The sequence below is a fragment of the Eleginops maclovinus genome, chromosome 2, assembly GCF_036324505.1.
Source record: "Eleginops maclovinus isolate JMC-PN-2008 ecotype Puerto Natales chromosome 2, JC_Emac_rtc_rv5, whole genome shotgun sequence".
NCBI lineage: Eukaryota > Metazoa > Chordata > Actinopteri > Perciformes > Eleginopidae > Eleginops > Eleginops maclovinus.
The window spans coordinates 6,713,896-6,970,818 of record NC_086350.1 but is presented as its reverse complement, the minus strand read 5'-3'; the positions used below and the strand labels follow the sequence as shown (position 1 = coordinate 6,970,818).

The window sequence follows — 256,923 nt, the reverse complement described above, 5'->3', positions numbered from 1 at the left end:
ATATCTAACATATACTGTAGCCTTATTCTGATATTTCTTCTGCAAAAAGAATGCTGATGTGTCTTTAATGTGTTGATAATCTGTACTATGACACATAAAGGAAAGTGTACCACTGAACGCTTAGTAAGGAATCCACATTTTTCATTTTATTGTTTAGCACATGTCGGTACAAGAATGTTGCTGCTCAGTGTTCACTTGCCCATATTGACTGTTTTAACAACCATCCAAAGCTATTATTTTCATAAATGATCCTCTTATAAAGAAAACAAGAACATATTAAATCTGTTCATTGTGTGTCTCAAGGTTTGAAGTCAATTTTTATGCAGAAGTCTGTTATTTAAACATTCCAACCAGGCTTAATTTAGTCACTGGCAAATGCATTAGGGAATCATAGATCGTTAAAAATCAAAAAATAAATAAATCAAGCCGTTTTCTGACTTGCTGACGTTGTTTTGTACACAGCACATTTTCATAATGCGCTGTGGTCTTCCGTCTTGATTGTGGCACGCACGGAACAGAAGTCAATTATCTCTCCCATGGAAAGGAGCGTCTTCTCAGTGTCTGTGTCAAGCAGAAACGTGATCAGAAACACAAAAAGAGAAGGAAAAAAGGAGGATTATGGAAAACAGTTATTTTCCAAAGTGAAAGTGAAAAACCAATATCCCCCACAAAATAGATCCAGAGTAATCCTGCAGAATTTGATTATTTATGATGGTGTTTTCTCAGTGGTCTGTCTTGGGTGGTCTCACCCACCTGTGACACCGGGAGTAACACTTTTTCTGATTATTTTCTGTTCTTGGAATAGCAGATGATATAAGCTGTGTATTCTTAAAGCATGACGCTATGTTCATAATACTCAGGAAAACTGAATGAGGCTGCTGCATGATCAGGATAATAGAGGCTCAACACTCGAGTCTCTCCTCATGCTTTCTGTGTTGGCAGAGCGGTCGGAGTCACTAAATGGGACGAGGGCCTTCATGCAAATGACCTGATGTGAAAAGGAAGTGGCTCAGTGTGCCTCTTGTTTTTCGACACACAAACTAGAGTGTAGTTCTTTTGTGAGGGTGTTTTTGAGATGGATGGGATGGCTTGATGAAACAAGGAGGTGCATGTGTAGCCGGAAACTGCAAGTGAAAAGAGTGGTTATTTAGGAGAGGAGCTAATTGAGAGTGGTTTCGAGAAAGAGTGGGTACACTATATAAGTAGGAGCAGCTGTCGAACCAACTATGGGACTACGTGCAGAGCATGGCAATATATATTTTGAAACCGATTCAGCCTATAAAAACCCTCATAAAAGTTTATTTATCATTTTCACAATCCCGATAAGTGGAGTACTTTTTCATACAGGGAGGGACAACATAAATAAATAAATCAAAAATTACTATTCTGGACCTGATCACTGTCAGTGGTTCCATCAGGCTCTTTCTATGTATATGTCTGTGAAAGAGAGCCATGCTTTTTCATTCATTTGCTGGACGCTCCCACTCGTCCTCCTGTATGTGAAAAGCATTGTAGGCGGGCAGCAGAGCAGAAGTAAGATGTGTTTTGTTAGTAGTCTGAAGCCCTGGGGACCGGAACCACATAAGCTCCCCATACTATGCCCTGGATTGAGAAAAATAAATCCATTTGTTTCTGACAAACATTTTGTCATTAAAAATATGAGATAGAAAAACAGAATCAGCTGTGTGCGCCTTCTCTTCTAAAGCAGCTATTGTTTGGGTGTCAGGATCATTAGTTCATTGGGATTTATTTTGCGAGCTAAGGCCTCTGGTCGAATTCACACTGGGAAAACGCACCATCTTTTCCATTTCGGATGACAGTTTGGATGACATTTGCAAGATTACTGACATCACTGAAACGGATGTGGCTGCCATTTATTAACTTTATGCAAATGTTTCGTATGATTCTGCTATTCAGAGTTCACTTGCAAGACAAATCAGGGTCTGTATAGCTTGTGGAAACCATGGTAGCTTCAATTGAATCCAAAAAGGATGTAAAAAAGTCTGTATTAATGACACTAATGGGAAAGAACAGGAAAGACAGAAAACTGAACTAAACTAAAATGATTTGAGCCAATAAAGTAGCGCAAAACAGGTCTATCCCACAGAGTGATTTCCTTGTTTGGCTGACAAAACCTTTTACTATCTGATATAAAGAGAATTTATATTGACTGTCTGGGTAATTAAATGGATCTCAGCCAAAGTCATATTAAACAACTTTTAGTTTAGAGCTTTTATTGTTCAGAGTTTCATTGCTTTATGCCAAGTCATTTTTTAAATTTTCTTCCCTGTTTTGTGAAGTGACAGAAGCCCTCCCAAATTCCTTTGAATTAGCTCCAACATTCTGCCTCCTCTTGTAATTTGTAACTTTGGCAAAGTGAGACAGGACGTTCGGATCAGAAGCTTGGCCTCTCGGAGATAAGACACATCTGCGAGAGTGGGGGAAGAGAAGTCAGGGTGGCAAAAAAATAAATTGCCCAAATGAAGGGATTAAATAAAAAATGGAGGAGTCAGAGGTCTTCTGAGCTGGGGCTTGAGATTAGCCAGATACCAAGTGAGAAGAAAAGGATTGTTGTTTTCCAGACGCCGCACTTCAATTATAGACTTCTCCTCAGTTGAGAAACGGGATGTTTAACAGTCCCAGGGATGATGGATTATTCTAGGGCAATCCTTTAAGTCTTGTTTGTTATTCCAGGATGTGAAGGCTTTGGTTAAGGTGATACAATATGGAAAAACATGGAAGTACTACTGTGCTGAAAACATCTCTTAGCAGTCAGCAGTTTTTGCAACATAATAATGCTAATGTAAAAAGTTAAATTGCATTGTGCTCTTCTCCTTTGTTGAGAATTTAAACGCTGCCCACAACCGAGCCTGCAGACAATTAAGAACGTATAGTCTTTTTTTTTTCATGTGATCTGTTGGTGTTTTTCTGTGTTCCTTTAACTTTGTTTTGACTGCTTGTCTTAGTGAAAGACCATCATTTGGAGGTTTCTCATCATCTGTTTGATATTAGTGGTGAGGAACACATGGCCATTCAAAGGCAGAGCCGTGTGTGACATCATAAACCACAAGGCAAAGTGGGGATCGTCAAGACCCCAGACTGTGAGGACTCTGAACGCTACCTGACTGCCTCCATCCATTTGCAACTATATTGTCCACATAATGTGCCAGCGTGGGTCTCTGTTTCTGGTGCGTGCTTTGGGCTTCTGCAGAACAGTGAGTTAACTCTTTTACACAGACAGTAGAGATCTAGGAGGCCTTTTTCAGAATGATTTGAGCTTCCTTTTTTAGAATTAGTTGCAGAGTAAAATAAACTCAACTGAAATCAACTGTGAAACTTAATAGCAAAGACTGTGCATGGTGATTACATTTAAATAATAAAAGAAGAGAGGGAAGATGCAGAACAGAGTTTTGCTTAACCAAACAACTGTATAAAGACAAGAGCAGGTTTCTCTCTTATATATTACTCTGTCAGACAAAAATGTCTGTCACATCAGTGTAAATAACCACATTTTTTCAAGTGTAAGTTATATATAGGCAGACAAGACATTAGCCTGGGGAGTAATGACGCCCAATTTGGCATGCACACCTGTTTATGTTGGACTGGGGCAGTAAGCGGTGCTTGTAAAATATGAGCGAGGTTAATACTTATGCGGTGACGCCCTCAGGCCTCACAGCTACAGTAAGGACAGCATCAGCAGTCTGAGGCGATGGGATGGGTCTAACCCCAGGCACTGCTGTATTTGTGTCTGTGTTCACGTGTGTGTAAAGCTCACACTGTGGATTTTAAGAGCACTAAGCATTTATTTATCTGCTTGCCTCACCTCGTGTTTCCGTCCATATGCCTCTACTATGTGTCTGCGTCTGCCTGTGTGAGACATCCCTATGGGAAGTGGTTTTTTTACGTGGAGACATTTGGCAATGGGAGTTCGAGGACAGCCCACACGCGCTTTTGTGCTGCTCAGTGTCCAGTGGTTGGCTAGGCCACGGCTTCTCCTTGAGGTTATTTTTCTCCACATGTTTTGTTTTCATGAAGTGAGGTCGGGGTTCTAAAAGCAGACTCCACCTAGGGATAACTACAAGACCCTTAAGGCCCTTTTTCTTAGCACTTCACCCCCCTCACCCACTCTGAGACAAAGCAGAAGACCAGCACTCAAGAAGAAGCAGATTAGAAATTTTATGAAGACGATTGCAAATGATGTCTTGGAAATACATTTTCCATGGCTTTCAAAATAATGAGGAACAGTATTTCCAGGGATGCAGCATTTAATTACTTAGCAATTCATTTCACTTAACCATTATTCATCCTTTTAGCAAATTGAATTTTCCTTTCATTTCAATGGTGCAAATAATAAAATGAATCTACCAAATTGCAAAGAATTAACTCAGTCCAAACCATAGAAACCCTGAGAGGCTCCAAGTACTTTACTCTAAATGATCTGCTCTGATAAAACAACATCAATATGCTGAACAGCTGAGACCACAGAACTTGAAACTCCACAGCTGCCATTTGGAAAATATTGGCATTTTTAATGTTTTGGTTAACTTACACAGCACGCAAATGTTGTCAACAAGATCCAAAAATCAGTCTTGAAGTAATTTGCTCACCTCAAGCAACTTCACCTCATCTCGTAGCTCACTAAGAGGCACAGTTAATTAGTTTGCTACTGTAAATCAACCAAATGTAGCTCCAGCAACAAGAAGATTTCTCTTTTGCTCCACTAAAAGGGCGACACTTAAAGAGTTGGGTCCAGAGAATAGTCCAGGAATAGCTAACCCCAAAATACAGCTAGTGCCAGTGAGATTCAGTGCCAGTGTATCATCCTTCCCTGTCTAGCCTGTGGAAAGAGCAGTGGTGGAGGTGAAGAGATTCCATGATGTGGGTCATATACATGGAAAGTTCTGCTGAATCCTTTGCTTTTCCATGGGGATGGAAGGTCACCGGAACAACACACAAGCAGCTCCAACTCAACATGTAGCTAAGTGCGCGGCAAGAAACACTGAGCCCTGTTGTTCAAACTAATTATCTGACTACTTTTAATGGCTTTTTCAGCTGTGTCAAACCCAAGAAGCAATCCTGATATTAAGCGTCTGTGGCAGGTAATGATGAGTAGCATGGTGGCAACGTTTGCTTAACGTAAGTGAACTTGTCCATCTCCCGCTTCGGAAGGTTGATGGCTAACTCGGTCTGTCAGCGGAGCGCACCGCATGGAAAGCAACATCAGAGGAACTGGTTGCCCAGCGCTTGTATATTTCTGTCTCCATCTGTGTCACCGGCTGGAAGTGGGCTAGTGTACATGCCTTTGAATATGTAGGGCATTGGACACCAGCTCCATGTGGTTTGGGAAAAGTTAAAGGCTGGTTGGGGCTTTAATCCGCCAAACCCTCCTCCCAGTTTTTCCCCTCTTTTTCTTGTCTCTGTGGGATCCCGTTTCCCCCCACCAGCTCCCCATCTACCACACAGGCCCGTCAGCACCAGAGACCCTCACCAACCCCCCCTCCTCCCCCCTCCACTGCCTCCACACCAACTGGGCCTTGCCTTGCCGCAGTCCTGACGTCCTAATGGCTGATGGATGCACCGAGGTCACACTGATGATCTAGAGAAGTCCTTTGGTCCATCATTGAGCCTTTGATCAACATACTTAACCCTTTCTTCCTAAGAACCCCCCTCAGTGGATGAGAATGTGGGGATATTGAGTTACACAGTGCTGGGGAGCGGGCAGGCTGACATCCCTTTGGTAACACATGTCTTTGTTTAAGGCAAAGCTTTGGCACTGACAGTCCTCCTCCAGGCTCCTCTCCTTTTCTTAATACCCCGCTAGAATTACCAAGCAGAAGATGTGGGGATGAGATCCAGCCTGCAGTCTATGAGAAAACCTGCAGTTTTCCAAATGACCTGTCAATTTGTTCAGTCAACCATACTGTTAAACCAATAGACAGAAACATACATTCTGGAAATATACTTATACGCTTTCTTGTTGAGAGAAAGATGAAAATATTGATACCACAGTCAAGTCTGTCCATCAAATACACTCTTACAGCCAGCAGTTAGCTTAGCATAGCATAGCATACAGACTGGCAAAGCTAATCTAGCTTTGACTCGATTAGCCTAGCAGCACCTAACACTTAAAATCTACAAGTAAACTTTAAACTCTATGCTGTTTAACCCTCTAACGAAGAAGACACCAGTCATGTTTGTCCTGCAAAGGGCTTAAACCATGCATTTCTTACAATATTTGAAAACTCCTCTAATTTTTATGTTCGATGTTACAGCGATTTCACATACCTAGGGTACCAACAAGGCTTGAGTAATGCAGTCGGTTCCAATCAGCAATGTGAGCAATCATTTAATTTGCAGTCCAGGTGTCAACTTGTTTAGCTGGAACCTAACCTGGCACCAAAACAACATAATCTTTTTTGGATGCAGGAAGCTGAGTCTTACCACAACATGATTTATTTCGATATTTCTTCTCAGAAACAGTGTGCAGGTTTTACTAAAAGCCAAAGCTTGATGCTTCATTTATAGTTCATAGGAAGAATTATTTAAAGCCATTCTGTGAATAACTTGTTTTTTTAACCAATTAACTTCTGTGGGTGGGAGATTATAAAAGTCATAAAGTGCCATATGTGCTGTTAATCTCATCAGAGAGTGAAATCATCATAAGATGTTAATCAGATCCTTTACTCTGAGTTCTGTAAACACAACAAATCAAATTTATGTTCTCACATTAGAAAATAAAAATGTTTTATAGATCATTCAAACCAATCCCTTACTTTGAATTTGACCAGTGATGATTTTAATTAGCTGTTCACATATAAAATTAAATGTGGTTGAAAAGAGTAGTTGCTTCATATGTTCATTTTAGGATCACCTTACCAGTGTTCGGATATGTTGTATCAATTAGCGGGCTTGGGCAGAAAGCAAAGGAAAAATTAATGTGTTTCTAATTCTGAGTATCATGGTTTCTGCATATGGACGTGTATATCATCCATCCAAAGAAAACTTCTACCCTTACATTTCTCTCTTTTATTGAGCCGAATTGCAATAAAATATAATCCACAAATACATAAACACATTAGACCTCACTGGCAAGTGTTATTAGGTCTGTCTTGGAGCAGCAGTAAAATATATTTTTAACTCCTGCATATTTCCTGGCCTGCAACCTGCAGTTACACCTCTCATCACTTGGGCTATTTAATACTGCTTGCTCCACGGTGAGTCAAAGTGATAGGGCTCTCCTGTCCTGCCGTGTCCCTATATGGCTTTCTGTGGATTTTCCCATGCGTGCAGGTTAGTGAGGCAACAGCAGCTGTCAGACGGTGGTTGTTGGCAGGGCGTGGTGCCTGACCAGTGGGTCTTACCAGACACTTGTGCCACTGCGCTGAGCCACGGGCAGAGAGTTGACCCCAAAGCCGGCCTCAGACTGCTGGTCAACGTGTTGTGGTTGCCGGGATCCATGACAGCATGGATGAAACGCGACAGTGCGGATGACCTGGACTTCCTGGGTGTGCATCAGACTTGGATCACTTTCACAGGAGATGTTCGGGCTCCTTTTATTCATCTTTCTTTGATTTAGCTTAAATAAGTTGGCTAAGTAACTACACAGCTAAACAAACTGTGATTTGCGACCCACAGTAATCCTGTTCTTTGGTCATATCCCCTTTTTTCACTTTCCTAAAATATGCCACTTGAAGTTCACTCAGAGAGGATCTTTAGATCTGGCTGAAGAGAAAACATTGAGCGCAGCTTGAAGCAGAGTTGGTTTGAGAGGGATATGAGTGATGACTGTCACTATGGCAACCACCTCGTGTTTTCAGTTTGAAGCTAACATCTCAATAGTTCTTGTTGTGTCCTGATGTGTGGGGATTGTAAATGTTATAAATGTACGAGGTGAGTTATTAGTAAGTCTTTTAATTACAGGGGTCGGAAGAGATATAAATCTTGCAGATTACAGGCTCGATGTACAGTACAAGAAAAACAATCTGCAAACTCAACACTTACTTTAGAGGCCCCGTGATGGCAGTGCTGGATAGCCGCACTATAAAGAAATGGCGTGGAAGTCTTCGTTATCAAAGTCAAGCTGAGTTCGCCTGAAACTAAAGCTAATGAATGTAGATTCATAAAGTAGATAGAGGTGGCATTAGGAAGTGAGAGAACCAGTGCAGAGGTTTTCCAAGTTTTCCATGTGAAATTAAATGATTGCCATACCTTTAAGCATAGACTTTAAGCCCACTACGTTTGTACTTTAATTTAACAGGTTCATATTAAAGAAAAGGTCTATAAGTTTGGTATTCTTTTCCACTTAAAATGTTGTATCGTCAAGTCGGTATTAGCCAGTTCAATAATATACGCCTGTATTCTAGCCTAACCCTAACCCTGTGTAACTCACAGCACTACATTAAAATAAGTATATCACATTCAAACTTAATATTAGTTGTTATTGACTTGTTGTGGCCTTCGTTTCTGTCAGCTATTATAGCATTGTACTCTTTAATGTTCCAGCTGGACTGTAACAGCTGAGATCTGGGAGCACAGTGACATTATATGGCAAGAAACACGGTCAGATGACCAGATAGGTTTTAAAAGAGCCAACACAGTTCAAGTTAAACTCTGATAGATGTTTAAAAGAGGAAGAGGAACTAAACAGAAACAGAAAATGTACTACCATTCACCTTTTTGCCTTCCAAAGAAGTTTGGTTAACCTGGAGGTTTGAAATCAAATGAAGTCAATGAAATAGATTTGTTTGATATGAGAAGGAATGAAAAGGTTGATTTAGAAAGCAGGTATGTATACTGTGGTAGACAAATGTGATATAATTTAGTTTCAGTTGCAAAATACAGTATAACTGATATGAATGATGGCTGATTTACACTTAAGTTTTGTGTGGTTTGCAGATCTTAAGTGTTAAATGGATCACGACCAAGTTAATGGAACGTGAAAGAGGTGCCCAGACACAAACAAACATTCCTGGGTGAGAGCCTGCGAGCCTGGGTAATGAGAATCGGTCAGGAGGGAGGCTGAAGGCTGGAGCAGGAGAGACAGGTCTAGAGGTTTGAGCATTCATGCACAATGGGCCATGAGAGGCTCTTTTCTCCCCTGTGGCAGGCCCTTTCACAGGTTCCTCCTCCCCGGCCCTGAAAAGGACCCCACATGCGTCCCCACTGCCCTGTCAGTCCACTTTCCTTTCCCATCATTCTCCAACAGCTGTTTCTGGGTGGCGTTGTGTCATTATTTGCACTCATTTACGGCCCCCTGCCAGTGAAGAGATTTGTTTTGTAAGTGTTGTTGTGGCAGCGTTCTCACATTTGGTTTCAAATATTTTGCTTTTAAGTTATTTGATGGGTTAGCTGTTGACAAGCACTGGTGTGAGTAATATGGGTGCTCTTAGAAAAAAACACAAACCCCCAATCTGAGCGAACACTTGAAGACATATTTCAAAAGTGACGTATTTTTTCAAGCACTGCTGTTCTGACATTGCAGGAATGGTTTCCTTTAACCATAATATAATGTTGCTGGCGCGAAATGTTTGAAAGAGATATTTCCTAATTATGACTTGGGAACATAATCTGTGATCAGATATCAAATCAAACCAACAGGGCATGTTTTTTTGTGGAGAGCTAAACTGCACTCTGCAATTTTGGCGAAGCAATGAGATGTCTCGGACACTCATTGACACCCGCTCTGACTCGAAAAGACAAGCATCGACTACCACAGGAGCTCTGTCATTTTCTGGGTTTTGGGTAAACAGGTGCACCACCACGACCCTCATGGAAAGAGTCTTATGCTAGAATCAACCCACTATCACTCCCAATCCACATAAAGACCTTGTGGATTGTGCAAGAGGACACCGGTGGATATATCACGTGAAAAAATGATATGGCATACTTGTTATGGTTGTGCTAGAAGAGCTATAGGGGAGCAATGTGTGGTCAAAGTGGTGAACAGAGGCCTCACAATGTTGGCAGCAATGTGCGCTATACTCCACCAGATGCTGCTTCAACTGTCATTTGTTTGAGGCAATTGGGGATTTAAGGATCTACCTGCTAACTTTTTCTAACCAGGCTGCAATATACTTCGAGTTCAGTAAAATCTGGCTAGTTTTTACATCCACCTCTGATTTAAAATGTATAATATTTAAAGTCCCCGTATCATGTGTGAGACTTTTGCATGAACTAAACTTATTAGCCAACACAGGACTTTGAAACTGGCCAAATGAGTATTACAGATTTCGCGGCTTAAAAATTGACTTTTTTTTTTAGTTTGCCCAATTTGCCGTGCATTTTATGATTCAACTCTACTTGTGGCTCACGGAATGCTTTTAGTGGTCGATATAATTAGTTGCTACGTAAACACATGGAAATTGTTACAAGGATTTCAGTTATCAAAGCTTTACAGTAGTTTTTTTTTTTCTTCGCATATTTCATATTTTTACTGTTTGGTGAATGAGGGTTCTGGTATTGCCTCCAGTGAGATCTGCAATCTTAATATTTTGTGACTTACAAGTGTTTTTCATCACAGAGGGAAATGAGCTGTAACATTATAGAGGAAAAAAAAAAGCTGCAAGTTGTGTGTTTAACCATATTTTGGGTGAAATATGACTGCTTGGAACACACTTTGCATACAGATGGGTTTGAGACGTTTGTATGGACATTTTTTCCACACTGAAATGTGGTCAGTATTGAAATCCATTGTAGTTGACATGAACTCAAACTGGCCATGGATTGGAAATAAAGCGCAAAAGGACCAGGGATGTTGCCCATTGATTTATTGAAAAAACAACCCATTCCAATGGGTTGGAGTTGATGCTCAGAAATATAGATGTCAGTATTTCTGCTATCAATTACCTAAATTAAGTCAAAGTCAAAGGCCTTTCCAGTGAGTTTATTGCAATAGCATATTTGAAATATGTGAAAATAAAATCATTTTACCAGATAATTATTTGAAATTGACAGATGCCCTAAGCTGAGTTATCTGAAGTAGTTGTGGAAAAGAAATAATACGTTTGCTGTAAACAGCTGTGTTTGTATGAGACAAATTATAGAGCTGGTTCTTCAGTACCAAACACCATCCAGACACCAGAACCCAACACGTCATTACCATGGGGATAAGTCATTCATTCAAGTAGCTGCTGACAACTCTAACAAAATACCTCCCAAGCTTCCTTTCCGCCATTGTAATAGGAAGGTCATGGCTAATGGTGGAATCAGGGCACTAGGATTTCCCTGCCTATGTATGTAAGTAGCCATGCCAGTCATGAGGCCTGGGTCACAACAGCCATTCTAGTCAGCGGTCACCATGGTCCAGTTGGTAATGATTGAGCGTGTTCCTTATGCTGACACTAAGTGGAGAGTCAGGTCAAACGACCATTCAGAGGAATTCCAACTCGTACATTCCAGTGCTGCCGTTCCCTCAGGTTCACATCACGGAGGGTGCAAGTGAAAAAAATGTCGAACAATGTGATCTGGAATCTGGGAGGGAATCTGCCACCGCTTGTTCACGGCTCCTGAGATATGAGATAAACATGCGGAATGTTAATCTGTCAATGTGTGGTCATGGTGCGTTTTTGTAAGAGGTTGTGATTTGAATCACGAGGCCCTGCGGTTGTTGCCGTGGCCCTCTCCGCCTATCAGGCACGATTAGAGGTAACCCGTTCTGACACCCTGATGGCCATGAGAGACATCCCTCGCCCGCCAACAAAGCCACATGTCACACACGGCCATCTTGTTTTTTCGCAGCAGGCCTCTGGAATGTAGTTCATCCCCTCAGCCTCCTCAATAAGGCTATACTACAAATGCAGGGTTGAAGGCTATTGAAATCTTAACTCTTCAGGGGGATGCAAAATAGCTCTCAGCATGTGAAACTATGTAGAACGAATGCATTTTGCCACCCTTTATCTGCACCTCAATAGACTGTCTTCACGGACACAGGCCTTCTGGAGCCTGTCTTGGTAAACTTGTCTGCAAAATGATCCGGTGAAACAGCAGTGAAGACATTTGTGATCATCAACTGAAGCTCTTGCAATGCTAGCTATACTCCTGCACTTGGAAATATATAAATATCTGGATTTTAAAGTTTACAAAAACAGCCAACCTTTTTTTCGATTTTTGTTTGCCCGATGTGCATCTGAGACCCCGAACACTGCCAGTCCCAACCCTCTTTGGTTTCTCGTTTGAAGGAAGTGAAAAATGCATTTTTTAATCTCAGTATGCAGGGATAGATCCATGCCATGTTGGAAAAACATTTGCACCACAGCTCTGGTTTGTGGCTGGCTATTGTACAGGGAGTGGTATTTCACTTATGAAGTGATTCCGTTACAGCTGTCCCCTCAACCATCCCCCCTCTGCACGCACTCACTTACTCCCATTCAACCACACACACACACACACACACACACACACACACACACACACACACACACACACACACACACACACACACACACACACACACACACACACACACACACACACAACCGTTTAAACACAGTTCTCCATAAACACGTACAAATCAGTTCCAACGGGTGCTCCAGCAAAACTCAGACATGGACCCAGACCCACAGCACTCAAAAACAGGTTATTTTAGAAATGACATGATATGCCAAGTTGCACATCTGCAGGCGAATGCTGCCAAGCTGCAACGTGAAATATGATCCAGCACTGGTCTGCTTGATCCCAATGAATGACATCCTTACGGTCCTATCTGTTGAATAATGCATTTTACTTAAGTCCTCATATACGGGGGCTCGCTGGCTGTTTGGGGGGAAACAAATCTTGAATGGATTATTGTATTTACTTTCTTTGGCGAGGTTCTGAATTGGTATGGGAGGTAGTTGTGGCTCTTGTGGTCACATGTTTATTGTTTATGCTTTGTATTTATCCTCAATTAATGCCGCGCTGATGAGTGCTGTCACTGACACTAGCGAACAACGGTCGGGTCTCACGCAATGTGCGGATGATTTCCTCGCCACACTCAAGGCCTTGGAGAGGAGCGAAACATTTCCTCCGTCTTGTCGTTTTAGCCGGAGCAGGAAGACAGATGCTCTAGAAAGACACACAGGAACCAAAGGCCGTCAATCCGTGTTCCCACTACACAAGTGCACATCTTTTTGGGAAAATCTCTTCTTGTTTTTGCCTCAGAGCGAAAGGAAATTCAAAGACGTGATTTTCTCCATCACAATAGTTACACATTTCCACCAGATGAACGCTTGTGATCCAGATGCAGATTAGTCACGGGGGTCACTGCAAGGTCTCTCAGAACCCCCCGCCATGTGGCCACTCCATCCAACCAATCCCTGTCATAGGATTATTGTTTTCCAATGATCGGCTCACTGACAAATGATGTGTGACCAATTCTGTAATAATGCAACTTGTCTTCTCTGAGAAATTGAATTGAATGCAGTTGGATGTTGAATGAACGTGCTGTGTTTTGGATTAAAAGTAAATGACATTGATATTGATTCATTCTTAGATGTATTTAATAATACTTGCATTGTTAATAGTCTCCCTTATCTATAATAGAACGGCATGGCACAATATCAAACATGGATATTTCAATTATTGGTTAAATCTTCTAACATATTTACTGCCTTCTTCACCAAACTTTCACAGGTTTTAATGAAGTACATTTCCCCACAGATACTAACCCTGTATAACCCTAACTCCGTATATGCTCAACAATTTTAATTTGTTCAAGGAAAATTAGCTTTTAACTCAAGGAGATTATTTTTTGCCACTTGGGAAACACCTCATAAACACAAACATTAATATCTTACAACCCTGTCTCCTAAAAATAACATTTCCACCACTTGATTTTCTAAATTACATTTCAAGCTCAATTTATTTTCTTTTTTCATTAAGATCACAGTTTAACATGTGGTGGACATTATACATTAAAACCAAACAAAAGAGCAACAGCAGATTTAGATTTAGTAAAAGCTGATGGTTTGGCTTGAAATAAGTCCATTTCCTACTTTACTTAAGTTACATTTAAAAAAGTAATCAACTTTTTAAGGACACAAAGTCAGGACAAGAATAGCAATCTTAAACTAGAAACACATTTATAATATATTTATTTTAAAACGTAATACGGGTGTACACGTTTTTGTTGTTTGGGAGCATAATTAAGTGTTAAACTGTTTCATATTTACTTATCCATCAGACCTTGGGCAACATTAACTTTTAGTTGAAGTTGGTTTTTTTGACCACCTCACCAAGTCAAATATTGCCTTACTTTTTAGGAATGCCACCAACTCCTGAGGAAAAATTCTGCATCTGTATTTGCTTTATGCTCCACTATTTTGTTTACCAGTTGCTGCTGAATTTGTCTATAAACCATTTTGTTTGCCTGCTGCTTTTGTAAATGACGCTGAGGAAGGAAGTGAAAGTAAACCAAAACGGTAGTAGATTATTAGAGAGTATACAGTTATTTGTTTAATGTAGTTTTTAAGACAAAAACAGCAAAAGGTATCCACCCAAGATCAATACAACATAAAATAATGCAACAATATTGAATACAGTCTGCCAACAGTCCTTAGGAAGAGACACATTAAAACACACTCACATGAAACACTCAAACATTATCTTTATGGATCCTGGCACTGTGCATAGTCCTGTGTAATGCACATTTGATTCCCGGTCTTTGTTTCCTCGGTTTCTCTGGAATAAGAGCTCTTCTATATAGTTTACAATAAAGACCTTAAAGACCCGTGTGGCTTGCTAACTCAACCATGGGGGAATGTTTTTTGGAGATGTTGACTCACCCTAAATATACTCTTCTCTATTTTGGTTGAAGCGCTTAACATGTCATGGCTGCTCTCCCCTATAGAGGAAAACATGGCTATGCTTCATTCTTGCCTAGGGTCAGAATTTCCCTCAGGGAGAGAGCAGACGGCTTTCTCAACCCGCCGTATCAGCAGGGCCATCCCGACACGTATAATCTGTAATGCGCAGCTGGCTTTTACAACATACTACTGTTCTTCCACTGAAGCCTGACAGTGCCAAAGCCTGTGGTGGCTCTGGCGGTGCAGGCCTCAGAAGTTTGTTTTTGTCTCGAAGGCTACGACATCACATCTCAGCACCTGAACACCTGGCTTCATGATTTAAGAGTGTGTGGTAGAGTTGAAAAAGAGGGATCACTTCTCTCTGGATTACATGGATCTTTGTTTCACATGTACTGTGTTAAGGAAGTTATGAGAGTCTGGACCCCAAACAATTAAATACTCTCTAATTGATTCTAATGTAATAGGATTGAATGCCCTACTACAGTTTACGGTACAATCGAGCTAATACCGGATAACCACACCGAAAACAGATTTTGTGAGCAACAATGACACAGGTAGATGTTAAAGGGGCCCTATTATGCTTTTGGGGGTTTTCCCTTTCCTGTAGTTTGTTGTATAGGGTTTTGTTCAATGGTCTGCAAGCATGGTTTGCATGTCCCAATAGAAGCACAAAATATAAATAGGAATCTGAAAAAGTGCATTATATGTCCTCTTTAAATCTGTCAACGTCACATGACAGATAATTGCTAAATAAAGTATCCTTCAAACTCAGCTAGGACTCAAAACTGGCAACAAATGAACAATATCCAGTCGCAGCAGTATTCTCTTTCTAATACATTGTGACATCCGAGCATCTAACGCTGTCTATTTGTAGATTTATTTGCTCAATTGAAGTCTACTTTGGAATAAACCTTTGCCCGGCTGTGTTGACAGACCGCTCCTTTATTGACAAGTAATGAAAGACAGAGCCTGGAAACCAATCAGGTCTACTCAGGTCCAAGCCGGGGCAAAGCAGGCCAAAGTACACCAGGCTTAATCCAATCTCAGATGAAAATGATTGTTCAAACTGCCCAAATGCTAATTATCTCTGAGTATACAGTAATCAAAATGTCCTCTTCATGTAACTGCAGTGAGCTTTGCCTAAAAAACTATCGTAGTAATGGTATCCAATGAAGGCTTACAGCTGCAGCATGTTGACGAGACAATAAAGCAGTTTTTATTTGCATGAGGAGGAAAGTGTATCTTTCATCACTTCTTCCACAGTGCCCAAGGCTGCTTCCTTCTCCATAGTGCGGCCAGCACCCATCCAGCCACACAGGAAGCATCTTCCACTGCTCCCCCTCTCGTTCCTCTCCTCCTCCTTTCCCTCCTCTCTCTTTCTCTCTCTCAGTCTCCTCCTCACTCACCCGTGGTGGAAACTATTAACAGGGCAGGGTTCCATGGAGCAGTGTGGCGAGGTTATCGTTCACACAGCTTTCCCTCTCCCTTTCCTTCTGTCTGTCTCTCTCTGTACAGCAATTCTTCTACACACAGCCCAATATAGCAGGGGAGACTCACTGCCCTCTGTTTTCAAACCTCCACAGCCGCAGGGTAACGATTTTTCCTGATATGCGCGTGGTGAAAATACGTAAGACTTGACCTTTTTTCGTGGGCCTCTGTGTGTCACAGGCAGGGGTGACATGGGAAGGAAAATGTGATGGCCTGCAGACTGTAAAACAGATTTGTTAAATGTCAACAAAAGAGTAATGTATAGATGTGAATGAGGGGCTCAGAGTTTAAAGGAACAGTTCAACATTGTGGGATATATGCTTGTTTTATCTTCTTTCTGAGTATATAATATAGATATAATTCAAGCCACTTGTTTATATGTGTATGCATGTCAGCACATAAATGTAGAAGTAGATTTAAAGAAAAACAACATTTCCATAATAAGCTGTCAGAGTTTTAAAGCCATGGGTTACGCATGGATCAGTATTATTGAAGACTGTAAATGCTAAAATCTGGTGTATTTTCTTAATTGAACTCCTTTTTAAACTTCTGTAACACAATGACATCCCTATGTTGCACCTGCGCTTCTGAAGGCTAGTGCTCCAACACTTTGAACGTGATAGGCTCAGGGGCGGGGCATCTATAAGTGGTTGCCAATCACCAGAGAGCGGCCAGCTAACCAATCAGAGCAGATTGGGCTCTGGTTTCAGACAGAGGGTGAAAAGAGGTGCTGCAGCACAGGCAGTATGAGAAATATAAAACCCTTTTTTTTTTTTTTTACATTAAAGCATTTAGACATGTCACAGTAGAGGGAGAACCTATAAATATGAACCTGAAAATCATATGTCCTCTTTATGGCCACAAGAAAATATGTGTGTCATGAAGCTGTATTCATATACTGTATTTCAATCCCTCCAACTTAAAATTCAGTCTCCATGATTGTAATGCATCTTCATACTGTGTACTGTAGTGCAGTCTGTCTTCTCACTTCTAATCTCTCAGCCAGCCTCATCATCCTCCTTCTCCCAGGCTGCTGAAAAGCTGTCATTGATGAGACTCTGTGAGGGGGTGAGAGGTGCTCGGGCCCCATGGGCTCGTGTGGCAGCTCCACTGAAAGACTCCCATTTAAACACACACACCTGTTAACAAACAGCAACAATGGGCTGCATGGCTGCCAGCTCAGTGAGTTCCATACCCTGACCCCACTCCCACCCCTCGGCCCCCTGGCGGATATTAAAGAGCCTCTATTTACCCATACTGGCATAGAGCTCACAGGCCCCAAAGAGGCTGGCCTGCCCAGGGTGTCCTCAATCCACCATTGTCCCATGATGGATAACTAGGCGGATGGATGGCAAGGAATGCGGAGGTAAAATGGAGTGCTGGATGGAGGTTCTGTTTTAGATCTGTCAAAAAAGGTTGCAGAGGGGAAAAAAAGAAACATCAATGTGTTCCCAAAGAAACATGTTGTGGTCCACAGTATGGAATGATGTCACTCTTGCTGCTTTGTTGTCTCTTACTGGTGTCATATCTGTTTTGAATATGGTGGAGTTTTGTAATATGTACTTTGGATTTTAAATAGGGGTTGACAGAAAAAGAAACCACAAGCATAGCTATCAAGTTGCTGCCAAGAATGCATGGTAATGTCACCTTATGACCTTTTTTTGATGTAGGCTCTTTCTAGATGTTTTTTAGCAGAATTCCTTGTTCACCCATTAATAAGGAACTGGAGCCAGACGATGAGGCTATGGACATTCAGGAGTACTGTACTAGCAGGTGCAATACCCTTAAGTTTAACAGCTCAGATAATTCAGGTAGAATCAGACAGACTTAAGACAGTGGTAAAATACTTGCAAAATTGGCAAAGGAACAATGGATCTGGGCAGATATACATATAGAGAGTGGCTGATGTGGGAATAAGATGCAGGTGGGGTGATTGATGAGGTTTACTGGGTGAGGGAAAGTGGCCAAATCTGAATTGCATGAGTGATATGGTAGGTAAACACGGAGTAAACATGGAGGAAGGTCTTTATCAGGCGGGATTTGTGACACGTTCAGAGCATAAAGAGTGCTAAATGCATAAGACCTTTGCCAAATTGCTTTCTAATCTCCCACAACCAAAACAACTACTTGATTGTGGTAAGGGGATATTAACGGTCATGGTTTGAAAAACAACACATTTTGGTTGGAGACAGGAAACAAACAGCAGTCTCCCATGTCTAAGTCATTGACCCAACCATCCACCCTGACCACATCCACAAGATGTTTTGCAGTTTTAGCCCAAATGTCACATCACACTACATCTGCCTCTGCAGACAAGAGTCATTATTCACACAGCCACAAAATATACAGTAAACAGTTCATTTTAGGCTTTTAGAAATATGACCTGTGTTGATTTTTTTGCTGTGGACAGTCTCACTATTTTAATCTCAACTTGTTGAATGTCTTACATCTGCTTATGACCCCTTTTCACAGAGCCTTTGTGTGTTGGCATGATAATACGTTTATTTATTTATATTCTGTTTGATTTGGAGGTTTTTCAGGGGTGTGTCGAGATAATAGAGCTTGGACCCATTGGGGGTTCTTGAGCCTCAAGTTGGGTAACACTGGTTTAGTCGATAACATCAATAATATGCCTATTAAGTCCAATTTTCCAGGAAATAAAGATAAAAGCTAATTGAGTTGAACAATACACGTGTTATCTGCAGAAATTTGACTAAATGAATAATAAAATCTGTTGATCCCATCCATTAAAACTCAACTGACCTTTCTAATAAGTCTTTTAACAGGTTCCTCAGGATAAAGGAATATGTTACTATTGAGTCCAAAAGTTTTTGCATGGTGAACATTCTTAGACGTAAAGCCAGCAGGGACCAGCCTCCGCTGATAGCCACCATTCTTCAGATGGGGCCGCTCTCCAGTTCGGTTGTGACCACTCCTTTTGTGTTCGCTGAGGGGGGCCAACCATTCAACCCCACGGGATGGATAATAGCCTCGCTGGCCGGCTCCCCCTCCACTACCCACTACTTGCTCAATCCTCCCATAAAATTCCCCACTTAATTGCGTTCACTGGAAACCAGTAGGAGAAGAGAAGTAAGAAATTAAAGGGAGGAGGGCAAAGAAAGAACTCTATAGTGGGGAGCCTGTATTCATCCCTGGGCTATGCAATGCAAACAACAAACTGTGAACCTCAGTGTAGGAAGAAAGAGGCACAACGGTCAAAAGCGGTGGAGGACTGGCCCACCAATCTCCAATTCAGCGGGCCTTGGCTTCTTTAATAACTGATCGAGTTCACAATTAAACCCTGCTCGCTGGTAATACAAGTCTCCTTAGAGGCTCAATTGCTATTGGTGGGAGACAGGGCCACTGTTGTGTCCCGGGGATTAAAGCAGGCAGGGGGAATCAAAAGCCATTTTACAATACAGTAATCAGCATGTTTTCCCTCTGAAAGGCCCTCTGCTTCCCCATTTAGAAAACACAGAGCATTACCTCCTTTCTGCTCTCTACAAAACCCATTCAGCAACCTGCTTTATTTTATGGATTAATCCTATGTGTTGTTGGGAGCCCTGGGGTTCTACGAAGCAGGAGGGCGGAGGTGAAGAAGTGTCCACTCCAGACAGGTTGGTGAGGGCAGGGAAATTTATGACCTGGCAAATGAACCAATCATGGAAAGTTACTCTCCCTCAATTGGATACAAGAAGTAAGACAATTGTGCAGATTTCCCTGAGAGAGATTGTATAAGATAATTGACGGATGTTTTGTTGTTTGGGTTCCTCCAGAATGAACATCGTTAGACAACATTTTTCTGTGAAAATATGACTAAAATATAGACGATGAGAATCTATTCTTATAAGCAATTCAACAGGAAATAGAGTGTTTTCACTAAAGGTTGATTATAAATACTTAATAATCACATTTTCCATTAAAGAAATGAAACTGAATTAGAAATGGGGATTAGTAAGTGAAAAATAAACATTATTCTTTTATTGGTCATAAATTTAAATAATAATATGATTTTACGGATTAAGAATGAATGAATCTAAGCTTGTAATTCATTCTTATTATTATTCTGACTTTACTCTGTGTTCTCTCTTAAGTTACCGCTTTATTTATTCCTTTAAAGACAGATGTATTCTAAAATGTCCCTGAGTTTATGCTTAATCATACACCCACTCGACATAAATCCAGACATAACACACAAATGGGTTTTAAAATTAACGCTGGTGTTAAATAAAAAATGATTATGTTCAAACAAAAATGATTCACAAGCCTCAGTCAGGACAATTGGTGAAATATGTAATTCATTATCAGGCATTGCACGATGTGAGACCAAAATCAAATAGTACATTTTATGGTCAAATATTTTTACTGTTGTAAAATCTCCATTCCGCCTTGAACAAGAAACATCTGCAGGAGGAGGGAAGTAGACAGATGTGTTGCAGCAGTGAAACAACAATGCCATTTTTTTCTTAATAATGCTTTAAAAGGATTTATGATATGGCCTGTTTCCCATTGTGTCTGGGCATAATGTACTGTGAAATGCGATATCCATGTATTGATGAGGAGAGGAAGTATTCGATGTCCCCTCAGCTTCCCGATCTAAACCACATACATCTGATTGAGTTTATCCTGCGTCATCCCAAGCTATTCACTTCATTGATCTACATAGAAAAAAAAAAAACTGGTGCATGTCTAGGACATAACATTCTTGACTGCAATGCAATTCAAGAAACACAAGCATTGATTGTTAGAGATGGGGTGTTTGCAAGCGCACACCGAGGATGGAACAATCTACAAGTGGCAAACAAGCTTACATCTGTCAGCTGAAACACTGCAGATCTCAGTCACTAATGTAATGCAACAGCACTGAACGTTCGTTAGCTTAATAGTCCACATCTGCAAAGCATCCTGGACAGCTTCCATGTACAGAATGAATGTTGAGTAGGAGATTTTTAATAATAATTTGATCCGCAGAACTAATTTCCCAACAATACATGCAAACTTCCCTCCAGTATTTGGATTTGAGCTGCTCAGTTTGGTAATCTGTTTTTCTTCTGTCACTGAGTGTCTGTACGTATGATTGACCTTCAATTTGATCAACAACCATTCATCTGATCGACTTCACACTTGGAGGGTGTGTTGCTGAGGACCTAATGACAAGCAGAGCCTAGAGAAAACGAGCCCTTAAGACCTTTGGACATATTTACACAGCATATTTACAAAGTACATGTTCATATGAGCTTTTGACGAGCACGCTTTAGCTTAACTAGAGGATGAAACTTCATCATGAATCATGTATTGCTCAGTATCCAGTTTTAAGGTTTTTCGATGAGAGGTTCTTGAGCAAGCTGCAAGAGGCAATACCAGTGGCCAAGCAATAAGCCCAGACCAAATAGATTTGGTTCGAAGGGACAATGCAATTTAAATCTGGCATCATTTGAACCTTATTGCCACATAAGAACTTTTGCCAGATGGAAAGTTCATATTGAACATTGGATTGGAGCCATTGGATTTGGCCATTTTCATTCCTGGTTTTAATGATAATGTAGGGTTATGGTTAGGGTGATGCTAACCCTAGCATCAAGGTCAAATCCATTGCAATTGATTCTGGTCTGCATCTTCTTCTTCATAGCATTGGCAAAAAAACTGTAGGTGTATACACTCAATGTAATTTGCATCCATTTGTTTATGTTTAATGCACTAATCTGCACCATTGGAGGCCATTATCGGTGTGTGTTTAACCAGTCCATTAAATGCATTGCGATGACATCAGTCCCACCATCCCATCCCACCGCATCGCTGTTTGTTATCTTAAAACATCACTTTGCAGAAAAGAAAATCTATCACAGTAAAAGTAAAACTCCATCAGAAGTGTGGGCAGAATGGCCTCAGTTTTATCAATTTGAACACGCTCCCCCATATTCCTGACCAGGCCCCCCCACTGCTTTTTGGGCAAGCCTGTTGCAAGAACCTTAGTCATGGCATCTGTGTTTAAATCTGAAATGATAAAAATCCAAAGAATCAAACGGAGGTCTTCTTGAAGTGCTTTTAGGCGGTGGGGAAGATGACATAAGATGGTGCTGTGTCTCCAGGCCTGTTCTGTGTGTGGCACATTGTGCGTCATGACAGATTGTTGCTTTACAGACATCTCCTGTGTCTCTTTTTCTATATTAGGCTGTTTCATAAGCAAGATTTTATTTTTGGGGGGAAGAGGGGGTTGAGAGCATGCTATTCGAAAGAGAAAAAGAGGAATCTTCAGTGAGTTTGGCAGTTTTCCACAGAAACCATTAAACATGATGTTTATGGTCGTGTTCGTGTGTGTGTGTGTGTGTGTGTGTGTGTGTGTGTGTGTGTGTGTGTGTGTGTGTGTGTGTGTGCGCAGGTGTATTTTTTTGTGTGCATGTGTGCTCTTCTCTCCTCTATCCAAGGTTACCTCTCTGCCTGGCTAGAGGTACGACACATTAGAAAGTGGGGGCTGAGTCTCATAAGTCCACCTCCCTCAGGGCGAGTTTGCTCAGTACTTCATACCTGAAGACGTTAGCACTGAAATATCGGGTTTAAATGACACACCCGATTTGTGCGCCATATTGTTTTTATGTTACAGTCCTAATGAAAGAGTGGTATACCCAAACTGACCTCCACTAATGGTACAATAAGAATATGTATGAAAGGTAGCTAGCAGTAAATAGCTCCAGTAAAGATCCATCAGCAAAAATGTAGGACTTTTTACTGTTGAAAGACAATTGTTTTCCATTGTCTAATTGTTTAATTTCAATCATTCATTTAGCCTGAAACTATAAACCAAATATTGTGTTCTGTATTTAACAGATACAAATAAATGTTAGAGGATTTAGTTTTTCTCGTTACCTTGACCTCAATTCATTTCACGTCTCCTTTGGAAGGTTTTGACCACCAGGTTGAGAATCACTGATGCAGGCAATTTCGTTCTGAGTATAGTCCACATCTGCAAAGCATCCTGGACAGCTTCCATGTACAGAATGAATGTTGAGTAGGAGATTTTTAATAATAATTTGATCCACAGAACTCATTTCCCAACAATACATGCAAACTTTCCTCCAGTATTTGGATTTGAGCTGCTCAGTTTGGTAATCAGTTTTTCTTCTGTCACTGAGTGTCTGTACGTATGATTGACCTTCAATTTGATCAACAACCATTCATCCGATCGACTTCACACTTGGAGGGTGTGTTGCTGAGGACCTAATGACAAGCAGAGCCCAGAGGAAACGAGCCCTTAAGACCTTTGGACATATTTACACAGCATATTTACAAAGTACATGTTCATATGAGCTTTTGACGAGCACGCTTTAGCTTAACCAGAGGATGAAACTTCATCATGAATCATGTATTGCTCAGTATCCAGTTTTAAGGTTTTTTGATGAGAGGTTCTTGAGCAAGCTGCAAGAGGCAATACCAGTGGCCAAGCAATAAGCCCAGACCAAATAGATTTGGTTCGAAGGGACAATGCAATTTAAATCTGGCATCATTTGAACCTTATTGCCACATACGAACTTTTGCCAGATGGAAAGTTCATATTGAACATTGGATTGGAGCCATTGGATTTGGCCATTTTCATTCCTGGTTTTAATGATAATGTAGGGTTATGGTTAGGGTGATGCTAACCCTAGCATCAAGGTCAAATCCATTGCAATTGATTCTGGTCTGCATCTTCTTCTTCATAGCATTGGCAAAAAAACTGTAGGTGTATACACTCAAAGTAATTTGCATCCATTTGTTTATGTTTAATGCACTAATCTGCACCATTGGAGGCCATTATCGGTGTGAGTTTAACCAGCCCATTAAATGCATTGCGATGACATCAGTCCCACCATCCCATCCCACCGCATCGCTGTTTGTTATCTTAAAACATCACTTTGCAGAAAAGAAAATCTATCACAGTAAAAGTAAAACTCCATCAGAAGCGTGGGCAGAATGGCCTCAGTTTTATCAATTTGAACACGCTCCCCCACATTCCTGACCAGGCCCCCCCACTGCTTTTTGGGCAAGCCTGTTGCAAGAACCTTAGTCATGGCATCTGTGTTTAAATCTGAAATGATAAAAATCCAAAGAATCAAACGGAGGTCTTCTTGAAGTGCTTTTAGGCGGTGGGGAAGATGACATAAGATGGTGCTGTGTCTCCAGGCCTGTTCTGTGTGTGGCACATTGTGTGTCATGACAGATTGTTGCTTTACAGACATCTCCTGTGTCTCTTTTTCTATATTAGGCTGTTTCATAAGCAATATTTTATTTTTTGGGGGAAGAGGGGGTTGAGAGCATGCTATTCGAAAGAGAGAAAGAGGAATCTTCAGTGAGTTTGGCAGTTTTCCACAGAAACCATTAAACATGATGTTTATGGTCGTGTTCGTGTGTGTGTGTGTGTGTGTGTGTGTGTGTGTGTGTGTGTGTGCGCAGGTGTATTTTTTTGTGTGCATGTGTGCTCTTCTCTCCTCTATCCAAGGTTACCTCTCTGCCTGGCTAGAGGTACGACACATTAGAAAGTGGGGGCTGAGTCTCATAAGTCCACCTCCCTCAGGGCGAGTTTGCTCAGTACTTCATACCTGAAGACGTTAGCACTGAAATATCGGGTTTAAATGACACACCCGATTTGTGCGCCATATTGTTTTTATGTTACAGTCCTAATGAAAGAGTGGTATACCCAAACTGACCTCCACTAATGGTACAATAAGAATATGTATGAAAGGTAGCTAGCAGTAAATAGCTCCAGTAAAGATCCATCAGCAAAAATGTAGGACTTTTTACTGTTGAAAGACAATTGTTTTCCATTGTCTAATTGTTTAATTTCAATCATTCATTTAGCCTGAAACTATAAACCAAATATTGTGTTCTGTATTTAACAGATACAAATAAATGTTAGAGGATTTAGTTTTTCTCGTTACCTTGACCTCAATTCATTTCACGTCTCCTTTGGAAGGTTTTGACCACCAGGTTGAGAATCACTGATGCAGGCAATTTGTTTGCATTGACTGCAAATTCTCCAAATGCCCACAAGCTACAGTAAGGGAAATAAGCTGACCCACACTTATCCTAACAAACCAGATTGCATGTATGAATTCAGCAAATAAATCAATTAGGGGGTGATTCCTCCTCAAGCTTATCGCCTCAGTCCATATAATTCTCGACAGTGTCCACTGTTCCCAAATCCCTACAGAGATGGAGAGGTGGTGACGGTGGACAAACATTCCTCAAAAGGACAAATACTGGAATTCCCCTTTAAGAAAAGAAATCCCCCAAAACACATGTGTTTTGGCCAAGTTTTTTTTTCAGTTCCAAAACATACCAACATAATCATTTCTTTTAACAAAAAAGCCGGTTGTGTGTTGCTGTTCAAGTGCCGACATGTCATGAATGCTGATGCTCTCCTCAGCCAAAGCACCGGTGAGACTAAGGACTTGTGATTAATATTCTGTTGCTTCACTTGTTAGCATGCATCATCTGGTCCTTACTCACTCTCATACAAATACACTCATGCCCAGACCCACACAAACTATCCTCCCACTCTGCTGCATGGCCTCAAGTGCTGAGGGGAGATTAGATGCTGGGAGAGGCAGTGCTCCCCATTACTCTCTTGTTCAGTGGCCCAAAGGTGAAATGAAAAATAGCCCTGTGGTCCTAATCCTGCAGACACTCAACACACTCATATTGTCCTCCCAGGGTGCACTTCTTTTGGCTTCCAGCGCTGCCATGGCGACAGTGGGGTTATAAAACCATTAGCGGAGTTGTTGTGAAAGCAGCATGGAGGCGCGCATCAGAAATACAGAACGCACAATTTATAACCACAGCTAGGCAAACATGTGGTCCCCTCTTGAACTCTTATGTTTTACCCTGATTACAAAGATCACTTTTCTTTTAACGTGTGCTGTCAAGATGAAAACATGTGAGTTTAGCGCAAGGAAAACAGTGTGAGGTGAAGTGAAAATCCCCTCGATTTGGGATCCCAACGATGAGTGGTGCTAGAAACCAGGCTCATTGCCAAGAAACCATTACTAATCCCTCGGGGTTGTTAGACTAAGGAGTGTGTGTGCATGTTGTATGAGTGCAAGTATCATCCAGAATGCTTGTGGCGATGTCAATGCGTGTGTGAGCGTGTGCGTGTTTCAAAGCTAATGAATTTGCATCCTGTTCACTTAGAACATCTAGTAAAAGATCGCAGAAAGACCTCCACACACCTGGCAGCAGTGGATAAAATGTGATGTGTTCTTTAGCAACATTTTCATAACGATCTCCACTAATGTGTGTGTGTTTGTATGTGAACTTAATTGGATGTTTCAAAACGATCTTGATTCGAAGAAACAATCATAAAATAGGCCTACAAATCTAAATGAAAAGCAAATTTAAAGCATGAGTGACTAATCAAAATGTTTATGCATAGTTAATATCATTTATGAGTCACTTAACAACTTCTGGCACGTTTATAGCGGAGGCAAACATGCAAATAAATATATTTCTTTCCATCTCGTTTCCCATGTGGCCCCGGTGACAGCCATAAAATGTGTTTTCAAAAACATGATTGTGTTTACCAATAATTTGCTGGCTGCAGGTCCATGAACTCTGTCCAGCCGCTTAACAAACCCAAATAAAAGAAGGCTAATCCTGCGTTTCCAAATGCTAAAGGCCACGACAAACCTTTGTTCATGCATGTCTACACGACAGCCTCCAATATCCTCCCTGAAACCACAGGAAGATGAATGAACAGCCCCTAGAGTGCACACACACACACACACACACACACACACACACACACACACACACACACACACACACACACACACACACACACACACACACACACACACACACACACACACACACGCACACAATGCAGAAAAGAGGAAAAGGGAGTGCCAACATCAAGCCGGTGGGTAGAGTAAAGTTCAAAGGTCAATACTGGACTGGCTTGTGGTTCAACATGGCATTTGGGCACTAATTCACAACATGTTTAGTTGTTACAGTTGAAAGGCTTCTCTGGTCTCTTCAGACGTGCATAAGTCCATTTTAAGGTCTTGTTTTTAACCAAATACAGATTGCACATTAACATCGTCTGTCCCTGATTAGCTAACCATGTTTTGATCATATTCCAGTCAAATTAAGAGCAGGTGGGTTGGTTGTCTTTTGTCTTTCGATTTCCTGAAATGTAATTTCACCATAACTTTTTCTCCTGGAATAAATCTTCCTTCTCTGAAAGCTAAATATTGTTTTTTTGAGAGCCAAGAGCATAACATTTGCTTATTTGCTAATCATATGTTCAAAACAAACTGCAGAGTGCATGCTGAGCTCACAGGCTCGACCGCCAGCATGACAAAGACATGAATTCACCCAACATCATAAAATGCGCCGCCCAAGAAGCCAGGGCAAACACACATAAAATGGCGTGCAAGTTTTTCTTCCTCTGTTTGGAGGGAAGAGCAACCCAATGCTCTGTGAATGAACCCACTGTAAAAACGTCCTCACAGAGTGTGCCAATCAAAGTATTTAAGAGCTAAATTACAAAGACAACTCTAGCATCTGTCTGGAACACCTCAAACTCAACACATTGAGCTCTAATTGAACGAGCTGGCCTGGAATTCTCTGTTGCCATCAGTTTACTTTGCAGCCTAATGTGTCCTAATTGATTACTATGGAGACAAAATGATTTCACACACACACATACACACTCAACCACCTGCAAACCAACAGGGCATATCTCATTAACCATGCCACTAAGTGTACACTTAACTGTCCAAAACCTTTTAGATCTGCCTATTTGTCACAGTGTCCTAATGTTTCAGTCACAGCACAGAGTTATTAATCAAAGCAGGTAGACACAGGTCAGAGAGGAGCGTGTGGAGCGATGCTTTAAAGCTGAGCTATTTTTCCTAGGGAATTTATGCAGGACAATATAATAAATTCTTGATTTAGGTAAATTCAGGTAAATGAGGAATGAGAACCACCTCAATTTATATATTTAATATTAAATAATGCAGGCAAATTATTGACTGCACAGTTCAATTCAGATAGCAGTCACCATACACTTAAAGATATAACATTTGAAATTAATAATAGAAATTATAAGACATCATAAAGCAAATCCAGGGTCATAGAAATATTGAAAAGTCTGCTCATAATGATGACTCAATCTGAGTCATTTCATTGTCTGTTCAATGTTCAGCAAGTCGATACACGGCACATATTTGAACCGATGTCCTTTCTTTTCACTAAGATTGACCACATATTACTAAATCTATCTAGAGATCCTAATCTAATGGCTCAAGTTCAGCAGTTTTCAACAGTTTATTAGTCAAGTCTGAATGGATGGAGTGTCGCTACCTCACCTTTTTACAAAACATTTCCTGTTCTATATTTGGTTACATTCTCCTGAAAGCTGCCTGGGGATGTCTCACTATGATCAAGCTAAAATAAACTTGATAGATCATTTACTTTTTAAAAGCAACATGGGGTCACACAAAACACCCTTGTATTGAATAGCTTATTATATGCTAAAATATTTTCAAAGATAATAAAATAGGAACCAATTTATCTAAAAATAACAAAAATGAGTGTCTTTTGTGTGTCCGGTAAAACAAGTGCCAAAAAAAGAACCAAATCCTAACTAAACCTGTGGCTACATGTGCACAGATAACACACACAGACACATCTAGCATCCAAGTGTGTAAGAAGAGTGTGTTTGTCCTTGTGGATGACACTCAGTGGAAGTGATGAGAGAGAAATATGGCGCGACTGCAGGTGTGCCTCCCTCTCATCCAGGGAGAGTGGATGCGCCTGACTGCAGACCTTTCCAACAACAGTCCTGCCTGGGACACACACAGGAGCTCTCATCAGTCATTTCCACAATCTGTTGATGGATCTATATTGTTACAGTATAGCTGCCTCTTATTAACTTACAACCAAATTAGATAGTGCTGTAGGTGGGCTTCCAACTGGTGGGATTTACTCTAAAAGTACCATGTTGCTTTGAAAGGTAGGTTTATAGTGAAAAATACATGAAATTTAACCATTTTTTGCTTTAATGTACATTTTTATACCTTTTTTACTTCCTAACTTAGTCGTTCAAAGTGCCTGAATGCTCATTACAGTGGGTTTGGAATCCTTCAGTGGTAACGGGTGGTCTACTATTTGCATAAGCCAACTCGCCTCAGAGGGAATTACAAACTGAAGCCGGCAGCCCTTTATTGCCCGATTCATGTCAATACCTCCATCTTGTCAGCTTAGCTTCAGACATGCAGACCATTTAAGTGGAAGAGTGAGCCAGCATTAAGGAAGGATTATAAGAACTCAGAGGTTAAACATTGCCTGACCCGGTCCTTTTTCCTGCCAGGAGGTGGACTGCTGGGATGTTTTCTTTTTGTAGTGAACCGTGTTAATACCAGAGATCTTTGGAAATGATATTTGAAGAAAAGAATATAGTAAAGTTAACAAGATTTTATTGATTACAAAGCTAAAAAGATGTTTACCCAGGGAAATGTATCAATTACACAATGCTGACCTTTGTGTAAGTGTGGATTATAACTAGTTTGTCTGTGTTTAAGAATAACATGAATAAAGTTGGATAATATAACATATCATGTCGCTTTGGGGTCTCAAAACCTTTAAAAACTGCTTTGCTTTGTGTCATTCTTCTTGAATGCACACCTTGTTTCGAAAACTGTGAGGCAGACTATGCTCTATGAATCATATAATTCATAGAAAATGAATAACAAACTAGGCCAAGGCATGCTTAAAGATGATGTTCATAGCATTGTGATGCATAACAATCATGAGAAACATCCAGGATTTAACTGCATTAAAAAAAACGACCTTACTGTTCCCTGGTCCATATCTAAAGCCAATTCATTCCACTTCAAATCTAAATGTCATCTGTACTTTATCTCACCCTAAATTCCACCTTTTCCCCTAAACCACACACACCCCCTTCATTGGTCTCTATGTCAATCAGTCAGTCAGGCAGACAGGCAGGCAGGCCTGTGCATCTTCTCCCAGCATGCATGGAGCCAAGAACTGGGCCAAGCAGGGGTGAGTCATGCTGCAGGAGCATGCTACTGGATGTAAAACAGAACGGTTGTTTCCTGCTGAGTCAAACCCGCAGCTCTCATTAAGTCATTATCCGGTAATTAGCCTGCGTGTTAGCGGATAGGTAGCGTAGCAAGAGAGCAGTAGCATAGACTTATAGGCAGATATAAACTTTGGTCATTTAACAATGGTCCATTGGCTAGTGATGTTATTGGATCAGCTTATTGATCCAATTTGTGCTGATTTCAACATGCAACACCCTCACTGGCTGATGCGTGTGTTTTCTTAGTCCGGCAGGTTGAGTTACAGTTACTGCAGGTCATGTTGTGCTCGCATTAGGGTTTGGCACAGAGTCCAGACAAGGTTTGGCAGTGCATCTCGTCCTCTCCGAGTGATAAAAAACCACTTTGAGCGTCCGTATCGTGGCAACAGACAAGCCCATAAATAAGCGCCAATAGCAAGGGAAGCATTGGACAGGCTAAGGACGACACAGAAGGTCATTTCTCACACAAAACACTTGCTTCTCTTGTACTCCCCCTGCGTATTTCCCTCCAAAAAAGCTGCCGTCATTCTTTTTTCATGTAAAACAGCAAGTAATTAAACAGGGGCCATTAAATAGATCGCATAAAACTGGAACACTTATGAGTAAAACAGTATCAGGAAGAGCTAAATACTTGGTTTACACAGCAGATGGGACAACAAGTGTATAATAAAAGCAAACAACAAAACAAATATAACTATTTTGACAACATAAAGGCAAAATTCAGGCACGCCAGTCTAACGGTGGCTTTGTGTTGTTTATTGAAGTCGCCCACATTATCTACAAATCAGAAACCCAAACGGGGTGAGCCCTCGAGTCGTTAAAGTGCATCAAAATCCAAATGACTATAAAAATATAGGAAAATAAATAAATGTTGAGCCTGCAAACATCTGTTTCATATCGAAATGTATTGTAGTCCAGCTGGGTTAAACAAGACAATTTATCTTCTAAATAACGCGACAAAAGAGAGAAAACTAGCGTCAACGATCTGACATGTTACGTGAGCGTTTTGGATTAGACACCTGCATGCCTCGCAGTAAAATTACATTCAGTGTCAGTCAGGCTCAGGTGTACCGAACATCAATTCTACAATTTACTTCAAGCTATGTGGAGTCTCGGGTGAGTAGATCCAGCACATGGTTATTTGAAATGAAACAGCACGTGATGTTCAAGTGCTGAGGTTTAACTGGGTGTTTAATAGTTTTTCCATCAGTTTGTTACAAATGTGTTATTATTTGTTTACCCCTGAATTAGTTGTCTGATATTTCAGTTGTCATATAGCCTTAGGGTTGGGGAAACATCAACGTTAGGCGATGTTTTTCGTATACCATTATTTCATTATATTTACACAAGGGTTATTATATATGTAATTACGTCTGTAGAATCTTCTCAAATACAATATTTGGCCCAAGGTGTGACTCAGAGACAGGTGTCAGGAATTGTAAATCCATTCATCGTCTCCCTGTAATTTCAGCATTGTTTTGACCTCGTGACCTCACCTCTCTCTGACTGGGAAATCCCTAATTGCACAATCAGCGGATGCATCCAACACTCAGCCTCCATTTGTGGTTAATAAGGCTGGCACACATCAAAGCTCTGACTGGAACGAGATGTTCTGAGCTGCCCTGAGCTGTCATGAGCTGCTGCGAGGTGCTATGATGTGGTGTTATGATGAGCCATGACCTCAGGGGTCATTTGTCACCAACCTTAATGCGGTAGCTGTGAGTGAGTGTTGATGGTAAAGGGCTCCGGGGCCTGGAACTGAACCAGCAGTGGGTCGGCCAAAGAAGCAGCTGCACCCAGCACATGAGGAGCTGATGGCAGGTAGAGCAGGTGCTCTTTTATCAAGGCTTAATGACACTAAAATTATGATTGGCTGGTAAATATAACTTTAGATTTGTTAATCATTTCAGAGACTTTTTATTGCTGATGTATAAATGGGAGCCAAGGGGAAAGGCGATGAAAGCAAGACAAAGAAAGAGCCAAGAAAAAACTGGTAAGTAATTAAATGTGTGCCACTGATCTTGTGAGATCAAAGGTGAGACCTTCTAAAAGGGGGTTTTATCATCCTTGGGCTACTTATGAAAAGCTTAATTTCATTTTGTATGAGTATACACATCACCTGTGTGTGTGGTTTTAAAGTTGATGCCCAATTTCTCTTCCATTGATGTCGGGTTTTTTTATATTTTCAACATAAACAAGGTCCTTCAAAGTCCTTTAAAATCAGTTGTCCTTTGTCAGCACATCTTTCTATTTAATATCAACATGGTAGGAGTAGCTGAGTTTTTTCAAATGATATATCAAACCTACAATTATCTTAAAGGTGAGGTGTGAGCTGCATATCATACGCATGGGACTGGCCACAAACCTTTATGGGAGAGTACAAAAATATGCGCAACAATGCCATCCCGGCCTCCGCACAATCACAGTAATACTCACACACATCACAGAACAACCACAGATTATAGGCCACTTCTTCAGTAATTACTACTGGCCAGCCCTAAGGCATAATCTTGCAATTTCCTCTATGACGCGCAAAGCATGCAACTCCATATAGGCACCGACTCCACATGGATCCCCGCTTTTTTTTTAAACTTGGAAAACATTCTTGTGTGATTCCTCAGATAAGAGATTAGCCATTACCCTAAGTGTGTGTGTGCTTCAAATACAAACACTGTTTATGTGGGTCAATTTCCTCGTGGCCATGACTACCGCGCATTTGGCTTCCTCCTCAGCCGATGTCATGCACCTTGCTGCATCACCATGGAGTACCGACTGAACCACATGACCTCCTGGTGAGGGATGTACGTACTTCCAGGTCCCTTTATCTCTCAAGTAAAGATATTAAAGCTAACATAGATAGTTCGGGAGATGAGGAATTTACAAATAGTGGTTCAGAGATAGAGCTCACCTTACATTATGTTCTTGCTGGCAACAGATTTCATTTCTACAAATTCTTCCACAGCCATTATTCAACTTTTTTCACATGCTGAGTAGTGATAATTGGGATGTCAATTCAGAAACATTCCCATAGTTGTGTTTGTTTCATAGAAATAGAGTTATAGAACTGATTTCCTATGGAGTAAAGTAACTAGGGGAAAGTCAAACACAGGTGGGATGTAGATCTGTGTTTATAATGCTTTTTTAGTTTAAAGAGAAAAAATTACCCCTTGATTGAAATGAGGAATTGTGCAACCTGATGCAGTCAAGCATTATCCTTTTACTGCAATGATTGGTTGTTTCATCAATGAGTGCAGACATTTGAGGATGCAGGTCCTAGGGCCTGGCATCCTATTGTGTTATGAACTGTTTGCTGTTGGCTTACAATTCAATATTGGTGTCATTTACTTTAGTAGATACAAAAGCGGACAGAAACTAAACCAAAATACATCCTGGTTAAGGGTTATTATTAACTGTCTATCACCATCCCAACAAAGGATTTCCTTGCATTTTTGCATGTTCTTAATGTTCCACCTTTACTGTTTGAAAGGCCTGTGAGACCCGCCTTCGGAAACGGTCAACAGGACCAATTATAAACTTGTTATGCTGCTGGAGTTTCAAACAATCAATAAATAGGACAAATGACTGACGATCTTTAACCATGGCTTTCTCTCTTTGATTCTTGAAAGTGTATAACTTTGGTGGAGAAGGAAGGAATAGACTTGTCATCCAATGTCCAGTACAGGACCAGTGGAACAGGGAAAAGGGGTTTATTTAAGATCCCAACGTACAGCAGGAGAGGAAGAGTGGGGTGGATGTGGTAGAAAAGCAGAAGGGGTGAACAACGCATTGGCTAAAGTTTGCACATTACATTTGTACGGTGCTTCTTTGAGTGGTTGAGACTATGGATATATAGACAAGAACTCCCCCCAGCAACAGCAGAACAGCCGCTCAGTGCCTCATTCACATACATAAGAAAGTGCTGCATTTAGTTGCTGTGAGTTGGCTGAAACGCCTTGAGGCTGTCTTGGTTTCTAAAACCGGGAAACACCAATCCTCTTCCTTGTTCCAGTAACAACACCTTGTCATTCAGAATGAACTAATCTGCATAATCATCATAAGCTGAGCTACTGTGAATCCCTGAGCCAAAAACAACTGTGCGGTAATTCCAAACTAAAGATGAAAAAAGCAAGCACGAGGAGAGAGACGAGAGGAAAAACGGCTGTGATGAAATGGGGTGAAGGAAGACGTGATCAAAGAAGAAAGGAAGTGAAGGCGGTCAGATGTGGAAGGAAAGCTACATTCTCCCTTGGTGGTGTTGCTCCGCAGATTAGCAATATGTTGCTGACATTCTTCAGATCTTCCTCTGCTCCATGGAAATGTAAAGGGGTGTTTTCTTCGGTCCTTATCAGCACAGCGAGGTCTTTATTAAGAGGCCCTAGGAAAGGTTGAGGTGCCAACGTTGCTTGTTCTGCATTTAAAAATAGCACATTCAACAGGTCATGCACTCGCCTGCTTAATGATTTACTCCTTTCAGCAGTACAATACCAAATAGCCCATGATATGTGGTTCTATTTAATGGACTCTGAAAGGAATGCGAACCAGTTGTATTTATCTATAAATGACTTTTAAAAGAGGAATTCTGCTTTAAAGATGTGTTTGGCCTTTTTATAGAGTGTTTCATAAAACTTGAGACAGAGAAGAGTACAGGCTTAATTGATGAATTAATCAGCAAGAAATAAACTTCAAACACTTTATTGCCAAACTCACATATAACCCTCTGCTGGCTGTCTTTGTTGTATGAGGGACTTTCAATATGGTGGAATGAATAGTCATTATACTGTCATGTCATTGGCCTATTTTTTCCCGAATAAGATCTGCAAAAGGGACATTCGAACGGAGCATCTACAACTATTACCCTGTCATCTATTTGTTCAGAGAGACGTTTTAAAGTCAGTAATAAAGTGAGGATGGAAAGTGTGTTGAGAGCTAGACCCGACACTGACACCTAGTGTTAGAGCCAGCTACCTCTCAGCTCACAGGCTGCTTGTACTGAGTTTATTAATGGTGTTTTGTTACAGCAACACAAGACAGTGCTTGTCAGTGATACTTCATAATACAAGGAGATTCATGTAGGTATGAAAAAAACACAAACAGGGAGTTAGCAGTTCACTGTATGTTTGTGTTTCCCACGCTGAATTGTCAAAACAAACAGAAGCGAGGCTCGAACCAAAATATGAATTAGGGGAGAGGTGAGTGATGCTGATACAATTGAACGTGACACTGTTCCCAAAACCACACATGCCATCAAATGGCTTACACACACACAAATATGCACACACACACACACACACACACACACACACACACACACACACACACACACACACACACACACACACACACACACACACACACACACACACACACACACACACACACACACACACACACGTACAGTGAGCCTCTCAAAGCCATGGAGCAGAGAGTGATAATTACGCGTGTAAATTCCAGGACCCCTCTCAGCAGCTCTGCTGGTTGGTGTTGAGAGCTGCGCCCCACTGGCCCTGCTGGTAATGGTAACCCACATAAAGCCAGCTGTCACTGCTTCCAGCCCCCTATATACACTTTCACTGCAGCGCTGAAGTGTTGGCATAATCCCCGTCACAGAAACGTGAAGATAAATGTGAGCATTTAGGTTGGTGTGTGGGCTTGAGCTGAAAAAATACAGTGAAGATGAGCACAAGGAAACACACACTGGTGAGGAAGCATGCTGGAAAGAGATGGATGTAGTTGGAAGATTTTCAGTTGACTTTTTAAATAGAAGTTTAAATCAAAGTAGATTCAAATGAATGGGATGTAATATGCAATATGCATGTAGAGGGGGAAGTAACAGCCTTTATTCATCACCTCTTCACATAAGACAACTCAAGGTCAACACTTTTTCTGGACCTCTCAAAGAGATAGCTTTAATAAAAACAACAAACATACATATTTCACATCGTTTTCATCAGAGGATAGAGTTTGCTCAGAAGTCACATGCTAATGAGGAAAAAACCATGTTTTGTTTGTAGGAATATATTACATTAAAGATGAGAAGACATCAATAAGATGAAAATCTTTTTGAAAATGAAATCTGAAAAAAAGAAGACTTTTATAAATACATTTCTCTGAGCAGCCATCTTTGGTTATGATATGTCGACAGTTTACATGGAGAGAAACAGATAGCATGTCTTTTGTTCTAGAAATCAATAATAAAATGGTTGCATCAGTACAAAAGCACTGCAACACACCAATAGGTGTTTGATGCAGGGTCCTCATTTAAAGTTATTATGAGTTGGCTCATGACAGATTTGATGTAGTGGACATCAGAAACATTTTCCTCTTTCTATGTACAATGAATTATCTCTACAGGTTCGCTCTTATAATTATTTTATTCAGAAACCATGTTAACACTTGTAAAACTTGCAGCCAGTGTAATGCCTGACCAGTTCAAAGGTTATGAAGTGAAACCCCCTTGTGAAAAATGAAAATGGATGAGTTACACTTTATAACCGGTGGTAAGCAGGCAATGAACATTCATCCACACATTCATTTATATCAATATACAGCCACAATAATGAGGTGCCATAGCTGACCTCCAACTTCCTTTGATGATTATCCCATGATGCCCTCCATGAGGTCAGCATGACCACCACAACCACAGAAAAAGGTTTCCCCTCCTTCATTTTTCCCATGGGAATACAGCAGCATGTTTCCCTTTCCTTCTGATTGTTATTCTTGTAGGCATGGTGGTGGTGTGATATCTGAGGTGCAAATGAGCCAAGACTGCTGTGAACACATTCCTCCCGTTACCTGACTGATGAATGCTAAGTATGTAGGTAATGTGAGTGCTGCTGGGCATCTCACTTAGCTGCTTCCCTAAACATACAGGGAAAATGGTGCGTGACAACTATCAGGCTGAATTCCCATCTCAGAGCAGGGTGTCTGCTGAAAAGACGAGTTTATTGAACACAGCTCATGTCTGGCTGGGCAGATGGCAATCACATAATGCTACTATTTTAGCATCAAGCAAGAATCAGCTGGTTTAGTCTCTGAGTGACTAAGAGGCGCGTAGAAGAGGGATTTGGAGAACTCTGTGGCGACTGGCCTGGTCTAACCTGGTCCGAGCTGTCAGCAAAGTAGCAGATGACAAACACAGCATAGTGGAAGAGAGGAGGGTGGTGGTGGTGGTGTGGGGAGCGGGGCTCTGATTCCTGTTACATCATCTGTGGCTGACACACAGTGCGGCAGACTTATCTGTCTGTGGTCTCGGGTGGCATTCGTCTGGACTCGCTGTGAGTCACACTTTCTGTTTACCCCAACATGAACCCATCCCTGAAGCTGGGCATTCGACATCCACCAGCCTCCATCCTCCAGCCGCATGAGGGCCGGTAGCAGGGTGGCTTCCACCCGCGAGTTTGCATGCCATGCCGGGAATGTGCTGTGCCCACACCTTGCTAAACCATGACACCTTTCCTGTGGTGTAAGAGCTGGTTTCTTTGAAAAAGCTCCCAGGGGAGTAAATATAGCCCTTCTACTGTAGCCGCTCTTCCTCTGGAGCAGACGTAGGTCAAACAGTGTTGAAAATACTGTTCTGCTGTTTGTTTTTACCTGCCGAGGTGCAAGATTTTAAGGATTTGCCACATAGGACAATAAGTGAATCCGAGGATGTTTATACAAGCACAGGAAAGTGCTTGGAAGAGGGTTTATTACACTTTTCAAAGACAACTTAACAGAGTTGGCTCTAATGTGGCAAACCCCAGCCACCTGCTCCTCTGTAACTGTTCAAATAAACACAAGTCTAATATCAGGTCTGCTTTGTGGAAGAGATTTACACAAAGTGTTCTCCAGTTGGCACGGGGAGCTGTAATGGAAAGGGGACGCTTCCGCACACTGTATTTATTATTACTAGGGCAGGTTGTTGATGACTTATCACCTGAGATTTGTGTAGCTAAGATCCGCCTGTGGTTTTTGAGTTGGATGATGTTCTCAAGTAGAGACAAAGCACTTGCCACCATGAAAGGAAATTCTACATTTTATCTGGGAAGAATAAGACTGTTCATGCCATTTTTCTGTGCTGTTTCTCTTCTGAAGGTGCTGTCCATGACCTTTCAAACTATTGGCAAAATAGCGAATAATTGTATTTTCCAAATTTGCAGAAAGATTCATTATAACAAAGCTAATAAGAGTAAATCATATAATTGAAATATCAATTCAAAGATCAAAATAATAATGAGAAACATAAATGAGGCCTTTTGGAAAGGAAAATAGCAGTGCCCGGGCCACACACCTCTGTCCATCCCATCACTGGCACCAGTCTCCTGGCCCTCCTCCCTTGCACTGCCTGCGGTGGCTGCTTGGCAGCGGCTCCTGTGACCCCCCATGAGCAAGTTCAACATTAACCAATGATGACAACATCCTCCACTGGTCAGGAAGCCCCATCAGTGGGACACAAACTCAGATTAGTGGCTCATCCCCGGTGAAAAGAGTTCTGGCATGTTGCCCTGGCTCCCAAATCTAAACCAGCAGCACTCTCGTGAGAATGACTGGGCTTGGACCACCGCTGCTTTCACTCCCCCCGTTTAAAACCGTGCAACTGCTTCACCTACAATCATCTAGCTATATTTACTTTGGTTCAGTGGCATTTCATTTTTAATTAAAGGAAAACAGTGTTGAATATCATATATCAGAGCTGTTGCTAAACGTAGTCTTTGTTCACTGAAAGCTCATGCTTCGTAACTTAAATCTGTGCCACTGAAGATTTCTCTCTCTCCTATCTAGAGCTATCTGCTTCACCATCCATCTATCTATTCCAGTTTGCCAAGGACGAGTAGCAGCCTCTACAGCTTTGTTTTCAAGTCTAAACTGAGGAAACCACAGAGCACCTAACGAGACAATGATAGAGCCAATCAAAAAGCCAGGCTTTGCATTTATTATAAGAAGCCCAACAAAGGCGTTGGACTCCTGCCGTGGGTATGAGGCCACACTTCCAGTAGAGCAAGACTAATCATGAATGCAAATAAGCACAATGAAAGCAATGAGAGCGAGAGAGGTGCTGCAACGTCCTTTGGTAAACTTCTGGGAAACAGCACTTGGCACGTCTCATGGCTTCTACTTATCACTCAAAGCGAGACAGAAACACATAGCTGCAGAGACAATGATGTATTCCCACCAAGTAGACAGAGAGGGAGAGGGTAAATGAAACCGAGGGAACAAGAGATTAGCAGATAAAGTGAGCGAAAAGGCAGTGTAATCATCTCCGCTAATTTGTTCGCTGCAGCTCGAGGCAACCAGATACACTCATTAGCGAAGGAATAGCTGTACTGTAAAGTTGTATACATCACAGGGAGAGATGTCAATGATTTTTGACAAAATGTTTTGGAGAGATGAGCAGGCAATGCGGAAGAAATCCTAACGCGCTATGTGACAGCTTTATTGGGATTGATCATGTTTGAGTTGTGTGGTGAAACCTCAGGAGGGGTATCACTAACTCGAGTCTGGCAGTGGAACTGATATTGCTTCATCTCATGCAAAACTCCGAGCTTTGGGCCTGGCATTCCTCATTATCACTGGAGATTGGTGTATATGCAATCATATGCCATAGGATATATTGGTAATAAAAGACTGTAAAATGAAGAAGTCCCACACAGACACACCAAACGCCATAAAGACACGATAGCTATTGAAGACATTAAGCAAAAAACTCAACAAAAGTGAGTAATACGGACACAAAAAAAGGGGCTTAAAACATGTAAATGTACTTAAATACACACAATAATCCCTGTATCAAGTATAGTAAGTGATTTGACTTGATTATGGGCTTCAGAAATTGTGTTTGTGCTTGATGAGACCTGATATTGATACAGCTTTAAGGGGTTTTGCCATCCGTAATTGACATTGTAAATCAATAGTTTGAGATTTAGAGAAGTACACTATGGCTCCTGGCACCGGGCTGAACCATTCAGAGCTTAGGCTATCTGGAACGCGGAAAAGTGTGCCAGTTCACACTGAAACATAAGCAAATACTCAATGAATGAGCCAGCTTCCAGGAAAAGCCAAAGCCCAGTGGAGATAGCTGCTAATCTGAGCATGAAGCAGAAACCCAAACAGAGGGCGACCGCAGGGCAGGCCACCCGAGCACGACGGCCAAATGCATCAGACACCTTTGGGTGATACCAAACCGCAGGAGGCGCAAGAAGCCTCGGAGCCACAGCTAAAACAGAGCAGCTGTAACCCACCGTTGAAATGACTGACCACACGGAGAAAGCCAGAGAAGAACAACCATCCTATCACTGGGTGTAAGATGAGGGAACTGTATACATTGCTCTAAAACTGCTACTGCTCATTTTACAACTGGTTCATGCATTTCAGTGTAGAAACACATTTTCAATGGTCTTAAAATAGTCAACTTCAGGGAAATGCGTCAATAAAGATTTTTTTGCCAAATAACACAGAACCTTCACAAAGGAAACCGCATAGTCTTGTGTAAGAATCTGTGGTACTAACATTAAGATGTTGTCACTGGGTAAAGCATGTACTGTTAGGATTGTTAAATGTGGATCTGAGCCTTGAAGTGTCACTGAAAATACTCATTTTTGTTTGCTGCCCCACGTTGTGCCAAGCAGCACTTCATATGTGTCTGTGTCTGTAATCTTGGAGAAGAACAAAAGAGGAATTCCTGAAACAACCTTCTTTTCCGACATGGTTTTACAACAACTGAAGATAAAACCCCCTGGCTTATAACTGCAGCTCTTTTCTCTCTTTGTTAGAAAATCGATATAGATCTTCCAGGTGATTTTGCATAAAGTTCATTGTTGTACAAAAATGTGGCATGTTGCTGGTTGATCCTGCACCACCTGCTATCCCAAAATTCATCCCAAATTACCTGTGATAAACTTCTCTCCTACTGAGACCCTCTCTACTTTCCCATTGTTTCCACAAACACTATAAACACTAAATGTTGCAGCTCATTTCCCCTTTCTTGAATACGATAACACAAATATACACAATACAAGTTTCCACTGATCCTTCAATTTCTTGATGTATGTAAAGACCTAGTGTTTACTATTCATTGGTGTATCAGCAGAGATTCCAACTAAGGGAAAGTAATATAAAAATGGAAATATCATAAACTAGAAAGCACCATAAAAATATAATCCTCTCTGGGGTAAAATGGATATACTGTAGCAATATTATAAGAGGACCACAGAAAAAAGCTGATTTGACTAAATACATTTGTTTGCACAATATAAGCCTCTTTTACAGATCTCACGGTGACCTCTGCATAGGGTACAATTAACTGTCATGTGTGTACAATGTGGTGCAATGAACAATATCCCTAACATAATATGCATCCCATAAGAAATATCCCTGTGTCATTACTTGTAATTCAGACAAATTACAAGTCATCTGTGGTGTATTTAATCAAAAAGCTATTGTATCTTATGTGAAATCTATACTTTATATAGCGATTTGCGCTTCCCTAAGTGCGTTTTATAATGTTGCAATGTTGGATGCATAAATGTCATTACAAAGAAAATAGCTTGAACTGCAAAAAAACTCCTCTTTGGAAACTAAAATGATTATGGATATTCATAAGTCACTGAAAGAACTACTCCCTCAGCAAAGTCGAGCAATGTCCGGGGATTCCTTTCACAGAGAAATGGACAATTATAGAGAAAGGCAAGAAGTATTCTCACAGTGCTGTAATTCAGAATGACAGGAAAACAATAACAGTGTGGTTCTTTCACAAATAAGTGGAAAACACGAATGTGGGCTTTCCCCATATTTTTGTTTGTGGAAAAGGCTGTTTGTCCTCAATATGTCACATTCTTCACCATCAGTGGCACAACACGCCACATGGCCTTGACCTAATGTTGTGGGTTTCCGCATAGGAGTAGCCAAAGATATTTCCCAAACACACAGTTCACACATGTGCTGCACTGATAAGCTTCTGTGAGCAATTGTGGATGGCATGCACAGAACTAGTTTTGAGGATCAGGATTATTATCCTAGAGATGATGTTTTGATATCTGGATGTATTTTTGAAGCACACAGAAACACATCCGGAGATACCGCCCGGTGCCCACCCATAAGGAAGTAGGCACCACATAAGAAAACAATATCGTAAACAGGAAGAATGGGCGTAAGAATGCTAAATGCATTCTGCAGTTTCAGCTCTCCAGCAGCATCTATTTCTGGGAAAGACCTCAAAAACAGCCAGCAGGCTATCACTGCTGGAAAGAATAAGCTTGTTTTGGAGTGAAATAATATTTTATCATATGGTCAAATAAATGACAAGTCCAATCAGTGATAGTTGATATGTAAATATGATGTTTATGAGCTCAGTTAAATTCATAAAGGAGGCCAGTTTCCACTTTATTGTCTGCAGCTGCCTGGTTGAGTCACTGGCACTGTGACTTGGCAAGTGGGCAGCATTTTTGAAGCAGACTTGGCACCCTGCCATCTTTTGGTTCATGTCATTATCTGTTCTTTGTGTCTCAGTGATGGCCACATGCACGTAATGAATAGGCGAGTCTTTTCCATTAAAACAATACCCTCATCAAGTGGGCTCCTGTCGGCAGAGTTGCATTTATGCCCGACCGAGGCTTCAAGACAGCTCACGGAGCGAGGGCCAAAGGCTGGAATTTTAATTGTTTCACGGGAATCAACTAGTTTGCCATTCAAAAAGGCTGGCGCAGGACAGCTTTCCATGAAAGATGATGAGCAGATTGAAAAGGGGGATTCAGGAAATGTTGCCGTAAATAAATCCTGGACATACCGTGGCTTTGGAAACTATTGCCTTGTTGAAATGGACTACAAAGGGTGGACTACAAAGAGGAGTGGACTTGAAAGAAGGGGTTAGAAGGAGAACGGGGAGGGGGTGGGTGGCTACTTGTGAAGTTTGCCAAAGGAAAGATGCATCCTTTTGAGTCTCAGGGAGATTAGACTTTTTTTCAAGTGACAAAACACCTTATTAACCTTCGGCTGACCCTAAAGGATTGACCTTTGACTTGTGACCCCGACACCGCTGCGCCTTACTCCTGTTAGGTAGGAGTCATCAGCATGAGCCTTTTCATTAAAACTAACGGTTGTGCCGAAATGCCAAAAGAAAGAGAATGTGAGGATTGTCTGTCTGCTTTTGGGACAGAAGATGGACATATAGAAGTAAGGGGGGGATGCAACGGAGAGAATAGTTTAATTAGAGACACAGCATCACTGGTAATCCACTCTCCCTCTATTCACAAAAAGAACAAGGGGTGGGAGGGATGGGAAGGGAGAGATAAGAAGTTTTTAACAAGAGGTCAAAGAAACTTTGGCTTAGAACATGGGCCTTTATCGAATCCACTAGCAAATCTGCAGATTAGTCCATTCTATTGTTTTCAGTAAGTCCACTCCCACCGACCCTGAATGCAGGAGGCTCCAAACCACTGAGCTGGATGGCAGAGTGCAAATGTGTGTGTGTACACGTGTGCATGTGTCTGTGTCAGTGTGTGCATGGGGAGGGGGGGGGATGGACGACACAGTGGGGAAGGGGTTGTCAAGAAAGCTTCGGCTCAAACGAAGCTCTGACCAAAACATTCCAATGGTGGCTCATGGCTCTCTGGCCACCAAAAGCAATGCAGACGGATGGCGGGCTGCTTTCCTACTGCGACCTCTCCATTGATAATATGTACTTTGGAAACTGTCATCCCTCTTGGTTTCATTAAACCTTTTCTGATATTTACATGGCCTGCTGAGCGTTTCTCTATGCAGAGTCAATCCGGTCAAAATGTGAAATTCTCCCCCTTGAATAAACACTATCATTTCTTCCCTGCAGGGTCACTTCACCACAAACAAAGTCACTGGCATTTGATATGAAGCTTTGGTCAAAACACTTATGGATAGCAACAAAAGTCAACGGAAGACTGTGAATCAAATATTCAATTACTACATATAGAAAAAGCCTATAGGTTTTACCTCCTCTTCCTGTTTTTCCCTCCTTTACCTGCTACTCGTCACAATATGTCTACAGCACTATGCTTCCTGTGCTATTCAGCCTGGGGAAATGGGGCATTGGAGTGATGACAAGGAGAAAGAATCACTTGCGAGCACTGAATCCGTCTTAGCACACCCCTGCACCTATTTAAAGTAGGCCTCTTTCAACTCTGAATCCAGGATGGAGGAGAGAAAACACATTAGCAAAATCGGCAGAAAGCGAGACACAAAAGGCAAATGATTTATTATAGCTTTCAGCAGAAATACCTGCAGAGGAGTGCAGACCCTCAGGTGCTTTTCTGGTGGAGTGTAGAGTAGGGATAAGAGCGGCAGTGCTGAGAGATGTGCTGGAATGAGGAGCCGGGGACTCTTAGGCAGCCCAAGAGAGAGTAGATGTTGGTACCTTTCCTCACAGCTGGGGGGTTCAGGAAGAGCTGAAGGGTAGCTGGGAATCATTTTCCCCAAAGGAATCTCAGTTGTTTTGATTAACATCATAACCCGCAGGTTGGGGGGTGGGGGGGGGTTTGCTACTGTCTGCTTCCACTGATAAGTATCTTAACAATACAAAAAACAACAGAAGGAAAGCTTTACACCTGAGCTGGTGCATAATAAAAATACGGGAAATTCTATTTGGAAATCATCAACAGAAATGTCTCAAAATATTTTCAATTGTTTTTGTGGAAAATTAGATTTTTTGGCCAGAATGTAAAATGTTTACTAAATAACATAGAATAAATCAAGAACTAACTGTTAGGGTTGAGAAGGTTGGATACAACTCCAGACAGACAGAAGTGTAAACCGAAAATGACCTTTATTCAAGCTGATATGATATAAGCAATACAAACAAGGCCTCTTTTTCCCTATGAAATGCAAAAGCAACCCAGAAACATCATCGGAAAAACTTAAAATACATACAAGACAAATCAAGACGACAAGACACAGCTGGGGGAGGGGGGGACACAAAGGCACCAGGTGAACAGAATCAGATAATCAGACAGGAGGGAAAACACACAGACAGGAAGCAAATACATACATGAGACAGGGGGGAAAACCTTTCAAAGTAAAACTGGAAACCGAGAGACTGTAACAATTCAAAATAAAAGAGAAAATAAACAGATGGTGACACTAACTAACACTGAAACTCAGTTTTCATGAGCAGGTAGAGTTTTTTTACAACCCTTTCTCAAATTGTCTGCATCACTTGGGCCTTTCTTGTATGATCCAAAACAGATTAAGTCTCTTTCTCTTTTTGATTTTTTTTTTTAACAGCAGTCCCAACCAGTAAACGAGTCTGAACCAGTGTTACTGGCTTAAAGGCGCACATTCCTCGCAATGTGTCAGCGCCCAGGCTGTTGAGTTGCTGGAAATGGAGAATAACTGTGGAAACAAGCTGTGTTGATCAACAAGTCATTTTAGAGCTAGAAACAAACATTTCAACCTCTTTTGCAAAACCAATCCCAAACCATGTTCTTTTTATAGGTCCGGAATAATGTAAACAGCTCAAAGGCCATTTTCAAAAAGTACCTTTCTAGTATTTCTTATGAATGTCGTTGTGTTTTGAGCTCAGAATTTCCAGTAACCACGAGCGCCTCTCAGAACTAATTAAACTAAGTCTCGACTCTTCTTGCCAACTGGTTGGTTGTTGTATGAAATGGTTATAGGCTCCAATAATCACATCCTTCATGTTTTGCTGTGGTTTTCACATTAAAAGCAGATCATGTTAAGGATGCTTGTCCTTTTATGAAATCATTCTTTGCATTTCTGAAAAAACCCTTTCTTTTTGCTATTACAACATGTAGATTGTGACATTGAGGCATCACCATGACTTATATTGTACAAGGCTAGCCTTCCCAAGACTGCTATACTGCATCCACCTCCCGTTAAGCCTAGCTGTACAGAGTTGCCAACAATACAAAATATTGGTCAAGATGACTAAACAAACCTGGGTTTTTGTTTGGGTTTTGCCATGGTGTCACGGATGCCAAGTTACTCATTTGTGATGTCTGCAGTTGTATCTGTGTATTTTCTCAATGTAACTCCTAGACAGGGAAAGGTACAAACACTTCTGTGATGAAAATAAACATGACTTTAACTGCTTGTGATGTGTTGTTCTCTCATGTAGTAAACAGGCCGCAGATCTGCCCTCCCATTGAGTAATAATGCCTTTGCTCATTCATAGGATCCCACATCAACATCCACTCTCAGTATTCCTTTTCACACGCGTCCCACCAGCGTCAAGTCCTGCATTAGTTCTAAAAATGTCACTGGAAAGTTGAAGGAAAAGCAAATATTGAAATAAACCTTAGAAATAATTTTCCACTTCAGTAAGAGGACCACACACACATACACAGACACACACTCAAGCAAACACATATTCATGTTGAGTGCAAGACTCTCCTCTCTACCTCTCTCTCTCTCTCTCACACAACACACACACACACACACACACACACACACACACACACACACACACACACACACACACACACACACACACACACACACACACACACACACACACACACACACACACACACACACACACACACACACAGTTCAGCTTTTCTTCAAAGCCACATCCTGAATCTCCTTCCTCAGGGGAGGAGATTTACATTGTGGTTAACTTTCAGGTACACCATAAGAGTTCTGCATTGGAGCCTCTACGCCTACAAACAGCTGACTTTTTTATTCAGAAAAGTGGATACAGAATAAAAATGCAAAGGTGGTAAATCTGCCTGTTGGTATGAAATCATATCTTGTAGAAATGTCATAGAAATGTTAAACTTTCAACTACTGTGCATTGACTCTTTTCATTCAGACATAACACAGAGATGGATACACACTGTGTATTCTTTGGCCGGGGGCTTGCTGGCTCTTAGGTGGAGGTTAATGGGGGCTTGAAGAGGGCAGCCAAGGCCATGGCACTGGAGGAAGCAGCGGAGGGGGTTAATCCAAGCCCAGCACATGATCCAGGTTAAGTATACTCCATTGGCCTCTATCACTGTGGCCTGACTCAGCTGTGTAAGCACAATTTATGAAGTGAAAAATTATGGTCTATAGCCTTGCTTGGTACTGATAAAAAAAAGAGGTTGGGTATAGTTTACAGGCAATATCTAAAACAACATCAACTTTGTGGCTGTATCATTTTAAAATCTGTAGACATTTTCAAGAATCTGGAAAGTATTTGCCTGCATTGGACTAGAGGAGTTGTTTGAAGCAGTGAAATGTCAGAGATTTTTACCTGAATATCACGGTTTATTTTGCAATGGAGACAAAAGGAAAAAATAATAATAAAAGGATACAGTTCTACTACCAAACTCAAAGCAGCTGAGCGTGAAAGGATAGTAAATAACTGTCAATGTTTTAACCTGCATTTTTTCCGTGAACCAAATATACTACAAAAGCTTTGAATTTTGAAATTGTGCCATTTGATTTTCATGTTGGATGCAACATTCTGCATTACTGTGTAGTCATGTAATCTGAAAACTGGCCTGTGTTTATAACATTGTGTTATAATGTGTCTTAAATCGGAGGTTCATGTTATGTAACAACACAAATAGAAAATGATTGGGGAATGCCTAACTGTAATGGAAAAATAACACCGGATTCAAGGGGCAGCTATTTGGCCGCAGGACTGGACATATTTGGGATTTCAAACGGGTCATTATATTCAATTCATGCTGACACTGATACCGTTTTACCAATCATTTTGTGACAGACTATGCAGACGATCAGCCGCCAATAAAGCACCCCCCACCTATCAAAAGGGCCACTAATTTACAATAAACGATGCTCTAGCTCCTGCAGCCAGAATAGTGTCAGCTAACACATCATCAGCATTCCTGATTTCTTGCCCAGTGCAAAGGTCTATTTACACTGCCATAATAACACAATTGTTCAAATGTGCTGTACCAAATATGAAATGAAACGGGAGAAGAATGGAATCCAGCTTGATATGCTTGGTTTCAGAGAGGAAGGAATTGCCTGTCTCGCCTTGTTTACCAGAGTCAGGCAACATAAATCATAATGCTGACAAATGTACATTTCTTTCCAATCTACGAGCATACAATGTCTCTGCATGTGGTTTCTTGTCCCAGGGCATCTCAGACGTAATTATGTACAGAAAACCTTTTTCTTAGAAATAAACAATTCAAAACAAAGGTAGCAACCCACTCTGGGTTAAATTGTTGCTCTCTGGGATGCATTTTAACTTTGAAATGTATGGTCAAAATGGAAGAATAATGTGTCTGAGATTTGGCAATTTTACTGACCTTGGATACAACACATGGCCTGACCAGCCAAATGCCAACATGGCTTTGTTGCATGCTCAAAATCGAAGGCCTTACATACTGTAGATTGTTTAGAGTACAACGAAAACTCCTATGTAGTGTAATAAAGTTTTTATCTCAATAATCCCCATTGTTGATATCTTGCAGGTGTGACTTTGACTCTTCGCTGTAGATTGTTTAATACAGGTCTTATTAAAACATGACAAGATAAGACCCGCCATTGGCCTCAAAACATTAACTATAAAAACAGATGTCGTCTCAAATTGAAGCAGGTATTCAAGGAACTTGATCCAACAGCACAAGGCTGGACAAGGCAGAGAAAAAAAAATGTGTTTTAGTCCATGGCATTTCTGTCAAGCAAGAGATAAAATCAGTTCATTGTCTGATGAAGAGGTATGCATGGTTTTCCGAGAACAGAACAGTGAAAAGTGCAATAAAACAGTTGCTGAAATAAAAAGCCGCCGCAGATATACAACTGTCGATCAAGAACAAAGCAAGAAAGTATATTGAGTCACTATGAAAACAGGTATTTGCTACCATGCAATTATGAGTACATTTCTTACTGTGACATGATGTTCTCTTTAAGTTGACTGAGGGGAGGGGAAACTTTGAAACATACTGGGGTTTGATTTCTGTTTTGACTTATAAGATTATACCCTCACATTCTTATACAATTTGTATAGAAACCTGTTCGACCCCTCCAGGTGTTGGCAGCATTTACACTGCTACAATGTGGTGCATTGTGGGAGACGTAGAACAAGCAGTGGCTTTTATTTAAGTTCCAGGTTTGTTTGTTTTTTTGCTGTATTCTTCTATTATATAATCTCAAATACTTGCTGTAAATGTCACTCTAAATCCCTATACTGTATGTCATTACTCAACAAGTTAACCATGAATGATTGTGGATAGTGTCTCAATAGGTTATACAAAGCCAAGCAATATGTCAAGGTATTTACAAAACGCCAATATGCGCCAAGCAAAAACCCTGTTATTGTCCATATGTGGTCAGAGCCTAGGCTTTCCACGATACAATGCTCCAGGGCCAAATACTGCTGGATTTGTGGCCAGGGCCACACTGCAGTTTGGCCATCATGTGTCATAGATATGCCCGGTCCCCTGATGGTGGAACAGTGTGTCCGGGCTTGACTGAAAGGCAAAGCTTCCTGAGGTCAGGGGAGTATAAAGCGCTAGCTGGCTCTCAAATAAAACTGGTTTGTTTTTCTTAAAAGGAGGTTGAGGTTTTGGGGTTTTAGTCCATCACCCCCACACCACCTCCACTCCTCTCCATTTGTTACAATAGAAGCCTTATGGTGTGTGCATTTTGACCTTTTTTATTTTAACACAAGGTCGTGATTGGCAGAAAACTTGTTTCATCATGACTGGCGCTCTGGTTTGGCGCAGCTAAATGTCAGCTGTGTAGAAATCTGCAAAAGAGTGGATGGGTACATAGCGCCATTGTTGGCTAAGCGTTTGACATTAAGAATATAAGACAGAATAAAAACATAATGTACATAATGTTAAAACAGCAGGGCATATTTCACAAAAATGCTCTGAAGACAAAAACAAGTCTCTCAAGAAAAGTTAAGACACTAATTCTGAATCTCCACAAACACTGTGGACACAAAAAGAAAGAAAATTGAGTCATTTTATTTCACAAGGTCATCCATTAGGAGATGTCAGCTTTAATTTTCTCATCTATAATAAAGTTAGTGGCTGGCAACGGAAGACGTAGTTGAAATAAAGTTGTAAGATGCTCTCCATTCAAATTGAGAGATTACACTTAAGTGTGAATGTACTCTGGATGTACTCTACCTGGAGATAGCACACATCCAATATCATTCAATCTCATTGGGTGTAATGGTCAGTAATGGCCTGTGATTTGGCTCAGATTGGCTCCTTGTTACACAGCTCTTCCTGTCCGCACACACACACACACACACACACACACACACACACACACACACACACACACACACACACACACACACACACACACACACACACACACACACACACACACACACACACACACACACACACACACACACAGATACACACACACACACACACACACACACACACACATACACTGCATAATAAAAACTTCCTCAACAGATTGGAAACCACTCCAGTCTCACCAGCCCTCTTAAGCCCCTCTATCTCTCTCTACCACCGCTGTCATTCTTACTTTCTTCCAGTCTTTCCTGTTCTTTCTCTCTATTTCCTTCTTTCCTGCTAAATACTGACCTTCCCATGCTGGCCTGGGTCTTTATATTTCAGGCTTTGAGGCTACATTTGAAACAAAAGCAAAATTATGGGTCTGGTTTGGCTTGAGGAGAGCGCAGTGACCCCGGCATGTGGTTTTCTTAGGCCAGACCAGAGAGAGGTGAGGTGGGGAGAAGAATTTGTGTGAATCTAGCTATGTATTTGGAGAAAACCCTAACCACAGCTAATTTGAATGTGTCATTATCAGGAGGGGGGTGATCTAAACTTGGGCTGGCCGTTGATGGAGTGAAATCCACATACTCCCGAAGATACCACTCCTTTTTCTTCTTTGTTGGGAGATTTGTAGGGGGGCCATAGGGACCATTGCTTTGACAGTAAGCACTCTATTTATCACCCCATAAATCTTCTCACCCTTTCATCACTTTTGCAAGTCATGAATGTGCTTGTTGGTGAGTAAGAATGCATGAGTGTTATCCAAATCTTGATTGAAATCTTGTTTTGTAACTCTTAATTTTACAATATTGCATCCTGATTATGCATACTGCAGGTGTTTCGAACATAAAAAACACCTCGGTTGCACGGCATGACTTCCCATTGTTGGTAAACATAAAACGGAGGTGTAGCAATGATATAGATGGAGAACAGTGTATTTTAATATGCAAATGGTTCAACCATGAGTTCAACAATCAGTAAAAAAGCTCCCAGCTTCTTCCTGTGTCTCTTAGAGTCTCCTACATTGGGTCTGCATCGTACTGTGTGGTCTTGAACCCTATTTAGACCTCGCGGGTGACCACTGTACAATTAGGTATGCCATGTTTCACAGCAGCAGCAGAAAGTGGAATTCCTGTCAATGGAGCAGACCTTCTGGTGTTTACTGCTCACATATTCTTCTTACCATTCATGGCACTGCACCCAGCCTAGCTTATGGTTGATTGTATCATGCAGTATGAATAACACAATTATAAAACCCCATAAGACACTCCGTGTTTATGTAACTGTAGATCCTCCAACGGGAAAGAGTTACTACACGCAAGGAGGAAAGTTGATGCCCCATATGGCAATTTCAGAACCAACAGTGGGACATGTTTCCTGGCTTAAAGGTGTTTGACACTAGTTTAAGAATGACATGTCAAAGGGAGCAATAGATCAGCACCTTGTAGATTTTTCTAATCCAGTACTTGTGTCCATTTGTTGATATTTTGTAAAATAAAACACAGCACACAAACTTTAACACAATGTTTTCATTAACATCTATGAAAAACGTAACTTCCATTGTCATTATCGTTTCTTTTTAGGTGCTGTGAAACAACCACATTTGACCGTTCATACGATATTTTACGCTTTCCTTTGAATATCCAGAGACTCTAGAGATCTGTTTGCCTGGGCAGCCTCCTTCCTAAAGAGGCATTGCTTCTGTTAATACTACGTCACTTATTCTGGCTTCAGGATTATTTGGGATTCACATAAATTGATTACCTGGTTTACAAACATATAATGGAATACCCTTTGTATGTATAAGTACATGAGTGTGTTCAAATGTACACAAAAGCATTAATTCTATATTTTTCCTGAAGATAAAACTGTGGTTTATTCGATCATCTAAAAAGATTTCATCAGGCTTTTGAGAAGACAGTGCTAGCAGACTTGACGTACTTCGGTTTGCACTTTTAAGGAGGTGTCAATTGCAAAGTATTTGGTTTGTTTATACACTTCAGTCACTGACTGCTGATAGACACCAATCAAGATAATCACCAGAGACAGACTAGATGTTTTTCTTTCTTTCTTACTTTCGAGGGTTGGGTGTGCTAAATTGTTGGAAAAATTAAGAACAAATCACATTATGGTTTTAATCCTCTGAGCCAAATGGTGCCATGCTTCATTCATGATTGAAGAGAGGAGACTTGAAGCATTGAAGTCTTGAGGGAGGTCTTATACCAGTGACTGTCTTGAGAAGAATCCAGGAAAAAGCCACAGCTCTGGAATTACATGTTAAAATCATTACAGTGTAAGACCCCTTACCACTGCAACCAAGCACAAACGAGAAATCTATTCATGCTGCTGCTCGCTGAGTTGTGTTAGTGGGAGGTTTGGTGACAGACCCTTGTGTGAACTACTATTGCTCCTCACCATGTAACCCAATTGTACATCCTTGAGATTAAGCTACAGAGGCCTCCATGGCAGCTTAGCAATGGCCAACCAAACGCCATCTCTTCTCGAAATCCACAATGCGTTCAAAATGGACCTTCTCGTTCCTCTCTTCAATTACCATATACCACACACACACAGTCCATTTCAAAACACAGCAGGCATCCATAAATTGTAGAAACCATAGACTGATGGCAACAGGCTCTTTTTCAAATAAAAAGCTCCCTCAAATCAATCTTAACTTGTTCAAGTGGTCATTCGATATGGGCACTCAGACAGTCTGATGAGATTACAATACATCTTACAGCTGATCGCTCTCTTCAAACAAGCTCTCTTTAGGCGTTGAACTAATATCAGCAATACATTTAAATGGTAATTCTGCTCATAAGTTTCTCAGCCTTTCCTCCTACCAAATAGATGGCTTCCTGGCAGGTCCATCTGTTGGACAGAAGTGATCTGGAGGGTGACCGGTGGTCACAGTCGGTACCACCCTCTTCCCACACTTGGTGTCTAGGCAAGTGGGCACTAGCCAGAACGTGCTCTGGGCAAAGGGCTGTGTGTGGTCCGTGGAGCTCCCACGACAGTCCAGTGTTGTCCAAAAACAAGCCATTGCCAAATCCACAATGTGCGTAAAAACATTATAACATTTCCTCGAATGTGGGAAATTATTTTTTGAAGGACATACAAAAGCACATCTATGTTTTAAGTGTACTGTCGAGTATTTTTATCATTGGCTTTCACATGTCTCAGTGTCCCTGTCAAAGTATTGTTTCTCCTGCTCTTTAAGGACAATTTTTTTGCCTAAAAATCTGTGTTTTTAGTCCTATTAGATTCTCATGCTGATGTACAGTCACTCACACAGACATTATTTGTACTTTATGATGATTATTAACTCAGTAACGGTGATGAATAGATAGAACAATGGAGCAGAATATCATGATGACATTTTCTGGGCTGAAATACTTCTCGTCATGTCTCAGAGGAGATGGCAAAGCCTGCTTCTTCATCTTGTGCGTTCCCCAGCACACAGCGGGTCTGCTCTTAATTGTGGCAGGGGGAACATCGACAAGATTCATTCTATTCTTCATTTCATCCCACAGACACACCAGAAAACAGCTAGTAGTTTCTGCAAGCAACATTTTCCACGGGAGACAGCCACAAGCCCAAAAGAGCAAAGCGCAATGTCATCACCCAGGAATCCGAGAAATACCAAAAAGTCTGAGTTTTATTACAAAAATCATATGAGAGCACAAACAAATGTGGAGCACAAACATGCCTTTTAATTGAGAAGGCAGATGGTCCCATCTCGGGCGGGACAGCAGTGAAAAGCGACTGTGGAAAACAAAAGCATCCGCGGCGACCACGACCCTCCATTTCTGCAGCTCCAACTGGGAGACAGGGTCTGGGGTTGAAACCACAAGACTCAAACAGAAATCACCATTGTTGCCTCAGCGAGACACACAGACAGACCATTTCACAGGAACAAGTTGTATTAGGTTCCCGGGGGGGGAATGTTGTTTATCCGCTCCATCATCATTGTTGTGTTTGTGTTCTGCTGTTTCTTTCAAAACTTTGGGAATGAAGCCACTCCCATCCTGACATGACATGCAAAGACATAAAGTGCAACATTTACACTGAAATAAACACAACCGTTGAAGAGTGGTCTTCATGTAAAAGCTGTTTCATGGTACTCCTGTAATTTGAGGAGTTCCTGGGATGAAATGTGGTTTCAACCAATCGAACTCCTGATTGGAATAATATGTATGAAAATGTTTTCTGTTGGCTGAGATTACAGCGAAGCATTTTGAACTAAATCTCCCCTAAAGATGCCTTTCCTCCCAGACTGATCATAGTAACTGGATCCTCTGTTTAATAGTTTGCTGTAGCAGCGGACTGACTGAGTGGTTTCCATTCCTCTGGGCTGTAACCGATTGTCCCAGTGACCACAACAAAGGGTAAAAAGGAAGGAGGGTGAGGGGATAGAGAATAACTCGGGGCTCAGCGTGGATTGGAGAACCCTGAGATCAATGACTCAATGGCTTCCAGAGTCTCCTCCAGCTTAACTGCATTTTAACCCTAACTTTATCTGTAGCATCTGCTTTGTCCTCACCACACAACAAGTCAAGGCTGTGTTATATCTAGTTTGTACAACATCGTCATACACACACAGGATATGGTGTCTAACAACCAGTCTGGTCTCTCTGAACCTTAGAGTAATAGGTCGGAATCAAGAAGGCTTGATCTATTTAATTCACCCAGACATGAGAGGAAACAGAGAAAGACATCATCACAGCGGTCTACCAACAATGTAGGCCATATGTGCATTAAGTAGGCATTTTGTTCTGTTTTATGAAGAAGTGTGTGTGTGTGTGTGTGTGTGTGTGTGTGTGTGTGTGTGTGTGTGTATGTGTGTGTGTGTGTGTGTGTGTGTGTGTGTGTGTGTGTGTGTGTGTGTGTGTGTGTGTGTGTGTGTGTGTGTGTGTGTGTGTGTGTGTGTGTATGTGTGTGTGTTCACAAGGGTGACTGCTATGTCAACAGACGTATGGTGTGCAGACTGTGTTGTTGTGAGCAGTGCATTCACAGGCCTGCTTTACATGTTCCATACTGTAGTGGGTAACCATTAACCAAGCTTACTTTGTGAGTATCACCAATGCAAGAAACAGTTTGATGGATTTCCCCAGCGCTCTGAAGTTACAAAGGAAGAAAACACCCAGTTGAAAAACAAAAAGTGACATATTAATTATCATTGGCAATTGTAAGCTACATTTAGTCACACAGAAAAAGCTCCATGCCAGCATGCGAGATTCAAAGCCCTTCCACTCATTAATATCGCAGATGACCTTTGTCTCATTGCGGTTTCTGGAAACCTAAATCACCCAATAGTCATGCACGGAGTCACATGGAGCATTGAGCGGGCAGAGATACAATGATGTTAAGGGGAAACAGGCAAACCCATTGTGACTGTCACTAAATTGAAAGTGTGCCTTTTGACGCCTGAAGTCTTTTTCCCCATGATGATGCCTGCGAACAATTGGATAATTAATACTTTTCTTAAAGTTTGAGTGTACATAGAGACAGTGGTTTGAGAACAACTACATACAGATGTGCTCGGAAAGATGAAACTTCGGAGTTACAGACAATAAATAGCATTTTCTATCAACGAAAAACATTTATTTCTCATAGCAGCTGATCTATCCTTTTTTTTGTCAGTCAAGGAATGGTGTTTTTTGCAGTCTCATTTTTCTCTTAGAGAAATCTGCTCCACACATTTTTGTTTGTAAGGTCTCACCCTAGATATCTCTCGGGTAAAAGGGACTTTGTAGTGAGAGCTCGGTTCATTACCCTCTCTCTCTGTTGAGTGATTTGCTGATGGATTACTGGGTGTGATTCTGACCACTGTAAGTGATGATTCTAAGTGTCAAACTCAAAGGGCAAGTGCAAATTAAGTTCCCCACAATTACATGCTTGACAGTTGACACGTCAGATCAAAACATACAGTACGTAATGATTTCCCCTTGTAGAAAATGCCAAAATCCACTGACAACTCCCTGTATTTACAGAAAAAAACAACTTTCTCCTGAAGTGTTCCCTGACCGATCATTGCTCAGAGACCCAAAGACGTCTGAGAAGGTGCAAGGTGTCCACAGAGGGGAGAAAGTTGGGCGTGTTTACTCAACCAAAGACAAAACAACAACTCTGCAGACACAGCAAACTCCCAGATTATGTTCCCGTACAATGCATGCTTAAAAATGTAAGTGCTAGAGACCACTTCTGTCAATGAAGCCTCTTAGAAAGTTCATTGTGAAATCAAAGTCATTTGCCGAGCATAAAACTGAATTATTCATGGGCCAGGTCTTACCTCTGGACCGGTTTTTTAAACAACACTTTTTGTAGGTTTTATATAATATCAATAATAATAAACGTTACTTATACGGCACCTTTCATGCGAGTGCTTTACACAATAAGACAAGATACAAAATAAAGAGTGAGGAACATAATTAAACACAAGTGATAAACAAACAGAAAGAGTTATATCACAGAAGCATAAAATCAAATAAAAACAGTGATACCAATAAAATAACCCCAAATTAAAACGATAGGGCTTTGATTTACAGCTCTCAGATCCTAAAGGAGGCTGAAATGTCCTTAGAATCCTTCAATCTGAATGAAAATGACTTGGCATTAAGGCATATAAGTCTTATCATGGAAATAAAATGCTATTACTTCTCTTTGGTTTAAGCTTTCATAATAAGTATTCACGACAAGAACATTTTCTTTTTCAAGAAACCACTTGTTTTTTTTTAATAAAATAGCTATTTCCTGTTATTGGATATTAAAATCTCACAGCTGGTGCTTCGTGGAATAGGGATATTTTCCTCCATAAACAATGTGCTTTTTAAGCTTATTGCACACTTGTTTTAAATGTTGCAACAGGCAATAAAAATTGACCAAATATGAAAAAAAAAAAAATGCCACATCAAAATCACCCATTTAATTTCAGAGAAGATGACTGTACAGTATAAGGTCAGGGACTATTTTTAGGTTGCCATCACACCAACATGTGGTTGGATTTGTTTCCCTTCTTTCACTATGATATGCATCCACTTTAGCACTATGGGCGTCACAGTGTGTTCTGAGCTGCTTGTAACAACAGAGAGACTGCATGCTGAATTTTCATGAGTACAACCTCGGACTATATTCCCAAATGTGATTGATCCAATGTGTACTCTGGCAACAGGTCCAGTTCAGTAGTGGTTGTAAATGGTGATGTTTAAAATCTCTAAGTTATGGAGGGGCACACTTGTGTTCTTTGTGTTTTTCTTTGGGTCAAGGTGGAGCCCTGTCTATCAACCTAACCCTCAAACGGTTTAATTGATTCACGGGAGGCCATAGTGGGAGTTCTATATCACAAATACTACATAAAGCTTGTCATGAATTATAGCTTTGTGGAGCAAATCATTAACAATCCTATTTTCGGTGTTGGTCCAAGTACACTTTTCCGTAAGGTTCACATTGTTTTTTGTGCAATCGAATCCTTTGTCAGGCTTAAGTCAGAATCTTACAGGATGTTAATGTTGTACTACTTAGGTCCCAGTGGAATATATTTAAAAATGATGGCCATAAATTCTAGTGAGTTCAGACTTTATTGGAAAGTCTGTCCTACTGGATAGATGGTTAAATTCTTGAAGGGATTTTTTACTGAAAAGTTAAAAAACACTGGTCTTTGGTTGACTGTTTCTGCAATTGTAATGTAAGGTGGTGACAGTTGTCCAGGGAAATACATTGTTAAAACTCTCTGACTGTGCACCATTGCGTTGTATGTGTCTGCCATCTATTGGACTTCGATGAAACACCACTCTGCATTTTATTTTGTAGGCACCGTAAGGGAACTCTTTGACACAGGTGGAACATGTTAAAAAGTCCTTATCAGTGGAGATATTAGCAGTAATTTGTTTGAGGTTTATTCAGAGTAAATGCATGACACATGAGCAAGAATTGCAGTAAATGTGCATCTGGACAAACCGTAATACCCTCTTTCATTTAAAAGATGCAAATCAACCCATTATCTTCATGAACATGACATTTACCGCAATGATGACTAACCAAAGCAAGTTAGTTGTACCCATTTACAAGAAACATTTTTGCGTTTATGGTAATAAGGAACAGTGGTTTCTAAAATAGAGGAAAAACATAAATACCCCCAAACTTATTAAAAGAACTCACTTATATCCTATAACATGTGTTGCGGTGGGAGAAGGGGTAGGACGCCAGGAAAAAGAGGGAGAGGGTGAGGGCAGGAGTCGGCCGAGCACGTGCCTCCTGAGGTCCTCTGGTCTCTGTCTGGGATCAGTCCGCCTCACCAGCCCCTGGGCCAGACTCCCATCAGCCCCATACCCCATCTACTCCGAGCCAGACACCACCATGACCGCTTGTATTGAGAGGCCTGACCACCATTGTGCCACAGCAGAGTACACAAACAAACAGTGCAGACACACACAGGTCTGCTCCACTGCCATTACGTCGACTCATCAAGCCCACTCGACTTAGTCATACCATCGGCTTCCAGTGCAAGCAGCTCCTTCTTGGCTTGTGACGGAGAATCTGGCAGATGATATTTGCTCATTTGTCCCCACACATGTATGTGGTTTGGTAACGCTGCCCCAGCCTTCCTTACTGTCCAGATTCAGAGCAGCAAGACCTTTTCCTGGATAATGTCCTCCCACGCAGTCTGGCTCTGTGGCTTTTTGTTTCTCATGTTCAGCTGTTTACGTCCTTACATTGTTTTGTTCAAATTGTGGTGGAAATGCTGATACAGATAAAATAGACATGTTTTTTATTGTAAAGACAATGTACTGGGGGTTTTTCAGCTTTTCCCTTGGAAATAGGGAAGTGGCCCTTTTCTTCTTTTGTGCAAAACTCTTTCTTGAAATAATTTTAAAGAATTCTCTTTGAAAATTAATACAAATTGACACATTTTATTTTTTTTTAGGATGTGCAGAACTATTTTCCACAATGCTCCTACTAGGAGTTTGTACAATCAAATAAGTAAGGTAACTCAGTCTTACATTGACATAGATCAAGACAATCATATCAGAAGTATTAGAAAATATGTTAAATGTTGAACATTGGTTGAGAGTTTGCTTTCAGGACAAACACACACCACACACACACACACACACACACACACACACACACACACACACACACACACACACACACACACACACACACACACACACACACACACACACACACACACACACACACAAACATGCACAGCATTTCTTTCCTCTTTTCATGTCAACCACAAGGCTGACCTGCTGGCCTCTATTTCCTCTGAAGAGGATATCCCCCTTCAGTAGAGCCTTAAAATCCATCACGCAGACGACTTCAGATCCTGATGTATACGCCTCCTCCACCATTGTCTTTGAAGCGTCGGGAGGCTTTGGCTGAGCCCGGCCACAGTGATGATTGCAGTCTCGTAGTTAGGCCGTCACTGACATGTGTTCAGCTCGCTCTCTGTCTGATGTCCCCGCATGTTTGATGGAGGGGGCAGTTCTGGTTCACCGATAAATGTAATTACGAATGTGGTTGCTAGTATCCATACCCATGGTCTTTAACTGCTGCTGCCACCTTTCCCCCCCTCAGTTACTCTACCAAAGGGGATTTTCTATAAAGACCTTACATCCCCAAGCTACAAGAAGGACAAAAAGACCATAAGTAAAACCCACAGTCAACATGTTCACACACATGCACTGAGTATATTCAGCAGATGAAAACCCTAAGGCTGTCAATAAACAGATGTGATTGGCTGTGATATTAACAGAATGTTCTAAATGTCACCATGGAAACAAACATTCCACTCAATACCATAACTGAAAGGTAACTGGCCAAGATGGTTATATTTGTACATCTCTGTTTGCATGCTAATATTGACACATCTGAATTGTTATAATGACGTTTTTAAGTCATTGGGTTGCGACTTCATTCAGGGTCTGGCACGAGTTAGGATGTTTTCAGGACAAGGGTTAACCAAGTAAAGGTGGGATATATTACCGGTGGTGCAAAAGTAAAAATAGCACAACAAAATTGAAAAAATAATCTGTTACAAGTAAAAGTTCAGCATTTAAATCTTACTAAGTTAAGGTTTTGACATTAAAATGTAAGTACCAAAAGTAAAAGTACCCGTTATGGCTCGTTACAGAATAACATGTATTAATGTTTATTGATGGAAGCTTCTGGTTATTTTAACCTACACTTATATGCCAAAGGTTATTTATTAGTTCATTTGTATTTTTTATAGGCTAATATACTACATCTGCAAAAACCTGTTGGTAAATGTAGTAAAGCAAAAAGTAAATGTTGACTTCCAAAATGTAGAGGAAGATCTGTAAAAAGTAGCTTAAAAATTCAAGATCACATCAAAATGATACTTAAGTGTAGAGCTTGAGTAAATGTACTTCTTTATATTTCACCACTAATGTCATACAAACGCATACAACCTGATTAATATTCTCACATTTTAAATGGTATTTTTTAAGGTTTGCATATTGGAAACATTAGGGGTGGATTATCATCATTGAGAATTTGGGAATATATTTCTATGCTTACACAGCTATTAGGGTTCAAGACAGAAACAGTGGAACAGTGCGTCACATAGGAGAGAGGCACCAAACCCAGATGTACAACATTATAATGACAGATCTCATTCAGCCAGATGAGGTTTAAAATATTAAGTAAGTACTTATTCATATTTAACAAACTGCAGGCTTCTTATTTTGACCGTGCCAAAGGACCATCAGCAGGCCAGAGGGAAATAATGGGGCATAACGAGAACTGGGATTGTGGTGTGAGGAGAAACTGTGAAAAACTGGACCACGGTCTCTGTAAGGGAGTAGCGTGAGGAAGCGCACGTGAACTAAATTGGCCAAACATTTTCATATGCTCCTGATTTGGAAATTCTACCCTTTCACTTTCTTTGGAGAAATATAGTCCTCTATAAAAACTAACACTTCCCATAACGGCTTTTTTTATTTTTATCACTAGCTCCTCACCTTCCCTATTTTCTCTCCATATGTCTGTTCTTATGGATGTGAAACATATACATTCGGATGTAGTTTACTTTTTTAATTAACTTCCTGAAACTATGAGCATTAATTCAGTAAGACATTCAACCACTCGTCTTTCAATATTAACAGTAGAGAATACAAAGGACAAATACTGTAACTAAAATAGTGTTTATTCCATAGAAAAAATACATCATTCAATGAGTAAGAAAGGAAATGTGAATGCTACAAGAACAAAGGCGTATAATGTCAGGAAAAGAATAGCGTTGAATGCAATCATGGTATCCTTTAATGACCTTTCTAAATGCATGCACTTTCCATTTGAACAAACAGTTCTTGATTTCTGTTCTCTTCAGAGATATAAAATAATATAAAGTTCAATTTTTAGCTCTGTTAAGCTAGTTGCAACGCAGGAGTGCACGTCAGAGTGAGCCTGTCCTCCAAACACGGTATAGTGCTCTCATCAGAAGCAGCAAGTATAGCCGTTCATCTCAGAAACTGTCAAACATAATCAACTTTAAAACATAACTTTAAAACCATGACACTGATCTAGGCATTGATATAATAAAACCAATGCATACAGTGTTGACAATAGATGTCTTAATACATATGGTAACACTTGGCATCCACTTCTCAGAACCAGAACTCGGAGACGAAGACATGAACGTTGATGATGTTCTGGCCGGAGTCGCCTTGAGTTGTCAGGTTGCGCATGGAGAGTTTCAGAACCGTGGTCAATGGACCAATCAGAGCCTTCACCTGGCGGACAACACCTGAGTGAGACAAAGAGGAACAATGATATCAGAACCCAGTTTGGTACAATAGAGGCAAGACTTTGTTGCTGAGCCATGACATTTTAAACTGGCCCAATAGGCCTCAAATGGTCTATAAGGTAAGCGGTTCCATCCCCAACATGTCATATGGTCCTTGTGTTTTACGTTTTTTAAAGTATCAGCAAAAAATGTCTCGTTTGTTTGGTGGTTATGGACTTTTGGTTTCTTGGTTTGACGGACAACAGCTAAATTTGCGTTTTTTGTAATTCTTTATTGGTTGATTTAGAGCAGCAGTGAACAAAAAAATTAGCCTGTTTTTCCACATTTTCCATTCGATTTTTTAGTTGAGAATGTTTTATATTTTAGAACATTTTATATTTTTTCGTTGCCATGAGGTTTAAAGGGTTACCCAAAACATGTTTTCTCGCTTACCCTTAGTATCTAGCTAAGCAGATAGTTTGGGTTTTAAGTGCTGAGTTTTTTATTTCTGCTGCCACCTCAAGACAATTGAGGGTAATAACATTTTGTTTTCGGTGCTCAGCACAGTTATAATTTACATACAGTATATCTCGCAACAGCAAAATATCTAAAAACAATGTCCCGGTCACAGGCTGTCTCAACAGACGCAATTCAGGATCTTCTGTCTCACGCATGTCTGACAGCTCCCTTAAATTTATTAACTTCCATTTTATTCAATGCAGCTGTCCACATTGGTTGTGTAACAGCTTGCGCTTTATAAACCATGTTTATTTTAACATTTCAAGACATCTTTGGTTGTTTGTCGGAATTCGAGCGCTGCCGCAAAAAAAGCGGCTCCGATGTTGATGTCCTTCTTGCGCTATAGCTGGGGTACAAAATATATGTTGCAAATAATCCACATCAAGAGTATTTCTTTGGGGGAAAATAGTTGTATTTAATGCTGACCCTAACACCAACCGTTCTCAATGACAATGATTGGCTTTGAAGCCCAGTGATCTGAATTGTATCCTCCCCTCCCACCTTCCACTCTGTCAATGGACACCCTCTATCGTGTTAAAACAGATGGGGGAATAAACATACTACAACGGAGCATTACTGAACGCCCATGGAATTCATTGGGTGCTCTTTTTAAGTGAACATGCGATTACGTGGGGGAAAAAAAGCCAGTGTTTATACAGGCTGTCAGCGGGCCTTTTCTCTGAAGAGGGCTGGTGACATTTCAGCTGTGGCCTGTTTGAACAACCATCGCCAGAGTGCAGTCAGGCAGCACAATCAGCACAGTGTCCTCCTATCACACCTACGACCATCCTCTTTGTTTTTCCCATTTCCTCTCTCATTCACAAGTGAGTCAGTAGACTGTTCAAGCTTTTTATGACTCATGGATTTAACTCAACATGGATCAAAATAAAGACAGATCATTGCCTCGATCGCTCTGAATTATGAGGCTCCTTTTTGTGGTACTTGTAATAAAGCAGTAAAACCCATTTGGTCGTCGTTCACCACAGGGCAGATGATGATCCATTATGCGCCATCCGCTGCGTCCTTTGGGACACTGGCATTGTATGATGGCAGACACCCCCCCCACCCACTCATTCTCCTTCTTCTCTTCCTCCCCTCTTTTCCCTTCCTGAGGGGGCTTGGTGTTTGTGGCACCATCCCTGTGGCCCACAAGGGTAAATGAGTCCCATGTGTTTGATGGAGGGGAGCAGTCACAGTCACGCGATACAGCCATGGAGGCATTCCTCCAGGAATCCATCTTTAACTCTGAAAGGGGCAAGAAAAGTGCTGTCTCTCACTCTTTCTTGGTCACTTTTTTCCCTCTTGTATCCTCTCCCAGTCGGATTTGTGGGCACACAACAGATTCCAGCAGATCCGGTCGATAAGCACTTGGAGGAGTGTGGAATGGGGCCCACTTCGACCATGGGTGCCACTTTGTTTTGGTGTTTTGGGACTCTGTTGCATAGTGACACTAGACGGAGGGGAGTGGGACTGAGATTTTATTGTTTCCAAAGCGTCAGAGTCATCAGGAAGAGCTAACCTTTGCTTAAACCTAACAGCAGCAGCAACATTAGGAGAATAACTAACGTGAAAAAGATGGCACGCAACTGTTGAGTTGACCAACGCAAACTCAAAGTGAGTTTAGAAGGTCCATGATTTGTTGACTTAAATCATACAGAATAAGTTCAAACGCTTCACTGATGAGTTGAGCAAGCACACAATGAAGATGAGTAAAATATTATGAGCGCAATATGGACCACCACAAAGACAACTTGGATTCAATCATTATTAGGACTGTTTTGTTTTTAAATGTCTGTGGCCTGTATCTAATGAGGGCTTAACACTCTACAATCAGGGTAGGTTTTTATACTGAAAATCCTTAAAAAAATTCTATGAAAAGAAGCAAAACAATCTCATGGCATGAATAAATAACAAAAACACATATCGCCGCTGAACTGAACATTTATTAAAGACATTTAAATAGAGCAATATGTGGAATGTGTTTGTTTGTTTTGTACATTTTCTTGCGGTCTAATTAGCACATTCAGAATGTCTAAACTGTTCTCTCTGAAACAGAAATTGTGTTATAGTGCCTATAGTTCCTCAGTGACCCATATCCCCTTCATGGTTAGAAACGAGTGAAATTAAAACAAAACACAGTTCAAAACAAAACCTTTGGGATGGTATTGGGCATGATAACAAACCAAAGAATGTATGATGTGTTACGGTTACTGTACTGATTTGTGGAATTGTAGGATACACCTAACTTGTCGAAACATGTTTTATTCAACTACTAGCCTTTGTTTGACTTAAGTCTTTTTGCCCAGCCTTGACGGCGAGAAAAGTGTAATTATGTTGTTACAATGTGGGCCCAATTATGCACAAAGGAGCTTGATACTAAGGTCAGTGCATGTGTTTCTGTAAGTTTTCCATCAAAAGCAATGTGGTATCCTGAATGAGGGAAAAGCATCAGCTAACAGCTGGGCCCCAACATACTAACAGTGAACCTTAGGTGAAACCACAACCGCATACTCATCTTTTACATTTCTTCCGGGCTGTAAGGCCAAAAGCCAACAGCCACAAAACAGGTTGACTTTGATTGGCTACAACCTGAGATTCATATAAATAAACACAGGGAGGTTAACAAAACAATTTGCTCTGTGAATTGGTTGCAAGGTCATGTAATCTGAGGGTTGACGTTCATGAGATTTAGTTGTTGTGCTGGAAAGGTTTGTGGTGACTTTCCATCTCACTGAGGTATCTGCCACAGGGTGCAAAGGTGACTGCGCTGGCTTCAAAAGCCACCATCAAACAAACAGCTGTACAATCTGCCGGCTCTCCAAAAAATTCCCTTACACCATAAAGTAGCCCCTTAAGTAGAAAACAGCCTTATATAAATGCATGCTAGTAGCACAGACACTGCCACAAAACAAAGTGAAGCCAGTGCCAGGAGGCATTTGTCATCCTTCATGGCCACGAGCGGTGCAATATTGAAGGGTAACATGTAAACAGTACAATTTCTGGGTTTTCTGGTTCCTTCAAATCAGCGAGGAAGTGTATGACAAAATCCAAAATGAGCGGGTTTAACACCAAAGACAAATGAAAACTATGCGTTGGCCTCACCACAGTATTGTATAATGACACACTGGTTGTGGTGCTATGCATGTTCACTCCAGTGAAACCATTGGAGAGTATCCAGGTGGTGTACACATTTCCAGAATGCAAAGAGGGTACTGGAGGTTATCTTCATCATCATTATGGCTGTGATATGTTTTGTATCAAACAGTATTGCTGAGCTGTGTTGGCATAAACATAACAAACAGTTGTTTCATATTCAAGGATTCTTGGTTTTTACTGCATGAAACACTTTCTCCAACATCTCCATAAAAGCTAGAGAGACATGCCAAAAAAATGGCCAACTAACTCCCTTGTTACCCAATAAGCAAAGAAACCAATTCCAGTTTTGATTACCTGTCAGCATAGCCAAAATATAATCCATTCAAATGACCAACATAAATGCGCAAAGACTGAGTGCAAAGACCCCTTGAGTACTCCATGTTATGTATAGGGCATGGTCACTGGTACAAGTTTGGACCGTCGGGTCAAACAAAACTGACCACTCCAAAGAGGGAGTGGAAGTCTCGCTTTGAAAGGCCAGCACATGTGGCTTGATATTTTAAGGTCAATTAACAGCGAGTCATACTTACAGATCTCTCCAATGGCCCGTGGGTCAGTGTTGGACACGGTGTGACATCACTGAAAAGTAGCCGAAGGGAATTGGTTGGTACTTTTCTTGGACTTTCTGTTTTAGCAGTTGTGGGTTAGAGTAGCTGAGATGACATAACACGCACCATTATCTTTACCACAACCTTTGCACTGTATAGCAAGTAACCTTACAAAGCCAAAGCCCATAACTAAGGAGTAAAATATAGATCTGACATTGAGACTGAATGGAAAGGTTGTGAAAATCTGCTTTGTTTGTATTTCAAATCAGAATGTTTTATAATAATCTTCATCTACATTATAAACTGAAAGAAGTATACAGCATTGTGATAAGGTGTTTAAGTACTTTCTTATCTATTTTGGCTCGCTACTATATGGAAATGGATTCGAACTGAGCTATCATCTTTTACATTTTCCGAAAATCACAGTGCCAGACAGCAAAGAGTAATGATGAGTACAATGAAATACATCACCCACCCAGGGGAGATAAGTGTATTTGATATATTATTAAGACAGCTTTATTGCAAGTCATGTGTGCTATAACTATGCGTACCTTTTTCCTTTTTTTCAGTCTGACAGATCGGCATCACTATCTCTTCATCAGCACATTGGTGGTGGAGGACCACCTTGGGGGAGTGTTGTGTTTTTGAATGTGTGGTTGTTGGGTGGAGAAGACCATGTTTTGATTAGCCGTACTAATCTCTTGTGGGGCAGACAAGGATTCCTTATGGGCTTGGCGCGCTCTAGTGGGCTCGCTGCTGCCATGTCATGATTCATCCAGATGACAGCCTCTAAAACGGAGTAAGTTTTCTGCTTATCTCCACTGCTGTCCTCAACTCCTCACCAGCACAGCCACAAGCCAGAGCCACAAGCTCCACTGGCTCTGAAGCAGTTATGTCTCACACAGTCGACTCACATTCCTCCGCTCACTGTGGACGGCCACACTGACGACCATGACTACCTGCATAGAGACAAACTGTCCACTTCCTCCTCCATTCATCTTACTGTCTGCCTCACTGGCTGCCAGCCCCGTGTCAATGGCAATGCATACGGTATTTATTCTCTACACAGGATACAAACCGCAAAGGCATATTTCCACCTGCATTTCAAATATGAATGGAATTTAGCTGTGGCGTCTCAGACTTTCTCCAGAGAAGGGCTATAATTCATTAAGAGATGGTACTTTATTATCCGTTGCTGTCCAGGAAGATAAACACAAATACTACATAAATCAGTTTTTGGTTTTTTTTGCTAAAAAAGTATCTGACAGCAGTGATTAATGGTACATTGAAATCCTTCCATGAAAAATGATTACTCATGAAGAGGAGTCATTTGGAGACATTCAAGGGATGACTATTCATGTGCTGACTGTTTGATTCCACAGTGCACTTCTGATTGTATTGTACATTTGATTTAAACACGTGGATGTAGGTAAACCAGCCGGTAAAAGTCACTTTGTCTAAACATTTAGTTGTTTTTCATTATACTTGGTTAATACTCTAGACATGGTGAACAGGATGACATTTTATTGTGGTATCGTGTCCCCACAAAGTATAAAAAGCACACAGAATTGAAACCACTTCTACGTCATGGCTAAAGCAGAGTTACAAGAATGTATACATGCTTAGCAGGCCCACCTTGACCTCTAACCCTACCCTTAATGGGAGGGGTAAAAGACAATATTGGTCCCCACCATGATGTACTGTATGTCACTAAGAGATAAATAAACAAAGGAACTACCAGCATTGTATCGGAGGTGAGAGCCTCATGCTTCCAGCAGAGACCACAGAGCCTGTGTTTTCTAAGGAAGGAATATCCACCTGCTGACTGTCCAAATCAATCATCCCATTATCAACCCTTTTCAAACAACCTGTCCCTAATCAGAAGTGTATGACAGCGTTAGCATGAGTAATGCATTCCTCCGATGTTTGAGTTTCCAAATATGTGTATGAGAAATGTTGTCTTTAGAGAGGATGATGTATCGCTTCTGCCGTGTGCCCACATACCTGCAGGGATTTTGTGCGGTTGCCGCTGTGCTACTGTGGACGTCACTGGAATATGATTTTTTCTGATCATGTTTTCCCAGTGCTGAGGGTCTGTTGTGTTTGCACAGATGTGTACGGCTGTCAGGGTTGTCTTCCAGATGTGACAGTACTGGGAAAGCCAGTGATGGATGACCAGGAACTGGGAAAGAGTGGTGCAATTTCTACACTTGTGGTAGTGTGCGTGCGTGCGTGCGTGAGTGCGCAAACACTGCATGCTTGTGTGTGCATTTGACTGGTTTTAAGAGTAAGTGAGCATAACGGAAAAGAACGTCAGCCAATCAAACATTTTAAGAATCTCTTTTTTTAAAGACATCAGATTCTGAAGATTCCTAATTTCCTCTTTTGTCCCTTTCAAAAACACAAGTATTGGCCAAAAATAATGGCTCACGCACTTGTTCATTAGTGGAGCCTCAATGTCTGCTTCTCTTCACATCCCACCAAGCTGTAATACCACTGTTGGAGACACTGGAGATACTGGAAACTAAGCTTCCTTTAGTGACACGTCAGCAAGCCTCATACAATGGTTACGCAACAGCAGCATCTGCGGGCCAAAGCACCAGCAGCGCAACCCACTAAATAAAAACCAAGAGGGTCTTCATCGCATCGTGGACGCCACACTTCACGGTGAGCAGTCAGTGGCCAAAGGCTCCAGTGCACAGGGCCTCAATTTGGAAAAGTGATGGGCAACTGGTGCAAACATGCAAGAGCTGCATCCAATAAGCATCCAATGGGTTTGGGAGAGAAGTGGCTCCTCACAAACAGTCCTTTCATGTGGTGGTGAGTTTAAGTGCTCTAATGCTCGGCGAGACACTGAGGCCTAGAGTGGGGAAATGGAACAATACATTTAACCACATGAAGAAAAGCGCGCAGGATTACTTCTGCACATATTTTCTCTCTCAGTCTTTCCTCTTTCATTGAATCACAGTGTCTCACTTTGTCTTTCTCTCTCTGCAATTTTATTCCCCCACCCCCTCCCTTGCGCACACACACATACATACTTTGCCCTTGCGAATGGGCACCACTATAAACAGGGAATTTCTCTTGAATCCTCTTTACACACATGCACACAGACACACACAGTTGCCGATGTATTACAGAATAAGGCTAATCACTCATGCAGAATTACACAACTGCACATTCCAACAAAAACATACCATTATACAGCACAATATAATTAAAACAGCTTAAACAGTGAGTTATTGCTGGTTATAAACAGTTCTCTGTCTTTGTGTGTGAATTTGGGGTACGTTTGATGAGCTCACATCTGTTTCTGCACGAGTGTACAAGAGAGGAACACTTGCGTGCGCCTTCAATCCAGCTTGAATCAGTGACACACTCTCCTCCTCCCTCTCTGCCTTTCGTTCTGTGAAGACAGATGTTCAAACTGACGGGCCATCCCTTCATCCATCAGCGAGAGCAGTAGAAGAAGACGCTGTCCTTCCACTACCCCCCTGCATGCATCTCTGCACAAAACCAAAACACCTAGAAGGGCCCAACAATGTGTCATCCTTGGGCTCACAACACCCTCATCCTCCCAGGGCCAAGGCTCAGTACAGTTCTCCCACAGGCGTGCAGCAGCCCTGGGTCACCACCAGACTAAAGGATGGGAATGGCTTCTCCCAAGACATGTGTTGTTGTTACAAACCAGTGGAAATGGTATCTGCTGCTCCTACTTGTGCAGGGCTCTTTTTGCATGCTAGCAACCACTAAACAGGTAGTTGTAATGAAATGCTTGTCAACTGCAATCACTGGTGCATATGTGCATTCGAATACACAAGTAATGTATGCACTCTGTACATTGAGACCGCAGTTACCTATTGTGGAAAGTAACAATCTGCTTGGGATAAGCATAGGCGTAGATAAGTGAATTAAATGGTACTTTGTTTAACCACAGGACTGTGGAAACCATTGCCAAATATTTGGTGAGACAGAAACAGGCCTTGGTCCGTCTCAAAGAGCCACTCAGAGGACAGCTTTTCCAAGACACAGACATCAAGAGCCCCCATGCAGATGATGACAGCTGCATGATGCCACAACACTGCAAAGACCATAACGGGCTGTGTCAGATGTACTTATGTCAGGCGGCCCAGACAGGCCACCAGACATTCCTTATGGGAGATTTTCTGCTACTTTGTGTCCCTTCTCTAGCGCACATGTGACTTTGATTTGTGAGAGAAAAAAAATACACATATATTTCATCCATTTTTTAGATGAGACATAAAACCCTTATCCCCTTTAAGAGAAAAGGCCATTTCCAGTCACAGACACTGCAAAGGCTGCATGGATAAGCTGCTATTGTCTGATGATTGCCCTACTTGGTTCATCCAGACTTTACACACAAAGTGAAATAATGGTACTCACCCACATACATTCCATTCTCTACCCGCTTGATGATGTCGAAGGCGTCTTCCACGTTGCCCTCGAGGATGTCAAACTTGACGTCGTAACTGCTTAAGTGATAGCCACCGTAAGCTGGCACCGAGGTTCTCAGGAAAACAATCTCTGTTGGAAGATAACAATTAGACAAAAAAAAGCTTTCGGAGCATAAACGTTCATAATCACTCTGGGATTGCATCTCCAAGCCAGTGCCAACTCTTGCATTTCTTTTTTCTATCCAAGAGAAAGACAATTAAATGGGAGATGGAAAGGTCTGTGTTTATTGTACACTCAGAGGGTCACTGGAAGGTTGAGGCTTTGCAATTCTGTTGTGCAGCTGAAGAGCCTCGAGTCCCTTACACCCCAACTCAGAGTTTATGAGAAACGACAAGAGCTTAACTCTCCGTGACGTTGAGCATGAGTGTGTCTGAAACATGCACTGTATGCCAGCCAATAGATGCTTGTCAGCTGTCATTGTCTGCGAGTGATTACCGTCTTTACTCATATCCAACAAGCATGGCTCTTACTCTCTGGTGTAGGCCAGCCAAGCCAGGATTGCATGGAGAACATCATGAAATAACTTATTTGGAGGTTTGATGGAAACTCAGAGATTAATGGAGATAAAGTAGAGCTGGAGAGATTAGAATGACTTGAACACATTGACACAAAAGAAACCCACAACAAGTTAGCATGCTGTTAACAAATCTGTTGTTACCCATGATTTTTACAAGACATTCTGTCCTAATAAAGCTTCAACAATTAACCTTATTGGATTGAGGGTTACACAAAATGAATTTTAGAGGAGCTTAGATGATCAGCAATACATACACTAGTAAGCATTGTGTTAAAAATGTTAGCACTTTTATATCTGTAGGGCCAACAGGGAATATGAACCTACAACAAGCAGATGGTTAGCCTAGCATACAGACTAGAAAGGTTGCGCTAGCCTGTCCTAATGGGAAAATGTGTCAGCATCTTAATGGCTCAAGAATTTACACATGGATATAATTTATTTTACACTACTTACTGGTCTTTGTCTTTGTTCATTACCTTACTGGAGAGCCAAGCTAACTGTTTCCCTATCGTTATGCTAAAGTAAGCTAACCTTCTGCTAGCTTAAGTTAATTGACATTTTAACCATCTCATCTAACTCTATCAAAAAAACACATAAAAGGAATAACTTTATTTCTCAAAATGTCAAAACTATTCTTTCAAAACTTGTCACTAAGGAACTTTTCTTTTAATCAAACTTGAATATATTTCATCCCTTTTTATACTTTTGCTGCATGCTTGCATGTTAATCTAAAAGTCCATTATTAATATGCATTTCAACCATGCTTTGTACCTACCCTCTGGCTTTGAGAACTCTCTGAAAGTGGGCATGGAGATGAAGGTGTGGGAAATGGAATGTATGGGGTCCAGGACACAGGCGACGTCATTGGGCTGACAGGACTTTACACAGCGAATGGTGTCAGAGCGTTGAAGCCTTGGGAGCAGCCCTCTGTGTGATCAAGAACTCAGTGATGACAACAGCAATGGCCACAAACAATATCTGAACAACACAGAAGGGAACCATCAGCCAACATCAAAACACAATCAAATTTTGGGTGCTGCCAATAATTGCCTTACAGTAGATCATGCTAAAGCCAACCTTAGTAGCTTGTGGAGACTAGCGATGCATTGGTGCCTTTATGATACATGTTTTCAAGCTGTGTGGGAAATGAATTACTACACTCACAAAGAATGATCCACAACCTGCTCAGGAAAATATTTGGATTTGCTGAGCATCCCCTGCTTCACATCAGATAATCTCTTGAGGAGGATTTATGGGTAAGGGAGTGTTCTAAAAGACTCCTAAATTGTGAGCAACATGACTAGACAACTCCCCAGTCTATCCCCAGGGCAGCTCTCATCCTATTATTTAGAGCTTTGTTTATTCCACAGACTAATCAGTGACAGGTCGACGGGAATTGAGGGCCTTGGCTGGCTCCTAAGGCTAACGCCACCTGAAGTATGACTATTCACTACCTGTCTGCAACATAAGACTTTGAGAGAGGTTTCTAAGTCACTAACAACCTCATAAATCACAGGTTTGTCTTCGAAACGATGGGAGACGTGCTCATGAGAGAGCTATTGAAACAAAATAAAAGCCTTGACTTCGACATCCAAGATGTTAAATTTAAGCTTGGTTTTCACAAAGGAGACAATTCAGTACATGGTTATATTGGGTTATGAAAACAGCCAAGTTGCCATGTATAAGACCAGTTAATGTGCATGGCAGCCATATAGCCACATTGTGACTCATGGGCCGTGGATCACTGGCTCTCCTCAGGGGACCTATAGGCTGCAGCTCAAAGCCCAGGCACGGCTTGGGTTGCAGGGCTTCTTCCATGGGGAGAGAGGAGAGAAGCCCCTGACAAAAAGTCAAGCCACCACTGGGTAGGGGCTTGTAATTAGCAATTAGCGGGTGGGTCCAAGTTTTGCTTTGGCCCATGCCAAACCCACAAAATGTTCTCTTAGTTTATAATACCATGGCCTGAGCTGCAGAAAGACCCGAGCGGGGCTCTAGAGGACAAGGTGAAAGCTCTGTCTGGGTAGCGAGAAAATTTACGAGAAAATAATGATCCACGATTAACTGCCCCCTTACACATGGATGAACACCTCGAAGCAGGGGAAGCAAGTAGAGCTAATTACAGCTCAATATGTGCGTTTTTGTGTGTATTTCTGCAATTGTTTCTTCACATATGCAAACATGGTTGTGCGTGTGTGCGTGCGTGTGTGTGTGTGTGTGTGTGTGTGCGTGTGTGTGTGTGTGTGTGTGTGTGTGTGTGTGTGTGTGTGTGTGTGTGTGTGTGTGTGTGTGTGTGTGTGTGTGTGTGTGTGTGTGTGTGTGTGTGTGTGTGTGCGCAGATCTACTGTATGTCTTCTTCATCTCCCCAATGACTCACGTGGCCCAGCCCAAGAGAAAAACCCCAATACTTGCAGACCAGAAAGAAAAACAGACTTTTTGGATGAAAGTCCTCTGGTCAAGCACAGGGCCTTTTATTTTTTTGGTAATTATTATTTATAGTCAGCACATTGATAACGCCCCAACACAAACACTGCAGAGCATCATTCATTCTGAGCGCGGTGATGTTGCTGTACCACAAATTGTTCAGACCACCGGCCAGAGCCCAGAGCCCCATAACTCAATGTCAAAGGGGAGGAAAAAACCTTATATGCACCACTATGTTCTTATTTTAAGGATATCCCCACTAGGGACCGAGTGCATCCTTACTGGCCTGACAGCTCAGGACAGGAGGAACCTACGACATCTGAATTTACAGTTATTATAAGCCACAGTCCTCGGGCTGCAGCCTCACAGCATGTCAAACTATTTATACTCTCTCCTTCTCTTTGCCACTGCATCCCATCGTGTGTCACTTACTCAGCCTTCATTTGGATTATCTGTCTGCTTTGGGGTTTATGGCCGCAGTATGGAGTGGAAATATGTGCATTTCACATTAAGCCTAAAATGTAATGGTAGCTAAAGAGATGTGTATGAAAATAACTGCCAAAGAAAGACACTTTGCGGTGCAAGGTAATTGTTTCGGAAGTGGGAGTAACAATGAATTAAAAAGCTCAGTCTGGCTGATTTCTAACTGGAATTTGTAGGTGTGGGATTACTTTATAGACTTAATAAATAGTGCAATTTGATGTAAATGACCATAAACTATATATAGCTGAAGGGTTTGACTTATAGATGGGAAATTTGACTTCATGGTTAATGTAAATTACTGGCCTGGTTTCGTTTCTTTGCTAAGAAAAATTACAGATTGCAGAAAAACGTTCAAATCATCAGAAGACATACATACATTTTAAAACTAATAAATATCAATTTCTAATGTTAGTGTGTATCAAAATACTATAGAGTAAAGCTGTTTTGGCATGTAACTTTATGTATCAATGAATTTCCTTCTCACTGAGGCTGCTGGAATAATAGTAATATGAAACTATGTGTAGAAGTCTTCATGCCTCCATCTGTGATTTGGCCTCACATTCCAGCTGCTCCCTTTGCTGTATTTGATTAAACCCCACAATGCACCATCATCAAGAACTGGATTTGACTTGAACATGTGTTATTTCTATTTCAATTTTAATAGAAAACTGTTCATCCAACACATAAACCATAAAATGCTGCAAAACGTCGGGCTTTATCATGCAACCATCATCAAATTACACTCAGTTGTAGGCAGACATGGGTCGTTACCATTTTATGATTTACCCTGACCTAGAACGCCACCTAGCGGCTAGCACAGCTCCTTACCTCCAAGGAGATAAATTCAATTTGACCTTATTTATACTGCTGAATAAAGATCCTTATTCTAGTATTAAAAAGTTGATTATGATAAATGCTACAGTACTAAAACATGTGCTTATGTCTTCTGATTTTGTTTGTTGTGTTGTTATCTCAAATTCACTCTTTAAAAAGGATGTGTCATCTTTAAGAAGCACTTGGTGACAAACAGAGTCCTATTTGGGGTCTATTTTTACTATAAGGAAAGACAAATAGACAAGGTTGGATAGTTTCCCACTGAAAGCAATACTGTATGATTGTTGTTAATGTGTATAAAGGAATAGTTTGACATTTTAGGAAACTCAAACTCACGTTCTTTGTGTTAGAGCGAGGCTATGGGTTTCCCTGTATTTTTAAATGTCAGTCCACATGGGAAATATATGCAGATGTTAATGGAAAAAAGGGAAATGAACAGACACTACAGCAAACATTAGGGGCCAACAGCTAAGGTTTACCCCAAGGCCCTGAACCCAAAGGCCAATACAGGTTTAGGCAGACCTAAACCTCAATGGATAAAAGACACTTTGATAATCTTTATAGTTATAAACATGAATACTGGACCAATAATGATCAATCATTGGGAATTATTCATTTATAATAACCTGGTTATTGCCAAACCGTTCCTTTGCTATAAATACACTGTATGCCCCTTCGCATCCCTTCTGTGTTAAAGATAATTTCTCCTGTTTTTCTCCACAATACCTTGCTTGAAGATGATATATCATTTTTAAGAGTGTAGTAGCTTGTGTAACTGTTGGTATTTCTTGCTTTTATTCTAGTAGGGGATTGTAAGGTACTCTGGGCTCCTCCTGGGTAACAAACACCTGCACTTTAGCCAGGTATATGCTAAGCGTGCCGTAGCGACGCAGCCTCAGCTCCAGAGACAGATCGAAGTCCTGCGGCTTGCTGATGAGCTTTCCCACTGACATCACGCCGCCGGCGGGCACCCTCTCTGTCTTGAAGAACCCGCCCTCGTTGCCAGCGGTGATAACAATCTGGATGTCATCGCCAGCCACGGTTTGGGAGGGGCCCATGCGGAAGATGTTGGTGAAGACGGGGATATTGGTGGGGAAGGTGAGGTAGTAGTGGGTTATTCTCAGGGGCATGGTCAGGCACTCGTCAGACTCATTGCAAAGCAAGCGTTCACATCGACTGCAAATAGAGAAAGGGTGGTGTGTGGGGGGGGGGGACAAGACAGAACAAAACAGGCACAGAGAGAAGGAGAGAGAGAGAGGTGTAAATTTAATTGGCCCGTGCATGGCATGCAGTGGAAGGAACATCAGTCTCTGCAGCAAAATACTTCACAGGCCAGTCATGGTGCCCTCTGTTGGGTCATGCAAGAAGTCCTATCACTGGTGCCTTCATAGTTCATACACAGCTTCTATTTTGAATAAGCCATTGTAAAAAATATCCATACGCAATTCATCACTCTGAAACAACAGAACATGCTACTGAGCATACTGGACATGCACAGCCTTGAATAACAGGAATGGGGGTCGGTTTGAAAAGGCCTGACATGGTTAACTGTTGCACTCTGCTTTCAGTTGGGTGACCTATCTGAGGAACATGGACCTTGCTCTGTGTATGTGTGAGTTTTTTTTCTGTTGATATTGTCCCAAAGGAGTCTTTTTATGTAGGTTACACAATGGTATGTTGTGCCTCTACTGTGACATATTTACATGCTTTGATGTTCAAAAAGGTCTTTATACTGGTCTTATATATACTAAGGTCTTCTCATGCTGCCTGTGCTGCAGCACCTCTTTTCACCCTCTGTCTGAAACCAGAGCCCAGTCTGCTCTGATTGTTTAGCTGACCGGTTCTGTTGTGATTGGTCAACCGCTTAGAGATGTTCCGGCCCTAAGCCTATCACGTACTGTGAGTTGTAGTCAATAGAGGCACGAGTGTTACATTGTGATATCCTTATATAATCCCAGAAGTAAACAAAGGAGTCCAATCATATTGGCATGAGAACATAAGACACATATAAAGTAGTTTTAACCTTTGTGTCATGTTCATAAACAATGTGCACACAATCTAGAAAACTCACGTCTCTCCCACACGCCGGTAGTTGTTCGGACAGTCAAAGGCAAGACATTTGAATCCTCCCTGGACATTAAAGCAGCTCTGATCCACCAGGCATGTGTGCGTTGCTGTTACACATTCATCAACATCTGGGAGTGAAAAAAGACAATGGTTGAAAAATATGAATCGATACATTCACAAAGATAACTTCTGTTAAAATGTATATTTGAAGAATAGCTTACCCTGGCAGCTGCGCCCATTGGGTGCTAAGGTGTAGCCGGCGACAGGACAGGAACAGTGGAAGCTGCCAGGGGTGTTGTGACAGCGATAGGAGCAAATGTGACCTCCAGTAGGGAGTGCACACTCATCTATATCTAAATATTCAACAGACAGATAAAACAAGTCAAAACCAAATGGAAATCTAAGAAATAAATATTTGAACTGCTGATAAATGATCAGTTTAATATATAATGCAGTTTGCTATAGTGTATGCTAACACACAAGCTAACTCTTCATATTACCACAAAACGTACAGAAGAAAAAGTTGTGGTTTATATTCCTGTATCTGTTAAACACTTTACCTTCACAAGTCATGCCGTCTATGTCACTGAGCTGGTAGCCACGGCGACAGTAACACTGGTAGGAGCCGTACACGTTGGCGCACTCTTGACTGCACGGGTTGCTCTCGCACTCGTTCAAATCTACAGAGAAGAACCATCACTAAAATATAATAAATCTTGATTATGTCTTGAACCCAATTACAAGGGGGGTTCATGGGATTTCTAAATACACCCCAAATTATTACAAATGGTCCCCAGGGGATACAAGGCCAATGTGAATATTAATTTCTGAACAGTTGTTTTATAAAAATACATTATCACTATGTTATCAATTAACCAATTAAACCAAAGTTGCTCTAATCAAAGGCAACAGGTCAACCAAACAGGAGCCGATTACTGCGTGCTGCATAAGAAATTGTAATTATAAATTCTTCGTTTCTTACCATCACAATTCCTGCCATCAGCAGACAGCTTGAAGCCGGTGGTGCAGCTACACTTGTAGGAACCCAGAGTGTTCTCACACTTATGAGCACACAGGCGGCCAGGGTAGTGCCTGCATTCGTTAATATCTAAAACACAGTCCACAGTAAGAAACTACGATTATGACAAAGTTCTCTACACATTTTGACCGATAAACGTACAGTCTGCATCTTTATTTATTCATTGGATGCAGTTAGATGTTTGTAAGAACACCAAACATGGGCGACTTGCTGCTTACCATCGCAAATCCGACTGATGCTGTTGAAGATGTAGCCAGCCTCACACTCACAGCGGTAGGAGCCTATGAGGTTGACACACCCGTGACCTGAACAGACCTTATCAGGGTCCTTACACTCATCAATATCTGCAGAGGGGGATGCAAACAATAAAGGAAACCATTAAATGCTTCTTAGGTAGACAGAGGTATACTTTGATGTGTAGGAATGGGGAGCTTTTCAGGCGTACCAACACAGCGGTTGCCCTCTTCATTGAGGTGGTACCCTCGACCGCAGTTAACGGAGTTCCTCTGGCAGGTGTAGGAGCCAACTGAGTTGATACAGATCTGCCCACGAAGGCATGGGCCTGTCTGGCTAACACATTCATTTATATCTGAAAACAAAGAAACAGATGGCATTGGTGGTTGTACTTTCCATACGTACTTAATTTTACCTCTGGATTTTAATAGATATGAAGCTTCTCCCTCTTAGCCTGCAGTTACCCCTTTCAGTCACCCAGCAGTATATACTGGTCCATCTGCACTCTGTCTTTCATAGATAGTGTTCATTTACCTATTTTCCAGTATTATTCTGCCTGTAGTGCCTAAAATCACCCAAAAATATGTATACATCCTAGTTATTATATGGCTTCTCACATTAGGGCTACAGTGAGTAACCATTAGGAATATGTTTTTTTTGGCATATTAGCTGAAAAAGTCATTATTTCCTGACAGTCATGCATGCAACATATATGCAAGATTCCTGTGGCAAAGGAAAAACAACCAATCAGAAGCCAGGTGTCTGTAGTATAGTGTCTATCACTAATATGTTCTGGGTTTTTTTAAGATTTAAGTAAATGCATTGCAGAATTATAAATGATAAAGGTCACACAGTTGCTCGATTTGATAGGATTTCAGTAGCAGTGATTGAACTCCATTAACTTCTCCACTCTGATGGTTGTTTTTGTTCGAGCATGGTGGAATTAGTAGCACTTGGGGGGAGGGAGAGGAGCATAGATTTTTTCACAAATGTCTCATGGTGCTTACCAATGCAGCTGCCGAGGGCATCTTGGATAAAGCCGGCACCACACTTGACCTTAGGGGAACAACGAAATGACCCCTGGGTGTTTTGGCACTCAAACTCTGGGCCACAGTTATGGATGCCGGTCTCACACTCATCAATATCTGAAAAAAGAAAGTTGCTGTTGAACACTCTGCCAATACCAAATGTGACTTAGATACACAGTAACAGAGGCAAACAGTTTGACTGACCTTTGCAATTGTTGTCGTCAGTGAGTTCATAGCCGGTCCCGCAGCTGACCTCTCTCTGGCAACGGAAAGAGCCCTCAGTGTTGATACAGCGCTCGCCCCCCCGACAGTTGCTGGCTCCGAGCAAACACTCGTTGATATCTGTGTTTGAAAGCAGCAGTTCTCTTATTTTGTTGATTTCCCCGGGTCTTTTGTGCTCTTATTGTTGTCAGAATAATGGATGTGTCTCTCAGTTGAAGATACCTACCCTCACAGCTCTTTCCATCTGGTTTGAGTTTGTAGCCTTTAAAGCAGGTACAAGTGTTGCTCACACAGGTATGAGCACATTTCCCTAAAAAAACAGACAAACAAGTTCATAATCGAATGCTGCATTTCTTTAGATGAAAAATCAGGAATGTGTAGAAAAGATTGTGTTTTGCCATAATATAACTTACCCTCGCACTGATCCCTTAATACTGAATTATCTCCATTGTCATGGGTTTCATCCTTGTTAGGTACTGCATCAGAGAAAAAAACATGTTTATATGTCCCTCCTTCCTAAGAAGCACCTAAAAAATTGTTAAGTCTATGACATTTTAGAAAATAGAGAAACATTTCCATTATTTTTTCAGCATGGCAGTTCAAATCTCATGTTAAGCCCCCTTAATCCAAAGCCAAAATTCCACATTACAATTCAACACAACATTAAAAAACACAAGTCGTTAGGAATACAATCTTGAATCTAAAAAAGTAAAATGTATTTTTGCTGGACTGCCCATGAGCAACACACTTCATAATCCTTGTTTAACTGCCTTAAAAGCAATGACCAAATACATCCAGCAGGGGGCAGTGTGAGCTCATTCTTATACCCTCCAATATTTCGAGATATTTTGTCAATTCTACCAGAATGAAAATTGCTGCTTTTGTGAAAGAAACGTATTAAATATTTTGCCTAGTGTAGTACTACAAAACGTTGTTCACGAACATTCAGTTTTTGCAGTAGGTGTGGTCTGGTTGTCTGCATCTCCGTGTACACAGCATGCTCGGGACACCAAGCCACACTGGTAGCCCAACGACAGGGTGTGGTCACAGGGTAGGCCCTTCTCCAGGGTCGCTTTCCCCAGGAGACAACAGTCGCAGCACATCTACAGAACACAGAGAGGAATTGGTTAACATAATTAAGGACTTTTTACAGAGGGAAAGGAAAGGAAAACACTACGCCTTCACCAGGGGAAGTGAAACTGAAGGCAAAGAAAAAGGAGATTCTGGGATAATGTTGGTTGGTCAAATACTGTAGTTAGATGAAACAGGTTTTCAGACGGACAAAAATAGGAGGATTTGATTCAGACAGCCAAGCTCTCAATCAACCAGACAGACAAACATAAGGCTGATTGAGATGACGTCCCAAATGACAGGCTTCAGACAGACAGATGATAAGCAGTTAGTGAGTTAGTCAGTCAGTCAGTCAGTCAGTCAGTCAGTCAGACAGACAGACAGACAGACAGACAGACAGACAGACAGACATTGATGAGATGACATCATCCCCTCTGGCTGAAGCTTGATCAATCAATCATTTTGGCAGCCTGGTAATGTCAGCGGGGGAGGGGATGAAAGGTATAGAGTGGGGGCTGGGTTTGTTTGTGTTGTATTTTGGTCAATAAGGGTAACATTAAATGTAACCATATGTTGTGCATTTGTGTAGTGATGGTAAGAGTGAGGCTGAACACATGCAACAAGTCTAAAAATATTGCAGTACAACTCTATTTGTGATATAACAATAGTTGTTGACTATTTGTCGACCTCATGGAAGTTTGGCATTATGTCTGTCGCTATTTTGGTTTTAAATTAACCAACATAAAAAGATAAGGCCAAGTACAACCAAACACTGAATGAAGGTTTCTTTTAAGTCACTAAAATGTTCCAATTAGGTTTCATGAACTGAAAACATGCTGTGTTAGAGTTGTATGACTGAAACACGGAGCACACCCAGACAGACAAACACTGTAAAACAATACATTTACACAACAGAAGGCTAATGTGTTAGTCTGCTTTAGAGATGCTGTTACCTCTGAAAAGAGCTAAGGCTAACCACTACCCTCAGCTTCCAGTATTTGTGCTAAGCAAAACTAACAATCTTGAGGCTTTTGCTCCATAGTAATGGCATCAGTCTGTTTATCTACGTCTTGGCAAGCATTCCTCTAGTAGTTAGGAATATTCTTCCTCAGCTTTTGTCTTAATGTTACAGAAAACTGGAGCTGGATCTTTATTTAATATAATAAAAACTTGTGGTATCCTACATGTAACATATAATCGGTCAAGCCGTCTTCTACTCATAGTAGACTCAAGTATAAACCCAAACCCAAAGTGGATCAAGTAAAGACAAGCCGGCTCACTGACAATTATCTCATCTTATTAAGAAATTGCACCAACTTGCTTCCCCTCCTAGCTATATTCTGCCAAGCGTTTATCTCAGTGATGTGATGATGTGCAGTGTGTTGTGAAAATATTGGGCCACATTGAAGGGAATAACATATAAATGTGGAAAAGTGCTTGGATGTGAGCCCGACGAAGATTCTAAAGACAAATTGAAATTTATAATCCATCTGTCAGCAACAAGTTCCATTCCTTGGTGGAGTGACATGCCTCATCCTGCTCACAGTGTGCACACACCATATGAAAAAACACACACACAAATGATCAATCCCATCAATCATTTGCATCCAAACTGGCTGCCTGGCTGAGTAATATAAAGTCTATTGATTGAGTAGAGGCAGATGTGATCCATTTGAAGTATTTTTAGCTAAACACAAACAAACATATGCATCTGCACATACAGCTACCAACACACCTTTGTGGTCTTTTTCTCGCAGGTGTTGGTGAACAAAGAGTCACAGGCTCCTTGGTCTTTGGCCATGTTGATACCAGTGGTGCACATGTTATCCTCAAGCACCGTCACACAGCACTGCTCCTGCACTATCCTGTCAGCAAGAAAGAAAACACACAAAACACAGGTGGTGCATTTATTTCCAGCTCTATCAATAAAGAACTTGGCGCAATACAACTCTGCCTTCAAGTGTAGCCCATTAAAATCAGCCTGGGGCAAGCCTGGTGGGGATCTCAGAGTTGAAAGTGTGTGGATAAATAAATGCAGTAAGAACTCTGTGGATAAGCATTGGATGTCTTTGTGTTTTCCACAATGGATACATATAATAGGGTAGTGGACCTGCAGTGGGTCTTGTATCTGTCCACAGTTCATCTGGCATAAAACTGAATCTATCATCTTGATGTGTTTTTGTGCATCGTGACCTCTCTTGATTGCGAGATTCATACTTTTTTCACTATGTATTTGAATGTTTTATACCGCCATTCACTACTCACTCTTTTTATCAAGCCGTTAGGGATTGTAACTTAAGTAAACAACAGGGTTTGTTTGTTTTTTTTTAGCAAAAAGCATCTTTCTAGGCTAGTATTAAGTCTAAACTTAGTGTATTGCAATCCATATGTTGTTTGTCATGGCTTAAAAACTGAAATCCATCAAAAAGTTTGGTCTCATTATCTGCAGATGAATTCTATACTCAATAAATGATATTCCAAGTTAGACACGATACATGATAAATAGCCTCTATATCTTTATTTTGTTTATCTTTGTTGCCATCTTGTAAGAGAGCAGGAACCATTTACTGAGATTCAACTCTTCTTTGTTTGGAAACGGAGCTGGAGACACACTTGGAGGGGATCTTGACTCTGGTGTACTTTTATAGTTGTGTTTGCACCACTGACGTCATTGCACTTAAACTGTTTCGAGCAGCACTCTTAGTTAAATCAACATTTCAGTCACAAGATAGTGTCCACCTCTGCATGTCCCTACTCTGTGGAGTGGGATTGTAGTTTGTAAAGGAATTGATCTTATTATGATATCATAAAAACAAACCACTCCCTTGAGAAATGTTGACCAACAGTTTCCAGTAGAGACTGTTTTGCTTTGGGCAAATGACATCACCAGGGCAGAACCATTATTTCCTCAGAAATTAGTGAGAGACCCATTGTTTCTTCAGGAACCTGGACATCTGATCTCAGTGCTGATGAGGATCATAAAGTTCATATCTCTGCAGAGCTTTAATAAAACACTGTATGACTATGATATCTGCTTAAATGTCAAAAGCAATATCTGGTATAAGCACAGCTGCTCACATGAGACCATTATTATCAAAATGTCAGTTACCTAATGTGTCGGTTTGAGCTAGATATCTGTCTCACTGCGATGTTACAACACAGAAAGAAACAACACACTCCTCTTCTCTCATTTCCAAATAGCCTCTATATCTACTCTTACCAGAAATCCCTTTTCCAAATAAACTACTACTGATCTCAAATTCACATCAAGGCGCACACCTCCTCTGTCGAACCTTTTAAGGGCACATTCATGCTCCTGTTTTTCTTTTCTCTTCTCTTCATTTTTTTTATTCTTCTGTGGTGTCTGAAGCAATCAGACTTCCTGTTATTGCCTCTCTCCATCCTCACTCCATGTCGCGTTTCACCTCTAAGGTATTTCCTTGGTATTGAAACAGCCCCTCTTCTGACCCCCCTCACCCCCTTTTCCACCCTGCACCCCCACAAACCTCTGCCCTTTCCTCTCTTTCCCCACACACTATAATTTAGACTAATTTGGGATCACTTGGGGTGGCTACGGTAAATGTGTTTGCCATCAGTGCTCACAGCGGCAGATCTCCCCGGCTTATGGTCCCTTGAACCTGTGGCAGCGCACCCTCTAGGGTTACCAGCAGACCTGCTATTATCCCATCACTATTAGTGTTTCCTGCTCTCACGTGAAGTGAATAATGTGCTTGGAGATTTACAGGAGTAAGGTAAAGCAATCTCATATTAAAGGCCTTCAGACATCCCATTTATGGTACAGGCCAGATCCCTCTGGGCCAATACAGCATAAGCTTCTGTGGTGCCGATAGAAAATGTAAGATTGTGACAAATGGAGCAGCATTTAATGACTTGTAAATCTGAATATGCCCCAGGCTGGTCTCCTGAGCGCTCTAGAAACCTTATGGTGTATAGATTTGCGGTCAGTGTGAGGAAAGTAGCAGATCGCTCCTGCTCACCTGCATGTGGTGGATTCGGAGATGAGAGGGAGGGACGCACAGTCTTCGTTATCATTGCCCCGGCTCTGGCCATCTTTGCAGCAGTCCTCTATGGACATCTGCTCAGCTCCTACAAACATTGAAAAAACAACACAAGGTGTGTGAACAGGTAGGAGGTTTGTGCACTTCCCATTCACTATACACTGTGAAGGGGACATTTTTTGTTAACTGCATTGAGGGGACCCCCACTAACATACTCACTGCAGGAGATGGACCCCATATTGCACATTACTACCTCTGCTATTATCAAATCAGCCTGTATGGTGTTGCAGACTCACCTATAGACTCATTTTGTTAATGACAATTATAACAAATGGCAACAATATATCTTGCTGCATGGCCAGATTTGAGATGATCAAAAACGGAAATGTAACCAATAAAAAAATAGATATTGCCATTGTCCTTCACGGTAAGTTACCTTTTCTCATCAAAAAGATGGAAAAACTAAATTCAAAATCTGTCTGGCATCTTTAATTGCCCATAGGCCTCTTACTGCCAGGGCAAGGACTGATGGATATGTTGTTCCAGACGCAAGACAGGCTTTTTTTCACTGGAGCACTACCAATTCTGTGGTTATCTGGCTGTTTATTCATGTGAATTAAAGATTGTGGAATGCCTCGACTCTGTAAACAATCAGCCGTCCCAATCACATCAAATACATTTGTTCGCCTGTGGTTTGTGTGCTCTGCCAAACGTGAAATAGTTTTTGGCAGATCGGCTCCTTTGACTTTTTTTTGCCTTCAGCTCAAACCGGAAAAAGTGTGCCAAATTGATATTAAAAACGAATCCTTGGAGATTGGAAAAAAGAAAACAAACTCACCATGAAATAAATTGTTTCGACCCATTGTAATAGAATATGAGGTGTTGCTGGTAAGAGAATGAATGCCCTGAATTATTGGAAATAGTGATTGTGAAATGCACTGAACAAATCCATCTGTGTGAGGCACAGCGTCTGCCGTGAGCAGTCTGGCAAGAGTCAACAACTTCAGATAATAAGTTAAATTACGTTAGGAGAGGAGGACAAGTGTCTGGAATAGCAGTCTATGGTTTTAATGGATTTGCCTTCTCCCAGAGGGGCAGGAGGAATTTTATGATAACCAGTAAATCAAAGAAGAAGCACAAACAGGAATAATCATCACCAACAGCTTTCGGCGTGGATCATGTTTTTAACAACACAATGTAAGCATTGCAATAAAACTCAATTTCTCAGAAAAGCTGGCTGGCTTCAGCCCATAACTAAGTAAGAGTGAGACACAACATAGGAGTTGTTTTGGGTTTTTTTAATCAACATATTTTTCTGAAGAAATTGAGTCACTTCCCAAGTGCAAGCTACAGGAATACAAAGCACAGCTTTATAACCATTGTGACCTCTGCTACTACAAAAAGGATGATTAAGCTGGCAGAAAGGAGTGAATTTGGAAAGAGGATTTATTACTAGACTGCAACATTAGCTGACTCACTACTGACTTCTGGAAGTCTGGCATATCCCAGAATCCTGTAGCCAATAAACCTTGCAGCAGCTGGATGAAATGAGATGGCATTTTAGAAGCTTTTCACATCAGCTTACCAAGTGGGCTCTCTCTCTCTCTCGCTCTCTCTCGCTCTCTCTCGCTCTCTCTCTCGCTCTCTCTCTCTCTCAGAAACCTCAATGTGCTTGCAGAGTAACACTAGGATGTTGCATTTAGACTAAAACAAAACATTTGCCTTATAGGATCATACGGATTGCCTCATATTAAAGTCTTAAAGAATAAGATCTTCATTGGTCACACTGCCCTCCACTAGAGGGTCCTCACCACAGCAGCACTCTGCTGATATCTAACTCTAACCCACAAGGCATCAGAGGCTTTCCAACGCCACCACGGTCTGCTGATCTAGCAAACCTAAATTGAAGGACCAGAAGTGTCTGTTTTATCAAAAGAGGCCGAGATGTCCCTGTGCTCTGTCTCTGTGATGCATTGTCTGTCTGCAGAGGGCTGATTTCCATCTTGGATGGTGGTGGTGATTGTGAGGGCCATTCTGACTTGGCAGAGCAGCACATGGCTTGCCTGCGTCTAGACGCCTCATGTAAACAAGGCTTAATGATCCCACTGGTGACATCAAAACACCAGACATCAAAACAGAAGCGTGCATTTCCTTCACAGGCTGCACTACAGGCGTGTATTTTGGAGCTTTCTTCCAATGTTACTGATATAAAAACAGTTACAATGAAGATAGTTTCAACCTACCTAACTATCTACCTACTTTCCCATCCATCTATGTATCATGTATCTGTCTATCTTACACAAGGTTACCTTTTGGAGTTTTGGTCAAGCTGATAGCTGACTGAATTTGCCTCCAAACTGACCATGACACAACCCCCTTCTGAGACGGCAACTTAGGGAAAAGTGGTCCTGCTGACTGTGAAAGTTGCCCCATGTGTGACCAAGCAACCATGAGCATTAGGATCTGTATAAATCACCCTCCTCTGTCCAGACCACCCTTTCCTGGTGAGTCAGTGGGTCACTCTGACAGCATGTCAGCATACCAAGGCACCTGGCCTTTGACTTCCAGGGCAGGGAGAACTTACAGCTTCTGTTAAAAAAGTTAATTTTAACACACCTTATAATGTGACATATTCCTTTATTACTTTAATTCCAGGCTATAAACAAAATGACACAAATGGAAAAAGAGATAATGGCACAGCTTACTTTTCAACATGATACTTTCAAGTGTATAGCCTCTGTAATGTTCAAAGGGTTTATATCTGCTAGTGTAACTACCTACATTTTAAGTAGGCATGCAAAACAATGGAAAGACAAACAAATATTGTATATAATATTTAAGTATGAGTGGCTAAATGTTATTTCATGGCATAATGGGACACTATCTAATACAACAAGAGCAGTGCCACACTTTGAAGCACCCAGGTTTTATGAACTGTGCTTTCATCACATGCCCTGACTAGTCCTGTGGCAAATTCATCACCTCCCCGGATCTCCCTATTGCCTCATTAACACTTTCCTTCTTATTGTAAATACCTTCACAAATGCATGTGGAAAGTTATCTTGCAATATAAAACTCACCCACACGAGCATAGGATACCAACAACATTCTGTGGCACGGTTTGGATTATGTACATTCACATTATTCACTTAGAACGGGTCTTAGCTGATCCTTACAGTAACTTACCTTGGCCAAGAAGAACTCCGAACAGAGAGCACAGCAGCACGACACGCGGACCCATTGAATGAAAGGAGACTTGCCTCGGGGGGGAAAAAGAAGTCCGACAGCAGGTTATTCTGCGGGATGTGCAAAAGACAGCAGTGCTCCTTCAAAAAGAGGAAGAGTGACTCCGCAGGACGGAATTGGATGTGATGGAAATGAGAGAGTCGCAGTTGCAGCCTGAGTGCACGAGCGGGTGTCCAATTATGACACCGCGAGGGGCGGGCTGGGGCCACAGACTTACTTACTTCTATTTCTATTTCTATTTATACAGAAGAACATTGTGAGCCACATGTGAGCCTTTATTTTAATTAAATCTGACCAATAGTGATATTTCTTTCTGCGATCAAAGTCTGAATACTGAGAAAGAAATTAGCGTTTTGACCTTAAACAAAAACATTCCGAGATTCTGACTTTTTTCTCCGTTTTGTGATTTCTTTTTGGAGTCTCAACATTTTTTATACATTTCTGGCCGTAATCCTCTTCATTCAAAACATTTAAAATAACCTAGTACAACAAATATGTTGTCTAGCACATATGTTACTTACACATTGGTTTTAACACGTGAATTCATACTGTAATTTAATACAAGTTCCGGACAGGAATGTTAATACAAAAAACCTATCCTTCTAAAAATGTTGAAAATGATTGACACATTTATGTGTGATGGAAAGTAGAAGACCTGAAATACTACCCAGGGAGATGTGGGCTGAAATATTTTTTATTGCCTTCAGGAGGAATTGCAAGTGACTTCAGGCTACTGTGCTGTGAGGTATGCATGCACACATGGAAATTGTCTTCCCATCAGTGGCAAAGTAGACTTTTTCAGTCTGTGACTAATGATTGTGCTGATTACTCAACATCTGGAGCCTGTTTTGAGGTATTTTAAAAAATATCTTGTGGCTATGTCGAGACTACAAGCCTTGAAAGCTTTTTGGATATCTTAGTTAGAGGAAATAGGGGGAATAAAGAAACAATAGATTGTCACTGTCTCTGTCTGCACATATCTATTTATTCACTGCTACATTTTCAGTTCACTGCACCTTAAAGATGATGATAAATCAAACTGGCTTTGTGCTGTTTCATGCTCCATTATATATAAATCCTCATTGATGATGTATCTGCATTCTGCACAGAGGTATTTAAGGTCCCTCGTCCAAGCTGATCCTATTTTCTCTTTACTGAAGTTCACAGCCATACAAAACAAAAGGAGGCATTTGCTTTAACGTTAATGAATTAAAGCTTTTGTATCAGTTCCAAATAATGTGGGCAAACCGTCAGCCAATGTGATCATGAGCTGTGAAAAGGAAGCCACACTTGCCTGCACACTAACACACACAAGTCTACAGGATTTGGCAAGAAGCGGAGAAATAATTGCTAGGCTGCATTATAAACATTTTGTACCAACTAAAACCCTCTGCAAATTCAATCAGTCTACTGATTCTGGGCATGGTGACAGCAAGAGGTTAAATGATCTTCTAATCAAAGCCACATGTCTCCACCACCAGTCTAGCCAGTCTAGAAACATCACCCAAGTTTTGATATCAGGCCTACAGGAAAGCCCACAAGTATATGGCACTCATAAACTGTAACTGCACTGTGTCAAAGTAAGTTGAGTCTCAATCTCTGTGCTCTTCATTTCAAAACATTCTACATTAACTCTTATCTGAATGAATTAAGTTTAAATATGTTATTTTTCTTTCTTTTTTGGAAGATACAGCTGTCTTTTTAATTACTGATATCCAGGATTATTTGTTCCCAATAAAATCCACTTGAAATAAATCCCCCTGTTGGGTGAAAGTGAGCTTGCCCAGAACATGCTTGAGGGAGTAATCCATCACATTGAACAACACGTCTGCTTTTATTTATGTCTTTTACTTTATACTTATATTGTAAAGCAAAAGCAATTATTTTTTAAACTTAGCAAACAATATAAACCCAGTGTTTGGATTTGTAGAAAAAAAAACACTGTTCATAAATCAAACTGGCGAAAAGTCATGTCAAGTTTTGTAAGTAAAACATGCAGAAATGTATAGTCCTGGAAACATATTTAAACTGTGCATTGTTAAAAAGGTAGACCTATGCTATAGCAGCACAGGAATAGTTCCTGCAGACTTTTATCAGTCAGTCAGTCAGTCAGGGACCCCCCCCCCCCTCTTCTCTGTTATGTAACTGTTACTTCAACACAGGACACTCCTTTACTGCTTTCCTAAGTCTTATCTCAGCCTTTGTGTATTGCAAGAATAGATAATAGAACTTTAGATGCCATAAAATGAATGAAGAATGCCCCAACATGAGACCCAGAACAGTGTTGGGCGTGATGCCTGGCCGGGTAAAGCTCTGCGACCAACTTCTGATGCCTTCCAGAAACTACCATCACTCCGGCTCAAATCTACATTTGGGTTTTAACGAGAAACAGCAGCGTGAGATGACCTCTTAGCTCTTAGGTGGAGGAAATTGGAGTGGCATTCAAACAGTGTTAATCTTGTTGTGGGGGGTGCAGTACAGTTCCTTTGAAGCTCAACAAAGCTTGTTCTGCCACGTCTGTGTCAATCACCGAGGCCCGGTAACACAGCCAGGCAGCCAGGGGCCGGCCCTGTGGGGCCCAAATGACTGGATGCTGTTAGTCAACACAACTGTAGGAACTTGTTGAGGAAGAAGCATTGCTTAACTTTAAAGTGTGTTGGATTAAGGGGAATGATACGTGTCTGGTTTTAAAGTAGGACATTAATAGACCTCATTAACGTGCATTTATAGAGCCAGGGAGGTTTATGTGGTACATTTTTGGTTGCCCGTAATCATACTGAGACGTGAGGTACCATGTTTTTATTTTACCCTGTAAACACCTGCAAGATTAGGTGCATGACAGTTAGTTTGTAACTTAATCTTCTGGTGTGGAAAGAAAAGTTACTGAATTAAAATGATCTTAGATTGTATCATATTACATTTGCATTCTTACTTCTTCACAATAAAATCCAATAACCTTATTTCAAATAGACATAAGTAGAAGAGGAAATAACATCTAAGGTATAGACAAATCAGAAATATTGCACACAAATTTGACAATGTAAACAGTTTTGGCTCCAATGTTTTTCTTGAGTGGCCTCGAAACATATTTTTCCACATTCGATGGAAAAAACATCAAAGCTGCATGATTATCATGCTTCCGCTGAACTTTATTTACACATGGAGAGCTGAACCAGAAAAACACACGAGACCTGACCACAGTATGCAAGCTCAGAGCTAATGAATGCACTTAACGTGAGTGAATTGATGACTTGATCTCATAACTTAACCAAAACAAGACTGCTCACCTTAATGGCCGGTTCAGCTTTACCCTGTAAACACCCAAATGTTCTGCTTGTATGGACATTTTGCATAAATCCTATTCTTTATGTCTTTGAATTCATAGTAAATGCAACATTTGCCATGCAGCTTGGTCCAGAACATAGTATAGTTTATAGTATAAGTATAAAGTAAACACACCGCATATGAGCGGGTGCTGGCAGTGCTTTTGAACATTTCAAAAGATGTGTTTCTTTCATACTTCTCCCTCCTCTCCACTGGGACAGCTCGGTGTGTCCTGGAAATCTGGACATGTGTGCAGGCGCTTTGCATGCTGGGATTTGTGGTCAAAAGAGGAGAAAAGAGACTCAGGGGGAGCAGAAGGTATCATCTCCTGTTTGATTTCTGGAAAGATATGCTCAGGGAAGATGCTCTTCAGGTATTCCTCAAACTGCTCTTCAAGCTTTCCGCCTGCCATGGTGACCTCTGTGTCAACCTGCCATGTAAGTAGAAGTATATTAGCAGGTGAGGGGAACTAAAGGAATCAGTTTGACAAGTATTTCTACAGTACCTGATTGAGGATAAGCCTGATGTCCGACACAAACTCTGCAGGGCTTTGGTAGCACAGACTCTGCTTTGCTTCCAGTCGTTTTTTCACGGCGGAAAGATTCATTGGCCCCTTTATAGTCACCCTGTTATTAGCACACACCTACAGTATTTAGAAAGGGAGAGATAATAAAAAGAATACAACTTCATGGGAAGATGTAAAAACATGATTAATATCTCATATATACAGTATAAACTATTACAAGCCTGGATTGTGCACAAGATGTCAGTGATTTTTAACCCATTTTGTCATGCAGACAGAGGTATTTCATGCCCAAAAATGTGCACTGCATGTAAGTGCAGATAACAATTACTACAAGCTCTGTGTCAGCAGGTCAAATGCCTGTATATTTATAAAACCTGATTAAAAGTTGCATAATGTCTCTGTATTTACTCCCGTAATTCCATGTGACATTAATCCTGGGATTTATTTTTTGCCTGTAGCCCGCAAGGCTTCCAACTCACCGAGGGGGATACACGGCCTTGAGGGACTGTACTCAGCTTGCTGCAAAACAAGTGCAGCAACAGCCTCTCACACTTCTGCAACAGTGGAAAACAGACCATTGACTTAATATACAACGGATGAAGAAAACACAATTCAACAATCTATATAGTCTATTGCATCGGAATATGTTTAACATGACACAAGTACCAGGATTGCCTCTCAGAACTTATCTGATGCTTATGTAATTTATGTGTAACACCAAGTTGTAGCTGTTCTAATTTGAAAAACAGATCCATTAAAACATGCTTTGCCTGCAACATATTGTTTTTAATAAGCCTCAAAGTATTGTAAGCCACTTCATTTTAAAAACAGAATTGCACAAATGTAATAAGTCTGCATAAAAAAGCTGGCCAATAGTAATAATATGGTTGCTGGTCAAACAGTGGTAATCCATCCATATCACAACCTTAAAACTTGAAAGGTGGTTTGTCGTTTTGAACCTAATGGAGAATGCTAGCTGTGGAAAGCTTTGTTTCGTTGTCTTACAAATGTTTCCAACAGTAGCAGCGCTTTTACCGTTGAAAAGAATGTGATAAAATGATGCATATAAACTAGTAAAGCCACTTCCTTCATCCATATGATTATGTACATTTACAGTGCTTTGTGTAACAAACACCTGCTCCTGTTTGGGAGAATTATACAATAATATGCCTGGTGTTAAAATGTACACCAATAAACAAGGAAGATGTGAGTTTGTTAGGCTAACCAATGAGTGAGCTAGGATTACGAGTGAGTCTGTTCAATGAAGTAACAGGAGGGGGGCGCTGTAACGATGTAATTGTCCTTAATGGACGTAGTAAGGTGGGGATAGAGACAGAATTTAACCATTCATCCATATTTTGGTAAAATATGACAATGTTTGAAACTACAAACTTTCATATAAATAAAAGGAAAAGTGATGCGTTTACTTTCCGAAAGAAAATAAATACAGTACTTACTCGTTTGTCCACAGGGTGAAATCCTCCTTCAGAATTGGGCTCCTTTTTCACTGTTTTGGCTTCAGGTTCGCAGTCATAATCCATCTCTGGAACTAACAGGTTGCGGCAGAATGAGCAAAACCATTTCCCACTGTAAAGAGACATTTCAGAGACTCAACACAAAAAGCCAGTGAGGGATCAAACAGACCAAGTGCATAACGCTGCTCTCAGATGAAAACCTCACATCAAAAAGTGAAAATAACGTGTCAAAAACAGCCTCTTTCTTAGTAGCACAAGGGTTCTTATTTGTGCAAACAGTGACATCAAACGAAGCACAAGTTAAAGGTTTTCCACTGAGACTATAAATACATCAACTTGCCCTGTCAGAGCTTGCCTGGGAGATTTGAAGAGAGTTGGAACATGGCACGAAAGGTGAAACCCCCTGGGACACTGATCACAGCACAGCAGCTCTCTGCCTGTGTGACACGCAGCACACAGGACTTCATTAGAGTCCTCCAGCAGGGCTTGGTCTACCTGCTGTTCTCCTCCCAGGGCACGGATGTGATTTTGAGCATTAGTCTTGCTCTGGTCCCGTGGGCTGCATGGAGGCTGTGAAGGACTATGGGATTTGTCCTCTGTGCTTTGAAGAGGAGCACTGATTTGGGGTTGGTCACCTGTGCTGTCAGGGAGGCTGGCTCTTTGATGGGCTTGGAGCTGAAATCCACAAACAGAGAAAAAAGACTTCCTCTTGGTCCATAGTAAGGCTACATTTGTATTTGCACAGACCATTTTTTTCTGCCCAAAAATGTATAATAACTCACATTCAAGGCTTTGGGTTCTACCTCTAAATAAAAAAAATCCATAGGAAATCTCCCAAAGCTGTTGGCATGGTTACAAATTGTCTAACCACTTGTGTTCTTTTGTCTGTCTGACAGATAATCTCTGCCTCTTCAGATCAATAACTCTAGTGAGTACAGTGTTATGGCAATCAATAGCATTTGCAGGTATCGGAGATGACGGCTAAATTGTACGAAACAGTTTTTCTTTAAATCATACTGTGTTGGTTCAAAATGCAATCATGCTGAAGTAACTGTCTAAAGATTAAACCAAAATTATCCTCTATGGCAGATTGAAAATCAATAGACTAATAATAATCTATTGTCCCCTTACGTAGCCACTGTCATCATCTGGCTCATCTTTGATGACTATGATTGGCCCTGGTGACGACCTTCGTCTTTTCTTGACAGCAGAGCCCACTGCTCCACCGGACTGCTTTGCTTCTGGAGGTTTCCAGGTAACAGTGCTTGGGAAAAAAATAATGAACCAATCAAGAGTAAAATCTAAATTCACTGGAGGGACCAAAACTGGCACAAAGAGACTGGGGTCATTTCAAAGCAGCACTGTTCAGATAGTCAGAATCTGTGCTTCTGTGTGTGAGCAGATGTGTCCTCACCCTGATTTCTCCTCCTGGGATACAGCAGCATACCCGGGTGAATTCTGCTGTCCTTGCACTTGAGAGAAATCAAAAAATCAGTTTTGATATATAGAACACAGCAATACAGTCTGAAAATGTACAAATGACAGATGGCACACACATACCATTTATGTGTTGAAAAGATGGTGGCAGGCTCTGGGGATAGTTGGGTTTCAGCATGTACATCGAACCGCCTGAATCATTCCTCTTATTCAGATACGTAGGCTCAATCTAAACACAGCATTGCATGTTGTTTACTAAACTGTAAGCATCTATATCAATATACAAAATGGATATATGGATTCACTTGCCGTCTGTTGTGATTGAGGCGAGCAGACACCACTATTGATGGGCAGTGGTGTAATATGGGTGTAGAAAGGTGGAGAGGAGAAGACGTCCATGGGTTTGGGTTGGTAGCTGCCTCCCATCCCCCTCAGAGGCTATCAGACGGAGAAACAGAAAGATGGATTGACTGGCTGCAATCATTTTTATCCTACATTCCTGTCAGCGGCTGTAAGCATGTGATGATGGATCTGGAGCGGACACGGTGCGCTTTCAATACCCTGTTGCCGCTGCGGGGGTCGACCCCTCTTGGCAACAGCCTGAACAGAGAGGATTAAACAATAAACCAAACACTAGGAAGTTTGAGGCTTATTTGACTTGTGTTTTGGGATATGTTAATAGAGGAAGCAGCTTATCACTCCAAATCTCAAGCATTTTTATAAAATATTTAAATTTACTGATGCACTTTTGTTGGGATACACCTAAAAGGAGTTTACCAACAGATTCTAACACATGACACAATACTAAAATTACACACCACTTAGTGACATATACTTAATTTAAAGGCTCGGAAAACCTATGTTTTACTTGAGGGATTTGGTGCACAATTATCCTACAAGTTCTGCCAAAGTCAGGACAGTTTTGTTATGCAACATGTCAGAAAAAGCATCTGATGAATGTAGTTTAAAAGGTCAGGGTTTTTTGATTTTCATATGAAATACTTCTGATTTGAAACCATATTTGCAATGTCTACTTCAATTATTTTGCAAACCTTCCAGACTTTATTGATTTTAAAACAATATGAATATTCACTTGCCTTATGATGTCAGCTTTTTGTTTTATCAAAATGACATTGAGGTGGTTATTTCCAAATGAATCTGCACAAACAGTTGCAGTAGACAAAAAAGCAGACTTCCTGCTTACTTAAAAGGACACACTTAAGAATATCTGTTCTGTTACCAGGTTTTGTTAAAGGGGTAGTTCAGAATTTGTGACATAGGACCTCATTTCCAAGTTAGCCAGCGTGCTATTTATCAGTGGAGACCGTTTTCAACACGTTTCATCCAGACCTTCTAGTTGCAGAGTTCGCTGGTGCTAATCATTGGATTCTGCTAGCCTGCCAATAAAAACAGTCTTACCCACTCCACAGTACACCCGATGGCTGTCATAGGGTTGCTGACATCCACCTGGATCCATCGCTTTCTTAGACACATACATTTTAAAGCATTTTGGACTAAATGTATTATCTCTTTCATTTTTTTTTTCTTTTTAAGATATTTTTTGGGGGCTTTTTGCCTTTAATCGGATAGGACAGTGGAGAGTGACAGGAAAGTGGGAGAGAGAGTCGGGGTGGGATCCGGAAAGGACCACGGGTCGGGAATCGAACACGGGTCGCCGGCTTACGGTGCAGGTTCCCCACCCAGCCGGGGCCTATCTCTTTAATTTAAACACGACCTCTACTGCACGTCTGTCCGTCCTGGGAGAGGGATCCTCTCCTCTGTTGCTCTCCCCAAGGTTACTTCCATTATTTTCCCCGTAACTCTGGGGTTTCTTAGGAAGTTTTTGCTTTTCCGATGTGAGGGTCCAAGGACAGAGGGTGTCATATTGGTATTCATATTATTTACAAACTGTAAAGTCCACTGTGACAAATGTCAAATGTGTGATATAAGGCTATATAAATAAACTTTGAAAGATTGATCCTTAAATCTCTTTAAGTTGATTGCACAATAGTTAATAATAGAAAAAACAGCAAGCCCAGAAAACAATCTCAAAAACAATTACAGAACAACTACAGTTTGCTAAGAGAAACACTATTATTATGACTAATATCCTTAATTATAAGTGATTTGAAGTAACATATGAAAACCCTGGTATATTTCTTTACTACCAAGAATGTATAACAGTTCATTATGCAGCTATAACAGCTCGTTCACATCGGTGTGACACAACGTATGTGTGCACTTCACACAGCAGCATCGTCCTGTGAATGAGCCTACATTTGAAAGCTGGAACCAAAACACCCTGTAGAGTAGACTAAACAACTTGGATGACGAGATACTATCAACTATTTCTGTCTTAAGGAATCTTGGGTCTGCTCTGTCACTTGTTGGCTGCTGTTGCACCGCAGATTTCACGGTTTTATTTTATAATTTTGAGTCATAAGCTCGAGCTAGACTAAAATCTATTTTGACAAGGAAAGACATAAATTGCCGAAGATAGGAATGCTGTCAGATCTATTTAGGACAGAACCATTCACTGTCGGTGCTTGTTAGGAGGACTTGGCTGTCAAATGTAACACACACACACACACACACACACACACACTAACCTGGGACGTAAACCCAGGGCTTGGTAAGCTGCTAGTTGGGCTGACGTGGTTGGGAGGTGGCACCATGAACCTGCGGCCTGGTTGGGGCATCATACTGTGGGAGGGGGCGGGGCCTCCTTGCAGGGGCCCAGGGATGGTTCGCTGAAGTCGGACACTCTGGTACCACGTCCAAGGTGGAGGAGATGGTTGGGGCTGCCAGTTGGCCTGTGGGTTTAGCTTCTCCACCTGCATCTGGAGCTGAGCCAGAGTATTATGGGGTGCTCCCAGGGCAAAGCTGTGGGGTGAGCCTGAGGGGCCCGACGCAGGGTGGGGGAGCTGATGAGGGATACCCTGAAAACCGCCCAGCTGGTGGCCTGGTGCACTCTCCACCAGTAAAGAGCCTGAGGGAACAGAAACACAAGACAGGATGCAAGTTACATAATACAACATAACTTCTGCAGAGAAATGTGGGAAAGACAAAGTTTGCATGGATGGTTTGTGTGACTTTGGGGGCTATTAAGAGGGAAAACATGTCATGCTTTGCAGCTAATAACACTGATCTCACATAAATTATTGATTATACTTTTAATCCGTTGAAAATGTTTTGGATAAAGTGTCATTACAACATACTGAAAAATGTTCCCAGAGCAAATGGCTTGTTTTGACAGTTCAAATCCCAAAGATATTTAATTTACAATAATATAAAACAAACAAAAGAAAACCCTCAGGAAAAAGATGTTTGACCAAGAGCATATTGGGATTTCTACTTACCAAATTCTAGAGTCAAAACTTTTGATGTTGAATTTTCTTTGGCTGACCTTTATAATATAGCAATGTTTTAGTACAATTGTCAGGCTAGAGATGAAATTGCTGCAGCAGCACAGCTTTTCGGGCCAATTAGGCACTCGGCCCTTCATCCAAATGACAAGGGGGAACCAACATATCAAGCGGTAAGTTATATAACTTGAATGCAGATATGAAAAGGCCGAAACAATGGTATGGAAACAAGATTCAAATGGGATTTTTAGAAAAGAAGTGTAACTAGCCAGAGTATAATTATTGAATAATTGAGATTTTAAAGTGAAGAAAGAGACTCTTAAGTAACAGATGATCATTCCAAAGGGTATACACCTGATCGAACTAGCACTAGCATCATGCTGTGTCTGCAAGGTTTGCCACTAGCATTGTCATGCTTTTTTATTATAAGTCATTTTGTGAAAATGATCATCATGGCTTTTATCTTATAAAACCAGATTTTGTGGCAGTTGACCAGTTCAATAGTCTTAAAATTAGTCAGAAGTACTTTCCAGTCAAATTAGGTAGGGTTTAGAAGTTTTAAAACTACTGATTCACAAAAAGGCCAAATGAAAACAAAACAGGGATCTAGATTAGCTTAATTTAGCCAGATGTTTGTGTATGTCTTACCCAGATCCACATTTGAGGCCCAATAAGAGGATCGACTCTGGAAGCGTACAGTGCTCTGTGGTATAAACGAGGTACTGCATTTTGCCCGCAGGAGGTTTCCAATCTGAAACAGAATCTGCGACAGAAGGGATATTATTAATAATTTTCAGAGGAAGACTCTTGTGTGATACAAAAGGCATATGTTCCCACTTCATCACGTCAGAGAGAAAGACCACTCTCCTAGGTGGCTTTCAGAGCTGAATTTCATGCTGGGAAACTGGTGAGATGTGAATGATCAGATAAGCCTTACCAAGCGTTTACAGTACAGCAGGGCCGTGCCCCCATTCCTGGCTGTGGCCCATTTGGTGAAGTTGATGACATGATCCAGGTGTCTGGATAGATAGCCGATGTCCTCCTGCTGTTTTCGCAGGACACTCTCATGATCCTTTGTTACAGCCTGGAAAACATTGATAAGGGAACATCTGCAGTGCTTAAACAGCTTGAGGGTATGAGATCTTGGCCTTTGGGGGAGACAGGTAACTGAGTTTGCGAGCAAATAATGTCCTTTGGACAAAAAACAGCAGTCTTCAGCATGCAACTTAGAATTAACACTGTTTGGTTATATGCGTTATATATTCAAAAGCGTTTGTCTTACCTCAAGTTGATTAACTAGCATCTTGCCCTTCTTGTTTATCTCAAGAATCAAACTGCAGATGGATTTGTTTATTTCATTATGAACAGACGCACGATTCTGATGAACCTGAAGGAGTCTGAAAATCATACATAAATATTAAAACTTTTAAATGATTTGCAAAATCAAGCACGTATTAACACATTTGGTGAATTATTACTGGAGGTAGGCATGATTACAGTTAATTGTGTGGATGACATCATGTGGAAGTTGCAACAGCAGTTCTATAAACTATAAGTACGTTCCTCTTTTGTATATGTTTTGCGTACTTGACATATCTTTTGCTGTGGGGAAATACATACCTGTTGTTTATGGAGTTTGATACCTCTTCAATAGTTTTCTTTTTCTCCTGCAGTTGATGGGTCATGCTCTGCATGTGCTGTTTATGGTTCTTATAAGCATCTTCAAGGAACTGGTAACTAGTCAAAAAGAACATAAAGTCAGCGGATGCAATAATATAAATAGTAAACATCTCAATGGGAGACAGGGATTATGGTATGTGCAACAGCACTCCTAAAACACGGGTTGAGTGACACTTCTTCAGAAGGGACATGTTATAGTGATTAAAATATCGTTGTAATGTTTAAATAAAGACAGAAATGTACCTTAATATGTATTGTGTTATATTGTAAATTGTGACTGTACTTGTGCTCCTTGTGCTTGGCCAGCTGGCAATCACGACAGGTCAGCAGGTCGCAGGTCTCACAGAAGAGCTTCAGCGCCTCCTGTTTGTGGATGTCACAGAACACCGGCCTCTGAGTCAACACACCATTGACTTCTGGGGAACAATAGGAGGGCAGAGAACATTTCATTTCATTCTGGGTACCATACAACTCAAATCTGACCATTAATAATACCATGTTGGGTTCTGCTTTTCAAACTAATTTCATTTTTTTTAAATTCCACTGCACTACACGAGCAATGTGTTCCATTATTTCATTGAGTTGGAATGTGTCTAATTAGCTGTAATTTGTTTTTAAATTGGATGAAATTAAATTTCATCTATCATTCAAACAATAAAAAAACGGTTTAAGTAATGTTTAAGTATTACCATCATTGACCAATAGGCCTAAAGTTTATTTAAAGATTAGTAATAGTCTGTGTAAGAATGTAAACTATTGTGAGTGCACAAACTCCACAGGGTTCTTCATTTTAAGACATATGGAGCATCAGAAGCTTAAAGAACAATATTATTTACTTTGTCATATAAACACTGCAAGTCATTTATAGAAGATCAAAATGAGGGGAGGACCCTGGGAAAAGTACCTTGCGATACTTCTGCCTTCTGCCTGATGGTGTGGTCTTTGGTGAATTTGACCCTTTGGTGCGCCTCCACACAGGTGGCACAGAGGTACTCAACACAGTCCGCACAAAACCCAGCAGCCTCAGTGTTGTCATCACATGTCATACAGAGCTAGGGAAGAGGAGGTTAGCGTCAGAGACTGATACATTACAGGTAGTTCAGGTATCATGCTCTCTTGTTTCGTCAAGTAAATAGGACAGAAGAAAAATCAATGTCCCTTATGACTCCAGTTAAGTACCTTAATTGACCCTGCTCAAACGCCCAGGGCACACAACCATGCTTATAATGAAGGAATAGTATATCCATGACCCTACAAACTAGTGACAAGGCTGCCCCCATATGGTAATGCAATGCATCACTAACCTGGACTGTTCTTTCCACTGTGCTGCTGGGAGTCTCAACGGAGTCCTTCACAAACACGTTTTCCATCACATCTACCTCCATACACTCCTGCCTGCACACCGGACACCGGATCACATTCACTGGAAGCAAACAGAATCAAAATTAAAATCTATATAAAAGATAAATGGGAGAGGACACCATATAGTCGAAAGGCATCCATGTGTGTATAATGTACGCACTTAAACACACGTGTGTCTTACAGATCTTCATTGATTCTATTGGTTATTGCTTTCAGTAAAGATGAGTATTTAAGGATCCACGATGACTGTTTGTAAACACAGTGACTCACGTGGTTTGGTCGCGCTGTCCACCTGGGAGTTTGGCGTCTCTGCCATGGCCAGATTCCTCGAGGGCGAAGGGAGACATTTCTTGCAAAAAGAGTGCAGACACGGAAGAAGTTGGGGCTCTCGACTGTGAAAGTTTAAAGTGCAAACGGGGCAAGAGTCCAAGTAATTTCGGCCGGATGCAGCGGACTTTTCCTCCTCCACTTGCTTGCTCTCAGCTTCGTTCTCAGCGGTGAAGGCAACAGCATCCCCCGCCTCCTGTTTCCCTGTGCGTTCATCCATTTCAAGCACTTTCAGCTTTCAAGGCTAAATCTCTCCGTGTGTAAAATATGTTGCCACACAGGTGAGCAGAGCAGACCATTTCCTCATATAGTTCGCAAACAAGCACACCTTCATTTTCCTCCTACTCTCTGCCAGCTCATGTTTTTTTTTTAGCATGCTAACATGATATCTTCACGTAAACGCGACAATATATCGACTGGAGCACAGACCAGAAGAATCAAAATAGAAACCCTCGGTCGGGGTCTCGTGCTGCAGATGTTGATAGATGAGCTCTTTAAATCCACCGCACGCGCTCGTTGCTGCATGAGAGGGTGGGGTCAAATAGCGCGCGTTCGTACAAGAGGGAAACAAGCTGAGGATATTTACACACTGAGACTTCATGTTTACAGTTTAGTAGTAGTAGTATTTAGTAGACTTTGTAGCAACAGTAGTCGTTATCATTTTGTCTTAAATCTGAAGGACCGTAAATATGTAGACTGGTGAAGCTAAAGGTTATTATACCCTTTTTACATCCATCCAATTTGAAATATACTCTTACTTCTAGGTTTTCAAGAACACAAACAGTTCCAAACGTTTCATGCAAAATGATGAGCATATCTTGCTTTTAAATGTTTAACCCCTCTATTTTTAAACGTGTATTGAATGTGTCTATTTGTCTAAATGTGTTTAAAGTGTTTTAAAAAGTCAAATACACATTTTATAAAGTGTCAGACCAGTCCAAAGGTAACCCCCTTTGACAGATATTTAAAAATAACTATTCCCCTAACTTCATACCGGTTTAACTCAACAGAAAGGAAGCACAAGTGGGTGAGCGACCAGTTTTAGTATCATTGCTGTAATACACTGGTAATGTTATTTCTCCTTGAGGTACTTGTTGCTACATAATCCATCTGACCTAAAAACTGAACATGTCGATATGGACCATTACTGCACTACTTAAATGTTTATCTGTTCAGAAAATAAGGAATTTTAAATGTTTCCATTCTTTACGGAAGATTAATAATACAACCATGCTTATGATAGTCTACATGGGCAGTCAGGGGATAAGTAAACACAGGAACACCCTATATCACATTTGTTACAAATGCATTAGCATCGTAATTGCAACCACACAACATTATGATTGATTGGGTATGTTTTTTTAAAATGTGTTATGCAATACTGCTGCACTCATATCCCCTGTGATCATTAATCAGTGTGTTAATATAACTGGTTGATCTTGTGTTCATTAATCTTTTTTTATGCTCCTTTACATATGTATTGAACCACAATAATAACAACACACACCCATAAAAACAATTAGTGAGTCTAGTTTTTCAAGCCCACAACACAGCATATTAAAAGCTGAATAATGTTTACAATATAGAGGGGTTAACATTTTTGAATTAAGTCCAACATCATAGTCAGTTTGTTTGGGTTTGACTCGGCAACACCAGGGTTCAAGGTTCATGGTCTTTAATAAATAAATAACCCAGTCTTGGTTAACATCCATGGTCGCCGCAGGCTAGATAGCAGCACAGTCTATCCACACACCTGTCATGGATCTGACAGCAGAAAGCCACAGTATCCGTCTCAGTGACGGGAACCATATCCCACTTCTGGGATTGGGCACTTATGGAGACCCTCGAACAGTAAGAAGAATATGATGTTTGTTTTCTAGAGTTGTTCGTAAGATACGTTTATTAATGGCTGCTTCAGGACTCTCCATAATGCAGGAGTTTCTTTCTTGTATTGATCAGATAATCATTAACGAGAATAATTAAAAAGAAATGTCAATACAAAGTGCAGCATGACTCAATGTTTACCAGGTCAAATAATGTATCTATTATATTTTGATTTACATTAGACACCCAGAGGCACAGCACTTGAGTGCGTCAAGCTGGCCATAGATGTGGGTTACAGGCACTTCGATGGAGCATTGGTGTATTTCAATGAGCATGAAGTCGGTCAAGCTATTAGAGAAAAGATTGCTGATGGGACCGTTCAAAGAAAGGACATCTTTTACTGTGGGAAGGTAATACGTTTTGTCCTATGTCAGTGGTATAAATCATATTTAAATCTTGTATAACTAGTTTCATGTTACTTTTTCTCAGCTCTGGAATACATTTCATCCACCAGAGTTGGTGAGACCAGCTTTGGAGAGGACACTGAAAGCCTTAAAACTAGACTATGTGGATCTCTACATTGTTGAACTCCCTATGGCCTTCAAGGTACACCATTTGATTGCAGTTCTTTTAACAACCAGCCATTTAGTGTCTGAACATTGACCTAAGATAGTCACACTGGTAGTGTTTGGTTTAAATAATGCTCTTATTTATTTACTCTGTCAGGTTTTTAAACGATTTTATTGTAAAACTCTTTTAAATAAAAGACACAATAGAACTAGAAAGTATGGCAACACACATCTGGCAACACAGCTGCATGCACAATCTAATGTTTATTTTAAGTTATATGCACTAGATAGGAAACCAACACAATTGTATTAAACTGTTATATTTATGCATAGTAGCTGCAGGACATGTGTGAAAAGTGGCTCATGATTGGTTTTAGGCTACAGATCAGATTAGACAGCCATGTATGGGTATATCTGCTTATGAACTCAAACTATCTGGCCCCATTTACAGTTGGCATATACACTGCCTGGCCAAAAAAAAAGGTCACACACTCTAATATTCGTTGGACCGCCTTTAGCTTTGATTACGGCACGCATTCGCTGTGGCATCGTTTCCACAAGCTTCTGCAATGTCACAACATTTATTTCTGTCTTGCATTAATTTTTCGCCAAGATCTTGTATTGATGACGGGAGATTGCGAACCACTGCGCAAAGTCTTCTCCAGCACATCCCAAAGATTCTCACTCGGGGTCAGGTCTGGACTCTGTGGTGGGCAATCCATGTGTGAAAATTATGTCTCATGCTCCCTGAACCACTCTTTCACAATTTGAGCCCGATGGATCCTGGCACTGTCATCTTGGAACGTGCCCGGGCCGTGCCATCGGGGAAGAAAAATGGAAGAACCTGGTCAATCAGTATATTCAGGTAGTCAGCTGACCTCATTCTTTGGGCACATAACTTTGCTGAACCTAGACTAGAAAAACTGCAGCAACCCCAGATCATAGTACTGCCCCTACAGGCTTGTGACCTTTTTTTTGGCCGGGCAGTATATTAGATATTTGTATGAGTTGTTAAATCAACCAACGCTGAAGCCAACTGCACCTTCACGCTCTAACTTTGTACAATATTTGCACAAATATACACCAAAGCATGCCACTATTATTTATGCAAAAATATTGAATTGTTCTTAAATATTAGCCTGGAAAGGAGTTCTATCCAAAAGACCAGGATGGAAAACACATTTACCACCACACAGACCTCTGTGCAACATGGGAGGTGAGCTCCATTAAATTCCCAATTTATAAACATGCTTTATTATCCTGCATTTTGTCTGAAATGTCTGGATATGGTATTTTCATGACAAGCCAAGCTTCATTCAAAGATCTGTTCTTTCTGCTCGGCTGTGCTTCATATGCGTCTCAACTCTCTCAGTGCGTCTGTAAAGATAATCACCATCAGTCAGAGGATGTAAATCTTTTTCTCCTCAACAGGCTTTAGAGGCTTGCAAAGACGCAGGGCTGGTTAAATCTCTGGGAGTCTCCAACTTCAACCGCAGACAGCTGGAGCTGCTGCTCAACAAACCCGGCCTGAAACACAGACCTGTATCCAACCAGGTGACCCACACTAGTCTCCAGACCCGTACTGACTTCAGAGAAAGTGTAGTATTACAGTCGTTAATTAGAATGTATTATATAGACCAGTTTTTTTTAATATATGTGAAAGCTCCCACATTGTAACAAGCGTCTGTAGCTGGTTTGGCTGTGTGTGTTCTTTGGCTACTTATATTGTTTGCTTTAAACTCAACAGACTAAGATCATCATAAAATGTTATCAACATTTGTTTTTCTTTATCTTTATGTGTTAAAATGAGTCAATCTTTCCCCCTCTATGCCCAATATGATTCTGGCTTTTAGAGCAAAGGGTGCTAATGTAATGTCGGACCACAGTAACAGTTTTTCTTTCTAAATTACATATTTTCTTCTCACTTACCTGTAGGTTGAATGCCATCCATATTTCACACAGCCCAAGCTTCTGGAGTACTGTCGTCAGAATGACATAGTGATTGTTGGCTACTGCCCAATTGGCTCCTCCAGAGATGCCTCCTGGTAAGAGACATGCACTTTTCACTGAAGGCTGGTATTTTGTTAGTGTTGTTTCTTCTGGTGCCGTTTTCATGTAAGGTAAAAAAAAAAGGACAGGTTTTTAGGCTTTAAAAACACTGAAATCTCTGTAACGCAGAAGCAGGGGAATTGATGATTCATTAGATCAGCGGTTCTCAGCCTGCGGTCCGCGGCCCCCTAGTGGGCCGTGAAGGTATCGCAAGTGGGCCGCCAAATAATTTTCAAAAAACATCTAAATATATATATATATATTTTTTTTCAAAACTTAAATTGAAAGTTGATGGTAGGAACTTCCCCGCGGGACCACCTTGATAATAAAACAAAACATCCGTAGTGTATATTTAAGGGATAATGGCGGTCGTTATGGGGAAAAGAACACCCAACAGACTGATCAGGGAGCCCAACGCGAAGCGATCTCTTGCTCCTGGCTGAGCCTACATGCTGTACTTGCAGCATTTTTTTTAGGCCTATTCATTTAATGCACTGGTTTCGGTTTGTTTTGATGTTTGGGTTTTTTCTGCACCATTGTATGTGTGATTTACCTCACTACAAATGATGCGTGTAACAGATGTGCAATTGTTATGTATAAGAATGCATTTCTCAATTTCCAAATGAAATAGTTATTAATTTGCTTATTGCAGACAGCCCCCTCACCTTTTAGTTTCTTGTTTCTGTTTATTACTGATGGGCAGCTCCTTTTATAAATGAAATAAAAAGTAATTTGAGAACTTTATTTAGCCTCCGTATAGTTTATGGTTGAATGAGGGCCACGGATTTTTTATTTATGTATTCTTAAGTGGGCCCTGAGTCGAAAAAGGTTGGGAACCGCTGCTTTAGATAAAGAAAAAACGAAAAACTAATCTAAAGATAAACGTCTCCCTCTCTGTCTTTGTGTTTTCGTCCTTTTCCTGGTTTAGGGTGAATGTGAAATGTCCTCCCCTGCTGGAGGACGAGCTGCTTGTATCCATTGGGAAAAAGTACAACAAGAGCACGGCTCAGGTAGCTCTTCGCTTCAACGCCCAGAGAGGAGTGGTCGTGATCCCCAAGAGCTTCAGCCCCGAGAGGATCAAACACAACTTCCAGGTGGGTTTAAGTAAATACCTTTTAATGTATGAAAGTTTTGTGTTTTTTTATCAATAAAGGCAAATTATTATATTGATTTTATACAGTAATCTTCAATGTATTGAGATTATTTCACTGAAACAACTCATCTTTCCTTCCAGATATTTGACTTTTCACTCTCTGAGGAGGAAATGAAAGCCATTGAGGCGCTGAACAAAAATATCCGCTTTGTGGAGCTGCTGATGTAAGTATAAGCTTTAAAATGTTTTTCTAAAAACACAAACAAGTTAACATCATTATGCTTTGAAAGCAACTTCTTGTTGTTTCAACACAGGTGGAGCGACCATCCAGAGTACCCATTTCACGATGATTATTAATATCTTTACTGACCATAAAGTATTCCAACTGACTTTGATTTTCGTCACCTTTATTTCACCATTAAAGTCTAATAATAATAATAATAATAACTTCAACTTATATAGCACCTTTCATGGTACCCAAGGTCGCTTTACACATAGGGAGGGGAAAAGGGGAGTGGGGGTTAGGGATCAAAGGACTTAGTGCAGAGAAATGTTTTGAGGTGCTTTTTGAACATGGGCAGGGATTGAGCAGAGCGGACGTGGAGTGGTAGACTGTTCCAGAGTGTGGGAGCATTGGCAGAGAAGGCCCTGTCCTCAAAAGTTTGCAACCTGGTGCGGGGAGTGGCCAACAGGTCCTTGTCAGAGGACCGCAGGGAACGTGACTGAGTGTAAGGGTGGAGGAGACATGTGAGGTATTGTGGTGAGAGTCCATGGAGAGATTTGTAGGTGAGCAGGAGGATCTTGTAGGTGATGCGTGACTTGACTGGCAACCAGTGGAGCTGTTGGAGGATGGGAGTGATATGTTGCCAGGGCTTTGTGTGGGTTAGAACCCTGGCAGCTGAGTTCTGGACGTACTGGAGTCTGCTAAGGGCCTTGGTGGGCAGTCCAGACAGGACACCGTTGCAGTAGTCCAGACGGGAGGTGATGAAGGCATGGATGAGTGTCTCTGTGACTGAATGCGTGAGTGAAGGCCGGAGTCTTGAGATGTTTCTGAGGTGGTAGAAGGCAGACTTGGTGATGTTGTTGATGTGGGACCGGAAGGAGAGAGTGGAGTCCAGGATGATGCCCAGGTTGCGCACCTCCGGAGATGGGGAAATGGAGCAGCCATCCACAACCAGGGCCAGGTCACCAACTTTCCTGAGCATCGGTGCAGGAGCCACCACCATGAGCTCTGTCTACTCTGGTACATGTTAACAGGGAACACTAGAGGGCTCTAGCTCACAGTAAATGGAAAGCACAATAAAGGATAACAAGACGTGAAGTTGTTCTATAAGAGTTTCATGCTGGATTTGCTTAGGAGTTTATGTAATATTAAAAAAGCATTCATTGTCACTGACTTGAAATGGACTCAACATCTGCTTTAAATAATGATTGGTTTAAAAAATAACTATGACTATGTGGAAATAAACATCCTATATGTAGAAAAAATACATACCTGCTGCTCTGGTTTGCTGAAATATTGATACAGGTTTTTCTTTACAACAGTTGTCTACAAATGGCAGTTCACAGGAACATTTAAAAAACAATCAAAGTTGACCAAAGTCCTGTCCCTTGTTCAAGGTAAAGCTGTGTGTTATAGCAAACACAGATATAGAGCAGGTAGTTATGTACTTAAAAGAGTAGGAAAAGTAGTACAAATGCTATTTAGGGGAACAAAGATTTCAGCTGTGCTGGATCTCAAAAATAAAGCACATCTGTATTTGTACAAATTCAATTGTTTTGTTGTGAAACACTGTGACGATGAATGATCATTGATTTCTTAGATAAATTCTAACTGGAAAGGAGATTTGTTTTGGAATTATACTTTCAAAATGACTAAACCATTCAATAATAAGTCAATTACATGTATGAATGCATGATTTACATTCTCAAAATAAATATCCTCTGAAAAGGGAAGACATTATTGGACAAACTAGATTTTCTAGGCATAGCATTTTCATTTTTTCAAGCCCCAATTTCTGTTTAAGTCTTCCAGATACAATGAACAAATATTTAAAATGGCATGCTCCATTGTTCCACTGTTAAAGCTTAATCTAACCATAAACCCTGTCAAGAAGGTGCAGTGCAAATAACCTACAGTCTGTGTATATTCTAAAAACTATTTGCAAAAATGTGATGTCATTAATAGGGGTTGCAGGTAATTACTTTTCAAGTGGCCGGAGTTTAAAACCTGTGTTGTCCTGCTGTCCAAACACTTCAGCCCCTGAGGAATTTGGGTTTAAGGATCTTGCTGAAAGACATCTCTGTGGTAACGAAGCAGAGGGGTGGGTGTTGTTTATTTGATCCTGTTCTGAAACATCTCTTCTGCCCTCAGCTATGTGGCGCTACACAGCCTAGACAGCGAGCTAAACAAACTGGTCGAGGAGTCTGAAGAGGCTTTCAGAGCGTTTACTTGACACAGTTGAATTTTTTGTGAAACTGCAAAATACAAAATAAAGACAAGTTTCAACCCACTTTCATTGTTTACCTATTCTAGCATTACGCTATTTAATTTACGCTAAACAAAGGACCAGTTCAATGCTAAGCTTCACAGAATTGTTAGCTAGCCCAACATGTTTCAAACTAAATGCACAATTACACTTTACACATTACAAACATGAATATATACGCTTAAAGTTACCTAAGCACATATAGTTGACCTAGTTGCAAGATAACTACTTACAGATTGTCCTGTATCAAGTGCATACGCGAGCAACAGAAACAGCAAGTCTTTCTCCCTCTTTTACCGTTTGCACACTGACTACACAGAACGTAACATACTGACAATTAAAAACGATACCTAACTTGGCCACTAGATGGCAGTATGTTACCACATAAAAAGGTGTTATTAGGAACAAACCTAGGGACAGAATACTCCCCGCCTGACATCTTAAGGATGTCACCCAAACAAACTTATGTAAAATATTTGAAAAGGATATCAAATTAGTCCACAGTCTCTTAAGCAGTGTCCTTAGAAACCAGAAGGACGACTTCACTTATAGGCCGTAGGAAGAGTCTCTGTTCGCCCTTCCGCATGACTTTGACCTCTATTTTCCTGACTCTGCCATCCTCACTGGAAAAGGTTTTGTTGACGAGTCCGATGGGCCAGTCATTCCTCTTCTCCTGACCATCCTTCAGCAGGAAGATGTCTCCTTCTTGTAGGTTCGGTCTCGGTGTCCGCCATTTCCGTCGGTCTTGGAGCCCACTGATGTATTCCTTTCGCCATCGTACCCAAAAGACCTCAGCCATGTACTGCACGCGCCGCCACTGCCCTCTGCAGAGGTCACGGCTTTCAAACTGGTTGGATAAACATAGACCAGGCAAATCTTCGAGCATGACTTTCCCTGTAGCCCCTTTCCACATACCTCTGTGCAACTGGACGAGGTTTCAATGGAGTTTGGGTTGTCTGGCTCCCCGCCTTGACCCTCTGTAGGTGTCTTTGGATCTTTCACTGACCAGGGCAGTGGGCCAGCATGCAGTGCTGACACGTGACTGTTGCTGTTGCCCCCTGAACAGTGAATCACTGCTTTGCAGTCTTTGGCCCTGTGCCTTGTCGATATGCAACATTTGTAGCAGATGGAATGCTCTTCGAGTAAACCTTTTCTCTCATCCAACGTCTTCATTCTAAAGCTCCGACATTTAGCAAGAGAATGTGGCTTCTTATGAATGGGACATTGTTTATCTGGATCAAGAGGTGGTGTATTAGCATTTGCATCAGGCGTGTCAATTTCTGTTTTGTTTGCTGTGATGGGTGTTCTAATCTTTGTCTGCTTCACTGGTGTTTTTTCTGCTTTGGGATGTGGCGTGTTGTAGCCTTGTAACATAAAGCTGGGGTCTGTTTTCATTTCAGCATGACTGTTTAGAAACTCAACAAAATAAGAAAAAGGTGGATATATAGCATTATGTTCTTTCTTATATCTTGTTCCTTGCTTGATCCAAGCCTCTTGGAGATTATTCGGTAGCTTTTCAACTATGGGGTTTATTCCTCTCAACGTATCAAGAATACTGAGGCCTGGTAGATAGCCTTCGTTCTTTGCTGCTTGTCGCTCAAGAAGGAGGTCAGCGAGCTCTTGCAGTAGGTGGTTGTCTTTGTAGAAGATCCGGGGGAAACTTTCCAGACGCTTAAACAGGGATGCCTCAATGGCTTCTGATGAGCCGTAATTCTTGTGTAGCCGCTGCCACAGACGCCAGAGGCCTGTCTCTGGATTGTTCACATGAACTACTCTAATCCTCAGGGCATGTTGAAGCGACTCCCCGTCAAGCCACTTTGTGAGTAGATTGAGCTCCTCGCTGGCTTTGAGGTTTAGTCCTTCGATGCCATTGCAAAACATAGACTTCCAAGACATATAAGTCTCTGGTTTGTTGTCAAAGACCTTGAACCCAGTGGTTAGAAGATCACGGCGTGCAAGGTAAGTGGCGAGATCTTAGATTTCTGTTGTTCTGGACATTGATCTGCTTTGTGAATGTGTGTTGTCTGTTCTGGTACCTATGTTAAAGACAGGTGGGGCTCGATAAGGATGCCATCCAGCTGGGGTCCCTGTAGCCCACCCAGGTGTGTACTGAGTCACTGGTTGTGGCACACTGTACCTAGGCTGAGATTCTCGCTGAGGCCTTTCTTCCATCTCAGGTTCAGGCTCTTCAGGCGCTTTAAATTGAGTTTTGATGTATTCTGCAACGCGTTTGACTGGCTCATGCGTTGTTACTGGGATAGCTGGAGTGGTCAACTCACGGTCATCTGGGCCTTCAGCTGCCGCCTCAAGGACTCTTGCTGCAGCGAGGGCTGCTTCAGCCTCACCCTCCTGCTTTAGAGCATTCAGCCTTGCTTCAATCCTTGCCTTCTCGACCTCAATATCGATTTGGCGTTTGGCAAACTCGGCTTTGTCGCGGGCAGCTTCAGCTACAGCCCGTGCTCGGACTGCAGCCAGGCTTGCACTTGACTTGCTTGACCGGTATGAAGCTGACGTTTTGGCTGATCCACACTCTGACCTAACTTCCAATTGGGAGACGGGAGGGGTGTTATCTGCATCGGACATCTTGACTGGTTAGAGATGTAGCTCTTGGTGAATAACTTGATGTGTTGACTAATCTTTTCACTCTTCTGCCCTCAGCTATGTGGCGCTACACAGCCTAGACAGCGAGCTAAACAAACTGGTCGAGGAGTCTGAAGAGGCTTTCAGAGCGTTTACTTGACACAGTTGAATTTTTTGTGAAACTGCAAAATACAAAATAAAGACATGTTTCAACTCACTTTCATTGTTTACCTATTCTAGCATCACGCTATTTAATTTACGCTAAACAAAGGACCAGTTCAATGCTAAGCTTCACAGAATTGTTAGCTAGCCCAACATGTTTCAACCTAAATGCAATTACACTTTACACATGACAAGCATGAATATATACGCTTAAAGTTACCTAAGCACATATAGTTGATCTAGTTGCAAGATAACTACTTACAGATTGTCCTGTATCAAGTGCATAAGCGAGCAACAGAAACGGCACGTCTTTCTCCCTCTTTTACCGTTTGCACACTGACTACACAGAACGTAACTTACTGACAATTAAAAACGATACCTAACTTGGCCACTAGATGGCAGTATGTTACCACAGAAAAGGTGATATTAGCAACAAACCTAGGGACAGAATAACATCCATTCTCTTTGAAAGATAAACCTCATATTATCAAATGATCAGAATGATGTGCTGAGGGTGTCTTAACTGAAGTAAAATATGAGATAAATGATACTAAAGTATGTAAATGTAAATATACAAAGTTATAACTAAATACATATTTTGTCTTGTTGAAAATAATTACTCACCATGTTTATGACTCCCATACATTAAACTGAATCTTTTTTCAAGTGTTTTCAGTCTCATTATACTAAGATTTTTGGAAGACTACACACACCAGAACATGTTTCATGCACAAATAATCAAGCAAAATACAATAGCAGCTTATTCCTTTGTGTGTAGTGTTACAGTATATTAACGTGTGTGTTCTTGTTGCGCATAAGTAAACCCAGTCTGCCGGTGCTCTTCTTGAAAAGCGTGTCATTGACGTAGAAAAATCTCCAAAATTGCCAGTATAACGTTCATTAACTCAGAACTCTCTGCTTCTTGTTTAGAGAGGGTAGGAGTTTGATCAGCCTGAAGCTGCTGCCACTGCATTGACACACTGTGTAATCTTTGTGTACACACCTCTTACCTACTTCAACTATCATGGCGAGTTCTTTCCATGGCTGATGTTCAAAAACAGACGTTTTCCAAGCAGCCAAAAGCAAGTTACTTTGTAGTTAGTGCTTAACATCTATTAAGATATGTTTGACGCCTCCATCTTTCATGTGTCCTATGATCAGTGAAGCTTCCACCCTTCAGTACACCCCTTATTTGATCAGGCCTCGCTTTAAAAGGGTTTGAGTACATATTTGTATGTGCACAGTTGATAATTTCGCAGAAACCTTAAAGTAGGCGGTCTATTAATCTCGTCAGCAATCCAACATTTTGGTTTTACAAACATGCAGTCAAATCAAAATATCCAACGCAGTTTTTTTCCGCTGACTGCAAGTTAACCAAATGTATTGCATGCAATCTAATATTAATCATTAACAAGCCTCGTGAATGTGCTCCCACAATGTCTGCACTGCTGCTACATTTTAACTTCCCATTCCTGCAGACCCTGAACCAGATTATTTTATTTCATTTAACCGACACATTTGAGTTCAACGAATGAAGAATAACAGGTCATTAATGAGCCCCCCTTGAGAGAGTTGTTTTGTCTTCCTTTATCGTATTTTGTACCTCTGTGGACTCTTGCAAGCACGACAACTGATCTGGATGAGCAACTACCTTCCGATTTGGAAGAAAGAAACAGTTGCACCATGAGACTTTTACTGTAAAAATATAACCATAAAACAGAGTTTATTGTTGTACCTGCTTTTTAAACATCATCCAGTAGTTGTTTTCTTAAATTAGAGTCGAACCAATATTTTCTCTTCATGAAGTGATCTATTATTTTGTATGGGTACATCAGATTATCATACTCAATCTTAAAGGAAGATTGACACTTTGAAGTGAGTTATTTTCTTTCTTGTGATAAGTTATTATTAAGGATTAAGAAGATTTGTGTCATGCTTCTCAAATAACTGCAATAAATGGTTAAACGGGAAAGATAGTTTCATAAATTTCACAAATGAAAATGTAGCACTTGTGAAGTTATGAATTTAGTCAACAAGATGAACATTTGGATTGTTGAGGATCGTGTGTGACCAGGAGCTACACTCATGCTAGTTTTGCAGAGATTTTAAGTTGAATAAGTTACTTTATAGGAAAAAGGGGCTCGAGGTTTGAAGAAACTTATGTTTTGGACTACTTCTGTAACTGAATAAACAGATTGGTTGTTCAGAGAGTCTTAACTGGCACAAATCTGTCATGTCAAGCAGACAGCTTTATTTTTATAGAAAGCTAACGTGACCGTGCCTTGAATTATAATTTCACTTAAGGTGGGGGTGGGGAGTTTACAAAAAAAGACCTCACCCTGAAAGATTTCAAACAGGAAAAGCAGAAGCACATTACTCCCCCGTCCTAACCTCCATAAAGACCCTCTGGATGGTGACCTTCTAACAAACGCCATGAACCGGGTCACTCTGGACCCCTGCTGTGGGAAAATGTTCTGAATGGGCTCCGGGGTCTGTGGGGGGAATAAAGACTCCTTTCCGGGGGCTGAATTAAGGATGTTTTTGGAGCAGGGGCTTCATGAAGCAGGAGTGATGTTTTAATTACACTCAGGAAAGATTACTGAAATTTGGGAGACTTTTTAAAAAAACCATTTTGTGCACACATTTAAGTTTACTGGCTTTGCAGTTGACACATTTCTGTATCCCTCAGAATTGTTTAGATCATTGCACATTTGCATAGACATGTGCATGCCTGTGATATATAATCTAAGGGGCCACCTAAATACAAGTGTGACCAGCCTCTCCCCCATTCTCCCCGGTTGCTCTCTGGACAGAAAGGCCCTGGGAGAATGTGTGTGTCAAAAGGTTACGCAATCAGCCCACCATGCTGAGACAGCACAGACCTCTAGTGTGCTGTGGGGAGTGAGTGTGTGTGTGTTTGTGTGTGGGGTGTCTGAATTGAATTGGATAAAGGAAGGGGGGGGTCTTTGGAGAAGGGAAAATCTCAGTGCACGGGCTGCACCAGTTTCTCAGATCTCCGCCCCTCCATGAATGTTATATAGTGAAACCTAAAGCGGCAGCAGGCCCGTATTTGGTGGCCCACTCTTTCCCTGAGGCTGTCAGTATGAAAGGTGAGTGCATTTGAAAATCGATTATCTTGGGGTATTTTTAAAGGCATGGATAGAAAGTGAAATTGTTTATGAGATACAATGGATTGATTCATAGACTTCCTACATTGTTATTTAATTGTTTATTTATTGACTCTGGATTAAACACTGCATGTTATTGTCCAGCTAATGAAAGGCGTAACATTCTCCAGTGCAGAAACTGTATGCATGAGAATCAAAACTTTTATTACTTTGTGTTCATATAGAGCAGATTCGTATGCAGCACAGTTCCTTCCATGCTGAGATCATGCTGTCTAGGGCTGTTAATAGAAAGCATATAAGTGACTAAATGCAGAATGGATCTGAGACAGGAGTTGCTTGTTGCATCCTCAGGCATAGATAACATAATAAACCAATTCAGCTCATTTTGCATTGCTGCATTGCTGCATTAAATGGAAATTACATATCAGAAAAAAATGGCTTCTACTGAACTTCATCACGTAAAACACGGATGTTGTTTTGCAATCGAAATGTTTGCCTGAACATCAATCGCTCACCGATTAGGACACGTGGCAACATTTTCGGCAGGAATATAAAACAAATGACTGAAAAATAGTTCCATATATTAACATAAAGTCAAAGTTTACGTGTATGCCATTTTTTTCCATAATGTATGCTATTCCCCTTGTATCATTTCTAACCTTCATGTAGATGTTTATCAGTTACGATTCAACATCAAATGCTGCAGTCCTTGTTGCATGCAGATAGACATGAGACATTGAACCCAACCTACCTTATGTAACTAATTGAGTTACGCATTAGCCTGTTTTATCCAACTCTGATAGCCTTAGGGTAAAGGACATTGTGAATATGTAACTCTGAGCTGCACCGTGATTAGAAGAGGAGCCATTATTTCTCACCCTAAAGATGTTGCGCTACAGTACGTGTGCTATTTTAATGTCTAACTGGACTATCAGTTAAATCTTTTGTGGCTTTCCACTTTCACCTCCATATCAGTGTGGACTCTACTTATCTCACTTAGGGTCACTCACTCTGGTGAACTAGAGATGTAAATATACAATTGGATTTCTATCAATTCGAACAAAAGACAGTACAACAAGTAGTTTATATTGACAATTAATCAAATGGCTATAATAGAAGAAGTGGTGCTTACAATGATTAACCATCAGAGAATGGTAAAGGCACTTGCTCTGTGATTGCTCTCTCTTGTCCCATGACACAAGCTTCCACCAATTTCACTTGAGCTTGTAGCTCTTCTGTTATCCTGCTGACAAACAAACCAATCAAAACAATATAACCTCCTTGGCGGTGGTAATCATCACCAACCTCTTTAGTTCCCTGCAGCTCTACAAAGACTCTTTCAGCTCAATTTTTTTGTTTTTGTGGCTCAACTTTAACTGTTCTGCTTCACTTTGAAAACCCTTATTAACTTTCTTGAAGACACAGCAGACAGTTGTTGATCAGCAAAGAAAATACATCTAATAAACTCACAATCCTCTATCTGTTCATGCATGCAAATAGTGCACACACTTTTGCAGCTAAAGAGTGGCTATTTCCTGCTTTTCATTTGAGGTTAACCAAAAGTTTGTAGCACAGTATCTTGTTTTTGAAGTCATGATGAACTTTTGAGAGGAACTCTTCCAAAAGTTAATCTGTGAACAGGTTTTGGAGGGTACTACATGGTGGTATAAATGGTATATAAGCCTTGTGTGAATCCACAGGAGTGCTAAATTGCCTTAAGTGGCATACAGTAAGGTCCTCATCTCTGCTTGATGCTAGAAACTGGAGGCTGCTAGCAGGATACCACATCCAAATCTCTAACAAAACTGCCAGCAGTCATGTTGCATTGTGGGTAATGGAGGCACCAGGTTTTGGCAAGAGGAAAATGGCACGGAATACAGAAAGACTGTCCATTGTGCGCTGGACAATGTAAAAGAAGTTTAAGGTTAAATCTGGGTTTTAAGGGCCATTGGTTTATTAGAATAAAAACTGAGCACTCAATGTCCAGTTAAGTCAGCCACATATTCATTGAATCCTTCAATAGGTCAGTCTGTCAGTCACTCACTCTGCCAGTCACTTGCTCAGTCAGTCCACAGCTTCTCAGAGAGAGGTTAAGTTGGCACTGTTTCCTGGGATAAAGCTCTTCTGTTTCTTGATGAGGTCATTCTCAATCTTTGCATATTTTCTCACACGGTGCCTCTTCTCTGATGTTCTATTAGCATATATGTATGAAGACTATTTCAGCCTTACTACGTTACTATAAATAGTGTTAATATTAAGTCTCACCTATTTAAAAAGGACTGTGTTTGAAGTGAGGCATTTGGCCTGTGTGTTGAGCTTCCCAGCATTCAAAAAGGAACTGTGAAAAAGTGAGGTAAACTGTGATCTGGCTGCGAGACCAGTGAGGATTCTCCTTTGCCAGCACAGAGCGGTGGGGCTCCTTGGGCTTTTGTTGTACCAAGACTTCATTCCCACCAAGTACCTTCAGGAAACAAGGGGCTCTATTTTTACCTCCGGCCACAATTTGGCTCCAGTGCTGGAGATTTTTGGCTCTTAAAAAAGGGGTCCAACCTCCAACCTAATGCACACAGCAGACACAGAGTCACACTTGTGCTCCACCTCTGCTCTTTGCCAGGAGGAGCACATTCCTAAAGGTGGCTTCAAACAAGGCTGTTGTCTTCAGAACTAAACCTGAAAAAAGAGACATCTTTATTGGTACCGTGAGACAAAGGTCACGCAACATATGCAAAGTATTTGTTTGTTTGCATGTGTGAAAGATAAAGAAAGGTTCATGCCCATATGTATTCTTGTAAAACAATTAGTTTGAGCACGTTTCCTGCAGACTGACAATTAATCCATTTGAATTCGGACGATGGCTGTTGCTGAAAGAGCTAAAACGGTGACAGAGGAGCTGTTGAGAGGCCTGTTAATGCAAGCTGACAGGAGTGAACACAGTCAGTGAGATGTCTGTTTCCTCCACAGAGAGAAATTATTTCAGCAACACTGGCCCCTAAACAGGGTCTGGCCAAGGGCTCGCCTAACTTCCAACGTTGTCACGTAACATCAAGCCATTACTGACCTCATCCAGCACAGGAAGAGTGACAGGAAGAGTAGTGACATAAATAAAACATTAGCTCTTGTAAACAAAAACAGGCATATTTGGCACGTCACATGGGATTGCTTTTTAAGAACTAGCCAAGGTCCTGAAAATCCTTCTTCTCTCTCCTGGTCTTTCACTTAATTTTCAAATAGGGTCCTTATTTACATTTATTGACCCAGTAGGACCTATTAAAGAAAACTGTAAAGCTTCTCAAGGAGTTTTATCACATTTGAAGCTGGTTCTGTTTTCCAATAGTAGTCAATGAGGGGATTTAACTTCTTGGGTGTTGTGTTTTTCAGTTCTGAGAATATGCATGAAGATTGGTTGCTGCAACTTAAATTGGCTGGAGCCTTATTATAGCAAATTTAGGCTTATTGAGCAAATTGTGCTTTTTTAAACTATTGATTCATAATAAAGCTTATATTTTGCATTATATACAAACAAAATGAGTTACTTAAGTTCTTGTTTTACACATGTAAAGAGTTTGAACGATGTAAATAGTGATGACACTGAACTGTCATAATTTAAATTCTGTTTTTGCTTACAAATTATACTGTATCTTTACCAGTTATGGAATTCATTCAATTGCTGTTCAGATAAATACTAACTTTTTAAAATAAATACATTATAAATCGTGCTTTAGAACTTCTACTATGAGATTGTGTCCTTAATTATTTGTCGAAAAAAAACAAAGAATCAGTTTTGCCTCTCGAGGTATATGATGCTTTCGCCCTTCTTTTTTATTTTCCCAACCTTTCCCTTTATTCCCACAGGGGACACGGAGGACGAGTCCAAAGTAGAGCCCTCCAATGGGCACAACAGACCCCTGGACATTGTGCCCAGCACAGAGGAGGAGAAGATGATAGAGAGGGGTCAGTGGGGCAACAAGATCGAGTTTGTTCTGTCAGTGGCCGGAGAAATTATTGGCCTGGGGAATGTCTGGCGTTTCCCCTATCTATGTTACAAGAACGGAGGAGGTGAGTTCTGAAATACTTATCTTTGGCCTCTTTAACACAAAAGCTTTTGTTAGCTTGTTAGCTTAGGTGTGGCTAATGACTGATAAATGAGAGCTCACTGACAAGAAAATAAACAATCAAAACTTTGATCATTAATGTGTAATTCTCTTATTGAAAGATGAAACATTATACTACCAGCATCATATTTGGACAACGTTTATGTTTACATGTGTTTAGAATACTTTAATTAATACAATATTCTTTGTTATTTTACAGAATTTGAGAGCATATAAAAAGTTATTAGAGTGAACTGTTCCTTCAATCTACAGGTGCCTTCTTCATCCCATACCTCATCTTCCTGTTTGCTTGTGGGATCCCGGTCTTCTTCCTGGAGACGTCTCTGGGTCAGTTCACCAGTGAGGGAGGCGTCACCTGCTGGAGGAAAATCTGCCCGTTATTCGAAGGTAACTATTTTCTTTAAAAAATATATTAAATTGATGTTTGATGTTGTCAAAACACTATACAGCTTTACACTCTGTATAAGTTTTACAGCATGTACTTTCAACAATTATTTTACTTGGGGAAAGCATCCATCTTCAAGATGATTAGGTCGTAAAAACTTTAATGATCTAATGATGCCAGTATGCATTTTATTCTGGAACAATGTGATTCTTTTGCACCACACTTGTAACAACATCTATACATGTTCACGTGGGATTGGAGAGGAATTTCAGACATGTAACGAAGGTCACTTTGTTACCAGTGACTGTTGGCTTTAGCATTGCAAATATCTCACAGCTGGGCTTTTGGTGTTAATTGCACTTTTAACAAACAACTCAACTATCAATAATACCACCTTTCAATTTTGGTAGAGATACACTTTGCTCTGAATAATACATGTTTTCTGTGATTTTGAAAAGTAGCCTTATGTAGTTGTTGTTTAGCCTGTCTGAGGTTTCATTTATGAACATTGTCTTGGTGAAAAAAATGCCCACACACTTTTACCAATCCCTTATCAACCTTCTCCTATAACCCTGACATTGTTATATTATCACGCAATGAATGCCCAAATAAATTATCAACACTTGGACGCATAACTCACAAGACAATGTTATTATACAGTTATTTGCATACAATCATACTACATTAACTAGTACAATAGACTCATGCTAATATAAATGAATGAGTTATTCCATTGACGCGCATTTCAGTAGGCATTGTTGACAGGTCATCAGCCTGTTTGACACTCTTTGACCAACAGGGCATGAATTGCGTGTGTGTGGGTGACAAAAAGCATGAGAACTTTATGAAACGTCACGTCGACATCACTTTGTATTAGTTTGGCGAACATTGAGTGACTTGTTTTGCATAAACACATACCTGTCCGCTCCTGGGTGTTCGGCCGGAAAGTGTCCGGTAGGTTACGAACACACAGATAAACGTTCCGGGAGGGACCAAGTGATTAAACATGAGAGGGGGGACAAGTTAGTAGTTATATGAGGCGATATATTTATTGTAGCAATGTTTTACGTGTTTGTTTTCTGGGAAACAAGCCGTGAAGAGAGCAAGGTCATTATTTGAAGTTAAACTATGTTGTGTGATTGTAGTCTCGGCCATGCAATAAGGATTTGACTGGAAGCATCCAATTAAGTATACAAAGGGTCAAAGTTGCCAGTTTCCATGCTGTTTATGTCTCATGAAACATGCTGCTCTGTTGACACTGCTGTTGTTTGTGAAAAACACCTCTTAATATCGTGACCTTAGTTAACACGGCTTTTCCATCGTTGTATGTGTTTGTCTGTGTGCATGCATGTGTGTCAAACGATCATGAAAGCCTTTCAAATGAGGGATGATGATTAGGGTCATGTAAAGTGGACAATTATTTATTTTTTCGTCTTTCAAAAAATCTGTAATCAGCCCGAACAATAACCCATGAGGGCTGGTGTCACAAGAGTTTAACTAAAACATTTGGCATAATATTTACCCTGTATCATATGTATGTGCAGACAATTGCATGCCAGAAAGCTGGACATTTAAACTACATCTTAAAACATCGTTTACTTTTCTGTTAATGATTAATGTCCCACATAGCCATTTGTTTGTCATGTTCAGGCCTGTCAGGTTGGTTGTATGTCAGACTTCTAGAAAAAATGTAATTATTAAGTGTTATTTGGTTTGACTAAATGCTGTAATGGCGAAGCATCTTTTTCAGTTTTTTATTTGAAAGTTGAGTCATAAACGTTATGTTTTTTGTTCTAGGTGTGGGTTATGCCACCCAGGTGATTGTTGCCCTGCTTAACATCTACTACATCGTGGTGTTGGCCTGGGCCATCTTCTACCTATCTAACTCCTTCACCTGGGATCTGCCCTGGGCCTCCTGCAACAACACCTGGAACACAGGTGAGCCATATCAAAAGATGTGCTCCAGCTAGACAAACACATTTTTTCAGGTGATGTCAAGACTCCATCTTTGCATGCTTTATGGATGTTTGAATAAACGTTTTAGCCACAAGTGTTGGATCATCTATCTTTCTAACACATAGACTAACTAAAAAGCTTAAATATCTTTGGGACAATGGACTGCCATGACATTAGAAGAATGAATACGACTTTCTTGTCTTTTCCTCTTGAGCGTTCATGAAGTTGATGTTTTAATATTTTAGTGAAATGTCTTAACAATTATTCGATGGATTGTCAGGACCTTTAATCCCCTTCTGGACGAATTGCAATAACTTCAATGATTTCCTGACTTTTCATCTAGCGCAATACATCAGTATACATTTTGTATTTGTCCAATATGTTGGCTTATGAACGAAAACTGTACTTTTTAAAAGCTAATGTATAATCCATCAACTCCAGGTGTACTTTTTGTAGTGCAAGCTAGCATATGTTAGCATGATAACACCTCAAGCTAAGATGGTAAACATAGTTGCTGAATAACAGCACGTGGTATAGACTTTTAGTGTTGTTTGTTTCAAAACGACCTAAGACCTTTTCCCCCGCCGTTCGCTTTCATTATTCAAATAATGCATTGTTTAATTTCATTTTATAGGGAGGGACTATTCCTGCACCATTTCACTCCTTCGCCTCAGAGGTGGCATTGTTTCGCTTGCATGTGTGTAACTTGGATACAGACGAGCTTGGATTTCTTCACAGGATTGAATGTCTTTCTGTCTTTCTTTTCATTCAAGATTCCTGTATGGCATTTCAGAGGGGGAATAGCTCCATCAATCACCATGAGAACACCACCTCTCCTGTCATTGAGTTCTGGGAGTAAGTGCCTCTTTTTTTGTTTGCCTTGTCCTCAAATGGCCTTATGGTGCCAAGAAGTTCACAAGTATTTAACTTTAGTAATTTATTCTTGAATTACATCCTGTTTTTTTAAATGTATGATTGTTAGAATAGATACAACATTAGTAACTGGTTCCGAAGTATTGTAATATTACTACAAGGCCTTTTGAATTGCTGATTTCTCAAACAAGAGGGAAATATAGTGTGTGTGTGTGTGTGTGTGTGTGTGTGTGTGTGTGTGTGTGTGTGTGTGTGTGTGTGTGTGTGTGTGTGTGTGTGTGTGTGTGTGTGTGTGTGTGTGTGTGTGTGTGTGTGTGTGTGTGTGTGTGTGTGTGTGTGTGTGTGTGTGTGTGTGTTCCAGACGAAGGGTGCTGAGAATTTCCTCAGGTATTCATGATATTGGCTCTCTGAATGGGGACCTGGTTATCTGTCTGGCCGTAGCATGGGTCATCTGCTACTTCTGCATCTGGAAGGGAGTCAAGTCCACTGGCAAGGTAAAACCTCTCCTCCCAATATATTAAGAGGGGTTTTACTACCTATTATGCAGGAGGATCCTTATTTGAAACACTTTGTCATTCTTTTTTGTTCTGATTTGTATTAAATGTTAGGTCTTTCCTCACACAGGAAGTGTTGTGTTGTTTTAACAGAAGGAATAAATAATGCATCAACTGGGCACTTAGAGGGATCAATGTTAGACACATTAACTGAAAATCAAAAACACCAAACACAAATATTGAAGCTTTAATTTGGGTGCTTTTCCCCTGCAGGTGGTTTACTTCACAGCCACTTTCCCTTATATAATGCTGGTGGTCCTGCTGATCAGAGGGGTCACGCTGCCAGGAGCCTCCATCGGAATCTCCTTTTACCTCTACCCCGACCTGGGACGTCTGTCTGACCCACAGGTAGGGATCAGAATGTAATTTTAGACATGCATTAATGTACATTCACTCTAAGACATGCAGATCTGACTGAACAAGACTAGGATCCCATTTCAATCAGCATTTAAATGCTTTCCAAAATAAGTGTATGCCCTAATCTTAGAATTGGTACACATTTGTATTGCCTTGAAAAAAACCTAGCTCTACAGATCTATTGTACACATCACATTTTTAAGAACCTGAATTACTAAAATGTCTCTGAGAAAGACAAACCAACATGTCCTCTCAAACTCGCTAAAGCTTACGCTTTGCTATTGAGATTGCAATATCAACCTAAATGTTCCAAACAACATTAGTGTTGTGATCGTAGCTTGGTTCAGTAGCTGCTTCCCAAGGGCCACAAAATCTGATATTGAAGGTTTATTGACACAGGCATGTGAGTCCTGTCTCGGATGTCTTACTTACTGCTCTTGCACTGAACACAAACAAAGCTTACTTTAAGCAGGTTAACAAACAACACTGCCGCCAATTTGTCTAGAGGGGACAATGTCATTTAATAATGTGTCCAGCAGATTGCCAAGGACTTATCACTGCTGAGGGAAAGAGAAAAGATTTAGAAAGAGGCTGCTAACAGGGACTTTACAATTTCTTCTTTCCTTGCTGCGAGATTGCAACCAGTGTGAACATTTAAAAGAGGGGCCCTCTTAAGTCCCTCTCAGGACTCAGGGGATGAATACAAGTCCTGTGTGTGCAGGCCAAGACAATCTAGGCTGGTGCAGTTTGTGCTTTGGGACTACCTGCCTTTGTGTCTTGTTGTGTCCAGAGCTTGTGTTTTTGGTTGGACCACCAGTCAATCGGATCTTCAGTTCTGGCTGCTGACTATCTAAAACATGCCCCAGTGCCCTGGGAGCACTCTGCCAGAATTGCAAGCATAAAGACAATCCTCATTTGAATTTTGAAGTGAGAGTAAGTGTTAAAAGAGGGTAGAAAGTGCTTCACTCTTTGCCTCTGAGGGACGGAGATGGATAAAATCTTTGCTGTGTGGGTGGGAGGGTAAAGAGTGTTGACATTTGATAGAGGCCTTGGGTGTGAGATTGTGTTTTCCACACAATGAGATGCTGTGATTGGAGATAACACTTAAAATATGAAAGGAAGGCTGGAGGATGTTTGAGACAACACTTTATGTAGTCATTATTCTTTATCCTTTTTACCTTTACATCCCAAATGACAGTCATGTTTAAATCAATTCCTTATTATTAGAGACGCTCTGAGTTAATACAGTCAGTCTGAATACATTTAGACGTTGACTTTTATTTTTACATTCAGCAGGTTAACCTCACCTTTCTCTGACAGACAAAAAACATAAAATGTTGTTTGAGGGTTTTGCCTGGTTTACAGTGGTAATATGTTGTCCCTTTTAAATGTATATCTATCTGTGTGGTAATCCTAGGTATGGATGGATGCTGGAACTCAGATCTTCTTCTCGTATGCCATATGCCTTGGTTGTCTCACCGCCCTGGGAAGCTACAACAAATACAACAACAACTGCTACAGGTAGACCGAAATCATAATGCACTCAAAATGTTATCAACTGCACTTCAACAGCACTTCTCCATTCTGTCATGACAGTCAAATGTTACCTGTTTTTCAACCTTGTCACCTGCCATTTATGCAGACCGTTTTGGTACTATTCTTAACCCTTTACCACATACAGTTTCTAATCATAACATGTCCCTCTATGTGTTATCTCCAGGGATTGCCTTTCCCTCTGTTTCCTGAACAGTGGCACCAGTTTCATAGCTGGTTTTGCCATCTTCTCCATCCTGGGCTTTATGTCCTATGAGCAGAACGTGCCAATATCAGAAGTGGCTGAATCTGGTTGGTTATTATTTAACTGTATTAGTGTTATGTATGTTATCCTTAGACAGACTGTATGAGACTTCCGATTTACTGTGCCTGAATTATTCTTAAAAGATATGAGTCATAATAGATGTATGCAAAGCTCTCATGTTCCCCAGCCTCTCAATGAACTCTATGGTTTTATGATATTGATGATATTCTTTCATAGCATTCAATTGAGCATGTATGACATAGTTATTCAAATAAGAAATTGACATTTAAATTCTGTCTAACTCAGGTCCAGGTTTGGCCTTCATAGCCTATCCTCGTGCTGTGTCCATGATGCCTTATCCTCCTCTTTGGGCCTGCTGCTTCTTCATTATGATTGTCTTTCTGGGACTGGACAGTCAAGTGAGTCCAACATATGCACCTGTTGCTTGTTAGTCTTTTGAGGAGGTCAGCGGCACACATGCATAGACAAACATAGACTAAATACACCCTCTATTATTGAATGATTGTGTCTTTCCTGATCAGTTTGTGTGTGTGGAGAGCCTGGTGACAGCCATGGTGGACATGTATCCCTCCACCTTCCGGCGTAAGAACCGCAGGGAGCTCTTCATCCTGGCTGTGGCTGTGGTGTCCTTCCTGCTGGGGCTCATCATGCTGACAGAGGTTTGTGCATTTTGTGTTATTATTATAACAAAAAATATTACACTTTAAGCTTGTAACCTTGCCTGAAGGAGGCACAAGTAGGTGTTTACCCCTAGTTTGTATGCAAACCAATTTATTTCAACCCAGGTTCCAGAATTAGCATTCAGACATTTAGTGTTTCTGCGTTATCCATCATATCCCAGGTTGTGTTGAGGGATAATAAGTAGAACCAAGGGGAAGCCTAGGGCAGTTGCACCACAGTCTGTATTTTTCAAAGTCATATTGGTCAATCATAGTAAGATACACAAAAAAAACTAGCTATAAGAATATAAATATAGGATATAAATGCTGACTTGTTTGCCCTGGTGGCAGCTTAAAGGCCTTTTGTTTCACACTGAGGTAAAGACTTTCTTGTCTTTGAAATTCATAATGCATACCAAACTAGTTTTCAAATGAAACTATTTCTACTTATTACTCTTTCTTGTAAACCTTCATTTTATTTAGACAGCAGATCCTTTTTTCCTGTCAAACCAAGTGTTACTATGACTATGTATTGTTTCAGTAATTTCATCATAACTATAGAACCACCAATTTACACTTTGCAGAAATGTCTTCAAGTACAAAATGGACGAGTGTCCTGCATAATATAACAAGTCTCAGTATTTCTCATTTACTTTTACTGTTATTAACCCATGTCTGTCTCCACAGGGTGGCATGTACATCTTCCAGCTCTTTGACTATTACGCAGCCAGTGGGATGTGCCTGCTATTCGTGGCTATCTTTGAGACTGTTTGCATTGCTTGGATTTATGGTGAGTGTGTTAGGCAGGCTATTTGGGAATGCATAAAGGGGGAATTTGAAAGACAAAGGCTTTATTCTCACAAGGCTCTATTCATCCCAGTAAACACTGCCCTCTACATTCAGCCAACCACTACCAATCTACTATTGTCCACACATTCGAGCCTGAGAGTATTGCATATGTTATTTTTGGTTGGCTGGTTCATTTAGGGAATAAAGTCAATAATAAGAAGATTCATTTCATTTATTCATTTGTCAGTCATGAAATGTATTGTGTTTCTTTTTACCTCTCTGCTGCAGAGGACTGTTTGATATTGATGCAATTCTCCTGTTCGTTTCCTTCATCTCCCCCTGGTTACAGGTGCTGACCGTTTCTATGACAACATCGAGGACATGATTGGTTACCGGCCCAGCCCTGTCATTAAATACTGCTGGCTTTATTTCACCCCTGCGACTTGCTTTGTGGGTGTCATTCATTTTCAATATGCATGCTTTCACACTTCTCTCTTAAAGCATGAGCAGCCTCTGCTGGCCAACATAGAAACTACCATTTGAATTTGCAAAATATCACAAATGATTTGATAAAGCTATCAGAGAAGGGATTGAAGTTAAGATTCATGGTTATTATCAGTGATTTTCTATTGATTTAGTCGTATTTTAAATATCAGTAATGTTGTATCAACATTAATCTAAATCTCTCTCTGTTTCTGTGTTCAGGGAACCTTTGCTTTCGCCTTGATCAAGTACTCACCTCTGAAGTACAACAATGAATACGTATACCCATGGTGGGGCAATGGGATCGGCTGGATCCTGGCTCTATCCTCCATGCTGTGCATTCCTGTGTGGATTGCAGTGAAAATGTACAACACCCCTGGATCCCTGAGAGAGGTACGTGCTCGATCTGTAAACTGCACTACCTTCGCACCAATAAAAAACTGGTTCTGCATTTGTCATTTCAAAAGAGAATCGGTAAAAAGATTGTGTTAAAGCCGCTCACCCTGTCACCAATATTTTTTGTATTGGCAATGGATGACATGATATTGTTTTTGTAAAAGTGGTTGTTCTTCGTAACAAATCCACAGAATTATCACCCAACACTGCAGATCTTCTCAGGAGCTTTCAAGCATCTATTAGCCTATTGTTTTGGTTTCAGGCTTTGCAGTGTGGTTAAGTCTCACTGCTCTATGTTATTTCAGCCGATAACTGTTTTAAAAGCACTGATAAACTGGCTGTAAACGCTACATACCCTGCACAAAATGGCACATTAACAAGTTAGCAAGATGCTGTACGTACTGTAACCTATAGGAGCTAAAGACATTATTTCCCTGCTGGTGGAGACCCAACAGAGCTGAAAGCAGGGTGAATATTGGACTTTCATTTGATTAGATGGACAAAGCTTCATACTTCCTGGATGTGCAAATATGCAACTGTTTTCTAATCCATTAATCTTAACAACTATATAAAGGTTATACTGTGTCAATATTATATTTAGAGCCAGTTTTCCTTTCAAGCGGGATAAAACACATACCAAATCAGTCATTGGAGTCATGTTGTGTTTGTTTTTTAAGCAACAATTATTGGTCTAGTGATTAGGGAGTTCAAATGACCACACTGTTCCTGGTTAACAGTTTATTTGCCATGTATTGTATAACTGATCTGGGATAATCTGTCAGATAATGTGAACCAGTGGTTCCCAACCTGTGGTCCGCGGCCCCCTAGTGGACCGTGGAGGTATTGCAAGTGGGCCGCCAAATAATTAGCAAAACATCAAAATATATAAATAAATAATAATATATATATATATATTTATTTTTTCAAAACTTAAATTGAAAGTTGATGGTAGGAACTTTCCCGCGGGACCACGTTGATAATGCACCTGATTGGTCGGTTTTGGTAAAAAAACAAACATCCGTAGTGTATATTTAAGGGATAATGTGCAGCGAGGCGGTCGTTATGGGGAAAAGAACACCCAACAGGCTGATCAGGGAGCCCAACGCGAAGCGATCTCTTGCTCCTGGCTGTCGAAAAAGGTTGAAAACCGCTGATGTAAAAAACTACAGTTTAATGAATGATTGATGTTGGTTACTTTATATTGCAGTTAATATGTGCTTTTCAAATTATTTTTTCACTTGCATCACTGATGAATAACACGTTTTCCTACATTTTATACATCTTCTGTTCACAGCGATTCATTTTCTTGACAACTCCTTCCATCGACTTACCGAAGACGAAGCAGGAACAGGAGAGGCTGCTGGCCATCTTTGCAGCGGACGGCGATAGCCTCCATCAGAAATCGCCTCCCACCAAGGAAGGATACTTCCCCGTCGATGAAAAGGAGTCGAACTGCTAGGGACATGAGGTTTGCTATCAGAGCCTTGTATGGGGTCAAAGGTCATTCCTCAGCTTTGACACTGTCTGGCCCCCCCCCCAATCCCAACTTCCCTTCAATACCTCACCAGACAGGCTGTCGAAACAGGCACAGCACAGACTTTAAGAGTCACCTGAGCTGTTACTTCTGATCTGCTGCTGGAGCTTTTCTCCTTTGTTAACAGCACGACGGCACCAGCGTTCTTACTTAAAGAGTAGAAATCATTTGGGTACCATCTTGTTTGCCAGTAGCAGAGTCATATTTACACTTGAAAATTGCAGCCATTGTTGTTTCACAGTGGCTAAGAATTTACATTGATTGTGTTTGCTTTCTGAGGAAGCATTTTTTATGGACAGCTCTAATATTTAGCTTGTTTGACATTCCAGTTACTTTATTGAATATACCAGCTCTACCAGCTATCTGCCGTGAATAAAAGCTATGTGTGTTTGAATGAACTTCTGCATTCAGAGTACAAGCGTGTTTCATCCATAGATTAAATAACGTGGAAAGCTCTGTTTTTACTCTATAAAAAGATTGTCATCATCTCAGGATGTTACATTTTTTTATAAAAAAACAAAAGTATACTAATAATAACCAATGCTTGAGAGAGAAGGATTTCAAATGTATATTTAGAAGAATTCAACTAAGCTTGATTTTCAGATTCATGTTGTAATGTTCATTTATTCAATATGTTTCTATTTCTTGTGCTGAGCAATGCAGATTTGCATGAATGTTACGTGCTTTTTTTCAATGTTCTGACATGTTTTTAATTTAGTCACTTTTGCCTTATCTCTAATGCATCGAATTGTTTGGATTTAAAATGTGAAGTGCCTGGAGTTGACAGCCGTGCCGCTAAATAATATGAACAAGGCACGCTGAGTGAAGGGGTTTTATTCCAAAATGAACATCTCTTTTGTCTTCTTTTTTCCTGCTGTATAGAAATGAACTTCTGCATGTGTTTTTTTTAGATATTGGAATGAGTATATGATCATTTGTTGCCAATAGGGACTACTTTTACATATATAACTTTTATATACCATGATAAATGATTTTTTATGAATGAATAAAAAATACTTTAATTAAAAATATACATTGAAATATATGTATGTATTTTTTGGGACATGGAGTTTATTATTCAATTCATGCATAATCTTAACCCTCATAATATTTCACTTGCTGTCAGGTAATATTTTAAAGCGTTATGGGTTTTAGGATACCACTGAAGAAAATGACACACTGATGTTTAAGAAAAATAGACTGTATTTGATCTTTTAGGCAGTCGAGTTCAGAGAAGTTTCTTAGAGCCTTAATTTCATGAGAAAAAAGATTTGACGATAAGGCAAGTATTGAGAGTATTGCCACCTTAGTGTGATGTGTGTGCCATAATTACATACTGTCAATGATTATGGTAGACACGTATAACACAACTAGTATAGACAATACTATGCTGTACACACAATGATGTTTATGTATGGACTTGGACAGTTTGCTGCTACCGTTCATCCATCAAACAACATACTTTGTAATTCATTATTTGTTTCTAAATGCATATATTCATTTGAAATGTTTACGTAAACTTGAGTTGCGTCATATATTCACTGGCGCGCTGTGTGTCATTTCACATCAGCAGGATTTCTGAATAAAGTAGGACAAGTGTTTTCCAAGACAAAACAAATCTACTTTAAAAGAGGTTATTTATAGCCAGTAGGGCTGGGAAATCAGCTTTGCGCTGTCATGTTTTCACATCTCAAGGTGTGGAAAATCTCGAGAAAAATTGTGAATTGCTTGGGGTATTCCCTTTTAATCTTCTGACAAGATTCAGTAGTGGCAAAAAAAAGCTAAATGTATGTCTCAATTTAACATTTAGTGAAGCTTTATAAGCAGAATTCTGGAGTGCAACTCTGTGCTATTGAGAATCACTGATTTGATGTAATAACAGGCAAGACTATTGCAAAACTAAAGTTAATGAATCTGTGCACACGCCTCAACTACAACTACACAAGATATTACCAGACCTTTATCAACATTAAATGCTATTCAGTTTGACGTAAACATTTGAATAATTAGGAAGTATAATAAGGACTAATTATTAAATGTGTCCTTCAAGACTGTCAAATAATTTGAAAGTAAATCCTCCTTCATGGTAGGAAAAGCTTTACTCTCGGTGCCGTTTGTTGTTTTCCCTTTCATCACAATTCCAAAGGATTTAAGGAGGTGTGGATGTTTGTGCTGCAACTCCCTGAGGACAAGATTTCTTCAGCAAGATGACAACAATACAGCAGTCTCAAAAACAAAAGGCAATGTGTGGCAGGCATCTTGTGGGATGAGCAGCTCCAAAATGTTGAATACTGTTATAGGATTCAATCGTTTTTGGGCTGTTTTTAGATTACAAACAAGAAGTATGTTTAAAACTTTGCAATAAAAAAGGACAGACATGTGAACCGCGCCATAAAAAGAATCAGGAAGGAACCTAGTTCAGTATGTTTACTGTTTTGACACAATAGAGACTTGCCTCTCTAACAGGCAGTGTTACTGTGCAGCCTCAGGGAGTGGATGCCCCGGTTTATCCGCACATTTTATTTCTTCAGTCTCACAAATAATATCCATTCTGAGTATTGCCCAGAACCCACCTGATTGCAGCTCATCTCTTCAAGCCTGCCATAATTTCTAATGATTATCCTTAAAATAAGTACCCCATTTACTCAGTCCAAATTAGAATGCATGTTTGGAAATTGAAATATTTCATAGATTCAGCAGAAATAATGGAAGAACCCAGAGTCTGAATTATGTATGTTTTTGCATCGCAATATTCTCTAGATTCTAGTATGCCAAATTAATTTACCAGTTTTATTGGTCAGTTATTAAATAAAAAAGTGTTGAACTGATTTACCTTATGAAAAGGAGCAATGCCACAGTGTAATAAGACTTCATGTAAATATGAGTCCTGCATTTCAAATTTATTTTGTAAAGTTACAGAAGTAACACTATCAACAACTAAGGTAAGACAACATACGAAGTACTCCCAAACTAGGATAAAAGAATAAGGGTCTATTCATGTTACAGAAATAAGTCAAATAATGAGAAAAGTTTTGGGGCGTGTCTTTCCTTTATGTGATGGACTTTTTTTTCTAAATTTTGTCTTTTAAAATGTCCAACTATTTTCTCATTATTCTAACTCTTTTTTCTTGTGGCCCTATTCATCTTCTTTTAAAAATGCACACTTGTTGTCTGCCAATCTTTTTGCCTGTTGATTTTCTTTTCAAACTTCCTTTTTTTCAAATTTGATTTTCCGATTATTTCTTAAAAAGTATCACTTTTTTCCTAAAAAATCTGACTTTTTTTCAAATGTCAGAAATGTTTTCTAAATGTCGACTTTTAAAAATGTCCGATTATTTTTTTAAATGATCCCTTTTTCTTAAAAATGCTGACCTCTAAATTTCGACTTTTAAAAAGTCCCACTAACTCCTTCATGTGGCCTTAATTATCTTCTTGTCAATGATTGTAGTATTTTTGTTTTTAATTTACATTTTTGAAAGATGTAATTTTTTTACGTTATTTTATCTATACTGTATTTGCACCATTGACTGAAAATAACTGCCTTAAAGGTTTGTAAATGAATCTTGAATAATAAAGTTTATTATTAGTTTATTATTAAGATAAGAAAACATGTTTGCACATTAATGGTGTCCACTTGCACCTTCTATAGGTTATAAAATAAATTGCAGCAGACTTTTAGACAATTTATTTTTTCTTTACGTATGATTTTTACATGCTGTACGTTTACGTTAATATAACATTTAAATATCCTGTATTTTTTAGTTAAAACTCACTATTTATTCCCTAATATTTCAGTAATAATCCAGATTATTTTTCTCTCCACTACATTTATCTCACATGCGGATATGGATCCTGTATGACTCATTATTAAAATAGATTAATTAAAACGTCCCAAGCATTATAAAAAGTAATTTCAATTGTTTTCTTTGCAAATATGTTAAGTTCGTTTTTCCATCCAGTGAAGTGGGGCTATACCTCTAAATATTTTTCATTTATGTACGAATTGCTTCCTAATAATATGCAGACGTGTATTCCAGACGTCGTTTGTCGTTCTCTGTCTGTATCATGGTTCCCCAGCAGGGGTCGCTGTCGCCATTATTCTGAATCGCTCACTGTTTACGGAAGTCCAAGTGACGTGTCACTGTCCACCGGAGCATTGTGGGAAGGAAAGTGGAGCTGTCGGCCGCTGATGGCAGACTGCTCAATTTGAGCAATATTCTCGGTTAGTGAGCACCCTTTAACGGAGATAAAGAGGAAGATAATGCTACTTAACGAACCTAATGTCACCGGGCTTTGAAGAGCAGGAACATATGCCGGTGTCATCGCTGCTCTCGTGCGCACAGGCGCGTAAAGCAGAGGATACTGAGTCAATGGTTTTTATTTTATTTTCCAAGGCAGCTGAATAAAGTAGCGACGGATTATTTTCCCGCTGTGGATGGGTAGGGGAGCGACTGCTCTCCTGCATTCATTACCCTTTGAAGTTTCTTGATTATATTTGTCAAAGACGCCGTCAAAGATGTCGACCAGCAGCCCCGAAGCGGTGAAGAAATTGCTGGAGAACATGCAGACGGACCTGCGCTCTCTGTCCATGGAGTGCAAGAAGAAATTCCCCCCAGTGAAAGAGGTGAGGCTAGTTAGCTTTACTCAGTCGCTGCCTTAGTGTTTAGCAGCATGTCTCATGTTTGTATCTGATATTATGTTTGTTATATTGCATTTGTGCGTGTGTGTTTGAGCACGTTTCTCCACCAAACACTGGGCCTTCTGGATATGGACACTGGGTTATCCTCATACTGTGCAGGGGAAATTTAAAGTGTCAGCTGCTGGGCCTTCCTGTCAGCCAGCCGTCCAATTAAAGGGATATACAGGTGTTTGAGTTCACGTGTGTCACATATGTAGAAAGGGCCTAATATGAAACATTCATCCGGTGAAGGTTGTTGAATATCTTAACTTTTATAAGCTATAGATTCAAGATTGAAATGTTTTGTCATTTGCATAGCAGCAACAGTGTATTATGGCAATGGAAATGTCCCAGTCCCATGCTTATTTAACAAAGCCACATAAATAATATGACATGCAACAATGAAACAATAAAATAGTGCAAAAGAAAACAGAATATAAACATCATTTTGAAACTCAATCGTTTTTATTCCCCCACGTTTTGCAGGAGGCACATTAATGTTCAGACCTTCAGATATACAGCATACATCCACAATATATTATATTGTTAAAATGTAAGATCATCCAAGTTACACATATGTCCACACATTGGCATCAAGGTCTTTGAATTATCCTAATACCTGTGATTGTTTCTGGATATGTTATTGATGTTTTGAACACTTTACACATTTCCATTCAACCCTGTTGAAAGAGGGAAAGTCAAGTTTAACTTAAATGTATTTTAAAGTGCACATTATCCAGACAGTATGTGCTCACAAACAAGACTGTATACCTCAGATTCACCACAACTAACATCAAAACATTTATTTGGGTAAGATAAATGCCTGGAGTCAGGACCACCTGCTTTTATTTTAGTACTCACACACTTCTTCGTTTGTAATATTTTCAGGGAATGGTTTTGTTTTGGAAAATGTAATTTGGGACTTTTGTTTTGCCTAAATAGTTCTAAGATCTCATATCGTACGTTTGTTTCACAATGAGCTCACCAGTATTGACACAGCCACAGGCGATTTCACGCTGTGTTTTGTTTTTGTTTTCTTATATTCCTTGGACTGAGTTACTGTTCACTGCTGCTGACTGGCTTCCTTGTGCGGCAGTGTTGGTGACATCATGGCTGAGTTTAAGAACGGGATAGTACAAGGAGGTGCAATGTGAGGGCTTTCTACACTCTGTATGTATTATTGGATTCATGAAGACAACAGTCCTCCCTGTATGACTTTAATTTGCCTTAACCAACACAACCCTGGCCTTCAGCCATCCACACAGCTCATAGCAATTCATAGCAATTTAGTGTTTTGACATTTCAATATAGATTGTTTGTAGCTTTGAATGCCTTTTGAACTTTAAATTAAAAGACTAAAAGATCATCAAAGAATTCTGAGGCAGCATTCACACATTTCTTTTCTCACTGTGTGGACATAGAGATGCTATTAGATATACTTTGTTGGCTCCAAATAAGGATATTTTTTGTTACAGCAACAAGGCATTGGATCAGAATCCCTTTATTCGTCCCACAGAGGGGACATTTTCATTAGTTACAGTAGAAAGAGCCAAAGACTAATTCATATTTCACCCAAGATACAAAAGTGTATACAATAATTACACAATTTAACAACTACCACATATAAATACATATATACTTTTCACCAGTACAAAGTTATATATTTAAAGATTTGCTTTAGAATAGACTTTAATAGACCAACCTACTATTCAAAAAATGTTTACAAAAAGCATACTTTATACAAACACAATATAAGTGTGGAAAATGCCCCTTGTTTTAAATTGAAATGTAAGTGCAATGAGAAAATCCCACCTATTCTTCCATTTGATTTCACTGATATGCAACCACTGTGTTTCCAGCGTTGATTCCACTCACACCATCTCACTCAGATCCTCTTTACCTTATTTCCCTGTAACTCCCAGGTATAGTGGACTCACTGTTTGCCTTCATGTTATGCAACAGTGGTCACACAGGTCATTAGAAGAACTGCTGCACTGTATAGGGGGCTTTTCAGGACATGGAAATATCTGCCAGTTCAACGGGGTTATACAGTATCAAGCTACAGTTACTTAGTTTGTTTCCCCTCAAGTCTCACCCTAAAGATTACAATAAAAAGGAGACATAGTCTATTGATGGGCTTTTGCCACTGCACACATCTGGTCTCTCAGCTGCTCGCTGGCCCTCGCCCTGGGGCCTTTATGAAGCATCTCCTTTAATATTGATTTATCAGCACTCATGGCTACTGTCAACATCTTCCCCTCAGATCACAGCAGGAAGCAGCTTTGATGTTCACACCCTGAGCTCACTGGTTCAGAGAGTTGTGATTGAAACACCCTTTTCCAATTTAAAGCCTTCACGGTGTTATTTACTCGGGTGTTATTGTTCCACAAACAAGCTGAGAACCAGTTGCAGTTCTTGTGAATTAAAGCTAATCGTGTGCCTGTTATAGCACACGCATATAATCTTAACTCTATTTGATTATTTTAAATATTTTTAGTTTATTTAACAGTGCTCCATATTTTCAGCTCTTACCACTTTTAATTAATTTAGCTGCTTTGACATTGCAAAAGCATTTCTGTCATGTTTGTTTTGAAATGTGAAAGCCCTGTCCTCATTTCCCAGGCCTTCTTCATTCCAGTTCCTCCCCCATTTCCCAATCCATCTCCCACAGAGACATTGCGCCACAGCCGGGGGGTTTATCTGGGTTAAGAGGAGTCAAGAAGAGTCCCCATTGAGCTTTTCTGCATTGTAGCATCTCACACTTTAAACCTTTCTTGCATTGAGTAGCAGTCAGTGAAGCCCACCGAGGAATTGCTGTTTGTTGTGTTGTGATTGCTTTCGCCGAGGTGAAAAAACACAAACATCAAGCAGCCAGCATTTCTCTCGCTGTGTGTGTGAGCGAGGTGCATGTGGCTCACAGGGAAATGGGACAGCCTGTCGTGGGAAATCCTGCAGAATTAATGAAAGCATTATGGACAAACTTTGCTCACTTAGCACAACTCATTTTCCAGACAGGTCATGCAGGCTGTACAGAGACAACTTAAGAAGTGACAGCGACAGAGGATTTAGTCACCATTTGACACAACTCTGACTGAATAAGCCCCTTTTCATAAAATGCTAAGTCAGTTCCAAAAAACTGCTGAGTTTCAAGACTCGCAGTGTGTTTCTGAGGAAGTCAGTCTGTCATGGTCGCCTTACAAAGAAAATGAGCTGGCTGGAGACACGGGGTCAGTTCCGCTTTGAGGATCTCCTCTCTAAAAGGCTCTGGAAAAGAAACGAGCATTTTCTGATGTGGTCTGGTTCAATGTCCCTTTCTACTGGTGTCCGATTTTAACATCAACTCAGTGCAGGATGCAGTTAGAATATTTCTACTAAATGATATGCATTACAAACAGATTTCAAATGTTTTCTCCTTAACTTTAATACTTTTATTTTATTTGCATTTATCCCTGGGGAAAATTGGATTTAGTGAGAGTTGTTCCTTTTAAAAATTAAACAACATTTAACAAATATTTATATTAACATAAGACATGAAAGAGAAATGTGCAATGAAAAGATACAATTTAATAGAACATTGATATCCATATAAAAATGAGACATTATTGTGAATTATGTATCATACATACCAGCGATAAATATGATCATTACAACAAAGGCAGTGAGTTTTGATAAAGATAACATTGCTAAATTGTACAAGATGGAGTTTTAAAGATTTGCATGACAGATATTTAATTGTGTTACATCAACTTCAGGGTTTTGTTTAAATCGATGCCCATAAACAATATTTCTGTTCTTCAAAAACTGTATAATTACTCCAAAAATAGGAACATTTTGTCCAATAGAGCGTCAGACGGCAGAGACAGCTTTGTTTTCACTGAGCACCAACGTCGTGTTGTTGTTTACGTCCGTGGCGCCGTCTTATACACAGGCGTCGTGTTCTTGCGAGTATTAATATATCTACTGTAAGAACAGCGCCACAGTATTGCCCTCATACTATATTTTTATAGAGAAACTCCTGAACTTCATTACATGGCCAGATAAGATCCCCTATGATTAAATTGTCATACAAGATTTACTACTGTGACATTTGCTTCTCAAATCTAAAATGTATTGTGCTAGACTTACCCTTTGTGAAATTGAAATAGTGAATTGAGACATCAGATATGAGTAAACAGTTTATCTTGACTCAAAAGAAGCAGAACATTTTGGTTCCCTATACCAAAACAAAATGTTTTGAACAGCTCTGTTAGACATAAACCTATTACTACTAAACTCCTTTTTTCAATTTGATAAAATACAACAAACTTCTCTAAATTTCTTGTTTTAGCTGTTTTGGAAAGATTGATGAAATAAATCTCTTAACATATTATGTTCTGCTTTCTGTTATAATGACATCATCAAGCCAGCTGTCTGTTCCTCCACTCTGTGGTGGCTTCATGATGCTCTGACAGAAGTCATGCAGGGTTTCCCGCAGAAAAATAGTTAGGTAAGGTGGTGGGCTGGCGGGGAGGAGGGGGCGTTGGTCACGGTTTGGAATGAGAGAAAACAGGACAGAGTAACACGGCGTATATCGATCTTTGTTTTTTTGGAAGGCGGTCGCCTAAGCTGTAAAGTGCTGCGGGAAACCCTGAGTTATGTCTACTCTTTACAACAGAAAGCTTAAGCATTACGTTCTCTGAAGAAGTCACCTCTGATCCCCTCACAAAGTGCCGGTATCAAAACAGATATTTAGTAAGAAGTTCGACAAGTGCACAAAAAATGTATTTTCACACGCAGGGATTTATTGTGATTGGGTTCCAGATGGAGCATATGGGTCCACTGGAGAACGAACAAAGGAAACCCACACAATCTGCTTCTAATTAGAGCCATTTGTTGGTTTACTGGCTCTTTTCGGCTGACTCACAGATACCACAATAACGGCAGAAAACATCTTTCTGAGGAGTTGTTCAGTGGACAGATGAGCTCAATCAAGATGTCTTGTCGTCCTCCTCCTGTTAAACCTCCTCCCTCAGAGCCCCAGTTATCATTTCACAACATCCTTGGAGACACTTATGTGTTTCTAAACGTACAATACTCCCTTCATTTTATCGTCCCAGCAATGTTGCCTCATTTCTAAACATACATGGCCAGCTTGGCGAAGTGGGGCCCTTTGATACGGGACTTGTTATTCTATTTATAACTTGGCGGATTGGAGGAAACCTGTTCATATCTCTCACTGCCCTTGGGCCACAAGCTGCTGAATATCTCGGTGACTCATTTTAGCCGACTAGATTGATAGCTGTAGCACAAAGAGCTGCTATGTGCTGGTGTAAAGGAGTTGACAGCTGATCACAGGTTGTATAAATACATCTGAAACCAGCAGTTCCTGAATCATATTAAGTTACAAATAACAATACTTTCATTCATTCATTCTCTGGTGTGTAGAAACGCTTATCATAGCTTAAATGGATGACTTCAAATCACTGTTTTTTTTACTCCAATCAACAGTTAAATCTAAAATGATTTAATTAATAATCAGAATCAGAATCGAAATACCTTTACTGTCCCACAGAGGGATCATTTACATTTGCTACAGCAACAACAGAGCCAGCTTTAAAAAAAAAGAAGCATGCATTAAATATACAACCTGTAATATAGCAGCCATGTAAATATTACACAACTATTAATGGCATATGTATATCTATATATATATATATTGCACATCATTTGTATTGCATGACAAGGGGTGTTATAGTCTGTGTGGGGGTCTACCAGAGACCATGGTGGTAATAAGGTCTAACCACTGCAGGAAGGAAGGACCTGCGGTATCTCTCCGTGAGACATAATGTACTAATAAAAGCTGTAATTAATCTGAAAATAACTGCAGATGTTTGGTATTGGATGATGTAACACAGGTCTACACTTAAATGACCAATGCAAAGCCAGAGAAAATATTGCTCAGGCTTCTTTTACAAAGCTGGAAATATCCTCTTAGTTGTGTATTCCTTTAAAAAACCTCACCACTACCCCACACTTGTCTTTCCATTTGTCCCTCATAGCTACAGGATATTTCCCCTCAGCCTCTGGGAAAAGCAGAAGTAGCCGCAGCACGGTTGTAATTATTTGGGACTAAAATCGGCTCTCTGTTTTCTCCTCGTCGCCCTGTAAAGACCTCTCGCTCTGTTTGAGCAACAAAGGAGAAAAGAGGGAGACTTGCATTTTTCTGAAGATTAACTTTTGGAGTTGAGTTCGTATTAGCGGGCATGGCCCACTCACTAGCGGTTGCTAGGTAACGGAACTGTTCAGCAGGTTATGAATTGTTGACTTCACAGTGGCTCGACCTTGTGTCCGCAATCTTGTTGATGCTTAAATACTGTGTTTCAGTGAAGTGGTCGGACCTGCTTATCATGACATTGTGCCTGAATACACGGGGAATGTGTCGATAGAATGACTCGCTGCTTTTTACAGCAATCCAACGAGACATTTAACTATTTTAGATCTTGAAATGATAACTTAGTTGTGACTTGGGTAAGATTTCTTCGTCAGACGTGGCCTCATACTGTATTTTTGTGGCTGCATAGATTATAGGATGATGAGATATTGTAACACAATTATGCCCGGGCTGATAAAAAGTATCAAGGTAATGCAGACCCGTTTGTTTCGTTGAAGAATTTGCTGTATTAAAAGTAACTTGTATTTTATAATAATATTTTAATATTCATAAATATCATTATATTACATTTATATTTATTTATGTATATTTATTAGCAAGATAGTCATATTAACAACTGTGTTTGCTGTTGAATTAAATGTAAATTATATTACATTATATATAATATTGTATTATATTATATTAATATTCATAAAATTATATATATTATATTTATTTGCAAGAAAGTCATACCAACAACGGTGATTGCGCTTGTATTAAATATTAATTATATTATATTAAATTATTCTATATTATATTTTATTACAATATATTATGCATACATTTATATATATATATATGTTTTAAATAAAAAGCCACACCAACAAACGATATATATATATAAGTGAAATAAAAAAATGAGGCACTAACTTTTTCCATCTTGTGCTTCCTCTCTCTTGCCGTGTGGGCTTTGCAGATGCCTGTTTCATAAGCATTGGGTTGGACATGCTCACTAAGATGATTGACAAATATGAGATAAATAATGCAGTCGTGGTCAGCCAGTCTGCAGACCTGCACTGCAGCTGTTTTCTGATGGTGCACATTTGCAATTTCAAACTTTTAGACGAGTGATCAAAAGTGGTTCTGTCTTATACTGATCACATAACATGTCAGAGACAAATGTGAAAAGGTGGAAGCATGACAGGGAGGAGTGATGGGGAAATGTCAATCAGAGGAGGAGCTGTGGTTGGAGAGAAGATCTTGACAGGTCTGCGGTTGCATTCAGATAAAAACAGCCTCTGTTTTGACAAAAAAATGCTCAGTATCTGTACCTGTCACACAGTTAGTTTGTCATCCCCTCTTCCTGCCCTTTCTCCCTCTTGACATCCCTCCTTCCCTCTTTACCATTTCACCCCTGCCAGACACCTCACTAGGGAAATCACTCTCTACGAGCACATCAAGCTGAAGACTGTTTTTACCACATTTCCCAGCCCTCATTCTGTCTGTCTGCTTTAAGGCCTTCCTGCTTCTCCCCTGTGGCCATTCACTACAGCGTGTAGTTTCCACCCCCCTCAGCCGCTTTGATACATGTTACATTGTTAACCTAAATGTCTACTCTCTCTTTTTTTCCCCCTAGGCTGCGGAGTCTGGCATTGTGAAGATTAAGACCATTGCAGCCAGGAATACAGACATACTGGGAGGTGAGGAAGTGAGAGGATTGGTGGTTAACCACAGTGAGATATCAACATGTCACTTTGTCAACACTCTCTGATTTTAAAGTGGTGAAAACGTACAGAAACTATTGTATCCTGGGTGACTTATTTAAAGAGGCTCTATCATTTCCCTGTCCAGTAGTGTGTTATACAGTTTTTTGTGCATGTCAATGGTCTGCAAATGCAAAAACCAAAGTTTCCTTCCGAGGGAGTTTCTCGTCCAACAGTTAAATACAAATATAAACCTGAAAATGAGAATAATATGTACTTTTTGAATTGGATTTATCTTGTTAATAGGTTTATTATTGATTCCCTTGACTGATTTATCACAGTGTAAATATTTACTAATGGGTACTGTGCCATATAAATGAAAAAACAAGGGAAGTATTCATGTTTTTATTTCACATGACACTGTTTTCTTGCACATCAGGGACAGAATGAAGGGGAATTATCCATTTTATTCTGATTTATTTTAGTTTTATTTATAAAGTCAGCCTGTGGAAATCATGAGTTGTGTACTGTAGACGCATGGTATCTTATTACTCCAAAAATAACTCATATTTGTTTCTCAATAAGAGAAAGGAGACCTGCATTTAAATTTAAAAGGTGGTACTCTCCTCAGCTTTGTTGTTAAATTGCTGAAAGGTATGCTAAATAGACATCTTCTGAATTAACTTCAAGGACTTTGATGTGGATGGGGGAAAGACTTGAAGATGAAATTGGTTCTACGCTGTCTTGATCAACAGCATCCGGCTTTAAGTAACATTTGCAGAGTTGACACTAGTCGACATTTTCAGAGTTCCACAGTTGATCCTCTGAGTCCGACAGCCCCTCTGCAATCGGTGAACTGCACAGGAGAGATCATTTATCTTTGTTTCCTGAATAGATTAGTTTGTTGTCAGAAAAGCATAATCACGTTTGGCAAAAAGAGTGAATTGTGAAACTGATTTAATAGATGCAAGGCACTGATTCACTGCTGTAATGACAGCATGAAGGTATCAAAGCCACACTTCAATTTCATTTTTTACACATCGTTGTTTACAAAATATTAAAAATTCTATATCCAAATGGTTAGAACAGATTACATTAAAATGTATGTCACTCTTGGGTTAATATTAGTGTTTCTTTTAGTTTTATTCTGTAGACTGACCATAAATAATAAATAAATAATGTATAGCGCCTTTCAACAATCAGATACACAAGTAGGGCAAATAATAAAGTAAAAATAAATAAATGAATATCAGTGGAATTTGTTCTCCATCCGATCCAATGGGACAGCATTTTATACAGATATCAAAACTAATAAATCAAGCAGATCTTATTTACAAGCTTCCATTCGTCTGAAACAACGCACCATGATTTGTGCTGGAAGGTTTTTATTGGATATTCAATCAGAGCATTCTATGTCATTTACGTAAACTGAATAACTCCCGTCTTTGTTCTTTCCCCCTGACATTTGAAAGAGAATTGACCCTGACATTTCGCTTTATCTCCTTCCTTTCCCTGCAGCTCTGAAGGAGAACAGCTCCGAGGTGGTGCAGCCCTTCCTGATGGGCTGTGGCACCAAAGAGCCCAAGATCACCCAGCTGTGTCTGGCTGCCATCCAGAGACTCATGTCCCACGAGGTGGTATCTGAGGTGAGCACCTTGAGCCAGCCAGGGGTTTAAAATTCAGCTGGCTTATACACACAGTACTCTGGGACTGTGTTCAGTGTTCAGAAATGTGCACACACACAGAATAGAGCAATTATAAGACATATAAGATGATAAAACACGTCAAACTAAAGGAAGAAATAAGGAAGTGTAAATGGAAATCCAGTCCAGTAAAATGATAGTGAAATAAAGCAGGTCTGTATAACTGTTTTTGCCTTTCGTCTGAAAAACGAGGGTTATGATTCTTTGTCTACGCTCTAAATTAAAGCAACATCCAGAATCTAACTGTAAAAACACCTCGTTGATATTAAGCTGCACCAGATTTCCCACAACATCTCTTCTTTTCCTCCGTCTTCCTGTTTGGTAAGGTGGTTTTAACAAGTACAATCAATACGAATCCATTGCTCTCATCTGGATTCATCAGCTTGTCTCACTCTACTTCAGAAAATGACACGAGGTGATTATCAGCCACTAGAGTCCCAAATCAATACTCACGACCTTGGTACCCTCCTTAAGAAAACAAATGTCTAAATAATGAACATAGAGGACACACATTAGGTTTTCTTTATCACATAAATGCTTGTTTTTCAAGACCTTTTCACCATGAAACAAGGATAAGCTTCATTTAGATATGATCATGGGTGTATAATAAGAACTGGATACAGCGTTGGAGGCGGGGCTTCTTTCATTCCTATGAGAGCTGCTCATTAGTGCATGAAGACGAAATGGCCCAAGATTCTCGAGAGCAAAACGTCACAAATGACCCTTCATGCCTGGCTGTTGAGAGCATAGAGCATGGGCAGTTGAGTTTCCCCTTAAGCCCCGCCCCCGATCTCCCGCTTTGGCGCAGTAGAATGAATGGAGAGAGAAGTTGGGTAGTCGATTTACAGACATCTCTTTCCCAGTGTAAGTCAATGGGAAAAAGTCTTTCTGGGCCAGGTGACGTCACGGACTGATACAGAAGTTGTAGTACCCGCTGCTTGGCCACTACGAATATTTTCTCAAAGTCCGGAGCACTTCCTGGGGGCTTGGATATGATGGATTGTCACAAATAAACCAGGACTTCTGTTGATTGTCATATTTTTCTACTGTCATATTGATAAAGACCTCGATGTTCCTTAAGATCATATTTTTTGCCATTTTGCACATTCAGTGTACAGAGGCTTTCAAATTGAAAGTCATTGACCACCGTAGACACATCCTTTCTAATGTTCTAAGGGTAAAATATACAGATCAATGCAAATAATCAATACCATAATCAACAATGTAAATATTAGAACAGTTAATCTAAATGAATCCCTGTCACTGGAAGTTGCCAACCTTCCTCCTTTTCTGTATTACTACTTATTCGTTTGTTCAGTTCCTTTTCTATCTTTTAGTCTTTGTACAACTTCTGCATTGAAGAAAACCATCAGCCTTGAGAGAACGGTATTATGCTGCTGCTCTTAACCAGCTGAAGTCTGACTTAATATCAGAGCTGTTTCAAAGATGGCACCCTGGATTTGCTGCACAACCGCTCTGTTAACTTAGCGTAAAAACGACTCCTAAAAGCCTAAGGAGCAATCTCATGCGTTCACAATTTTGGAATGAGTCGTTTATTTAATCAAGCTAACGTAGGTTTCAAAGCTGTTGCCTTTGGTTCTTTACAGTCCTGCTCTCATAAAATAAATGTGATATTAGAAGTTATTTTGGGTGGTTTTTGTACCTACTTTTACCCTCTTTCCTGGTCGTATTGTGCACATTTGGTCAACAATTAACTATCATTACTAAGTCAATCAATTAACTATATTATACTGTATCAGGTCCATCCCAATCCCTCAGATCTTACTGTTACATCTTCACACATGAACAACAGTCAGTTTGAAATATATTTAAAAAAAGGAAAATCAGAAAATCCCCACATTTGAGAAAGTGGAACCACGTATTTTTTGCTTCGTAAACGACCAAAATATTATGATGATCAATGATCACAAGACTAGTTCATATTTCTGCACATTTTCCTTCCTTAAAGATACTGAGTAGTCTTGTTCAAGGACATCCCAGCAGGAGTGTGTGAGGCAGATTGTCTCAGATAGAGTTCATCAAGCCCTCAAAGATTGCATGTTGTCTTTGTTTCTGTTCTTTTTTACAAGTGCCTCTTCGATTGGCTATTATCACAATGATGCACCCTGCAAAGACCTAGAGACACACACTTCACATATTCTACAACACACACATTTTCTGATCCATTGAACATTGTAACTCCTCTAGTGTTTCTCTGCCAGAAGCACTTCTGCTCATCAGCAGCTCTGAACTGCAGGGTTTAAAAGCCACCCGAGGGCCTCACCAGACTGAAGTGTACCACCTCAGTATTGATTCTTGAGGAGCCGCTGGAGGCAGCAGAGTCAGACACTGTGTCAAGCAGAGAGAAAGCGCTGATGTCATTGAGTTTCCTTCGGGAAAGAGAGGTATCGCTCATTTGTAAAAAGGAAAGAGCAGACCCTGATTGTGTTTGTGGGACTCTGGTGGTGTTAGAACACCCAGGAGCAAGACTGTCAACCTTCCCAAATCTGGGCATCAACCTCTGCAATGAAAACCCTGCTAATGATAATTGTTGGCTCGTAAACCACATCTACATAGGAAAATGTATCCGTAAACAAGGTCAGTGTTGTTGTTGTTGTTGGATAAGTACATGACATTCAATAACAGTCAACAATGAGGCTATCCCCAAAAGGAATTTGAGGGATTTACAATGTATCATTAACTCTTGAACACACAAAACATGTCCTGTTACTTCCTACAATATCTTGAATTATTAGTTATGTATAGCTGAGTATTACACAGCATATAATAACACAACAGATTAGTAATCAATACATTTTTTAGGTCAGTAATCAAGCTAAAAGGTGCTGGTTGCAGCCTCTCAATTGTGAAGATTTGCCAATTTTCTGTCTTTGTACATTTTTACTTTATTTTATTTTTTGGGATTCCGGTAAAATATAAGCAATTTTGTAATATTTTATAGACTGAATGTTTAATTTAAGAACCTACAAAGTAAGTTTAATCAGTTAAAGCAAAAAGTCATTTAGAAATCGTAATGAGATGTCCTTTTTTCTTTTCCATTTAACAGAATAAAGATTCCCCCTGTGGCTCGAGCTCAGAGAGGTTGCATGAACAATAGTTATATTTTGGAGAGCTTGACCCACGAAAGGACATGCAGTGTCACTTTCTGTGAGCATCAAGTGACATAATATCAACTGGCAGCTTCATTTGGTGTTTTTAAAATCCATGACGTTGTGACCCTAAAGCAGGCGGTACCAGCTGCTGCCATCAGTGTGTGTTTGTGTATTTGTTTTAGGGTTATGTGTGACTTCAGGCCCTCTTTTGACCTCTTTTGTCACAATCTAGCAACTCTGATACTCATAACGTGAACTACTCGTTCTTGTGTGTGCATACGGGTGGATGATCAGTAATAGTCTGTGATTAAGATGAGTGTTTGTGTGTGTGTGTGTGTGTTACAGTCCGCTGCGGGGAACATCATCAACATGCTATGGCAGCTGATGGAGAACGGTCTAGAGGAGCTGAAACTCCTACAGACGGTCCTGGTCCTGCTCACCACCAACACAGTCGTACACGATGAAGTACTCTCTAAGGTACAAGAACAGCACACTCCTCTATTCCCCGGTTTTAAGTGTATATATATACACACATACATCCTACTTCCTTGTATCTTAAGTGTGTCCTTATAGCCCAGTGTAGATTCTCAGTGAGTCATCTTCCATCTGTTATTAAACTGTAGCTATAATGTTTTATTATACCCATAAATAAATATATTTATGGTGTCCTTGCACCAGATCTGCTTGCATCATCGTAGCACTTTGCCAAATTATATTTTGACACTATTTTTGTAAAATTTTACAGCATACCAACATATTTTCAACTATTATGTCCCTCCTACTGTTTGAAAGAACCAGATCTTTCGTTGTAACCTGTAATTCTGTCTTCCGTTGATGGACCCAAAGTGTAGCAGTACTTCTTTTAGGCTCATACAATGTATTTATTTTCACGTGCTGCATAATGGGTGTTTGTTTTGTCCCTCTCCAGGCCATTGTGCTGTGTTTCCGTCTTCACTTCACCAAGGACACCATCACCAACAACACGGCGGCCGCCACCGTCAGGCAGGTGGTCACCGTGGTCTTTGAGAGGATGGTGGCGGAGGACGAGCGCTTCAAAGGTGAGAGGGCACCGGTTCCTTCTACGTAGGGAGTAGGGGTTGATTTATGGAGAGTCAAGGTCAAAGCTTATTAATCAGTGATTGATTAGGGAAATTAAGGCATTGCAACATCCCTCCTCTGTTTTTGATTATTTATTTGTAGTACTGAGATACAGTGTTCATACAGTAGGAATAAAAGTCCTAATTAAACGTAAAAAAACATGACATTTTAAATTGAGAGGGCACTGTTTCCTACTGAAGGAAAGTTAGGGGTTCACATTTTAGAAGGTAGAAATGTTGATGGGATTCATCTTCTTTACAGAGGAGACATTTTGCACATGTGGAGGTGGCTACGTAGAGAGTCCCAATAAGTATCCAGGTTATATATATATATGATTGATGGAAAGTCAGGGTAAAATATTAATAATAATTGATTGAGTCATTGGAACATCCATTCTTTGTTTATTTTTTGTATTAACAAGATAAAAAATGCCAACAATAGAGGAAAAATGAATTTTAATGCAGGAGAGGAATCGAGCAAACATAAAAAGCATGACATTAAAACACAAAACTAAATAAACCAGCAACACACGTACACATAGGACACAGAATAACTATTAATACAAAACTTCCCGAATAAGCAAAAGCAATACTCAAATAAATAAAACATAGAAAATAAGATAAGGTTAAAGATGAGATGTGTTTTGAAATGTGTCTTAATGCTGGCAAGGAAGAATAGGATTGTTGTGTACACTTAGCTTGTTGATTTTTAAAATTTTCTACCAAACTATAATTAAATATCTAATATATAAATGTTATTTCCTCCACAGGGATTGTAGAGCATCCTCCTCCTGTCCAGGGAAACACCAACAGGCGCTCTGTGAGCACGCTGAGGCCCAGCGCTAAAGACGCATACATGCTGTTCCAGGTATGTCCACCAGGGGTCGCCGCCCTTCTACACAGCTGTGTCCTCCTCTAGGGCTGAAACCTTTTGATCAAGTTGGTTTTGAATCATGCTTATGATCTTATCTATTGTTGAATAGGGATAATTAATCAAAGCAGTCAGCCCAATTGTAAATGACTGATGATACCCTGCTAATAACTTTGAGTTTTAACATTTTAAACAACTCCTTTCATCTTTGCATTGAAGTGTATCTTGCAAAAACTTTCAAAGTCCTTCCTCACCCATGTGATCATCCTTTCAGCTGAGCTCCATGACAGCGCTGTTTCATCCTCTGTGATGTGTGTAGGACATAATAATACTCCATTGTTTAAACGCTGCTGTTCTCCTCCCTGCAGGACTTGTGTCAGCTGGTGAACGCCGACGCCCCCTACTGGCTTGTGGGGATGACTGAGATGACCCGGACCTTCGGCCTGGAGCTGCTGGAGTCTGTTCTCAATGATTTCCCCGGGGTATTCCTACAGGTACAGGCAGCTTTAGCTCTTGTCACTGATGGACACTTATTAGATACTGAATGTTAGATGGCACTGATGTAAGACCCCAGAAAAGGCACGTTCTCAATAAGGACCTTGATTTTTTGTGTCAATTATGGCAAAGTGTGTATTTTAAGTTATAATAATAGGTTTTTACATGTAGTGAGTACAAGGGACGCACAGTTGGATCCCAGAGAAGTATATAAGGTCCCCATTAAACACATTTTGGTGTTGTTTTTGATGTGTTATGGTTATAGTTATGGGAAAACAGTATTAATGTGGTCGAAAATGTACCAGAACTCAATGTGAAATTGAGTCAGAAATGATGAAAAACTTTTATCACAAACATCAAAACTGTAGTCTTTTGAAAGTCTGGTGATGAGCAATAGAAGAAATATGTTGCAGCAAAGACATTTATTGTCATTGTCCTGCTGGATTTCGATGCGTCAGAGATGCATATCTACCAACATCACTGTTTATCTGTTTATTTTGTCCACCTGTGTTTATTATTTCATGTTAACATCAAAGATTATGCAGCTTAGTGCTGTGAAACAAACTGTTAGGTACTACGCTTCAACTGATCCCACATCCCTTATGTTTTGAATAGTAATGGAGAGTTTGTAGTAATATCCTTCTCTTTCTCCTTCCATTCCCTCCCCAGCACCAGGAGTTCAGCTTCCTGCTGAAGGAGCGAGTGTGTCCCCTCGTCATCAAGCTCTTCTCCCCCAACATCAAGTTCCGGCAGGGCAGCAGCAGCTCCGCCTCACCAGCTCCTGTGGAGAAACCTTATTTCCCCATCTGCATGAGGCTGCTGCGCGTGGTCTCCGTCCTCATCAAGCACTTCTACAGCTTACTGGTAAGGGAGCGATCCGCAGCGATGGTCCACTGGCCAGAACTGCTGACTGATGGATGCTCTACGTGTAAGGGATTTCCTCCAGCAGAGAAAGGCTAATTGATCTGGTCTGATTAGCATTGGATTAGCGTAGTATTAGTTCTGTTTCAGCTCTGCTTTAGGCACTTTAATGAGCTTAGCTGCATCCGAGCAATTAACCATTGCAGCTGTTTTTAATTAGTGATATTATATCATTTGAAATGGAAATTAGTTTTTCCCCTTCTGTCAGGAGAGCCACAACATAGCTTCATCAAAGCCTAAAGGGATTATGGGATTTAGCCAGATTCCAGTTACAGGACAAAGCTGGCCAAACATCTGTCCCAATCTGATGGGGTGTGTCTGTGTGTGTTTGTTTTAAAGGTGACGGAGTGTGAGATCTTCTTGTCTTTGCTGGTGAAGTTTCTGGATGGGGAGAAGCCACAGTGGCTGAGAGCGGTGGCTGTGGAGTCGGTCCACAGGCTCTGTGTGCAGCCACATCTGCTACGGTAAGCAACCCTAACGCTCCACTGAAATAACGGCACATTTTAATGAATGAGTCTCATAACTTTAAAGGCTTTCTTGAATTAATATTCCACTGCTGCATAGTGTGAAAAAATAGTTGCTTTGTGCCTCACACTGCATGAAAGGGATCTCTCTCCTTAATGAATCTTCATGTGGCGGATAACTACAGTGATGGATCTGCTCATAATAGCTAAATGTTCCTGTAATTGCTGATTCATCTACCCCCTGATACAACAACAGAGGACGGAGAACCCCCACCACTGTGGAACACACTCTCCACTACCGTCCAAATAATAAAATACATCATTATGAATGCATCCTCTTCTTGTAATACCTATGCTTTCTACAGAGTATGAAATAAAAAGAAAATAGATTTTACATCAGCATGGTTCTAGGAGTCGTTCCACATCTAAAACTTGCGTAAATATCTTATTATATTTACTAAAACACCACTGCATATATTGATATACAGCTCTGCAAACAATTAAGAGACCACTACAAAGTTTTCCTACATTTTTATCTCGTGAAACAGGAGAAAATGATAATGCTGAAGTGGTCTCTTCATTTTTTCCGGAGCTGTATATACACTTTAATATACATATATGAATTATTTGTTGCATATTGTGCAATGTGCACAATTTGACTTAACTTACCTATATGTGACATGTGGAGTTAGCGTGCTAGCAGCTACTGTGCACTGCTGAGGCTGACAAAGCGCAAACCTGAGTCTTGTTGAGCAAAGTCTGAAAACATAGAGCAGAGTTTAAAATATTCTAAGAAGTGATAGTAAAATTATGCACCATCAGCACCCTAATGACAATTCTCTTGCACCCGTCACTAATTTTCTGTTCTGTGTGTTTTTCAGTTCATTCTGCCAGTCATATGACATGAAGCAGCACTCCACGAAGGTATTCAGAGACATTGTCAACGCTCTAGGATCCTTCATCCAGTCTCTCTTCATCCTCCCCAATCTGGGCAACAATGCTGCTGTTAGCGCACCTGCTGGTCAGTACACCGATTTTTAAGAGGAACAAAACCCTCATTTTGAGCTCTGGAAGAGGGTGTGTATTTTTATTCAACAAATGTGATTCCTTCATCCTGGACCCATGGAAAAGTCAATAAACCTTCCTCTTGTGTGTCAATAAAGTTCAAATAAACCTGTAAATCAGATTAAGAGTCATTGAAACATGAATTCTTGGACAAATAACTTCAGAAAGCAACATTTTAATCAATACTCTTGATGTACAGACTCATAGTTTTCATGGGAATTTCATGGATATTTGGTACCATATGTCCTCGTATTTTAGTCTTTCTTTTACTTAATTCCACTCTCTTTCCATTCAGGTGGCTCAGGTTCGGGGGCCCAGGGTGCAGCACAGGGTGGTCCAGGTGCAGGAGGGCTCGGCAGTAACCTGACCACGCAGGCTGCGTTTGAATACCGCGGTACCTGGATCCCACTCATGACCGTTAGCGTCCAGGGCAGCGCCAAAGCCACCTAGTGAGTACTGATTCTACTAAGACTCAAACAGTTCACCCTTCTGACTCCCGTTGTTTTTCTTTAGCCTGTACTTAAATGTAATCCCTTGCAGAGAACAGAGCAGGGAAACTATCTCTAACTATCTGTAGCATCTCTATTAAATTAGCTGTATCCTGCGAGCGGTGACGAACAATTTAGTGTTCATTCACAGGGGATCGTTGTAGGGCAGAGATCAAAGGCTTAAAACCGCTCGAGGAGCATAAATGCTTTTGTTGTGTGCCTTTGGTGTTTCGCAGAAGAGCGAGGTTTGTAGGATAATACAGGGAATTGCATCAGCCAGAGGCCTTCCTGTCGCAAAGAGAGTCTAAATCGTTGTCTATTTGCTGTAATTGGGATTCTTGCTGGTGGTTTTTGAATCTGTTTCTTAGTATGAAGGAGAACAGAAACAGGTTGATTGCCAAGAAAGTGTACACATACAAGGAATTTGCTTTGGTGTGTGTGATGCATAAACAATCACAGTTAGAAAACACACATTGAAAGAAAAGGACCAAGAAATAGAACAATTATTAAAAAAATAGGATAACAAAAAGATATAGAGAAGTGATGACACAAAATACAACTGTACCAAAAAAGTAAGCAGTACAATACGACAAAATATTCTGAATACCAACAAATAAATACTGCTATGTGCAGTATTAGGCTGTTAAGTGCTCAGTAACCGATGTTGTTCAGTAAATTGTTTAGAGGGAGGCATCGTTCCATGATATGACCCTCAAAGGAAAATGATATTCATACATATATACGCTAATTTTATTTAAACTGTTTTATTTAATTCATTTTTACGATTTTATTCTTGAGTCTTTATTGAGTCAAACACCTTGAGCTGCCTCTATGTAAGATGCAATATATACAAACACGCCTTGCTTTGTTTAAACATCCAAACATTTACATTTTTGAACAGACTGGTATTTATTCATAGACTGTATTCAGTTCAGGATCTCATTTGCTCCGTCCCTTTCTGTCACCGTCTAGTCTCGAGATGCTGGACAAGGTGGAGCCCCCGTCCATCCCGGAGGGCTACGCCATGTCTGTGGCCTTCAGCGCCCTGCTAGGACCTGGTGCGGGGCATAACCTCTATGATCGAGAGGGAGCTGGCCATGGAGGAGGAGGCAGCCGCAGAGTTCAGGGACACTCATCCTGATCAGCAGTGGCAGCCACAGCCTGGTGAGAGTGTTTCACTGTGTCATGGCCAAAACACAGGGGGATTGTGGGTTGTAGCACTTCCATGACCCCTGGTGGCCAGTATGTCTTCTTTTCCAATAAGAGATCAAAATGGAGGCGTGTTTCTTTTCCCCAGGTTACAATGGAGTGTAATAAGTTCTGCATTTTGAAGTTTACTAAAACAGACAACTTATACAAACAAGCTACAAGAAAACAGAGTTAGTTGAAGCAGTAGGGTAGAAAAGAGAAGAAGAAAAAAGCCCTCCAGTGATTTATCCAATCACATCGCTCCTGATCAAGATCTGAAATGTAAAAATAACTACAAACTTCATAATAAAGAAGCTCAGAAACAAAACAAAACAATAGTATACTCAAGGTAGGACTCATCAAAGTCACCCACAGGAGCAAAACAACAACATACTACCAAAAAAAACTGTAGGAAAGATATGCAAGTTCAAATACAGTTCACATCGACGAAACCATCATCTTTAGATCATTTTAAGGATGATCACACATTTTTAAAGCCTGTTATTTCTTTCTTTCTAAAACATGCTTTGGGTTTTTGTCGCAGGAGCCCATGTGGTGTGGGAGGAGATGGTCAGCGCCTGCTGGTGCGGTCTACTCGCTGCTCTGTCTCTGCTGCTGGACGCCAGGTAAAGGGACTTTTTTGGACAAACTGCTTTATTAAAAGGCATATTGTACAGTATGTCCACTTGGGAACCAAAAAGAAAGAACTTCCCAGAGGAAATCCCAAAAAGATACTGAAAAACCCATCATTTATTTGTATGCATTTCAGAGGGAAATCTCTTATAGGCTGTTTTACATGCCACTTGTACAATATAAAGTACTCTTCAGTTTAAGCATGCTTTAGTCTCAATGCACCAAACACCTTCTGCTTCTATTCTCCAGAATCATCATCCTCTAATACCAAATTAAATCATCGCATTTAGCCTTGATGAAGTTATTGTATCCATTACATGCAAACAAAAAAACACAACAGCCATTAACAGCACACGTTTCACTTTGTCTGCATTTTTTCTCCCCTCCCGTCCTGTCCCGTCAGCACCGATGAGACGGCCACAGAGAACATCCTGAAGGCGGAGCTGACCGTGGCCTCGCTGTGTGGGCGCCTGGGCCTGGTGACGCCCCGGGATGCCTTCATCACCGCCATCTGCAAGGCCTCTCTCCCGCCGCACTACACCCTGACTGTCCTGAACAGCAATGCCGCCAATCTCTCTGGCAAATGTAAATATATTTTTTCCGAAAACAAAATGGCTTTCCTTTATTTATTTGTTGAATCTGTCACCTGAATACCTAATTGCCTGTACACAAACAAATTGAAATACCTTGATAACACTACAAATCATTTGGGGCTGGTATGCATTTGTGTAGGCCTGATATGCATCATTGTACCACACACATCCACAAGTCCCCTTTTCCGCCCCTGAGGATGTCCTCTGGTCATGTGCGTTTGTGTTTAAACTAATGAGCTTTCCTCTTCTCCCATATGGTGAGACGTGCATGCCGCTAAACTGAGCTTTACATGTGAAATATTGGCACTCTGCCGGTCCCTGTTGCCCCGCTCTTATTGCATTAATCCATAACTTTTTTTTTTTTACTGCGGCCTCTAATTAGTATCGTGTCTGGGGAATGTAGGCGTACACTCACACAGCTGCTCTCACACCAACCACTCAGACACTCAGACGGTATTTGCATATTAGCTCGTAGAGATGAAGCCGGGAAATTGGGTCTCAAATAACGATGCTTTGGATTTAATTAAAAAAAACCTTTCTTGCGTGTTGTGAGCTTGTTACAAAAACATGTTTGTGCATTACTGACACTCAAGGACTCCTGTTTGTGTGTATTCACCTGTATGCGTGTATTCTCCGCAGCCTACTCCATCTTGGGCCAGACTGTGCAGATCATCAGTCCCTCCAGTGAGTCTCATCAGCAGGTGGTGGCTGTTGGGCAGCCACTCGCCTCCCAGCCCCAGGGCACTGTGGTGGTAAGGACACACACACACACACACACACACACACACACACACACACACACACACACACACACACACACACACACACACACACACACACACACACACACACACACACACACTATTGTGAAGAGGCTATGGTAACACTAAGTATTTTTCTAATTGAATTAATGTAGCAGTTGTCCCAAAACAAAACTTGTGAACATCTTTATATAACGAGACAAATTAGACAACAGTTTTTCAGAAAACATTAACAGCTGCAAAAGCTGTTGCTGTTTGGGAAGATAATTACCCTGGAAAGGGAGGCCTGAGTATCTAAGACTGCAATCATTACCTATTATAAACAACGACTGATGTGTAGCAGCAGCCACCTTTAAATAGTTAATAGTTCAGGTAAGTGCTTCAAATTTCCCTGAGGGCAATAACATTTAAACATACTGGGGCAGTAACCTTGACCCTAACCTGGAATCATTATGCTGTAATTAGAAATCCCCCAAAGTGAAAGTTTTTATTGTATTTCTGTTTATAGCTCTTAAATTACTGTGCGCGTCCCTCTTTCTTTGTTACCATAGTCTGCTTCTATGGTACTTAGAGATTTGAGTTTCAGTAATACCTCACGTTTGAACTTTTTCTGCTATTTCTCTTAGTGTGATTTATCTAAATACACGTTGACCCTTGTGAAAATGTGCTATAATAAATCTGTCGTTCCCTCTGTCAGCTTACTTCAAAGAACCTGCAGTGCATGCGGACGCTGTTGAACCTGGCCCACTGCCACGGGGCCGTGCTGGGCACCTCCTGGCAGCTGGTGCTGGCTACACTGCAGGTACTTCTACCACCTCGTACCACACAGTTACACCTAACCCACCACACACACACGTTGCACACACTCTTCTCTAATTAGACAAGAGAGTCCATGTTCCCTCCCTCTCTCTCACAGACATGAATGAACAACTCCCCCATCTCCTCTTTATGACCTGCTAAAACCTTTACAAACTATCAAAATATGTTGCCTCTTTTCAGTGCTGTCTAAAATCAGGCAGGAGCGGTTTTAGAGTTTAAATTAAATAAATCTTAAATTGTTTACATTTTTTGTCATTTTTGCATGATCTTGCAGTGTGCCAGTTTAAAATTCACGACACTTTCATTTAATATACGTGTAGTTTCTCCTTTTTTCAACTCCCATTCACCTTCTCACTTATCCCCCAGCATTTAGTGTGGATCCTGGGGCTGAAGCCGGGGCCAGGCGGGGCCCTGAAGCCTGGCCGAGCTGTGGAGGGACCCAGCACAGTGAGTGTGTGTTTAGTATGCATGACACTGTTTGTTTTCCACCTCATTGATAGAGGCTGTGATCTAAGTGTGTGTGTGTGTGTGTGCCCGTGCCCTAAACTTAAGGTGCTAACCACAGCCGTGATGACGGACCTGCCCTTCATCGCCAACATCCTGTCCCGACTGTTTGAGAGCTCTCAGTAAGTAACCGTCCTGAGAAATGAAATGAAAACTCAAATAACTCCTCCCTATATAATTACTTGTAAAAATAAATTGGGCTTCCTTTCTGCTTAGAACTAATAATAACCAAAGGGGCATAAATATTATTTTTCCTGAAATGAGTCATCTTTTTATTCTTTGTGGAGGAGTTGAATCTCGAGCTTACATCTTTTTATTGTGGTTTAAAAAAGTGTTCATCTGCATAAATGGTAGTAGGATTAACCCAGCTAATATATATATATGTGTGTATGTAACAACGCCAACTTCTTATGCTATGCAAAATATGCAAATATAAAATGCATTATGTGTTTTATGTGATTAGGTACCTGGATGATGTCTCCCTGCATCACCTGATCAACGCTCTCTGTTCCCTCTCAGTGGAGGCTATGGAAATGGCTTCTGGAAACAACAAGGTAAATATTCTATAGTTGATCACTAGGAAACTTGGCTGATGGATATTTTGGATATGTCATTATTTAGCTCTGGTTATAATCAATAGGAGGCTAAGAGTATGACAATTTCACAGGAATCTGAGTGTCTTTCGCTTGTTTTTATATAGTTTCTATTTTCTTTGTTGCAGGAGCCCTCTCTGTTTGCTGTGGCCAAGCTGCTGGAGACCGGCCTGGTCAACATGGATCGTATAGAGATCCTGTGGAGACCCCTCACCGGCCACCTGTTGGAGGTAACATTTATTTACAGCTACATCCCATATAGTGCAGAGTCAAAGTCACCACAGTGTATCCAAACCCTGTAAATATGTTGCACTTACAGAAATAGCTCTGTAGCATTTATTTTACCGCTTGCACTTTGATTTCAATTGGTAAAATAAGCACAGAAGGAATTTGACCAGTAAGCAGTTTGTCTAAACTGGGAAACCGTGATTGTCACTTTTTCCAATGACCATGATGTCACTGTAATTTGGAACCAAACTCTATAATAATAATGGAAGCTGAAACCTAAAAGAATGTCAAAATTGCCCCCTTCTACCCCTATGGTTACTTACCCAGAACCAAAGCTCTAATAATGAACGTTTTTCCATGGAGGCCGGGGCTCACGTGTGGTGGGGTAGAGTCATGAAGGAGAGAAATAGTTTATATTTGTATTCAAAATGAATCTCTTTCCTCTGTGTTTCTACTATTTCTACTACGTATTTGAGTATATGTTACAGTATGTGGGACCTGCTTAGCTTTTTGTCTGTGGAAAAGCAATATCTAACAAAGGAAGGAAAGAAATCTCCATGTGTGTTTTCCCTGGTGATGCATCATGAATACAAAATGCTTTAAGATGACCTTGTTTTTATCCAAAATGGCAAATGCTGCTTTTTTTTATTGAAATAAGACAGTTAATATGCAGTAGAGCCCTGGCAGATTTACCGCCTACTAACATATTTGGATTGAAAACATATTGAATTGTTTGTAAAGTGTTAAACTGTACGTTAGATAGAAGTTGATTCAACTTTTACTACACCCTGTGGGTATTGGGACGTCTTCATATCTGTGAAATCTCATTTGAATGTGTGGAGAGGTGTGTGTTAAGAGGTTTTCTTCACATTTACCCTGTCTATCTCCCCTCTCTTTTTTTTGCACTCCTGTCTGTTTTGCAGAAGGTAAGCTGAGATTCCCTCCTCTATAATCTTTGGCTTTTCCAATCTCCTTTTTTTTCCTTCTTTTTCACGATATTTCCTCTCTCTCCCTCTCAAGTCTGGCATCCACACGTTGGAGTCGAGAGGGTCCGTTTGTCCAAATGTGTCCACAGTGCATTTGCTCCGCTTCCAGTGTTTTTGACCTTGCATTCTTCTTGCGCAATTTCCAACGTGAAGCTCTGATTTGTCACAGAAACAGAATCTGACGCAGCACCTGCAAATATGTTCTTAACGCTCCGATGAAAAAAACCGCCGCTTATCTTTCTTTGCAGACTTTAAATTCAAATGCAGCTGCTGTATTTTAAATGAAATGTGAAAATGATATCAGGTTTATTGTGTCTTGATTAACAGATGTACAGAATGACAAAGATTAAGATTAAATGTGTGATCATGCAGTGCTATGAAGCCAAATTATTGGATAGATACACATGGGCCATATGGGTCCTGCAGGGGAACAGGTACTAAACAATCTGTCTTTATTCCCCTTAGCAACACACAGATTTTATCCTCTTAGGAGTATAAAGTCTCGTGCTATAAAAGTAACTCTCCCGTTACACCACAGATGTTTCATTTGGATCACACATGAACTTAAAATCTTTTTTAAAAAAGGAGGTTTTATATTACATTTGTGTACTTATCCCTACTGAGCCTGGCCTCTTCATGTGTGTCTATACATCACTGTCACACATGTCTCGTGATCACAGGGGATCCCAGTCTCTTATCACACACACCGTGGTGTATGTCACCCACCCACTGCTGGGGAAAACACTGCTCTCTGCATCAAATCTATCATTGTGTCTGCATGTGTGTGTATTTATGATGTGTCCTGCAGGTCTGCCAACACACAAACTCCAGGATGAGAGAGTGGGGGGCCGAGGCGTTGACGGCGCTCATCAAGGCTGGCCTGGCCTACAAACACGACCCTCCCCTCGCACAGAATCAGGTACGTTACACATTAGAGGTCCAAGCAAACCAAACAACACTCTGCTATGAGAAGTTGTATGTTCATGGAGCACAGACATCTTCCAGGTCACCTCTCTGCTTTATGCCCATAATGTGAACATTAAAGGGAGTATTTTATAACATTGGTGTATTTCCTCCGGGTGACATTTGAGATATCTCCTCCACTGTCGCCGTTTATGTCACGATAGATAAGAGAGTGTGCCAAATGCTTAAACTGTGAGAAACAAATGTCACAGTCACTCTCTCTTGTCACTCACAAACACAGACAGTGACCTTCACCTACTCAGACAGATAAAGGGAACGGCACCGAGCTTATCTGAAAGAGGGCAGCAGAACTGTGTGGAGGTTAATGGAAACAGCACAGAGACATACCAGCAATGCCTGCACTGTAGAAATGCACAACACAATCACTTCTTCAACGCCTTTCTTGCAGTGTGGACAGGCTTTTACTATAACGTTAAATTATGTCTTCCAACCATTTTATTTCATGCAATGTAAAAAAATATCAGATTCAGATTCATCGCCTAAATAATACTCTAGCATTGGAAAAAAATAATAAAAATGTTGGTAATCTAACCATTCAAGTGGTATTTGTATTCTTTATTCTTTACCTTGCACCCACAAATATTAAAGTAACATTAAAATACCAATTTGTTTAATTTCCAGACTGCTTTCCGTGGGTAAAATAACCGTTATCAATTTAGATTGTTTCATTTTCACTATAGTTCCTGACTCATTTATTTCATTTTTCTTTTAATGTCTGCTTGTCATCCATGCCACTTAGAGGACTGGGTTTATGCAACTAATCCATTGTGTTCAAACAAATATAAAAATACAGTTATGAGTCACATTCAACAACAACTGTGTGCAGAGGCACAAAGACAAACTGTAGCAAAAATAGTGATCAACACTCGACTTAAAGTCAGTTGCATTGAGCAATCTTCTAAATGATACTGTTTAAACCATTGTATGTCTCCCAAAAGCTGTATTAATAATATATATTAATAAAGATGACTGAAAGATGATCTCTGTTAAATCTGTGAATATCTCCCTGTCTTCGTCCCCCAGCGGCTGCAGCTCCTGTTGCTGAATCCCCTGAAGGAGTTGTCCAACGTGCTGCATGCAGACATCCGGCAGAAACAGCTGGAGAGCGTCCTGCAGATCCTGCAGAGCCAGGGAGACAGCCTGGGGCCCGGCTGGCCTCTCGTCCTGGGAGTCATTGGGGCCATCCGCAATGATCAAGGGTAAGAGAACAAAGGAGGAGGAGATGGACAATTCGAGGGAGTCGTCCTAAATATCTGTTGCAAATAACTTCTTTGACCTCAACCTTGTTTCTTTATTCCCTTCAGCGAGTCGTTGATCCGAACAGCCTTCCAGTGCCTGCAGTTGGTGGTGACAGACTTCCTACCCACCATGCCTTGCACGTGCCTCCAGATCGTAGTGGATGTAGCGGGCAGCTTCGGCCTCCAGAACCAGGAGCTCAACATCAGCCTCACATCCATCGGCTTACTGGTGAGATGCCTTTTCATGTAGATGAAGAATTGTTGGGTGTTTTACTCAGACACAGTCAGGGTGACTGCTAAGATGCTCAGTAAAACACATGATCAACTCATATACGGGGCTTTCAGGGGCTTTAGGTTGAATGATGCAATATATACGAACGGAAAAGCAGATTTTCCAAGAGCAGAACGAGCTCAGGGGGTTTTAATCAATGTTTCTCCCGTCTTTCTGCAAGAGAAGACCGAACAAAATGATTATACAGGGAACAAGGTCATAGTCAAAGATAGTCCAAGTCTAAGGCGTTAAAAACTATAGACCAGAACTGATAAGAAACTTATTCGTACCCGTTCTACTAATCATACCAAAGCTGGTTCTGTTTCTGCATGAGGAGCCAATTAACTGTTGCAGTTAGCTCACAAGATTAGCAATTTGGAATCTGTAATTCAGCGGGATGCCAAAATATTTATAAACCAATATCAATAATAGATCTGTTTGCAGCTGTTAAATGCAGATTATTGCAATCAATATGTCTGGCTCCAGAAAAAAAAAAAGCATTTTTGATTTTGTTTCAAATTAAGTTTAATAAGTATCAAATCCCAAGTGTAAATGTGTGTTACTATAAATTATAGCAGGGGTGAGCTAACGAGAATATGGTTATATAAATGGATGAAAAAAAGTTTCATTTTTACTTCTGTGTATTTATGATTTGTTTGTGAAAGTTTGGGCACGTCTCTTTCCAAAAGTTATAAAGCTGATAATTCCTTGTTTTGCATTATTTGATCTTATTTAGCAGCACTTAAGCACTCTGACATTTCATAGATACTCTCTACAGCATTCAGGACATGCAAAACCCAATATTGATCTGTGGTTTGCGGAATTATTTATCTTGGAGTGTGGCTTTTCCACAGAGATTACTTTATGGTAATATGATAGCAAAACTGCCAGCAGCATTTTACCAACCCTTCTCTCCAATTGACGCCCGCACTCCCTAACCCCACTTCCCATTTTTCACCCACAGTGGAACATTTCAGACTACTTCTTCCAACGAGGCGAAGCCATCACGCAGGAGCTGGGGAGGGAGGAGGAGGCTCTGCAGAAGCAGGCCCAGGAGAAAGGAGAGACCCTGAACAGGCCTTTCCACCCCGCCCCCCCCTTCGACTGCCTGTGGCTGTGTCTGTACGCCAAGCTGGGCGAGCTGTGTGTGGACCCGCGGCCCGCTGTGCGTAAAAGCGCTGGGCAGACGCTGTTCTCCACCATAGCGGCCCACGGGACCCTGCTGCAGCAGCCGACATGGCACATTGTGGTCTGGAAGGTAACACGCAAGGATTTGTGATTTTAAATGTATTGAAAATGTTAAATCATTTTGTTTCAGAGTACAGAGTCAGAGGAGGGGCTCTGTTCACTCCTAGGAGAGGTGCTTGGTGGTGCATGAAACCAAAATGGCCTTGGTCCTTCCCTCATCTTCCTTATTAGCTACCTCTGTTTTAAAGATGCATAAAATCTTTAGAGTCTAAACTTGAGTGAGTGCTTACTGACTGAAAACGTAAAAATCTTGAAACTTGTGTTCACTACAGACCTTATTTTGGGAATCTAAACAAAAATTTAGTCAAAAAGCCATTGACATCTAGACAAGGGAGGCCAGCCGTGCTCAAAGGCTAGATAATGTCCAGGTTTCATTCCTGCACGACGATAGATAACTCTGGATTTGGCTACTAGTGGAATTTACAACTTTATTATCCTAATGATGATGTGATATTCAAGTGTTCGTTCTGGGTATTTGATTTATCTCAAAAAATATTATACTCTGATTACTCTGAAGTCAATGGAAAAAAGTCCCAATGGCGGGAGTTGTAATTTACTATGTGGCCGCTACAAAAAATTGCTTCCCTAAATGTACAGTAGGGGTAGTCACAAACTTCAATTTTTCACAGATTTACAAAAAGGCTGTCTTCAGAGCTCTTTCTGGCAGTTGAACTTTCTTCCTGTCACCACCAGGTGTTGTTCCACCTGCTAGACCGCGTGAGGACGTCCTCCACCACAGCCGACAAGGAGAAGATTGAGTCGGGCGGCGGAAACATCCTCATCCACCACTCACGTGACACCGCTGAGAAGCAGTGGGCGGAGACGTGGGTGCTGACGCTAGCCGGGGTGGCACGCATTTTCAACACCAGGCGGTATCTCCTCCAGCAGCTAGGTGAGCCCGGCATTATCTAATCTGATACTAAAGTCTTTTACGTGATGCTGATGTGAGACACTTCTTCAGCTTGCCTCCACAGAATTGTAAACAATAAAAATGAGATATTAAAATGTATTCATATGTCTGCCAGGCGTAGCAAAAGTTCAGGCTGTTTTTACTGCTTTATCACCACACATCCAGTCATGTTTAGCCCCATGTGGACCGGATTAATATTCCACAGAGATAAGATACAACATGAGCTCCTCATTAATTGCACTCATCCTTCTGAACAGTTCAGCCACTGCCAAATTACAAGAGGTGACTCACAGTATACAACACATTCCAGCCAACGACGGTAAATCACTTAGAGGCTGCTCTTCCTACACCCCGCCGAGATAAAAGTAATAACTGTGGCTGACAGCAGCATATCATACGGGCCTCCTAGGGTAACTGTATGCCATTTAAAATAGGTTTCATAATGAGGAAATCAGAAACTGTGTTTGTGACAAGTGCAGCTGTCAGTATGTGTCCTCTTTCACTTCTATTTGTGATGTTGGTTTCAAAACCTGTGAAAGTGAAAATATATTTTAAAAAATTAGCCAATATTAACTGCCAGTAGTGTCGCTAATGGCCGTCTCACACCCCTCCATCATCGTGCTGTGAATCTGCAGGAGATTTCTTCGAGGCATGGGAGGTGCTGCTGAACCACATCCAGTCGGCGGCTCTCAGCAAAAACAACGAGGTGTCCCTGGCGGCCCTCAAGAGCTTTCAGGAGATCCTCCAGATCGTTACGCCCGTTAGAGACTCGGACAAAGCAGGGGATGCATTCGCTGCTATCGGCGTCCCCCCCGTGCTCATCGACCCCCTCTCGGCGTCCGGTCCCGGCAGACCCCTGGTGCGCTCGGACTCTCTAGTCGAGCGGCTGACACGATACAACGGCGCCGAGCTGCAGGCCCCTCCCCCGGGAGAGGAGTCAGCCTTAGAGGACTCTGCGTTATGGTGGTCGGCGTGGAACACGTGGTATCGGACAGGGACGGACAGCACGCGACCCCCCAGCGGCCCCACAGAGAAGTTCTCCTTCATCCCCAGCCAGCCCTTCCTCACAGCGCTGATCCAGATTTTCCCGGCACTCTACCAGCACATAAAAGCCAACTTCAGTATGGAGGACCTGAAGAAGCTGGGGGTCATCCTCCACGGGGCCGTGTCCGTTCCCATCAGCAGCGACGCCTCGCCCTTCATCCTCCCCTCCTACACTGAGGCGGTGCTCACCAGCCTGCAGGAGGCGGTGCTCACAGCGCTGGATGTCTTGCAGAAGGTGGGCAAAGCAAAATATGTGGTCTGGAAATAAAATGAAGGGTAACAAAGAGGCTCTTAACATGTGTTATACAGTATGTTGAGGTAGGGTTTGTCCCCAGTTTGTAGGAGAGCTTTGTTTAATTCATCCTCCTCTCTAAATTTCCTGTCCATCTCTTGACTTAGAATAAAAAATGATTGGCTAAAAATGATCTTAAAAGACAGTCATGTGGATAAATTATAGCAAGGAAACAAAGTTATCCCCCTAATGCCGGGTCGGGAGCCTTTTTTTTAACCTATTCTTCTCAATACTACAAATAACTTCTTAAGGGCTGCAATTAATTATCATTTCAAGATAAGATAAGATGTACCTTCATATAATCCCTGTGGGGAAATTCAGGAGTTTAAGCAGCAACAGATAGAGAAAGAAAAACAGGACAGATTCACACAGGATAGAAAATAATGATATACAGATAAGTAATGGGTTTAAAACAAACTGTTAGAACAACAAAACAATAATTAAGAATGAAGTGGGCATACATACATTTCGTATTGTAAAAATGTACACATGTACAGCTCCGGAAAAAATTAAGAGACCACTCCAAATGTGTCTTAAATCTTTATCTAACACACATTTGGATGACTGCCATAATCTTTACATGTATGGCAGTCATTCCAGTGTCGGTTGAATTCCAGCACAGAGAGAAATTGTCAGTAGTTTATAGAATACAGAAAAAACTAGAACATTTTTAACTCAAAGGCATACCTATAAATAATAAAACAAGAGCAAATGATCACGCTGGAGTGATCTCTTCATGTTTTTCACGGCTGTATGTGTGCAGGTCAAAGTTATTGTTCAAATTATCATCGATTATTCTGATAGTGTCACAATTTCCAAGGAAATGTCTTTTAAATAGTTTGTTCTACTTTGCCAAACAGTCATATGAAAGCAAAGCGAATCTTTCCATTCAAGAAATAAGACCCACAAAATGTGTCTTGTGTTAATCATTTCAACAGTGCCATGTTTTCATTGGACTGATAAACTGAATATATTTGGAACAAAGCTTTTCTTGCTCCTTTTTGACTCCTAATGAATACCATGTCTTCGGTAAAAGTAGACCTTTACCTTCCCTGTCAAGCCAAAGTTATGTCTCCCCGTTCTGTGCCAAATCAGTCCAGGAAACAATGTGTCAGTGTGCTAAATTATGCAATACGCAGTCCCGTGGTGGATGTCAGCAGTGTTTGTTCCTCCCTTCCCTCCCTGCTGCAGGCCATCTGTGTGGGACCGGAGAACCTGCAGGTCATGTACCCGGCCATCTTCGAACAGCTGCTACTCTTCGTGGAGTTCTCCTGCAAGCCTCCTCAGTACGGCAGGATGGAAACCAAACACGTGGCCAATGCCAAATACAACCAGGTACGAGGAACCAGACTCGGCCGTCTGACTTCTGGGTTATCATTTGCGATCCTTTTTACAGTTTGTTTCTTTCAAATGTTGGATGGTGTACTCTGTTACTTGTTGAGCTTCTCTCTTCAGCCATTCTCTACAAGATCATCCCCCCTCTTTGATGTTCATGAAGCACCCCTGCTCCCTTTTCCTTTAGTCTACTCCTTATGAAGCCCCTATCACGGCCCTCAGGGAGATTGACAGGTTCCTCAGGACCCCTATTAGTGGACCCGAGCCATGTCTTCCTCATCTTCTCCTCCTTGTGCTACATCCTGCTGGCAGCTTACCAGAGACATCTTTCACTACTCTTAAGTTCACACACAGTTCAAAGTCATTTAAAGAAAATATTTGTTTGCCAGTGATCTTGAGCAAGACTACATCATTTATAAAACCACAAACAATTCTCCTTTCTTCCCAAGATCCAGGGAGTCCTTTCACAACACTTTTCTGATATCTTTCATACTCATTGTCGTGGCGTAAACCTACAACATCCAGCAGGTGCTATGTGTTCAGGGAAAAGCTGAGAGTTGCAGTCTGGTACGGAGAAATGTTAGCGCCACACATTCTCATGTCCGACGTCCTGTGGTGGCAATTTATTTATCAAACGTGGATAAAGAATCAAACCATTCAGCTGTCTTTTAGGTATTTTATTTCTTGCGGGAAAGTTCAGTCAGTCATACAGAGAACAAACCTTCCGCAGAGCGGAAAGACGAAGAATACATTTGGGTTGCATATTGAAACACAGAGAGGAGAAAGGGGGGGGTCAAGCTTGGTGATAATGAAAGGAGCATTCAGTAAGTTTTAGGGAGGTAGGGAGGCTGTATCAGGATGTTCTCAGTTCAACAGAAGTAGAGGGTCATACTGTTGGTGCACAGAGAGTGTAACTAACATTGAAACAAATGTTCTTAATAAGAAATGTTCCCAAGGTTAGCAAAGAAGTGAAAATAGAGATGAAAATAAGAATCACACAATGATATTAATAAATAAAGTCAGTATAATATTTATCCATTACAATTGCCAGTCCGTTAGCCCTGCATGTGGGGTCCAGACTAGGCCCTCAGAGTCTGAATCTGTTTAAATTGTTTAAGTAAGAGCGTCAAACAACATTTCCACCCAGCCAAACAAATGCTTTGGGTGGTCTTTAATGCCTTGTTGGCTTTTTGGTGCTTGGAGTACGGTGGCCGACAAGTGCAAACGCACTACAACACATTTCCAATGCGAGACGCGTTGCAGCTTCGTAAAAAAGAATGCATAAACAAATAGAGAAACATCTCCACCAACTTGACAACAGATGCGCAGCATTTAGAAAGCATTCAACAACAAGAGTTTACTAGGAAACGAAACACTGGAAATAAAAACACTTTAATAAGCTTATAACACAACGGAAACGAGGAGGCTGAAAAGTGACGCACACAGCTGGGACCAGAGCACTTATTGACGTTCGTGGCTTTTAAACTGTGACTGTTGGCACTGTTTGCCTGTTTCATAATAAACAGTGCCAGCAGTGACCGTTGCATCACTTTTTTAGTGTCCCTATTTTCCTTGTGTTTTGAGCGTCTTGCAACCTTTTGTATTTGCGCATGTTTCGTCAAATTGGTGAATGTGTTCCTTCATTTGCATGTGTTTTGGCACATTTGTGTTTTTATATTTGTATCGTTTTTGCAGCGCGTGTTTTCTCCTAATGGAAGTGTTTTTGTGGCGTGTTGGCACTTGTCGGCCTCCGTATGGGACTGTTCCCCTACTTCAGTCCTGGTTATTGAATCTCATTCAGCCAACAAGTCACTGCTAATCCGCTACAACCTAAACACCAGTTTAATTGCGATCTTCTCTCATTCTGTTTCTTACTGGATAACCATTGTAGATCCAGCTCTTTGCACCGGTGAGTTCCGTCATCCTCTCATTCAGCCCCCCCAACCCTCCCCCCTCTATAGTTTTACTAAGATGTGCTGAATGGTGACGAGCCTCCCTCTGCGGTAGATGAGATATCACACCGCATGGTCGGCTCTCACTTCTCATCTGCGTCTCCTCACTCCATGCCCCCCCCCCTCTGCCTGCCACTAACTGGTGGTTATGCGTCTGTGTGCACAGCCCCTGTGCAGCTCCATTTTCAGTTGATTTTTGTTTTTTTGGTGATGTTCATACGCACATGTGTGGTTCTGTTAATATTACTTAAAGACACACTTTGTAGCATCAAGTCGTTTTTTGGCTGTAACACGTCAGCTTTGGTAAGCCTAACGAAGCTTGAAGCAAACTAATAATCTGTGTAAAGAAATCTGTGTTTAACTTGTACAAAGTGTGCCTTTAAAAACTGCTTTCAATGTGGTTCTGGTAGAAATCAGATAACATTTCAGATAAGTCTGACGTATAACCTCTCGTGTTTTTTCTCTTTAATGCTCTGATCCCGCAGGCGGAATGGGTTGCCTTAAACTACGTGCCCTTTGCTGAGCGCTCCTTGGAGGTGGTGGTGGACCTGTACCATAAAACAGCGTGCCACAAAGCCGTCATCAATGAGAAAGTTCTGCAGAACATCATCAAGGTATTATCACCAAGATAGGGAATGCACGGGCAAGAAAATCCTAGCCTGAGGAACTTTCGGAAGTGATTTTTCCAACACTATAATTGTGAGAAATTGTACAAAAGGCAACAAAGCAGAAAGTTGGACTCAGTTTTCTTTCTCAACAGTTTCTACTGGCAGCCTACTGAGCAGAAGTTGCTGTCGTAAAATGTGTTGTTTTGTCATTTTAACATTATCTCCTCAATCTTCTGATTTCCTGAAGGATGTTGATGTCAAAACATTAGTCAAAGAGACTTTGTGTGCATAACATGTAGTATATTTCTAAATCAGCAGTTGATTCTGGTTGCTGTTAGCCTCTGGGTGTATTTCACTTCACTTGTCTTGCTGACTTGATAATATTTATCTTATGGATCAAATCCTACATAAAGCAGATGTAAAGTGCAGTTGGTTGTTCAACATCAGCTGCATTTTCTGCATTTTCTCTGAAAAACTCAAATATTTCCTTAGTGCAAGTCATGAAAAGCCTTTAATTTTTCTCAAAGCTGACCGTCTCGTTTTTTACACCTGTGTTTAAACGCACTTTCCCATAGTCTGTTTATAAGAAATGTACAACCAAAGCACTAAAGGTTCCCCAAAGACAAATCCAAATCTGGCTCCCATCCTTTTTCGTCTCCAAACCAAGAAGGCAGTGCTTGCAAAATCCCAACCTAAGGGAGCCCAGCTGTTCTCTCAGAAGAGGACTTTGTCAGGAAGATGGTCTGTTTCTTTTTTCTGGTTTTGTACAATGAATACTGCTAGTGAAAAGAATGTCCTCACTTTGATGTTAGCGCTATAAATAAAAGTCTTGGCACCTTTCAGTTTAAAAGAGAAGGATGTGAAAGGTTTTCAGCGTCATTTCGTTTTATATATTTTACCTTGAAGTCGTTCTCTTTTTCTGTCTCAAAATGTTTTGTAATTGCCATCTTCTTCTTTTTTTCCCCCTTTCACATTCAAGACTTTAAGAATGCCCTTGGGTTTGAAGTACGCCTGTCCGTCAGAGAGCACCTGGAAGCTCGCCGTTTCATCTCTGCTCAAGGTGCTGTCTATCGGGCTGCCGGTGGCGCGACAGCACGCCTCTTCTGGAAAGTTTGACACTATGTGGCCGGAGCTGGCCAATGCCTTTGAAGACTTTCTTTTTACCAAAAGGTACAGCGTCAGGCTATGTAAGGATGAATACGCACCATTTGATTTACAAAACTCATTATCTCAATGTTTTTTTCCATTTATAGCACACCCCCAGATAACGTTTCTATCCAAGAGTTTCAGAAGAATGAAGCCGTTGATGTAGAGGTAAATACTTTATTTTCTAGCATCCAGTATATCAGTGTCTCTTTAACAATCTATATACCACTTCATAGACTCTATGCATTACATTAATGCACATAATATCTTCTTCATTTTAATACTGTTAATTCTGCACAAACCCTCAGAATTTGGAACATACGTCACATATTTTATTTTAGTATTCTTTATTTTTACAGGTATATTTTATTTATATTCCATTTAATTATTGCTACATTTTATTATTATAATATTTTTCCTAAATTAGTTTTTTTATCATTGTTTTATTTTATTGTCCTTTTCTTACAATTTATCTACTTCGACTGCGCCAAATATACACCCAGGCAAATTCCTCGTATGTGTGAACCTACTTGGTAATAAACCTGATTCTGATTCTTAAGGTGACCGACATCATAATTTTGTCTTCTTGTTTTTATTTTAGGTCGTCCAGCTGATCAGCACAGAGATTTTACCGTTTGCCAATTTCATCCCCAAAGACTTTGTTGGCCAGATAATGGCCATGCTCAATCGGGGCTCCATTCACTCGCAGTCGCCCTCATTTACAGGTAAGATGTAACTTTTGCATTTGACTTCAGATCTGTAGTTTCTCTCGTATTTCTGCGACTCACGGGACAGCAGGGTGGTCGAGTCACACTGAAACTATTAAGTCCTTGGGCCCTCCCTGTGGCTCATCACTAACAATGGCTGCTGTCAAACTCTTCATGTGTTGTGCAAGCCCTGTGTCTGCCCTCATTGTAAATCACTCTAGAGAGCAGCCTCAGCAGAACGTCTCATATGTTAAGTGTTTTTCTCGTGACAGAGGCCGAGATCGATGTGAGGATGAGGGAGGAATTTTCTAAGGTGTGTTTCGAGACGCTGCTGCAGTTCTCCTTCAGCAACAAGGTGTCCACCCCGCAGGAGGGATACATCTCCCGCATGGCGCTGTCCGTGCTGCTCAAGAGGTCCCAGGATGTTCTCCGACGCTACGTAGAGGACGAAAGGCTGAGCGGACGCTGCCCCCTGCCCAGGTACACCCAATTATACACCTCTTCATATAAATGATGCACCTGCTTTTGCCAAAACAGCGTTTTTTATATGATTTTTAACGTACTGTATATTCCCACCACAAATGTAGCTCCTTACAGTTTTTGGTTCGTGTCATCATTTTAACACTGAGAAATGTCGCAATACACAAAAAGACCACCTTCATCCATCATTTGTCCTGTCCTCTTTTGTAAACAACACAAAACCACTGTACTTATCCACTTTTACAAACTGGCACCACATGTAAGGGTTGGGTGTCGGGCTTCATACTGCAGCTTCTTTTTCTTCAAGACATGATGGAAGTTAAATAATGCCCATGTGGGAATAGCACCATTAGTACAGAAAATGGCAAAAGGATGGTGTAGAGTAGAGAAAAATAGGATAATTAGAAAATACAAATGAAGAGCAAAGTGAAGTTTATTTAAATTCAGACAAACACACAAATCTAAAATACTTTCAGTACATTGTATATGAATATAAAGAATGGGAAACTTGTGGATTGTATTAAAAAATTCAATAAAAGTGCCGACCACAGGATTTATTTCTTTGTGAACCTAGTCAAATACTTTAAATCCTTATCTCCTTTGTTATCTTATATCTTTTGAGCTACCAACATCTCTGCTATCTTCTAACTGCAATATCTTCAGGTTCTTTGTACTGTATGTAGGTGTTGTTAATGGACGGCTTTGATTATTTATTTTTTTAAGGCAACAAGTGACGGAGATCATCTTTGTGTTGAAAGCTATCAGCACTTTGATGGACTCTCTTAAGAAGACACAACCCGAAAATGGTGAGTATCAAACTTTAGAAAAAGATTAAACAGATCTTTGGGGGAGGTGACACTCACCAACCAAATACACCAACACCACCGTATATCATCTATTCATTTCCGCTAAATGTGTCAGAGTACAGTTGGGACCATTTTTCAAATGAGTTTTATCTCCAATCTGGGTGGAGCTGTTTACGACTCCAGCAAGGTCAATTACTAGAAATCATTTTTTTAACCGCAATCGTTTGAAGTGAGTCATTCGAGAATTACGTTTTTGAAGTGCCCTTCAAGATGTTTGCACTACATCGCCCTTTATTCAGAGCAAAACTCATTTCCATTTGCCCGTGGGAATTTCACAAAGGAAATTATTTCTTTGATTGCCTTCCATCACAATTCATACTCTCTTCTTCCTCTCCCTCCCACCCCCACGCCCCCCTTTATATTTTTCTCCCTCTCTTTGTTTACTGTCTACAGTGGATGGCAACACATGGGCTCAAGTGATCGCCCTGTACCCGACACTTGTAGAGTGCATTACATGCTCCTCGTCTGAGGTGAGCTCAGCCCTGAAGGAGGCCCTGGGGCCCTTTAAAGACTTTATGCAGCCACCCGTCTCCAAAGTCCAGAACGGAGAGTCCTGACCAGGCTCACTCAAATTTGTTTTTTTATAACAAAGAAATCTTGAATGTGTCTTCTCCACCCACGTGCTTCACGGACATGAACTCAACGTGAGCCCCATCTGACATGAAGCGACCCACGGTGAAGAGAGATCCAATGAGACCATCGACCCCGACCTTCATGCGCATCATCGTATGCTTTTCATGTGAGCCGATTACGTATCTGCCCCCTCCATTCTCATTCAGACTGACTGCACTCTTGAGTTAACTACAGAGATTTGAAAAAAAATTGCAGTGTTGCCTCTGTTTGTTTTATCCTCCTGATGAGGCCGAATCGATGTACAGTGTGTGGTGATAGTGTTGATGATGTAATGAACAAAAAAATGCAAAAACTGGGGCTTTCTTGATCTTAAACACTTCAACTTTTCCAACATTTTCAACAGTAAGGATTTTATGCAAGAAAACAAATCTTACTGTAACATTCCATGTCATCTATAGCCAGCCATCTGAGAAGGGATGTACCTGTCTGTATAAAATAAATGGGACAATTCTACAATCAGCTCTGTGCTCCGAGTGTGCTCCGTTACGATCCATGTTACGTTCATTAACGCACCATCTTAAAAAACACATAAATCTACTGAGTGAAGTCAGTTTTTTAAAGTAGTCCGAGGTTAGAAATGACTCAACTTTCAATCTAATGACCTGCTGCTGTATATTCAAGTCTTCTTCAATACAGAATAATGGGGAATGTGTCTTTATGAAGTAGATAGGGGGGCATGGCTAATTTGTGATTGACAGGTTTCTACCAAGGCCGGACTAGGTGCTTTCCCGAGTTTTAGTTTTAATCCTACAATTTTAACTCTTTTATGGTTTGTATTTGGATCATGTCTTGCTCAGCACTCTGCTACACCCTCTTGTGTCAATGCTGGTTGCAAAAAACAAAATGGCGTCTGCAAAAAGCCTTACTTTAGGCTTCAAAACAAATGATGTCATTGTGACTACGTCTACTATTCAAATCGTCTATGTGCCAAATGTTAATTAGTCCGTTATCAGACTAATAAACGAGCCAGCTCACAGGGAAAGTGATTTGAAACAATCCATTTAATTTAAATAGTTCACAATACAATTATCATATTGTTATTTTCTCCAAACTTTTGATTTATGCTTAGGCATAACTGAGCAATACTGCCATTTATATAGTTAGTGACTTTTAGTTTCTTCCATAAAGTCTATGGTTACTTCATGAACTCACTTGTACAATTCCCAAAATACCACAACATAACATTCATATTGGAGGTTGTTATTAAGGTGTGGTGTATATATGTAATGTAAATTAATATTTAATACACATTTGAAGTGGAGGGACCTTTTAAAGAGAATGTTTTTGAAATGTATTGAATTATATCTCCTTGTACTGAACAGTAGGTGGGGTTATGGCTGGCTGAATGGGAGGCTCTACTTAAAATCGTTTATGCTCGTTTCCCATGCAAACATAGATAGCCTTCACATGCTATAGGGACCCCTCGGCTCCACTTCATTGTCCCATGCAGGTCCCCGGGCCCGAGTTTCGGATTATCCACTAGGTCATATGAGGGGAAGGGACCGTTTTGTGGTTTGCGAGGAGGAGGGGGAGGAGGCGGAGGAAGAGGAGGAAGAGGAAGAGCGCGAGGGAGCAGGTCTGCTTGGGCGGGGTTTCCCTCTTATTTCAAGTCTGCACAGAAGGAGAGAGGACGGTCAGTCTTGCATGGGAATGTCGCTGTATAGTCGAGTCGGTGCATTTCTTTCGACATTTTTCGTCTTTTTCTTCTAAGGTCGTCGTCTTCGCCTCGCTTTTTCACCACGTACTGGCTGAGGTAGTAGTTTGTGCTGTTGGTTGGGTTGTGACACTGCCCGCTATGGAGATGACTGCGCAAGCTACTGCCTTGCTAGTGCTGGTGCCTCCACTTCGGCCGAGGAAAAAAAGAAAGCCCCGCTCACAACGCTGTTATTCGGTTTAAACAGGTAATGCACACCGCTAGTGTCGCACCATGTTCTATTTCACGCTGTAATTTTACTTGCTTTTGACTGAAAATGGTTGCATTTTGAACTGAAACCGTTTGCTGTATCATGTTTCATCCAATAAAATAGTGCACGATTGTGGAGAATAAAAAAACACTTTGTATGCAGTTTTAATTTTACATAATTTCGATTTGAGTTGTCGCTTTTTTTGCAGGTAGGAGGGAGAATCTTGCGTGCATTAGCTCGAAATCCGACATGCAAGTATCCCTAATGTGTATGCACATTTTTAAAATGCACGAAGAAGTCGATATCGTATGGTTTTGCGGTTTTGCAGCACCTCAGGCGGAGTTGGCTCTGTAGAAAGCATGTAGGTCAACAGTGCTGTTGCTAAGAGGAGAGGAGTGACGTGGCTTCTGCTACCCACAGAGGTATCCTACAGTACATCTGCTCTGATATACTGGCTTTATGGCTCTCCTTTGTTGATAATGCTGCATACCAGCACACACTGGAGCAGAGTGTTGCACCTAAACACCTCTTATATGCAGGGATCTGCTCAGAGACGTACATCTGTGCAGTGCTGTTGGTAATAATCTGATTATTATGCTAAATCTGGATGATGAGGCTCAGCATTTGAACTCAATGGGTGTGCAGGCACAGACAGACACCACATGACCTCCCCCCCACAGGCAGTGGTGTCCTCACAGAGGTCTGGGAGTGCAGTGCTGATGTGGGTCATACGCTGAGGGTTAACCTTTTGAAATCCTCCCTCTGCTGCCCAACAGCATCTGGCTGCTCTGAGGCACATTAGTATGGGCAGTCAGGGGTCTCGTGATGGGGGTGGGGAGCAGAGTCGGTAATGAGCTTTGATGGGCCAGGGTCGATGAAACCGTGCAGGGGCCGCAGTCTTTGAGTTCAGACCCCCACAGCCCAGATGAGAGCCCGCCCCTCTCTGTCTCAATGACTGACTGACTGAAGATTGAATCCTGCGTTTGACCTTCCAAGAAGAGTCCCATGAAATATTTATGAGTTCACACTTGACAGTGTGTTAGGCAGAGTTATGTTCATCATGGGACACGGTTCTGCCCAGTAGCATCTGTGCTGATATCAAACTATAAATGCTGCTCGTAGAGACACTTAGGTTGAGAAACGGTGCCTGTTGAGCAGCAGTTCTACAGGTCTGCATTACATATATTTACATAAGAGTCTGTCTAACGTTAGAAATACAAGTGATCGGGCCTCCAGGGTAAAACCAAACATCATTTATCATGTCCTGACTGTGAGGAGAGCCAGTCTTTGGAACAGTGAGCAGCTCAGAGGCAGCCCCTGTCCTCATCCATCTTGTGTCAGAGCTCTCATTTGAGCCGGCTTGTAGATAAATCATACTTCAGGCAGCCGAAGCCCTAAAGCTAGTTAATTTGAGCCCCTGGTGGAAAATGCCCGCTCAGACGGGTATCACAGCTGCACCGCTAAAGGCTGCCGCACCCATCCTGACAGGACAGTTGACCCTTATGTATGTTCTCCAAATGCCTTCACACATGCCGCCTCTGTAGTGCAACATGTTTGGAATCAGTGCAGAAATCACTAGATTAATTGATGAGTTGATTGTCAGAAAATCAATTGAAAACAATGTGTTGGTAAGGGTCATTTTTCAAGCAAAAGGCCAAAAATGTGCTCTGTGTTTTGTTTGTTGAATAAAGGTTTATAAAACAATTATTTCTCTATGAATGTTTGTGATCATGTAAATAGATGAATAATAGTTTAGTCTATAAAACAAAAGAAGAGTGGGAATTTACCATCATAAAAGCCTTAGTGATAATAGAGTAAATGCATTGTTTGACCGACCAATAAAAAACAATTTATGACCAAATGAAGCAACGCATTCTCACAATCAATCGTATGTAATCACCGAATATTCAACATTTTCTTGGTGAAAAATAACCATAAGTCAGTTGATAACAGTTCCCAATCAATTACTGTTGATCAGGTAATTACTACTACTAAACACATTAACATTGATCTTGTGGTTTTTAGGCTTTTGGTTGAGTAAACTAGTAACCAGAAGTCGTCACCTGAGAACATTTGATGAATCTTTTTCACAATTTATGGCTTTCGTTTTGAAAATGGACGGGATATTATTTGGCTAATGTTTTGAACATTGATTCAATGTTTTAAGGAGCGGTGTGTAGGACGTAGTGGCATTGAAAAGTGAGATTGCATTTACTGAATACCACTTTGCTCACAACGACCTTTCCAGGCATGTCGAGAATCTATGGTGGCCTTCCCCTAATGTAAAAAAGTGAAATGCATTCTCTAAAGCTGGTGTACTGTAAGGTTGGTCATTTCTGTAGAAACATTAAGGACTATTTTGAAGAGGACCCACCAGTTAATTTAGGTAGCACAGATTCAGGTGATTATACTGTACATTATTAAAAACGTAGCAATGAATATCATTTAATTTCTACCAATAGATCTCTTAGGACAGAGGGTGTCGTATGCTGTACACTGTAAATCCCCCTGAGACAAATTGTGATATTGGGCTATATAAATACAATTGATTGCTCTCCCTTTATCCTACACACTGCTCCTTTAAGTCTTCTTTGAAGCAAGCATTTAATGGTTTCAACATATCAAATGTGATGTATTGTACTATACATACAACTGAATAGCCTAGGTGAGTCAGATTGTTAGTCAAGACATACGAATGAAATACTATCTAATCTATGATGGAAAAGCCTTGGTCAAATTGGTTTTTAAAAGGATAGCATCTAGTCTATGTGTCCTTCTCTGAAAGGAGGCTTAAAGGCTGTGGCCCCGGCAGTATGTCACCTTTTCGGCACGAGAGATGAGTATCTCGCTGCAGGCCCACTCAGCATCTCCCTCAGATCCATCCACGATGGGGTGGGAGTGCTGTAACCTTGGAAAAACCAGCCACCCACAGGAATGACTGTGTCATCATTGCCGTCATCCAATCTGGACCACACACAGGAGTGGGAGTGGAGTGCCAGATCAGTGCTGGCCTGAGTGGAGGAGGATGCGGCGCTGGCCTGTGGGGACCAGATGGCCCTCCAGCTCCTGCAGAGGACCCGGAGTGTGAGACTCCCACGACAGCACTTTATTATCGTCTTGAGTGTGTGTGAAAGCATTCATAAATGTGTGTGTGTGTGTGTGCGCGCGCGCGTGCGTGGGACATGAAATCATACCCTGATCTTAACATGTGGGTAAGATAACATGAATCAAGTAATAAAGTGATTGTTTACAATTGCTGAAGACATGGGTGGTCCATAAACCTTCCCTGGAACTCTGCTAACACTCAGAGCCTTTACTTCGCATCTGTTGTGCCTTGTTTACTTTATTTTTAGCTTTATTTTAGACTTTAAAAATAAACATTTTAGTAAGAAAATCGATAGGTAAGGAATAAGATAACAAAATGAAATGGAGAGGTCAAAAATACAATGTAACTGTTAAAATGACCTGCTCATATTAAGTTGTTATTGTGCAGCATTGCTTCCTAATTGATCTCAGGTGCAAACAGTCCCACTGATTACGCTGCCTGATACAAGTCAGATGTGCAGACTGCTTTAAAGTTTCTCTTTGACGCTCCAATTGCCATGATTCTTTGTCTTATATTCCTTAATGAGTTAGAAAATGCTTTTCAAGGAACAAAAGAAAGGGTATTCCATATGAGGCTTCTTTTTTTTCTTTTCTTCTACGGACAACATTTTTGATATATCCCAGGGATGAACAGGTGTCGATATTGAAATTATTTTTAGCTGCTTCATCGTCAGGGTCCTGGTATTGTACATGCTGACTCACTGTCTCACTGGCATTGCTTACTGGAATACATGACTATAAAAGACTCGTTATTAGCGACGCCTCTGCTTTTCTTAAGATGACAGGTAAAAAAAAAAAAGGCCTATTTCAACTTGCTATTGCCACATTTTTGGCAAATATTCAAAAATGTGTATTTCGGCTTAGATATATACATTTTATTTTATTTAAATCTGATAGCGTTGGACACATTAAAGTCTGCAGCTGTGGCTATGATTGTAACAATATGATCCAAATCCTTGGTAGTAGCTAACATTTTACTTGTGAATAATTCAAGAATAGTAAATGCTAGCTTTAAAGAGGCCTTATTTAGAATTTCTTTTGGGGGGGTCCCTTTCCTGTAGTGTGTAACATACGTTTTAGTGCATGTAAATGGTCTGCAAAGGCTAAAATCCTCTATTGGGCAGCGCTCCAACACATTGTATGTGACAGGCTAGGATAAGGGGTGGGACATCTCTAAGCGGTTGACCGATCACAACAGAGCTGGCCAGCTAACCAATCACAGCAGACTGGTCTCTGGTTTAAGACAGAGGGTGAAAAGAGGTGCTGCAGCACAGGCAGTATGAGAAAAATAAAGAGCTTTTTGAACATTAAAGTCTGTAAACATGTCACATTACAGCTACAAATTACAAATATGAACCTGAAAATAAGCAAATAATAACGTCTTTAAGAAATGGCACCTGAAAAAGTCCCAAGTATCGGCTTTCTTAAGGAAAACTATCCTTAAGTGCTAATGTACAATAGAGCTCATAACACATCCTCATCCCACCAAACCATAGAATACTAGGGGTCTATAATGTCATAAAATCAGGTTTCATGACTTTGGAATGCATTTTTCATGATAACTCAGTCATCTCATGAACCCTGAAAGCGTTATCCTGTGATTTGATCTACATCTTTGCTCTCAGGTATTTCAGGTATTTGGTATCACAGCACTTAAGTATTGCACCAATAAAGGAAGAAGTGATTCCTCATTGTCACTCCCGCTTCTACTTATTCAAGTGAGACATCAAAGAGAGAGACCAGTTGAAATAGGGACGCAAATCTTGGGCACTTTTTTGTCAAGTCGAGTAAGTGAGTGTGTGCTTCAGTGTCAAATTACGCCCTCGCAGCAGCCTCCAACATGAACTCTTCTGTGAGCCTATTCTGTGAACTGATAGCCTTCATCATATTGCTTTGGGACACGCTTGACACAGTTTGTCAGAAGAGGTGAGGGTCTTATCCTAACGTTACTGAAGTGTAAGAGAGTTTTGCTCGATTCAAGCCAAGATATTTAGACAGAACTTATTTTAAGATCTACATTCCGTTTAGGGTTTTACAGCCAAATATCCTAAAATATGACATATAATTATATATGTATATGTCATTTAAACACGTAGCAGTAAAACACAGAGCAGAAAAGTCATGGCTCTGGTTTTAGGATTAACAGAAATGTAATCCATTAATGCTTTTTAAATACTGCAAAGTCCGTTAGCTTACACACACGTAGTGTGTTCACTAAGAGCATCACAGAGCCAGATATAATCCACATATTTTTCCGAGTATTTACAGTAAGTACAAAAGCATCTTATTAATACACAGCACAGTAACGTGAAAAAAAGGTTACTTTTTTTAATAGAGCAGAAAAGAGAGCATTTAAACCATTTTTTTTTTACACTGTTCCTTGGTTTCCAAAACAGTACAAATAAAGTCTTTTGTTTCAGTAACATGTACATTACTAACAGTAAAATAAACAAGAAAAGTATATACTTAAAACATTATGTACATTTTTACATTTAAATTAAATGGCTCTGTTCCCTTGTTCACCAGCCACTCGTACAGCCTTTAAGATACAACATGTTGACAAGCTGAAAACTACATTAAACCGAAATATGGAAAGCCACGGATTCAGCGAACAATATTGATTGTAGACACAGAAGGTAAGTGTTGCCCATCGAAATGTCTACGCTGATAGTCTCATCCATACTTCCTTTCAAGTGACACATTAAAACAACTGTCTTTATTATAGGCACCTGCTATTCATAAGGATGGGGTTTTTCTTATCAGGAACAATACATCCAACGGATACTGAGAAAAGCGTAAAATTGAGTGCATGACAAAGGGTTTTTGAGCCTATATGAAAAATATATATTTCGTACAACACTTTATCTATCACACAGTTCCCTGTGAGGCGTTTTTACTTTCTTGAGAGATTCTCCACAAACGTTTTTACAAATCTTGCAGGTACAGTATAACAATGAAACTCGAATAATGGCACAGGAAGCAGCTGACGATGCAACTGACGTAGCATGCAAACAGCCACTAGAAGAGGACGTTGACAGTATGTTAGCATAATATACAAGAAAAGGAAAGAAATTATGAGGTAGAATGGAAGCAACAGAAAGACTTGGTTTTTCCTTCGTAAATCTGGGTTTGATTTAACACCATAAATAGTATCTTGTCCTGTCTTCTTAAATATGTTCCTTCATTTAATGGAATCAGTAATCCTTAATTGTAAAGAAGTTATTGAAAGTGCAACATCAGGAGAAGTTTTTCAGACTTAGAATAGCAGATGATTGAATGTAGCTAATTTAAAAGCTGGAACAGAGGATTTATGCTTCATATATGCAGGACATCAGTCTTCAGGTTAGTTGTTTTTTTTTTACACTGTACAAGTGCTCAACTAAACATACTTATCGAATGTCTTACGCCTAGGATTATTTACATTTTCACATTTATAAATATTGTGCATTAGTTAGTAAATGCAATCCTGAGATGCACATCACCATGTCTGTCTATGAGTCTAATGCTCCCAACCTTAGGCTTCCCCCAACTACAGAGTCCATGATGGCTTCTTCGAGATTTGAAAAGAAAAAAAAAGCTCTTCCACTGCTTTTCATGACAGACAGAAAGAGATCATCCTGATTGAGGACGATCAAGGGGAGAAAAACCAAACATCCCATTTGAGACCAGAGACATCTTGGATCCGTCAGCAGAGGACTCCACACTAAAGCACTTTAAAAAGAGCACAGGGGACAGGGGGGGATCTGCAGGAGTCAAGGCAGGGTTACGTTTCGGAGGTGGGTGCAGTTTCGTAGCCGGGGCTAGTTCTGCTTGTTGCCGTACGTGAGGGGAATGATGTAGGCAGTGATGTCGTCTCCAGAGCCTAATCTGTCGTTGGATATCCTCCAGCCTCGATCCTTCAGCACCCCTCGTGCTCTCATCACGAGGTCCTGAGCTGCCATTGTGTACCTGACATAACAAAAATGATGAATGATTAAGGCGTATCCTAGCGTGGTAAAAAGATAAAAGTCCAGCCCAGTATTTTACTAACTAAGTACATCTGCCTGAAGACACATAAGGGGAAAACATCTAAAAATATTGCGGTTAACTTTGGAAAGTCATGAGGAGTGCCTTGTTAACATTCTTACAAGCTCTTCCTTGACATCAGAGTTATCTAAATGTTTGGAAATTTGCATAATTACAACAAGATAACAAAGTTCATCCTCTACAAATAAGGCCGGGGTGAGAGGAAGTTCAGCCCTGACTGGCGGCTGCAGCTGTGTGAGGAGTAAAACGTGCCTGTGCTGGTCGTCGGGGTCGCAGTTTGCCAGGAAACAGGTGACTGCTTCAGACGCTTCCTGGTTAGAGAGGACGTCCCACAGACCGTCGGTTCCGAGCACCAGGACGTCATCAGCTCCGTGCTCGCACTCCGCCAGAGGGTACACTTTGACCTGGAGGCGAAAGGGAAAATACCGGGCAAGGGGTTGAGAGATGCATCATATCTTGGAATCATTTGAAATTGTAGCAGGAATTTCATATAAAAGACGTCACACAATTATTTTGGCAGAATTGGAAAGAATGCATTATTCTAAGTTGGTTAGCCTTTGTGCTAAACTTGTAGCCAAACCCAGATGGCTAGCCCAATTTTCTAGTTTTATTTTGCATTTCTTTACCAAGATACAGTGAAAAGCACCGACAGATTTAACTGAATGGATTTGGAATGTATGTTGATGGTCTTGCATTTGCAGCCACTCTGCCAACAGTTTGTTGACATCTCTATAGTTTGTTTTGCCAAGTTGGATATACGGTCGGTGTTTGTGTTTCTCCATATCCCCGACTAGGCTCCTTGAAATGCTATGAATAGCTTTTGATGGAAGCTAGCCATTAAGATAGTTTTGGTTTCATATTTCCACAGTACAATAGGGCAAATATAAATGTTGTGGCACCCAAAAAGTAATATAAACTCATCTTTAAAGTACAATTTAAAGTACAATTGAGTTTTTATTTAAAAAATCTGTTTTATCTGAACAGGAAATGATACAATAGCTATGTTTCAATCAAATTGGGACTCGACAAAGACACTGCCAAAGAGACACAAATATTTTACAGAAATAAATAGTATAAGTGAAAACTGTACAGAGCAGAATGTAGATGGATATATTACAAAAGCTTTTTCTAAATACCTTTTATAATGGAATTTAGAACCACAAAGGATACAAATACTGTAAAAGGGTAGGAAATATGTTATATTTTCCCTTTATTTGAGTTTTTCTGTAAGTTATTGGAGGCCTTAATCTTTGATGATTTCCAAAGAGATATTTAACTATGGCACAATCTCTCTAAAAAACTATGCCTGAGGAAAAATATTTTCTTAAATAGCAAGCAATATGATCCCAAATGGCCTTGGCAAAATAAAAAAAATGGCTTATGTTGTTTGCTCAAAGTAATTCCTTGGCTGCCATGGGGGAAACCGTGGGCTTATTCACGACAGAGACCAACATACTGCAGAGGCTACTGCTGAAAGGAAAGCGTCTGTAAAGGAATTAGAGCGACCTCAGCGTGGATCATGAGCCTCTTTGTGCTGTGGTTAACCTTGTGATTTAAGCCAAGCTTTCTTGGAGATAAATGGACTGAGGCGGTTTTGTAGAAATGATTCCAAAAGCAATAAATTATTCCTAGAGGAGGGGTGATGACCACCACAGCGTTTGATTTGTGACCGCCAAATCCCATATTTGAACTCATGATGATCTGATGACTCGCAGTGTCTCGCTTCTTTTCTGCAACCTTCCTTTACCACCTGAGAGCGGTAATCAGAAATTATGATTCGACATGTTTGCAAAGGAGGGTTTTCACAATCCCTGCAGGACACTCCCACACATTGCTTTATATAAAAATCTCTCAATTTATTCCTAAATTACACACCTGGCAAAACTTCTGAAAGTCGGTTCGCACGTCTTACATATACTATTAATGTGTGTCAGGCTATCTGAGGGTGAACAACAGTGACTACAAGCATCAGAGTAGATTTTTTTTTTTTTTAAAACATCAAAAAGGAGGCTGCACTATGACTGAACTCAAAGGGGCAATGAATTAAAGATCAACAGAATCCAGGGCTACTGCAATCATGTGCGGTACACACTGGGAAGGAAGGGAGTCGTTTGAGAGCGGCGGCTGTGGGGGAATCTTAATGGCCCCGCTGACCACGCTGTGCGGACTGCTAATGGCCCAAGGCGTTTTACACGGCTACTTCTGCACTCTCGTTTGTTCAGGACGCCGAGGTAATGAGGTAAAACAAAAAGGAAAAACATCCACTGTACTATAGCATACTGCTATTGATGATGGTAATGGCTTTTCATTATTCAGTGTTGCAGTTTTCAAAAGAGCTACAATCTCAATGATGATTGGCTGATTTAGATTTAAAAATGCTTGATTAAGATCAAATATATATTAACAATAACAATTTTGTCACTTTTTGACATTAAAAGATCAAAAGGAACAGATTTAAAAGGGGAAAGCAAGCATTTCATCACCAAATACTTTACAAGAAGTGTTGTTTTTTCCCTTTTCGTTTAGTAAAAATAGTTGAAATATAGCAAATCACTAAATGAAGTCACATTTAGAGAATTTGCTTGTTTATACTTACCTGCTCTTTTAAGTCATTACACTCTTTTTGTATGTGTGAAGGATCCAAATGAGTGATTTCCCTTTGTCTGTGCACACTGTGACAGTGGACATGATGAAGTACAGAACTATAAACAGAGCCTACCTCTGGGCAGCAGGACAGGAACGGCTTAATGTAGATGTTAGAGTCGTGCACTTTCAGATTGTGGTCCCCGAGACCTCTGGTGACTCCGATGGTCGCCAACACACGAGCCTGCAAGAGATCAGAGGCAGGTAAAGTAAAACCTCTATTTCAGTCAAAACAAGCAACAACATATCCTTAATAGGAAATTCTGGTGTATTTACTATAGGCCTCATTTATATATAACATTTCACTTGAGATTTAAAATAATTAAATCTGACTTTCTAGAAAGATCAGCAATCAGATAAACCAACAGTTTAAGCCAAATCATAATTTAACCATTTTCCTAAACCTGTAAGTGATTGCAGTCAAATTGCACAGGAGAAGTGTGTATGCTGTACAGTATATGGTACTGTATGGCAAGAGCAGTACATTTAAGTGCACCTGTTTTTTTTTAAGCCTGGGTTTTTTGGCGTTTAAAACATGTCTGCTTTTCTGAGCTCTTGTGTTTCGTTCCTTGTCGGCTTTCCTTTTTAGTGATGACACCGCACCTTTAGGACACCCAAGTCTTAATCAACATTGAATTTTCTGTCGAAACCTGTCTCCCATATTTGAGTAGGGTAAGTGATACATATTTAGAAGGACAGTTTTACAGCTTTGCAGGTGCTTTTCAGCATCTTATTGGAGCCGCAGTGCTGGTTTCGGAGATATATCTCTATGTGTGGAACTCTAAAGCAAGATATTTTGATCAGTTAGTTAGCCTTAATAAATGTAAATGCTGAACTTGTAAATGAGTGAACCATGTGTGATTTTATTGCATTTATCCCTGGTAATTTTGAAGAACAACATTTATGACACTTCTCTGGTGTCATTTCACACACAGGCTTCTCCCAGTGGAAATCTTTGACTTGTCAGATAAGCTGAATGAAGGCAAACACACATAATGTCATCGTCCCAGGCCTCAGACACCATTAAACGTATTTGTAAGCTGTACAAAACTCCTCTCAGTTCCTACAGTCTGCTTACAGTCACTTAAAAATGGCTGCTGGAACAGGTCTGTGAAACTGGGCTAATTGAATCTTCTGTAACGCCTGTGAGATAGGGTGGCACACAGGGCAGGGGAGAGGAGTACAAGGGTGAGCCAGGCCTGGTAGTAGTGAGAGTGGATCAGTATGCAGCAGAGAAATGGAGAGCGAAGCAGACAGCGAGGTGGAGAGGAGGGAGAGCGTTTCAAAGTGGCAGCAAAGCTCCTTCGGCGGAGAAGGGGAAACATCCTGGGATTAATTGTTGAGCATTGGGGCCCAGCAGGCTGCGCGCCGGGTCTTTGAAGTGCTCCGACGTTCCTCTCCCCTCGCACAAAGCCCCTTCGCTCTATCTAGCCATCCATCTCCGCGCCTCACTTCAAAGGGAGAGGACGCAACGTGGGCACGGGCCGACTGTGCCGGGGTAAACCTGAACTGCGGCTGCATGCGGAGAGCGCGGTGAGGTGACATCTGCACCGGTCATCAGTCAAACATAAATTCACTGTCGGGCTGTATTAGCCAGAAACCTGAAGCAGGCCACAGTGAGAACACATAGAGATCTATCGTGTTTCCTCTCTGACCTTTTCAATGCACCAAGGACAAGATGCGGCACACCAGCGCATGCACCGCATCACTGAGGGAAATGTCATGGCGGTGTGCGGAGGTTTTGACCTTTCCTTCTGTGTTACAGCATGTGTCAAACAACCGACGGGATTCTCCTGCATGTAAGGGCTTCAGCAACGTTATATTCCAATTATTACACGGCTTAGTTGAATACTCGATTCTGATTGGTCAATTCGAACATCATTATTTGTTGATAAAGCACCGTTGCTAAGCAGAACATCACTGTTGTTGGACAATAACGTGAGAGCGGGAAAGAGGTTTAAAGACAGAGCGTTGGACGTCAGATAAATCAACAGAAGAAGACAGACAGGAAGGAACACGGATGGGGCTGTTGCATTGTTTAAGGACTTGTTTGTGGGAAATAAACGGTTATCAGACTTGTTGTTGCCGCAGTTCTAGCCGTTGGTGCACATTTACTTACAAGCAGAAGCAAAACGATCATTTTCAAGTCAATAAAATAATTTCAATTAATATTGGGAGTCAAGTCCAGCAGTGGCTCAGTCAGTAGGGGCTTGGACTGGGAATCGTAGGGTCGCCGGTTCATGTCCCCGAACAGACTTGAAACATGGAAAGTGGACTGCTACTTGGAGAGGTCCCAGTTCACCTCCTAGGCCCTGCTGTGGTGCCCTTGAGCAAGGCACCGGACATCTCCAATCCCCCCTCCCCATTGCTCCCCGGGCGCTGCACAATAGCTCCTAGTACTAGGATGGGTTAAATGCAGAGGCCCAATTTCACTGTGTGTGCTCTGCTGTGTGCATGTATGTGACAATAAAGAGGGTTTCATCCTCCCATTCTAAGTCGATAGTTTATTTAATATGTGGCCATGTTACAAACGGGATAATGTGCAGCGAGGTGGCCATTATTGAAAAAAGAACATCCCTTATGTCACTTTTTAGACACTTTTCATCTTTCTTTTAGACACATCTAGAAAAGTGGCACCCATGATTGAATCCGATCTGACATAAAGCCCATTAAAGAGGGGATCACTTCTGTTGTACAGGTTGTGATTAGTCGTGGAAAAACAGACCAGGAATGGCTTCCACTGGCTGTCTCCTCCACACAGTGACAGAGGGGAGTGCGGGGGGCTGACTAATGGTGCCCTGGTAAGCTTTGATTACAGCCCAGGCGCACAAGGCCGTGGGAGTAACTCTGTCAGCGAGCGGCCGTGCAGCACTTCTTACCTTCTTTCCCTCGCCGTAGATCAGGGGAAACTTGAGGTCATCATCCTCGATGGTTTTATATGCCCTGCGCAGAGGAGAGAAGACACTTTAATGGGTTTTTGCTTTATATCAGGCAGCGTACACGTGCCCTGGAGATACATCGCTCCCACGCCCCCCGCAGGCCCTGCTGCCAAGCCGACTGCCACGAAGAGTAAGAGGGAAGAGAAAGACGATGAGGGAAAAATCCAGGCATCACACAAAGAACGACAGAGCCTTGGCATATTTTACCACTTTTTCTCTTTCTTAAAAAAGTCCCCCTAGCGACAAAGATAGAGACGTCTGTGTATGTATGAGACATTCTTGGTCTGTTTGCTATGACTGTCTGCTATGTGTGTATGTGCATGTATGTTTCTGAAACTCCAAAGGAGAGGAAGCGGAATGATGCAAGAGAATCCACGGTTACATTCCCCGGCTCTCAGAGCAATGTTTAAACTTCCTCCACTAATGAATAATTCACCGTCTTCAGACTGGGACCAGACAGAGCTGCAGTACAAGGAAAAATAATGAATAATATGTCAAGTATTCATGCCAGGTCTTGAGATGCTATTCACCTCTAAACTAAAGCTCAGAAACTAGCAGTGAGCAAACCCTGCACTTTTAGCTCATAGCTGGTATACAGTTTGATTTAGGTGGAACAGCTGTGTCACTATACAGCACCAGAAACATTACAAATTTGAGCTAATTCCCAGAAGAGCTGCCATGACAAAGCTTTCCATTCACGCCAGGTGCTTCAATAAAAACATCTGGCAACCTTATTTGGATCTGATAGCATTTAGAAACACAGCTTACTCTTTATTTCAAACTTTAGACTGGAGGGAATAGGAATAAAGAAGGAAAACCTCATTTGAAATTAAGATTTAGAGGTTAAAAAAATAAAATCTGTCGTCTTTAAAGTTCTTCTTCGATGTTCAAATGTTATTTGCAGATATCATGTGACCCAGGTCTGCCCCACACACCTCATCCGATGTATTTCAGCCGCTGTGAAGCATATTAGCAGGGCCCGGGATGGTTTTTACATTACTGCTGGTTCCACTCAGAGAGACCATATGTTTCCACCTTAGGCGAGCGCTGTACTGCTGCACTCAGCACTTTTTTAACAGTGTGCAGAGCGAGGACTATCACAGCGAACGCAGGCCACAAACAGAGAAATACAGTCTGCAGAATCTTCGGAGCGGTGAGCTGTAACACCCGACCAATTGTTTCCTCACTAATGTGTGCAATATTCATGGTGTAGAAAAACCTCTAACACAGCAGTTTAATGATATAAAAAACCAAACTTTGCTCATAGTTAAACATCCTCTCTTGATTTCAGACCATATCTCCTGCCATATCTGTACAGACTCCTCTATTTGGGTATTTCACCTTCAAGAAGTGTTACACACAGACTCTCTTCATGTCCTTATTTCAAAGTTGTCTGGGAAGAAATCCCTAGTGCCCGCTGTCGGGGACTGTCCCCCCCTGGAGACTTTTGTTTACAGCGAAGCCATCCTGTCATACTGGAGATAAGTCGTGTGTGAAAAGAAAGCGAGAGATACACATTAATCCTGTTATGATACCTGGTTCCCGCTCTGGGACACGTAGTCCCAAATACAGCGAGAGTCTCTCAAGGGCTGCACTGTTTGACCACAACACTGAGCGCTTTCACATTTAAGGGCTGTTTGGTCGCCTGATACGTTGCAGTGGGAGAGTGAGAGGGGGGAGGGGGAGGACAGGGATGCACGGAGGGAGGGGTATCATCCTCTCTGCAGGGGACGAGAGGAGTGATGTCATCTCCTCCCGGTGCAAAGTGAGGTGACTGGGAAACATTAGCAGCATGTGATCGGCATCCTTATCTGCATACAGTTTAATATATACATCTAACACACACATTAGCACACACACACACCTGTCCAGACTTTGACATTGTGGTGAGCCTGTGTCAGCAGCGGATGAGTCAGACAAATTGGCAATCGGGGTTCAAACTAACTTTTTGGCCAACCTTGATGGGCTTTCTCCTAGTTTGAGTGGTGCTTTCAGGAGCAAAGCAAGGCCAGAGTTAATGGCAGTGACCCAAAGACTCTCTAAATGTAAGCTATCAGTCATATCGCTATGCAGGCGTAATGGACAAAGAGAAGGGAAGGAGAGAGGGAGGAGGAGAGGGAGAGAAAGTGGATGACAGTGATGTAGGTGTGTGTTAGCCTCCCTCCTCTCACATTCATTACCGATAGGATCAGGGAGAGAAAAGACACCTTAGTGGGCGTGGGCAGTAAAAAGAGACAGCTGGAAAGTCTTTCATTGTCATTTATCAGTGCCCTCCTATGTTGCCTATACATCTGCTGTCATTGTCCACTCTATTTTTCCTCATTTATCTCGATTTCTATCTTTGCCAACATTTATTTTTGTCTTTGAAGTAATTACCTTCTCATTTGTTCTTTTTTCCCTCCTTTCTCCATCTCTATACCAGCCTTCTTCCCCACCTTCCCATCGCCTGAACACGGCTGACCGATCAACATCCATCACTCAGGGACACAAACAAAACCGCCCGCCCATCCTGGACAACGATAACAGATTGCCGTGCCAAACAGTCCGAATAGCAGAGGGAAGGGGGAGGTAGAGAAGGCGAGGGAGGAAGACAGAGAGAGGTGGGCTGCTGGCCTGTATGCCTTCATTACACTGTGGCCTTGATCATGGATGCCTTTGAGGGAAGTAGATGTCAGTATACACCCACACACACGCAGCATGTGGGCACACTGGCTGCACACACTGACAGGAGGGTGTTCATTGAAAGCTACAGAGGCTTAAAAAAAAAAAATCCTCTGCACGTATAGAGCGTCAACACTGCACCTATACAAGATGACACAGTTATGTCACAGCCGCGTACATCAGAGGAGACCGCAGCACCGGGTGCTAATTTAAGACCCAGACCGGGTGAAACGAGCAGAACTGGGTTATGGGTAGAGCCTGATTAAAAATACATCACAGGCTGTCTGCGCTGCTGAGACAGCATGCAGCCAGACGGCGGGATGAGAGTTCTGGGCCCGATTAGGAACACAGCGGCTGACTGACCTACATCTGCTTAACCGAGCGACGCCACTAAACACATCTGCACGCAGGTGGTGCCAGAAAAGATCTCTCCTCACTCACCTGCACCCATCACTCAGATATCTACATGCTTAAATGCATACTGAATCAGTGGTGGAATGCAACTAAGCACATCTACTCAAATATTTCCATTATGCTACTTTATTATTTGAATCCACGAGATTCTGGAGGCAAATGCACTTTTTATTTCACTTTCTGTAATCTACGGCTTAAGTGACTTTTGATTATTATTATTATAATACAAATGTAATTTTAAAAGTATGATATATTATTATGGTTTAACTACAGTACCAAGCAGTATATGAAATAATTCAAATCACCCCTTTACAAATTGCCACATTGAATTGATGAACACATGAATGCATCAAAAACTATAATCCAATGTTTGAATTAGAAATGGGCCATTCTGCAAAAATAAGTACTTTTACTAGAATTTTTGGGTACTTTACATAAATATTTCTATTCAATGCTACGTTATATTTATACTCCACTGCAATTCATTATTTAGGAAGAAGACCCACTTCACTGTTCGACTATCATGCATGTCATTATTATAACTGACAAGGAGAAAGCATCTTTTTAATGTTGAAGCTAGTTCTAATTTTAGTATACTGGTGTACCGTGTTTTGACTGCTCATTTTAGGTTTTGATATCTGTTCTTGTTAAGTAGTTTCTTTGTTTAGCTTAGAAATAAAAAAACAACTGCCTTATGATACAGTATGTAGTGGAATAGAAGAAGTTTACAGTCTAGATATTGAAGTATCTCAGAACTACAATTAAATATGCATTACACTTTCCTTTCCTTAAGTACAATTTTAAATACAGGACCTTTATTTTAAGCAACTTTTTATTGTGGTAATGCACCTCTGCTAAAAGCTGCTCCACAGTTAACCTTAACAGTGTTTGCATTAAGATATATATATATAGAGTACACTTGGAGGTGTTCATGAAGTCTTTCTCTAAGATCCCCTTGCTTTTTTTTATCCTCCATCTTTTCTCTCCTTCCCATTTCCATCTGTACCTCAGTCCTTACAGCATATATCTCTCACTTTTCTTCGTTCTCACACATTTTCCTAAATCTCTTTGACCTTTTTTAACCTCTCTCTCTCCGCAGAAAGAGAAAGAGCTGTCCTTGCTGTGCCCACATATTCCATTTCAAATGCCTTTCAAACACAGAAGCAGAAACTGTCAAGGCCACTTCTTGGCCTCCTACTCAGAGTAAAGCTTTGAGCGGCTTTACACTGTTGCACACTCAATAGGGTAGAAATCACTATTATTGGCAATTTCTTGAGGGGCAGATTATAGAAAATCGCCCACAGGTAGATAATCGCAAAGTAATGTACTGTAGGCATGTTTATATGAGAGGTAGCTGAAATTATTGAGCTATAAATGGTGTTAAGATGTACACACTGCATATAGCAAATGGCTAATAAAAAACAATGTGGGATCATCATCACAGTTTACATGTTGTGTCCCTTGTGCATTAATATAATTTAATCAGTAAATTAGTCAAGGAATCTTTAAATCAGTCCACCCACCATCCTGACATGGTGAAGTCACGGTACAGCATCCTCTTCCCCACCTCCTTTTTCTGGACCCTCCTCGGGAACTCCAGATGTGTAAACTCGTTCCCTAATAAGTGGGGCTGCATGTAAGCCTTAATATGAAAAAGAGAAAACAGAAAAAGAAGATTGACATACCCAGGGGATAGGAAAAACAATTCCATAGTCTATTAAGCTGGCAAAGAGAGCCGGCAGTGTAAGAGAGGGGAGGTCAGCTTTGCTAATATCTGACAGCTGTGCTCACTAGACAGGTTCTTGCTTACCAGGAACTGCAGTCGCTGTCGCTCTGACTCGGGTGTGAACTCTGCTGACATGGGGATGACTTCCCCTGCCCGGATAATGATAGCTCTGAGGAAGAGGGGGAGACAAAACAATATTGTGTTTATTTAAGCTGGGACACTGTCGCTCCTGCTGACTGAAGGGCACGAGAAGGTGACCGACAAAAGAGATAATGCCATTTTGTGTCTCTGAAAAGTTGCAATTAATTTGTGCTTATTATCTCACCTGCTGTCCCCGGCATTCGCAACGTAGAGCTTCCCGAGCATATAGACGACCGCCAGAGCAGTGCAGCCACCTGAGATGTTGTAGACGGCCTTCTCCTTCTCTATCTGTACATCCTAAATACAAACACACACACAAATGAGTCCTCTGATGAGGTCACAAACACATCCTCTGCAACGCAATCATGTGTCTAATCATAACAGAGTACAAAGAACCTCATTCCAAATCAAATAATGCCAGAATACTTAAAACACACCACGATGCTATTATCAATTATAGTACCCTAATGAATTCATCCATCAACAGCACCATAAGTCAAGGAGCAATAAAAAACAAAAAATGGAAACCAAAAGGATAGGAAAGAAAGTTAGGTGGGACCGCTGGTTATTACACCAGTTAATTAGCCAAGATTAATTTGTTGCTAATTAAACTAAAAAAAGTGATTTGAAAAATCCCAAGCTAACAGTTCATTAATTAGATGAATGATTAACCTGTCAGCGAATTAATCAAAATGCTAACGTATATTTGAACCATGCTGCTCACACTTAGTTTAACCCTTTAATGTTGCTATACTGAGAGGTCTTCAGAGGCAAACAGAAGTATGAAGTTATCCAGAGAAAATCGATGTCCCCCCTAGCGCCTCCCTCCGTCACCTCTAACAGATTCAGCGGGAAGAAAGATGTCGGCAAACACATTTGCAGGAGGCCTTCCCTAACATGTCTTCCCAAGAGGAATGCTAAACCAACTAAAGCATGTCGCCTTCTGCTCCGCCGCTGACGACCTCCATCTGATTACAACTGTGAATGTGTGTGTTTGTGTAGTGTATGCGTTTCTCTGAGAGAGTGCAAGTGTGTGTAGAAGGTTTTGCATATGTGTGCATAAATCGGACATGTGTATGGCTTTGCATGCTTGTGTGTTGTATTTTTATGAGGATTTTTTGACAGAAGTAGCATGTTTGTTTGGGGTGTGTGTATTTCTGAATGTCTGCAGAAATGTGTGTGTGTTCTGAAGGGGGAACAAATGTGTCCTTCACCCTGAATGAATTATGAATCCATTGCAAACCATACATATTTCCCCCCTGGATCCAATACGTTTTGCTGCAGGCAACGTCTTCAATAATGAAAGTGCCGGCATAAACATCCACACCTTTCTCCTCTCCACTTCTGCAAGGAACAGTCTGACAACTGAGCGAAATAACCAGCAAATGTAACTCTTTATTGCTCCTTTCCAGATTACACACCCTTCCCATCATATGAAAAATAAGCTAATTTAGAGAATAATATACATATTGTAATCGCCCTATAAGTATGAAGGAAAATCTAATCTAAGGACAACATAAGCATATTTAATTATACTTCCCTAAAATCCATTTGAATAGAATACAATGGGCAAGGACACACCAAAGTAACCTTGAAAACAACCAAAGAAGGGTTATAAAACCTCAAGAATAAGCACTTAAAACACAGAAAACCTCTTATCCAAACAACCAATCATGTTTATAACGTTTTTAAACTTCCTAAAAGACTTCTAAGTGATGTGTAGTAGTTTGTTACTGTTTCATAGGTACAGTATTTGCTATTTTATTCAACATATTGTCACAAAGGCCACCGTCTTCAAAGCAAGGTTGAAAAAAGCTTTGCTTACTGAAGATGATGGTTTGACTCCATTGGCAAAAGCTGCTGCTGAGTCACTGTACTACCTATGAGCTACAGGTCAGGCCAAACACTACCTCTTCATGATGTTTGTAGTGTTATGTGTTTGTGAGTTTGCAGAATCAATGACAGCCTGAAGCTACTAGGCCAGGAAAAGATAACAGAGAGCTGCGCTGGCAGAAAAAACATCAGGAAAGATGGATAACTCTGAGGGTGAACGGTGAGACCGGTAATTAAGGGAATTCATCATTTTAACTGATTAGCTAAATTAGTGGCACATCAGTTGTTTTTGAGGGCAAGAAGGACCTTTGGGCTAATTCTTCTGCTAATGCTCCTTTAATATAGAGCATTAATAACCTGCTGAAACACACATATTGACTTAGCAACTGTCAATATTCATGCATTAGTAGTATTAACTATTAACTAGGACTGGCAACCCTGGTTATAACCCACTTCTCTTCGCAAAAATTGTTGAAACATTATATTGATTAACCTTCATTTCTTGAAGGCTAATGCTTAACATCATATCTCATGCTCACAATTAAAGTAACTCAAATAAATAGTTAAACATTTTGGGAATTACACATTTTTCTGAGCGAAAGAAGATCAGCAGCAGGTAGCTTAGCTTAGCATAAGTAGAAGTAGGATTCAAGCCTGGGTCTTTCCAGTGTTCATAAATATGCCCACAATAAGTCTCAAGGTAACTTGATATAGGTTTTTATTTTGGGAAGTAATATTTGTGGCTTTATGTCAAGAGTAAGACAGAAAAATAAATGTGATAAATGATATAACCACAGGCAGAAAGGTTAGCTTAGCCTGGCTCTGTCTAAAGATAACCAAATCTGCCCAACAGCATGGTATGAACTGTTGTCGTTCTACAAAGAGTTGCATGAGTATTTCAGATCCTGAATTCTGTTTTTCTGGAGTCAGAATATACAAACAAGATTTGTCATGGTTAACACTGAGCTTCACAGGCTAGTCATGCTAGCTGTTTTCCTGGCATCTTGGTCTCTGTGCTTAGCTAAGCTAATATGTGGCTAGTGAATAGACAACAAAACTAATGCTGATAGCTCACATCATTAGGTAAGTCCTAAAATAGATAGTGATTAAATGCCAAGTACTCCATACTTCAACCTGAGATTACAGGTATCAAGGCCACAAATAAACGTTTTAAAGTAAAGAGGATCTAACAACATTGGTGATGCCATCGCCTCGATTTCTGTAACCAACAGCTTGACTTATAAGCCTTTGTCTCGTCGCTACGTTGTTTTTGATGTTTACACATCCCTGGGTGTTTATCGGCCACGCACACGCACACACCGGCCGCTCCCACAGGAATGTAATGAGTCGTGTCAGAGGAGAATTAAAGGCGGATCCTTCTGATAAGATAGAGAGACTCGGTGAACTCTACGACAAAGATTTAGAGTGATACCAAACCTTCCCAAGATCCACTGACACTTCCTAGTATCTTAAAGAATGAGCTTTATTAGACTTTCTTAGGACTGGAGGACTTTGGGGGGGAGGTCATGACAAGACTGACTTTTGGGTAGCAACTCATCAAAAGTAAAAGTGACAGTGTTTTAGTTCCAGGATTAATTGTGTACCATGTGTTTGCATCTATTACATGAAAAATGAGGAGGAAAGTATAGTTTTTTCAGGTGGTTACATCATTTATCTCATATCTGGACTCTGAATACAAAACGTAAAGCACTATGAATGCAATCAACTGGAAATCCATTCAACATGTACAGTATATGCATAGCTTCTTAAAGACACTCTCCTGACTACTGTTGGATAGTTGTGTACCTACACTGTTTGATTTACACCATGACATCAACTGCAGTGTTTGAAATGGTGGATTTCCCTTTAATAAAGAGAGAGGACACAGAGGGTAAAGAGTGCAGACTCAGAGCCAGAGAGACGGGAAGTAGAGTGAGACATAGATGTTTGCTGATTGCTGGGAGATGCGGACAGGCATGATTGTGATACAGACATCCGGAGAGAAGAGCAGCAAAGTTACATTGGCAATGTGAAATTAGAATATGCACTGACTTCGTAGTGTTTAAGTGGATCATAATTTCAATATCGTGCCCTGTGACATTAAAACAAAAGTGCAACTGTATTTCACAAAACCTTGTGACTGTGAAACACAATCACCTCATCATTAACCATATAATCAGATCACACCTTTCTAAATTAATTAACGATCCTTATACAACCATTAAGTACGCCTACACAAGCCATAAATGCCCCCATACAATTTTTCCCTTTTAATGTCCCTGAAGTGTTGTAAGAACAGGTGATTGCACACTACCACCTAGTGGGGAAGATGTGTAAGCACCAGCTGCACTGAGTAATGGATTTTTTATTGAGCTACACTGCCCTCTATCAAGATAACACTTTACCTCCCCAAATGATCTCACCTATAACACATGTTTTAAAGAATTCTCCAGACCTGGGTCAGGACTTACTGGAAGATAACGGAGTGTCTATATTACTCCTTGTAATCATTTTGTGCGATCTCTAATATATTTGAATGAAGTATATGTTTATAGGGTTCAATTGTTAGTAGATATTTGATTTACTGTGGTCTTGTTTTAAATCACATGGTTATGCTCGAATATGCTATGTGTACATTTGTCTTTCATTTGAAGAGGAGCCTCTGCTTTGGTTGTAAACAACACTTAAAGTATTTACAGTTGTTTAGTTGTTATACTCTCAGTCACTGTCCCAAAGCGAACTATGATTTACAACATTTTAAACCGCAGTGATTTCAAAAGAAGGAGAGTGACTTTTAAACTCTCCAACTGTTTCTCAACCCAGCAGAGGACAAACATAAAACACAGTGTTGATCGAAACCCCAAACTGAAGTCAGGTGACCTTTGACCTCTTCCCCCTCAAAGTCTGTCGGGCAGGCCTGCATTGTCTGGTCTTAATCTCTTGGCCTCTGCATGAGGAAAGTTTCCAGAATCCACTTAAAGCAAGGCCAGGTGGCTTGCGTGTGTGTTATCTGACTGACTGAGCGATCGCCTTCACACAGCTGGTCTGACATCAAATCTAAATCTTGGGTATTACATGTTCATACTTTAATGTTGGGTTGATTGCTGTACTCACAGTTAGACAGTTATGTTTGGTTTCATGAAATCCTGGACCCAAAACTCTGGAAGAATTTTCCGGCTGACATTAGGCTTGATAAATCCATCTTTTGAATCTCTTCTAAAAACATCCTTATGAATTTCATAGCAATTAATGTATTTACCAATAGGATGTGTTATTATTTATATTGTGTATTTATCCTATTATATAGCAGTTTTCAACACTGTGAGGAAACATGGTATGTAAATTAGCTTTATTTTGAATATATTATTATTATTATTCGTTTTTGTATTCTAGACACAACAGAGAGGTGCAGGGATTTTTTTAATTATTGTTTTGATATATATATTTGTTCACCAAAAGTGTACAATCAATTGAAACACATAATTCAAGTCTACAAGGGATAGGATTTAAATGATCATAAAATAGTGACATTTTCTGATTGGTTTGGAGTGTCCTTTCACTGGTTTCAAGTGTTGAGAAATTCCTTCTTCAGTTTTTTCAGCAACTAGCTGTTTTCAAGCAAAGCATATGGAAAGCTTTGATTTATGTTTAGGGAAAAGGGACAGGACTAGCCTTTCTCTAGAAATACGCATAAAACCATAGATGGAAGTAACTACTCCTGGCGATTTGACAGGGGGAAGTCCTAAATTATTCGGGGAATTATGGGAATTCATTAACTAAAGCAGTACACAAGGAGCTAGGGAAAGTCTTTACAACGTCAATGTGTGTGTAGTGTTCTGACTGCACATTTGAAGGTCAACACGTTCTATTAAACACTTTGAGGTTTTGTCTTCACACACGCCTCTTACCATGTCTTTGAAAGCGTTCTCGATGGCGCCGACCACCAGGCTCTCGTGTGAAACTTTCTTCTCCGTGAAGAAGCGTGTGGGTGGGGTACTGGGTGAGCCCGGAGCCCCTGCAGCGCCGCGGAGCGAGGCGGCCCTGGTGAGGGCGCGTTGGGATGTCGGGGTGAGGTGGTGATTGATAAGCTCCTCCCCGAGGCACGTAGGGGGCTGCAGGTTCGGAGTGCAGATGATCTCCAACACCTCCTGAAGGTGCAGGGCGATGTGGTGATGCAGGAGGCGGGAAGCCATTACAGCCACCCCAGAGCCCGCGTGGCCGTCGAACAGCGCCCAGTAGTGGAGGGTTAACTCTTCAGAGCCGTCCTGGACACAGATAAGAGTCGGACAAACATTAGACAATGACACATCAAGCAATTATGTCAATGGAGGAGTGTGTGGAGGAGTTCTGTCAGACCTTTATGCACCCTCACTAGAGACTGGAAATCTATTTTTCGTTTAATACATAACCTCATCCAGTGTGTGAATGATCATTATGTCTGCCGGTTGAGAATACTAGCCATCCTTTCATTTTGTTATTCACCAGAAGGGGTCATCACATGCTTCCTCAATAATATACCTTACTATCAGAAGATGATAACAGCTCATCAAATATTTCAAGGTTTAATAAGAATGTCTAAATGGATGCTTGGACAAAAATGACATCAAGCTTCTGATAAGTCTAAGGAGTGGTTTGAATGAGTATATTTCTTTTTGTCAAAAGGAATGAAATGTAATGACGCATCATCCAAGACTATAAAAGACTGTTACGGTCATTCTTAATCCTTGCACTGTTGTGATTTAACCACTCCGGTTCCTTACCTGGAAGACTAATTATATATAACCTCTGGCCGGGTAACAAATTGATGTTGGATAAAGGGCCAAAACCCCAAAAGGTTACAGATACAGTATCTTAGTGACCAGAACAACAGAAAGCCTTGTTCAATAACATGTTCGACCAACTTTACAGCTACCACATACAGAAGCTGCATGGCCCAGGTGTTTAAGGCTTTATACATGTTCAAATGTTTAAGCATAAAGGTCATTGAAATAATAATATGGGATTAAATATTGAAGGTGTCCAATGGGAATGTTTTCCAAAATGCAGCAACTCTATGATCTGCAGCCCTCCTGAAGCCAATAACCATGCTTTTACTAGTCTGTTCAGATACACAATTGACTCTCTTTTAAGTAATAAATCACAAATAATGAAAGTATTGACAGTTGCTACTTCACATGTCTCATCAGGCCTCACACATACAGTACGTGTGAGGAATAGACTTCCTCTGCCGGGGCAGGGTTTATGCTGCATTTTTGTGTCAGTGTGGATCATTGCAAGCGTATATTTTTGCACAAACAAAAAACTCAGATTTTTCTAAATATAGTGCAAGCAGATGCTACAACATGAGTTTGTGAAGCAAGCAAAGAGCATTAGAAAAGCTCAAACTGTTATGGTCTACCTCTGCAGTACTGAGTCATGAGGTACTTGCATGAGTTGGCTGTAGGCTCTGGCTGGGTCTAAGTAAAGTACCGGTGGGCTAAGGGGACATGTTATCCGCAGTATTACCTAATATAGATATATTTTGCCTTTGGAAAACAAGTGCTTTTCATTACCTGTTAGAGCTAAAGAGCAGTGAGGGAAACAGAAATCCCTGAGTGCATGTCTACAAAGCAAACCACAGGAGATGGACATCAGTGTTCAGTGGGTTTTTTTCAAGTTAGTATCAAAAAATGGACGGAGCAACCATTGTCAGAAGCTGGATAAAGTGTGTCAAAAACAGTGCTAGTTTATAATTCACATTACCTTCGTAAATATGTTTTGTGGTCTCACTTAAAAGCCCATATGCATGTTTCTGTGCTTGCTTTCACCTGCCTATTTTAGTGGCTGTCAAGCGCTGAAGGCTGTGATGTGTAAAGGACGCTGTGCCGTACGCACCAATAAACTGCTGATGGGGCGGGATGAGGGGACAGTGCGTCCCAACAGCAAGCCTCATGGGCCATTCAAGGACTACAGCCACTATTACCTGGATTCAAGGGTGAGTAAATGCCTGAATGTCGAGGATCTTAGTCTATGTACAGTATTAACATGATATCAAAAGGTTGGCTCAGGAAATTTGCATTTGATTTAATTTCATCTTTCTCCTCAAGTTTGAATTCCTGTCATATTGAAGATGTGTCTGCTGAATAAAATCTTAGTAAAAGATCCTGGAAAGGAGGATATTTGGTATTTGGACTCACATTGCCGTCCCTGGGGCCCAAACCCTCTCCGTTGGGCAGGGAAGACCTCCTGCGGGCCATGGAGGTCCGGTTGGGTGTGGAGCATCCTGTAGGTCTCCGTTTGACCACCAGCACCTCACAGCAGGCCTGGTCCTCATTTAACGCACTCTTTCCTGCATTGATCACCCTAGATAGAGAGGGGATAACAGAACACAAAAGAGGGAATGTAAGACATACCTCAGTGCAACAGGACAAATAAAATAATTTCAATCAATGACATCACATAAATTGGAGAGGTGAATGTTTTTGTGAAAGAAATCCAGGAATCTTGTACTGCAAAATGAGGCCATGATATGTCTACTATGTAAGATAAAACCATAGGTATACGTTTAAATAATGAATATATAACTGTTTTATACTATAACTTGTCTTTCATGCTTTCGGTCCTTAGAAATAGCTGCTTATTTGTAAGGAGGGTTTGTTAAAACGGTACAACAATGTTTCGTACAGGCAGAACAAAACACATACTATGGTTAAACCGTGGAAAACTGAAAGGGCAGAAAGGGAATACTTGGTCCCTCTCTTCCTTTTTGAGAGACAGTTCAATAAAAAACATAAGATATAGCCAGTCGATGGTAAAACAGAACGTTAGCTTAGCATCAATTAATATGCTATATGAATATGTTTCTGCAAAATAATGCCATCAACAATTACAACTTTACAATGCATAAGTGTTAGTCAGTGACGATCATGGGTCACTTGAGCTTTTTCTGGAGTGGAAAACAATTTCAAAATCGAAGTGTATAAAGAGGGAGAAAATGTCATGCAATCCTGTGGTGACGTTGACTAGATGGAAGTTTGAAACAGGAAGAGATACTCCCTGACAAAGACCGAGGGAGGGAGGGAGGGGAGTCCGAGGGATGAACTATTTCCAAGAAGATCACTTGTCTTCTCCACTCCCATCATTTCAAGCACTCCCACCTAACATTTCAGTAACAGCTGTGTCATGGTTTAAACTTCCACAAAGGTTACTGTGCCTTGCCTTGATACACTAATACGGTTTATTTTAGGTCTTCAATATCCTGTTAAACACTTCGAGCTGTGACCTTTAATCTGTTCTCAGGGCGATAAAAGATCCTCCTATATAACAGCAGTTTGTTGTTTTTTTACGATAAAGGATGACTGCACAGTGAAACATGGAAGATACAATCTGCAAATACACAATCTTTGCATATACATCTCAGTGTGAGACCTACTCATGTATGAGAGGACAGAATAAACACATAAATACTGCATAATATGACACTTGGCCGGTTGTACAACGCTGAGAGCTGTTGTGGTTATGGACAAGCATATGCTGCCAAATAATGCTCCATGCATTCTCCTTTATGGAAGATGCAAAGAATTCAGTGGCCCTATTAATACTGAGAATGTGGTATGTTATAAAATAAGAGCTGAGGATGACAGATAGACAAGAGGCATGCAGAAACAAAGAGTAAAATGAAATATTATTTTGTTGGAAAGTGTATGTTTGTGGAATTTGTTCCTGTTTTACTTCAACAGACAACCGTCTAGACAGAGACAGGTAACATGTCTCTATTTCTTTGAGCAATGTCTTGAGTAAGAACAACATCCACTAAATGAGACATTATATGGCTATGCGTTGATGTGAGAGTTAGTTATGATTTCTTCCCGATGGAGGATCCTACATTTATAATCCCAATAGGGAGGAACATACAGAGCAGAGATCCTCTGTCGCTAGGAAAACACTGCTGGTTGTAAAACTATCAGGATGTGGACCGAGTAGACCTTTACTCAGTATGACTGATTTTAATTGGAGTCTTACACAAAGGGCTATTCACCACATCCCTGTCCTGAAATCTAAAAATAGCACACTCCCTGTCGTGTGTCAATAAGACAGCTTCAGAGTAAACGCTTATTTTGACAGCACAGCTACCCAACTATTGTAATGATGATGAGACTTATATGAGTATAGAAAGACGCTCACATCTATAATTTGTTAAAACACAATTATCAACAATAATTTGCCCACAAATAATGTCAAATATAAGCTGCTTCCAGTTTCTTAGAAAAAGGGATTTACTGTTTTCCTTTGTTGGACTTCATGTTGGGGTTTGGGAAATATGAATCAATATTTTTATAGACCTATCAATTGAACGATTTTATCACTTTACAAACCTCGTCGCTGATAAAGACAATTAAACAAAAGCAAAAAACTGCTCAGCAAATGGCACATATCATTTGTGCAAACACATACTTTCCTCCTGTTTTTTCCGCATCCTAAATGGGGCATGACATGATGAATAATATGAACTAAGAATGTAACCTGTATGATTGTCAACAGTGCAAACCACATCCACTGACTAAAATCATAAGATGAGGTTGAAACTTCCAGAAAAGGATAATAAATGCACACATTTGTCCGTCAAACTGGTATTTCTCAACTCAAACCCTACTCAACTGTTGGACATTGGGATGACTGCACTGTAATATAATTATTGCTCCATTAGTCACAACAGTTTAAGAGAAAACCAAATTTAAAACAAAGTGTTACTTTAAATTACTGCCAACGTTCCAGGTAGCATTTGGTTTCAGATTGTGCCACAACTCTGAAATTGTGCATATAGTTTGAGTTTTTATTCAAGCTTTAAAAATCAGTTTATGACATCACTTAGTCAGGAAAATGCTCACCACCAATGTAGGTATACAGTGTATATGTAGTTAACATGTTCCTTGACTTCTCTCTTAACCTCATAATGAAAAGAGGCCACACACTTCATCATGCATGTCTGAGACCAAAGCACTGCAGGGAGCGATGTTCGTATGACCTCAGACGATCACAAGATTACAGATGAGCTGTCGGGCCTTTCATCTCTGAAACGAGAGGGAGAGCCTTCCAGACCCCGAGGCAGGGTCTGTGTCCGGGAGCAGCGCTGTCCAATTCAGTTACCTCATTTCATTTCTTCACGTCTGAGACTATGACACGACCTTAATTACTCTGTCAGAGTTGTAACCTACATTGTACGTGCATTTTGGCGATCTCTTTCTTTTCAGTAACACTTGAGCTGAAGTTTTACTCCAAAGGCCTTATCAGTCACCAACGGGTCAATTATGTGATGTGAATCTGTACCATCTCCTTGATGCTTAACAGGATAAACATTGAATGTATAACTTTGCAAAAATGGGGCGAAGCCTGCGAGCTAGTTCAGGCAGTCAACTCGAGCACCAATGATGCATTCGCACATAACGCCCCTCTTGCAACCAACCAAACATAGTCTCCTAATCTGGCGCTCTATTTAAGCTGTTGGATCCGCCTACTTCTGCCTCGCTAATGCTGCTGCTGCTGCTGCTACTGCTGTTTCCACGCTGCTGATGTGTTCACCTCGCTGCTGCTCCTCTGCGCTCACGTTGGCGATGCTCGCCTGCCCCACCACCACCCCGGCTTCCTCCCCAGCTTCCACCTGTAGGCTCGGGGGGTTAGTTATCTAATCATCACTCAATGTTCTATGTTAATATGTGGAGCGATGAGGCCCGAGCCTAGACGCCAAACTCAAACTATATCCTGCTTCTAATTAACATATTAATGAAACACGTGAGTTGTCTGACTGAAATAACAGATATTTGGCATTGAGATTACTTTTTTGAAACTAGATTCATGTTTTTTGTCTAGATCATCTTTCTTCCTGCACAACTAAAAGCACACATTAGTGTTACCAAGATCCCAGAGAATTCTGACCTGAAGGCAGACTACAGACTTTCCAAAACACAGGTTAATAACCTCTAATGTAACGGATATTCCTAATGTACTTAATCCAATATATACTTGTGTGTATTTATTGTAAATTCTCAAGCTTATTTTTGAAGAAAACATTACTGCTGTGTGCTTTTAAAGAGGCCCTATTATGCTTTTTGGAGTTTCCCTCTCCTGTAGTGTGTGAGATAGATTGTTGTGCATGTAAATGGTCTGAAAAGGCAAACATCCTCATGCTTCCATTGGCTAGCGCTCAAACACATTTTATGTGATAGGCTTAGGGCTGATGTATCTAAAAAGGGGTTGACCAATCTCAACAGTCGGCCAGCTAACCAATCAGAGCGGACTGGTTTCTGGTTTCAGACAGAGGGTGAAAAGAGGTGCGGTAGCACAGGCAGTATGAGACAAATAAAGAGCTTTTTGAACATTAAAGCATGGAGACATGTCCCAGTAGAGGCTCATAATACAAATACGAGCCTGAAAATGAGCATTATATGTCCTCTTTAATCAGACATATAAAGTGGACTATATTCTATCTGTTTTCTTTCTTGTTGTATTTCTTCAATTCACTTGCATCCTAGTTGTGTGGTTGTATGCTCTTGCTACTTTCTGTTGTGACATCGCAGTGTCCTCCAGCACATTATGTAAGAGAACAATAAAGATAATTCACGTGCTTATGGCAATCTCACCCTAACTCATAGTCAAGCTACACTAGGGAAAACTGAACTGAAAGAGCATTACGTCTTTCCGCCTCAGGGCGATCCGATGAAGTGTGTTGATGTAGCGGGAACAACACAAGAACATGTGCTGCATCATGTGATTGAGCACTGGGAAGCTTTGTACATAAAAAGTGCTGCTCATGTGCTTCCTCTCCACAGTTGAGTGGTAACATTGAGTTCATTTAGCTTCTCTAGAGGGAAGAATGACTGGAAATAATAAAGGGATTGACCGGCTGTATGATTAAGGACATATAGAACACGCATTTTAATAGCATTTCAGTAATGATTGAATCATATTTAACCCTTCATTATCTTGTAAATCCATGATCAATGTTAAGCAGCAGCTTTTATTTATCTTCAATTATACATTAATGCTGAGAATGTCAAACTACAGTCTTCATACCCTCTCACTGTGAAGCTTACCTGCAGACAAAGCATGAAGTGAGCAGAGGTGATGCTAAAGTGTTTAGCCTACAGACTCACATATTGATTAAGTATTGATGGGACTGCCGCTGAGGTTTCAGGATTAATTTGGTCCCTCGTCAGAAAGAGTAAGTGAATGATGGGAAAGCTTTGTCACAACTTGTTATTTAACCTCTCAGGGCCACCACTCCCCTACCCAAACAAGCAAGTTGGATATAAAGAGGCAAGACATAGAGGAGAAAGGGAGCTGAGGTGAATCCTATTTAGATACACAATTAGATCTCGAATATTGATTACAAGATTTAACAGTTCCTAGTGAACCTCTTCATTTTGCTCCTAAAGAAAGCATTTGGCTTTGGCATATTCCTTTCATCACTGGATAGAAATGTTATGACTTATAGTATATGGTATGCTAATAGCAAGCATCCATTTATTGTAGAAACCAGAATACTCTAGGTTAAACTTTTACTAATGCCATGAGGAGTTTCCCTCGCTTTTTCAACTGTCCATTTTCTCTTCCCATGACTGCAACCAATTATGCATCTTTTTTATATTTATGGAAACATACATAACTATGTTCAGCATAAAAGGAGGAACATAAACCAGGTTAAGTAATCAATGTACCTAAGGATGTAACTCATGATTAATGTATACTTAATAGATCACTTTTTTCCGTTGAGTGCATCTGAAGAAGTAATGGAAGAAAGGGAAACTTTAGTTTAAAACGGAAATGGTTAATAATAAGTTGGGTGACATAAGCAATACAAATACACAGAAGTCACACATTTTAAACAATGTGACCAAAACACATGATGGGTGGAAATCAACTGGAGAGAAAATCAACAGTAAATGCAGTCTGTCTACAAGAGGGAGGCCTGGAGAAGAGAGGGCGGTGAGCAATACCCACTGATCCATTCAAATGATGGTGCTCACCGGATCTGACAGTGCACGCACACTCCGAGACATCAGAATCAGCCTCAACTGCTCTTCCTTTCTCCACAGGGTGCAACACAATAACCCAGGATAACCTCCGTAGAGAGGCCCACTCAAATAAAGGGGTATGAAGGGAAAAGAGTAGAGAGAAGAAGGTGGAATTCATCTGGCAAGATGGTTTTTCATCAATTTCGATCGAATAAAACCCTCTTTAGAAATCGAAAATGTGGGTAAAAAATATCAGGATATTGAAAAAAGACAAGGAAGGTGAAAAAGGACAACTATAACTGTCCCATATAGTCTGGACATTTACTAAAATTGGCAGAATGCGCACAGTCACCTATCCGATTTCATTTGAACAATGTTTGCTTCAAAGGAAGTATATAATAATCAAAATAAGAATGAAAATACTTTGTTTCTCCCATGGGGAAAATTGGGTTTTGTGACAGTTGCTCCATTATATAATATAATAAATACAAATACAACTAAAAGATGTATATAAAGATGCAAAGTTAAAGCTAATCAGTTATTAAAGCCCTTCGCAGTGCTACCCAATAAGCTGTAATGAAGTGTTCAATTGCACTGCCAGTATCTATCCTGGCGTGTTATCAGTCGGAGAGACCCATCGGTGAAGGGCCCTGTTAACCCTGACATCACATCATCTCATATGGGCTCAGGTTTTCTCCACTGGCAGTGAGATTTCACAACTACAGAGCCCGCTGGTCAGCCAGCTGTTGACAAATCCCCTGTATGGCTCATGAGGCTACGCCAAGCTGAACACACACACAAACACACACATGGATATTGATGTGGCAAGTATTCATGAAGCAGGGCTGTGCAATGGTTCTGTATAGTACAATATAATTGAAATGATTATTAGAAGACATGGAAACGTCAGTATGAGTTTAATGTTTCAACTGCAAACTAGCAATAATTCTAAAAATAACTATAATTATGCAACCTACTTAAGAACACACGAGTGTGTAGGGTTTTCTTTCTTTTAGGTCTTGAGATTAAAAATTCTTCATGGCAGATTAGCATAAAGAAGAATAGCGAGAGGCGTGTATGAGGATCAAACCATTTCAAAGGATTTGTTCATTCTGTAGGCGGAAGAGACCACTTAGATCTGTTTGAGTGCTGACACTTTCAAATCATCAACTACTCAATCAGCAGAAATGTAACCATGCAAAGTATTGAATCAAATGTCTGTTTCTGAAATGTGAGGATTTGCTGCTGCTTTGTGTGTTTTACATTGAATCAAATTCAATGGGGTTTTAAACTGAGGGTCAGACAAACCATCATTTTGAATACATCACCTTGAGCTCAGAGAAACTGCGCGGCTCCACTAGTTTTGACAATCCTTTCCAAACCATTAACTGTGACAAGGAACAATAGCCACCTAATGAATAGTGGTTGTGAATAATAGCTTAGATGCAGTCATAATCTCTCTCCATCTGCAAGTAAAATGTCTTGTTTCTTCTTATAAACAAAAAAATGATGGCCTGAGGGAGTGAAACTGACCTGGTTCATGGTGTCAAAGCCACGGCTTACCCAAGATGACATTTATATTGCTGAAGTTGAAACATTAGTTGCAAAGAAAGAGGTTGAGTTTCTTACTGAATGTCTAACGTCATAATTTAAACAACTCAAACTCAAAGAAACTAACAGAGAAACTGGAAATGTAACAGAGCGTTCTAACTCTTCTTGGTGAGTGTATGAACTCAGGTCCACAAACTGCTGTGTCACACACACTGTGTAGTTAGGATTGCTCAAGGATTGAGTTGTGACCTCCAGAGTTACCAGTGATACTTTATCTGGGACTGCATGAGTAGAAGTGATTGTGTGCTCTCGAGCGTTAGATGATGAAACTACATGACGTGAAAAGGTTTCGTTTGCATGAAACAGGTCTCATCTTTGCCTGAGGCAGTTGTTGTAGAGCACCCTGCCCTTCAACCAGCATGCAAATCAAGTAAATCCTGGCTTTCCTCGCCCGCTTGTTGACGTTCGAGGAATATTTCCCCAAGTTTGTTTCTCATGCTAAGCCATTTTGCTGTAGCTGCACTCCAAAACTAACTGCACAGTTTACAGAAGCAAAGTGACAACTTAGCTTTTCACGAGTCAGGCTGCTGCACTAAACGCTGTTTGTATATGTCCTTTTAAAATGAAAGACAGCCCTGCTTTATTACAGCTTTGGTAGGAGGATGCAGTGAGCCAAATTGATTAAGTACGCCCAAACATAAGATGTGATATCAATTATAAAACATCTTACAGTAGGTCTGGTGCAATTCTGGTGTCGGTTGTCAAGTAGAAGGAAGATGGTTTTAAGTGTCTGACAAGGCAAATATTGAATGAGCAAAACTTCAAAACTGCTTTTCTATGAGAAGTTATGCTACGGTGTGTCCTATGTTAGTAACATGTAAAGGATCCAGTCAGGTTACTGGCTTTACTTAGACATTGAACTGTATACACACTATAGCAATGAAAAAGGTAAAGTGGTAAAACTGGTGAATATTTCTAAGACCTTTACTGCCTAGCCTCATATACAAAGTGTTATTAAAACATGTTATTGCTATTCAAAATAAAACCTAGCTTTATTACAGCTTTGGCAGGACGATTGAGGAAGCCAAATTGATAAGGTACGCCAAAAAGCAAGAAGTGATATCCCTTATAAAACAGATGATCTCACAGCAGGTCCGGTGCAATTCTGATGTCAGTTTTCAAGTAGAAGAAGGATCATTTTGACTAGGCAAATATTGAATGAGCAGAGCTTCAAACCTGATTTTCCAAAAGCAGCTACTGTGTGAGCCATTTTACAGAAACATGTAAAGGGATCCAACCAGGTTTTGCTGGCTTTAAACTGAACTGCATATACACACTATAGCAATGAAAAAGGTAAAGGGGTAAAAACTGGTGTCTATTTAAAAGACCTTTCCCACCATGTCTCACGTAAAAAGTGACATACAACATGTTGCTATTCACAATAAAACCTTTCAGTTTCAGTTTTGCTGATCTCATAATGTTAAAAAAAAATGTCCTTTCTTACAGTTATGTTGCGAAACAGACAGCTTATAATATTTTTTCATGAGGTACGCCATCACAATAATACAGCTTTATGGCCTAGTGTGTTTGTTTTCCTGTCCTATACTACGAAACTGTACACTGTGGTGTAAGCTATAGAGATATGCGTGTGTGCGAGCTGATGCACCTTGGCCTATTTCCTTTTATTTCCCATACTCCTGCAGAAATAACAACAAAAGCGCTCATGTTTACGCCTCTGTGCAGGGTGATCTCATCGTTCACTTCCAAAGGATGCTGTGCAAGAAAAGATGGACGCATACAGGTTATATACTCACTCTGCGTAGCCGGTGGACCACGGCAGCCGCTTGGTCTCCTTCAGGATGAGGATCGGTCGTGCGATGTGATCCGCCGAGCACTCAATCTCGTCCGGGGACAGACCCAGGAACTCCGGTCTGCTGTACGGGTATTTCAGCGGCAGATCCGAGCCTCCGGGATGGTCTCCGTTGGATCCACCAGCCATCATACCTCCCATAAAATTGGCCACCGCCGATTTCACCCGCGTTAGCATGGTCCTGCTGCAGCGTGGGTCCAGGCAATGCGATTGCGTGAGTTTCCTCCCGCACGGGCAACGCAGTTTGGCGGCGTGAAAGGTAGACACACAGCTGTAAAAACACATTCACTCATTCAGCCCGGCGCTGCCTCCGTGAACGCGGAAATAAAAAAGGCTCACAGTAGACACAGAGCTGCACGCTGGTCATGTGACAAACCGGTTGCTGCTGGTGGATTTGGTCGCTGTGGCATCTCAGTGAGCAGCTTACTGTTGACAGTGCCGGAGGTCAAAGGTGGGTAATCCCGCAGTGACGATTACCTCCTGCAAGCAACTGCAAGCAAGGTGCAGACCATAGACTGTACTGTATACAGTTTATAAAGGGTGGAGACCAGAGATGTATACAGTACAAAGGGTGGAGACCATAGACTGTATATTTAAAGGGTGGAGACACTAGACTGTATGAAATCCATTTCTATCCTTTGAATAAATATGAGCCTCATTAAAACCAGTCTGTAGTTGAGTATTGAAGTGCTAACCTTTCTCTTGACCAAAAACGGGGCTTGGCTTGCTCATGAGGAAGGTGATAGAACAATAAAATGACCATAAAACATTGAAAATACACCAATTTCTTTGTTTTATGAGTATCTCTTTAAAAAATACAACACATGTTTTGAAATAGGCAAAAACTCATCTAGAAAAGACATCTACATCTACAGTACAAACCCCCACAGTGTTACTTACTGTATTTCCAGCGTCAGTTACAACCAAAATAAAGGTTAAATCCCTGAGGGTAATCCTCTCAACTGTTATAATACTCAAATAAAACAAATCCTGATATAATTATTTGGGATTTAGGAGGCATGGTGCTGCATAAAAATACTGTCACCATCAATCACAGTTATAGGCCTACAAGAATACATTATGTTTTAAAGCTAGGGGTTCCTGATACGACTAACAGAAGCAATGCATATCGTTTTTTGGAAGGATTTTATAAACATGTTACCCGTTAAAAAAACAGGTTTGTAAGCACTTTGTAAAAAGCATTAAGCTGATAAAACAGTGTTTAGTATTTGCTCTGTGAGGGGAAAACTAAAACAGAATACAATCAATTAATGCAATATATATATGAAGATTAATCTAAGTCACATTATAATATCAATTCAATAATTTGTCGTTTAATAAAACAACAGTCAGTGCTTTATAAGCAGCAAAAGAAGCAAATTGAGAAAAGGTAAGTAAGATATAATGTGATTATATAAAGGGGAACCAATTCAAAGGAGATTTGTGACATGATACTGACTGTGGCATCCTTATTTCCTCAAACACTGATGCCAAGAGACTGAAACTATGGTCACAAATTAGGTTGGGTCATTTATTCTACTCACAGAATCTGCATTTTTTCCTGATTACAAAGAAAAATGTTACATTACCCACAACATAAAAGTTAAAACCAGACATATTTTCTGTAATATATATGGCCAGATTTGTGGAGTATCACTTTTGTCATTACTCTTCGTTTCAAATTATTTAGTTACTTTGTTCTGGCCTTTACTTGGTTAAAATCTGAACTTTAGGATGTGTGTCCAGACATTCGTGAATTTACAAACACACTTAGAGCTGCATTTTGGAGAAGTGAGCCTCACAAAATGAACTGTCATACAATACCGCAGTCTATTCACCAGCCAACCCACAGATCAGACTCACAGGCTTCTCTCTATGCATGGACCAGCAGTGATGAAAGGCAAAGTCTGAAACTTGGTGTATTTTAATCATCTGGGAGTTATGAGGTTAAAAAAAAAACCCTCAGGGGATTAATACAGTAAACTATATTTATATTTAAAGTAATGAAAGTCTGAGAAGTCTGCTCTACTTACAATGATGAAAGACTGACGCAAATTGGCACCATTACACTCATCAGGGAATTGATTCAGATCCATTCAGTACAAAGGTTCACTGGAACATGTTTGCCATTTGGACAGACAGGGACTGTTTTTATCAACAGACTACTGAAAGTTGGCAGACGTCTGATTAGCCTTCAAATAGAAGTCTACTTGTTTAGCATCATAATCACAACTATAACTGATTCAGGAAAACTAATTGCATCTCTTTTATGCGCATTTGTGAGGGTTTTCATGTACTTCATTCTTCTCTTTCAAGTATCAGCCAGTCATTTGTCTTCTCATAATTCTCAGTTATGTTGTTGTTTGTCTTAAGTCATCGATCTTGGCTCTCACTACACACACCTCCTGCCTCATACACACATACCAGTATACTGAAATAATACTTCACATTGGGAAATGTCTGAAAACCATACACGGTTCTACTACATGGTAATGATTAAGCAAGCTTTTTAAGGCTGTGCAAAAACAGACTATCAGAGGAGTTGAGCAAAGCTATCTATTCAGCTGTTAATTTATATGTGAATTTATTTAAGAAAGTGTCGTATTATGTCTGTCTTATTAGACATAAACACAAATAGCTTTATAACTCATGACACATTGAAGAGCATTTTATACTGACTTATAATGTATCATATACTTTATAACTGCTGGTCACTCACTGATATGTCTCATAAGGATTACAGTGTGTTGTTATTCCAATAATTGTAATACATAATTGACTGCATTATAATCATTTACTATTTGCAGTATAATGCATTATCTTTATAATGCATCAAAGGTATGGACTTACAAAAACATGTTGGTGACTGACGAGTAATTACAAAGAATTATTACATTTTCACCTAAAATTCCTTATAAAATGCCTTACGACATGTAATGCTTATTCATTTAAAGCATTTTGATTATGAATGAATGCCGTATTAAACATTATGAATATGTTTAATATGAATTATAGACACAGGGAAAATTCAAATGGTAGCTATTTGTCTTCTTCTTGTCTGCCTATTTCATGTTATTACAAATACAATGTAAGGATTAAAGTTTATGGTTCAAAAGTGAAATACAAACCAAGCTTATTGAACTTAATTTATATTCACATACAAAGAATGCTCATTAAACCATGAGCTCACTCATTATACAGAATGTCTCCAGTGCAAATGAATGAACTCAAATCAAAGTGGAGTTGCCAAATTGGCAGACTCAATCTGATCAATAATTCACGAGTTTGCCAGCAAAGAGCTTTATTGACCTAATTACACACAACATGCCTGTCTGTGAGCCGGGGTGCAGGAGAGGATGTAGTCTACCTTAGGCAGTCATAGATATCAGTCACAGAGCAATGAATGCCATTTCCTTCTTGCAAAAGGAAGTCTATGTGTTTCTATATGTTTTTTATATTAAATATTATAAGTGGCATAAACACAACTCTGACCTCAACCCATTAGACACATTTGGTATTAATTGAAATACCAACTGCAAGCCCGGCCTTATCACCAAACATCTGTGTTTGACATCACTGATTCCCTAAGGCCAGTAGAAAACCCTCCCAGACAATTAAGGCTGTTATTAGCTGCAGAGTAATGGATTTGAAATGAGATGCTCATCTATCACAAAGAAAAAAACATTGGGTCTCCACATACTTTGTACAGTGTACTTCCAGTGAACAGACAGACATTGCGATTCGGAGAAGCATGCCGCTGGCAAAGCTACAAATGACATCTGATGAAAAATGAAATACAATAAAATAAAACCAAATTATTGTTTGAAATGTGAAATCTCCTTTGAGAGACATATAAAGCCTAAGCTAAGTCATTAAAGTTAGTTTTTTTTTGCAAGAATTTAATTGCCAAGATACAATCCAAACCATTCTGCTGAATGCTAATGAAGTAGTTTCTATTTGTTGTCCGCTCTTTGCTCATCATCTCCCTTCAGCTGCAGCCCTGTCTCTGTGTTACTCATCACAGGATCATGATGATGCTGACCGGCTCAAGAAGGCTTGAACAATACCTCTGTTTAAGCCTGTGTGTGTGTGTGTGTGTGTGTGTGTGTGTGTGTGTGTGTGTGTGTGTGTGTGTGTGTGTGTGTGTGTGTGTGTGTGTGTGTGTGTGTGTGTGTGTGCGTGTGTGCGTGTGTGCGTGTGCGTGTGTATAATAAGCCTGCTAGCTCTTCAACTAATGGCTGATGCACAGATGGACAGACGGCCACACACACACACACACACACACACACACACACACACTCATAGAGGTTAATCTGGAGGTAGTGACCCGATGTGTGAGTATGCCTGATCGTAGTGGCCGGTGTCTGTGGATCTCTGGATTATTTTCCATCCTTAAAAAATGTGGTATTGATGTTAGATATTGTTTGGCATGATTGCAAAGCTAACCTAATTACCTATTTTATTATAAAGCTAATTATTGAGCATAAACTTAAAAAACATATGAAACAACTCTCACTCTGCTGCGTGTGTGTGTGTGTGTGTGTGTGTGTGTGTGTGTGTGTGTGTGTGTGTGTGTGTGTGTGTGTGTGTGTGTGTGTGTGTGTGTGTGTGTGTGTGTGTGTGTGTGTGTGTGTGTGTGTGTCTGTGTCTGTGTCTGTGTCTGTGTCTGTGTCTGTGATTTCTGCTGCAGTGAGTTATTGAATGTTATTTCATTCTCTGACCAGCAGAGGGCCACCAGAGTTCTGAGTAACCTTATTTGAGCACTAGTTTGAATATCTTGGATTTAGTGCAGCATTTGCATGTGTGTGTTGCCTTAAATACAAGAATGCATATAAATGCATATTCCTGCATGTCTGCATTGGATCATTTTCCTGTTAATATATTCCACGCAAACCAACCCAAACACGTGTATAATGTGTTTTTGAGCACATTAAATGAGCAAATAACATTGCATTGGTTACACACCACCAACAGGGCTGGTGCTGATGTTCAACTGTGAGTGTGAGTAATGTATGTGTCCAGATTCCTTTCCCATCAGCCAGAGCAGAAGGTCAAGGGGTGTTAAGATGCTTTGACCCATTTGACTCTGTTATTGCCTTCCTCACTTTGTGAAAAACAGCACATTTTTCCTCAAAAGTTGAAGTTAGGGTCAGCAAAAACAGGATACATATGTTGTTGTTGTTGTTGTTCACATTTATGTGATGTTTTGTTGAGGGCACTTACCCAATAAAATGCATCCTATATCCTATCTTATATCCTATTCTTATTACTTGAGAGAGATATTGCATATCAAAAATCTGTCTCTACAAAAATGAAAGATTTGATACAGCGGCCCAAATAATTTGTTTTGGTCTCTTCCATCATGTTGGTCGATTGAACAAAGAGCCATCACAAGAAGGCATCGAGTGAATGAAAATTACAAATACAGGGAATCGGTTGAGTGTTAAATGGAAATGACTTGCAGCCAAAGCTCATAACAACATGGTGGGAAACTATTGTTTAACATCAAACTGTGTTCCTGGGATCAATGCAGCATTCCAGTTACATGATGGCAGGGGATAAAAAAACAATCAGTGTCGGGAGTTGTTGTTGATTTCAAAGAGTTTCCGCAGTGTGGCACCAGCGGAACAGTCACTGAAAAACGATCAGCTAACAGATAGCATCTAAAGTGCCAACTTTGTATATCAGATGCAAACACACTGCCTGAAGATGCTATGATTGAAACTACATTTGCTCTATGTAGGCCATTAGCATGAGAAATTCTCTTCTAATTTATTGTTTCACATTAGCATAAAGCAGATCACCTGTAGCCAAGTGACACATGTGGTGTTGTTACACAGTGCAAAGGGATTATGCTTTTTGTCAAAGAATAGGAAGAGGCCTGCTTTTCTTCCACCACCACATGGATATTGTCCTTTGGAGCAAATGTGTGCTGGTAAAGATTCTAATCCTAAAATGACAGAGAGAAGTGTGCCCTTGTTTTGTCGAAACATGCTCATATACAAACTCTGTTCCAGGTTTGCACATATTTGGGTACTAATAGGAATATTTTAAGGGGTTTTTAGGGTTCCACTTAGCCACTCAAAGCCCTTAGATTACAAATTAAAGGATAAATGCTACATGGAGGGGGGCATGTTGGCTGGTAAGACCACATTAAATCAGCATTTCGTTAAAGTGAAATCAGGTTAGGAATTAGCTTTTTATTATAGTTTTGTAAAAAGGCAACACACAATTGACTATAATCCAGTCATTTATAACTGCTACTCATTTTGTAGTTGTTTCCATTCTTTAAACCAAGTTAATTCCTGAATTGTTTTGATAAAAGATAGACAATTCACCGTACAAATACGCTAGGACTGGTAGATTTCCACCATGCATAAAAACAGGTACAGGAGGGACTGATTTTTTAAAGCAATGTTCTTGTTGGAGACAACCCAATGTAGCTGTGGGCTTGACATCCAGCCACATCACCCTGGTCACTGCCAACGGGCCTACAGTCAGATAAGAACACTGGATAAAATCCCACAGAGCACATTTCGCAGAAGGCAACAGCTCACCTCTGTCAGATGCTGGAACAAGATGCTCTAGCACTAACCGGGCAGGAAGGCATTAAGAGAAACTCTTCATAGTTTTGCGATTTCATTATAAGTTGGGCTTTTATAACCAGAGAAGGTCGAGTTATCATCGATCAGCGGGCTGCCAATTTACCTGTTATTGGTTTCTAGGCAAGGACCCTGCTGTGACACGATATCGCATATTCATTTTATTTCAGTGGTTGGTGTGTGTGTGTGGTAAAAGGTGGCTTGGATCCAAAAAAAAAGGACATATAATGCTAATTTTCAGGTTCATATTTATATTTTGTAACATATTTCCATGCTTTAATGTTCAAAAAGGTCTTTATTTTTCTCATACTGCCTACCCCTTAGTCAGTCACGTACAATGTGTCGTAAAGCTTGCCAATATAAGTGCGAGTGTAAATGAGTGATTTCTTTATGTTATGGAGGTAACCAAAGGTGGAATGTGTGGGCGAGAAACTCCCTCACTTTGAGATTTTAGCCTTTGCAGACCCTTTACATGCACACAAATCTGTATCACACACTACAGGAAAGAGTAAACCCCCCCAAAAAGCATAGCCTGTTTAAGTAATAAAGCTAAAGCTTTTTGTGTGTGTTAAAGTATATACCTTGAGCCTGATATATTTATGTAAGGTTTAGCTTCTTGAAACAATTTTAGCATAAGAACGTAATTACATTGTTTAATCCTTACATTTTTGATGAAAGCTGTAACCCATTATTGTGTATGTTTTGTATACGCAGGTTTAATGACATACAGAGGCTGGATGAAGGATTACATAACGTGTCCAGCAGCCTCTCATCTCACCTGGCTGCCTCTGCCTTTGATTCCCACCTGGTTTCGGACTTATGCACAGCGAGCTTATCATCCTTCATCCTGTGATCCTACGGCACATCAAAGCGCATTTCATTATCAAGAGCTCGGTGTGACCTTTCCACTTCTTTGAGAATAGAGGCGTGCAGAAAATTCCAAAAGTGAAGTTGCAGAGGAGCCAGAAATACACAATTGTTTGATGGGTTGGATGAAAAAATGGATTGATAGGGGGATATATAGGGGGGGATATAGAAATTGCCACAGAAAAAATGTCATTTAATCCCTCTACACGTCACACACACACACACACACACACACACACACACACACACACACACACACACACACACACACACACACACACACACACACACACACACACACACACACACACACTGACAATTCCATATTACCATCCACTTCTCACATAAGATGGATTGATTTGTGGAGGTGTGAAATGAAGTATGTGACTGTTGACTTTCTCTTTCCGTAGCATTTATTTTTATAACAACTACTTTTATCACCTTATTGCCAGCAAAACTTCTGAGGAAGGATTGTTCAGCAGTGTGCGCCGTGACTGTATTCAAACATTATCCCATCTTGCCCCACTCTCTGACAGCAGGCTTTAATTGTGGCGGTGCAGAACAGATTTCACTTTGAGGAAACCCTGGCCAGTAAGTCCTCTGTACAGATGACATTGAGGAAATTACTTTTCTATCCTACTGATTTTCCACAGGGAATGCATTTTGAAACTGATGTAAGTTTTACCAGCTTATTTCCTTATTTGTGATCATAGTGTGGCCACATTTGTATTTATTTAAATAACATCAACGTTTTTAGGTTGCTGCAGCAGTCGGGTTTCCAGTCTTAATTATATTCTTTTCCAAATTAATTGATTGAAACATTTTATTTCACACACTAGTTGGTACATGTACAAGTACAGTTGATTGATTGGTTGATTCTTGGCCTTGGGAAGAAGAAGAAGTTCTCAGATCTTGTACTTGTGTAAAAGTAGAAGTAGCAGAGTGTAGGAATACTCTGTTACAAGTCCAGCATTCAAAGTACATTATTTACCTTTGAATGGTAGTGGAATACAATAGAAGTAGGAAAATATTGAAATACTCAAGTAAAGTACAAGTATTTCAAAAATAGTTACTTTGCACCATTGATTATTTCAATATCCATCAGTAACAATAGTAAGGAGCTTTATGCATGGCTACTTGGTGTTCAGATCAATTGATTGCTTCTAATTTCTTGAATTTATAAATAATTATGTTATTATTCTTTGAAATGTGAGCAAAGCAGAACAGTAAATTGCATGCCGTAACAACCCTGTCGCCCACATTACGGTGGTCTTAATTAGGAGTCAAATACCTCTGGTCACCCTTTCGAGGACCTCAGCAACAGAAACAACAGTGTTTATAGGAAACAATAACTAATGGAGACAGAGCTGTCACAGGAATAGTGCTGACGGATGAGACTGGAAGTGGAAATAGACAAGGTAAAACAATTGAGCAAGGATCCTGTTAAGGAAAACAGTATATGTATTGCACCAAGAAAAACAAAAGGTTCAGGAAATGAACACGAGCAAAACAAGAATATGATGGTAAAGAGTGTACGTTCTTTTAACTGTTATTTACATTGTTTATTTTACTTCGTTCACATGGTCAGCACCCGATGTGCTTTAATGGGGTTTCAAATTTTGCATGTTAAGACCTGCTTGTTCGCATTTAATGAATGACCCCTGGGGGCTGATTATACAACACAATAGTAAATAGAGATGTGTTATTTTCAAGGACGATGGAAGAAGAACAATGGACCAGGAAGAGGAAGGCTGCATGCAATGTAAGCAGGGCTCCTCATCTAAGTCGTCTGATCACAGTGCTTGAGGCACTTCCTGTATTTATGACTTATTTATGGCTTAACCACTTATAAACAAAAAAACTCTGGCTCGCTTGTTCACTACTGACCAACAGGAATCAAATTTTGCCAAGTCCTCCAAATCTCCGTTTGATCAAAATCAACATTTTTGTAACTTTTTAGCCTGTTTATGCTGGCCGGCCAAACCCAGTGTCTGTATTAGGTTGGGTAGAGGCCAGGATGTCAGGTGGAGGGAAGCCAGCTGTGGACGCAATTGTCCAGCTAGGCAGAAACGGGGGCTTGTTTTCTGAGGCAAAATTGGTGAAAGCGGTTGATTACTCAGAAAGGAAGCATGGATCTTTTGACATTAGTGTGCAATCAACATGTTTTTCTAGTCCAAAGACTAAAGGGGAGAGAGCATCATTAAGCAATCTTGCATCCAATTGGTGTAAACATGTTTTTTTTTTTCTCACTCAGAAGGCGTGGAAGTTTTCTAAGAAACAGCAAACTAAAGTCAGCTTTCATTTGAGAGAATATAAATTCAAATGCTTAAAAGCGATTATTAAGAAGTGTACCGGGGAAATAATAACCTCACATCACATCTTCTGCTGCCCTTCCCTCCATCACATTTTTTTCCCTGAGAATTAATAAATAAAACTCACAGGACACAAGGATATGAGAGTCTTAGTTACATTGCTCATCGAAAAACCCCGGTGGACCTATTTGTCTTTCTTCCAGCACTCATCTCAATAGCTGCTCTCTACAAGCTGTTTGAACAAGGGGCTGTACAGTATAGATTCCCCGATTCATTGATTTTGTATTTTCCTTTGTCGTGGCAAAATGAAAAAAGAAAAACAATATATCCAAAGGCAACAGAAGGCAGTAAGAAGAACAAAGAGCTTTTTAAAATTAGATTAGATACAATTAGATTTCCTTTATTGATCCCAAATTTGGGAAATAGTTGTGTTACAGCAGCATGTTGACAAGGCATTGAGTTCAAAATTAAAATAGACAATAAACAAAACAGTAAATACATACATATCAACAGATACATATCTATAGAGCGTATCAAACATCCAAATGCTTCTTGTTTTATGAGCCTTTGTAATGAAAAGACCTGTCATTCTTTTGGGCTCTAACTTCTTTCAAACTCTCTGGAGAACCTCAATCACTGTCTGCTTAAGTATTTGCTCTGTCTAGACTCTGACTGACAACCATAGCTGAGATAATGTTAGCATGACCGGCCTTTCAGAGGCATGTTACTTAATGATTGGCATGTCTAATGAGAGGCAGAGACTGGGAATTTGAGATATGTCTGTCAGAACTCCAGCTTTACTCCCTCCACAGCACCTGGAGCGGAGATGTGGGCTGCGTTATCCCCGTTGATACCAGCCGGGATTGCCTGGTGCTTGTTTTATTCTCTTTTTTTATTGCCTACAATAAACACCTCTATCCTCTATGGTAGGCCTTACCTTCCTATGCATTATTTAAATAGCTCACAATATTTCCTGTAGGATTTCCCATACGACTGTGCGATAGGACCTTTATGTTATAAGGTCAGAGGGTCGGCGATAAACTGAATCCTGGAGGATCAAGGGGGGTTTAGTTTCTATAAGGGAAATGGGTCGATATCTCCAGCTCTCCAGGAGAATTTATATTAGTAGAGTACTGTGGAAAGATGGCATGGTTACTGATTATAATGTTAGAAATGTTGTAGGAATTATTTACTAATGCAATAAAGTTCACAAGAGCTGCTGGATGAAGTGATACCACTGCATTACACAAAGAGGTCAATCATTTGTTTTTTTCAGAATCATTTGGTAACAAAATTGGACTATAATAATTTCACATTAGGAAATGAAATGATGTTGCTAAATCACACTACTAATTTTTTTTAAAAAGGGTCACAAATGAGGGTATGGAGCAATGCAGATTTGGCTTTATTTTCCCTTGATGATTTAGAGATCTGTCTTTCTTTGTGTGTTTTTTAAAAGTTACACAGATGATATACATTCAACAGATTTACAAGCTTACACATTTGTTTTTTTTATTGAGAGTTGACACTACAGCTTGTTGACCAAAAGCAACCCATTCACATAACTTATTCCTTACTTTGTTTGCAATTGAAAGTTCATAATAATGGCATGAATCAAGAGCTTGGCAGGTTTTTAGTGCTTTGATTGGCTAGACATATAAGTTTAAAATTGCTCAATTTTCAGCAAAAACAACACCACAGATTTTTGGTTGTGTAGCAACTGCACGAAACATAAACAAAGCAGCTATTTGTGCTGGGGTTGTGATAACAAGAGTAAACGCCAGTGTCCTATAGTTATCATCAGTGCATCAATATGTATTTTGCAACATATATTTATAGGATATTTAGATTATCTTCAATGTACACAAAGCATTACCGACAAATATAATTCATGTTGAACAGATTTACATATATTATTCCTATTTACAACCCTTTTATATACACATGTACTTTACAGTCAGATAGAAATGTCTTTATAACATATATGTGGTCATAGTGGTCTAAGAACTATTATGCATTAATGTGCAGAAGATTGTTTTAGTCTGAAGTGCAAATGAAACCCAAAGAAAGACCCCCCAACTAGGCAGGATGTCAGAAAAGAAAAATCAGGAAGTGTGTTGACGTTGAGAGTGTGGAATGTGTGAGCTTCTCCACAACATTTGGAGAAAGCAGTGGGAGGGAGGGGTCTGTGGGGCGGTGGGTAGACCCCTGCAATGTCCTTCTGTTTGAGGGGGGGTTTCCCTCTGTCTGTGCTGAAATATGAAAGCTATATTTAGAGACCCACACAAAGGACTGCCAGCTGCAGCATGAAATAATTAGTAAAAAAGTTGGTTGCACGCAATGGCATGATTTATATATGTAACCTAAAGCTTTTGTCACAGGTCAAAGGAAACTTCAAAGCCACTGGATGTGCGGTTCTGAGAAAAACAACAAAATGGAATGCTGAACCCGAGTGGATGAGGTGTCTGCTTCGGTTTCTTAAAAGCAGGCGGTCTGGAAGAGTTGCTTCGACCACAACACACCTCCTGGCTGCCATGTACGTTTAATCTCTGGAAACACTCTAACAGGAAGGGGTGTTCTGTGGCACTGCAAACACAACCATCATTAAGAGCATGAGTTTTCCTGGAAATTAGTTTTCCCCTAAAAATATCTAAAGGGAAATCATGGGACCACAGTAATTGGGGCAGCCAAATGCTCAAGGAATTCAACAGAATGCAACAGAATTAGGTTAAACACAATTCTCAGCATTTTGGGCTTTTAAAAACAAATGGGGTGTCATACAAGCTTGAAAATGTGGGAATAAAACTATTTTTTCAGTTCCTTTCCCGTGTTTTGCAATAGCTATGCTGAGGTTACTTGAAATATAACATATTTGCACACAGAATTCTGCGAGTAAACATAAATACATGTCTGTACTGTCTCTCCGTGTTGCACAATCATATTTCTTCACTCTGTTTCCAAATTTCCATGCAAAAAGCTTGATTTGCTTTATAGTTGTGGACTTTCGCAGAAATGTCGGTAACTGTCAGTCATGCCCAGACTTGATTTTGTATGTGTACCTTGATGCCACTCCCAGATATAATTTCATTCCCATGACAGTAAACAGATTTGCCTGGCTGTATATTTACTCCGCCTGAATGGAGGATTTTGGAGAAAAGTCCATCTCTCTCGAGTTATTCTGACTGCCTGTAGGGCTGCGATTGGTCATCCTGGTCAGTAATGTTGTTCTTCGGATACTGCTGTCTGAGTCCTCCTTCTTGAAGTCAGTGTTCATTCTTTGGAAGCAGGAGAAGCAGTGCACAAAATCTTGGAGGAGGTGACCACTGAAGATCATGTATATCCAAGGGTTACAGCAGCTGTTGAGACTGGCAAGGAGCGCAGACAGAGTCACTGCTGTGTTCTCAGAATCTGGAGAACAGAGAGAGGAAAGAGGAAAGAGATGATTAATCTACAAAACATCTGGTTCAGGCTGGCTGCAAAAAAAAAAAATTGACTGTGAAAGATAATTTATCTGGTGTCAAATGAAAAATATGTTTTTCTTTTATCAAACAAGAGAAATTTACCAGATGCACATGGCCAAAAAGTTTAAGTTTCTGTTGTAATAACACATTTTGAAAGACTTTTTGGATCAGGTGTCATTCTCTTGATATTAGTGATCTAATCTGTTTGCTGCAAGTGGATTCTGTCCCAGAAAAGTTCAAACAAAAGCACCAAGCTAGAGTAACTATATCACCCAATTACATTGAGTTTCAAGAAAGAATATTTATCAGGCAGAATATAAGACTAAACTTACTAAACATTATGAAAACAAAGAAATGTCTAAAATAATATGTAGTAGACATATCATGTAACATCTTCATTAAAACTAAGACAGGACTAAAGGCTCACAGTGCCTGACTAGGTTATGTTATGTAAATGTTGTTTAAAACAGTCTATTTAAACATTGTTCTTCTTAATCTATTGATTTGAACTCTTTTTAGGTGTGTTTTTGGTTGTGTGTGCCAAATATGACCCTGCGTAAAGGCTGTGCGTATGTGTTTGCGCACAGTGAGTTATTGTGTTGGTGCAAGTGACCAGGTTCTTTATCTGGGCTGTAATGTTTTGAAAACATTCCTAAAGCTGTAAACTGTTTAAAATGCCGTGATCATAATTACATTTAATTGATTTAGCACTCACCAGCCCACTGGAAATTCTCATCCCACACGGACCACATCTGCACTATGAAAAACGGAGCCCAGCAGACAATGTACGCCAACACGATCACAAGTGTCATTTTAACAGTCCTCAGTTTTGCTCTTGAAATAGTTGTCACGCTGCTGACTGAATTCTTCACAATCAATCCGTTCTTGCTCGCAGCACCAGATATCGTTTTCCTTTTCTTGTATTTGATATTTTTCCATATGCTGTGGCAGATGAACCCGTAGCACATAATGAGAATCACCACGGGAATGAGGAAGATGCCCACAGTTATCCAGGTTATGTACGCCTTGGTGCCCCACGGCTCGATAAAGTGCCCCCAGCAGTCCTGAATCTTCGAGTCGTTATGTATCTGGCTCAGGGAGAAGATGAAGTACTGCGGAGTGCTGAACACCAGGCTGCACATCCACGTGGAGACGATCATGATGTATGAGCGCTGCGTGGGCTGCTGCAGGGTTTTCAGCGGGTGGCAGATGGCAATGTAACGGTCCAGGGTCATCATCACCATCATATAAGTGGAGGCGAACATCCCCATCACCTGGAGGTGCTTGACGATCCTGCAGAGAAAGTCTGGACCGTAGAAGCGGAAGGTGATTTTCCAGCAGAGCTGTGGCAGCACCTGGAAGAAGGCGACCACCAGGTCAGCCAGGCTCAGGTGTTTGATGAAAAGGTGCATCCGCGACATCTTCTTTTTCGTGTTGAACATTGCCAGCAGGACGCTCACATTCCCCACCACAGCAACCACGAAGGTGATGCTCAGGACCATGATCTCAATCTGGGCCACCTCCTCATTTCGCGCGTATGGATCGGATCCGTTCGTGTGGACGGTGTTGTTTCCAGGTTTCTCCATAGTTAGGTCACCACCGGTATTGAAGACCATAGACTGGTTCCCTTCGCTCAGGAGCAGAGCATAGTCAGGAGTGTGCATGGCACTGCCCCTCTGTGCGCCCTAGCAGATTCAGTGCCAGAGTGGCCACGAAGTGCCTCTCCAACCCGTATATGGAGCTACCTGATGTTCACCGAAAGGAATCCGTTGCTCTGTAACTTGTGGCTGCTGCCGGGGCTTTTTAAACTCGAATCGAATTACAGACGCGTGCGTAAAGCAGACACACTGCAAGAAATATCACACCTCAAAATTTGGTGCAGGGATAATTACTAACACAGCATGTGAACCACAAACTGTATAAGCACGACATTAAAACACATTATTTAATAAAGTAATATCATAATCTATGTTTTGTTATTATCATAATTAGATGTTTCCATTATTCCAGTGCAAACTAAGTCACATTTTCTATAATGTACATTGCCACTATAGGCTAAAGGCTTATTAAAATGAAAACATACATTTGCCCAGAAAATAAATGAATGCCAGTGTTGTTTCTTTCCTTCTTCTCCTTCTTGCCTTTGAGATTTTTTTACAGTTCATTATGATGGCTAATTATTTTTTGCAGTGGGTAGCCAAGCCCTTCTCCATTGTATTATCCTCCACATAACCACAGGTCCTCCCACTCATGTAATGGGCATAATGTTAAGAAAGCATGTTTTAAATTAAAAGTCACAAGATAAATAAATGATGCATTTCAGAGAAGTAAGAGGGGTAATACTTTGTTTTTTTAAAAAGCAGCTTTTACTGCAATAGGAACATTGACCAACACACTGGAATGCTGTTTGCTCTCGCCATGCTAAGCAATTACTTGTGCAATGATGAAGTGTTTAAAATTGTTTATCTGAATGCTTTGCTCGAAGAATCACAAGGCCTAATTTGTTCATGTTCAGTGCATGCTTAAAGTGTAATGTAAAACTGAACAGACCCTTCAGGCTGCGAGGAACTGATTATAATCATTAATATTTATCAAAGGAGGAGTTAAGTGTGTTTCTGTTTGTATACAAGCATGTCATTCTGCCTTCAAAAAATTGTGGATCATTTTTAGCAACAATCTGAGGATGTTCTCTGCATTTATCTCTAGGATAGATTTCATGTTATTTGGAATAATCCATATGAAGCCCATATTAGATTCCCATGTTTTCAATGATAACAATATATAAAATGTTGCTTTAAGCACGTTTTATCGCATCCGCTCATTCTCCTTAGATTTTAGTTATTCAAAGATTTCACAAAAAAAGTCAATTCTTGTTTTATTAATTTGGTATAGAGTTAAACTTTCAACACACACTTAAATTTCAATAGCTTTGATGGCATTTCTGAAACTCAGAGGAACGTTTCACCTTCAGCAGATTTATTTGAACGCACCCTTCAGTGTCAAACATAGTGACATCACAGCGTAACACTCACGCTTCTATTGGCTAGTGCTCCAACACATTGTAGTTTCAGAAGCTAAGGGTCAGGACATCTCTAAGTGCTTTACCAATCACAACAGAGATGGCCAGCTAACCAAACAAAGCAGACTGGGCTCTGGTTTCAGACAGAGGGTGAAAAGAGGTGCTTCATTCACAATAAAGACACAAATTAAACACAACAGGGCCCCTTATACTATATTGCAGTGCTTGCATTTTCAGTCTCTCTCATACCTTCCCTTGTTAGAAAGTCCTTCTCCCCTGTTGCAAACCTCTCGACACATTTTTTGCCTTTTGCATCTTTAGCACCGCCTCAGTTTCCAAGTGACATGTAACAATGTGGATTGCTCATTACTGTTTCCATTGCGAAAGAACATGATTGCCAACTGGCTGTGGGTATCCGGCCGCTATTAAGCTCATCTGATCCATGTGCTGATAGTGAGGATAGTTATCTTTATTGCGTTCCCATTGCAGTCACTGTCCAGTTCTGCTCTCTTTCATTTCCGATAGCCCTTGTAATAAGTGGTGCAGAGTGGACCCCTCCTTTCTTAAAATTTCCTGCTGGCCTGTTGAACTGGCTCAGTGGTGTAATGAAGTTTTCTCAATTATCTCTGTGTCAGTCTCTACTAATCTTGCCATCAGAACCAAAGCTAGGGAAGTTTCTGATGCCTCTGGCTTCTGTTGACCAGTTAACCAGCCTCCCCCCCATGTTATGTGTCTGATTTACCCCCCCCCCCCCCCCCCCATCCTCACTGGTACAGTCTTGTTTGGTCCAGGGGGTTCAATGACAGTAGAACGGATGTCTCCCTTCACGCTGGACTGAACCACGTTTACCCTCATCTCCTGTTTATGAAGACGTTCACCGGAGACTCCCTGCGCTGTTATAACAGCTCCAGGCTTGGATGTCTCATTTGTTCATCCGAACATGAAGACCATTCTCCACTGCGGACGGTGTGTCTGGGGCCGGGAATCATGGGAATGTGTGTTGTGTCTCCAGTAGCTGTAGCAGTCAGTCTGAATTATTTCCGTTATGTTTCCCTTTCACTCACGGGCATGAGGTTCTGTAAGCTCTCCTCAGACTCTCCTGAAGTTTTTTTTTTATCATTAGGGATAAAGACTCTTGCTAACGAGTTTTTTCTTTCATAAAACAGAACGTCTTTCTAACATGTTAAGAAAGCTTTGTGAATATCAAAAGATCTTCATTACACATTTTAATTGAAATTCGTAGCTTGAATAAAGCCCAGAATCCAGAGAGGAATTCACAACCCCTCTTCAGATCTCTCCATTTTTAAATTGACTTTGTGGGCACAATGGAAGCTTCCACATTTCTATTCTCTCACATTTCAGTCACTGAGGATCAACGGGCCCTGTTACGAAACAAATAGCTTCTGAAAGTTAAACATTACGTCTTCAGGGGCTTATACGTTGTTTATGTCACTGCCCTATGTAATCTCATTGATGAGAAGAATGTCGACTCTTAACAAACTGCATGGTAGACTTGATCCCTTACTTCTGTCTGGCACACATCATCAACACCTCATGAGTTATAATGCCCTGACAGTTTACCCTGCTCCCTCTATGACATCAAGAAGGAGCACCTGAAAACGATTGTTGAAAAAGTAAAAAGAAGCTTCAAAGGAAACATCCTGCAAATCCTGAATCAGAGAGTTATACCTGGTTTTCTATATATTTTTAATAAAAGCACAAATCTGCGTGTCCCCTGTGTGACCTCAGTCCCACAAAGGGCATGTCAAACAAAACATTTAATTATCTGTTTACTTCATGAATGCAGTTATGACAATTACCAGGACCTCCGCAGAGACCAATAATACATACGTTATGTAAGTTATGTAAGTAACCCCTTTGGCCTCGGGCTGATGATAAATCAATGCTTCAGTAAATACGACGTCTACAAAATCTGCACTGAGTACAGAGTGGTTATTCAATCTGGACCGACAGTACATGGATAATATTCAGAAAACTTCAGCGCAGCTACTCCAGTTTGAAGCCAATTTACTTGCCTCTGTGTTTGGATTTGAAAGACCACAGGGGCTTAGATTTACAAACCAAACATAGTGTGTGGGTATTAGTTACTTTTGTAAACATTAATCTTTCTTTGGGGGAGAATTTGAAAGAGTGCAGTGTTTAAAAAAGCCAAGCAGGTGGATAATGCAAAAAAGGAAAGCTGTATTTGCAATGTAAAATGAACTAAAAAAACAACTTAAAAGGCAACAGCAAGACTTTAAAAGCATTTGGACACCCCTGTGTACATACATTTGGTTTAGTTGAGGCTCGTTAGATACAGTTAAGTTGAATCTCAGTGCTACACAATGATATTTTAGACATCACTACTACATAGCAACACTTTGAAAATTGCCATAATGTGACATAAAGCCAAATCTGTTACCCATAAATTACTTTTAAACAAATATATTAGCAACATGATGATGTTTTTTGTCAATATAATGAAGTAATGTTGTTTATTCATATCCTCAAGTCGCAAAAGCATAACTAAATGTTTAATGAGATTATATTTGATTTGTGTTACTGACAATCTCTTGCTTACCCTTGGTTAAAGGCAGGGGAAAACTGTTGTCGTTGGGGTTTTGAATAAGTCCAGAGAGATTTGAAGCATGACACACTCTATTCAAATTTCACTGGAACCAACATTTTAACCTTACCAACCAAGTGTTGTTGTGTCGGTTAGGTAAAGATGTGTTAGCTGAACCTGCAGGTCAGAAAGAAACCAGTGCTTAGTACAACCACCATTAATCACCAGCAGAGATTAAGAAACATAAAGAGTTATGAACCTAGACTCCTCAAATATATCAGATATTGTTTGATGATTATGTCTACGTCAAACAGGAACTGATAGCGTTTTAAGGTGTGCTTTCTAACACAATATGGTCCGTTATGATAAGTAGAAAGGAATAGCTCCTTTCGTTGTTGTTGAGCAATCCCAACTTCAAACCAACTTAGCTTTGATTCGAAGTCAACGACAAAAGGAGAAATGATCTCTGTTATCACATCAGTGTGTAAGGTAATATTATTACTTTGATATGAAATCACTCCTTTATCTATAGAAAAATTATGACGTGGGAGATATTTTTGATTTGTACGCAAATAAAACAGTGCTGAAGATGATTTGTTCAAACAAACATAGCCAGTCTGAACCCAATGGGTCCTACTTCCTCGATGAGTCATAGAGATGTTGGAGACTATTTCCTCAGAGAACAGAACCACTTGCCCTGATCGGCTGTTCTGCTTTCACAGGAGAATGGAAGTCTGATCCTCTCGGGCTTTCTGACAGATTATCTCTTCACCTTCGATCACGTTTTGGTTTCTTCCATAGTACATGTTCTTAATGAGTGTATTTTTTAATGCATAATACGCAATATTAATTAAATGTATTTTTGTATACTTCTAGTAGTTTATTTATCTTGGCGAAAATATATATATTTTTATATAAACTCAAAAAAACATGAAAGTAAACAAGTAGATAAATAAAATAAAGTATAACAATTATATATATATAAGTATTAAGATGTCCAGGTAAAAATGTACAATAAAAGATCAAATATTTATATTTATATGAACATAACATTAAAAGTAAAATGTGTGTCTTATAATAAAACATGTTATTAACAATATGTTGTATTAGTTTTAATAAGATATTAATGCTGAACTGTACATCCGAACAGTGTTTTTAGCTGCTGATGGTTAAGTACGTCCATGTGAATTTAAAAGTATAAACGATTCCCTCAGTAAATTGGACGGCAAAGAGCAGAAGTCATATAATGCCTCAATATATTTCAGGGTCCCACATAATATACTGTACTTAGAGCTCCATTAAGAAATATATTTTTAGCAATAATTGCTGTGCGTTCTGAAACGTCAATCTGTTAGTCGCTCTATCTTACCCCTTTGGGGCGGACGGAAATATCTCAACAACTGCGAGACAGATTGTCATGACAAAGGACCCCAGTGGATGTTGATCACCCCCTGAGCCTTTTGGTTGAAGTTGGTGCAGAGATAGATGTCCCTCCAAGGTAAACTGCAATAAATGTGAGGCGCTAAAATGATTTGTCCAAAGTCACCTGGTCTTGACTTAATGTGTTAAATGTATTAAAGACATTTTGTTGTGTGGCTTGTCCTTAAAGTGCTTTGAAAGAAAATGAACAAACAGATCTTCCTTATGGGGTACAGAGGCTCACTTGATCGATTAGTCGAGCTCTTCAAAACCATCATCCTAACCCCCGAACAGCATATTATCTTTAGTCCTCTGTCCAGTAGACTTTACCTGTTAAGAATTTTAATGTCAAGTTGCTGGAAATCGAAGCCAATGCCTTAAAGCTCACTCTGTAGAAGTCTATGAGAAATTTCCCCACTTCTGACTTGATTGATTTAGTCAACTTTGTAAAAAGGATTCTATGTTTTTAAACGATCATTTCAAATCTTCTTCAAAACAGCATGATGTTCCTTTTGTAAGTCTTATACTATTTAAAGTAACCCTAGGCTTTAGGGGGAGGCTTCGTTCTGATAGGTCGCTACCACCTGGGTGTTTCCAGTTTCTTCGTATTCAAATCAAAACCCTTTCAAAGTGTGTTTTTGTCTAAAAATCACTGCTAGGTAACAAAAGTTGGTATTTGCCATAAACCTAGATTTGGCAAAAATTCCCAAACTTTAAAACAGCAGTGCACAAACCTATGGGAGACATCACAATGACTAAGTGTAATTCTTATAGCCTATGCTCAGTAAAAACAACCCAAAAAGCAGCATGACTCAGAGGCCAGGGAGGTAAAATATCAAACCTTTTACTTGAAGTCAAAAGTAAACCAGGCAGAAAAGATGAGGTTCATTTATTCTATATTGGATTCGGCCAGCCAGTAAATGTGTGTCCAAAATACATACAGGGGGTCATAGGAGGCAAAACTCAGGCAGGAAGAGGAAATGACTGGAGCACAAAGGCCAATCAACAAAAGGTAATCTGTCAGGGAATGAATGGAAGTGGGATGTATATGCGACTGGTCTGATGAGGATGATGAAGCGCTTGTGAACGGAGGCATGCCAAGTGATGAGGAATGGCTGAAATACAGGTGTTAATGTCAGTAGTAGGTAGAATATTAACCCTATACACTTTAAAGTGCTCCTTACTCCTGAAACTGAACTCAACAGGATGAGACTGACATGACAAGTGACTTAAAAAGCTTAATCTCTACTGTGACGATCAACTGTATGTCCTATAAAAATACCACTATACCACTATATGTTGTGCCTCTGCTGTGACATGTTTACATGCTTTAATGTTCAAGAGGGGAGACACTTTGAGATTCAAGCCTTTGCAGACCATTTACATGCACACAAACTGGAGAGCAGGAAAGGGAAAACCCCAAAAAGCCTAAAAGGGCCTCTTAAAAAAAAGATGACTTAGGAAACGGAGATCAACTAAACAATGCGATCCTACAAACTAGACATTGTGTTCACAGTATATCAAATGTTTATATGACAGCCATCTCTATGAAAGGGTTAGATGATGTCAGAGGGGCTGCTGATCACAAATATAGAGTGAATACTTAATCTGATTTACTGTTACAAGCAACACACCTAAATAGATCGACTGGGCTTTCATGTGTCCAACAAATTGCACTTGACCCACTTCCACAGCTTAAACATCAGATGAAAGAAAGCAATATATTTTTGTTTGTAGCTGTAGCTGGTCAAGTTTGTTGTGCTTTTATAGTTTATTGATCTGTTTTTATTGATCTGTTTTGAGGTATGATTAAGTTGTTCTCTGTGGAAATTGAAATACAATATTATTTCCCTGGAAAGGGCTTTGATACAACTTTGAATCAGTGAAGTCAAGGGTGTTTGGAGACAGGTTTTTGATACACAAAGCCAGTCTTGCATCATCCAAAGAAGAATAGACCGAACCTTGATCTTTAATGCAAAATGTTTCCACAACATGTGATCCCTTAATATTATAATTTTGCACACATACTGTAAGCCATGCTAGAAAATCCGGCATCAAACGGTCAATGTGAGACATTTTAAAAGGATATAGATGCATGCGTCACATCCACTATAAACAGAGAAAGTTAGTTTTTTACATATAAACTATCTGAGAAGACATTTTAAAACCATAGGTGATTTTTATGTGCAGATGTGAGTGCATGGGGGTTCCTGTGTGTGCATGTGTGTCCTGCAATCAGAGCTTATGGGAAACTCAGAGGCATCGACACGACTTGTCATCCATCAGGAGAGTATGCAATGTTCTTTCTTTGAATCCACATGTGACCGAATAACATCAACCCTCTGGGGAGCATCCTGGCCTCACTCTGATCTCTTCTATTAATTTGGCGAAGAGGCAACTGGACCGTTGAATAGATTTATATTTTTTTTTTAAGGGCGTCACAACAAAATGCTTTGTTTGACTATTTTAGTATTTTAGTTCTTTCCTTCTTTCTTTTTTCCCTCTCTACCCTCTTATTTGAGTGCTTTTCTGAGACTCGGTTAAATGTTAATGGAGTTACTGCTGTCTCTGATTAATAAGCATACATTTTTGACCACTCTTTTATAATTCCTGAATAAAAGGTTCATAAATCAGCCATATTACAAATATATATGGCTGTATTTTTAATACTCAAAATAGATTTTAAATGAAGCAGCGCTAAACATCCCTGTCTTTGTTTATATTCTCACAATCACAAGGGAAACAGATCGGTACAGACACACACACACACACGCACACCATAATGTGTATTGTGTCCGCTGCCCCCGATGCATAGACCAATGAGGATTTCAACTCATTTTTAATTCAACAGATGCAGGAAGGGACATCCTGTCACATTTGAAAATGTAAATTAAGTAAGAATGCGGGTTCCTGGCACCCAGTCCATTTTTGGCCAGCCTCCACAGGAACAGCAGATGTTGTCATCAAGTGAATTTTCAGCTTTAATTTACATGTTCAGCTGAAAGGTAAACAGGATTTTGTGTCCCGTCTCTCTGTGGAGACATAACGTAGCTTCTGTTCATGAACCATGAGAAATAACATTGGCAAAGGTCAGGATAAAAACAAAAAGGTAACCCATCACAGTAAATAGAGCAGCAAACCTTAAGTTTATCTGTTAATCTAAAACAAACGCTACATTTTTTGGTGTATAATGAGTAAGTGACACTGCCAAATTTTTCAATCAAAATGCATTGGTTGGTCTCCTTGCTTGTAAAGAGAGTTGAAGGGCTAACAGAAATAGATGTGTCTGAGTTTGGGGCCACCTTGCTGATAATGGCTCACCAGAGCACTCCAGCTTGGCCTTTCACCCAATTACTGGCCTCCTTCTCTTTCCATCTGCTCTTATTGTGGGGGATTGACTCACTCTGTTGTCTCCTACTACAAGCCATCAACGCTAGCTGAGTTATATATTGAACCTGCTTGGCGTTCCAACAGAAAGTCTCAATGTTTATTCCCAACGTACATATGTGAGCGTTTATACATAAATGCAGTTCAGCTCATATGGAAACAATCCATTTTAGGATAGAGTGAAGGATGTTGTCACAAGCTGGAGTTCTAGATGTAGCTGCAAACATTCAGAAATGTTTACTGGACTGTTGTACAAATCATGTCTTAAGGCAGGGTTGTGTCATTGTGGTCAGAGAGGTCACCACATAGAAGACATCAAAGGAGATCATTCATATTAAATGACTTTGCAAAGTCTCAGAATAATAAAATGCTTTTTGACGTCGCTATGTATTTTTAAAAATGCTATGTGTTGAAGTGTGTTGTGAAGATGTTTTGTCTTTTGCATTTGTCTTTTGGCACGTGCGTTTTTTTCTCTATTTGCAACCGTTTCTGAAGTTAGCACTATTTTTCACTATTGAAAAAGTTTTGGGTCGTTAAAGTACGTTTGCACCTGTCAGCCTCCGTATCATTGCTATTTGCACAATAGCTACTGCGCAAATGTTGCCAGTGAAATTCCCAGCGTCATTTAACAACCTGTTCGTTATGTGTTATAGTGCATAAGACATGAATAAATAAAGAAATACAAAACGCAGCACAATGGTAATATTGTATGACAAATATGGTAGATCAGGTCAGGGATTGATTGTAGTTGAAGAAAATCATTTATATTTTTGGTTTCGTAAAAAACTTGAAGTCAGTGGAAATCATTTGCTATAGGAGTTGATGTAAAATTGAGCATGGACTGTAAATTATACACCGATCAACCACTTCATACATATCACCACCATATAACACACTTTATATAAAGCACTTTGCCTCAGGGATGGTTGGTGATGGAAATAAATTGTGAGGTTTGTATTTGCAAGGACACCGGGCTGAAAAGGTCTCATACTCTAGAAAGGCTCCTTCCCATCCATCAGTTTTAATGTGCTCACTTACATCTGTCTTACTACAATGTGTCACCTCACTTAAAAGCATCTCCACTTCATGCAGGTGTCTCTCTGTATGTCTAAAGTTGGATTTATATATTTTGACTTCTTCAATTGAACAAAGTTTTTTGCCATCTCCCTTTTAGAATCACACGTTACGGTGGCCGACAGGTGCAGAAAACACCTCTATAACGATGCTAATATAAAAAAAAAACAAATGCCAACACGTGCAGCATTTAGCAAACATTCACCACCTTGTCAAACATCATTACGAAAAGCGCTGCATAAACATAACACTGCAAACACAAATCGCTGCAAATTAAATGTGCTGCAAGAAGCTGAAAACGCAACTGAAACGGGGCAGTAAAAAGTGATGCACATAGCTGGGACCGAAGAGCTTGTTGACGTGTAGGGATTATAACATCGGCCAACTGTCACTGTTGATACAGTTAGCCCGGTTTTGGCAGTTTATTTGAAATGAATGGGTTAGCTACTAGCTAGATTACAGCAGATCTGCAATATTGTAAGGAATCATGTGATCACATTGTTAGAATAAGTCAATAAAACGTACACATGAGGTAAGATTCTAGAGACAGTGACAGTTGGCCAACTTTATTATTCCCCTCAACAAGCACTCCGATCGCACTCCGGCGTTTCGTTGATGCAGGGCTTTTAGTAATGTGCCCATGTGTCATCAAGTTGGTGATTTTCTTCTAAATGCTGCACATGTTTTGGTAAATCTGTTTCTTCATTTGCATAGATTTTGACACATTTGTGTTTTTTTATTTGCATCGTTCTTGAAACTGCAGCTGGTTTCTCCTAATGGAAATGTTAGGGGCTGTTGTTAGCGTTGTCACATGTCGGCCACCGTATTGTATTGACAGTGTTTATGTTTTTCTTGAGACATTGGTGGTTTCTCTTTAAGACAAAAGAAAAATACCCAGAGAGGAAATGGGCTTCTTTGCACATCTGTTTAACATGTGTGACAAGTCAAAAATCATCCAGAGGACCTTTGGTGACTCCGTTAAAGCTGTTAGAGTGTTTTTGAATCACCAGATTAACCGTTACCATATTTATTTCCCCTCAATTTGATGTTTTTCTAAAAGTGTCAAAGGATCTTTCCCTTACTGACCTCGCTGCATTTTTCACTGTCCCTTCATCGTGCCCCTGACCATCTTCAGTGATTAATGTTTTGGATCAACCACTTTAACATAGCATCCCCTTTTCTACTGCCAGTGAAGACAAGACTAATCAATGTAAGACACTACTGATCAATGTACGGACATGCTTTCTAACACAGAAATCAGAGCAGAACAGGGGTTTGTGTCAAATTGTAAACATGCAGGTCAGAGGTTTATTGTACCCAGGCTGGTCACAGTGAATGGAAAAGCAGCCGCTGTGCCCCCGATGACTTTGCTTTCCGTCCAGGATGACCCAGAGGTCCGGTTTACAGGAAACTGCTCAGTATTCACACCCCACATTGTCCTCAGAGTAGAAGAGCCCCTTCATCATCTTTTAATAGGATTTGGCTATGGGATAACACATATGTAGTCACGCTAGCCCCTCCGTGAGGCTCTACTTAATCACATCCGTGATATTTTGGCGGAAAAAAAACACAATTTGGAGAACATAATATTTTGACCTGATGAGAAAGCTACCCTAGATATCTCCAGGATCACCACATGTTTTATAATTCAACCCAAGGGCGACTTTTATTTTTTTGGTTGTCATCAATAGTTTTGCATAAAACATACTAAACCTTTCTTAGGTGTCATTATTTAAAGTAAATAAAACCACTCAACAGGCAGCTCATTCAAACTGACCATATGTTTGTGAGTAACTCAAAGCAGGAGTGTTACATTGAATCTGATTGTTTGGTGAAAAAAACAAGCATGTTTATTTTTGAAACTTTCACATCCTTATTTTCTGCCAGCAGCAGGCATTGGCTTGCCACAGTCAGATGATAAGCATGAAGCGACATTTCTGTTTCCACCGCAGGTCTTTCCTTTCTCCACCCAAGTGTTTTCTACAATATTTCTTCAGTGGCAAAGTGTTGAAGTGAAATACGAGTCACATTTTAGCTCTCCAAGTGTAGATGAAAAATGGTGATTTTCCTGGTAACCACACAAAAGACCTGCCTTGAGCAGGCACAACAGGACCTCAGCCAAGCGGCTTCACCATTATTGCTTTGTCTCACGCTACAGCTCGGCTATCACAAAGAGGGATATGTGGGATCACTGATCAAGATGTTCCTTTGTAATGTCTGCCATTAGGGTGTGCTGCAGATTTAATTGCTCCTGGATCAGAAGCCATTTCAGAGATAGCCAGGCCAGTTTGACAATTTTTCTTTTGCTCTGTCAAACCACATCAAGTTGGACTCTGATCATAGCCAAAACGTTTCCTGCAGAATGTAGCTTGTGAGCCATTGCGGCCATTCAGTGTCTTGATATTGCATGCCACTTTGGTTCCCAAAAAAATGTAATGAAAAGCTGATGAGATGCACGTCATGCCAAGCTATTCTGTGGGATCGTGCAAAGACTTGATATTGTGGGAGCGCTCCCTAAGCAAAAATCTACCAAAAGAAAAACAAACTCTAATGACTTTTTGATTAATGCATGTCTAGAGCACTTTTTAAAATAATGGATAAGGCATCTTTCTCTCTGACCTTATCTTTCCATGTGGCTGCTGTTCTTCCTGATTTATTTCTTGAGTGGCAGACATTTCTATATCTGTGAATAAACCCTCTTAAGACTCTTGTCTGAGGGCACATTAAACAGACCCATATCCTCTGAGAAAATAAAACCTGAGATTCTGTGGGATTTACTTGGCTTATTTCAGGACTGCCAGATTAGACGCTGATAAATCTACGTGACCGATAAAAACTGAATTGTAAAAATCCTTTGGCCATTCATTGGGACTGATATACTTTCAACTGATATAGTGACAGCTTACATAACAAGTGTCTGTAAGTGGTTTAGGAGTGTGTGCCCTTCATCTCAGCGTCTATAAAATGAAATCAGTGCATTAAGGAATCTGCAAGAGACATGATAAGACAGTACAATAAATCCAGGGAGGACTTTTTTTTAAACAATGGCAAATAATTAGAAACACTTTGAGATAAAAGAAGTATGATCTCATGTTATCATGAATGTTTTTATAGTGTCTGACTATTTAAACTCCAACTATTGTAGAATAAGTATTTTATTTTCCATTGTATTCAATCAACGTCTAATTTTGCACATCAAAAATGCAGAGTCTGTTTTAGTTTTTTTGCGCCAACTGAGCTGGCATCGTGTTCTTATTCTGGCTTGGGTGTCTGGCACGTGCAACATCGATAGCTGGCAAGTGCTTCAAGCCCTTCCTTTCAGATTAAGGTCCCCACTAACTGAGCACTACAGAGTGAGTTGCTGCTAAGGTCACTGCCAGCGTGGAATAGATCTGTCACTGCAGGGACTAAAGTGTTAACTGAAGGGATTGGGCTGGACTCAGAGCTGCCATCCTTCTCTTTCTCTTTTATTGGTGGTTTTATTTCAGGGTCTTGCAGACAGTGTCACAAGGTTGTCTGCTGATAAGAGATTTATTTTTTCAACGGGGGTTGCGTTTGGTTTGCCCAGTTAGATTGTATCTGCGTAAACCTCTGCTCAGTATCGGAGGTTTGATATATGATGTTGGTTTAACCTCGGCTTATTGACCCAAGTGTCACAGTATATGTTATACATGATAATGAAGATTTATGTAATGTAGATAGGCATGCTATAGATACATTTAAGCATACAAAGCACACAGCCTGAACTGAGAACCTTTACACATCGATGCACACACTTTGTCAATACGCTACTCTCAGTGGCCTCTTTACACCCAGGCAATATCATCAGCATTGATTAGGCGAGTTCAATATTCCTCACAGCTTTTATGAAAAGTCTGGTTAATTTATTCCTCTATTAGTAGTTCAATTCGAGCATGCCAAATTAAAATTCATCAAATCAAGACAAACACCGTTGGCATTAATCCCCCCCCCTTTGACTATCATGTCAACACAGGCGGTTCAACACAACAGGGATCAAATAGAGAGGTTCCTATTCTTGTGTCAGTTGAAGGGACGTGTTTCATCAGGAGAACATTCATCATGTTTGCCATGACATACACACACAAACAATATGGCTGGGAGGAAGAAATAAGCATGTCAAATGTGTCGCTGCACCTGTATTTCTACAGGCAGATATGGTGAATTAAATAAAACATAATGTGTTATTTGACTTATTTGAAAACCTGGCTAAAAGGTTTATTTTATTCAAACCAACAATTCAAAAATCAATGAAATTCCTCATTCCTTTGTGCATCTATTTTAAATTCCAATTTTAGGCAAAATAATTATTATTTTGTTGTTTATTTTATACATCAAGCTTTTAATTGATATTAAAAAGTAGAAAAAGTACAGCTCTCCATATTATATTTATTCTTGTCATGCAGTGATAGTGTTTGGACTTATTATTCTAGCAGCTTGCACGGCTCAGTCCAAAGTTAATAAAAAATCTGCCTTCTGGCACTTCTAAGGTCTACTAAATAACTCATTATACTTTTGTTCTACCATTACATGAACTGTGTAAAAATGATACAGGAAGTGACTCTCTTTCTCATGTCCTAAATAGGTATGTTACTAACCCAGCTCCCCTGGAGACTTGTGTGTCTCACCTGGCAGGCTGTCTATCTGTGCCTGTCGCTGAGGTCCCGCACACTTGACTTCTTCTTTGATGGCATCCGGAGGTTTGTTGACAACCACCTGGATCCATCTTCATCTTCTGAAATACTGCACGTTATCTTTTCTAGCATGGTTTGGACTGTCTATGTTATAAATACATCATCTTTTTAACTGTTACACATGACATCTATTGCGCGTCTGTTCATGCTGGGAGAGGATCCCTCCTCTGTTGTTCTCCCAGAAGTTTCTCGTTAATCCTGGAGTTTTTCCTAGTCCGATGTGAGGGACAGAGGGTGTCGTATTCTCTACAAACAGTAAAAACCCCAAAGACAAATGTGTGATATCGGGCTTTATAAATAAACTTTGATTGATGACTTTTTCTCAGCTTGGAGCAGTGACCTTCTCCCTCATATTAACACTCATCCGTAAAAAGATTTATCATTCGTAAAACTCCATTTGGATGATTTTGATATCACTTGAGCTCTTTGACTGAAAGTCGTAACTGTCTTTCGAACGTTCTCTTCACCATTTCTTGTCAGTGGCTGTTTAATACAGTACAACACAATGGTGACTAGAGTTAGCACCCAGATGGCTTTATGCTTCATAGATGAGAGTGTGGCAACCACACTTTCATGCAGCGAGCCAGAGCAGCTCCATCGCAAATGGGGTTTAAGTGCTTTTTTAAAGGGCATGCCAGTGATTCATTCACAACTTTAAAGACTGTGGATGAACGGTCTTCCAGTTGAGCACTGCTTCTGTTCTCTATGGGGAAGGAAACTGATGATGTTTGGATCCTACATGACATGAGGACCATTTCATTTAAACCTAATTGGATTACTCTAAGAATTAAAAGTGACTGTTCTCTTTAAAGGATGGGAAATGCAAGCCTTCACTAGCCATCTTTCTAATCCACATTTAGACAATGTTTGATAGTAAAAAGAATATCAACAAAATGATTAAGTCATTTGCTCATGTCAATCATTCCTATGTTCAACATTTTCATTTCCCATCTGCTGTTTTTTCTATCATCTCTCCACACCACACCTCGCAGCAGAGGAATGTTTTAATTAACTCCATAGAAATTCAAAACATGCCATAGTGTAACAGTAGCTCGTATGAGGCGGTTTTGAGAAGCAATTTAGAAAACTCTACAATGTTCAGCACCCAGGGCTTGGGAACAGAAGCATGCAACAATTCAAATACAGAAATAGCTGTTGTGGATCAGGAAATAACTCATAGGAACAAGCACTCCTGCACACACATGGGCGCAAATACACGCTGTTTTGTGGAGAATTAAAAAAAGGCTTGACAGATGTGGCAGAAGCGGAGATGATTGAGCTTAATCAGCATGAAAGTCATTGCTGAGGATGAGATTGTTCTCATCATAACCACCACTTCAGTGAGCAATTATCCTGCCACACCACACTTTCAACATGATAACAAGGCGGCGAGGTAATTTGTTTTAAGGCAGAGGCATGTTATTCATCAGGATTCAGTTTTAATTGAACTGCAGCAGTAAGAGGACATTTCTCATCAGGGACAGTGGGCATTGAACGTGCTCACTGTGACCCAGGCATCACCCGACTGACATGCAATCCTGGTCATAATGTGTCTTTTTACTGTTTGTTAGGATTAGTTGCTACAGACCCCTCAAACAACAGTGTTATGTCTCGTGTTTCATATCCTGAATCCCGGCACCGAATGTCGTAAAGGACAACAAATATTGATTCTTCTTCGTTGGTATATGGCGGCGCTCACATCTCAAACAAGTCTTTGCTTCTGATAAGGTGGCATCACTTGGAAAGGTCAACAACATTTTGTCAAAAGAATATCAGATAAGAGATCTTTTACCTCAGGCTGTCTTGAGCCCCATACATGATTTATATTAAAACATTATACAACTAGTTCGATTTATGATGCTTTTGACGCAGTTAAGAAAACTGTTTTTAATGAGGACTATACGATCATTCATTTGTTCTCGCTGAGAGTAAGTCCAGAGGCAACTGAGTGAATTATGTTAATAAACTTTAAAAATTAGTTCCATTTGGCACTTTTCATTTCTCTTAAAAGTCACTGTTAAAATTCCTAATAGACAATTAAAGAACGTTTGATGATTGTCTGTTTGCTAAATGATGGCAACCCTATATTACACATAGGCCTATGTTTGAGCAATGCATAATGAATGAATCACAATTATCGAATAGGTTATTATATCTGTTTATCCTACAGTAATCATTTGCAAATGAGAATCACAACAAGAGTGGACATAAAACAAGTGAGTACAACTTGTCCTGTGTGTAGAGTTGTAGAATTGAAAGGGGCCCTTTTCTGGTCATTTTCAGGTTGATATTTGTATTTTGTGCCTCAACTGTGACATGTTTAATGCTTAAAAAGTTCTTTATTTTTCACATACTGCCTGTGCTGCAGCACCTCTTTTTATCCTCTGTCTGCGGACGATTTAACATGCACAAAAATACAACACACTTCAAGAAAGGGAAAACCCCCAAAAGAAAGATAGGGCCCCTTTAAGTTGTGATAAAGACTTGATGTATCTTAGTGATGATCATTATACATCATTTACATATATCATACATAAACACATGTGTATATACAGACATGGGTGCTTCTATTCACCATAAACCTGACATGCTCATGCATTTCTCCCTTGGCAGCTGCTGGCGACTTTGGTTTTAGTGCATGTTTGATTTACTCCTCCTTGGTTTTTTAAATAGCACAAAATAAGTTTGAGAAAATGAAAAAATATATATACCTGAAGATTCATTGCTCTCATGCAACAACATTAATATGTTTGTTTCTCCACTTATTACTTACTAAAAAGCTTAATCTCATTCTGAACAGAACCTATTCTCAAAGTAGTTGACAAATACATGAGCCTGAAATCAACTTTACCTTTCATTTGAATGAATATTAATAATGTATTATCATAGAGTGACTTGAGAAACAATAATTCATGATACATCCTACATTTACTGTATGTACCACCACCATGTATGTTGACATGTTTTTTACTTTAGAATTATTATATATTATGGCTCAGGTTTTTCATTTCTTGATACTATAATGAGTGCTCTCTAACCACAACCCTGCACCCTCAATTATTCTGTGATTTTAGTAACTTTTCCATCAAATCAGTAGAGATTTAAGGAAATAATCACTTTGCTTTTGATGTAAAACATTTATTGAATTAATTAACACTTGAAATGTGAAATGATAAAACAAAACATATGACAAATTACGCTGTTGTTTAATTATTATAAATCAGTCAATACACACAAATACAGCATCAAATGTTAACAGGAAAAATATTAAGACCTGAAACATAACGTAAAAAGGTTTTCTGTATTAACACTTCCCCTGTGTGTCACCTACATATACATCATTGTTGTGCATTTCATAGTAAAGGGAATTACATTTTTATTTAAGGCCCACATTATTGACATGCAACAAAAAGGGAATTTGCTTCTCTATAAGATGTCGGGATCTGTGGACACTATTCCCATTGGTCTGTGCTCAGCTGCTGGGACACATACTGACAGAAACACACCCCTCCCTCCAGGTGACCGGTGGAACTGGGCAGGGGAAAGGGGAAGTGTTTTTTAGCAAGGCAGCAGGTGTAACCTGATGAGAAGTACAGCAGAGCTCTTTGAAACATTTCTTCAGCACAAACCTGATCAGAAAAGGTTTCAGCAAACTCATGTTTGCAAACATCCAGAGAAACATACACCAGATAGATTTTTGAATTTGACTGAGCGCCCATTAACACCTTCTCATCAGAGAGAATGATGTTTGCCTGGCCAATAGCTTTCTGCGTCTCCCGGACTATGTTCTTCCGTTCGTCCTTTCCCCAGGAACCTATCTGAATAATTGTCCCAAAGGATAAACAATACAAACTACAAAAAATTACAACCCAAAGAGTTTTGTTTACATGTATGTTATTATCAGTAAAAAATGTAGCTATCATATATGTGGAAAGAGCTAACAAAGGAAGACACATTATCCCAGCAGCAATTAACATCATAAATCTAGTCCAGAGTGGTAACTTACTTTGAGAGACACTGTTGATCATTCTCACAGCCTTTCTGTACTTCTCTTGGTCTTCAATGATCAGGCGCAGCTGGTCTGGTACCTCCATGTCACTGAACTGACCACAATCCCATTTATTGAGTCTCTCCTCATTTACAGCATTCAACGGCTGCAGGGCCTTCCCGTTGTAGATTGAGGGAGGATGGAAGGGCAGCACAGTGGATCCTTGAAGCTGCTGGTTGGGGGTGCAGAGCACCTTGAGCAGCTTATTCTTAAAGTCGGGGTCGTTGGCCTCCAGGTAGGTGAGGTGGCAGAGGTGGAGAGGAACGGAGACTCCTGGCTCCAGCAGCACTGGCACGATGGGTTTCCTATCCAGGCAGTCTCTGAACAAAGACATGTTGGCCTCCAGGAGACACCAGCGGCTTCTGACAAACTCTGGGCTGAGAACCAGCAGGACCTTCTGGCTCTCCTGGATGCAGTCGGACATGTTTTCCAACACGGTGCGGCCGGGAATGAAGTCTCGATCATGGTAGCAGACCTGCAGGCCGCAGGATTCCAGCTGGTCGATGATGGAGTGGGTCCACTGGTAATCAGTGCTACTGTAGCTAATGAAGACATGGTAACAATCTCCCTCTCTCAGTGTGGGAGGAACAGGAACAGAGGGAGACAGTGGCTGAAAGTCTTCAGTCTCAAGTGATTTAATCGGCTCCATTATCTAAAGAGAAGACAGAGGTGAGAACAGAAAAGGTAATGCCCTACAAGGATACTCTTTAAGGTTACCTATACAGCTTTGACCAATGTGCAAATATAACAGTTTTTAGCAATCCCCTAAAAATATTGAAGAGACATTCATTTGAAATTGTAATCACATTGTAATCACATGTGCTACAGCACCACAAAAAAATGATTTTACATAAATGTTATTCTTGTTTGTATAGGTGCAAATGCACACTGAAGATCACAAACTGACCAGCCGGTTCTAATCATCCAGTATGTGAAGTATACATCCTGAAAACAATCCTACTGCTATAAATACCCCGCTAGCTGCCTTTGTCTATAAGCCATTGTATGAGTTTACCATTGGATTACTAAATCATGACTGTCTCGTCCATGCATCCTGTGACACAATGTCAATGCGGGAAGGAAAGCACAAAGGCAGTTAGTGTCAGTAGAACCACCAACAGCCTCCAAAACGACTACACAGGCAATGGCGGCCCGTCCATTTAAGCAGATGAAGCGATACTTAATTTAAAAAAACGTCACGTGGGCGTGTTTCTGTTATATTTAACGATCCATTGCTTGCTTGTGCTGCTGTGCATTGCATAGACAAACTGACAATGTAGGCTGTACAAACAGTGGCTATCACAGGCCAAATTTGGCATTACACAATTAAGCGCCGCTTCACGATGTTAAGCGTTTGGCTGGCGGTCAATGGGACGAAATCTATTTTTTGATTGGTCAATTCACCTTTTGGGGCGTTGTCGTTAAACGCCGCTTCACCGCTTTGAATCAATTGCGCGTTCATGTAAAGATTGACAGTAGCTCTGAGAAATAACAATGCTCATCACCACCACCAACTCTCTGCCACAGTATTCCGTGTCCGTGTCAGTGCTTTGCTGTGCTAACGTTTAAAGAGATTACAACATAAACGTCAGATATCGGAAAAGGCTTGTCTAATGAGTAAAACTGAAATTAATACGGAGAAAGTTGGAGGGAGTTGACAGACAAAACAGGGAGAGTTTCATTGTAAGGTGGGCTAAATTCCATTCTTTTATCAAGAGCTTGTATGGGTAACGTTACTGTTAAAACAAGATACACACTTGCTTCTGTGATGTTATAAATCTGATCAACGTTTATTATTCTTTCAAAATGCTTTAAAATCCATGGATGCTAGACACCTGTCATTGGGTTCAGATGCCAGCTAGCTAGCAGCTAGCTAGTTAATCTAAAACAGAAATAAAACGTGTTTATAGAAAACGTGCGGCTGAGGTTATCAACTAAAACTACAGCAAAATGAGAGCCAAATCGTGTTTTTTGGCTGGAGCAGCGCTTTGATCTACCTTAAAGTACACTAAGTTATAAGATAATGTTCCAATCAACCGATTTCTTTTCAAACGCGACTTGCTTAGTTCGGTTTTGTTTACTAGTGGCAACGGTTGCTAAGGAAAGAAAAGTCATGCAGGCCGTATGCAAGTGTTTCTGCACTTTGAAACTGTTGGGTGTTTGCAGCTATAAGTGTTAGGATGTTTCACCTTACAGCAATAATATACCTAAATATTACTTGTTTAATTGTAAATAGTTTGTGAATATCTGAATTGAAGGGGGACATTTCTTCTACGTGTTGTAGTATGAGATGTATTTCTGGTGTTTTGTGGTAGGTCAAGTTTATTCCACTCAAAATTGGTATTCTCCTGTTGTTACTTATACTTTGGCCTCTCCCGGTTTGTTATTGAATAACCCCAGTTGGCAATACATTTGATTCATTTGATTAAATCTTTAGTTTGTTTGGATACTGCTGAGGCAGGAGAATGTAATGGGCTACTGTTTATGTCCCCCAAACCCCAGACAGGGACATAGCCTAAGTGAAAATTTCAGTATTTTCCACAGCCATTTGACAATTATCAGTAGGAGCATGGTCATGTAATGCTTGAATGCAGCAATATGTGATACCTTCAATCTGTTGAAAATCAATCTCATAATTTTTAACTCTTAATTTGTTTCTCCAAAAGTCACCATTTAAGGGTTTAATTTTCAGAAATGTCCTACGGTGGGGCATGTCCCCTGTCTGTAACTTTGTGCTTCATACTTTATTTTAACCACCAGCCGCCACTGTACACAGCATATGGGAAACTATGCAAAACAGTTTCAACAACATTTTAATCATAGGAGTCAGACATTCATTTACACTTCTTTCCTACTGTTGCATTCTATCAGAACAGCACTGGTTTAAAAAAGCTTTAAAAAGGAAAGTAATCTCTCACCTGTAGCCTAGATGACAAACTCCTAAAACAGGGCAGCAATGAGTCGAAACTCATATGAGGAAGTTAAGGAATGCTCTGTTATTAAAGGTATTTACTTCATTTTCAGCTAGCAATGGCTTTATAACATGAAGGCTGTAGGTAGAGTTACTGTCCCTTTAACTAAAACCAAACCCATGTGTTTACGTCACACTCACACTGTGTGCTTCAACATGACTGGTTGGCAATGATTTACTCGGCTGCTCAGGCCCGGCCCTGACCAATGTGCTTCCCTAGTCAGTTTGAGACATCATTCATAGTTGGATGGATGCACCCTTAGCATTCGCCTATACTTTTCCCCTTTTAATTGGAAAAATAGATAAACCAGGTTATGTAGCTCTCTGCACATATTATTTATCATTTGAGCTAACGATACACCTATAATGTCACTATCTGTGTGTTTCCTGTTTTATTTTGTGTTCACGCCCTGTGTGATGTCTGTTTTTACTTACTGTCTTTATGTTTTCCCTCCTGCTTGATAACCTGTCTCTGTTCACATGGTACCCTTGTGATTTTCCTGCCCTGCCAAGCTGTGTCTTTCCCTTGTGATTAGTTCTGCATGTATTTAAGTTCTGGATTTTGGTGTGATTAAAGGAAGAGTTCAGCTCAGTTTTTTTCTGGGTCCACCGTGCTCTACTCGAACCTGACAGAATATTTCATAGAAAATAGTAAACTAATTTATATAACGTAATGTATATGATTCACTTTACCTTCTGAGCCATAAAATCGTTGGCTGTCACAGTATGTTGTTTTCTTTCAGAGTGCTCCAGCTGGCATATTTTGGTTGTGATTTCCTATTACTTTTATAACCAGTTTATGACACTTACATGCACAAGCAATAACTAAATGAACTCATGTTTCTTAACTTGGTTACTGGTGTCCCAGTAAATGCTATTTTTGCCACATTTCAGTTGTAACAATGCTTTCATACCAACAAAAGCATTATAATACATTATATACCAACAAAGCATTATAATACATTATATACCAACAAAGCATTGTAATTAAAACATCTGTTGCTATGGCACACAAAATCATTGGACCTCTTTTGAACATTTGCGAGTTTAAAGAGAAATGGATATAACCACAAATGAATCAGTCAAGTATTTATTTCCCAAAGAGGCTTTAAATTGTATTTTTAAATGTGATATTTTGAATTTCCTGGTCACATTACTGCCAGAAAATGACTAATGTTATATTATATAAGTTATAAAAACATAAATACTTAAATATCTGAAAAGATAAAGCCACAGAAAAGTGGAACACCTTTAAAATCTGGGTATAATATTGTTTTGTTTGTAAGAATGCCTCTTCAAAGAGCATCTATTCTGTGGGCGTGATCTTTGTCATCATAGGCCCCTTTTTCTGAGATTGACAAGGTGAAATGGGTTTATTAAATTGCTGTATATTGACAAAAAAAAAAACTGCAGACTTGCGTTCTAGAGGACAGCCCAAACATATCTAACATGAGAAGAAGCGTCATAATTCACACCCTTAAATCCCAGCAGTGACTCTGGATATAACAGAAGTGATCCAATAAAGATCAGTAAGCACGGCTTCATTTCTGTGTAAATGACCTGGGGCCCTTTTAATATCTGTGAGATATTGAAAAAAGACAAGGGGGAATTTCATTTATCAAGACCACCGTTTTATCCCAGCTGACATTTAGGAACAATTAAGAGAATGAAAAAAACAAACTCCATCTCTCCTCTGACTTTTGTTCAAAAACTAGGTTCTCCAGATGGTAACACAATGACAGAAACAGGAAATATGAAAGTTCTGGGCTTCAGGCATGTTTTCTTTTGTATTTTTTGTGTTTGTCTCGAGTGTTTTCGTGCAGACTGGTGACCACTTCTAATCTTCTGGTTACAGAACTGAACAAGTGCCTCGAGGTAAATAGGAAAGCTGCTCTAACAATGTAATACAGCTGTAATCTAAGCGAACATCTGCTGCTCTCCTGATGCACCCGAGCTGGAAGTGCAGTGAGCAGACAGCTGCTGAACGCCTTAACAACCTTCACTCAACCCATCCCCAGCAGGGAAATCAAGATAATAAAGGGTCCGAGAATGAGAGCCACTTCAGTCAGCACAGAGGGAATTATCTTGGCTGCATTGAACGTACTTGAACGGTCTTTCAATGGGGAACAAAGCATAGATGTCTTTGTTAAAATAATTTCAAATGTTGTAATTGAACCTTTTACGTGAAAAAAATAAATCTGAAACACGTATTTTACACAGTTTATAAAGAAGGGTCTCCAGATCCAAAGTTAAACAGCACCTTCCAAAAACCTTTGTACAAGAATTATGACAAAAATGTATTTAGCAAGATATTAAAGTGAAGGATAGCTCCGCAGAAAACAAACAAATGAATCCATAACATTATTACATTTAGACCTCAGGTATAACATTACATTTTACAGCTCCGTGCTAATCTATAAAGAATTATCACATGTTTCGCTATTACTACAGCTGTGTTTTTAGTAGTGAAGTGACTATTCTTGTTTATTTTCTATGCACAGAGTGTAAATATCAGCTCCACAAATTATACAACACATAGGAGATTTTAATTGGAGTAATTACCCCTCATAAATCACCACAGGTTCAGTTTGCAACCTTACAGATTGTTTTCTTCATTCAAGACAGTTCATATATTCCATCTGCAGACCTGATAAAGTATGATAGTTCTGCATGAATTTCCTCTCTATTTACATTTTGAGTTAAGTGAACCTACTGTGCAACCTGCAGCAAACACTTCCACTACACTCGAGCACCATGTTCCACTTCAGAAGCAACCCCTCGTTCCATACTGCAAAAACCATAATTCATGCAATTTGTTTTTACTTTGGCTGTGAGAAAGCTATTACAGATATTTGTTAGTTAGGACAGGTATGTGAGTAATGAGAAGATGGAAGAGCCAGTGGAACATTATGTGTGTGTGTGTGTGTGTGTGTGTGTGTGTGTGTGTGTGTGTGTGTGTGTGTGTGTGTGTGTGTGTGTGTGTGTGTGTGTGTGTGTGTGTGTGTGTGTGTGTGTGTGCGCTTCTCCAGGTTACATATTACAGCTTCTGACCATGGGAGGAGGACAAATCTGATTTGTCCCAGCTGCTTTTGTCACCACGCAAAACCTCAATTTGCAGTCATGGCTGCTGTGGTCTCTTTTTTCCAGGTCTTTGTTTATGTACCAACTGAGACTTAATTAATCATCTTCTCACTCTGCCTCGGCAGACATTGGTGACCTGGGCCAGCCGGTCGTCATGATTAATTGAGTATTATCATGATGGCTTGTGTATGTCTGTTTGTATAGACATGGTCTATCAGGATTTGTGCTATTTGCATCACAAGCATGACTGATCATTGAATGATGTGTTTACAAATGAAAAAAAAAATCAGTTTAGACATTTTTTTATACAGCCTTAAATAGCTTCATGGCATTGACTCTTATAACTGCATAAAGCAAGTATACAATTTTAAAGGGGCCTTATTTTTGGCCCCATTTTGAGGTTCATATTTTTATGTTGTGCCTCTTCTGTGACATGTCTCCATGTTTTAATGTTCAAAAAGCTCTTTATTTTCTCATACTGCCTGTGCTGCACCACCTCTTTTAGCCCTCTGTCTGAAACCAGAGACCAGAGAGTCTGCTCTGATGAGTTAGCTGGCCGGCTCTGTTGTGATTGGTCAAGCACAGAGATGTCCCGCCCCTTAGCCTATCACGTACAATGTCTTGGTGCGATAGCCAATAGAAGCGTGAGTGTTGCATAGTGACTTCACTAGAAACTCCCTCACTTACCTAACACACTATCAGAAAGGGAAAACCCCAAAAAGCATAATAAGGTGCATTTAATAATAATGACAATGTAGTCTATACAAATATATAGGTTTTTCTAGGTGTTTACAAAATATCTTTAGCATTTCGAAGTCAGCAAAATGAAGTTTATTTACAATAGCTATAACATTTGGGATTACTATAAGTCCCAAATTGTCTTATTCTTTGCATTTTCACTATATAACTATCTGATGTCGGTCACCTGTAAGGCGGTCACCTGTAAGGCGCTTTAAACAGCATAATTAATTGTTACAGGTTAAATTGGTTTCAAAACCATAATTTCTAAATCAGATGTACTTCAGAGGAGAAAGAAGTTGGACTCATACCTTTATCATCATCATCATTCCAATCATTGAAAGCCACTAAAGAGGTGGAAGTGAAAATAATCCTTTCAACATCCAGCTCAAAAGATTACAAAGAGCTCTTAGCCGACTGAGTTATCAGAAATAAGCTTTGTGTACACATGAGTATAAGACTGTATCATCAGTTTAAATCCCTTGACAAGGACAGGATATAAAGGTAATATTTATCTTTCTTCTCAGCTCATAATTAATCACTTACCTGGGAAAGGATTTAATGATATTCATTGATTTTATGGTCAGTACAATGAACAGGTTTAAAGAAGTCAATTGTAAAACTTTGACTTAGAGGAAATGAACATTACATCTTTTTTTTTTAAGTTAAATGACACAAAAGTCTGAACAAAACAGCAAACGTCTAAGGTTTTCTGAAGAAGCAGTGTTGGATTATTAAAGAAAAAGAGAAGAGAAAAAGCTTTTGCTAGACAGTCATATATTTATCTTTTCACAGCGTGTCTGGATCTCTCTATTGTCAGTGAGAGATGTGCGTGTCATCTTTTGAAGCTCTGTAATTTTTAGGAAGGCTTAAGAAAAAGACATAAAACATAAAAGAAGCATATGGAATCAAAGGGGACGTATTCATGCAGATAACCTGATTGATGTTAAGCCTCTTTCCATACATTTCCATTGCAAAGTTTGCGCGAGGGGAAAGTTTACATTTCTTTCCAAGTAAGGCTCTAACAACAAATCATCAGCCAATCAGACTTGAGGAAAATAACAACAGTCACACACAGACACAGTGCTCTTGTGTTCATTCTTATTTTTACTTCTATTACATAATCTAATTTACTACTTTTATATTTATGAGCTAAGTAAGGGTGAGTTTGATCTACTGAGTGACATATAAGTGGTAGCCAGACATGACACTGAAAACTAATGAACAGTTCTGCTTTCTGTTTCCTCAATGTTCCCATTTTGTTCATTGGCGCATATCCTGTGCAAATGCATTATGGCAATCAGTGTTCACACTGCGAATACACAGACAGGGGAAGGCGTTATGTGCTTAAAATAGGTCAGCTGAAGGTGCCACAGACAGGTCAAAATGTCATGAAGTTGTGTCAAACATGTATATTACAAAGACATTATCTGCTCTTTGGACATTACCAATTACTTGTATCCTCACTATAAAGACTGAAAAGGGACAATGAGATACATCTTGCTGGAGCATCAAATAGAAAGGGTTAAGTTAGTGGTGGTTTTACCATTAACATTACTCACCGTTCCACCAATACCTCCCTTGTTCAGTAACAGGGATGTGACTATCCTATTAAGAAACTAAACCATAAAGATCACTGTTACAGCTGCCGCCTCCCTCCCTCGTCTCTCTAACTCTACTTTGAATCTGTGTCATGTAAATGAGTTGTATGGTCGCCCGGATGCCGTTGGCTGCTGCTCCCCTGTCCCGCCCACCAGCCCGAAGACCTTGATTGGATCATGCCGGCCAGAGACGCTCCAATCCCAATGCACACCTTACCACGAGAGGGGTTCTGAATCTGTGTCAGAGGCCTCTCAAGACTCTCGCATAGACTTTCATAGATCTGTGAGCAGTGGCTAAGTTGTGTGGTGCTTCCATATATTAGTGTCTAAATTTAGGGTTGAACGTAACTGTTATGAATTAGCTCCCCCACCCCACAGCTGTGTTTTTCTACAGCCTCCCTCGGTTAGTTTTTGTACCTCTTTAATAGTGAGGATTTTTCATCTTGTTTGTTTGTTTGTTAGTACTTGTTTGTATTTAATTGAAGGCTCCCTTTTAGTAATCCTCCCTGGGTTGTTCATTATTTAAATCTGCGCCTTTGGGCCCTTTGTTTGTTTCGGGCTGCAGACCTACCACATCTGTTACCCCTATTAATAAACGATTTGTATTACCAATTCCAACTGGTGTATGTTGTGTTCCCTTTCCCCCTAGTTGGGACGTAACACTTATTTACTCTGTCGGTACCAGGCCCCTAATTCTAACCGTTAAGAAATTCTATAGCATGACCTTTTTCCTAAATCTTAAGCCAAACCATTTCAAATAACGAATACATGAAAATCCATTATGAGCCAGAGTTCATGTTAGAGAAATATTATGCTCAGATGTCGACAAAATCAGTCAAGCAGTTATAATAGTGTTTTAAATTGATAATGGCCTTTTAATGTCAATGACATATTCTCAAAGATATCTATTTATTGACTCTGTTGAACATTGTTTAGGGACATCGAGAAGCCCTTATCTGGATAGAGGTTCCCTGGCGTACATTCTTTTCCAATGTGTGACAGCTTGAGTTAGATTTAGGATCCATATTTGTTTAGTCTGGCGAAAGAAAAATGTTGATTGTCCATTCGGAACTAATTAAAACCTCGTACTGTAGTAAAGATCTTCAGAATTGGTCGGACAACCGCTCTGTCAACTCGTGGTTGCAGCAAATGACTTGTCAATTCTCCGGCCGTTAACTTCATAATAAACCCTCAGTGTTTGCCATCAAAGTTCCAGCTCTCTCTAGTCTCTCTGAGTTTCGTCTCCATTGCTCCAGAAGTTTCCCCCAGACAGCTTTATATTCAATGTATTCTCCATCCTTGTGTCTACATTACTCAAAACTTAATTTGACCATCAATTAGTGGTGTCACATTCTCTGCCTTGCTCGATTTAATTGCACCCAGCTCTCACTTCCTCAAGGCCATTGCATTGTTATAATCTATGAATCAACCAGATGCCCTATCTACCTGTTCCACTCGTCTGACTCTCTCATTTAACTGCACACTTGTTTCCAGCTGTTTCATGCAGTTAGCAATTGGCACATTTTCACTCACTCTTTGCTAGCTTGTCCTTATGCAGTTCCTTGTGTTCACCCTAACCTGTATCTATACTGTATCTACCTACCCGTTTTCCTGTGGGCTAAAGCATCCTCTCTTCTGTGATAAATCTATGAACTGTTTCTGTCTTCCCAGCATCAGGCTCCTTATCCTTCTGCATCCAACCCACCTGCCTGACAAGCTAATGTAACCTCAAGCCGCTAGCCTCCCGCAGATTAACAAGGCTACATAGGTTTGGTAATCTACCTTTTTTCTTACTCCACTCACCGTGTGATTTGAGCCAATTCGTCAGATTTCAATCACTTCCCTGTGTTGATACAAAAGGATCCATTCAACTTTGGTTTAAGCATGCAGTAGTATTCCCCATTAGTTAACCTTTCATTTAGGATGTCTACGCTGCTGTGTACTTGTTTTGCATCTTGCGGTTCTTTCTTTTGGGAATTAGTACACTGACATTTATGGTTTGGGAATTCAATATTTACTGGTAACTGGCTCAGTAAGAATGAGAAACTGTAGACAAATGTAATCTCAGGCAAACCACCAGACACTAATTCTGCCCTGCGTCTCCAGAGGATTCCTTCATTTATTTTACTTTCAAGTTTTTGTTTTTCCTTGTTTTTTTAGCAAGCAGGGTCAGGGAGCCGTGCTGTCGTGGGCCTGAAGCCCTTTGGGACATAATAAGAGAAACTGATCCATAAAAGACTTGACATTAATTTATTACTGCCTGATCTCATTCACTAAAGCTGTAAAACAGCCAGTGGAAAACCTTTTAGAACCATTTATCAAGGATTGAAAGTCAGGCTGCAGACAATTTTTGGTAATGGCAGTGTATTGATTGAAATATTAACCATAAAAGTTGTTTTGTACCAGTATTCACTATAATAATTCAAAGTGTAAAAGTCAGAGCCGGATGACTTGTGTTGCTAACCTGTGGCTACTTTGGATATGCATTTGTTCCTTTGCAATCGTATTGGAGACTTAAAGGAGCCCTATTATGCTTATTTTTAAGATGCATAATTGTAGCATAATACATATACATAATACATGTTGTGCCTCTTTTGTGACTTGTTTATATGCTTTGATCTCAATCAATCAATCAACCTTATTTATAAAGCCCTTTAAAAACAGCCGCAGCTGAAACAAAGTGCTGCACATGGATAAAACACAAAAACAACAATAAAAAATCAATTACAATATCAAACAACAAGACCAATGAAACAAATACAGAAACATAGTGTCATGCTGGGTTAAAAGCCAAGGAATAGAAAATGGGTTTTAAGACGAGTTTTAAAAATGGGCAGTGAAAGGGCTTCTCTAATGCAATGGGAGCTCATTCCACAGATTAGGACCGGCAGCGGAAAAAGCTCTATCCCCTCTGAGCTTCCGTTTAGGCCTTGGTACCTCCAGGAGCAGCTGATCAGCTGACCTGAGGCACCGGGCAGGAGTGTAAGGATGGAGCAGCTCAGAGAGGTAAGACGGGGCGAGACCATTTAAAGATTTAAAAACAAATAGAAGAATCTTAAAACAGACTCTAAAATGCACAGATATGTTCATAAAGGTCTTTATTTATGACATGGATGTAAAAAAGGAGTTCAATCTATATGTTCCAGGCAGGGTATGTTGGAGAGAGACTCCATCTGGCGTGAATTTGGGGATTTTAGCCTTTGCAGACCATTAACATGCACACACACCTATTTAACACACTCACAAAAAAGGAAAATCCACAACAAGCATAAAAGGGCCCCTTTGAACAGTATATGTAATATGGTTGAGACCTTAACCTTTTGTTAAACGATAGCATAATATTCGACGTGCATCACACTGATGAATGGAAAACATCTCAATTCGTGCTCTGAATAACTATGACTACATCCATTTGGTCTTGTGCTTAAAAGCGTTGGTACCATCGAGAATGTTTATTGTATTAAAGCGTTAATGTATGAGTACCTATGCTTGCCCTTTGCTTGTCATGTGGCAAGTCCCAACAGCCTCAGAAATGTCAGATATGTAAAACTTACCGGGGTTAACCCTAATCTTACAGGACGCAGTGTCAGAACAGTCAATTATCTTTATGAGTTGATCGGTAACATGATGTGAGAATGTGAACGATATGGAATTAGGATATTGTGCAGATCTCAAGGGACCCTTAAGAGCCTGATGGTGGAATGCTGAGCTCTCCTTAGGATTGGATGTTTATCAGTACATGTTCCCTTCCAGTAGAGTATATCCCAAAATCTGATTGTGGGAGTGGAATTATTGAGGAAATGTGACCCCACACCATATACTCCATCCTATTAGCTCTGACCATGCAGTTCTCGACTGTCCAACCCTCTTTGTTCCCCTAGCTCTTGTGGTCAAACATATATAACACAGTTAAATCAAAGACTAAAGGTTAACAACCACATTTAAAGCTTCAAAAAACAATACATGTTTTCAATTCAATTCCTAGAAACGTTTTCTTAGAACACACACTGCATGACTTCTGTACGGTCGCAATGGGATTGTTTTACACTAAAGGTTAGCATGGTCCCAGTTCTGTCAGCCAACTCACATGGAACAGATTACAGTGGGAATGTACAGTAGAAAATGTTCAGTATTCGACGAGGGTTTAGGCTCTGACCTCACCACTCCCCACAATGAAACAGCAGAGAGTGGGGAGTGAATGATGTACTTCAGAGTGTACAAGTGTATGCAGCACTGGCCGTATCCGCAAGAGACAGCTTTCAGGTGAGCGATGTGGCAGCAGTCATACAGGAAAAGAAATAAGATAACACAGGTGCCATGACTAAGGTTGACTTGGATATATGTTGCATGAGAAGCACAGACCACGTAACCGGCAGGCACTCCAAAGCAAATATAAAAATGTTGTTTTGATCAGGAAGACAAATCTGCTCAAGTTAAGGTGATGTATTTTTTTGTGTTTGTTAGCCTCATCCGATTTTTTTAAGTATGTAACTGCTGCATTCCTCACTTGGTTAATGTATAATAAGTATGCTATACACTTTTTCAACGCACAAAAGCCATGTTTTCTATCATATTGAGTACATTCATGACAAAGAGAAAGGATTTAAATATAGGATTTGTAAGTCAGGGTTGTGGTGGTATGCATTATAAACAATACATAAAGCAGTACAGTTCAGCGTACATCAGTGCATGTGCTGCTAAACATCTTGAGAACATTTTAACTAAAGATGTCCTTGATGTGAAGCCAAAAACATTTCATACATCACTGCAATGCAAACAACACGAGTCAGGGAGCGTGCATGCAGCTGTATACAGCTTTCACAATAAATTCATTGGTGTGTTTCGCAAGAGGTTCATATATGTCCTTACTTTCAAAGCGGAGTCTTTCAGCTGACCTGCCTTGACTGTCGTATTCACACAGAAGCAGCATGTGACCTTTTTAAAATAAATGGTTTCTGTTAAACAGTTTCTTCCTCATTATCAGTGAGTGTTCATGATCAAGACATAACAATACAAGTGAGATGCTCTGAAGCCCCGTGACAATGGTTAACCTTTTCCAAAATCCAATAAGCTGTTAAAGTATTTGTTTTATTTTTCATTTGCTTGATGGGACATAGTATGTCATTGCTCGTCATTAAAGAGGTATTACCACACAGCTTGTTCCCTGCTACATTCCTATTTTCATTACATATGTTTGCTTTGTGATAAAACCTTTGAATAAAGACAGAGCGGAGACAGTCGCTCATCTTCACATGAGTAGGTGCTAAAGCTGGTGACAATCAGTTTTCATTACAACTCCAATATGAGGTCTTCGGAGGGCAAAGCGTTCATGTTGTGTTTTAAATTAAAGCTGTGGCTGAGCGTGACCTGGATCATTTGTCTTCATGCGTTACTTTTATGAGGGTGTCATATTTTAGTGAAGCTGTAAGATGGGCGCATACTGAACCTGGTTTTCAATGCCCAAATGTTGAAAAGGACAAATTCGGCATTAGTCGTAAAGTCAAACCACATGCTCAAAGAACTCTTTAAGACATTTTTTTTATAATTCATAGTCAGTGAAAGGGCAGGGTGATATATAATACTGGCTCCCGATTTTTTGAGTTAAGACCTCTTTAAAAGAAGGAACAGCAGAGTGGTTTTGATTTTGTGGGATCGATTATACATTATTTATTTCAGGTCACTTTCATGGCAAGTTAAGAGCAAGGAGTCTACAAAATGAATGATATCTTGTTTCCTGGAAACATATTTTTATCTTCTTTAAATTCAAATGTCCTTTAGGCCCAGACTCCCATTGTTGCATACTTACGATTGAAAAAGGGCCCAACGGGTGATTGGTTGCACACGAGTCTTCACATAACCAGAGTCGGTGGAGCTTGTTTTTGGTACAGCATGGGGGGGGGGGGGGGGGGGATGCTCAATGCAAATTTTTAACAGCACAAAAAATATAGACATGACATACGACAGTAATCTAAATATTCCAACACAAGTTCACACAGAGTTCAAAATGCAAGGATAAAAAGAATCAAGAGGCAACACGCGGTT

At 40.4% G+C, this 256,923-nt stretch overlaps 8 protein-coding genes across 13 annotated transcripts; 3 read left to right on the top strand and 5 right to left on the bottom strand.

Annotated features, from left to right (window-relative positions):
• Window positions 1-61,689: 61,689 nt before the first annotated feature.
• fbln1 (fibulin 1) lies at window positions 61,690-88,334 on the bottom strand. 2 transcript variants are annotated; one of them, XM_063874260.1, is made up of 17 exons: window positions 88,107-88,334; window positions 84,900-85,008; window positions 82,637-82,766; window positions 80,774-80,933; window positions 80,244-80,306; window positions 80,057-80,140; window positions 79,813-79,950; window positions 79,588-79,725; window positions 78,792-78,935; window positions 78,565-78,690; window positions 78,290-78,415; window positions 77,868-77,987; window positions 77,529-77,660; window positions 77,312-77,435; window positions 72,278-72,429; window positions 70,914-71,054; window positions 61,690-62,307 (listed from the first exon to the last, which is right to left on the bottom strand). In XM_063874260.1, exons 1-17 carry the CDS (start codon window positions 88,159-88,161, stop codon window positions 62,168-62,170), a joined length of 2,082 nt encoding a protein of 693 aa, XP_063730330.1. In that variant the 5' UTR covers window positions 88,162-88,334; the 3' UTR covers window positions 61,690-62,167. The 2 variants fall into 2 exon arrangements, with proteins under 2 accessions (XP_063730330.1, XP_063730339.1); XM_063874269.1 differs by lacking the exons at window positions 61,690-62,307; window positions 70,914-71,054; window positions 72,278-72,429 and adding an exon at window positions 75,043-76,416.
• Window positions 88,335-90,950: 2,616 nt separating this feature from the next.
• On the bottom strand, window positions 90,951-103,647 carry LOC134876874 (transcription intermediary factor 1-alpha-like). 3 transcript variants are annotated; one of them, XM_063902083.1, is made up of 18 exons: window positions 101,606-103,647; window positions 101,278-101,396; window positions 100,878-101,025; window positions 100,257-100,389; window positions 99,914-100,030; window positions 99,576-99,690; window positions 99,231-99,377; window positions 98,942-99,056; window positions 97,538-97,917; window positions 95,238-95,366; window positions 95,052-95,157; window positions 94,906-94,963; window positions 94,623-94,755; window positions 93,832-94,166; window positions 93,474-93,603; window positions 92,496-92,570; window positions 91,996-92,133; window positions 90,951-91,920 (listed from the first exon to the last, which is right to left on the bottom strand). In XM_063902083.1, exons 1-18 carry the CDS (start codon window positions 101,880-101,882, stop codon window positions 91,681-91,683), a joined length of 2,895 nt encoding a protein of 964 aa, XP_063758153.1. In that variant the 5' UTR covers window positions 101,883-103,647; the 3' UTR covers window positions 90,951-91,680. The 3 variants fall into 3 exon arrangements, with proteins under 3 accessions (XP_063758153.1, XP_063758161.1, XP_063758170.1); XM_063902091.1 differs by having other exon boundaries at window positions 93,847-94,166; XM_063902100.1 differs by having other exon boundaries at window positions 91,688-91,920; window positions 91,996-92,116.
• On the top strand, window positions 103,368-109,680 carry LOC134876891 (aldo-keto reductase family 1 member D1-like). Its single transcript, XM_063902129.1, has 9 exons — window positions 103,368-103,513; window positions 103,729-103,896; window positions 103,976-104,092; window positions 105,194-105,271; window positions 105,487-105,609; window positions 105,991-106,100; window positions 107,033-107,198; window positions 107,339-107,421; window positions 107,512-109,680. Exons 1-9 carry the CDS (start codon window positions 103,421-103,423, stop codon window positions 107,552-107,554), a joined length of 981 nt encoding a protein of 326 aa, XP_063758199.1. The 5' UTR covers window positions 103,368-103,420; the 3' UTR covers window positions 107,555-109,680.
• A 5,600-nt stretch (window positions 109,681-115,280) lies between these two features.
• slc6a13 (solute carrier family 6 member 13) lies at window positions 115,281-130,514 on the top strand. The gene is made up of 15 exons (XM_063902115.1): window positions 115,281-115,538; window positions 119,409-119,612; window positions 119,921-120,055; window positions 121,851-121,991; window positions 122,783-122,864; window positions 123,244-123,376; window positions 123,650-123,784; window positions 125,211-125,314; window positions 125,514-125,638; window positions 125,898-126,010; window positions 126,134-126,271; window positions 126,959-127,061; window positions 127,410-127,510; window positions 127,766-127,936; window positions 129,234-130,514. Exons 1-15 carry the CDS (start codon window positions 115,532-115,534, stop codon window positions 129,396-129,398), a joined length of 1,857 nt encoding a protein of 618 aa, XP_063758185.1. The 5' UTR covers window positions 115,281-115,531; the 3' UTR covers window positions 129,399-130,514.
• A 3,124-nt stretch (window positions 130,515-133,638) lies between these two features.
• On the top strand, window positions 133,639-172,679 carry mon2 (MON2 homolog, regulator of endosome-to-Golgi trafficking). The gene is given in 36 exon segments (XM_063909221.1): window positions 133,639-134,097; window positions 141,918-141,981; window positions 143,503-143,630; window positions 147,146-147,277; window positions 147,729-147,858; window positions 148,668-148,765; window positions 149,137-149,262; window positions 149,933-150,127; window positions 150,524-150,648; window positions 151,530-151,669; window positions 152,009-152,162; window positions 153,174-153,252; window positions 153,254-153,365; window positions 153,934-154,015; window positions 154,426-154,607; window positions 155,255-155,367; window positions 156,074-156,178; window positions 156,562-156,642; window positions 156,748-156,821; window positions 157,163-157,253; window positions 157,421-157,522; window positions 159,315-159,425; window positions 160,514-160,689; window positions 160,795-160,957; window positions 161,964-162,257; window positions 162,941-163,139; window positions 163,793-164,436; window positions 165,685-165,828; window positions 167,720-167,737; window positions 168,266-168,394; window positions 169,368-169,558; window positions 169,642-169,702; window positions 170,136-170,259; window positions 170,514-170,721; window positions 171,445-171,527; window positions 171,981-172,679. Coding segments are annotated over 36 exon segments (5,130 nt in total). The 5' UTR covers window positions 133,639-133,989; the 3' UTR covers window positions 172,145-172,679.
• A 6,853-nt stretch (window positions 172,680-179,532) lies between these two features.
• On the bottom strand, window positions 179,533-209,430 carry ppm1h (protein phosphatase, Mg2+/Mn2+ dependent, 1H). The gene is made up of 10 exons (XM_063875848.1): window positions 208,968-209,430; window positions 199,789-199,954; window positions 197,521-197,877; window positions 191,964-192,076; window positions 191,723-191,807; window positions 191,436-191,554; window positions 186,778-186,841; window positions 183,975-184,082; window positions 181,508-181,659; window positions 179,533-181,177 (listed from the first exon to the last, which is right to left on the bottom strand). The coding sequence occupies exons 1-10, from the start codon at window positions 209,306-209,308 to the stop codon at window positions 181,030-181,032; spliced, it is 1,653 nt and encodes a 550-aa protein (XP_063731918.1). The 5' UTR covers window positions 209,309-209,430; the 3' UTR covers window positions 179,533-181,029.
• Window positions 209,431-219,183: 9,753 nt separating this feature from the next.
• avpr1aa (arginine vasopressin receptor 1Aa) lies at window positions 219,184-224,029 on the bottom strand. The gene is made up of 2 exons (XM_063875351.1): window positions 222,981-224,029; window positions 219,184-222,212 (listed from the first exon to the last, which is right to left on the bottom strand). Exons 1-2 carry the CDS (start codon window positions 223,927-223,929, stop codon window positions 221,929-221,931), a joined length of 1,233 nt encoding a protein of 410 aa, XP_063731421.1. The 5' UTR covers window positions 223,930-224,029; the 3' UTR covers window positions 219,184-221,928.
• A 16,555-nt stretch (window positions 224,030-240,584) lies between these two features.
• Window positions 240,585-245,514, bottom strand: LOC134875524 (uncharacterized). 3 transcript variants are annotated; one of them, XM_063900161.1, is made up of 3 exons: window positions 245,409-245,514; window positions 242,449-243,142; window positions 240,585-242,294 (listed from the first exon to the last, which is right to left on the bottom strand). In XM_063900161.1, exons 1-3 carry the CDS (start codon window positions 245,460-245,462, stop codon window positions 242,257-242,259), a joined length of 786 nt encoding a protein of 261 aa, XP_063756231.1. In that variant the 5' UTR covers window positions 245,463-245,514; the 3' UTR covers window positions 240,585-242,256. The 3 variants fall into 3 exon arrangements, with proteins under 3 accessions (XP_063756231.1, XP_063756223.1, XP_063756215.1); XM_063900153.1 differs by having other exon boundaries at window positions 240,585-241,973; XM_063900145.1 differs by having other exon boundaries at window positions 240,585-243,142.
• Between the last annotated feature and the right edge of the window lie 11,409 nt (window positions 245,515-256,923).

Coding starts and splice junctions, on each gene's coding strand:
- fbln1 (XM_063874260.1), bottom strand. CDS start 88,161: ATGGGTCCGCGTGTCGTGCTGCTGTGCTCTCTGTTCGGAGTTCTTCTT. Junction 77,661..77,867: donor AGACGGCATGACTTGTGAAG/GTAAAGTGTTTA, acceptor TTGAATATTTAG/ATATAGATGAGTGTGCACTC. Junction 72,430..77,311: donor TACCGGCGTGTGGGAGAGAC/GTGAGTTTTCTA, acceptor TTGATCACACAG/AGGGCTGCTCCCAAGGCTTC.
- LOC134876874 (XM_063902083.1), bottom strand. CDS start 101,882: ATGGATGAACGCACAGGGAAACAGGAGGCGGGGGATGCTGTTGCCTTC. Junction 94,964..95,051: donor ATCTTTTCAACACATAAATG/GTATGTGTGTGC, acceptor ATTTCTCTCAAG/TGCAAGGACAGCAGAATTCA. Junction 92,571..93,473: donor TTCACCCTGTGGACAAACGA/GTAAGTACTGTA, acceptor CCACTGTTGCAG/AAGTGTGAGAGGCTGTTGCT.
- LOC134876891 (XM_063902129.1), top strand. CDS start 103,421: ATGGATCTGACAGCAGAAAGCCACAGTATCCGTCTCAGTGACGGGAAC. Junction 105,610..105,990: donor ACAGACCTGTATCCAACCAG/GTGACCCACACT, acceptor ACTTACCTGTAG/GTTGAATGCCATCCATATTT. Junction 107,199..107,338: donor GGATCAAACACAACTTCCAG/GTGGGTTTAAGT, acceptor CTTTCCTTCCAG/ATATTTGACTTTTCACTCTC.
- slc6a13 (XM_063902115.1), top strand. Junction 120,056..121,850: donor AATCTGCCCGTTATTCGAAG/GTAACTATTTTC, acceptor TTTTTGTTCTAG/GTGTGGGTTATGCCACCCAG. Junction 123,785..125,210: donor GACGTCTGTCTGACCCACAG/GTAGGGATCAGA, acceptor TGGTAATCCTAG/GTATGGATGGATGCTGGAAC.
- ppm1h (XM_063875848.1), bottom strand. CDS start 209,308: ATGTGTTTTTACAGCTGTGTGTCTACCTTTCACGCCGCCAAACTGCGT. Junction 184,083..186,777: donor TCTACGGCGAGGGAAAGAAG/GTAAGAAGTGCT, acceptor GATCTCTTGCAG/GCTCGTGTGTTGGCGACCAT. Junction 181,178..181,507: donor GACCCCGACGACCAGCACAG/GCACGTTTTACT, acceptor TTGTTATGTCAG/GTACACAATGGCAGCTCAGG.
- avpr1aa (XM_063875351.1), bottom strand. CDS start 223,929: ATGCACACTCCTGACTATGCTCTGCTCCTGAGCGAAGGGAACCAGTCT. Junction 222,213..222,980: donor TGAGAATTTCCAGTGGGCTG/GTGAGTGCTAAA, acceptor TCTGTTCTCCAG/ATTCTGAGAACACAGCAGTG.
- LOC134875524 (XM_063900145.1), bottom strand. CDS start 245,462: ATGAGTTTCGACTCATTGCTGCCCTGTTTTAGGAGTTTGTCATCTAGG. Junction 243,143..245,408: donor GTTTGTCATCTAGGCTACAG/GTGAGAGATTAC, acceptor TCTTCTCTTTAG/ATAATGGAGCCGATTAAATC.